The sequence below is a fragment of the Cricetulus griseus genome, chromosome 2, assembly GCF_003668045.3.
Source record: "Cricetulus griseus strain 17A/GY chromosome 2, alternate assembly CriGri-PICRH-1.0, whole genome shotgun sequence".
NCBI lineage: Eukaryota > Metazoa > Chordata > Mammalia > Rodentia > Cricetidae > Cricetulus > Cricetulus griseus.
Window position 1 is genome coordinate 190,997,167 of NC_048595.1, and position 279,981 is coordinate 191,277,147.

Consider the following 279,981-nt stretch of genomic DNA (forward strand, 5'->3'; position numbering starts at 1 on the left):
GGCCCAGGTAGGCCAGGAACTATTTCCAGTTCCGGTTCGTCGTCGCTGCTCAGAGTCATCTGACACAAGTGACCATACAGAGTTTGGCAGCGGGATCTGACACCCCGAGGCCCAGTGACAGCTCTGCCTCCAACTGCCCGCCTGGAGGGACCTGGCACACCCGGACATTGCCGACACCTGGGTAACAGTGACACTGCCATCCACGAGAAGAGAACCGACATTAGAGTATTGGATCTGTTTGCATCTACCAGAAGGGAACCGTGGTCCCACACCCACCTGGAGAACAAGAAACACTTGCTACAGCCACCAGAAGAAAGGATGAGAAGAGGACAAGGTAAAAGCACATCCAACAACAGAAAACCCAATATGATACCACCAGAGACTAGGAACCATACACCAGTAAGACCTCAACATCACGATGCAGATGAACCAGAAGAGAATGACCTTAAAAACATCTTCAGGAAAATGATAGAGGACCTCAAAGAGGACATGAGAAAATCCCCTAAAGAAATTGAAGACAAGACAAACCAAAAAATACAAGAAACAGTTTAAGACCTAAAAACCGAAATAGAGACAATAAAGAAAGCACAATCTGAGGCAATGCTGGAAATACAAAAGCTGGGTAAACGATCAGGAACTATAGATGGAAGCATAACCAACAGAATACAAGAGATGGAAGAGAATCTCAGGAGTTGAAGACACACTAGTGGAAATAGATTCATCAACCAAAGAAAATCTTAAGTCCAACAAATCCCTAACACAAAATATCCAGGAAATATGGGATACTGTGAAAAGACCAAACCTAAGAATAATAGGTATAGAAGAAGGTGAAGAAATCCAACTCAAAGGTGCACAAAACATATTCAACAAAATTATAGAAGAAAATTTTCCCAACCTAAAGAAAGACATGCCAATGAAAATACAAGAAGCCTACAGAACACCAAATAGACTGGACCAAAAAAAAAGGTCACCTCGCCACATAATAATCAAAACACCAAGCATACACAACAAAGAGAAAATATTAAGAGCAGCAAAGGAAAAAGGTCAAGTAACCTATAAAGGCAAACCTATCAGAATCACCCCTGACTTTTCCTTGGAAACTCTGAAAGCCAGAAGGTCCTGGATCGATATTCTACTTACACTAAGAGACCATGGATGCCAGCCCAGACTACTATACCCAGCAAAGCTTTCAATCATTATAGATGGAGAAAACAAGATATTCCATGATAAAACCAGATTCAAACAATACATATCCACCAATCCAGCCCTACAGAAAGTACTGAGGTAAACCGCAATCCAGGGAAGTTAACTACAACCAGAAAAACAGGCAATAGATAATCCCAATTTTCCAACAGTCAAAAGAAAAAAGGGATAGAATCCCACACATAATCTTGCCACCATCACCAAATCAAAAACAAACAAGAATGAACAATAATCAATGGTCATTAATATCCATCAACATTAATGGTCTTAACTCCCATATAAAAAGACACAGATTAGCAGAATGGATAAGAAGACAGAATCCTTCCTTCTGCTGCTTATAAGAAACTCACCTCAACTTCAAAGACAGATGGTACCTAAGAATTAAAGGTTGGGGAAAGATCTTCCAATCAAATGGACCCAAGAAACAAGCGGGGGTAGCATTCCTAATATCCAACAAATTGGACTTTAAACTAAAATCAGTCAAAAGAGATGAAGGTCATTTCCTACTCATCATAGGAGAAATGCATCAGAATGAAGTCTCAATTCTGAACATTTATGTCCCAAATACAAAGGCATCCATGTTTGTAAAAGAAACATTACTAAAACTCAAATCACACATAAAACCTCACACACTTATAGTGGGAGATTTCAACACCCCACTCTCACCACTGGACAGGAACACCAGACAGAAACTTAACAAAGAAACAAAAGAACTAATAGAAGTTATGACACAATTGGACTTAACAGATATCTATGGAACATTCCACCCAAAATACAAAACAATTTACCTTCTTCTCAGCGCCACATGGAACCTTCTCTAAAATCGACCATATACTTGGCAACATAGCAAACATCAACAAGTACAAAAAAATTGAAATAACCCCCTGTGTCTTATCAGACCACCATGCTTTAAAATTAGAATTCAACAACAACCAGAACTACAGAAAACCTACAAACTCATGGAAATTAATAACACTCAATTGCACAATTCATGGATCCAGGAAGAAATAAAAAAAGAAATTAAAGATTTCCTAGAATTCAGAGAATGAAGACACAACATATCCAAACCTATGGGATACTCTGAAAGCAGTGCTAAGAGGAAAGTTCATAGCGCTAAATGCCCATATGAAAAAACAGGAGAATAATCACACTAGAGAGTTAACAGCACAACTGAACGCTTTAGAAAACAAAGAAGCCAATACACCCTGGAGGAGCAGACACCAGGAAATAATCAAATTGAGGGATGAAATCAATAAAATGGAAATGAGGAGAACAATACAAAGAATCAATATAACAAAAAGTTGGTTCTTCAAGAAAATCAACAAGATAGACAAACCTTTATCCAAACTTACCAAACAACAAAGAGTGAACATGCAAATGAATAAAATCAGGAATGAAAAGGGGATCATAACAACAGACACAGTGGAAATCCAGAGACTCATCAGGTCATTCTTTGAAAACCTATATTCCTCAAACTTTGAAAATCTAAAGGAAATGGACAATTTACTGGACAGATTTCACTTTCCAAAATTAAATCAAGAACAGATAAGCAACTTAAATAGACCTATAACCTCTAATGAAATTGAAGCAGTCATTAGAAGTCTCCTAACCAAAAAAAGCCCAAGGCCAGATGGCTTCAGTGCAGAATTCTACCAGAAATTCAAAGTACAGTTAATACTAATTCTCCTCAAAGTATTCCACACAATAGAAGCAGAAGGGTCATTACCAAACTCTTTTTATGAGGCCACAATAACCTTGATACCCAAGTGACACAAAGACACAACTAAGAAAGAGAACTACAGACCAATATCCCTCATGAACATTGACACAAAAATTCTCAATAAAATATTGGCAAATCGAATCCAAGAATACATCAGAGAAATCATCCATCCCGATCAAGTAGGCTTCATCCCAGGGATGCAAGGATGGTTCAACATACGAAAATCTATGGTAATCCACCATATAAACAGACTGAAGAAAAAAAATCACATAATCACCTCACTAGATGATGAAAAAGCCTTTGACAAAATCCAACATCCCTTCATGATAAAGGTCTTGGAGAAATCATGGATAACAGGAACATACCTCAACATAATAAAAGCAATATACAGCAAGCCAACAGCCAACATCAAATTAAATGGAGAGAAACTCAATGCAATTCCTCTAAAATCGGAGACAAGAAAAGGCTGTCCACTCTCTCCATATCTCTTCAATATTGTCCTTGAAGTTCTAGCTAGAGCAATAAGACAACAAAAGGAGATCAAGGGAATACAAATCGGAAAGGAAGAAGTCAAACACTATTTGCAGATGACATGATAGTCTACATAAGTGACCTGAAAAACTCAACCAGGGAACTCCTACAGCTGATAAACACCTTCAGCAAAGTGGCAGGATACAAGATTAACTAAAAAAAATCTGTAGCCCTACTATATATGGATGACACATTGGTGGAGAAAGAAATCAGAGAAACATCACCCTTTACAATTGCCACAAACAACATAAAATACCTTGGGGTAACACTAACCAAAAAAGTGAAAGACCTGTACCATAAGAATTTTGAGTCTCTAAAGAAAGAAATTAAAGAAGATACCAGAAAAATGGAAAGATCTCCCATGTTCTTGGATAGGTAGGATCAACATAGTAAAAATGGCAATCTTGCCAAAAGCAATCTACAGATTCAATACAATCCCCATCAAAATCCCAACACAATTCTTCACAGACCTTGAAAGAACAATTTTCAACTTTATATGGAGAAACAAAAAGACCCAGGATAGCCAAATCATCCCTATACAATAAAGGAACTTCTGGAGGCAACACCATCCCTGACTTCAAGCTCTATTACAGAGCTATAGTTCTGAAAACAGCTTGGTATTGGCACAAAAATAGACTGGTAGACCAATGGAATAGAATTGAAAACCCTGATATTACCCCACACACATATTAACACCTGATTTTTGACAAACAATCCAAATTTATACGATGGAACAAAGAGCACATCTTCAACCAATGGTGCTGGCATAACTGGTTGCAGACATGTAGAAGACTGCAGTTAGACCCAAGCCTATCGCCTTGCACAAAACTTAAGTCAAAATGAATCAAAGATCTCAACATAAATCCAGCTATACTGAACCTATTAGAAGACAAAGTGGAAATACCCCTGAATTAATCAGTACAGGAGACCGCTCCTGAACATTACACCAGTAGCACAGACACTGAGATCAACAATTGATAAATGGGACCTCTTGAAACTGAGAAGCTTGTGTAAGGCAAAGGAGACAGTCAGCAAGACAAAACGGCAGCCCACAGACTGGGAAAAGATATTCACCAACCCCACATCTGACAGAGGGCTGATCTCCAAAATAGACAAAGAACTCAAGAAGCTAGTTCCCCAAACACCAAACAACCCAATTAAAAAGTGGGGTACTGAACTAAATAGACAATTCTCAATAGAAGAATCTAAAATGGCTGAAAGACACATGAGAAAGTGTTCAACATCCTTAGTCATCTGGGAAATGCAAATCAAAACAACTTTGAGATACCATCTTACTCCTGTCAGAATGGCTAAAATCAAAAATACCAATGACAGTTTATGCTGGAGAGGATGCAGAGAAAGAGGAACACTCCTCCACTGCTGGTGGGAGTGCCAACTTGTACAGCCACTGTGGAAATCAGTATGGCGACTCCTCAAGAAAATGGGAATGAGTCTACCACAAGATCCAGCAATTCCACTCCTAGGCATATACCCAAAAGAAGCACATTTATATAACAAGGACATTTGTTCAACCATGTTCATAGCAGCATTATTTGTAATAGCCAGAAACTGGAAGCAGCCTAGATGCCCCTCAACCGAAGAATGGAGAGAGACATTGTGGTACATTTACACAATGGAGTACTACTCAATGGAAAAAAAAAAAAAAACAATGGAATCTTGAAATTTGCAGGAAAATGGATGGAACTCAAAGAAACCATTCTGAGGGAGGTAACCCAATCATAAAAAGACAAATATGATATGTACTCACTCATAAAGCAGGTAGACCTGCTTTATGATACATAGTAGTGACCATGCTTTATCAGAGCTGTTTTTAATGATATTGCTCAGAATGGTTTCCTCCCAAACTAATTTAAACTAAACTAATTTAAAAACTAATTTAGAAACTAATTTTAAAAAAATGGTGTCAAGTACCACAAGAGTAACAGAACTGTGCTGTTTTCTGGGATTCTGTCTTTTACTTTTTGTTGTTGTTTGTTTGTTTTTTTAAAATGGAGTGTGCTGGATGTCTCTACAATTTTGTTCAAAGGACTGCAGAACCTGGAAAAGCTGTTGCTGCTATTGATGTATAACATACTGGCATTATTGCTTTTTTTATATAAATATAGCATATATATATATATATACGTATACATATATACGTATATATATATATGCTAATTGAAACTCAAATATGTGATGAATCCAAGGTGTTTCAGTGAGTGCTCACCTGTGCATACAAATTTGATTTCATCTTTAGTAAGTAGTAAAGTTATATGCTTGCCAAAAAAAAAAAATAAGTGACACACTGGAAGACAAATGTCACACAATTTCAATTTTATGTGTAACCTAGAAATGATGAACTTATGGGAACAGAGAGCAGAATTGTGGCTATTAGGCTTCAATGTGGGTCTTTTAACAATGGGGAAACGATTAGTTTAAGGATATAAAACTGCATTTGGACAAGAGGCATGGACTCTCTGAAGTCTTGAGGTCTACTGAGAGCATGATAAATATGGTTGATAACAATATGCTATATTTTAAAAGTTGTGAGATAGTATACTTTAAGTGTTCTCAAAACAAAAATGATGAATATGTGTGATATAACATGTTAATTGGTTTAATTTAGCCATGCCATTGTGAACATACTGTATTCTGTATCATAATTGTGCATGACTTTATTTATGAACTAAATAAATGAATGGAAAAAATATTTTTGTATGTATTTACCTGCGTGAAAATAAAGAAACAACCTAAATCACAATTAAATAAGCACTTCTAAACTTACTGTTATTCTGCTAAAGGAGCACAGCAGTAAAGTGAGTTCCAAAGGGATACTGCTACACCACAGATCACTGTGGCACTCAACCCCCAGAAGCTTCTTCTTGCAGTGGATGGGAATTAACAGATACTCACAGATGGACAATGTGCAGAGTAAGAGACTTGGAGCACTGGTCCCAAAGGAATGTGTTTATCAAACTTTTCCCCTCAAGGCTCAGGGATCTATGTGGAAGAGGAGGTAGAAAGATGGTGAGAGCCAGAGGTGGGGATGACTCCAAGGGAACAGCATTTCCACACACAATAGGGCTGATGCACATGTGAACAAAAAGAGACAGTGACAGTTTGCACAAGACCTGCGCAAGGTGAAGCCAGACAAAATCCGAACATGAGAAGAGGGATGGGCACAGATCTGACTCCCTGTTTGTGCCTTTTTAGCATGTTTTTTTTTTTAATTCTTCTAAGAGAGAAAGAACATGAAGTTGAGTGGATGGGAGATAGATTTAAGAGGATGTGTGGCAGGAGAATACGACCAAACTATATTGTATGAAATTCTCAATAAATAAATAAAAACATAAAAGGGCACGTCTAGAGTTTGAAATGGCAAAATGGAATAGTTCTCCATTTTTGTCCTTAATGGGAAATTATTAGTTTGATATTAGCATTAAAGATAAAACCAGAAATACATCTTCATACCCTTGCAATAGCAATCTCACTTCTAGGAATCTCTGGCAATATCATAAAGAGAGACGTGGTCCAGCATTCTATGTCAGAGTGTTCTTTATTAACATTTTTAAAGGTGGAAATAATCTGAGTGTTTAATTTAGCTTATTCAAGTGATAATTTATTTACTATAGGTTAAAATTATGTTCTGGACAATAAAGATAGGAAAATGCCCAAGTTATAATATGACATAAAAAATTAAACTATAGCCCGACCTCAATTAGGAAAGAAAGAAAAATAAGAGAGTTGTATGAATAGGACATTTAAAAAGTGAAAACCCTCCTAAAATGCCATTAGTGGTCATTTCTGGATGATGAGACTCCATGGGTTACACTGGTTCTTTATGATTTTTAGGTATTTCCGAATAAACAAATACAGAAGCACTGTAAACTTTGCAGAAGGTTTTTACTCCTTGTTCTCATGAGCAATTCTCTTTCTAGTAAACCCCTAAGTGCTTACTGATGAGAATATGTTCTGAGAAATGTATCATCAGGCAATTCCAACACTGGGCATGTAGAAATGTACTTACACAAACCTACATGGTCTAGCCCATTGCACACTCAAGCAGTGATACAATATAGTCTATCATATACATGGTTTGTCATTAGCCAGCATGTTACATGGCACATGGCCATATATCTGTGAACTAAGTAGGTGCCAATCTGTCCTTTCATCCCCCAAAGACTTGTTGGAATTAAGCCACCGCATATTTTCTTTATTGTCTTTGAGTGAGACTATGTTGAATCAGGCTAATGAAGAGGATACTGTCAATCATGCTTTTGTATAGATTTTTTTTTTTTTTTAGAGAACAAAAAATGAGCTACTTTCAGAAACCTTCATTTCTAATTATTATACTTTACACACTGGAAATTCAAGTTGGCCATTAAACCAATAAAAACTTCTACCTATCTATATGGTCACTGTTGAGAAGGTCAAACAAATTCAACCTGAGACTGTTCATGTAAAGAAATCTAAAGAGTTTTCACACACACACACACACACACACACACACACACGATATTTTATAGTACCTTTGGGACTTCAAGTAGTCTTTCGAAACTGGTCAGACAGAGCATAAAAAAGGCACGAGGAAGCTGGGCAAGGAGGACATGCTCACAGTTCCAGCTTCTTGGGAAGGCTGAAGCAGGATTCCCTGGCCGGGGAGACTGTGGCCATTCTGGGCAACACGGCTGTGCAGATAGTTCTTGTGTTAACATGACACAAGCCAGGAGAGAGGAATCTTAATCAAAAAATGCTCCCATGGGAGTGGCCTGTGGGCAAGCCTGTAGGACATTTTCTTGATTAATGATTGATGTGGAAGGACCCAGCTCACTGTGGGCAGTGCCACCCTGGGGCAGGTGGTCCTGGATTGGCAGAAGAAAGCAGACTGAGCCAGCCATGGAGAGAAAGCAAGCAGCCATCCTCCATGGTGTCTTCATGAGGGCCTGCCCTGAGCTCCTTTAATGATGGACCGTGGTGGGGAGGTCTGAGCTGAAATAAGACACTTTGCTCCCCACATTACTTTTCAGTCAGGGTGTTTTACCACAAAAACAGAGACCCTAACTAAGACAGCAGTGAAGTCACTTGTCTTAACCAAGCTAGAGTCATTGGGAAGAGGGAGTTTCAATTGAGAAAAAAGCTTCCAACAAGACTGGCCTATAGGCAAGCCTATGGAACATTTTCTTAACTAGTGACCAGTGTGGGAGGGCCCAGCTCACTGTGAGTGGTGCCTACCCTGGGTAGGTGGTCTCAGTTTTATAAGAAAGCAGGCTGAGCAAGCCATGAGAGCTACCCATAAACAGCGTTCCTTGATGGCCTCTGCTTCAGCTCCTGCCTGCAGGTTCCTGCCATGAATTCCTGCCCTGATTTCCCTCAGTGATGGAGTGTGACCTGAGAGCTACAAGCTGAAATAAACTCCATCTTCCCCAAGTTGCTATTGGTCATGGTGTTGTCACAGCAACAGAAACCCTAAATAAAACATCATCTAAGGAAAAAGAAAGTAAGCGTGACCTATGGGCCACAGAAAGAAGTGCAGTGCATTACATTATAACCTGCACTGAGCTGTACTACAATGGATGCTGGAGCTCTGAAACCCTTAGGATCCATCAGTTATGGATAATAGCTGTAACGTTTGCTTTCTGCAATGACCCAGACTTACAATTCTTCTAAGCAATAGATAGCACTCTTGCACAAACAAGTATGGGGACCAGTGGTTCACAGTTAACACTGACTGGAGCTAGATGAACACTGTATTATCCAGGACGCTCATGTGAGAAATGTGCTCAGCTCCGTTTTGTTTGCCAAAGTGTAGGACAGTCTGAAATTGTTTTCCTTCCGGTGAAGAGGGCTATGTCCCAGCCTCTCTCCTTCCCCTGGAAACACGGTAAGACACTTCACTGACAAAAGTTTCAAATACTTTTTTTTTCCAGGAAATCATATATTTATACATGATCGCAGCCTAAAATATATTATAAAATAAAAATACTGTACACTTGTGCTTAAGTAATTCTAAAGTAGAAATTTTTATTGACTGACACCATTGACTGATTGTATCCACAGGGGAATGCAGTTTCTGATTTAAAAAGTCAGATTCCCACGTAATACTCATTACAGGTGTTTTCATTCACAATCTGAATATGTCTCCATACTGTAAAGTGCACTGTAATTAATTTGCAATAGTATATATAAACCTAGACGATTATTAAATCATTACAGTCAGAAAAAGTCAAGCGGGCAGAGCAAGAGGATCACACTGGAATTAACTTATAATAGTACTGCACCATTTTAGATTTCCTTCTTGGATTATATCTCAAGCAAAATAAGACAAATGTCAAAACATGTGATGGCCTGGGGCTGCCTCCCTAATTAAGTAATGTAATTATAAGTTTCCATATTCTGCTAGGGCACACATCCTACCTTCCGCCTACAGACCTTCATTGATCCATGAAAGCAAGATTGAGACAAAGTGATGATGCAGCAATCTGACAGAAGAAGCAATATGGCACTCATTTTTGATTTCTTTCAGTTTTTTCAACAATGGCTCTTGGCTCTTGTGAGGAGAAAGGGTATACCAGAAACCCCAGTGCTCTTATTATGATCTCCCTTCACTGGTATTTGCTTAAGAAGTGAAAAGTCATATTAAAATAAAGTCAGAGTCCTCTAAGAAATATACACGGGCAGTTTCTCTTCAGTGCAAAAGAGTGAGGTGGCAGGAATGTGATGGAGAAGCCGGCCTTCAAGAGCATCATGTGAGGGAATCCAGCTGTGCTTGTATGGTCTCCAGCTAGTTACAAAGACAAAGATAAAGACAGCAAGTTAGTGAAGGGAAACAAACCATGTAAAATGCTTAGAAACACAAAAGCCAAAGGGAAGCAATGGCAGCAGGCACTCCGCACACTGCACCCCCACACAGGGCATAACGGTAACACTCAGGCTGCTTTTCTTGCTATGTAAAGATGTTAGGATTTAGGCTTGTCATTTAATTTTTTACATTTATGAAGGAGGAAGACTTCTAAGTATTACTGTCTTAAGTGCACTCAGCTATTTCTTAGTAAATTATCCCCATATGGTCAGACTTTAAAGTTTGGTAGTTAATGGGATGCATTTTCCTGGGGTACAAAAATCAGTATTTGGAAAGCAAAATGAAATATGAATAAAAGATAGATCACTAAAATCTGGCAGTTTCCTTCTACCCTTTGGCCCAGCCACTGAAGTACTTCAGGGATCTATAACTGACGACCGGTGGCTACAGGGGCACAGTACCCTGCTCATTTTTCAGGAGGCACTAATCCTAGATCTTTAATTAAAACCATTCCATTTTCTTTGTGATTTAGTTTTCAGATTCTCCATATCTTGGTTCTGCCTAGGAAGCTACTGTGAGATACAAGGCATTTACAGGAGTTTGAAGAATCTGGCTATACAGTAAGGCATTCAAAAATAAAAATTTATAAAACCAAGAAGTGTTGGGAAATATCTACATATCAGAAAACATTAAAAAAACACAGACCTTGTTGTAGAAATCAAATAGCTCCTTGTGATTGAATTCCACTAGAACCTTCTCCAGGTTCTGTAAAGAAAAAAAACAGGGGGAAAAATAATTCAGTTGTATGAAATTTACATTGCATTTTCCACTTTCCAGCTAGCCTAGGAATATGGGATTCCTAGAGCTCACAAAGTCATTTGGTAACATTGGACCTGAGCAAAAGGTTTCAACTCTACAGGGACAATGACTCAACAAAGGTTAATAAAATATATGCTAGCAAGAGAACAATTTAATTACCTTTTTTCAAGACAGAGATAATACATGAGATTATATTTCATCTTTCTCAGCAGTCCATTTAAAATCTAGTAAATACCATTATGCAGCATTGGAGGTGGCGTATCTGATTGAACTCACCCAGCCATTAGTGGCTCACATGGGCCCAGCCTCTGCCTCCAAGTACTACCCTAACAGTTACCATCTTAACATGCTAAGATCGTTGCCTTCCCTAATGTACAAGGGCAGCAAATGCCAATAGTTAACATGACAGTTTCAAAGCTGGACTTAGTCCTCTTAGATTCACCTCATATGCTTTGGAGAAACCATTCTGAGTGCTGCAGAGAAACACTGTATCTACAGTGATGTAGTAAAGTGGATCCCTGTCCAATGCAACCTAACCAGCTGAAGCACCAATCCATAACATTGCTAAGAACTGCTAAGAAGGGCTGACTTTAGCCAAGATTCCCCCCGAGGAAGCGAAAACAATGGCAGAATGCTAAGAGTCTGCCACCCATGCTGCTCCCTCTGCTCTTCCCTGGTGATGCAGAGTGAGCATCGTGACTGCAGGGGTGAGAAGCCTGCTGTAAACAGACATTAGTTATGGTACCTAACCCTGGTCAATTTCACAGCATCAACTCAATTCTTAGCTTCCATGTTGTTCTTGTGAAAAATCTCTTTCGATGGTTTCCATTATAACAAAGTCAAAATTTTCAAGCCAAGTTATCTCCAGCTAACTCTTAGGTCAGTGGGGCTATGCTCAGAAACAGAAGCCCAAGCACACAGGACCAACTTGTACAGTTCTTCATTTTCTCTCTTACACACTTAAGCCTTAATGAATGGGAAGCCTGTCACCTGTGTGGCCCAATCCTTTAGGAACGGTATAAAGTATGAAGGTCAAGAACTGTATTAGACAAATTATTCAGATAATTGGCATACATTATTAAACATGCAGACATTTAGCCAGCGTGAGATAGTGATACAATTATATTCTCTCTGAAGTTATAAAGGGGTTTCTTTATAACTTCTCACAGCTCCACATCAAACATACGAGGAAATAACAGAAAACAACTGTGTGAGTAATATATTTACATAACCCTAAACCCAGCACTAAGTTGCGTTGTGTTTTGCTTTGCTCTGTTTCAAGGTGGTGTTTCCTAAAATGTTACACTAAGAGAAGGAATAATAAAGCATGCTTAACTTGACAGTGTGCGACATACTAGAAAATTTGAAGCCCCCCCTTCTTCTACAAAGGCACTGAACAATCAAAACACAGACAAGAATACCCATAAGAACCCTAGATACATTAGTGCATACCACTGCAATAACTACTATTGAAAATAAATACCGGAAATGACAAGCGAAGATATGTGGAGAAACCGGAACCCTACACACCAGTAGTGAGACTACAAAGCGGTACAACTGCCACAGGAAAGTCTGGGGCTGGAGAGGTGGCACAGCAGTTAAGAGCACTGGCTTTTCCAGAGGTTCTAAGTTCGGCTCCCAGCATCCATTTCAGGTGAGTCACAACTACCTATAACTCCAGCTCCAGCAGACAATGACGTCCCCCGGCCTCCAAGGATACCTGCACTCATGAGCATACCTCCCCTGCAAACACATAATTAAAAATAAAAACCTTAAAAAGAGCAAAAAGGTTCTTCAAAAAATTAAGGCTAGATGGCTTGGCTGTTATGAGTGACACTTCTCTCAGAAGAGCCGAGCTCAGTTCCAGTAGAATGGAGATTACCAAGGTTGTGTGGGGGTAGTATTTTCTTTATAAAAATATGTATAGAGATTCAGATGAGCAGGTGAAAAGGATCTGGATGTCATTTTACAGCAAGAATGTAAGGAACAATTCCAACTGTGTACTCAAAGTTGTGAAGACGGTATATTTTATATCTTATTAAAAATTTTAAAAATTACAGATATGAATGTTTTGCCTACATGTATGACCATGTACCATGTGTATGACCATGTACCATGAGCATGTCTGGTGTCTCTGGGAGACAGAAGAAAGTGTCTGGTCTCCTGGAATGGAGTAACAGACAGTTGTTAGATGCCAGGTAACTGCAGGGAATTTAAGCTGGGTACTCTGGAAGAACAGTCAGTGTTCTATTGCTCAGCCATCATTCCAGCCCTGTCTTTTAAAAGCAAAACAAGACAATTTAAATCTAAGTACATGCATGGGTGTGTGTATATAAAATTTTATTGTCTTGCTTTCTGAAACGTTTAGACAAAGACATAACAATTCTGATACGTGACGTAAAGCATGCAGAGAAGCTGTGTCTGTGCCCAGGCTAACTCGAAGCATGCATTGCCACCTCCACATCCTTCCACTACAGTGGCTAAGACGAGACCAGGGAGAATATGGACCTGGCAAATTTTATGTCTATGGTGACAAGCTGGTTTGTAGAGAAGGAAGAATGGAGTGTAGGTGTCTAAAATAAAGCACAAAGGATTGCTGGCCTGGGCAGTTCCATACACCGCCATGTTCTGAAGTGAAATTCCACAGAATCCAAGAATTTTAAAGTAAAGTCTCCTTTTCCAGACACCATGAAAATACTTTACCAAGTAAGAAAAACAGAATGTAGTCTTGCTAAGCTTGGGAGTTTTAGTGACTTTTAAGTTCAGACACACATTTGCCCTCCATTGTTCCTATGATCAAAAGCTATCCTGTGCCCAACAAGTCTCAAGGAGGAAACTGCTCCTAGTGATGGCAGACATACAGCTAGAAAGATCAAGTTTGCTTACCCTACCAGAATAGACCAAGCTCTCTTTCACTCTAGGCTGTATGGAAGTTCTGTCCATGAAGGGAGAAAGCTTTCAAATGGTGTCTCTCCATTTTAATTTCTATACAAACTGATAAGTATCCTGACCCAACCAAAAAGAAAGAAGATCATTTATATTCAAGGAGAACTCAAGAGTTAGTATTTTGGGGTAACTGGATGCCTAACTTCTTTGCCTCCACTTTACATCCTTGCGACTTTTGAGTCAAATCATGGTTCACTATCATCTCTGCTGAGAAAGGAGGGGAAAAATGTTGAAACTTAACTGTCATCTCAGTACCATCAACTGTAACAATGGATTTTGTGGAGGAAAATAATAGAAATGCCCAGCTGATGTTGGACTGAAATTAGATGAGGGATTCTCCACCTGCATCCTGTCTATCACTGTCACCAGAGAGTGAATGGCTGTCCTGTCACCAAAGGAGAACAGCCTTTTTGGATGCATGGACCCAACAGCTGCTCAGAATGAGAACACAGCATAGGCAGCAGGCTCCCAGGCGTATGGAAACACCATGGAGTCCTATGTTCCACTTGCGCAAACTCCCCCATCATTTCAATTCAAGCTCTGTCATGGGCAGAATCGCATCCCCCTCAAACTCACACAGTGGAACACTTTTTGAAGCTCACGATGTAAGTGAATCTGTGGACAGGAACTGGAGAAGTTTGGAAGTGTGGGCCCTAGCCCAGCATGGCTAGTACACTTAAAGCAGGGTGACCAGAGACACAGAAGGTAAATGCAATGTAAAGACCACAGGGGGAAACCCCTCATTTTCTAGACCAGAAGAGAGCCTTGGAAGCTCAATTATCCACAGCCTGACCTTGGTCTTCTACTTTAGAAGTGTGAAAAATAACTTTGTCCTTAAGTGACACCTGTGGCACTTTGTGACAGCCTGTTATGGCTAGATCATGAACTACTCCCCCTGCCCCATAGGCCCATAAGTTTAAGGCTTGGACCCCAGCTGGTGGTCCAACTTTGAAGGATAGTGAAACTTTGTGGGGCAGGCTTCCGGGAGCTTGTATCTTGTCCTTGCCCCTTCTTGTCTCTTTCTTTATGACTTGCTACTACAATGACATAAGCAACCTCTACCAAAAATTTCATAGCTGAGACTCAGAGCAACTTCGGACTGATATATTTGAAATTATGAATGAAATAAATGTTCCCCCCCTTTAAGCTGTATTTCTAAAGTATTTTGTTATATAAACAAAAACCAAAATTAAAATAATAGACTAATAGCCATAGAAAGATAATGTAGGCCCTACCATCTCTTTCAGAGATTAAAATACAAATCTTATCCTTATTTTTTCCTCTCTGTGTAGCCCTGGCCATCCTGGAACTTGCTCTGTAAACCAGATTGGCCTCAAACTTATAGATCCACCTGCCTCTGCCTCCCGAGAACTGTGATTAAAGGTGTGAACCGCCGCCACCCGGCAAAAATCTAATTCATTTTTTTAAAAACTTTTTAAAAATTTAAATTAGAAACAAGTTTCCTTTACATGTCAATCTCAGTTCCCTCCCCCTCCTCCCCTGCCCCCCCAACCCCTTATCCCAACCCCTTTCTGCTCCCCAGAGAGGGTGAGGCCTTCCATGGGGGGGGGGTCTTCTGAGTCTGTCATATCATTTGGAGCAGGGCCTAGACCCTCCCCAGTGTGTCTAAGCTGAGAGAGTATCCTTCTATGTGGGGAGGGCTCCCAAAGTTCATTTGTGTACTAGGGGTAAATACTGATCCACTACAGTGGCCCCATAGATGGTCCAGACCTCCAAACTGGCTTCCTTGTTCAGGGGGTCTGGAACAGTCCTATGCTGGTTTCCCAGGTATCAGTCTAGGGTCCATTAGCAACCTGTTGTTCAGGTCAGCTGTTTCTGTGGGTTTCTCCAGCCTGGTCTTGACCCCTTTGCTCATCACTCCTCCCTCTCTGCAACTAGATTCCAGAGGTCAGCTCAGTGTTTAGCTGTGGGTGTCTGCTTCTGCTTCCATCAGCTACTGGATGAAGGCTCTAGTATGGCATATAAGGTAGTCATCAATCTCATTATTGGAGAACGGCATTTAAGGTAGCTTCTCAACTATTGCTTAGATTGTTAGTTGGAGTCAACCTTGTAGATCTCTGAACATTCCCCTAGTACCAGAATTCTCTTTAAACCTATAATGGCTCCATATATGATGGTATCTCTTTTCTTGCTCTCCTCTATTCTTCCCCTGACTAGATCTTCCTGTTCCCTCATGTCCTCCTCTCCCCTCCTCTTTCTTCTAACTCTCTCTCCCCTCCCCCCATGTTCCCCATTAGCTTAGGAGATCTTGTCCCTTTCCCCTTCTCTGAGTCACCATGTATGTCTGTCTCTCTTAGAGTCCTCCTTGTTTCCTAGCTTCTCTGGCGGTGTGGATTGTAAGCTGGTAATCCTTTACTCTATGTCTAAAATCCATATATGAGTGAGTATATACCATGTTTGTCTTTTTGTGACTGGGTTCCCTCGCTCAGGATGGTTTCTTCTAGTTCTATCCATTTGCCTACAAATTTCAAGATTCCATTGTTTTTTCTGCTGAGTAGTACTCCATTGTGTAAATGTACCGCATTTTATCCATCCATTCTTCAGTAGAGGGGCATCTAGGTTGCTTCCAGGTTCTGGCTATTACAAATAATGCTGCTATGAACATGGTTGAACATGTCCTTGTTGTATGAATGTGCTTCTTTTGGGTATATGCCTAAGAGTGGAACTGCTAGATCTTGTGGTAGACTGATTCCCATTTTCCTGAGGAACCACCATACTGATTTCCAAAGTGGCTGTAGTTTGCACTCCCACCAGCAGTGGAGAAGTGTTCCCCTTTCTCCACATCCTCTCCAGTATAAATTGTCATTGTTGTTTTTTATTTTAGCCATTCTGGCAAGAGTAAGATGGTATCTCAGAGTTGTTTTGATTTGTATTTCCCTAATGGCTAAAGATGCTAACATAACTGGATGCTGGCATGTAGAAGACTGAAAATATATCCATTATCTATTGCCATGCACAAAACATGATCATTTGATTCCAAATGAATCAACGACCTCAACATAAATCCAGCCACACTGAACCTCTTAGAAGAGAAGGTAGGTGGTACTCTCGAACAAATTGGTACAGACCACTTCCTGAACATTACACCAGTAGCACAGACACTGAGATGGACAATAATAAGTGGGACCTCCTGAAACTGAGAAGCTTCTGTAAGGCAAAGGACACAGTCAGTAAGACAAAACGGCAGCCTACAGAATGGGGAAAGATCTTCACCAACCCCATATCTGACAGAGGGCTGATTTTCAAAATATGCAAAGAACTCAAGAAGCTAGTCTCCAAAACACCAACTAATCCAATTAAAAAGTGGGGTACAGAACTAAATAGACAATTATCAATAGAGAATCTAAAATGGCTGAAAAATCTAATTCTTAAACGAAATGGGAATCACTGAAGTATTGAGGAGTAAGGGTGACAGAATTCTATTTACAGTCAATAGCTCAATTTTGCCTTCCATTTAAAACTGATTAGATCTCTCAGCCTGGACACATGGGGGAGGGCCTAGGCCTTGCCCCAGATATGATAGACTTTGTTGATCCCCCATGGAGGGCCTCACTCTCCTTGATTAGCAGAGGGGAGAGGGGGAGGAGGGAAGGGAGAGGGAGCTGGGATTGACATGTGAAGCAGGCTTGTTTCTAATTTAAATAAAAATAAAAAAGGAAATAAAACTGACTAGAACTGGCCCAACTGTGGACAAAGCAGCTATGAGGTTACCGATTTAGTTCAGGTAAGAAATGATGACCTGATCTAATGTCTGCAGTGACAGAAAAGTAATAACAACAACAAACCCAGACACTGTTTGTAGGTAGAAGAAACAGCCTCATGACCGTCAGGAGGCCACAAAGGAATAGAAAGACGGAGAACGGCTGCCAGTTGGCTGCGAAGAGATGTTAGAGGGACAGAATTGAAATCAGCAATACAAAGGCAGCAGATTCCAAAGGTGGAGCAAATGCATACTCCAGACGTGGGCTCAGGAAGGCAGAAATCACCCAGAAAATACAGGAGTAAGTCTGGAAAAGACAGGCAGGTAAGAAAGACAAACTTGGGAGTCACTGTCACCAGATGAGACTGCCCGGAAAAGAATATAGTGCAAGGAAAGAAGGTGCCCGGGGCTCGATAATTAGGGTACATAGGTCCTGGATAAATACAGAGTAGCCCCAGTTTCACACATTCTTACTACATGCTAGTTAGAAGTGTGTAGTGGTTATTTATTACATTATAAAATTAATCGGGAAGTTAGTATACAAACAGTAAAACTGGGCAGCTTGTTTTGAAATATACTTCCAACCTTCCATTTTCCTATAAAACCCACTGATGTCACTATGTTAACTAGACAGATGGAGACTGGAAGATTTCTTCCCTTCCTCTCCTGTCTTCTACATGTAAGATTACAGCTAAAAACCCACTTAAGAAATTCATTATTTCTACTGTCTGGGCTAATTTTATGCATTAATATACCAAACTTAGATGTTCTGTACTTGATCTGAAAACATGGCAAAGTATTCTGCCAACGTCTCGAGAAAGATCAATTTTCTATTCTTTTTCATTTTTAATTTGTAAGCTTATCCACCAGAATTTGGATAATGTTGCACGTATCCATTAGCAAAATTCCAATGGAAATAGAATTCAGTAAGGTCTTCAGAATGATCCGACTTGATGAAAGATGACACTAAAAATATCTTCTGCTTTCCCATTAGCGAGGAACACAAATACATTTTGAAAAGAGAAATGCACCAATTTGTCACAAGTTATCTAAGCAGAAATAATAAAAATATCCCAGATAAGAATTAAAATTTATATTGCTTAGCTTTCAAATCTAAATTGAATATCAAAATTAGAGATGATACAATTATCCTTTTACTGAGAGGCACAAAGGCAGAACACTCCTGCAAGGGAAAGACTACCAGCTCTTGTTCAGTTGGACCTAAAACACTTTGCTGGGTTTCTGGAGAGGTTTTCTTTTTGGGTAAGGAACCTAGGCATAGAGTATGTAAATAACATTCCACCCTACCAAATGAGCACATTGAACAAACACTATTAGCTATCATTCACTAAGTAAAAGCTCTAAAGTTCATATGGCTATAACTATAGATAATTCTAAATATATTCCAGCATATTTATAATTAGTGGTTTACTGTCTTTACTAAGTATTACTGTTCAAAAAAGAATGACACAATGTCAGCTCTAAACAGACCAAATAAGCTATGAATTCTATCTATATGTACAAGCCAATGGGCATTTCTTTCACCCACAGCATTTGGTCATTCAAGAAACTGAGCTGTGTGTGTATTATTGATATAAGGCAGCTTCATCTCCCACGACTTTGTTGGTTTGTTTATTTTATGACTTAAGGATACTAAAAAGTATATCTGCATCAGCAAATGAGGCCTCTGAACTGAGTTAGTTAAAATACAAAATGTTAGTCAGAAAGTATTGTGAAGAAACTTGCTCCATGAAGACAAAAGAATGTGCGCAAATGACAGAGAGGAGGCCAGTCATCACTCTTGCACTTCATCATGGGGATGGCAGTAGATAGGTGCAGACTTTGATTTGCACGTCAAGATGGTTCAGAGGGGGAAATAACTCCTTCCCATGAATAAGCACAATCATTCCCACTTAACACAGAAATACACATGAACTAGGATGAGATAAAATAGCCAATAAATAGTGGTCTTGAGCCAACTTAAGTAAAAAGAAATATAATGTAAAGCTAAAGGCTTCAAATTTCCCAAAATTATGCTGAAAAAATTTAATGAATCATCTTAGCTTTGATAATAAAAACAAAATAAAAAAAACGAAAACAAGCCTCTGTGAGATTTTCACAAATGCTATCGATAATCAAGTTTAAAACATTAATTTCAAACAAAGGAATAAAAAGTGTTATCTCAATGAATATGCAAGATACAGAACACAGAGACAGAAACGATCACCTTCACAGGGCACAGAACTAACTTTTGTTATTTCCTCCAAACCCTGTGATTCCAAAGTCTCTGAAAAATACTACCCATTCCAGCAGTTTCCCAAAACTCACAGGCATGACCCTGTTCTATGAGGAGGCGTTCTGAGAACCTGAGCTTATGTCAAAGATGATGAAAATTAAAAGACATCTGCCACCAATGGAGGCAAGCCACAGACAGCATTTGCTGAGGTTAAATCAACCAAATAATAACTCTGTTCTTTAATCTTTACAAAGTACATTTTAGCAAAATGCTTATCTGCTTTAGAACACAATAGTATATAAATTGCAAAAGCAAATTCCAAGCTCATCAGTATGGCATTCACCAAAATTTGGCCCATGTCTCTTAACGACTCAAATTCTGGCATCATCTTGCATGCAGATGGATGTGATACCAAGAAGAGCACCAACAGTGTTTCACACATTGTCCTCCGGATCTCAGTTCCTGCTATTCTCGCTGTTCTAGTAGCATCCCAACTGAATGCACATACACACGTGCACATACTCTCTCACACAGCTCAGCTCCCTCTGAAAGCCTTCTAAACGCTAAGACTATCAGAGAGTGGTTTCTGTGTAGAGGAAGGCAATATTTTTCTACTTGCTTATAGTACCTGACTCTACTTAGAAAATATTAGATCTAATAACATAATCAGCAAACTATAACTATTGATTCTCAATAAATTTGAAAAAAAAGGACTCTCACCTCAAGCTGGTTAGAGCAGAAAATCTGGCATTTTACACTACTTAGCTGAAAATAAAATGTAGTAGTCTGGCTGCCAACAAGATAACAAACCATTTTGGCTGGAAATCTTTAAGTAATACAAAAGTTGTGAAACACTGTACATTTTTAGTGTGTTTAATTGGATCAATCTACCCTGTCTGACCTGTGATCTGCATACACCCTTCACTCTTATCAGAAGAGGCTTTACTTTTATGTAGACAAAACAACATGGGAATCCCACCAGCAGATCTCTCTTCTGTAGGGTGGGCCGTTTACTGCACACACATTTGGAGCCAATCAAAATGTATCCCATGCAGTATTCATTAACTGTAATGCATTATGTGTTGCTGATATGTCATTATGATATTAGGCTTTGGTGTGGATACATTTAGCTATGGTTGCTGAATCTAATCAGCAAGTTAAGAGGTTTTGAATATTATTACATGAAGTTCTTTAAATAGTGGCAGCTAAGAATGGAGTCTTCTGTATGGGTGATCCTTTATGTTTTCTGGAAAATGAAAATTATTATAATCAGAAGCACTTTTGCTGAACCATTATCATTTAGAATAGCCATATTACTTCCCAGAATGCTTTAGTGCCCTGGCTGAAGGAAGAGTCCTTACCTCTGGGTAAGCAACAAATGCTAAGTTAGACCCATACTATTTACAGAATGCAGTGTAAAAGACTTGGGAGGTTAACAGCCACGTTTTGGAATTTGTTCTGTTCTTAAAATCAGCACTGACAAAAATCTGTGTGACACATTTGCATTTTCCAGAGCTACATTACATTTGTCCTAAATTAAATAACCTACCACAGTCAGTAGTGTACAAAAAATATAGTTAAAGGTATATGCCAGCTCCTTCCTTCTTCCCACCTCTCTGCCCAATCCCTCTTTTTTTCTTTTTCCTTTCCTTGTTGGTGTCGCCCTGTCTGGGTAGCTCAGTCTGCCTGAACTCATCTCCCAGAATCCCCAGGCATGAACCACTATGTTTAACTGACTAAATTCAATTGTGCTGTTAAGTCAGTTTGAAAGAAAGAGGACCAAAGTATCCTTCTACACCTCAAAATCTAGTTACCATTTACACTTATTTGCTTAGAAGCTGTTTTAGCAAGATGAAAAAAAAGTTAAGTTCAACATTGCTTCAGCTATGAAATGTACTTAACTAGACACCCATGAATATTGACAATCCACATTGACTGCAGTGTAACAGGAAGTACTAATGTCATCCCAATACCTAAGAACCCAATTTCCTAAGGACAGTCCAGGATAGAAGCAAAATCTGATAGACAAAGGGATTAACTCAAAGCAGCAAGTGTCCAGGGGACACTTTAACCTGTAACAGTGCCGTTCTGGACACACTGTGGCCATAAGTGAAACCGCTTTTCCATCCCCATCAGATCCTTGTGAATGTAACTGTAAACATGACTGTAATTGTAAAGTCTCCCCGGAATCAACTGAACAAATGATGCATGTCACACAAAAATCAGTGCTTTTAACAAGATGGTACATTTTTAATCCTCAGCCAAGAGCTCATGAGTAGTACTCTTATTTTATGTTTAGAATATTAGTCTGTGGCAGCTGCTGTGAATTCAACACAGGCAACACCACCATATAATTCAATCTGTAATACGATACGTGAGACAAAGATGGAATGCATGCTTTATGGAGGAAAAACAACACTGGGGAATTCAACTTACTTTTTTAATAGTCATTTTATAGAAATTCTCATATGCTATTCCATTCATTCATTTACAGTGAGTAATTCAGACCCAAGGCTGCACTCTTACAGTTAATTCTAGAAATTCACATCACCTCTAAAGCAACCCCAGACCTCTAGCCACTGCCTGCTAACACTTAGTAATTACCCTACCCCCTTCAAGCCCTGGACAGCCAATAATCTAGTCTTTACTAGTTTGCCTGTCTGAGAAAAATTAACATAATCATGTATGAGTGACACTTTGTGACTAGATTCATCTTGGGTTTCCAAGATTTATCTGTATAGTACTAACACTAGGCATAAGAGTATGATCCAATTAAAGCAACTAAAATTGTTGGAATTGGATTTTATAATTCAGATTTAACAATCATGTATGACACAAACATATGCCTAAAGACGGTATGTAACAAACAATGCTGACATAGTTTGATTTTTTGACAATTAAAATAAAATATGTCATAGCATACAAGCCTGATTCATAAACACATTTCATTTATTTTAAAAATTTTAAAAATAATTTTAAGAAGTATTTCCTCTCCTCCTGGAAACCTGTTACTCATCATTCAGACTGTCTTGAAATGTCACCTCCTCTGTGAAACCTTGTTTGAATCTTCCCTACTCCCACCACCCTAGATGCCTGCTTCGCTTCTGTCATACAGTGGGATTTCTGTGAGTTCTTTGATGTACTGCTGCAATGGAAGCTTTCAGATTATGCGGTAAGAGCCTTGATGTCAAGGGCTATGCCATAAATACATTTCAAGTCCAGAATCATCGACATTAACCTTTTTTTTTTTTATCCCTAAGACACATTGGGGATTGAACACAGTGTCTTTTTCTTATTAAGCATGCACTCCACCACTGAGTTACACCCCAAGCTCCTTATATGAACAATTCTAGAATGAGGAAAATGGTTACTCATTTGTTAAATCTAAAGATATTCCTAAGACTTTTTGATGGCTATTTCTAGCTATCAATTTTTCTTCAAAATTTCGTGTTTTGTAAGTTCAAACAATGATGAGAAAAACACTCTATAGAAAGTAAGGTACAATTGATAATTTAAATAATAACAGCAAATGTTAATACCATTCTAGGTGTTTTGTCCTTATGAAGTAATTGAATTCTTATATCAATATCTCAGAACTGTAATTATCTCCACTAGATGTGAAGAATCGGAAGCACAAAGAGATTAGTTTAGGCAATGTTAGCCCTTACAGCCAGCAGGCTGGCAGCCAGAACTCTAATGAGGTAGCAAGGCCTCAGAAGCCTATGTTCTTAAACTGGCCTGTAATATGTTTTAGAGTTTGAGAGACACTATGGGAAGGAACAGCAGCTCTGCGGGGAGACAGCCTTGGCTGGAGTCCTAATCACAGTGCTTTTCTGAGATTTGACTTTTTCATTGTCAAGCTACTGTAAGAAGAACTCTGCTACCAGGCTTAGTGAGGTTATGAACATAAACCTGTACTGCACTGAAGTACACACCTAGAAGATGGTAACAGTAGCAAAGGCAGTAAGCCCATACTTAAGCTGTGAAGATATTGAACTTCCTTTAGTTTTAGGCTCTCTCAGCTCAACCACCATTAGCATTTTCATTTTCCTTGTGAAATATGCTATTTTAAATAAAACTATTTTTAATACATGGATTTTCAACACATATATTTCCAAGGTAATAAACCTAAGAGAAATGAGGTTATGTGACCATGTAACTATGTCTTCAATTTGTTCTATACATGAAGTTATAGAGACCTAAAGAACTTTAGAATATGTTTATGTTTGCCAGGTTAATGCTGATTAATGGCTTTTATCACTCTTGCTATTAAATGCTTCTTGGCTTTTAAAATACATCTACATTAGCTATATGTTTTTAAAACCACTATTTAAAGGGTAAACCCAACTATGCTGATCCATACTGAAAATGGTCAACACTTCAGAACAAGTAGACTTAAAATAAATATGAAAAACTAAGAAGGAGAAACCTGTTACTCATCATTCAGACTGTCTTGAAATGTCACCTCCTCTGTGAAACCTTGTTTGAATCTTCCCAACTCCCACCACGCTAGACGCCTGCTTTGCTTCTCTCATACAGTGGGATTTCAGTGAGTTCTTGCTGTGATGTACTGCTGCAATGGAAGCTTTCAGATCATGTGGTAATCGCCTTGATGTCAAGGGTAGTGTCATATATTTTTAATATCTAATAATGTAGAACACAAACTTAGGTTAATCCACCCTCTGACACACACATACACATTGGGGATTAATCTGTAAAACCAACTTTTCCTCTGAAAGCCAAGATTCAATAAAGCCAGGGCAGAGTTCCACAGTCTATACACAGGATGATGGGTATAGACATTAACACAGCTCACAGCAAATCTGGCCAACTGCAGAATCAATCATAATGACCAAGGTCTAATATCTGTAAAACACCTATATGAACTGTGACCTTTTTACTTCATTCATGTATTCAACTTCCTGATTACATATTTCCTTTAACCCTGCAAGTCAAACTCATTAGATTATGTTCTGGTGCTTTGATGATTTGTATAAAATACTGTGCATTTGGGGGTTTCAGAATAATTTCATTTTTCAACATATATTTATAAGCAATATGCTAAGGTGTTGGAGCAAGAGCAATAATGAACACATATAGCTTTTGCTTTACTTGAACTTAAAGGTCCAACAGAGAAAAACAGAAAGAACAAATAACTTGAATGTTTTAACAGTCAAGGTACTGTAGTGTCACTAGAAGATCCACAATAGAAATGATAGGTAATCTAAGATCAGAAGGATAAATTCTTGGGAACAGGGCAAGGTAGGGAGAATATAAAAGGAAGAAGTAGACCAATGGTAATAGTAATAGTAATATAATTGAACTAGAGGCAACAGAGGTCTGAAATAGAGTAGCTGTAATCGAAAATTAAAAGAAATACATGCATTTAAGTGGCATTTAAGAAATAAGATCTTCGAAACTCAATGACTCTTTCAATGAGAAATGTGTGAGACATAAGGTGTAAGGAATGAAAGACAAGCTGGGAAAATGATGAGCAGGGTCAGTCACTGAGATAAGATGAGGGTGAAGGAAGAAATCCTGAGCTGTCTAGTTAGGTTTCTACTGCTTTGATGAAACCATGACCAAAAAGCAAGTTGGGGAAGAAAAGGTGTATTTGGATTATACTTCCATATCACCATCTATCATTGAAGAAAGTCAAGACAGGAACTCAAACAGGGCAGGAACCTGGAGGCAGAAGCTAATGTGAAGGCCAAAGAGGGGTACTGCTTAATGACTTGCTCATCATGGCTTGCTCAGCCTGATTTCTTATAGTACCCAGGACTGCCAGCCCAGGAATGGCTCCACCCCCATCAATCACTAATTAAGAAATGCTCTAAAGGCCCTCCCCCATCAATCACTAATTAAGAAATGCCCTAAAGGCCTACTTCAGCCCAATCTTATGGAGGCATTTTCTTAAATGAGGTACCTTCCTCTCAGATGACTTTAGCTTGTCTCACGTTGACACAAAACTGTCCAGTACAGGAACAAAACAAAGAATAGTAACTATGAGTTCAATTTAATACATGTAGATTTGGGAATATCTTTGAATAATCAAGTAGAAAAAATCAGGAAGCTATTTAACCTATAAACTTATTAGAGTTAGAGACTTGGGTTGTAAATACAAACTTGAAAGACGAAGGACAAGGGAGTGGTTAAGAATTCTAGTTAAAGAACTACAGGGTATTGCCCAAGTACAATACATGGAGAAACTCAAGAATAAATGCTGAAGGCACATCAACCATTAAGGGAATGCCTCAAGGGTTGGGATATAAACCAGAAAAGTGCTATCATGGCTCCCAGAGAGTTATGAGAGTTATGATTAGGATAACAACAGCTCCCAGGATAATAACAGCTCCCAGTAACCCAACTAAGACAAGAAGTGGTAAATTTTTATTCTAGACTGAACAAGGGGGATTTTACCAACAACAAAAGTGTTTGGTAGTATGACAGGGAAAACCCAAGTCCAGTATCCACAGAAGGCATTACAGAGCAAGGACATTCAGGACTATCCTATAACCCAGATGCTATGCCAGAATAGCTATTAGAAATAAAAGGCATACTAAGACAAAGCCACACTGTCTATGGCTGCTTGTGCATTACAGTTCCAGGACTGGGTATTCAGCAAGCCTGACCTATTAATCATCTGGCTTGTAACGGACATTCACTAATTACTTTTGCCATAAATATTTTAAATTATTAGTTCTATTTACCAAGTGACCTAGCAAGCACTCACATTCCTTATTGTATTTGCACTGCCTGTTAAAAGGACATGCTGTTTATATGTCAATGAGTAAGTGAAATCTGAATGAACAGCATAATTGCTCATTTCAAAGTTGAAATGTCAGGCCTTCACTGTCATCTGACACTTCCCTGTTTTATAGGAAAGGTTGATGACAGTTTCAGAGGCTTGGGATAAACAGAACCCACCAACTTGCAGCTCGTGTTTATATGAACTTCACAAATGTCAGTAATGACTTGTGTAAACTTAATGAATGAATGTAATTTTAATATTGACATGTTCAAAAAGAAATGTGTGTTCTCAAGGTTCCTTTCTCTCTTTTTCTTTTCAGATTTTTTTTATTTGAATTAGAAACAAGATTGTTTTTTACATGACAATCCCAGTTCCCTTCTCCCTCCTGTCCTCCCCTACCACCACCCCCAACTAAAACCCTACCTATCACATATCCTTTCTGCTCCCCCTGGATGGTGAGGCCTTCCATAGGGTGTCATCAGAGTCTATCGTGTCCTTTGGGATAGGGCCTAGGCCCACCCCCATGTGTCTTGGCTCAGGGATGTGGAATGGGCTCCCAAAGTCCACACCTATGCTAGGGATAAGTAAGGAACTACTATAGGAGGTCCCGTAAATTTCTGAGGTTTCCTCAATGAAACCCATGTTCCTGGGGTCTGGATCAGTCCCATGCTGGTATCCCAGCTATCAGTCTGGGGAGCAAGAGTTCCCCGATGTTCAGGTCAGCTGTTTCTGTGGGTTTCACCAGCCTGGTCTGGAGCCCTTTGCTCTTCACTTGTCCTTCTCTGCATCTGGATTCCAGTTCAGCTCAGTGACTCTTTGTGGGTGTCTATGTCTACTTCCACCAGCTGCTGGATGAGGGCTATCGGGTGACATATAAATCAGTCATCAATCTCAAAATCAGGGGAGGGCATTTAAGGAAGCCTCTCCTCTGTTGCTTAGATTGTTAACTGGTGTCATCTTTGTAGATCTCCAGACATTTCCTTAGTACCTGATTTCTCTGTAAACCTAAAATGTCTCCCTCTATTATGGGATCTCCATTCTTATTATCTTCTATTATTCACCTGATCCAACCTTTCTGCTCCCTCATGTTCTCTGCATCCCCCCCTCTTCTCCCCTTCTCATTCTCCTAGCTACCCCACCCCTCTTCGCGTCCTCCCAATTTGCTCAGGGGATCTTGACCCTTTCCCCTTCTCCAGGGGACCATGTATGTCTCCCTTAGGGTCCTCCTTGTTTACTAGCTTCTCTGGCAGTGTGGATTGTAGGCTGGTAATCCTTTATGTCTAAAATCCAAGTATGAGTGAGTACATACCATGTTTGTCTTTTTGTGATTGGATTACCTTGCTCAGAATGATTTCTTCTAGTTCCATCCATTTTCCTGCAAATTTCAAGATTCCTTTGTTTTTTTCTGCTGAGTAGTACTCCAATGTGTAAATGTACCACATTTTCTCTATCCATTCTTCAGCTGAGGGGCATCTAGGTTGTTTCCAGGTTCTGGATATTACAAATAGTGCTGCTATGAACATCGTTGAACAGATGTCCTTGTAGGAATGTGCTTCTTTTGGGTATATGCCTAAGAGTAGGACTGCTGGATCTTGTGGTAGACTGATACCCATTTTCCTGAGGAACTGCCATACTGATTTCCAAAGTGGCTCTACAAGTTGGCACTCCCACCAGCAGTGGAGAAGTGTTCCCCTTTCTCCACATCCTCTCCAGCATAAACTGTCTTTGGTGTTTTAGATTTTGGCCATTCTGACAGGAGTAAGATGGTATCTCAGAGTTGTTTTGATTTGCACTTCTCTGATGGCTAAGGATGTTGAACACTTTCTCATGTGTCTTTCAGCCATTTTAGATTCCTCTATTGAGAATTGTCTATTTAGTTCTGTACCCCATTTTTTAATTGGATTGTTTGGTGTTTTCGAGAATAGCTTCTTGAGTTCTTTGTATATTTTGGAGATCAGCCCTCTGTCAGATGTGGAGTTGGTGAATATCTTTTCCCAGTCTGTGAGCTGCCGTTTTGTCTTGCTGACTGTGTCCTTTGCCCTACAGAAGCTTCTCAGTTTCAGGAGGTCCCATTTATCAATTGTTGATCTCAGTGTCTGTGCTGCTGGAGTAATGTTCAGGAATCGGTCTCTTGTATTAATTAATTCAAGGGTATTTCCCACTTTGTCTTCTAATAGGTTCAGTGTGGCTGGATTTATGTTGAGGTCTTTGATTCATTTTGACTTAAGTTTTGTGCAAGGCGATAGGCTTGGGTCTATCTGCAGGCTTCTACATGTCCACATCCATTTATGCCAGCACCATTGGTTGAAGATGTTCTCTTTGTTCCATCATATAAATTTGGCTTGTTTGTCAAAAATCAGTGTTCATAGGTGTGTGGGTTAATATCAGGGTTTTCAACTCTATTCCATTGGTTTAACTGTCTATTTTTGTGCCAATACCAAGCTGTTTTCAGGACTATAACTCTGTAATAGAGCTTGAAGTCAGGGATGGTGATGCCTCCAGAAGTTCCTTTATTGTACAGGGTTGATTTGGCTATCCTGGGTCTTTTTGTTTCTCCATATAAAGTTGAAAATTGTTCTTTCAAGGTCTGTGAAGAATTGTGTTGGGATTTTGATGGGGATTGCATTGAATCTGTAGATTGCTTTTGGCAAGATTGCCATTTCTACTATGTTAATCCTACCTATCCAAGAACATGGGAGATCTTTCCATTTTCGGGTATCTTCTTTAATTTCTTTCTTTAGAGAGTCAAATTCTTACAGTGTAGGTCTTTCACGTTTTTGGTTAATGTTACCCCAAGGTATTTTATGTTGTTTGTGGCAACTGTAAAGGGTGATGTTTCACTGATTTCTTTTTCCACCAGTGTGTCATCGGTATATAGTAAGGCTACAGATTTTTTTGAGTTAATCTTGTATACTGCCACTTTGCTGAAGGTGTTTATCAGCTGTAGCAGTTCCCTGGTAGAATTTTTCGGGTCACTAAATGTAGACTATCATATCGTCCACAAATAGTGAGACTCTGACTTCTTCCGTTCTGATTTGTATTCCCTTGATCTCCTTTTGTTGTCTTATTGCTCTAGCTAGAACTTAAAGGACAATATTGAAGAAGTATGGAGAGTGTGGACAGCCTTGTCTAGTCCCTGAGTTTAGAGGAATTGCATTGAGTTTCTCTCCATTTAATTTGATGTTGGCTGTTGGCTTGCTGTATATTGTTTTTATTAGAATCTTATCTTAGGGAGCTTCCTTTCTCTCTTTTTAACAGCTTATTAATAATAGGGTTTTGGAGCTCTTTTTCTCAAACCACTAGTGGTTAGTCCAAGGATTTTATTTCATGTATTCACATGACGTCAATAGAAATGTATTTGAGTATGAGTTTAGGAAATTCAGTTTTTCTAAAGGAGGAAGAAGCCAGAGGTTGGCTGGGAAACATTCCGGCAGGCTGTTCTCCCTCCGCTCATTACATGTGGCCCTGCTGGAATGACTCATGGCGTAACAAAGCCTTCCATTTGGTTTAATGCTTTGTATCTGTTACTGATTAGAGAGGCTAAGTGCCTTTCGAGTTCAGTCATTAATATTAATGAATTCTGTGACCCAGGCCAACTTAATAAAACAAACTTTAAAATACCCTGCTAAGAAGTTCTCAATAATAATTTGGAACTCAAAATTGCCTGTTATGGTGCTGGAAAATAAACAAAGGCATTTCCTACCTGGATGTGGGAAAAATGACAAAATGGTGAGAGCATTTATCCAATATATCACTTTGTGAATTTGGGTCACATATGGCTGCTTTGCAATCATAGGCTAATGGAAGAGGGATTTAAGACAGACTGGTCCCCCAAAGGCTTGAGTACAATGTAAATACAAGTTCATTCTGGCTGAGGTGTGTAGGGTTTGCTAAGCATGTATTGCCTGGGATTGAAAGCCCAGAACAGAAGGGTAAATGAAGAAGGTAAATTAACATCTGTGACCTCCCCGCAAAATCTAGGAAAACCTGTGTAGTTCCAAAGTGGTAACAAGTGATTTTTACCTGTAAATCAGCTCTGAGTTAACAAATATAAAACTGTTAAGATTTTTGGGATATATTCTAATAGTTATGGAAAAAATATGTGTGCCATGTAGTTGGAGGAAAACTCAGTAGTTTTTAAAAAGCAGAATGCTTGCACAGACGTCTTAGGGCATTTCATAAATATGATCCAATATCACTTTTTGTTTGCTTGTTGAGACAGGGTCTCTCAACGTGAACCTGACTGGCCTGGAACTTGTTACGTAGATCCTACTAACCTGGAACTCATAGATATCTGCCTGCCTCTGTCTCCCGAGTGCTGAAATTAAAGGTGTGTACCACTATACCTTGCCAAAAATCGCTTTTTTAATATTATTATTTTTAGTGGGAAAAGGGCCTACATGCAGAATACTTTAAGCAAAAGCATGGAGAGTTAGTCTCTTTTCTCATACAATGTTATTTCGGGTTTAAACTACAATTATTTCTTAACTTCTCGTGAGCACAGACCACTAAAAAAGTAAGGTTATATTAGTGTTTTAAAAATATTCATTAATAAATGTCTGCAATGGACTGTCTATAAAATTCATTTCAATGGTGACTGAATACAGAAATGAAACTACAGTATTAATATTAAAGGCATTTTCTAAACTCTTTCAACACAAGAAAACAAGATGAAATGTCAACTGTCATGAATGCTGGCTTTAGCAGAGACTTAAAGATATAACTTATTCACAGTGGGCTGTATGATCGGATGTCATTTTTTCATAGTATAAACTTAAAATCAGATAATATCTCAGATTACAAGAACCAATCATATTTTACATTTAGATGACACATTTTAAGGAAGCTTAAGATACTCTGCAAGATCTACTGGAAATGATCTCTCCCTCTAATAAGTTCCAGACCAGAAAACATATATTAAGCAAGGTAAGTGACAAGTTAGCAATATGATGCAGTGTGTAAGCCTATCCGTCTTTACAGGAGAGGGCAACACTGTATTGTAAAAACACACAAAGCTCAGAACTGCACACACTTCTATTCTAAAATTAAGCCTGGCCTTGTCCTTTCTCTGATTTGGAATTAACAGTTTCTTAAGTCTCTGATAAATGAGGTGACAGAATATTTGCAGGAAGTAAAATCTTTGCATGCTGAGTGCTATTGTGAAAGTCATGGTAATGTCTAGTACTGTGAATGAAATGTCAGATTACAGAGCTAGTCGTCAGTAAAAGACTGCCCTTACCAGATGAGCTTCCCCCAAGCAGTAATGTTTGTAGTCACTAAGAGAATGACCTAGAACATCAACTAGAACCACTGCTTTTTACATATATTCAAAATTTGACCTGAAGTATATTAGGATTAATTTGTACAAGAGAATCCTCTTTTTGTTCTCTGAGAAGCTCGTCTTGTACTTTATTCACCAGAAGTCATCTAAGGAGAACACACATCTGGGAAGGGAGACCTGGGTGGGACAATGGACTTGAGTTAGGTTCACACTTTGGATAAGGCCCAGCTCTCTCTAATTCTTCCCAGGAAGTGTGATATGTTCCAGTTCAAATACATCTTAATGTTTAATTAATGTTAACTAAGGAAAGTTTTCATAATAAAATATGTACTAGTCATTTTCTAAAAAACCTATGTATGTATATAGGCAAAAATCTGCTTATATATTACTGAGATATTAGGAGAGTTTAAGCAGCCACAAAAATTTGTTGTTGTTGTTTTTCAAGACAGGGTTTCTCCTTGTAGCCCAAACTGTTCTGGAACTCACTCTGTAGACCAGGCTGTCCTTGAACTCCCAAGATCCCCTTGCTTCTGCCTCCAGAGTGCTGGGATTGAAGGGGTGGGCCTCCACCGCCTGGCTTTACAGAAGTACTTCTTTTGTTTTCCCGAAACAGGGTTTCCCACAGAAATTTTTAATCATGATGATATCAAACCATCAGGAAACCATTTTAAAATAATTAAAAATATTTTTAGTTATGAGAACAGCAAACCTAAGAAATACTTCAAGCTTTCCCCTTTCTTCATTAACTCTTTCTGCTGATAACTAAAGTCAATTTCCAGAGCACTATTTTCAAAGAGTTACTTTTTAAAAAATGGGGACATGATCCCTAAATAATACTTATTTACATTAGCCACTTTAAATATAAGGCTAAAAATATCTGAAAGAACTGCCAACTTCTGTGCAATTAAGTCCAACTTGGATCACAAACCATTACAGAGATGACTAACAAGGTCATAAAATTCTTTATTTTGTTGGTAGAAAACACAAAGAATAAAAAGCTGATTTTAGAGGAAAATATTTGGGAATTCAAAACTTGCCAGCCATCACTTAGACAATAATCTAATTTACACTTATACATTTTATAATAACTAATGTACTTGAAAAAACCTGGTGATTCAACAACAAAACAGCTATTCACTTTCTCATTCCCTCTTAAGACAGTAATAGATATTTTAGCAAGGACAGTCGGGCAAGAAATAAAGGACATCCAAATTGTAAAGAAAAAAAAGAATCAAATAAGCCATGTTGTAAAGCACAATTCCCTAACAGAAGAAGGGAAATACTTCATGACTGAATCGTTACAACTTACAAAGGAATTCAGTATAGCTGCAGAATATAAAGTCAGGTACAGAAGGCTACAGCATTTTTATACACCCATAATGAAGCTGCTAAAAAGAAATTAAGAAAGCAAAACAGTTAAAATATTTAGAAAAAAAGTAACAGAGAAAGTAAAATATATCAAAAGAAGAATTATAAAACATTAATGAATAAAGTGATAGAGAATACATATAAAAATGAGAAATTATTTTATGCTCATGGATCAGAAAAGTCAACACCATCCAAAGCAATCTACAAAGTCAATGTAATTCCTTTATAATTATAAACAGTTTTCTACATAAAGAGGGAAAGAATCCTAGAATCATATGGTACCGAAAGAGACCCTGAAAAGTCCCCCAGTGCTGAAGAGGGGGAAAGAAAACACTGAGGGGTGATGAGGGGTGCCACACCCTGACTTTAAAACAGCATGTCACTAGCATGAGAAGAGAAGCAAAGGCCAGTGCAAAAGAGAACTCAGAAATTAACTCATGTTCATACAGCCATTAGTATTTGACTAAGACTCCAAAAATGTACTATAAGGAAGTTCCATCAATAAATGCAGCTGGCCGTGTTGGATATCCAGAAATGTGAAAGCAGATTCTGTACTCTCAGAATACACAAAAACATCTCAAAATGCTACATGTGAAACCACCAAACAAAATATAGTTTCAACATTCCCTGATTTTAGCAATGTTTATTAGACGGGAGCCTCAAGGCAAAAAGGAAGAAGAGATATATGGAACTGTATCAAATTAAAAAGACTTCACATAGCAAAGAAAATAATCAATAAAATTAAGAGACAATTTATACAACAGGAGAAAATATTTGCAAACTATTCATCCAACAAGGGATTAATACTCAAAATATAAACAGGGCTAAAAAACCTGAACACCAAACAAACAAGCAACCCAATTAGAGAATGAGCTAAGGGAATGAATGGGTATTTTAAAGAAGGCAGACAAGCTGCTGACAAATACCTGAGAGAGCTCGGCCTCATCACCACAAAAGCAATCCATATCAAAAGCACAATGGGTTATCCTTTCATCACAGTTAGAATGGTTATATATCTGTACACATATTTTATAGACACATCTATATATTTTTACACACATATGCATACATATTTATGAAAATAAGAAAAAAGAAGATAGTGAGTGCATGGAGAACATGGGGGAAGCGAGGAAGGAAAGACGCTCCATGGGGAACAGCAGGATTCCTGCTGGTTCTTTAGTGCAATAGTACTCTATTGGATAAATTAGTTCATGGGGTCCTTAAAAAGTGACTTAAAGAGTACAAGATTAGCAACAAATAAAGATGACTAATGGTTGAGTAGACAGAAATTCCTATTATCCAGGCCTGATTATTATGCACTGAACACATAAACTAAATTGCCATGACATATATCCCATAGGGATGTTCAAATACTATGAATAAAAAAATAAAAAATATAAAAATTTGAGTAAAAAAATTTGAATAAAAAAAAAAATCCTGGCCAGGCGGTGGTGGCACACGCCTTTAATCCCAGCACCCAGGAGGCAGAAGGAGGTGGATCTCTGTGAGTTGGAGACCAGCCTCTTCTACAAGAGCTAGTTCCAGGACAGCCTCCAAAGTCACAGAGAAACCCTGTCTCGAAACCATACACCCCCCACCCCCCCAAAATAAATCCTGGCCCTAAATTCAATCTTCAATTCTTTAAAAAAAAATGTACCTAGCTGTTAATAATGCCCTCTTATAGTACTGGGAATTAAGAAATTAAATAATTATGAATAGAATAAAGACATACATATCTTTTCTAAATTCTCTTAGGTCTAACCCTGAGCATTGCAATGACCATTCTTTCCATTTAATTTCAAAGTGCAGCATAAATGTCTACAATACATATAATTTCCACTTTGATAAAACCACGTCAAATGATATTAGGGCAGTTTGCAAGAGATGTGGGAAAACTTTTAACACAATAGGTAACTTTGAGTCAACTGAAAGCATAAACAACTGGACCCAAAAAGAAAAAGGTGAAGGGAAAGATTGGTCAGAATAATACAGCATTTAGAGACTTAAAGTATGGGCTCCTGGGTTCAAATGTTTATGTGCAGGTTCAGATTCCAGCATTTGCTAGTGCCTGGCCTTACACAAAGTAATTAACATTTCATGCCTGACCCTCCTTATCTTTAAAGCAAGAAGAATAACAGTAACTTGCCTCGAAGTTATTATGGTGAAGATAATATGATAAGTGTTTAGAATGGTAAATGTTATAAATTAAGTACTCAAGAGCTCTTAGCTGGCATAACTGTAAAACTAGAGGAAGCAGAGTAATTACAAACCCAGATGCTAAGAACAGTGGGTCAGCAGCACTAGAGGCTGAAGGTGGTTATGTGAGATATAGAGCGGAGCTCCCAGGTCTACAGTATGGTGAGATTGGTGACTACTTTTTTAAAGTGGTAGAGTGCATAGCATCTTTCAGCACTATGAAAACCAGCCAATAGAAATGGAGCTTTCAGATCAGTACCCATTTTACTTTTCCATGTTTACAGCTAGAGTGAGTGATGTCTTATCAAATTCTGGAGGGTAAACAAGATCAACATTTGAAAGTCTGTAGGTACCCACTATCCAACAATTCAAGAACAGGTAACATGTTCCTGGTACTAGTAGCATGAGGTACAACATAGTTGGGGTACTGTTCCCAATCCTCACAGTGATTCTGATCGCATGCAGAAGGACTGCACAATCTCAAGCCACACAAAATCACAGCAATGGAAGGGAGCTTGAATATGAAGTCCTATCCCAGCTGAGACACTACTGGCATTTGATAGCTACTCTGAGAGGAAGAGTCAGTTTTCTGATCCTTCATAGGCCAACCATGCTTAAGACCAGCCCCCACACCCATGAGTAATTGAGCAACAAAAACTAGACTCTCTGGGGTGGGTGCGTTGAGAGCAAATATGAACAAAGTTGGATACATAGTTGGGTGGGATGGATCTGGAGGAGTTGGGGGAAGAAGGGTGGTTCTGATCAAAGGACAATGTATGGAAACTCTAAAATAAATAATAAAAACATTATATTTTAAAGAGCTCTGGAACAGAAACAGGCATACTAAGGCTACTAGCTAAGTCCAAGGTAAGAAAATTAAATTGGTAGGTGTGATGGCTATTCTTGGTTATCAACTTGACTACACCTGGAATCAACTAAACCCCAAGTGGATGGGTACACCTGAGGGTTTCTTCTTGATTGAATTATTTGAAGTGGAAAGACCCACCCTAAATCCTGATCTTCTGAAATGGGTTCAAAGATTCACCTTAAATCTGGGCCACACCCGGTGGCAGTCTCTATAAAGGACATAAAAGAAGGAAGAGCTTCCTCTCTGCCTGCTTGCCCTCACTCTCACTGGCAAGTATATTTCTTCACTGGCATTAGAGCCTACTTCTTTGGGATCCCAGCTTATTCTAGAACACAGACTGAAATATAAGACTAGCTGAGACATTCAGTCTCATGGACTGAACAATTGCTAGATTCGTGGACTTTCCATCTGGAAACAGCCATTGTTGGAACAGTCAGAACAGAACCTGTAAGCCACTCTAATAGATTCCCCCTCTCTATATATCTATATAGGTGGTATAGATATGGATAGATTCATTCTATCAGTTCTGTTGCTCTAGAGAACCCCAACCAACACAGTAAGTGATGATAAAAGTCAGAAAACAAGAAGTTAGTCGGGACTGGTGAAGCTTGGTTGATAGATATGAAGGAACCAAGATATCTGCAAAACAAGATGAGAAAACAGAATAAAAGAAGTAAGAGACAGTAGATATTTGAACCAACAATAACCAGGTTTATGTCAAATGGAGTGAAAGCTATTGTCGTGGGGACACATTTTGGGAGACACCAGCTGTAAGTTATATTGCCAACTTGGTAAGAATGTTTTTCTGTATGCTGTAAGAACCCTCATGCACATCAAGTGAGCCTCACCAGGCTATAAGAAGGATCACCAATACCCACCAGAAAGACCTCTGAATATGTTAGCAAGATCAGTTAACAACTTGAAAAGAAATAGCAATCACAGTTGAGATGTTCACATTTAGAACTCCACGGGCGGCACCTACGATTTCTAATTGCATCCAGGTTTTCTGTTCAATGAACAGTTTTGAACATTTTAATCAACTTCTTTTTAATCAAAACTAGTCATACTGGCAAATGAGATAGCATTGAGAAATGTAATTCAGTATGGTAGCTTCCTTTTAAAACTGTCTTTTAAAATCAGTTTGGATGCAGGTGTGCTTTTAAAATTAACAAATTTTCTACAAGCTACTTATTTATTTATTTATTTTTAAAGTAGAAACTGCTTTATTAGAAAAAAGAAAAATTAAAAAAAATGTTGGTTATCATAAAGCAGTACATGAACAAAAACAAGCTTACCAACATATTAACATCCATTTTTCAAAAGGAGAGCATGTGGGGTCACATCTTTTCCTCATTTTTAGATCAGTTTAATAAAAAACATAAAATGATCACTTCATAAAATACCTGAGCTATGTAAATGAAAACTTTTCATCTTCTCTTCTAAACACTAACCAGTAAACTTTGTTTCAAAATACAATTATAAAAAAATAGAACAAAGTCAATCCCAGGGCCTAATTTTGAATTGCAATGTTTCCAAAAATGTATTTAATTGAAACAAGTTTTAAGCAACTCTCTGTTCATGTAAACAGATAGTTAATATATTCATGTAACTTCAGCTTTGCATGACCATTAAGATGACATCTGATTTCCTTGACTTACATTGGTTTGTCTTTTTCTAGTATGTGTCTATGTGCATGTGTGTGGGCGTGCTCATGCTATAGCACAGCTGTGGACACCAGAGGACAGCTTGCAGGAGTGGGTTTCCCCTTTTTACCATATGGGACCTACAGATTGAACTCAGGCCATCAGGCTTGGTGGCATGAGTCCTCTTGGTAGCCCAACATTTGACTCCATTTTTCCTGAATCTTGTCTAGACAAAGCAATGAAACCTTTCCTAATTCCCACCAAAATAAAAAATTCTTTTACAGTTTTGATATTAGAAAATTAAACTTACCAATACAATGCTGTCATGCTATGAGACTCTTAAAAACAATATATATATTTAGTAAAATGGGTCATTGGATACTTAATATAACAAGATATTAACAAGGAATAAAGATACCACTTAAGCAATTTCTTCTTGAACAGAATGACCAATAATAAATACTGTCCAAAAATTTTGTTAAAATAATTAGTTTCAACTTCTTTTCCTGCGAGGGGTGGGGGTGGGGGTTGAAGTCAGAATAGAAATGAATTCTGCATAATGACCTTCATAATAAGTACTACAAACAGCACATTTTTGTCATTTTCAAATATGTTTATAAGATTACATTAAAATGATTTCATCATCTTTTTGGCCTCTCTTAATTTCAAACTGTACTTTTACTTACTACTTTAAAAGAAAATGGATTACAGTGGCACTGAGGACAGATTTCAACTTTTCACTTTCCCTTCAAAGTCAAAACAATATAATTTTAAAAGGAAGTTGGATATAGGCTCACACGTCTTTAATCCCTTGGAGGCAGAGGCAGGCAAATCTCTGTGAGTTCAAGACCAGCCTGGTCTACATAGTGAGTTCCATGAGAGTGGGATCCTGTATTAAATGGAGAGAGAGAGAGAGAGAGAGAGAGAGAGACAGAGAGAGAGAGAGAGAGAGAGAATCCTCACCTAGCATGCATGAAGTCCTGATTTCCACCTCCAGCAACACATAAAACAGACAAGGTGGCCCACACCTGTGATCACAGCACTTAGGTGGAAAAAGGAGGGTGAAAGTTCAAGATCATACTCAGCTGCATAGTAAGTTCAAGGCCAGTCTGAGACACTTGAGAACCTGTCTCAAAAAGTATTATTCATGTAAGAAAGTAATTCGGAATAGTACTTCAAATCAGACAATTTGAGAAAATTCTGTAAACTAAGAATCAAGAGATTTGAATGCATTAAAACCAGATCATAGAAAACCTCAGCTATGACAAGCAAGGGAGAGTGAGCTGTACAAAGTTCATGACCGATCAGTAAAAGTAGGTCTACAGTGTTCATTCGAACATGGTTTCTGACAATGGGGAGATCCAGAACAGGGAGCCGGGTTACAGAGGGAGAAGGCTGGCAATCCCCAGCATGAAGGGAACTCAACCCTAGCGGTCCACAGTGAAGTGCACTGCTCAGCCAGGCCCACTCCTGCACTGCAGTGGTTGGATGAAGACTTTGCTAAGGAGACTCTAAAACCCCATGAAGTAAAGAAGAATTCTTATCTGGAAGAAGGACTAAATCATCTCCAGCCATTAAATGGCTGCTAAGTGTCAGCCCTCAACTACACAGAGTAACTAACAACCAAGGATGGCCAGCATCTGAGGAAAGAACCCTGGCAAGAAAGTCATCAAACCCGCAACACTTTTAGGCTAAGTAAAAACAAAACAACAAAAGAAAACCTTAAACAGAGATGCCAATCCCTGTGATCTCACAAGCAATAAAAAAGAGCAGGCTGTTTTGCAAAAAAAAAAAAAAAAAAAAGCTCAAAATATTAAAAACAGAATTGACACAATAATGACACAATTATACCTAAAAACATGGGTTGACAATTAAAGAGAAGTCAGTTAAAGATCTAACTGTTAAGTGAGAAGATAAAGGCAACAGATTCTCCAAACCCACTGGAAAAAGAATGATAAGGAGGAAAAGGAAGGATAGATTTAGAAGTTCAGAAGTTACCTAGAAAAAGAGAAAGATAAGTGGGTAGAAAAATAAACACAGAAAAAGAAAGTTTTCCTTAGCTAAAGATAGCTTCAGGCATTTTCATAATGAAGAGGAGGAGGGGAAGTGTCAGTTATGGATCCCAGTCTAACAGCAAGTGTAACTTCAGGGAAGTCCCCCAACACAGTGAGCTTTGTTTATCATGTTACACCCAAATCTCAAACTGTTTACTAAGGCTGCAAAGACATTACCCTTGTAACAAAGTGGAATTCAACTCATCTAATGACTATGCCATCATCTCCAAAAACTAACACCCAACTATCAAAAGTTACAAAGAAACCGGATGCTTAAATAATCCCAGGAAACTGATCTCCTTCCTTAAAGACTTAAAAAGCAATTAATACCAAGTTGCCCTTTAACACTGTTTGTCTTTTGACTGTACTCTAACATACAGATTCAAGAGAAAGGTCATTAGGTTTAATTTTTGAGGTAAGGAAAAATGCTACAATTTAAAACATAATTATGTAAGAACCAAAAAATATCCTCTATTTCTTCTATTTCTTTGCCACACGCCCCTCCCATACCCGGTGATGATCAGATACAAGGTATAATAAACATATAGGAAAGTAAGCAGAGAGTTCCTTTTAAAATGTCAATTCCTCCACGAAACAGGGAATCTGTTTATTGTAAGACCCCACTGTAAACTGTTTACATTAAAAACTGCTGATCTCACAACATGGAGATCTCAGAAAGGCAGGGAAAGTGTTGGCAAAATCCTTGGGTTATAATGGGAAAGTCACCAGAAACCAGAAACTCATGTTCTGGAAAATAAGAATGTAGAGTGGTTTGGAAGAACATGGCCCCCAAAAGGAGTTAGGTGTGGCCTTGTTGGAGTAGTGTGTCACTGTGGAGGGGGGCTTTGAGGTCTCATAGATGCTCAAGCCACAACCAGTGAGACACACCACTTCCTGTTGCCTGCAAGATGTAGGATGCTGATCTATTTCTCCAGCAACACATCTGCATGCTTGCTGCCGTGTCCCACCATGATGATAATGGACCGAATCTCTGAACTGTCAGTGAGCCAGCTCAATTAAATGTTTTCCTTTGTAAGACTTCCAGTGGTTATGGTATCTCTTCACAGTAATAGAAACCGTAAGACGATGACCTTTTTTTTTTTGGTACCTGTTTATCTACTTAAAAGGGGGGGGGGGGATCGACCAGGCAATTTTTCCCTTCACTTTTCAGAAGCAAATTTTATAGAAAGAAAACCCTTAGATGAATTGAGCTATTTTGTGAGCTAGCTGAGGAGTTAAGTAAAAATGGCTAAATCTTCATTTTTGAAAAACTCAAATATTTACAGTATGCCATATACCTAACTAATTGGAGGTTATGACTATTCCTAAAGTAAAAATATAAAAATTACTACATATAAAAATGTAGAGAATAACTTTTGCCTTGTAGATAAGATATTTTCTCAAATTGTCATCAAGGGAGATTTTCCCACGAAAAGCTTTCTGGCTAGACTACTAAGTAGTTAAGTTTCCTATATGCATTAAAAAATCTACTTAATAATAAGATATGATTCTAGAATGGTCTAAAATATAAAATCAGGGAAAAATACTGAAACATACATGCATTTACCTAATTCTATTTTGGGGGTTTTATTGTGTAAAATTACATATTATATATATAGTGTATTATATATAATTATGTATATATTGTATGCATTATATATAACCCATCAATATAAATTTTATGTAGAAGATGAATATTTCTGAATTTTAGTACTATAGTACAATTAAGGAAGGCTAGAGTAAAAAAAAAATTTTAGATAATACCAAAGAATATTTCATAGACTTGGAATGGACTTATTTTTTAAACAGAACAGAAAGTAGAAATAATACAGGACAAGATTGAAAAGTATATTTCTAAAATTAGATTATATTAAAAATGATAATTCATCTTCACCAGAGACACCTTGGTTGAAAGATAAAGCCAGAGTGGGAAAATGTGGAAACTCCAAGGCAGCCATTAGGAAGCAAACTGGTACAACTGCCTTGGCAAGCAAACTGTTTGCTATTATCTATTAAAGCAGATTCTACAATCCAGTGATTTGTATCTAAGCATTAAAATAGGCAAGACTACTATACATCTAGAAAAGACATTGAAATGATTGATTAACTTAAGTATTTATTAATGTGCATATGTGTTTGCTTGTGTGATTTTCTGCATACTACATCATGGATGCAGGAGCCCCTGGGGGCCAGAAGAAGGCACTGGATCCCCACTAACTGGGGATGCAGGTAGCTGTGAGCTCCCATGTGGGTGTTGGGAACCAAACCCACGTCCTCTGCAGGGGCACCAAACACTGCTGAGCCATCTCTCCAGTCTCACTAATGTGCAATATTAGAACAGTTAAAAGAGTTAGTTTGGACAGCAGAAAAGGACTAGCATGACTCGGCTGAGTCAGTAAGACAGCATGAAAGTGCAGTAGGGGCTGCAAGTGAAGTCCCATTATTTCAGCGGAAGGGAGTGACAGTGTATTCCTTTGTAGTTTGTGTACTCTGTACTTCACTAGAATGAACAATGGATGGGACCCACCCCCTTCCCTTATTTCTCCCCCCTTTAATGGGACAGGATGTCAATTGTAGCATATTCTGACTTTGAAAGCCCCATCCCCCTGACTCAGCTCCTGAGTGTTACAGTTGTAAACTATAGCCAGGCCTCATCTTTAAATTCATCATTAGTTACTAGATTACTTATTTTGTTTTCACCATTTATTTAACTGTCATTGGCAAATTAAACCTCTTCAAGGAAGCCAATTGGGCACTAACAGTTGAACATGAATACTTGAGTAGTTATTTCAATATAATCCATAAAAAGTATATAAAGCGTGATGTTTTAACAAAATTAAAAGTCAAGCCATATCTAAAAAACTATTTAACATACATATGAAATAACTACCTCTGTAATGAGGAAAAAAAAAAAAAAAACATTCACACTGCCTTCCCAGGAAAGAGGATCTAAGCGAGTTGTGGTTAACTGTGCCAAGCTCAAGAGCCACTTTATACCAAGCTGGATTTTATTTAGAAGCTAAAGAACTACAGTCACACTCTGGAGCAGTAGTTCTCAACCTTCCTAATGCTGTGACCCTTTAATTCAGTTCTTCATGTTGTGGTGACCTCCGACCATAAAATTATTTTTGTTGCTACTTCATAACTGTAATTTTGCTACTGTATGGAATGTAAAGTAAATATCTGATATGCAGAATATCTGATATGTAACCCCCCCCACTTGACACAAGCTAGAGTCGTTAGTGAGGAGGGATCATCATTGAGAAAATGCCTCCATTAGGATGGTGCTGTAGGCAAGCCTGTGGGCATCTTCTTAATTAGTGATTGATCTGGTGGGAAACAATCCATTGTGGGTGCTACTATCCCTGGGCAGGAGGCCATGGGTTTTAAAAGAAATCAGGCCGAGCAAGCCATGGGGAGCAAGCCAGTAAGCAGTACCCCTCTATGGCCTCTGCACCAGCTCCTGCTTCCAGGTTCCTCTGTGCCTGGGTTCCTGTCCTGACTTCCTTCGATGATGAACTGTGATGTGGAGGGTTAAGCCAAATAAACCCTTTCCTCACCAAGTTGCTTTGTCTCTGGTGTTTCATCTCAGCAAGGTCTGACTAAGACAGAAACCATGGCCAAGGAAACTCTTATAAAAGAAAACATTTAATTCAGGGCTTGCTTAGAGGTCAGAAGCTTAGTCCATGATCACCACAGCAGAGAGCAGAGAGGCAGGTAGGTGTGGTGCTAGAGAAAGATCTGCAAGTGCAGAGAGAGGAAAGGGGAAGGGACCTGGCATGGGCTGTTGACACCTCAAAGCCCACCTTCAGTGGCACATCTCCATCAAGGCCACACCCCTGAATCCTTCTCAAATAGTGGCATTCTGATGACTAAGCATTCAGATATAGGTGCCTATGGGGGCCATTCTTACTCAAAGAACCACATCTGTCTTCAGGTTCTGACCCTGACACATGGTTCCCAGCCTCAACTTCTCTCCATGACCTCTTTAATCTTGGAGCTTCTACCACAACCTTCACCAATGCCTTCTCCTGGTATCAAACCTCAGTTGCTAATACTTCAGACCTTTAAAACCAACACCACCTGAGGGACTCTTACACATTACCAAGTTCGACTGCCAGCACAAGGAATACCCATGGTCCTCTTGGTCCTCTGTGTGCTACCCCAAGGAAATACTTCCCTGAAGGGTCTGTCTCATTGTTGCTGGTCTTTTATAAAATCACAGTAGATCCTTCAGCTCCAGCTGACCAAAATCACAGACTCTCAACTTAAAATGCCAAATGGCTCTGACAGAGGCTGGAAGGGACTCCCAAACTTCCCTCTGAGCCATCACAAGCCAGGCCTCCACTGTCTGCACTGCTCTCAGAACTATCTTTCAAGTACCCACAGAAGCAGTTCATTAAGCTCGAAGGACTAAGTAGCATGATTCCAGACCAAAGTTCTAGGTATTTAGAATATTAATGTGTATAAAACTGAAGTCCAGCTGGGCGTTGGTGGCGCATGCCTTTAATCCCAGCACTCGGGAGGCAGAGGCAGGCGGATCTCTGTTAGTTCGAGGCCAGCCTGGCCTCCAGAGCGAGTGCCAGGATAGGCTCCAAAGCTACACAGAGAAACCCTGTCTCAAAAAAACAAAAAACAAAACAAAAACAACAACAACAAAAAAAACCACCAAAAAAACCCCAAACAACCCAAAAAACAACAACAACAAAAAAAAACAAAAACAAAACAAAAACAAAAAACAAACAAAAAACTGAAGTCCTCTTCCCTTTTGAAATTTTCATCCTGGTGGGGGATCTGAATAAACAATGAACAGACAAGACAAATACATAACCTGTCTAATAACCCACAGAGGTAGTTTGAAGCTGAAGATATGGACACCTGTTAGCTCACATGGAGCTCAGAGAAAGCCTCATAAAGAAGTTGACATTTGTTTGAAGACCCAAAGAAGTGAGAGAATAAACACACAAATATCCACAGTTAAAACATTTCAAACGGAGGAAACTTCAATAGTCCTTGAGGAGAAAGTACTCTTGGTGTCCCCCAGAACAAGAAGAGAGTGTAGCTGGAACAAAGTAGACAAGAAGGGCTGGGGCACTGAGATGAGGAAGGGAGAAGGACAGATCACGAAAGGCCATTGCTAGACTGAATACTGTGTGCAGCCTGGAAGCCATCTGGGGCAATTTTTCTCCCAGAAAAGTGAGGACCGTGTATGCAGGAGGTAGACTAATAAACATACCCAGAAGCTAATGATTTGTGGCTGGTATGTCTGAAAGGTCAGGATCCAGAGCAAGATGTAAAAGCAGCTTCCCAACTGGCATAGCTAGGGAAGCTGGAGGCTGGGTGGACATGGGCTGCAGAAGCCAGTGTCAGTGAAGTCAGAAGAAGGAAAGGAAATTCTAACATGAGATCAGGTTAGGGAGGAGACTGTCACTGGACAGCTAGCTGTGACAGTCCCTTATGCTGACAGGTACCCTTAAGATGGGCATTTGAAAGACCACCTATTTAAAACAAGCAAAAAAAAATAGGTAACAGATAGCACTGAAAAAAATTCCATTCTGTAATTATTATTAAAGCAAAGACACACAGAAAAACACTATTAGTTCACATACAAATTCTCTAATGTGGGAATAGTCTAATACGCATATGCCTTTGATGAAGGGTAAAACTACTACTTGTAAAGCAAGGGAATTAGAGACACTATAGACAGATTATGCAAACATTTGAAATAAAGTAAAATTCAGTGTGCAAATGGAAAAACTACTGATGTGTCCAGTAATGATGCATTTAAATGAAGCAATTTGTGTGGAACTGCATCCAACTGTAAATAATTTACACACAGATCAAGTTATGAACTACCCAGAAAACAATCTTGAGTTCTAAAAACAAACCCAAAGGACTAACTAATTTCATCTGGAGATCTCTAACTTTAAAGGGGTCTCTGAATTCCTCTCATGAAGTTGTGAAGAAGCCTCTTAGAATTTAAATGGTAGCAGGACACAGGACACAGCTGAACAGCAGCTTCTGGGGCACTGCAGACAAAGCTCAACAGCTCTGACAAGCCACCTCGGGAAGAGCCACCCAGCAGCAGTCTCTGTGCGGCTGGAGATATTTCATTTTGCTAGAAAAACCTTCTCACGGCATAACTGGCTAGACATGAATTACCTTACCTATGAACTTCTCCAAATAAACAACTGTAAAATAATTACTTGCATAATTCCACACTTGTGCCTCATAAACATGTATTCTTTTTCCATTTGTGAAATACACCAGGCTTTTACCTTTTCTTTTTTTACCAAGGCACACTGATACCATAATAAAGAATGTGAACCGATAACTAACTGCTAGTCAGTCAAAAATGGTGATTAAAGAGAGAAAAGGCTGGAAATGCTTCAGTTTCTCTGCTGAGCATTTTTGAACCTTCTGGAGTCACAACTGGTGGTCACCATCACGACAATGGGTTCTAGGCTGAGTCTGTGGTTTTCTTCAACAGCACACACCTGACCTTTTTAGTTTCTTGAGGAACTTACACTGTCTCCATAATTGTACTCAGCATTCCCATGAAATGTTTAAGAACTCATTTTTTTTCTTCACATTTATCCAGCATGTTTAATTTATGATAAGATTTATTATAAGAGTTAAGATAGTATCTCACTTTGTTTGAATGTTTTTTGTTTGTTTTGCTTTTTGTTTGTTTTTTTTTTCAAGACAGGGTTTTCTCTGTGTAACAACAGGTCTGGCTGTCCTGGTACTTGCTCTGTAGACCAGGCTGGCCTTGAACTTACAGAGATCCACCAGCCACTGCCTCCAAAGTGCTGGTTTTTGTTTTTGTTTTGTTTTGTTTTGTTTTGTTTTTGAAATAGGGTTTCACACTGTAGCCTGGACTTGGACTAACCTGGAATTCAATATATATTGTCAAGGCTGACCTCAAACTTGTAAAAGTCCTCCTGCCTCTGAGTGACAGGGTTATGGGCATCAAATTACTTCCATTTAGCTTTGAGCATTCATGGTTGTTGTCTTCTTTTCACACATTTGTTGGCCATTTTGTTTCTTTCAAGAAGCATTTTTTTTTCAAATTATTTTGCCCATTGTTTTTAACTGGACTGCGTTTTTGGTTTGGGATTCTTTATATATTCTGGATATTAATGGTTATGTGAACACTTGATCACATTTTTTTTTCATTTTACAGGCTGTCTAATTCATTCTGTGGAATGCTTTTTTGCTATGTTGAAGCCTTTGGTTTAATGTAGCTCCTGCTATTAAAATTTCCTTGTTTTCTGTGATTTTAAAGTTCAGAAAATCAGACCCTGAACCAACCAATGTCTTGAAAAGTTTCCTCTGCTGTCTTCTAGTAGTAGTTTAAGTCTTACACTTAGGCATTGATCCATTTTGAGGATGAGAGACAGAAGTCAAGTTTCAATTTTCTGAATGAATGTGTATATCCAGTTTTCCTAGCATCACTTGTTTGTTGATTTCCTAGTTAGCTTTAACTGTCATCTTTAACTGATACAACTTAAAGCCATCTGAGAGGAAAACGTTGTTCAGACTAGAGTGGCCTTTGGGCATGGCTGTGGGTCACTGTCTTGACTGCTAATTGATATACAAGGTCCCAGACTACTGTGGGTAACATCTGCCCACATGGTCTTGGCTATATAAGAAAGCTACCTAAGTATAAGCCTATGATTAAGCCAGCAAGCAGCATTCCTCCATGTTATCTGCTTCAAGTTCCTGCCATCAGTTCGCTCTAAGTGATGGAGTGAGAACTGGAAGTGTGAAGCTTTAAATGAAACCTTTTCTCCCCAAGATGTTTTTGGTCAAAGTATTTTCTCACAGCAACAGAAGAAATTAAATGGGTTTGTATGTTCTTAGATACATGTATCCATGTAGAGATGGCTTTGGAGAGATGGCCATGTGTGTGGGGATTTGACACATTGCCCTCAGTCTTTGTGTCAACACCATGTTTGGGTTAGACAGCTCTGAGGTGTATACTGAAGCCATTGTGATGGGATTGTTCAGTTCAAGATTTGACTATCCAGAATGTTTTGTGTGTCCACAATAATTTTATGATTGTGTTTTCTGTGAAGGATGTCATTGATATTTTAATGGAGAGTACTGATATGCTTTTTTGTTATATAGTTAAATTATGAACAGAGATCATCTGAGTATTATCTATTAAAGAAAAAATTTCATACAATAATTTTGCATTTTTATGAGTTAACAATATTGTTTAATCTGACACAACTGATTTGCACTAATAAAACAACTCCATCGGAGAAAAGTTAAAATATCAGCAGATGCCAGGGAAGGTACCAGGCACAATTATAGGGTCAAAGCAGTATTTTCTTAACTGCAATCAAGGTGCATTTATCAAATATAAAAACATGTTCCCAGATGTCATAATCTCTTGATTTGAATACATTCATATTCTCTGAAAATCAATGTGCCTCATGCTGCACAAAAACAAGGTCTGAAGATAGTAACAGCCAGAGTTCTACAAGGACACTTTGCCTTGAACTTCTCACACTAAGATGAAAGGCTGTTTTCTGGAAGAAATGATGTTTCTGAGGAAGATGCTTCTTAAAAAAGAGTTACTTACAACAACTAATAAAACATTATCTGGAAATTATCGCTCAGACAGTCCACAGTACTGATGACAGAAAACCTGCTCACTTGGTCATGTGACAAAGAACATTATTGGGGTTAACAGGTCAAAAGATAGGTACATCAGTGAACCTAAAATGGGCAATTTTGTGATCTTTACTGATTCTCTTATAAATCATCCTGAACACTTTTAAGTGGGTTAACAGTCCCATCTGTTACTCCTCAGAGAGAAGCTTAAAGCATCTAAGTTTACAAGCGTGTAGCAACCAGGCTACAGGAGGTTAGTGGCACTTCCATCTTAATTTTTCAGTTTGTTATGAAGATTAAAAAATATGTCAGCTCCCCAGGAGATTGCCCTAAAATACTGGTTTTATTATACACAAAACCCTTTCAATTGACAACAACATGCAAGCTCCAAATTCACGTCTACCTGGGGCAGATTAGCAGTGAATGAGTGCAGCACAGTGCAGAAACAGGCTGAGGCTAGGCTGCCTTGCCTGGGGCACAGCACTGTGGGACAATAGTCAACACAATAATAGTTTCTGTCATTTCCAAAAGGTCATTTAATGTTTTCAGTCGGTTAGAATAGCCGTTTGGGCCATCTTAAACTGTCCTGAAGACTTCGAATTTGGCTATCTAAGCATATTGTCTTCAGACAATTTAATTATTACATGCTAGTAGCAACATCTTGCATGAAGTTGATTTTTAAGGATATGGCATATGTTGAAAAATTCAGTGATCTTAATTGTTTAATTAAGCAGATTAGGAATAGCATAGTTTCGTTTTTAAATGTGAATCACAAATTTATAATCAATTTAAATCATGGATTTCAATGAGGAATGATTAATGTAACCTTTAATTCAAGAATTACAGTAGAATTTGTGTGTATGTGCATGTGTGTGCAAGTGCACATATGTGTGTATGTAGGCCTTGAGTGTCATTTCTTAAGTGCTACCTTGTTTTTTGAGACAGGATTCCTCACTGACCTGAAGCTTGTCAAGTAGTCTAGTATATTAGTTATTTTTTGTTGCCAGGATGCAATACCCTTACCAAAAGTAACAGCTTATTTTGACTTACAGTTCCAGAGAGATAAGAGTCCATCATGGCAGGAAGCAGTAGACATGGCAGCAGGAACAAGAAGCTGAGAGAAAGCAAAGAGAGCAAACAGGAAGCAGGACGAGGCTATAAATAACGTGTTATGTAACAATTTGCTCTGAAATTAAAAAATTTCATCTTTCATGGAAGCTCTTTAAACAGAAAGGTAAAAGACTCAAAATAGCTGCAGGAGCCCCTGAAACTGAGCAGATTCAGGAGGACCCTTCCTGCTGAGCATCCCCTGCAGATAGACCAAGCTGCCAAGACTCAGAGGAGCCATGCTGTAAAGACGACTCTATAGATAAGAGCAATTTCCTGGAAGAAGCAGAAACCAGCTGAGTTGCCTGGAAGAGGTTTAAACCAACCGAATCACTTGGAAAGGACACTCTCCAATCTGTTGAACTTCCTGCAGGCTATACAGTAAACTTCAGGTTCCCAACTTTTGTGGCCCATCACCCATGCTGAGGTGGGCTTTGGTGGTGCAGCTGTCTTTGAGTCATTCCTGCTCCAGTAAGCAACCCCTTACCCATATTTCTGAAAGTGACCCCAAGAAAACTCATGGTTCCCTCAGCTGGACTTTGGTGGTATCCACACTTTGGTCTGTTGTGGGCTCCATGTCTGGGGTGAATAAATGTGTGTATTGTATCTCCCCAGGAAAAGTTCTGTCACACAGAAATACTCAAAGCCCACTCACAAGTGACACACTTCCTCCAGCAAGACTCTTTCACCTAAAAGTTCCATAACCTCTCCAAAACCCACCTCCAATTAGGGACCAAGAGTTCAAATATGTGAGCTTCTGGGGGACATCTCTCTTTCAAAGTCCACAGTGGGACCACCTGACCAATGAGACCCAGGATCTGCTTTTCTCAAAGCACTGGAACTACAAGTGGGAACTAGTGTGCCCAGTGTCTTTACATGGGTTCTTGGTATAGAATTCAGGCGTTCACGCCTGTGTGACAAGCTCTGGGCTATCCTCCAGCCCCAACCCCTGCAGACATTATATACCTCTAGATAACAAACAATGTTTGCTTTGCAAGATTTGCTAGAGTTGGGAACAAATACTTGAAGAAATAAACATCTTTCTCCTCCCAACTACGATTTCTCTTCCAACAAAGACTTTATCACAAGTTTACTTCACAGTTGTATGTCACTGGAAATATCACCAACTGTAGATGCTACTAAAAAATAGATGAGAGTTTCTAGAGAAGAAAAATTAATTCACCAAGATTCTGGATTAAAATGGGTCACACAATATGATGGTTTTGATGGTCAGATTGATGAGATTTAAAAACATCCAGGAGAGAAACCTCTAGGCCACCATCTGTGAGAGCATCTCCACAGAGGTTTAAAATATGTGTGTGTATACCAAATTAAAGCATCTAGAGGAACAAAGGAGAGTAATGGAGGGGAAATAGAGGAAAAGAGGGTGTGACAGCCACAGAGATATGGTTAAGAAACAATATATAATCTTTACAAAAAGTGAAAGAAAAAAGACCTTTGTATCATGGAAGAGGATTATACAGCAGAAGCATACACAATAATATGATTGGAAATGGGGTTCAAAGAGCCCATTACTTCCTGTTTATCTACCAGCAGTTAATGGTTTCGGGGTTGGGGGTAAGAGCATGGATGGGACATTCTCGTTAGTGGTGTACTCAGTACTAAGTTGTCAAGCTCCTGTAAATAACTCCTCACCATGCTACACATTAAGTCACTGGTAGACATATACATGCTAAGTAGAAGAGGACTTGCTGGATAGAGGAAGGGGATCAGAGAGAGCGAAAGGGGACAAGAGTGCATAATGGTAATGAATATGCTCAAAATATATTATAAACACATATGTAAATGTCATAATGAAACCCTCTTTTACATGTAATTAAAATATGCTAGTTAAAAAGAAGAAAAACAGCGGGCATTGGTGGCACATGTCTTTAATCCCAGCACTTGGGAGGCAGAGGCAGGAGGATCTCTGTGAGTTCGAGGCCAGCTTGGTCTCCAGAGCAAGTGCCAGGATAGGCTCCAAAGCTACACAGAGAAACCCTGTCTTGAAAAACCAAAACAAAAAAGAAAAAAAAGAAAAGAAAAGAAAGAAAGAAAACAACAGCCCAGTGCCTCTAACACAGAATGAGTTCCAAAGGACATACATTATGAAGGTGGTTTTCATAACAACATGAGAAAGGGAGGAAAAACAAAACACATGAAGTCTGTGGTCATGAGTAGGATAGCTCCAGGACCCACCTGCTGTAACTGCTGGGTGCAGTGCACAGAAAGGGAGGCCTGCATTATACAGGAAGGACATGAATCATGTAAGCAAGCGATTGCTACTGCTAGCAGGTACCTGCGTGTGGACTCTCCAGTTGGAAAGCTGCAAAATCTCAGGTAAAATTTATATCTTAGAATTTCACCACCTGAGTAGCCCCCGAGACTGTTGTGCTCTGACAGGTACAGCAAGAGAAAGTGATACACAGAACACTAGAGGGTAGTGGAAGGACACAACAGGGTAGACTCGCTAGTCCAGAATGCTTGGCAAGGCGGTGCTCTATACTACTCTGCAATACTTTATCATACTGAGAAATGGTAGAGGCTCTTCCCTGAATTACAGCTATGAAAACTGCAGTAGATTAAATTTACTTAATCTCAGAAAAAATTATTTTAACTAAATTCCTGTGTTATGAGATAGGTGCTGCTATTACATATGTGATACTGAAACTGAACTTAGAAAAGCAAACCGTTCCACCAAGGTCAATGGTGACAGCAATGACCTCTCTCCTGTTTGGCACTCCCCAGAGGTGTACAGAGTGCAACGCCTCCCCTCTGAGTTCTGTTAGCTAAGGCTAGAAGCAGCAGCAGGCTGTGACAATGACCCATAACCAAATCTCCTTCTAGATGCTGTACTCATTCCAAGGAAGCTGTGTACTTTGTCAGGTTAGTCCACCCATTGCAGGAAGCATTATATGGATAAACATTCACTTTCCTCAAGTTAAAGCTGTTAAGTAAAATCAATCTTATCAGTAAAGTAAAATAAATCTTATCAGTTTGGCCCCTTATTTTCCTCAACCTTAACAACTGAGCATGGTATATGAATGAAGATATAGATTCCCACACTTTCATGTCTACATCTTAGCAATTAATACACACAATTATCTGTAATTCTTGTCAGAGCCAGCCACTACTAAATCACTTATCACTTGAATTATAAGAACTCTATATGTAGCCTAAAAGAAATGTATCACACGAATTCCTAAAAATTAAGTATAAATGCTAAGGATACGATATAACTAAAATGCTACAAATGAGAAGACCAAATACAAAATAGTCAAGCTAGTTTATGTACAATGTTTAAAAATGATTCACTTTTTTAAAGCAAGGTAAATTTCCAGTTGACAACCAGTACTTACAAACTTAAAGATTATTTACAGTCTAATGCTATACACTGAATTCTATAGTTAAGAATAGTAAAATAAGTTTACGGCCATATTTAAAATGTAAAACTAGATAAAATTAATTGTATTTTAAAGTTTTTCTTTTCTCCACAGACTCTTTAGGTAAAGCTGAACTACTTGTTTCCTACCTAATAAAATTGAATTTTTATAAGGATAGGCAAAACACACACAAAAAAATAAGCAGATAATTGCAAGCTGCAATTAGTAATTAAAAAAAGGAACCTAAACAGATTGGAGGGCAAGGTGCTGACAGTATGCCTACAGATTTAATATCTGAGTTGACAAAGTGTGAGGTGGTTGGGTAGGACTGGGGGGGAGTATCTTCTGATCACCATAGGACATTATGAATGTCCAGCAGCTGTGGATGCATGCATAAGACCTGCACAAAATCAGTCCAGTCAATGACCCACCATGGATGGAAGACAGGCTCAAGAGCCCCTTACCCGAGGAGCTGTTACAGTTCATGGATATTAGGGGAGGGAAAGTCTTTTTTTTTTTTTTAGGGATGTGGTCCCTGGTTGATTATGCTTCAGTGGATGGCCCCAAAGTTATCTGCACATGAGAAGCACATAGACTCAAGGGGTTACTTTTTCTTTTTAAGATATGAAGTTAAAAGAGGGTGTGGGGAGCAGGGGAGCTGGAGTGGTAGGGAGTATGCACAGACTGCTAGACTGAGTGGCACTGGGATTTACGAGCATTCCAGGGATCAAAGTAAGGAAGTCCCAGAGAAAGCTCAAGCCACACATCTCACAGGACAGTCTACATTTTCAATTCAGACAAACTGATCACTTCCTGAACAATTAAAAGGAAATGTGCGAGAACCCATAGTCTTTCCCCATATAACTGACAATGAAAAGATCTTAACAAAAGAATTAGTGGATGTGCAAAGAAACAGGATATTTCACATTCTTGGGGAGAAATGCAACCAATAAAAATGACTGTAAGTAGACTAACATGCGTAGTTTATCACATAAAATAACTAAGGAGGGTCAAATAATTCACACAATTATATTGGAGAAATTGAAAGAAATACATGCTCTCAGGAAATGAGGTGGAAAGGGATCTCAGAAGAAGAAGAAGAAGAAGAAGAAGAAGAAGAAGAAGAAGAAGAAGAAGAAGAAGAAGAAGAAGAAGAAGAAGAAGAAGAAGAAGAAGAAGAAGAAGAGAAATGCAACTATGACACTCTAGCTCTGAGAAGGATAGTAGCTGAAATAGAATACTCACCAGATGAACAGAGATGGCAGAGTAAGTGAAATTAAAGATTCAATACAGACGAGGCCCAGTGCTCCAAGAAGGGGAAAACTGATTAAAAGTCAGAGATCTCTGGGATGGGATGAAAAGGTCTCACAATTGTGTGGCTGGAACCTGAGCAGGATAGTGGAAGAGGAGAAAGGGAAAACACTACAGTGAAAAAGCTCTGCAATCTGGTAGAAGACAATCTGGCCTGAGAAATGCAATAAACTTTAATGAGTATAAACACAAAGACAAATTCTAGAAAGTCAAACTGCTGACTTCTTCAGACCTCTGAAGACTAGGAATGCTACAGGTGTAGCTCAGAGGCAGAGGGAGTGCCTAGCATGAGCAAGGCTTGGCATTGGATTCCCAGCACTGCCCAAGGATCCAGGAAAACTAAACAAAACAAAACTTTTCTAAAATGGGGGAATATAAGACTGACAGCTTAATCCATGAGCTTCAAAGTAATTAGAACAGCATACCAGAAGTGCAAAAGGCAATCAAGAATTCTATTGCTAGAAAGGTATCGTCAACAGTAAAATAAGGTCATATTCAGAAAAACAATATTTGAATAGGCTAGCAGTAGAGTATACTTAGAGGAAATGCCAAAAGAAATCCTTCAGGCTGAAGAGAAACGATACACAAGGAATGAAGTAACCAAGTCAAGAACACCAGTTGGAATGCCTTCATCCCTAAATGGGACGAGTACCTCATTTACTTCAGATACTTGTTAACTATTGCTTTTCAATCATTCCAGGAGGCCTGTTGTGTAGTACTATTTTAATGGGGCAAAGATGTGTTACATTTGTTATGCTGCAGAATATTACTTTAACTGTGTAAAGGTTTGTTACTTTTGTTTATGCTGTAAGAGTTATCAATTGGAGCTAGCTTTGGGGACATCTGTCCACGTCTCTCAGCTCTAGGACCTCATCTGGTGCAGACCCGTGTAGGCCCTGTGCTTGCTGCCTCAGTCTCTGTGAGTTCACATGTGCACTGGTCATGCTTGGTTAGAAGGCCTTGTTTCGCTTGTGTCTCCCATCCCTCTGGCTCTTACATTCTTCTTATCTCTCTTCTGCATAGTTTCTTGGTCCCCAAGGAGACAGATTTGACGGCAACATTCCATGTAGGGTTGTGTGTTCCAAAGTCTCTCACTGTCTGCATAATGTCTGGCTGTGGGTTTCTGTATTTGTTCCAACTAACTGTAGGAGGAAATTTCTCTGTTGACAGCTGAGCAAGGTACTGATCTATGAGTATAGCCGAATGTCCTTAGAAGTCATTTTATTGCTACATTGCTGCCCCATGCCCAGCAGTATCTGGCAAACACAAAACAAACTCAATGACATCTTTGGAGATTCTTTGTCTCATAATGTTGTGTCAGGTTTCCTTTTGTCCTTTGCTTATATATTATAGCTTCAAGTTTTGTGTTTTATGGGATTCCTTAGTGTGAACCTGTGAGTCTCTGTGTCTATATGTGCTTCTCCTGCTTTTTCTTTGGCTCTTTTCCTTCTGTTTATCTGTTTTGTCCTGCTCTGACTTGTTTTGTTTCATCTTGTTGCATTTTAATTATTATTTCTTAGATGGCTGTTTGCTTTCTAATGAGAGACAGAACAAGAATGAATTTGGAGAGGAGGGGAGAAGGAGAGGAACTGGGAGGAGCTGGGGGAGGGGAAACCATAACCAGAATATATTGTATGATAAAAAAATCTATTTTCAAAAAAAGAAACAATAAGACAATGGTTCAACAAAAGAAAAGAGCCAGATCATTTCAAATGGGGGGGGGGGAACCATGATTCAGAAGCAGATGATTACATCAAGAGTATTTAGTATTTACAGTTGCTATTTTGTATTAGTTTCCTTGGGTTCTGTAAAAAAAAAAAAAATGCCACAAGCACTCGGGAGGCAGAGGCAGGTGGATCTCTGTGAGTTCAAGGCCAGCATGGTCTACAGAGCGAGTGCCAGGATTAGTAATTTATTTTCTTTTAGAATTTAAAAGTCCCTTTACAGAAATATATAGTTTTGTTTTTAATGCTTAATGACTGTTTCCTTAAAATTATTCTCAAAAACATCAGTTGCCTTCTATCTCCACCAAGCGCCTCTTCATAGTCGTTTGTACTGAAGAAACAATGCCAGAACCAGAGCGCTTACAGAACTTAACAGCAGAACTGATACTTAGAAATGACACGATTAACTTGAATCCACCTTAGAAAGTTCTATGTCAGATACATGTCACACATATGGCAATTATTGTTTGGTAAATGCCTACAGTAAAAATATGAATCTTAAAATCACACTGTAATATTATGAAACTTTCCAGCAGAAAGTAACATTTGTTACTAAAAACTCAGTAAGATTTTCCAGTCAAGATAGATAGTGCATATACTGTGTATGTGACTAGTTTTTATTTAATTTGATAACACAAATGAGAGAGAAAGTAAGTAACATTGTATCCAGAATTTATGGGAACACAATAGAAAATATTACTAATCAAAACTTTGTAAAAGCCCAAGTTTTCTCCTTGTTGTGAAATCTGATCACTTTGCCAACCCCTTTTCCAATAATAATAATAAAAAAAAACTTATGCAATGGTTAAAATCAAAGGAAAAAGGATTTCCTTACAGTCAAAAATATTTACTTTGTAGCCAAAACATTATATCTCTTAAGCTACTAGGCTCATGTAGGATTAAAGCAGTTATTTATCTAACTGGAGAAAATTATCAGTGTGGAAATACTATGGATGGTTTTACTTCAGGGACAATTGTTTCCTTTATATCAAAGTCTATACATGATAAGGCTTTTCCTTTCTCACGAATAGCATCGTCAACAGCTTGGCTATTTGTACCTCTCTATTAAATACTGGTCCATGATGCGACCCCCATCATTCAGGCTGGAAGATTGCTAGTTGAAGGTCAACTTCAGCTACATAATGAGATCTTGTCTCAAAATAAGAACAATGTAAAAAAAAATCCTCTCAAACCTTCAGTGTATCTTTCAATATTCAATTACAAATTTTATTCACAAGAAATCTTAAATATATATATATATATACATATATATGTATATATATATATATAGGAGGAGTTGGAAGAGGGAGACAAATATGCTAAAATACAATGTATGAAATTCTCAAGGAATTTTAAATATATTTGAAAATATACTGCTCTATAACATAAATATATAATCTTGTAAAGTAGTGCCTGCAAACAAAGCAATAAGAGAAGACACCAATTTTTAAATTAAATACATTCTTGTACAAAAAAATATTATATATCATTTTCATAGATTTAAAAAGTCCTCCATTAGAACCCTAAGAGAGACATACATGGTCCCCTGGAGAAGGGGAAAGGGACAAGATCTCCTGAGCAAATTGGGAGCAAGGGAGGAGAATGAGAAAGGGAGAAGGGGAGGGGTGAGGAGGACATGAGGGAGCAGAAAGGTTGAATCAGGTGAAGAATAGAAGAAAACAAGAAAGGAGATACCATAATAGAGGGAGACATTTTAGGTTTACAGAGAACTCAGGCACTAGGGAAAGGTCTGGAGATCTACAAAGATGACACCAGTTAACAATCTAAGCAACAGAGGAGAGGCTACCTTAAATGCCCTCCCCTGATAATGAGATTGATGACTGTCTTATATGCCATCCTATAGCCTTCATCCAGCAGCTGGTAGAAGTAGAAGCAGATACCCACAACTAACCACTGAACTGAATTGGAATCCAGTTGCAGAGAAGAACAAGTGATGGGCAAAGGGGCCCAGACCAGGCTGGTGAAACCCAGAGAAACAGCTGACCTGAACATCGGGGAGCTCTTGTTCCCCAGACTGATAGCTGGAATACCAGCATGGGACTGATCCAGACCCCAGGAACATGGGTTTCAGTGAGGAGACCTCGGAAATCTATGGGACCTCCTGTAGTAGTTCAGTACTTATCCATAGCATGGGTGTGGACTTTGGGAGCTCATTCCACATAGAGGGATACTCCCTGAGCCAGGACACACGGGGGTGGGCCTAGGCCCTATCCCAAAGGTTATGATAGACTCTAATGACCCCCTATGGAAGGCCTCACCCTCCCCAGGGAGCAGAAAGGATATATGATAGGTAGGGTATTAGTTGGGGGGTGGATTGTAGGGGAGAAGGGGAGAGAGTGGGAACTGGGATTGACATGTAAAACAATCTTGTTTCTAATTCAAATAACAACAACAACAACAAAAAGAATGTTGAAGAATAAACTTGGTGTTCAGTATTCACTGGATTGCCCTTCTGACTCTAAAAAAAAAAAAGTCATCCATTTTATAGAAGTTATTATGTAACAGATCATGACAATATTATTTTCTATAAAATTCTCTCAAGTAAATAGACCCAGCTGCATTAATACTTTCATTTAAATAACCAAAAGTATCTGCTTTAATAAAATTTCTTTGTATATTTAGATCTTTATGGAATTCTCATTCTATAGCTACACCTTTGATATATATTTACAGAATTAAGCAACATATATAAATGAAGCTAACAAAAGCAGTAAAAGTACATTTGCAAAATACCTTTTCTCTCTGAAGAAACTAACCGAAACAAAAGCAATGTCAAGGATTACCTTGGAGAAAGAACATCTCAAACTATCAAGCTAGATGAGCATATCTCTGCTCCTGGTATGGAAGGCTCTGCAGTAAAGATGTTCACGACTGACAGTCCATTCCAGAACTGGTGCTTAGTCAGACCCACAACAGGGCCGTCTCCTCACTTAGTGAGAACTAAGCACAGGGCCATCTCCTCACCTAGTTTTACATGGGACTGTTAGGCGATCCTATCTGTCCAAAGTGTCATGATAACAGTTTGTTCATAGTGCTCAGATTATGAACTAGATAATCAATATAAGAGAGTGGATTACTTCATGGGTGCATTTGAATTTATTATTAGTGGGTGCTGTGTGTACTGGGGTCCTGGGGCCATAATTTAACCATTGATGAGGATCTGAGAATGCTAAAATGTCAATCAATCCAATGCTACAGAGTGCAATGCCATCTTAATGATGAGTATCCATAAGACCTTTTTCTGAAGAAGCAATGTCTTAGTACATTTCACTGTTGTTTACATTTTTCACATTTATTTATTATTTATTTTGTAAGGTGAAAGGCATGAACAACAATGTGTACCTGGAGGTCAGAGTTCAACTTTCGGGAGCCTGTTCTCTACTGTCATCACATGGGTTTCAGGATTGAATTTGAGCAGGATTGCCTCCCGAAGGTATCTGACTCATTTTCCTACATTACACTCAACACTCTGCTGAGAAGATTTACCTATGGTTATTTTTCACAGAATAAACAGGAAGTTTTAACAAATTCTATTTTACGGGAAATTCCCCCAATTTCTTGTTCCTCTGAAAATGCAGGCAAAGTCCACTAATTTCTACATTTTCCAGCCCTGGAAATGGATGACAAATGTGTCTGTCTGCATCCTACCAAGAGGACAGTGGACAATGCTCGGCAACTTTACTGTCATTTGATGGAGTGAGTGGATAAGGGGCTCTAAGCCAGTTGGTTCACACTTCTAACCAACTTGCAGAAAACTCTGAACTTTCACACTATACAATCACACTAACCACAAACTAAAAAGGAAGCTCCTATTGGCTCAAACCCTCAATGCCGGACATAGAAATACTCTTCAATGAGCTGAAGATCTCAAAAAACAACTCAAAATTAGGGATAATGAGATTGTTTCCAAATTTGTCTCTAAGCTGCACTTTCACTTTTTGATACTATCATATATGTAATATATGTCATTTAGCAAAGGGAGAAGAATCAACGGAGGTGGGATATAAGGTGTCTCAGGGTAATAAGAAACAGTGGGAATCATAGGAAGAAAATATAAATAAAGCAGAGCATCAAGGAAACACAATAAAAATCAAGCTAAAAGATGTTCAAACTAAATGAAAAAGACAAAAGTTTTCAAAGCATTTAGCTTGATTTATTTAATAAAAAGATACCTTGTCTTCTTTATTATTTTGTATTTCCTGAGGTATGGAAAAATACACAAGTCCATACATGATATATGCATGTATGTGTAGACGTGTGTATGTTCATAGGAGAACTGTCAGGGAAGTCCACAGGTAAAAGACTAGAAAAGTTCTCTCATGAAGTGAGTGCTGGGATGGAGTCCTCCAGGCAAGGAGTGTTGACTATGCTGCTTTGGGATGCAGACAGAACTGCAGGAGTGGCAGATGCCACTGCAGATAGTAGAGCTAATTAACACTTAATGTACTTCTCTGCTTCAACAATTAAATGGGGAGGGACTGCCTGCAGCAGGGAGGTGCTTTACATTACTAGAGTAATGGTCAAGAAGGTGGAAATACATTTCCACGAAACATTCTCTTTGATTTCATTTGTTTGAGGCACGTTTTCACTCATGAGATGTCCCCTTCCTCTCTTTCATTTAAATTTAAAATTTATGATGTAGATTTTAATGCTTTTGGGGTAAAAAGTTTTGGACAAACCAGATGCCAACACCATCCAGGAAATCTGTGTTTAATGGAATAAAAAGACCTGCTGGAGCTTAGCAGTCATTTTATTACTATCTGATTTAGCAATGTCTAGTGGAGATGGCAAGTTTTATCATGCACCTTTAGCTACCAAATTCACAAAATAAACAGAAGGTTTACCATGGGGGGTCGAGAGTGATCAGACTGTATCCTGTAGTTACTCTTCCAGTAAAACAGCATGTGTCGGCTGAAATTGCTATGGGAACCTGGGAGCTCATCACAAGAATGAGTTCTAGTTGATGATCTTTTTTAGTATCATATATCGTGACCTCCACAGTAAATCAAAGTTTTACAAGCAGGCATCCATTATAAAAAAAATTGAAATAAATAATATTTAATAACATTATTATGGTATTGGATAGCTCTTAAGCATATAAATAGTTTCATTGCACAGGCTTTTTTGTTTGCATACTGTATCGAATTGAACCCATTCTACCATGTCAAGTGACTACAAAGGGAGACAGATGTGTGTTCCAGTTCCTCATCTGTCTGCCTAGATAAGAGAAGAAATATAAGCATTAGATATCACCTCCTTCCAATGGGCAGGTAGTCCTCTAAATATTCTGCACTACCAGGAACCAGATCTAAAAGAAAAATTACTAAAAAACATACCAAAAAGGAGGGATAGTCCAAAGTAAGTATGAAGTTAAAAATAACGGCATATTTCATTGTCTGTATGGATATTGATGTGTATCAGTCACATTACCTCCCAGAAAAGTGGAATGCAATAGTGGATAAAGAGGGATTCTGACTGGATATCCAAGTATTTCCATTCTACACCCATTTCTGCCATATGGAATCTTGGGACAATAAGAACCCTTTCTGGCCTTCTTTCACTGAAGTCCAGCCATGGCATTTTCCTGTTTTCATTTAATGCTACGTGCAGCACAGATAGTGTCAGCATGCAGCTCACAGCTGCCCAAGGTGCTGAGAATACATGACCATCAAGGGTTCAGCCTTCTCAGGCTCCGGGGACACTGCAGAAGAGGAGGTAAGAAGCAGGTCTGAGTCAGAGGACAAGGAAAGGGCTGTGAAATGCCAGCCTCTAGACTCAACCCAACCACTGCAATCATGAATCCACAAATAATAATAATAATAAAATCATGAATCCACAACAACCCCACTGGGACCTGTGAACAACCAGTCAGGGATGGGTCAGGAATGTTTTTTGCTGAACTATCGGTGATTGACAGATCCTGAGAAATGGGAACCATGGTTTTCAATTGTGTACCCTCGGCTGAGAACACCAAGCTCCAAGAGATGACTATAAACTGATGGTCACACAGACTTCCCTGGAGGGGGGGTCACAAAACAAAATAATAAACAAGAATATAAAAAAATATTTATAGGAAAAGTGAGTAGACGGGTTTGTAGTGAAATCCGAAAGGGTCACTGTGCATCATATACATGTGGAAAACTGTCAGAGAACAGATTTAATTAACAAAAAGTTTGGAAATTTAAAAAAAAAGGATAAAAAGTGCATTTCTAAGCTGGGTAGTGGTAGCGCACACCTTTAATCCCAGCGGAGGCAGGTGGAACTCTGTGAATTCAAGGCCAGCCTGGTCTACTGAGTGCCAGGACAACCTTCAAAGCTCCAGAGAAACCTGCCTCAGAAAACAAAACAAACAAACAAACAAACAAACAAACAAAACAGATGTATTTTTAATATACTAAAAAGGAGAAAACAAAAACATACTTAACATATTTTTAAACCAAAAAGCTATCCTAGATTTCCTCTTTTCATTCAATCAAGCTCTGATTGATGAAAGATTTTCTTAAGGGTAGCAATGGCCTTTGCTGAGGATAACTTTAATGCCAAAAATGAAGGTTTAAGAAACTAATCAAAATTATGCTTAAAATGTGGGCAGGTGGTTTAAATGTTTATAAAAAACGATCAAAACTTGGGCAGGGACAAAAGATAGAAACAGACATGCAGGAGGAGGGCAGGGTGAACAGAAGAGATTCTATGTCTCCACCTGTCAATCATCCCAGGTAATAAGCTCAAGGCCAGTCCTGGCTCTGAGCTGAACAGTCAGTGTACCATATACTGAAAACCTACGCCACTCATGTGTGTGTGTCTGCACCTGAACTGGATTCTACTCAAAGGTAGCTGTCTTTTTCCAGTGGGAACTAAGAGTAAGTCCCTCTTCACTGCACTTTCAGAAAGGTAGAGAAAGCCAAGATCCTCAACACATTTTCTACCTCTATAGAGTGAGTGCCAGGACAGGCTCCAAAGCTATACAGAGAAACCCTGTTTTGAAACAAACAAATAAAACAAAAACAAGAAAGTAAAATTCTATTAATTCTAACTCTTACTGATCAGGAATATATTACTGCAACTTAAAAATTACATTTTCATTTTATTTATGTGTCTGTCTGTGCCACACCATGCATGTGGAGGTCACAGGACAATCTGAAGGTGTCATTCACATGCAGGTAGAACTCAGGTCACCAAGCTTGGAGGCCAAGTATCTTTACCCACTGAGTCACCTCACTGGCCCCATTATTCTAATTTTACACAATGTGTACATGATGCTCATAATGTTTTGGAAAGTAGAAAACACCTCTGCATGTGCTAATTTCTTCCTAAGTCTTCAAAGCACACTACCCTCAAGGAAGATGAATGAAATGAATTTTGATTTCATCTAAAACTGACAATTCTGTGACTGTGAACTAAACTAGGTGAAATGAGATAGACAGTACCACATAAAACATGTTTTGTAGCAAATACTGAAAAGGATATTTACTTGACAGAAAGACTATATTCTTTTAATTATAGACTTCTGATATAAGCCCTGGGAAACACTCTATAAAAGAAAAATACTTACTGTAATGGCCTGAATGAGAATGGCCCCATAAGCCTGTATGTTTGAATATTTGGTCCCCAGTTGGTGGAACTGTTTTGGAGGGATTAGAAGGTATGGCTTTATTGGAGGAGGTATGCCACTGAGGGTGGGTTTTGAGGTTTCGAAAAGCCCACACCAATTCCCAGTTAGCTCTCTCAGCCTCATGGTTGTCTCAAGACGGGAAATACTGCTCCAGCACCAGGCCTGCCTGCCTGCCTACTGCCACGCTCCCCTCAGTGGTGGTCATGGATTCACCCTTTGACTGTAAACCCCAAATATACTCTTTCTTCTATAAGTTGCCTTGTGCATGGCATCTTATCAGAGCAATAGGAAAGTAACTAAGACACTTAGCAAGTTATTTTATGTAAACACGATTTAAAATAGGAATTCAATCATATCAAAAGTTCTCAGCTTTAATTAGTAGGTCATTTCTCACATTAAAAGAATAACTTATTTTTTGGGTTGTCTTCAATGTTATCTTTTCTAAATAAATTTAAAAATTAGTAATATGTTATTCCTATCTACAAAGATAAAGATGTATCATTTATTTTTTGTTTTGTTTGTTTCTTTTTTTATTTAGAAACAATCTTCTAAAATATTTGTTATTTTCCAAATAGATTGTGGCAAGACATTCACAAGCACATAATCAGCATTTTAGTGACTAATAGCATGTTGATGGAATGTTTAAATAGAAATATACATCATCTAGCTCTATCAACAGTAACACTTAAAAAAAAAAAGAAAAAGAAAGAAAGAAAGCGAACTAATGCCTCTATACCCACAACTCATAAGTACCATGTGACACACTTAACACTAACAACCAGGCACAGGTTATTGAATTTTTTATATTAGGAAGTAATGACTACATCTCTGTAAGACTAGGATTATTTTGCTCATCAATTTATTCACAACAACTGACAACAAGGCAGTTGAAGTGGCAAATATATCCTTCAAATAAACAGCAATAGAATTACTGATTCCATGAATATGAATAGCTTCAGAAATATTCATCCACACAAGATATTGTAATAAGACCATGAATGGCATGTTGCCTTACCTACTCTGTGGCTTGTACAGCGACCCTAGTATGTCTGGGTGACTTTCTCTGAGATGCGTTTTCATAACAATGAGGAGACTCTGGTTCAAGAGGGGTCTATTTACCTATTTATATCTATTTATATTTCCTCACACTGAGTCACAGTTCATCACTCTGGAAGTCCACGGGTTATGGAGGACTTTGAAAATGAGATGTGAAGCAGCTGGACCCAGAAATAAATTGGAACAGCCTGAAGTTCCACCTGAAGCTGCCTTAGACCAAGTCCTGCTGCCCCCAAATTCCCATAAAGCCATGAGGCCATGATGGGTACTGCAGCAGTCACAAGCCTCCATGAGCGCACGCTATTCTGCTAGACAATCCTTCAGTCCCAACAACTTCATTAAACAGACTCCAACCTTTAATTATGTGACTGCCTTCCCTTTACAAAACAACTTATGATATAAAATATTTTAAAAATATAATGAAAAACGAGTTGTGTTTTAAGCATCTAATTTCTTTTGGCTGAAAAAAAAATGAACCCTCTTCCTCTTCTTCATACAGCAATGAGATGGGTAGAAACGATGCTTTCAGGCTGCCTTATAAAGGATGGCACTGGCTTTAACTACAGAGCACTTCTGAACCCTTAAATCTGTGAAACTGGGGCCACTTGAGAACAAGCAAGACAGGAGGCACTTCATTACCACACTGTTAGCAAGAATGTTACCTATATCTAGGCACTGTGGGGGACACTTTCTGTATTTACTCCACTTAATGTTCATAAGCACTTTATAAGGAACCTGTTGCTATCTTCATTTTACAGGAAAAACCAGGGTTTGGAAAATTAACATGATGATGTTCTGACACCTGGGTCCTCATTCCTTTCAAGTCCTCATTGCCTACCCCTCTACCCCTCTGCTGCAAGGACGAGATTCTCTCCACTACCCAACCAGACTCAAAGTGATGCATGAGGCCACGGTGTCTGATTTTAGTCATGTTCATCCCACTCAAGGCAACTACTGTGTCAAAAAAAAAAATGCAGAGTGCTGACTGCCTAAGCGCAGCTCACACACACCACCTTCTGAGCCTTTGTTGCTACCACCATGGCCAGTACCAGCATGTGCACTGCAGCAGCCACTAGAGGAGAGCCTTCTATGTTGTCTTATGCTTCAGGCCTTCTAGGCTGTCTTATGCTTGCTTCTTTGCATGACAATTTCTTTATGCAATATCTCATGCAGAGATTTCACCATTGGTCACATACGTCATGTGTCCAAAACACTTTTGCAAAAGTTAAAAGGGGCTTATCTGCCTCAGTTTGGCAGCTTCAACTCAGGCACTGAAGCACTTAGAACAAACCCTAACACTTAGTGAGCCTTCAATAAACATTCAATTGGCTTGGGTAATTAGGCTGCGGCATGATTGACAGATTCACTTACATTAAAGTCAGACATAAGAAAGATATTACCATTATTACACACAGACTGAGCCTTTGGGTCTTAATTCTAATTAAGCAGAAAAACGATTCTTAAACATTAGCTCCAGTCTCTCTCCCCTCAATGTATCCTCCTGTAGAACGTACATTAAGCCAATGGTTTTAATAAACCTGGGAGAAAATCCAATAAAACTGTGGACTCTCCAAGCTAGACCATGGCAGGTCATAGATAAGTCAGGTTCCAATACTGGTTCCTCCATGTTATTTTCCAGGACAGCTACTGCAAAGGGATGGAGCCTGCCTTCTGTTCTGATGGACAGTGATGGAGTAGCTCTGCTCTGCAGATATCTGTTCAGACCATTATTTATACATTTGCAAGGAAAAACCTGTCACTTGGCTCTTACATTAACAAACTATTCCTGTAACTACACAGTAAAGACCACTGCTATTCTTTTGAGGATTTGGGCTAAGTCACATGCTTATAGTTCTAGAAAAATAAATAAAAAAAAACAGTGGAAGATATAAAGGAAGCATTTTTTAAAAAAAGATTTATTTATTATGTATATAACATTCTACCTCCATATATGCTTGCACGCCAGAAGAGGGCACCATATCTCATTACAGATGGTTGTGAGCTACCATGTGGTTGCTGGGAATTAAACTCAGGACCTCTGGAAGAACAGTCAGTGCTCTTAACCTCCAAGCCATCTATCTCTCCAGCCCATAAAGGATGCATTTAAGAGAAAAATTTTGTTTACAGCATACACTTGTTTTGATTAAAATACAAATGTATGGAAGCTAGCAAGTTTACCAATAAAATGCTTTTTTATAGAAAACACAAGAGCTCTATTTACCACAATATGTTTTTTCTCAATTCAGCTGGACACAACTGCATTCGTGTCTATATTCATTCTGTGCATTTGAGTTAAAATACACTAGAACATATTCTCACAAAAATGGTTACAGATGAAGTAATTAGGGTATCATTTAATCCCCTTTGTAGTGCAAGTCTGAATCCTGGCACTCTTTTGTCACAGTCACTTGAGGATAGGTTGTCAGGAGTTATTTTTTAAAAACATGAACAAGCAATGTAATTAACATGAAAGTGACTTCTAAACATTGAAACATCTTCAGAATGCAACTCTGACACTACCAACTGGTTAATCTAACTGGACAGAATTTGGAATCACCACTAATGAGCCTATGGGTGTGCCTGTGACGGGTATTCTAGATAAGGTTAATGAGGTAGGAAGACGCCCCTCTAACTGGGCAGAAGTCACATGGGCTGCAGTTTGAGACTGAACAAAGAGGAGGAAGTGAGCTGAGCACCAGTGCTCATCAGCTCTGTTCCCCGAGTGTGGAAGCAACAGGACAAGGTGCCTCAAGCGCCTGCCACCAGAGTTCTGAACTGTAAGCAAAAATAAGCCCTTTCTTCCTTCCTCAAGCTGATTTTAATAGATATATTGTCACGATAACAAGACAAAGAAGTTAATACACAAATTTATAAAACATGGCAGTAATATCTGCACTTTTATGCTATCATTCAATTATATTTAAATGAGTACTATAACTTTGTGTAAAAATGACAATTCTATAAAACCCATACTGTTGCTTCTATCTGCAGTTTTGTATACCCATGTAGCCTGATTTTAGCTGTAATGTCAGCTATCGAGTACATTCCAGTTATAAATGTTTTGTAACATTTTATTTTACTATAACATGAATAGCCAAGAAAGGTCTAAAACAGATAGAAAACTTCTTGGGTTTTTTTGAACACATATGTTCTTAAAATGTTTTAAAGGTTTTTATTATTATTATTATTTAGAAACTTGATTCATTTGCCTGCTTTAACTTTTAACTGAAAGGAATGCTCAGAAACTGATAAGGTAAAGGACATAAACCGATATCCTAAACCAGGAGAAGATAAAGTTGACAATTTAATTAGCTACTTCTTCAACAAGTATTTCTTGAGTTCCCTGTAAGTATCTAGACTTACTCTATAAAAGCTAATGTTAAAAAATAAACAGAAAAATACAGAGTAGAAAAAATTACTCACAAAAAATTAAGCCAAGATAAACACTAAATTACATTATTATGACACTCTCTAAGCCAGGGAGGGGACAATATAGATGTCAGGTTTAAGGCTGAGCACTCCATCCACTCTCACTTAGTCTAGGCACCTTGACTAGCTGAGGCTTGGAAGCCCATTTCAATGTTGGTGGTAACACATCAATTGCTAGAATAGCATTTACAATGGAAGAGAGAAATCACCAGAACTCAGAGCAGCAAAAGCACCAGTCTGCTCAGCATGTTTTTCTTCAATGATGCTTAACGCAGAGTGAAGTAGGATAAGACTTCTGAGACCAAGTTCTAACTATGGGTGCAGCATGACAGGTGGTGAAAATCATAAATACTGAAAAGAGAATAGAATAATGAATCAGAGTAAGAAGGCCTAAGATGCTGGCTCAGTCAGGAAGCTGCTTACCATAGAAGCAGAGGGCCCTAGCACCACCTAAAAGCCAGATGCGGTATGCCTGAATCCCAGCACCAAGGGGTGGAGGGGTAGAAGGGTGGAGGGGTGGAGGGGTGGAGGGGTGGAGGGGTGGAGGGTGGAGGGTGGAGGGGTGAGGGTGGAGGGGGTGGAGGGGAGGGGTGGAGGGGTGGAGGGGTTGGAGGGTGGAGGGGTGGAGGGTGGAGGGGTGGAGGGTGGAGGGGTGGAGGGGTGGAGGGGTGGAGGGGGTGGAGGGGTGGGGGTGGGGGGTGGAGGGGTGGAGGGTGGAGAGGGTGGAGGGGTGGAGGGGTGGAGGAGGGGTGGAGGCAGAGTCCCTTGATTCCTAGAAGTGACTAGTTAGCCAGCTTAGCTGAATGGTGAGCTCCAACTTCAGTAAGAGACTGTTCCACACAGTCCTATACACAGGTACACACACACACACACACACACACACACACACACACACACACACACACACACACACACACACACGGAGGAAGAAAGGGAAGGAGTGAGGGGGAGAGGGAGATGGACAGATATACAGACAAATGAAGTAACTGAAAACAGCATGCCTGTATTTTTATTTCCCAGTTGGCAAATTTCTGATAACTAAAAGGTAGCTAGTTATGTGTGCTTAGAGATCAATACTGGAGCTAAGTGGCCTGAAGCTAACCCTGCCCCTTGGTTATGCTGTACTCTCTAGAAGGTCCATTCACTACAAGACTCCAGTCCTTCCAAATCCAGCTCCCATACTACTCAGCCCACTCCCAGACACTTTGAAGGTCAAGAAATAGAAGAGTACGGCTTGAGAAGGCTGAAGAATAGGCTGCTAAGCAGGCCTTTGTTTTCAAAGTTTTCTTTTATAATACACAGCTCCCCCTTTTCAATCAACATCTTATCAGAAATACAAACAGTAAAACAGGAACACGTCGCTGGTCTGCTAGAAGTTGAACCCAATGTCCCATTAAATTTCCCATGTCACCTAGGACCTCAGCATAAACTGGGCTTTGGTTCAAACTGAGAGGAGAAACTTAAGCCCACACTTCCTTAAGGCACCCCAGCAGCTGGGATTACTGTGGCTCACTTCAATGAGACAAGAGAAACCCAGGAGTATAGGGCTCCTGGAAATAATGAAGAAAGTTGAGTTGTCTCCTTTTTTCTATTTAGCAATGAAAGCTGTCCATCTCTGTGGGGAAATGTCTACACCAAAACTTTTATTAAGAATTCTATATATGTGACTGCAATCAATTTGCCAAAATTCATTTCAGGAAACCTTACATCCTGTTTTGCAAAATTAGCAAATTAAGGCCAAAGAAGCCAAGTAACTTACCCATAGTCACAAAGTTGGTAAGGCCAGGATTCAAAGCTGCTGATCCAGAGCTCCAACCATCACATGGCATTGCCTCCACATTCATAAAGGCTACATGGCTCCTCTAGTACCATTTTATATAGAATCCTCTGGCTACAAGCCCATAAAAGTTTTCTCACTCATACCATTAACAACAATTCAACCATTGAGAATGATCCTCTAAACTGTAATAGTTCATCACACAGTGATTCCAACTCAAGCTGTTTCCTTTGGTAAATAATGCTTCTCCCCACTGCTTCTAGAAAAGTTGGTGCAGCTTCAAGCATGGTGTTCCACTTGTCCTAATTCTTTGTGGACAGGACAGATGAGACTCCAGTCCACGAGTAGTGCTAAGTGATCTCATTAACTTTAAAAGCTGCTCAACGGGAAACTTCGACACTGAAATACTCTGTGTGCCTAGGTCACAGAGTCCGTATCTGTAACAGCGTCTCTGAGTCAATCCCAGTCATTACATAGAAACACTGAGAAAAAGAAGCCCAGTCAAAAGAGCTGAATTTATAAAAAAAACATTTTAGAACTCACTCAAATATGGAAAAACAAACATTAAGACCAACGGTACAGAGCATAAAAGTTAACAGATTATCAGACAATTATGAATGAACTGCTAATAAAATTTATCACAACAAATGGTGTTCTCTGGGCAAATGCAGTCTTTTAGTCTCTGCAAAGATTTGGTCCCAGATCCCAGGACTCCTCCTGCTATCATGGAGAAACCATATTTTGTGGATGATCAAGTACCTTAAATAAAATGAGCTATTTTGACAAGTAACTTATCACATCTTACCATGCACTTTAAAGCATCTGTAGAAATTTATCAAACCTGATAGAATGAAAACCTTGTATAGCTGTTATATTGTATTGCTTGGGGAAGAGAAGGGTCAGGAGGAGATGACTGCAGTTGTTCAGTCCAGATATAATATTTTCCAAATATTTTTATCTTATTGCAGTTGGATCTGCTGATGGAGAAACTATAGCTAAAGAGACCAGCTGCATTGAAATATTTAAAATACCACTGAGTAGTTTATGAAAAAGAGTCATTATCCCCAAATTAATGTAGGGAAAAATTAAACTTAGAGAAAGGATTCTCCAGTTGTAGTCTATTTCAGAGGCTTGAGATCTTAAATAAATAAATAAATAAATAAATAAATAAATAAATAAATAAATTCGTGATTTAACTGGAGTAGGATTCTTCTTGAGTATGAGCACATTTTAAAATGTATTGTCAGCAACAAAGCAGTGACAATTCTGAATTATGTATATTATTGTAATTAGCTTCACACATGATTTTCTTGTAAAACTAAATATTAGTATTCTAATAAAACTGCTTACATACACATTTAAATACAAGTATACAGAGATGACCTAACCATTTCTAAGCATATAAAACTGACTAATTATTAACCTTCACTTCAAAACCTTTATTATTGACTACTCAACAACACAGAGGAGCCACAAATGAACACCTACAATCTATTTCACAGTAGGCCTTCACTAACCCTCTGCAAAAATCCACCCAATACCATGAGAAATAACAGAGGCTTCCTCAATCTATAGTCTCTACTATAATGTGACCCATATCCAAAGAACTTGCATGTGCACACTGTCAAATTTAACTGTTTTGGGAATCTAGTGTGCTGCTACTTTACCCCAAACACATCTTTCAAAGCTAATTGTTGACTTTCTTTTTGTGTGCATGTTTTTCAGAGCCAATGACACAACTGTATTCTTTGTGATTTTATAACCCATTTTTAGTTTTTTGTTTTATTTTTTATTTTATTTTATTCTTTTATTAGTTCAAATTAGGAACAAGTTTGCTTCACATGTCAATCCCTTCTCCCTCTCCCTCCCCTCCCCCCCAACATCCCACCTGCCCCTAGCCATCCCCCGTCCACTCCCCAGGCTAGTTTTAATAGTTACTAAATGTACCTACAAACACAGAGTAAACAAAACCCTTTCCTGGCATTAGTTGATCACAGTAACTCTTACCTAAAAACACTGGTACAATTACTGCTATTCCTTCTGTGAAAAAACACAATAGTTCAAAAGATAACACCACCAATGGGGCACAGAGGCTGGACTCCATTATAAGCCTGTCTGGATCTGAAGCCATGGTACACCCCACACTAATCTCCTCTTTAGTGCCTCTATTTCTCTTTTCTCTTTGATAATGGGCAACATTTCCAAGACTGCATCTCTACTATTCTTCTACAGCTAATTCTTCAGTAAGCACATCTACCCTGCAATTTCAACATAATCACATTGGCAAAATCCCACAACCATATGCTGAATATTAGATATTCACAAGAGTGCTGTTAATTCCAAATCCCCAAAGGATATATTCAATTGAACAATCTAATATTATCCTCAAACAGGATAGACTTCTAAAATCCTTTATAACTTTAATTTACTTTGACATATGAGGGATTTGTGTGTGTGTGTGTGTGTGTGTGTGTGTGTGTGTGTGTGTATAGAGGGGAACAGAAAAATGGGGAGGGAGGGAGAGAGGGACGGAGGTGAGGGACACTGGGGGGAAATGAGACAGAGAGACAGAGAGACAGAGAGACAGACAGACAGACAGACAGACAGACAGACAGACAGACAGAGACTGACTCAATTCATCATATTCTTTCAAATTTCCTTTAATTCTGTTCATAGAAAAGTCCATCCTACATTCTTTTTCCATCTATTCATTATAAAATTATTATCTAGTCCAAACATGCTTTTCTCAAGAACTGTCTTGTAGGTCTGAATTTTCTACTTCATTTCTACTCCCCTTTTGTCCCTGGTTATTACTTCATTCTTAAGGGTTACCATCACAGACTGAATTCCAATGGATCCCATTTTTATCCACTCATAGCCCAGTGTCTACCACCTAAAACTACCTGGTTTGCTATTCCCTCTTACTTCAGACTCCTATGTCATCAGCACGGAGGACCAGCTTTTCTCCCATCATCCACCTGTGCTCATTTGCGCTGTATGCCCTGAATCCAGCCCATCACATACAGGCGCATTAGTGCTTTCAAATGAAAAGAGGACTAAGCAAAGGTCAGGAGATCCACATTCTAGGCCTGGTTATGATATGAGTCAGCAGTTTGGCTGCATTAGTCAGCTTCTGTTGATGACAAAAGCACCTTGATGAAGAATGGGTTTATCTGGGCTTATTCGAAGAGCTGTAGAATCCATCTGGTGGGAAAGGCACAGAGACAGGAAAGGCATGGAGACAGTTAGGAAAGGCACGGAGTTGGTTAGGAAAGGCATGGAGACTGGAAAGGCACAGAGTTGCTTAGGAAAGGCATGGAGACATTTAGGAAAGGCATGGCAGGAGTGGGATGTTGGTTGAGTGCATTTTCATCTATACACAAGAATCACATGAAGAAGAGGATGTGGGGCAAAGCCATAAAACCTCAAAGCTCACCACCAATGATGTGTTTCCTCCTACAATGCTCTACCTCCCAAAGGTCCCCAAACCCCCTCAAACAGCACCACCAACTAGGGACCAAGTATTCAAATATGTAAGCCTATGAAGGACGCATCACACTCAAAGCAACAAAATAACTCTGCACAAGAATCTGAAATAACAAATAATCCATACTTCTGTTTCTTCAATAATCTGCTGCATTAGATGATCTCTAAAATCACCAAAGAATTAACATTCTTTAGTTTCTAAAACATTTATTGTCTTAATACTTTGCTATTTTATCACAATTAGTGATTTATGTAAATTAAATATTATTTGCTAAATTACATATGTAAATACATTTGCATAATTAATAAATACTCTCAGGAGGAAAGTCATATGTTTTATGCATTTGTAAACTCAGTAAAGCATAGTATAGTTGCTCTCTTTCAGCTTTTTTATTTTGGCTATCAGACTATAAATCCGAATAGATAAACATAGGGCCAGAAGTCTGTTGTGTAACATTTTCAAATATGCTTATTTGTTCTTCCTTTAATAAAGACTATCAGGTGTGTTAACTACTGCACCCGAAAAACTAAAGTGCACCATGTTAAATTTTCTAATCCTTTGGAACAAAAACATGTTTGTAACAGCACAGTCCAATGGCTGCTTTCATCAACAGGAGCTAACCATTCCCAAGAATTTGATGTGGCATCAAATGATATATTAAAATCTTTACCAAACCATTTGTTTAAGGCTGCAAACAGCCTTATCCAGGCCACACACAACATTGTCACAGTGCTTGTGTTTAATCGCACAATAATTTTTAAGTTTCTCTTAGGAAAAGAAAGACTTTTTTCAGAATCAAAAAGGGAAGGTAATTATCTATATTATAGTTATGTGCCAATTTTTAAAACATGAATACTCACACTGTGCTATACATACACATGTGCACATATGGTCAAATATTAAGATGAATTTTTGGTATTCTCACTGAATGCTTTCTAATATTTTATTTAACATGACAATTTTATAATAATTCTATAATGTATTCAAATACTTACATAATCACTCATGTTAAAATAAATTTAAAAGTGTTTTAAGGGTTGAATATTGTAATTAATCACAGAATTTTAGAGGTGGAGCACACAGAATCCCAAATCTAACACAATGTCTCTTACATAATAGAGCACAATAAATAAGATCTGTCCTCTTAATCTTACAGAATAGACGATAACTCACAACGAGGCAGCTCCTAATTCTTCCCCATCATCCCTTTGAGCAGTTGGCTCATTTTCAGCTCACTCACTTTCTCTGTCTCTAATTTTCCTGTCACACAGCAATATGTTTCAGTGTTAGGAGAACAGAATCATAAAAATCAAGGTATTGTTTCATAGGCATAAGCTTTCGACTATAATGTATATCTCTCTGAATCCTGCGGTTTGTTTGTGACAGACTCCCAAGCTGGCCTTGAACTCTGATCCACCCGCCTAAGCTTCCAGAGTGCTGGGATTATAGGCATGAGCCACAGAACCTGGCTATCTTTTAGACTGTGATAGATGATGATATTAACCGACTTAAATGTATTAAAGACGAGAATGTATTTTTATTGGTTCATCTATAAAAAGTATCTATTTAGCACCCTCTGTGCAAAGACATCCATAAGATAACAATGAAGCTTCACGTGGGAAGAGAAATTCATGCACAGAGGCAACACAAGTGAAATGACCACCTTGCTCCAATGGAGGCCTACATGAACCAGGAAAGACCGAGTGGCAGTTAGGTGTCAAAACAAAGGATCATGGATGTTATCCAGGTGAAAAGGCGAGTACCATCAGACAAAAGGACAGAGGCAAAGGAGAAGGAAAGGCTGCTTGGAAGCCTTTGGGAATTCTATGCAGAAAGGAGCCCCTCGTGTGGCTCAGGGAAATTGAGATGAAGACACCAACAGATGACCCAAGATCCAACCATTGAGTTTCAGTATCAAACAATGAGGTGATAAATAAGAAATTCTAAGCAGCAAAATGTCATGTCAGAACTCTGTGCTAGGAAAAAAAAAAAAAAGACACCAGGTTGTAAGGGAAGATCCCAAGGGCAAGAAAGGAAGTTGGGAGATTAAGGTAGGTCACAGGGAGGGAGAAGATGGGAGCTCCAGCTAGAGCAGTGAGACCAAGAACAATGAAATGGTTACACACACACACACACACACACACACACTATATTCAATGAAATGGTTACACACACACACACACACACACACACACACACACACACACACACTATATTCAATGAAATGGTTACACACACACACACACACACACACACACACACACACACACTATATTCAATGACATAAAGATCTATACTTAAAAATAAGTGATTTGGCCAGGCCGTGGTGCATGCCTTTAATCCCAGCACTCCAGAGGCAGAGGCAGGTAGATCTCTGTGAGTTCGAGGCCAGCCTCGTCTACAAGAGCTAGTTTCAAACAGCCTCCAAAGCCACAGAGAAACAAAACAAACAAACAAACAAAAGGTGATTTGACTCTATTTTATAGTACTACTTAACAGGAAACTCTACGGGTGTTAAGAGCTAAATAAAAAGGTTCTCTACAATATTCAAATTAAAAACTCTGTTCCTCATAACGCACAAGAAATCTGTCTGTTTCAACCATGAAACATCTCCTTTAAGTGACCTATCCAATGCCACGGCAACAATTCTTTTCATTCCGTGCAAAAGGGTTTAATGAATAAATTTCTACCTCACAATTATAAGTATGTTAATGTCACCTTGGGGAAATCATTCCACTTTTGGATAGCCCCCAGTTTATAAAAATCGGGGTTAAAATGCTTCATGGGAAGCAAGGAAGGGAAGTGAAATGCTTTAAAAACACACTAGGTCCCAATAAAGCTGTCTAGGTCATAAATAGTAGCAAAAATAAATAAAGAGAGGTAAGTAGACTTGTTACCTTGAGATCTGGCTCTGATTATTAAATATTAATAGATTTCTCCAGGCCACAAAATGCAAACAGTATATGCCTAGCATCCCCACAGACAGAACAGCACTGCAAGAATAATGCATGTGTTCTTTAAACAACAATCAATACACACCCAGATTATCACACACCACAGTTAAAAAATGAAACTGACAAAACACACTTCCAACAAAAACACTGACTTCGCTTTCACAGATTCTGTTCATTGTAACCCAGCAATTGCATTTAGAATCCTTAGACTTTTCTCTACATTTGTTATATAACTGAAACATCTCAGCAACAGGCTTATCTAAACTTTTCAGATAAAATCAATACACATTCATTAAACTCAAAATCTGTGAAAGGCTTACATTTATTAAATTCAAATATGTCATTTTCTTTTACTAGAAGCCTGATCAAACTGCAGGTTGCCAAGACCTCTTTTTTAATATCTTGACAGTTTTTATTAATTATTTTTTATTTTTTGAGATTATAATACAATTACATAATTTTCTCTTTCCTTTCCTCCCTCCAAATCCTCCCATATATCCCTCCTTGTTCTCTTTAAAATCCATGTCCTTTTTTTGTCATTAATTGTTGTTATGTATTTATGTGTGTTCACAAGCATGTGTTCCTAAATATCTAAATATGACTGTATATTACTTGCATGTTATTTTCCAAGGATGACCATTTGGTATTGGATAACCAATTGGTGTAATCTTCCTGGGGAAGACTATTTCTTCCACTGTCAGCTGTCCTCTAAGATGACTTCAGTATTCCTGGGTAGTTGGCTAGGTTTCCAGTACTAGGCATGATTTCAATCTTGTTGAGTGGGTCATAATTCCAATTAGAGAGCTGTTGGTTACTACCAAGATATGTGTGCCTACGGGTAATTGTCCCATTCTGGTTTCTATTGTGGTTTATAGGTGTTATAGCTGGGTAGGACTATTGGTTGCTTCTCTCCTTTGGGAGCTTACATGGTGCCTATGGTACTATGAGAAGTAGTCCTTAGGGACTGGCTTGGCAAAATTTTCAGAATTTACATGCATTTTTCAAAAATCCACAGTTTGTCCTCAAAGCTGTGACCAACAAAAGTCATTAAGAAGTCTGAAACCTTTAATTCAAACAACAATCACACACACACACACACACACACACACACACACACACACACACACGCACACGCACGCACGCACGCACGCACGCACGCACGCACGCACACGCGCGCGCAAACCAACCCCCAAGCCACAGCTTTTACCTTAAAAAGAATAAAACATAATTTATTCTAGAACCAAATTTGAGTAAACATGACCCAGGAACACAGTTTTATATGACCCCAAACCCCATGTTACAACATGAAAGCAGTTTCCTGGGGTTTTAGAGTTTTACAGGCTAAAGAAGGTAGTAAATCAAGGCAAGTTTAAAATACAGAGGTGGGTGCATTAGAGAGGTGGGTACAGCAAGGTGGCGGAAGCTTTGCTACAGGCCTACGATGCTATCTGATGACATTTTTACCTTTGGATTGGTAGAAGTTAAGGGTTTGCTAAGTTAGTAGATTTTTAAAAGGTTTTTAATCAGCTGGGCATGGTGGGCACAAGCACTTAGGAGGCAGAGGCAGGCAGATCTCTGTGAGTTCAAGGTCAGCCTGGTCTACAAAGTAAGTTCCAGGACATCCAGGGCTATACAGAGAAACCCTGTCTCAAAAAACCCAAAAAGGTGTGTGTGTGTGTTGGGGGACGGGGGGTGACACACAGAACAGCTTTAGACCAGATCCAAACTGAAACATAAACTATAAGGTTTTTATATACTAGTCACAGGATATTAGCTCTGACACAGAGATGGGTAACCAGTGGCTATTCATGGGGCTAAAGCTAGCCACAGATAAGGCAATTAGCCTTTGGACTTGCAATATTCCAACTTCACCACACCACTGGAGTCTTAATCAGTCAATTAGTTTACACAAACATAGCTTCTTTCTACGAGCCCCCTTCACAAAACACATCTCAATACTAACTGTAGTCTCCATCATACTTTGATGTCTATTTTTGTCTACTTACTAGACAGAGGATTGGACCAAGGGGTTAAGAAAAGAAAAAAAAAAAAAACAGGGTGCCAACAACTTGGTGTTTGCTGTCCTTATGCACTTGGATTGATCTGGGCTTCCCATTACTTACTATTCACTAGCAGCTAGTATACTGGGTACTGCATTAATATTTATATCCTTAGTCCATCAGCCATCCATCCCCAACTGTCCTCAGATGCCTTAAGAACAAGGCATACTTACAGACATGTAAGCTTCTATGTATTCTTTTAATAAAGTTGAATGGTATGAAATAACAATGATGACAGCTAACTATTGAGTATTAAATGGTGTCTTGATTGAACAACTATATTTTACATGGTGTAACTTATAAGTTAACTATACTATATAAAGATTTTAAAAAAAATAAGTATTCCTGACTTTGTCTCTGGCACCCTATAGGATCATAACATAGTCTACTCATATTGTAAATTAAATTTTTCTAATTTTTAAATAAAAGCAATAAGGGAGACAAATAAAACACTTTTCTGGAAAATTAACCCATTTCAGCCTTACTATGCTTATACATCCTTCTCACTTCCCAGACTTCTCTTTCTTTCCTCACTCACTTCTTAATGCCTCACTGAAATGTTTCTCCCCGCAGGCACCCTGTGGACACACAAAGTCAACTCCATGTATGTACATGTATGCACATGTGTGTTCAGGTTGTATTACAAGTAAATGTTCACAATTCCTTATTGTTCATAAGCATCTGATATTTAGGGCACCATCTCTCACTGGAATACATGGCAACCAAGTCCTTTTCCCACCCCACTGTGCAGCTGTCTAGAACAGGTATATTAATGTCCATTTATAGCCACAAGTGCACCCAACTCAGAACGTCACTAAGCTATGACAGAGGGATGTGACAATAACTTCCAGTGTGTTCAGGGACGGTATCTGAGTAAAGACTTACAGCAACCCATGTGGCTATCTTGGGGAAAAGCACTTTGACATAGGGAGCAGAAAAGTCCCAAAGGCCATGAGGCAAGAACATTTTAGAGTAGTTAGGAAGAACAAGGCAATTTCCACAGCTACAGCAGAGTGAGCAGGTTGGCTAGCCACAGGAACTTGAAGTCTAGCAAGCATGATGGAAGATCACAATGCCTCTTGTGGCTATGCTAAGTCACTTGGGTTTTGAATTATAAGGGAAGTCCTTAAAATAGAGAGAGAAAATAAATAATATAAGGTAAACTCTATTTTAAAATTATACTGTTGTGTGTGTGGGGACATGGCTGAAGAAAAAGGTAGCAGCAAGAAAACCAGAGGCACAGAGGACATACTGGTGTCAAATGAGATTGATTAGCCAGGGAGAAAGAAAATTTCTGGATTTAATTAATGAACATGGTGACCTGGACCCTCTGTTCCCTGCAACAAGATCCTACCACCTGTTCTTGTCAAATGTGACAAAAATGTTTGTCAGCAAAATAGGGCCTCAGAGAGAGAAGACATTGTTTACAAGGCAACTGATGCTTTATTAGAAGGGTCTTTCTATAACATACATTATTGATTTAAATGTGGCTCACCAAATCTGTCAGATCATGAAAAGTAACTATAATGACTTAATGTCCTACTCTCTTACTGAGAGTAAACTAGAGAAATTTGACAAAATGTAACTGAAAATAAAACTGTGTAAACGTTTACCTGAAGAGAACTAGAGACTTAATAGCAGTGGGTTCCTCCTTAACCTCTTCCTCAGAAGGCCAAGAAAAGAAAGGAAAGTCAGCTGATCTGACTAGTCTTGAAAACAGGGGTACAGGTGTGTGTGGGGGGGACACAGGTATGCCTATATTCTCAGATAGGCTGTGTGTAAGGTCAGCCTGGGCTACATAAGAAGTTCTGAACTTGACTACACTATGAAACCATCTCAGAAAAGAAATAAAGGTAAAGTTGATACCTTAGTTTTTCCTGTTGCTGTGATAAAATTTACTCAACTAAAGCAACTTACAAGAGAAAGGGTGTGAGCTAAAATGATAGCTCATGCTTCATGGCACAGTCCATCATGGTGGGAAGTCAATCCGCAGGACATCACACCCACAATCAGAAAGCAGGAGGGGATGAATGCATGCTGCTACTTAGCTCCCTGTCTCCACTTACAAAGTTCAGGATTCCAACCAGGGAATGGCACCCCCACAGTGGGAGGGTCCTCCCAACTTAAATAATAGAATTCCCCACAGGCGTGATCAAAGGCCCATTTCCTACATAATCTCCTCAAGGTGCCAATACTGATTAACTATTGTGAGTGAGTGAGCTCTCTTACCAACAAGTAAGATGATAAATGCCAAAGCCACATGGTATACCACCAAACCATCAAAATGGCTAAAACTAAAGAATTACTGCTGCCAAGTTCTGGAAGAAATGAAGAACAGTTGCAACTTTTACAACCTGCTGTGAAACTATTTTAAAATTAAACACACAAAAGTATATTTGTACATGTGTGTATATAAGTTGCAAAACATAAGATAATTCTCCATCTCTCATTATCAGCAAGTATTAGAGAATATTTGATCACACTGTGAAACCCCAAGACTGTGTTAATACAATTAACCTTGGATCATGGATTGGAGCCAGTGACTAGTTGACAAGAATTAACTATATAGAGTTATGGAGGACTCTGGAAAATGGATAGAGATACTCACAGGAAGGAGTAGGGAGGAAATTTTTGGTTTGGGAAGAATGGAGAGATTTCTCTTGCTGGGTCTCCAGCCAAAAGAAAGGTCAGCTGGTAGCTTTTCTCAGTCTCTCTGAGCTACCAGGTTTTCACCCCAACATCTATCTGTCTCTTGAGTCTTTATTGGTAGATAGGACCCAGACTTAGTTTTAAAAACTACATTTATCGGCAGCGGCAGAGCCAGTGGCTGCAGGATGGGAAATCGGCTGTGGCCTGAGCACCAGAGCAGTAGGGCTGCAGATGGCAATTAAAGTATCAGTAGATTTAGATGTAGCCCCTAAGCCAACAGAAAGATGTCAAACATTTTCTTTGAAACGCAGTAGTATTATTTCCCATTAACAATTAGAATCTAATTCTCCCCTCCTTAAGCTAGCCCCTTTCTTTACACTAACCAACAGAATGAAGTAAAAATAACTGTGTCCATTCTTGCCTGTTCTTCAAGAGGCCTCTGTCCTTCTGAACAAGTGAACAAGTCCAAACTAAGACAATAAATGAAGAGAAGCATGAAGCAGGGCACCCTTCTCCCACTGAAGGAAGTCATCCAAGCCAGCTCTCCCAAAGGGAACTACTGAGGCATGAGAAAGTAGTCCCCAGAGACAGGCTGACCCCAGCCAAGAAAGCTACCCTGCCCACTACAGACTCATGGTCAGTTATGGTGGCTGAGGATGCAGCAGCAGCTAATTTTGGTACCAGAAACATGATCTTGCCATACTTCAAAAATATATGACTTTAGAACAGGGGTTTAGGGGGATTGAAAAATGATGACCAAACTATCGGCAAAGCTGGAAAACGGCAACAGAACTGTTGTTGGATGCCAAAAACAATAAAAACAAAAGATAAAAAGTAACAAAATGGTTGGCAAAATTATGTTGCCAGTGTAACTCAGAAGGTAAAATTTTTACTTAGTAAACCACCTGCATCCACCTGAGATCCTCCAGGCAGAAAGTTGAGAAGCAGCTGGTTCTAGCTAGCTCTTTACATACAATGCAACAGAGTAAGAAAGATAAGCCAAAGGGAATCCAACTCATGGTAAGGAAATAATGGAGGGAGGGAGGGAAGGAAGGAAGGAGGGAGGGGGAGAGAGGGAGGGGGAGGGAGGGAGGGGAGGAGGGAGGGAGGGAGGGAGGGAAGACCAGGGTGTGGGTTTTGGGCTTCATCACCTGAGTCTCAGAGCAAAAAAGCACTCTCTAAAGACAGTGTAATCTGGAACTGTGAATCCAAGGACACATGGAGAAGATGTTGTTAATGCCTCTAAACAACTGTAGATGTACCTCCTAGAATCAGTTAAAGCAAAAGCCTTCTAGAATCTTGAGGAAGTCATTCCAAACTAAGCCTAGACATAGGCATGTGCACCAAAACAATGCTAGGTATGGTTTTTGGCAAAATTGGATGGGATTAGATTAAGAGATGGATCACACATTTTAAGAGAATTATACTGGCCAAAGTGATGACAATCAGATGAAAACAGACTGAAATTATTTAAAATTCAAACAGGCCTCTACATCAACTTTTTGTAGACTTGAAAATGTTGCTCATAGAATGGGGTTATTTTTCTAATACTGTCTTTAGAAGTGGCTACAGGTGAGATGGAAAAGGAAGAATGACCCAAAAGGGAGTTAGTTCAGAGCTTTGGAGAATACATTCAATAGCAAACAAATGAACTGACATAACTGAAGTCTAACCCAAGAGCACTTGCTATTACTAGGATTATAAATACAATACATAATCTCATAGTAACTATCCAGAAGGATTTCAAAATTGCTTTCAACCATAAATCCCTCCTATTCTTCTTGAAAAAGAAAGTCTATTGAGGTTAATCCTGTCCCTGTGGCATCACCATACATTTAGGTATATGGGAACAAATCTCTTTAATTGCTACGTCTCTAGAACAAGAGAAGCCCTACTTCAGAGCAATGTTCAGGCTTCATGAAGACAACCTTGAGTTTCAAGTTTAAAACAGCTGTGAGCACTGTTGGACTCTTGAAAGGGTGGAGAAATAGATACTCCACCCACCCAACACACACACACACACACACACACACACACACACACACACATACACACACGAATTCTTCAAATTTGGCCTTCATTACATCAATAGATTACATCCTCTCCACACCAGTTTTTATGTTGACCTAGCACCTATACCATCTTACACATTTCTCTTTTTGTTTCACTAGGTCACAGAGGATGCCTATTTATCTGCATGATATTTACAAAAAAAATATTATTAAACAAAGCAGAAAGCCTGAAGGTGATGCTTTCATGCAAGTGCATCAGCACTCGGGAGAATGTTTTTTAAAGTTTTAAGAGGTAAGAAACAAAATGTTTTTAAATATGTAAATAAATAAAAAGGACAAAGACCTATAATACAGATCATTCACTAGTACAGTAGAATAACAGAATAGTAAATTTAACTATGATGTTAAGATTTTCGTGCATGAATTCAATTAAAAACTGAAACAAAAACAGAACAGTAGAAACTGCAGACAATTCTATTTACCTGGCCTAGAATTGGTGTAAACCCGAGAGTGGACATGAAATAAAATATATATATATATATGATTCTTTACTGGTCAACCTATGCCAAGGTCTCATGTGTTTCCAGGGTCTCCAGCATACCAAAGAGGACCCTGATGATAAAAGACACATGCACACTCTTACATGCTTAACCAAGGAGATAGCAAGTGTCACAGCAACTGCTGAAGGACAATAGTGTGGCTGTGATAGCATTACCAAAGGGAACAATCTCCTCTGAGTGAGACAATCATCTTCTGCAGGTTGTCAACAGCTCAGGAGACATGGAGCCTGCATGTACTTTGCTGACCTGTGTGATAGGGAACCCTATACAGTCTCTTCCAGAATTCCCTGACTTCCGCACAGCACGAATGCCATCACATAGGAAGCCCTACCAGAGTAAATGGCACAAGTCTCAACCCAGTCCTTCTCAGGACCATGGTCTCACTCTGCAGTTGGCAAATGGAAATAAACCACCTGTCCTCAGGGGAGTTTCAAGGCTATCAAAGTGTTTATGAGGGAGATGGAGCCATAAAGAATGTAAGAACAGGATTTATTGAACAAATCAGGTATCTTACTTAAGACAGGAAACAAAGTAATCACCATGGAAGCATAGGAGCTACTTTATTAAATCATAAATTATTTTCAGTCCTTGTGGGACTGAAAGGCCACTGCAGTATAAGATCACACAGAACAACAGTTGGCACATAGCAATAGGTGGACTAAGGCTGGGAGTGTCAGGCATAGTGAGTCCTGTTTCTGCACAGCCATCATCACCACCCTCAGCTGTTACCAGCCTCGGCCATTCTGAAAGAAAGAAGTGACAGTGCCGAGAGGGGAGAGAAATAGTGAGGTAGCTCAGGTGCCTGCAAATGTGCAGATATCATTACTCAATCTGATGATTCCTCAGCTTCAATGGTCCCAGTGTGCACTTACCAACCAAAGGCAACATGCAGGCTTTGCTCTTTTCCTTCTTTCTCTGAAAATTATACTAGAATTCATCACTAACATACCTTCATTTTACTTTTTCCCTTTTTACAAATGTGTGTTTTAATATTTTACATTATGTGTATGTGAGTACATGCAGGTGAGTGCAGGTGCCCTTGGAAGCCATGAGGGTCAAGCTCTCCTAGAGCTGAAGTTACAACTGTGAGAACCTTGACATGGGTACTGGGAACCGAGCCCGAATCTCAAGCAAGGGCAGTGTGTGATCTCAACCAGAACCATTACTGCAGCCCTGTGTGATCTCAACCAGAGCATCCTCATCCTCACAGGCCCATGTGATCTCGACCAGAGCATCCTCATCCTCACAGCCCCATGTGATCTCAACCACAGCATCCTCATCCTCACAGCCCCATGTGATCTCGACCAGAGCATCCTCATCCTCACAGCCCCATGTGATCTCAACCAGAGCATCCTCATCCTCACAGCCCCATGTGATCTCAACCACAGCATCCTCATCCTCACAGCCCCATGTGATCTCAACCACAGCATCCTCATCCTCACAGCCCCATGTGATCTCAACCAGAGTACCCTCATCCTCACAGCCCTCTATTTCCTCTTCTTCACTATCTTTGGTATCCTCACAATCTTGGTGAGGTTTATTTCTTCACACAAATTTTCTGACAACAAATGTCCATCTTTTATTTACTACTTTCTTGGTGTTTTAAACTATCTCTCTAAAACACACAGGATTCAGTAATATTTTATCCATAAAGAAATGTACACCATAAAAGAGAAGTATAAATGCACTGAGCTATGAAAACAGTTCTATTATTACATATCATTACTATGCAGAACTAAAGAGCCTGAGTGGGTGGCTATTATGGAGCTTTTGCATAACTGGAAGCACAATATCCTCTGGCAAAGCTAAGAGACATCTATAAATGTCCTATTCACCTGTCTGCAGCAAAAAGGCTCAGTAAGACTGTTCTAGGTACATGCTCACATTTTTCATATTTTCTTGTACTTTAGAATCAAAGGAGGTAAATCCACACAAAAGATTAAAAGTAGAAGGGAAAAAACATGACATTTAAATGGTGATAAAAATGTAACCACCATTCACATTAGGCAAAAGAATGTTTGGCTTTTACCATCCTATAGCCTTCATCCAGCAGCTGATGGAAGTAAAAGCAGACACCCACAGCTAAACACTGAACTGAACTGGAATCCAGTTGTAGAGAAGGAGGAGTGATGAGCAAAGGGGTCAAGACCAGGCTGGTGAAACCCACAGAAACAGCTGACGTGAATAAGGGGGTGATCTTGGTCCCCAGAATGATCACTGGGAAACCAGTATAGAACTGATCCAGACCCAGTGAATGCGGGTATCAGTGAGGAGGCCTCGAAATCTATGGGGCCTCTTGTAGTAGATCAGTACTTATCCCTAGCATAGGAATGGACTTTGGGAGCCCATTTCACATAGAGGGAGACTCCCTTAGCCTAGATACACAGGGGAGGGCCTAGGCCCTATCCCAAAGGATATGACAGAAAAAAAAAAAAAAAAAAAAAAAAGAATGTGTTTGGCTTTTACAATGAGACTATACTGGAACCCAGGAAAGTGCACAGCATTTACCCAAATCTTCAAGACTCTGAAACAAAACATCAGGTGTGTGGCTACAGAGAGGTGGATGGCATGGAAAGCACAGAGAACAACAGTAAGTCACTGACAGACCGGATGAAATCTAGAACTATCCAAGTTTAGATTTCTAGAAGAAACAACCGGTAGCAGGCAATGAAATAGAATTGGAGTGTCGTCTCAGCAAGGCTTCAGGAAAAGCGAACAGGAAGGCCGCAGCAGACTCCATATATGAACAATTTGGCATGCTGGAAAATATACTGTACAGGTGGGAGAGCTACAATCTACACAGGCAGGTGCCAGAGAAGGATTGTTCCTCACAGAGTAGCTCAGAGAGCTGGAGCCATAAGAGAGATCACACAGTCAATAATTTCAATTAGAGACAGCAGAAGCCCCTGCACTGTTTACGTACCCAAGACACAATGCCTCTACTTTCTGCTGGCTAAAACAGCAGCCACCCCAAGAATCAGTGTGGTCAAGGAACAGGCCCACACTGACATGGATGCAGACCCAAACACAAAGGTCTATAAGGAACCAAGTACATGCTGTGTTGCAGAGGGAAATGAAGGCACATGCATTTGGGAATACCCATGACCTCTAGGAAGAACAAATCTGTAGAGTGTACAGAGCTTGGAGAGAAACTGAAGGAAATCTATGTGATAAAATCACAGACAAAACTTTCTAAAACTACAAAAAGGTATGAGCCATGCAAGTACAGGAGATACCTAGAACCTCATGTATAAGTAAATGGCCCCACCCAGAATCCCCCACCCCCATGACATACTGTAACTAAAAGAACAAGAGTAACTAAAAGGATATGGAAAGAAAACAGACATGAAAGGAAGATATACCAACTCACAAAGGCAAGTTTATCAAAACCACATCAAACCTTTCAGAAGAAACCAAGAAAGGCAGAATCATGGAAGACAGAACAAAATCAAGCCCAACGAATAACTACTTGCTAGCCAAAATTACTACATCCAACTAAATTATCCTTTAAAATGATGAAGAAATAAAGATCTTCTAGGATAAACTAAAGGAATACTGGAGATCTAAAGGGATCTTACCATCACATCCAAAAGAAAGGGTTCAGTAAAAAATACATTTCAGGATGAGTCATGCTCCCTGTTCTTCTCCATCACCTCTTTGAGCCATTCCATCTGGCTATCTCCTTTCCTTTCAGATTCCCCACCTGACCAGCAGAACTCTCTACCAGGAACCCCACAGCCACCACAACTGACTGAGACCCAGGTAGGCTGCTTATACCATTCTCCTCACCATTCTGGTCTTCTAAGACTATTTCTGGATCTGCTGCATCATGTCAGCCTGAGACTCTCCTCCAGCTCACCTACATCCCCTTGGGACTCAGCCTCATGGTGCAGATGCAGAATACATGGTTCCTCTAGTTCTTCTGCCACCCATTCTATCCTCTGTGACTCCACACTGACCAACAGAACCACTCTCTTCCAAGGAACCTGATGGACACACTTAGCTAGGATGGACCCAGAATGGGCAACAGTAACCAAAGAATGGAGCACTTACCAACAAAGAACAGATACCTCCAATATTTTAACTCCAGATGCCTAGATCCCAGTGCAGAAATGCAAACATGAATAGCCAAGACAACATGCATCTGCCAGAAGCCAGCAACCTCATTGCAATAGGCCCTAAATGCAATTTAGCTGAAGCATAAGACGAGGACTTCAAACCAGCTATTGTGAATATGCTCAAGGACCAAAAGGAGGAATAAATACCTTCATGAAAACATCAACGGTTGAATGAAATATGAAGAAATAGAATCTCTCTCTCTCTCTCTCTCTCTTTCTCTCTCTCTCTCTCTCTCTCTCTCTCTCTCTCTCTCACACACACACACACACACACACACACACACACACACACACCACCACCACCACCACCACCACCAACAACAACCACAAGCCCCACTGAACTGATATAAAACTAGAAATGAAAAACCCAGGAAGCCAAACAAAAACCTCATCAACATGTTACAACACAGAAGACAGAATTTCAGCTTGAAGAAAAGTAGAAGAAACGGACAGTTCAAAGAAAATGTTAAAAAAAAAAAAAAAAAACACCCAGGCACAAAACATTCAAGTAAACTGGGACACTGTGAAAAGACAAAATCTAAGAATAATAGACATATAGGAAGGAGAGAAACCCAAGTAGAAGAACGGAAAGTATTTTTAATAAAACCTCCCCAAAGCAAAGAAAGGGATGTGCTTCAAGGTACAAGAGGCATAGAGAACATAATTAGACAGGATCATGAAAGAAATGCTCCAGGACACACAGAATTGAGACACTTCATGTACAGAACAAACAAAAGCCATTAAAAGCTGCATGGAGGAAAACAGTAGCAGACATGGTAACATGGATGGGAGAAAGCCCATGAGGTCTCAACCCTACCAAAGAACTACAGGCAACTAACGGATACTGAAAGTGGAGAAATGTTCTTCCCCAGTGAAGAGCACACCAACTGGTTATTCAATACCAAGCGGTCATTTCTGAAAACATATATGTACAAATAACATTATACAGATTGAGAAGGTTCTATTCATGTATTTAGAAAGATATTGTGTATTATGTAACAACAATTATTTTTAAAAGAGGACAAAAACTTGAAAGAGAGCAAGGAGGGGTATTTGGCAGGGTTTGGAGGGAGGAAAAGAAGGCGGGAAATGATATGATTATATTATAATCTAAAAATATGTAAAAATATTTTTAAAGCTGCAAGGGAAAAAGACCAAGTCACATATAAAGGCAGACCCGTTAGAAAAATAGGACTTTTCAGTGGAGATTCTGAAAGCCAGAAGAGCCTGACTGACATTTTACAATGTTGTGGAACAATCTTTGTACACTGTAAATATGTATTGCTCTCATTGTTAATAAAAAGCTGATTGGTCCACAGCTAGGCAAGATTTTCAGGGCAGAGAGAGTGCTAGGAATGAGAAGAGCATGGAATCAGAGGAGTTGCCAGCCAGATGGAGAGGAAGCAGGACTTACAGGAAAGGTAAAAGCTACAAGTCTTGGAGCAGCTCATAGATTAATAGAAATTGGTTAATTAAATTGTAAGAGCTAGTTAGTAATAAGCCTGAGCTATTGTCCAAGCATTCATAGCTAATATTAAGCCTCTGAGTGGTACTTGGGAAGCTGCCAAGACACAGAGAAACTGTGACTACACTACAAGCTCGACAAACTACACATGCTAGTCCAGAGTACTATACCCAGCAAAACTATCAATCACAGAGAAAGAAAAACATTTCACGATAGAAACAACTCAAAACAATTTCAATTTACCAATCCAGCTCTATAGAAGGCACTAGAAGGAAAACTTTAGTCTGAAGAGAAGGTTAACTATACCAAGTACACCCACGAGGACACAAGAAACAAATAATCAATAAAACAGTTAATCGAAAGGGAAGGAGCATACCACAACAGGAATAAAAAAATACTGCTCATAAATAACTCATCAATATTAGTATTCTCTATTCTCCAATAAAAAGGCAAACTAATAAGCTGGATTATAAAACAGAATCCATCTTTCTGCTACATCCAAGAAACACATCTCACCCTCAAAGGTAGATATATCACTTAGGATAGAAAAAGGTATTCCAAGCAACTACATCCCTGAGGCAAGCAGGTGTAGTAATATTTTAATATCTGATAAAATAGACTTCAACCCAAAACTAGTCAAAAGACATATAGAAGGCCACTACTTATTCCTCTTCCTCCAACAACAACAACAACAAAAACCCCACCAAGATGATATTACAATTCTAAACATAAACGCACCAAGCACAAAGGCACCAAAGTTCATAAAAGAAACATTACTATAGTTAAAATCATATATGGACCCAGACATAGTGATAGTGGTGTTGACATCAATACTCTACTCTTGCCAACAGGTCATCCAGACCAAAACTAAACAGAGAAATGCTGGAGTTCAAAGACATTATAAATCAAATGACCCTAATAGATATCTACAGAACAGTCCACTGAAACACTAATGATATTTTTCTTCTCAGCATCTCATGAGACTTTCTTCAAAACTGGCCACATACTAGGGCACAGAGCATGTCTCAACAGATACAAGAAAACACCCTGTATCCTATCTGACCACCATGAACTAAAGCTGGGTATCAACAACAGCAGGAACAGCAGAAAGCATACTAACTTGTAGAAACTGAACAACTCACTGTTAAATGAAAATTGGGTGAAGACAGAAATTAAGAAGGAAATTTAAAGCTTTTTTGAAATTGAGTGAAAATGAAAGCACAACCTATCCAAACCTATAGGATGATGGCAATTCTAACAGGCAAGGTAGTACCTACATCTAAAAACCAGAGAGATGTCATATTAATCACTTAACAACACATCTCAAAGCTCTTAAACAAGAAACACCACCCAAAAAAGAGTAGATGGAACAAAATAATCAAACTTAGGGGATGAAATCAATGAAATAGAAACAAAAAGATGAGTGAAATGAACAGCTGGTTCTTTGAGAAAAATCAGCAAAATTGACAAATCTCTAGCCAAATGAACCAAAAGACACAGAGAGAAGATCCAAATAAGGATGAAAAGCGGAAATGTAAATAGACATCTAAGAAATTCAAAGAATCATAACAACATGCTTTAAAAAATCTGTATTCTACCAAACTGGAAAACTGAAAAGAAATAGATTAATTTCTTGATATATCTGACCTACCAAAGTTAGATCAAGACAAAACAAACAATTTGAAAAGAGTGATAAACCCTAGTGAAATCAAAGCAGTAATTAAAAATCTCCCAACCAAGAAAAGCCCAGACCAGATGGATTTAGTGCAGAATTCTATTAGCTCCTCAGAGAAGAACACCAATACTCTTCAAATTGTTCTACAAAATGAAACTGAAGGAACCTTTCCTAATTCTTTTTATGAACCCAGTATTACCCTGATACCAAAGCCACACAAAGATCCAACAAAAGAAGAAAATTATAGACCAATTTTCCTTATAAACACAGATGCAAACATTTTCAATAAAAATCCTTGCAAAGCACACCCAAGAATACATCAAAACAGTTATCTAACATGATCAAGTTGGGTTCATCCCCAGAGATGCAGGGAATGATCAAAAGCACACTGACACTTCACTGAGAAAATATATTTTAGATGCTTTCACCACACATACAAAAAAGCTACCTATGGGAGATAAAAGCTTCCCTATTTTGCTTAACTACAGTAATCACTTATTTCCTACATTCATGTTAACACAGTAGATAGTACAACTTAAATATATATAACAAAAAAGCATCCAGCAGGTGTTAAAAAAGAAATGAACTCTTTTCCACATTTGAATTGTGCCAATCACATAGATCATCTTGACTGCACTATCAAGAATAAGAAAATAACCTTTAATGTGACTTAGGCTAATAAAGATGTGCTATAGGATACCTTAAAATACATTTAGGAAATTCTGACCTATATTTGAGAACATCTTAGAAAAATCTGTAGGTACATCTAATTCAGTCTATACTACATCACCCTTAAGGGGACCAAAGGGGACTTAAATTGCCATAACAAGAATCCAAGATTTGACTAGCACATTTTTTTTTCTTATTGAGACATCTATTTTAAGTAAATCAGAATATACGTTTCCCCTTTAAGTAACAGAATCTGCTTTAAAGGCATCATGCAAAGGCATAATCTAATCCTTATACTAAGATTTGCTTTTTTTAAAAAAGTACGTCCTATTGAAATATCATCCATACATAAACATACATTTGTTATGCAGAAGTAAAAGAGTATCTCTCAATGACAAAGCATCTGCTGCCCTAACTGAATTCCATAAAGGAAACAGAAAGCCGAATCTACATAATCTTAAGAAGAAAATAACAATAAAAGCATGAATTTAAAATATGTGTACACATTACAGAATGGACCACATCAGTAAAAAAGGAAAATAATCCAGTACCCACAGTACTGGATTAATAAACAGTGCAGTGAAATGGCCTGGCTTCAAATTCTGCATGTGCACATTACTAGCCTTATGGCCTTGGAAACTGATCTAAATTCTCTAAATTTCCCTTTATCCATCTATCAAAGACTAACATTCATGACTAGAAGAGATGCTTTAAACACAAAAGCCTGACAATATCAGTGTCTAATACAGAGTGAACACATAAAGGGGGCGGGAGGTAGCTTGGTGGTAGAGCACATGCCTAGCATGTAAAGGCCCTGAGTTCTATTCCCAGCATAGTTAGAAAAAACTATAAACAGTAAGAGTAAAGCTCATTTTCTCTCTTTGAACAGAATGTACCAATCAGCTGGAAATAGGAAAATATCTACCTCAGAAGCTAGCATGAAAAGATCTATATTTACTCAAAATCATAACTACTTATCTGTAAATATCTTCTGCACCCTAAGTAAAGTCCAGTTTAACATTAAGAGAAATGAAAGTTTGCTATGAAAGTAATTTTATCTTGGTTGTAGATTAAAAATGAAACACAATTTTAATCTCTACATTACTAAAATAGGATTCTGTTGAATAACTAACTGATAAGGAAATTAAATGTATATTTTAAGTATTTTGGCATTTTTAGAATATTCAAACTATTGATGATATTCAAAATTACCAACACTTGTTACAAAAAACATTGTATTCTTCACAATTTATTTTTTTAATTCAACAGACTATAATTAGCCTAGAAGTAGTTTAAACTATTACCCAACAGAGCCATTCATTTATCTTGGGGATTATTTTATTCCATGTTCTTGTAAAGAACTAAATGTAAGTGACAGAATGAAACAAAAAAGTCAGCAGTGCAGAAAGCTTTTTAATAAATTACATTTTGGCAAATGATCACAGACAAATTAACAAAAGCTGACTCATGCTGATCTCATTTATTTGTTCTATACATATCTGATTAATCTGCATTAATTCTGCTGATGGAAACAGGAGAACTCTATTGTTATATACAGATTAGAAACATAAACACTTAGCATTTCCCACAACTACTTTGAATGTTATGTTAAATAACACTGTGAATCCCAGAAATGGTGAGGCAGGCAAAGTGCTCTACTGCCCCCTAATGAAATAAACCAAACCAAACCAGAACAAAACAAGAAAACTTTATTCTAAAGTATCTGCGAAAGTTAAGAAAATTGTCTTACTTTGCAGAATGCAATTGACAGATACAAAGGGCATTAGCTGAAAATAACTAACTAGACTATAGATCTGTCCAAAAGCTACAATCATCCATTTTTCATGATAAAATTAGTAGCAAAACAGGAAAGCCTTGAGACAGAAATATTCTTAGGGCAAAGATAACACAGCCAAACAATGTTATCTAGAGTGATAGCAAATGAAACTCCACTGCAAGCTACACATTCATGGGCATGCTGTAAGCGACACCAGGAACAGCAGCTCCTTAGAAACCACTCTTGGCTACACTACTCTGTGTGAACGCTGTCCAGATATTCTCTCCTTTACATCGACTTTAATCCTCTCAGGATCTCAGTACATATATATTTTCCGGGTAACTATGCCATGAAATACATACTTCAAAGAATTCCTGCCTACAGCTTACTATTTTACATAAATGATTTTTACAGTCTGATAATTTTATACTTTGTGATACTTTCCATTGTAACCCAAGTAGTCCCAACTTCTAATATTTTGAAAGCACCTCTTCCTTCAGTAAATGTGGTTTCTACAACCTGCTCCATGACCTTGCTCTTTCACTACAGACAATCAACAGTTCCTGAATTCTTGTTTCCAAACATAGGAAACAGGCAGAGAGCATAATACAGTTTGTGGCATTTAATAACAGAAGTTACATGAACAGTAACATCCGCATGAAGCAGAAATTAAAAGAATAAAACCAAGATAACAGGAGAGTGTAAACAAAAATTCAACTCAAGGCAGAACTCAGCAATTTGCTGAGGAGACGATATAGTTGTCAACTATTCCTTGAGGCACAGAATCTCTAGGACCCAGCATGTTCCTGCCCAGCTTGATAGTGGTTTTACATTTCATTGTGTACCTAGTGTCTACGAAATATTAGCTGGGTCAAGTCCACACAGCGCCATAGGAGGAGGCAATATAAAGCAATTCTTAAATCTGCACACAGGATAAAGAGCTCACAACCCTCACAGTGGATGCTTCTCACCTTGCCTTGCTCTTCTACTGGGAAAGACAGTGGTTGTCTAGTTCTGCATGTTAGAGGGCTAAATAATGCTCATCTGTAATAAGATTCAATCAAAATTTCAAAAGAGCAACAAATGGACAAATGTAAAGATACTTAAACCCATATCGCAAATGATCTAGATTTAACATCTGTATTGACCTCCTGGAGAGCAGCATGAATTTTTTTAAAAAGACTTTTTTTTTGGTGCTTTATTTATTTTTTCTTTTTAAAATTTAAATTAGAAACAAGTTTTTTTTACATGTCAATCTCAGTTCCCTCTGCCTCCCCTCCTCCCCTGCCCCCCACTGTCCCCCTATCCCAACCCCTTTCTGCTCCCCAGGGAGGGTGAGGCCTTCCATGGGGGATCTTCAAAGTATGTCATATCATTTGGAGCAGGGCCTAGACAAAAAAAAGACTGTCTTGCTAGAAGCATTATTCCTTCATTCCCACTGCTTCACGATGAAATGTATATATAGGCATAAAGGCATGGTTTTATGTCTATGTGATGGTGCTGGGGGGGGGGGTAGGCTTGGGCAGCCCAAAGCAAAGCACCATGAAAGCCCTGGTGCTTAAAAGCATATCTAATATTTGGTAAAAGTAACATTCCCTAGCTCACATAGTTCTGTAGCTCTGTAGCTACCTGGAGTTTAAACACAGTAGTCATAAGGGATCAAACAGAGACAGCACAGAGCTACTTAAATACGCCTCTGTTTAGTCACGGTGAGCCCCAGCTGACTCCAGTGCCTTCCTGACCATTCTCAGAATACCTTCCTTGGTTCACAGGAGAAAGGGACTTCCAAGGCCGTCCTTTTGCTTTGGAATTCCCAGGAAGCATAAATATTACAAGTATATCATGATGACATATGAAACAGAAAGGAACATGACAATAACTACATTAGCAAATAAATTTAGTAAGAACTTTGTCCTGAAGCAAATGGCTTGACTGACTGACTGACTGACTGACTGATCAATTTTAGCTCCCCACTGTATTGATGACGGTGATGATAACAGCCAGCCAGTACTTATGGAGAATTTACTATATTGGCTAAATGCTTTATACACAGTAGGCGTGTAATCCCCACAGAAACCCTGTAAGATACACACTACATGCTACAGGAAAGAGTCTTCTTACAAAGATTAAACACCATGTCACAATTATGTAACAACTAAGTTGCAGCACAAACAATAAGTCTCAATTTGACACTTGACTAGTAAGTTTGTATTGTTTTCCAGTGGAAAATGTGTGAAAGGAAATTATTTGGGAACACTGTATTAAACTAATACATTTTATGTGAGAATTAAATCCTATATTAATACTTTGTGGTTATATATCCTGGGCTAGCCAGTAGTCCAGTTCTTCAAAACTACACAAATGCCTATGATATAATAACTAATTGTGAACACACTATCAAAGTACATCCTATTCCATTATAAACACAGCACAGTCATCCACTGTAACCTCTCCATCCTCAGATCTCCCACAGAAACCTATGCCCAGCTCTATTCAAACATCTCAAAATAATACAAAGTCTCATCTACTGAGGTGGGGATTTACTCTCCTTTTCTATCTTTCAGGGGTAATTACAGTATAAAATATGATAGATAGCTCTCATTATATCTGAAACGTATTTCTCTACATGCTGTGGTAGGGAACCTTCCGTGGTACTTCTTTCACCTTTGATAATTATGTACAGGTTGCTCCAAAATTGATTCTAAAGAAGGAGCTGCCCTATGATGTAAACTAATGCAAACATCTATCTTGCAAGAGTTAAGATTTAAACACATGAACACACTATTCCCAAAAATGTAATTCATATTATCTCACTGGCCCAAGCATTGGCTGGACAACAGCAAATGTCCCTTTCCCTTTATGCATGCAGTTTACAGTTTAAAACACACAAACATACACATACATATATACATATACATATGCACAAATACACATGTGTACACACATGTACACACACAACATACACACAAGGGGGCATTAAAACAGTAATTTCATAGGGACTACATAACATTTTCACTTCACACAAATGAAAAGACATAAAATGGTCTATAAGGGAAGCATATTGCAAGATAAGCTGTTGTTATTGATTTACACTTGATTTTAAGGCCAGACTCCTCTATCAATGAGGTACAAGACCTACCAAACAAAAATACCTCATTTCCTCAGGGCGTGGTTTCTCACCTTGGAGTCTTCTTGGCTCACTCCCAGTTGCAGCACGGCCTGAGGAGACTGCAGCTTTGCTTGAGCCGAATGAGCCATTTGCAGGTTAAGCTGCCATCCCACTGTCTCGAGCTACAAAAGATAAGTGGAGACTGGGTTCAGATGGTGCAGAAGAAGAAAACAGTCAACTTTAAGCACATTTCTACTGTGAAGGAACCAACACAAATAGCCTAGACTTAATGGAAAGTCAATTCCAGGCTCCTTTAACCTGAAACCTCTGCACACTTTCTCTCTAGATTCCGTGTAGATCAGTCTCCTGTCATACCTGTCAAATCCAACAGTAAAAGTGGTCTGAACAGACTATTCTAAAAAATAAAAATGCTAAGCTAATGTGACACAGGATATTTCTCAAACCCATCAGGTAGCTCAGGATGCCTTCAACTCCTGATCTTTCTGCCTGCCCCACCTCCCAAGTATGGTAATTAATAACATGCACCACTATATCCAGATGGTTTTTAAAACCTTATTGTTATTTTAAGATAGTATTTTAAAAACTCACATTTTTTAAAATTACAATTTTCAACTCATAAATAGCACATTTTGATGAAAATCCTTTACTGACTTCCTACTGTCATTAAAAACTCTTTGTGTTAGATGAAGCACAAATCAGGCTTTCTTTCCCTCATCCCTCCTTCCTTCCTTTTTTTCCCTTTCTGTTTTGAAGGAAACTATAATTTCCAGACACAAGGTTCACACCATGAAGCGGAGTCAGTAAACAGAGTACCAGGCAAGAAACGGCTGATGCACCAGCTAGCCTGTGGTACCAGAGAGGTCATTATACTTTCCAAAGTACCTTAACTGACTGTGGCTCCCAATTATAATAGAAACTAATTGTTTCCTTTGAATTTACTAACACAGAGTACAAGTTAATCAAGCAGGACAAAATTAGGAGAGAAAGACTATGGCATTTTAGGTTCCCTTTGAAACATTACACAGCAGAAACAGCTTTATGAGACTAGACTCAGCAGTGTGATCATGTGGTTTTAGATTCAGTTCCCTATAAATCTCAGGTTACAAACTTTGTGAAGCTCAGTGGTTACATGTCTCTGACAACACAGCCTTCCAGATGGTTTAGCCAAACTACCTGTGCTACCCAGGGTCTGAAAGCCAGCCTCATATTGCTCGCTGGACCAGAATAGTAATCACTTAACTTGAAAGACTATTGAACAGACACAGCAGTGACTCGAGGCCAGGCTGGAAAGAGGGTAATGAAAGTATCATCAGTGTGGGAGAGGATGCGATGAGAAAGCAGAGACACACTTCTGCTTCTCCCAGGTCCTTCAGGGATAGAGAAGAGAACATAACCCATAACCGTTAACAAGTAAGAACTCATTTTAAAGGTGTGGGTTAAAGATCCTTAACATGCTGATCACCAGCACTGATTGGAAGACTCTCTAGAACGGTATCTAATATGAGCCTGCCTCTGTTTCCAACAGTCACAAGAACAGACCTCCAAACACTTCAACACACCATGTCCTCGGCAAAAGCACCTTCCAGGTATTCACACGGACCCGTGAATATTTCTTGACCTTACTGGCTGACCCCATCCATGCTTTAAATTAATGCACACATGGTTGGTGTGAAATAACCAAGACAGAGCCCTGAGCTTGATCACCCAGCTCTGGTTCACATGTAAGCCACTGCTTCCTCATCCCTGGCTAAGGCAGGGTCTCAAGATCTCCATTCCCTTGTACAAAACAGAAGTCCATCTACCTGAACCATCTGCTTATCCACCTCCCAAATAGGTACCAAAACAGGAAGTGTGCATTATAATGTTTGTGACATTTTAAAGCATTATACATACAAGGCATTTTAGTCACCTAACTTTTCTGTATGATCATGTAGTTGTCAGTGCAGACTGTCATGTTGCATCTCTTCACAAATGGCCAGAAATTGTCCCTTAACTGAGTCCCTACCTTCATTCACTCTTATCTCAATTCCATTTTCCTTCTTCAAAGATTCAGTAACTATTGTAAAAAACAAATCCAAAACTTTATACAAATTTCATCAAATTTGAAAACTAACTACATTTCCAATCATGTATTGTAACATATCTTAATAATTGTCTATAACCCCTCCATGATGAACCACATGTGAGTCCCAGAGTACACTATGCTAGCTGCGTATCTGTTCTTTGGCACCTATGTCACTTCTGTGGTTTTTCTCCTTCCCTTCCCTCTGTAGTTGGGCACCCTGCCTCTCAGGACACTGTTTCAATATACTGTAATATTCTTCTTAGGGTCAACTGTAAATTCCATCATGATGAAGCAAGAATCAACCATCTTCATATCCCTGTAACCTGCAACAGCCCTGACAGGAATTCTTCTCAAATAAATGATAGATCATGTGTGTGTGTGTGTGTGTGTGTGTGTGTGTGTGTGGTGTGTGTGTGTGTGTGTGTGTGTGTGTGTGTGTGTGTGTGTGTGTGTGTGTGTGTGTGTGTGTGTGTGATGTGTATGTGCTTTCAAGAAGGAGTATTCCCACAAAAATAAATGACAGAAGAGGGAACAAAAACTCAGTTGTATTTCTAACTAGTTATGGCTTTTTAAGAAGTCAGAATTGTAACTTATTCAGCCAGCATTTGCTTGATGAGTTGGTGTTTCTGTCTCTCCCCGCCCACCCCACCCACCCCACCCCGAGAGAGAGAGAAAGAGAGAGAGAGAGAGAGAGAGAGAGAGAGAGAGAGAGAGAGAGTTACATTTACTATCTATAGACCAAAGCATGTCCAACAGATACTTTTCTATAAAGAATAAGTACTACTCTATATCTGCCATTTGGTTTAGTAACAGTCAGAATGTGAACTGTGGGGTTTTCAAGTTGACCTTAATTAAGGAAGTAACTTCTCTAAGCTTTAATTTACAATGGGGTAATCATACCACGTCAGTAGCCTAGGAAGAGTTAAATGCCATGCCATCACCTTAGTGCCATCTCCTAACTTTTCCATATCTGTGTCAGCCTGTTCCCAAGCATTCATTCACACCACAGCTATTATGATTCTAAAAAATATAACTTAAAATTTAAATCATTAATACAGGAAACTATTATACATTTTGACTTTGAAGCTTAAACATATAAATTTTTAAACTTATATATTTGCTACATGCTTCTTATGCATACTTATTTTGGAAGATGGTTAAAAATCAATGAGTCATTTGAGAAAAAGGTAAAACTTGACTTCTAAAAGTTATTAATTAGGGATCGATCACTTGATAACTAAAAAGTTTAGAATATTATCTTTTAATAATGTACACACATTTACAATTATATCCAATTTTAGAAGCTTCTCTACCACCCTCTCCCCAAGTAAAATACTATTACAGTAATTGTGGCCTAGGCAAGTATCAGAACACCATGCAAGAATAGAGTCGTGGGAGGGAAATTCTGAGTGCTTATGAGAAAACACCAAGAAAACAAGAGTCTTGTGACCTCAGTTTCTTAACAAACACAGAATTGTTCTTGACATGTGCTTCCATGTCCTTCCCAGGTAAAGTAGATAGTGGTGAGTTTGCTTTACATGATTCATTACAACTGGCTGTTGTCATTTATTTATATGCCTCTATGGAAACTATGCTTTTGCCATATGTAGCTTGTCTTTGTGATTATATACTCACATGACCTTTCTTTTTTTTTTTAAGAAATCAGGTTTCATAGTCTATGTTTATACTTTAAATATTAATGGCTTATATATGAAAATTTTATGTTTAAGGATATATAAGTATATAGACAATGCAATGGTAAGCATAAAATAAATGATGTTAAGAGCAGATCAAGACAGAATTTAAAGGGGGAAAATTATTGAAGAAGATAGGTACATATATCTTGACAAAATATGAGTATCTCCAGGCAATATGTGTATGCCCTTATCAAAAGAACTTCAGAATATCAAAACAAAGCCCCAGAATTAAAAGGAAAATATAGGCAAATCTACTGCCACTCACATGACCTTTCTTAACCCGAAGAGTATAAACTGTCTGATGCTCTGAATAAAGTTAGCTATTGCATGAGACTTTGGTCCACCTCATTTTTAGGCTCCATTCTCCCAGGGACTGAGAATGACTGATAAACAGACTCCTGCAAATCAGATAGGCAGAGCCAGAAACCCCATGAACTGTATTCTTAGTCCATGGGCAACAGAAGACATTCCAGTTGTCACTACTCACCCTGTTTCTTCTTAAGGCTTCTTCTATTCCCCAAAATATATGCAGTACTTAACCATTTGGTGACTACTGCCCGAGCTAAGTGCCTGGACAAACTGCTGTGTGTGCTGGTTGTCCTGCACATGTACATACTCACACATGCAGTTTCACAGAACAGAAGTCAGCATCGTGAGACAGTAAAGGAAGAGTAACTACACTGGTTAAAGAGTACAGGCACCCAAACCAGTAAGAAAAAAAAGAACCTACAGAACTCTCTTTCCAGTGAACATGGGACACAAAGAAAACCAAACACCATTGTGAGCGGTACTTTTACGCTCTATGATTCACAGACTACGAAGTAATACAAGGAAACAACTTATCAATCGAGGTGAAAAACAAATGCAAATTACTTCTCTTAGCATTAAGACTCTTAGGTCTGAAATCACATCAGAATTAACAGTTAAGAAGGACTGACTATCATCAGGAATGTCACACAGAAGCGGAGAATGGGTTAAGGATGCAATTCAGCTGGTAGAGTGCTAGCCTGACCAGCAGAAGGGCCTGGGTTCCCCAGCAAGTCTTCAGCCCACTATGGAAGCACATTCCTGAAATCCCAGTACCCAGGAGTAGAAGCAGGAAGCCCAAAGGTTCAAGGACATCTTCGACTACCCAATCAGAGTTTGACACCAGCCTGGGATAAAGATCCTGTCTCAAAAAGAAAAAGTGGATCTGAGTAGTGCATAGTTGTCAACATAGATGTCAAAGTATCCACTCCCATTGCTTTCATGTTATAAAGAGGAAAAAGTTCACTGTGGAAAGCTTTCACAATCTAATCTGAGAAGTCAAAATTAACATGACCTCAAACTAGGGAACAGTTGTCAAGAGGCTAAAGTTTATGTACTATGATGGCTGCAAGATCACTTTTATAGTAAACTAATAAAAAATTCACAGCCAAAGTTAGATCATGAAGAAACTATAGAAAATTGTAAATTAAGGACTATCCTACAAAATTGTATGTATATATAAAAACATAAATATTAAAAGAAAAACTAAAAGAAGTAACTCCTTATATTGTTTGGAAGATGTTATTTGCAGGGTCTAAAACAAGCATTGGTGATACAAATATGAACAAGAGCTGTTCTCTCTGCCAAGGTAAAAGTCTTATGGTACACTAATTAGTCCTCTGAGACCCATAACAAGAAGCAAATATAGCTGTCATCAATATTTTAATTACATGGAACACAACAAAATTTAGTGTAGAGTTCTGCCTTAAGTTAGCTAAGCTTTATTACCTCTGTTCAAAATAAAACTCTGTCCTGTGTGCACTTTACATTTGTTCATTAAAATACTCAGGAATTTTTCTGTATTATTCATATTCAAATTTAAAACATAGGTTCTATATTAATTTGCTCCCTATGCTGTGGTAAAGACACTATGACCACAAGCAACATGGGAGGAAAGGGTTTATTTCAGCTTACAGTTCATGGCCCATTATCTAGGGAAGTCAGGGCAAGAACATGGGCACAGGGGTGAAAGCAGAGGCCACTGAGGGGTGCTGCTTACTGGTTTGCTCCTTGTGGCTTCTTCAGCCTGCTTTCTCATACAGCCTAGGAGAAACAGCCCAGGATTTATACCACATAAATAATTAATCAAGAAAATTGCCCAAAGATTTGCCTATAGGCCAATCTGATGGCGGCATTTTCTCAGTTGAGGTTCCCTCTTCCCTGATAACTCTAGTTTGTGTCAAGTTGACAAAAACCTATCCCACACAGGGTCTTTGTGTCTTCATGTTATTGATTTAATGTCAGTAAAATAATGTTAAACACATGGAGAATAAACCAATAATATTTTAAATGTGTTTGAAATTCATTCCAGAACTGTAAAAACATTACCTCTAACAAGCATTGCTTCTTACTTGGTAGTGTTACTAATTAGTTAATAAATGACTTCTCTTTCCTATGTCCATGTAGAAAGTTCAATGAAATATTAACTTCTAATTACTCTATAAAACACAATTCTGAACATGGTCCAAATGAACAAAACTGGCTATACCATATAAAACTAAAAACTAATAAACATGGCTGGAGAGATGGCTCAGTCAGTAAAGCACCTGCCATGCAAGCATGACAGACCCAGATGCGCAGCACCCAGGCAAAAGGCAGGGCATGAGCAGAAACAGGAGGAGCCCTGGTGCTCACGGGCCAGCCAGGCTGACTGCCAATGAGCTATGGGCTCAGTGAAAGACCTGATCTCAAAACATAAGGTAGAGTGGTAAGGGAAGACACCTGACACCCGATTCTGGCCTCTACACCATGCCAGTCCCCTCCCCCCCATAAATAATAAGCTAGCAGATACATTTTTAACTAGTAGCTCTCCAAAATTAACAACATTAAAAGTTTTTGGAAGGAGAAAAGGGATACCACACAGCTGGTGTGCAAAAAACAAAAACAAAAACAAAACACAACAAAAAAAGGCTGCAGGGCTGTATTAATATCAGACAGTGCAAACTTCAAGTCAAAGGAATCACTTCAAGGTCATTTCCTAAAAAGGCATAGTAATAGGAAGCAAACACGGACATAATCATGAAAGAGACCAAAGCCTTTATTCTAACACAGAGGCTGTCTGGGTTTCCTGACCCTTCTCTCAGTGAGGGAAAGATGAAGATAAAAGGCAGGAATTATGCTTTTCCTGAATCCAGGTTTAAAAGAAATATCCATTATTTTCTTCAACACTAGCAATAGAAGGAAAGAAAAACTGCTTGAAAAACATTCCTTGAACATTCCTGATCCTGAAATTCAAACCTGAAACTTGAACCAAAAATGGTTCAAAATCTGGTAATTTTTCTTTAATAATGTGCCAGACTAGAGCTTGGAATTTGGGGCATTTCAAAGTACACATTTCAGTCTTCAATGCTCCACTGTAAAGTGGCAAACAGTCCCAAATACAAAGAACATGAAATCTGGAACACTTGTAGTCACAAGCATTTTAGATGAGGCACATGGGACTTGTACTGGCAAGTATGGAGATTTTTAGAAGACACTGGGCAAAAGTAGTGCCACAAAGACTTTAGATAGTACGGTGTGTTTCTTTTGGCATGTTTTGGGCAAATCATATGAGCTGTGGTTTTCAGGTAACATCTTCAGAGATGGAGGCAAATATCAGACACCATGTTTTTGGAGTGCAGGTATGACCTCTTCACTCCTCTTAGGAAGAGGTATTTTCCTGGTCTGTGTGGGCAGACTCAGCATTTATGGACGCTGACATCATTTTCAACCAATCAGATCTGTATTCAAAGCGCAAGCGCCACTCTTCCTATGTCCCTGCTACTGGGCAAATCAGCTAACCCCAACCATCAGTTTCTTCATTTTGGATTAAAATTGAAGAAATCTGATTTAACTTCTGGACTGAGCTTTTGTGGGAAACAAGATATGTGTAAATGTATTGGCAACAAATTTGCCAAAGAGGATATTAAAAACAGATTCTATAAAATAGATGATACTATAAAATAGACACTAGATACTGCTCTCCAGCCCTCCCTTTCAGGTCACGATCACTGTCAATTATCTTTACCATAATTCCCTTAGTCTTTTTGAAGCCTTTCTTTCTTTTTTTTTTTTTTATTTTATTTTTTTCAGACCAGACTGGCCTCAAACTCACAGAGATCCTGGGATTAAAGGCATGCGCTACCAATGCCCAGCTTCTTTTAAGCCTTTCTAAGAACTTACAGACCTCTAACGTCCCTTCACACCCCGTCTAGGTGATTTCAGGGCAGGTCCTCCCCATTTATTCAAAACTGTAATAAATTCATGTGCTCTTTTTGAAAGCATTTTATTTTAGGTGGGAATTTTGTCCGTTCTATGAATTTGATTCCGTGACTTTGTTCTGAAGTTAGCTCCACACAGTTTGACTTCCCTTACTGCCACTGAGGCAACATTTCTCTGGGTCCCATACCACACAGACACCATACCCCAACTTAATATTTCAGTGTGGAAGTGCAGACTCTCATTTCTAGTGCATAAATATTTCTCTTCCTCATACACCTTCTACTTTTGCTATTATTGCATCACATAGCTGTTTATTTCCAAATATGTTCTTTCAGTTTGTTTCAGATATCTAAAGCCGGAGTTGATGACTGTTCTTAAATATCACTGTGTGATGTTTGCCATCAATGGATACATTACATTTGATACACACAAGTATATTGATCAGGGTACCAATTCAAAATCAGTAACCAGAAGAACATTTAAAGACTCAGTATTTGGAAGTTAACCACATGCTTTTAAATAATGTCCAAGACAAAAAAAGAAAGTCTTAAGGAAAATTAAAACATATGTTGAATTAATTGCAAAAGAAAATTTAGGACCAGGAAAGAGTTTTTATATTTGAAATAAAAACAGAATCTAAAGGGAAAAACTGGTAAATCAATCTTCAACAAAATCAATGCAAACGACCCATTAAAAGACAAGTCATGCTATACAGTAGGGGTAGGCATGTGGTAACCACATGCCTGACAAAGGACTGGTATCTGAGACAAATAAGGAGCACCCAGACTGTAAATGAAAACTGAAAATGTGACCCTCAGCCCTTACCAAGGAAGTTTCTTTTTGCAGCAGAGAGGGGCTGCTGCAGAGATCCACAACTGGTCAAACTGCATAGAAGCTTGGAACATCTACAATGCAATCTGTATCCTTAAAGCTCAGGGAACATCACAAAGGAGGCACAGAAAGACTCTAAGAGCTGGAGGACCAGGATGCCAGCTGTGAGACAGTATCTTCTAAACATGATGAGAATACTGTACCCATGAACTTTTAACAATATGCCTGTCTAAATATGACCTATATAATGACCACACCAGCTGATATGACACGGAGGGGATGGATTTTACAAGACCACTGTGCTGCTTTACTTTTTGTTACTACAACACTCTGACCAAACATGACATAAGGAAGGAAGTTTATTTTGGTTTACAGGTCTGAAGGGAGAGTCCAACAGGGAGAAGAGGCTGAAAGATCACATCTTCAGCTGAAAACACGAAGAGGAGAGAGTGAACCAGGAGGCAGGCAAGCCCACCCCTAGTGATGCGCTTTCTCCAGCAAGGCTCCAACTCCTAAAGGCTCCACAGCCTTCCCAAACAGCACCAAATGTTCAAATATGAAAGCAGACAGAAGACCTTCTCATCAAAACCACCAGAGCCCCTCCACTAGACAAAGAGCTATGGATAATAAACAGTTGCTGAGAGGAAAAATCCATTTTCTCCAGGTATGATCCCCTAATAGGTTATCCAATCCCAAGTGGTCAGTCCTACACAGATATACGAAGGAGCAACACTAAACAGACTCTGTAGGGTGTGTGTGTGTTTAGCAATAATACCTAAAAATGAGATGAATGGGAGGCACTGGAGTAGGAGAGGGAGAAGTGAAAATGATATGAAAACAGTGCTTGTATTTTTAAAAACTATGCACAGAGCATGAGAAATGTCTCAGGTAAGAAGAGGTGAAATGGCAAATAAGCACAAGAAAACACTGACCACCACTCACCGTCAGAGAAATGCAAATAAAGCAATGGGGAGACTTCACTACATACCCTTTAGAACAGTTCAAATAAACGTGTCAATACAAACGCTGGCACATATATAGAAAACGTAGATCCTTCACACATTGCTGATAGGAATGCCAAACAATATAACCACTGTCGTTTTTCTTAGGAGAAAAACGGATACCATATGATTTAATAACCACATGACAAAAACGAGCTCACACAAAAACCTACATACAAATGTTCATCTGTAATAATTCCAAACTGGAAATAACTAAGATGTCCTTCCAAAGTTGAATGTTTATAAACTACTTCTTACCCATAATACAGCAATAAAAAAGAAATGACATGCAAAGAGTTCCTGAGATAAATCTCCAGAAAACTGTAGTTCTAAGCCAAGAGTCAACCCGGAATATTACATACTGCAGTACTCTGCTCATATACCATTCTTGAAATGACAAGATAATACGGAGGGACAGCAGATCTGTGGTTGACTAGGATGAACAAAATGGGCAGGGAAGAAACTTGTGATGGAGGTACTCCGTATCCTAACTGTTTGGGCCCTCCTACATCCATTAGCAACTAAGAAAATGCCCCCACAGACATGGTCATAGGCCAGTCTGATGGAGGAAATTCTTTGGTTGAGGGTCCTCTTCTTTGGTGGCAGTAAGTTTATGTCAAATTGACAGCAGAAGCTAACTATAACAATAATCGACATATTTATGACTCTTAAGCAGCAAGCATTACAAATTGAGGGAAAACCTGGTTTTGTCACCATAGTAACAATTTCTACCCCTGAGTAAATAGTATTGATGCTTATGGAATTATCTATAAAACTGCACTTTCTCTTTAGTTTTCTATTTTTAAATGGCAGTGGAAATGATGAATCGGTCATAGCTGTAGTATAAAGCTGGTGATGCTCTCAACACTTAACATCTAAACTCCAAGAAGCACAGGGGATCACATTTCAAGATGCCAGCTAGTCAGCTGGCAACGGGATTCTGCATCCTGCACAATGTGAGAATTGTAGCAGGACTGACGGCAAGCATATGGAGAACAAATGTCAGTAAATAAGTCAGGAACCATCTGTGCAAATAAACTCACACAGTGAAATCGCCACCTCTTTTCACCTTAGGGGAAAAGACGTAATGTGATGAAGGTGGAACCTATCTACTAAGTGAAGAGAGAGCGGATTAACTCAGAGACAAGAGAGAGACAGAGACTCAGAGAAAAAGATGGAGACATGGAGAGAGAGACGTAAAACAAGCAAACAACAACAAAACTGAGCACACATTATAATGCTGAGAAGAGACAATGAAACAGGAACTATAACGTCAAGTGTTTAAAACCATAGGCCTATGACAAGTTCCCTGGACATGCCTAAAAGCTCAGAGACTCCCTTAACCTGGTCACTGCTGTAAGAAACAACATTGTTCAGAGACACAGTTACAGATGACACAGATACCCAGATGTGTAGATGCTCCACAACTGATACCACGCTGGTCCGGATCACTCCCCACTGCTGGATGCTGCAACTCTGGTATTAGCTCAGTGTTGTAACTGTTCTAAGAATTTACTCAATAAATTGCTACTGCTCCCTGTCAAAAATATATGAATAGTACAAGTTTAAGGACAGTGAAATGTCATTCAACTAATGATCTCAAATTTGGCAACACCAAAAAAAAACACATCAGCTGTATTTAGCAAGTGCACATCTTGGAGCACGATGACACACTATGCTCTAAGTACTACTGTAGGCTTGCAGTTTAACACTAAAAAGAAAATCAGACATACCTACTTTCCTAAAGCTAACATTCAAGTGGATAAAAGATCCATTGATGACGAATAGGTACGCAATATTGTATGGACTGAGTGATAAGAATAAAATAAAAACAGGGTCAAGTTAGAAATCTAGACAAAAATATAATTTTAAAGAATTTAAGCCAGGAAAACAATCCAAGACCATACAAGTCTGAAGACATGAATTCAATGTTAGGAACACCTGTAAAAAGCCCAATATGGTGGTGCACATCTGCAATCCCAGCACTCCTATAGCAAAATGGGCAGAGATCCACAAGGTGGGAAGTGATGACAGGAGAATAGGCAGCTCTTGGATGCAGTGCAGCAGCAGAAATGAGAGAACTTTGAACTAAAAAGTCTCAAAGGACCATTCTGGTAGGCACCTGGAAAATAAAAATGTGTTCTGGGAGGACAACCCATTGAGCAGTCTCCAGAGGATAGCAGGAACGTGCTGCCTTCTGCAAATGTCCAAGAGTAAAGGGACCAGACCAGTGATCTACTTTCAGCACTCTGTGCGTTTCATGTTACCAAATCATCAAGTCTTAAGAGGTAGTAATGCTTATAGACATCACAACTTAGGGATATACCCTAACTACACCCTCACTTAGGGATATACCCTAACTATACCCTCACTTAAGGATATGCCCTAACTATACCCTCACTTAGGTATATACCCTACCTATGCCCTCACTTAGGGATATGCCCTAACTATACACTTCCTTAGAGATATATCCTAACTATACACTGAAGTTCAGACACAAGAGTCAACATGGTCCCACTTTTAGGGTAATAAGAAAAATTTATACTCTTAACCTACAGACTTATCCAAAATACTCATCATGAGACTTCTCTCTAAATTCAGATTTAAGATGGTAATAAGACACATCAATGACTTTCAAATTGCTACTGCTCCCTGTCAAAAATATATGAATAGTACAAGTTTGAGGACAGTGAAATGTCATTCAACTAATGATCTCAAAATTGGCAACACTGAAAAAAATACATCAGCTGTATTTAGCAAGTGCACATTTTGGAGCATGATGATGTAATTGGGGCAATCTTGCTAACAGCACAGTTCTCTGGCATTAGCAAAATCTTTATTCAATTTGTTAATGGTTCTGGTCTCAGCCAATTACTTAGGAGAGAATACATTTCTGTTTTGAATAAAACTGATTAAGGGTCTCTTAAATTAAAACCCTTTAAATTGACTGCTGTACCAACAGCAAAATTCACCATTTTTTGTTTCCTAGAATTTCCATGTGTTTCAAGCTAAAGCAACTCTTCCTATATTCTCACTTTTTAAGAGAGAAATTGAAATGTCTGGTATCCAGGATTCTAAAAAGACTCAAGGGCCCTAACATAACTGAGCCACACACAAACACAAAACTTAAAGTAAAACAAAAATTAAAGTGAAAAAATACTAGGAAACAAAAACTACAATTCACATCTCTTCCCTGAACTGTTCTTTTTCTCACCAATAAACAGAAATATCCCTCTTTATAAGAAAAGCAAACAGACAGAACTTCAAAATAGCACAATTTGTGAGTCAAGGATATTGTTCCTTTAACAACTATTTCTGGAGAATCTGCTATCTTTCAAAGGCTACTGCAACAATGAAACTACAGCAATGACCAAACAGACCAACAGTTCTGTCCTTGTGGAGTTTGTATTATTGGACAGAAGCAAACAATTTTTTTAAAAAATATACAGGTAAAAAATAAAGTAGCATGGTATAAAATGAGATAAGCATCAATAGACGGCTCTTCCAATTATGATGGTCTAAGATAAATGTCACCTTTAAACATAGATCTGAAGATGGTAAAGCAGGAAGCCATATGGACATCCAGTAGAAAAGCCTCTGAGGCAAAGTGATCAGAGGGATTCAGAGTGAGCCAGGTGGGAGATATTAAGCAGTGAAGGTCAACAAGATAGACAGTGGGCCGAGGGGGGACTATACAGGTCACATATGGAACTGTAAGAACTGAATTCTATCAGAAGCAACACAGAAAACCATGCAAGGATTTGTAGCAAAAAGAGAGAAGGATAAAACAGAATTTAAAACTATCATTGTTGGTGTCCTGAACTAGGAAAGACTGAGAAATAGTTTGTGTTACATTAAAATTCTTAAAGACAAAAGCTATAACCCTCAGATAGGATATTTTTCTATGGCAACTTAAAGGCAGAGGAAAATGAGCAGCAGCAGGCAGAAATCAAGGGGAATTTTGCTTTAAATAAGTAAATAAATAGACCCTGGCTGTTATAAGGGAACCATATAGTGGAGAAATTTACATGTTTCTGACTTTTCCTAGTCCTTGCATTGTGGGGTAGCTAAATCTCTTAACAGAAACAACAAAAAAAAAAGGACACAAAATTCAGAGAGGAGTGAATCTGAGAGGAGTTGGGGGAAGAGTGGAGAGGAGATATGATCAATATATTGTATAAAATTATCAAAGAATAAAAACACTCTTTAAGAAAAGACTTGCCCACAAATGTTCACAGCAGTGTTACTCTTAACAAAATGGAACTCTGACTGCCCAAACATTTGCAATAGAAATAAACGGTGGCTTTCAATCAGTAGTCTGTTACTCAGCAATAAAAGAACAACTGATACCTGGAACACCACCAGACAATCCAAGAAAGTGACCACTGGCATTAGTCTAATACACATTACACAAGCCCATTTATATTAACTACAATATCCTAAAACCTAAGCTATGACGATAGAACCAAGAAGAGCATGGTGCTGGGAATAGCTGTGCATGTCTTTAGTCCTAGCACTCGGGAGGCAGAGGCAGACGGATCTCTGTGAGTTCAGGCCAGCTTGGTCTGTTCTAGGCTAGTCAGGGCTACATGGGGTGTCTCTGTCTTAAAAATAAATAAATAAATAAATAAATAAATAAATAAATAAATAGGATGAGGATAGAGAGAGATAAATTAGACACCTTCTGCATGAAGAACATATGATAAATGTTATTCCAGATGACTAAGTGTACAGAAGTTCTGAAACTCACCATTTGAACACTTAACATCCCTACATTTTACTGCAACCAAGTTATATTTTATAGCTATAAAAAAGCTTAAAATATATAGCAGGATATCTCAGAAGCTTATAGTAATTCCAACACCTAGAAAAATGATGCCTTTTATTTGATGACATGCCAATTACTGAAGTAATAGAGACAGAAATCTGAGTTGGATGTGGGTATGCTTACAAAAAGTATCTTTCTCACAAATAAAGGCAATAATGCTATGAGGCATTTAGAACCTGAAAGACCATTCACATGTACATGTATAGTGACACTGTGTGTTTAAAGATTTAGACACTGAAATATACTCTGTCTCTTTATAGTAAAACTACTCATCTAGTCTTAGAATTCCAAAGGAAATACAATAAAAACAGTAAACTAAATAATGAGAAAATAAATTATAAAATGTCAATTTCTAATTTTTTATATTCCATAAAAAAAAAGTATCTTTGCATAGGTGGAGAATGCCCCTCCCAGAAGTTACACATTGTTAAACAAAACTCTCAGGGTCAGACATGGACTACCTTACTATAAGTTACTGATCAGGGAGGCCTCAAACAGGTTGTTTTTATTGCTTTGGTTGCCCACCATAACTAGATTATAAGACTATATTGCTGAAAACAACATATACTTTGGTTACCAATCTCAAATTGGCTGGGAAACTTTCTCTCTGCTAGCTAGCTTTCACAGAGCCAGAAGATGCTGTGCTGCCCACTAGAAGAGAAAAGACATTAGTTGTCTTACCCAGCACTGAACCCTGTTTGCTACAGTACCAGCCTGCCAGGCAGCATGTGCCCACTGGCACAATGACGATTGGAATGTTATCCAACTGCTTTCTGGTTGTATCTAAGGTTGGCTCCATGGAGGGAATTCATGCCCAAACTCATGGGCGCAGAGACCATGGGCCTTAGTAGGGAACCTACTGTTGTGGTTTTGCTAAATAATCATGATGTCAAACTTTCTTTTAAAGAAATGTGTTTATAAACATAGATTTGCAGTGCTCTTCACCTTGGCCAAAGAAACAGTAGGCAGTATCAATACAGACTCATAAACTACTCAAAATGCTCATACAAGACTGAGTGTTCAATAGCAACTCCCCCACCCGAAGGCTCAAGGAACAATACAAAGGATGAGCTGAAAAAATGAAAGAGCCAGAAAACAGAAAGGAATGCTGTGAAATGTAGTCATTTGGACATGGCATGACTATTGCACTCAAGAATTCATACTGGCTGTGGTTACCCGCACAAGGCCTACAGAAGAGCAAGCCAGCAAAACTCCAGCATGGATGAGGAAGTGGATCACAAGGCCCTATCCCTAGCTGAGGAGCTGTTGGTAGCTGCTGGCTGGTATAGGAAAAAGAGTCATTTTTTTTCTGAGGATGTGGCCACTGGTAGGTTGCCTATGTGGATGGCCCTATACACATGCAGGTAGCATTAACCGAACTTGGTAGGGATTTTTGCTGTTTTGTTTGGGTTTTCTTTTTTGTTTTTACTTTAATTGAAGGACATGAAGTTAGAAGAAGGCCATGTTGGGGGCAGTCTTGGGGGACTAAGTAAGAGGAAAGGGGGTAGCTAAGATCAAAATGCACCATATATTCCTCAAAGAATAAATAAAATTATTCTTAGCAAAGACAGGTATTTAACAATAAAATACATGATTGGCTGCTTTGTTTCATACAATAAACTTTGTAATGGCTTAAAAGGAATGTTTAGAAATATTATTGTCTTAGGGAATAATGTCTTGGCTATCCATTTTTAAATGCAGGTTTTGTAATGACCTGCATGAGGACAATAAAATTTCATTATAACACAATGACTGTGTATTTTGAGTAAGTCTGTACGTAAATGGTGACATGAAGAACAGAAAGCTATGTTTGACAGGAGAAAAATCACACTGAACACACTGTGAGCATTCAAAACAAACAAGAGTTATATTTACACTTAAAACTCCCCAACATATATATATATATATATATATATATATATATATATATATGCCTTTTAAGAAGACAGATCAATGTGCAAGTTACTTTAGAGGGGCTAATGGCTGGCCTTCCATACATTTTTCATTACCTTACTTTTTAAAGGTATTTTAGAAACAAAACACACTTTTGGAACAGTGCCTAAAAAGTCTCAGAAACAAAAGCTATTATTGCCAATAATACTTGACACATAGTTTTTACTTTTAATTTGGCTCAAATGTATTCAGGGGTTCTAATTAAAAACTGAATGAATCAAGTTAAAGCTAATGTTTATTTTCTGTGGTCTGTAATGTAGTGGGTGTGATGACCACACAGGCATCATGACAAATGTTGGGGAAGCGCTGCTGACAGTCAGCTCTGATAAGGGGAGGAACACAAAGCTGGATATGCAGCAGTAACATCTCAGTCTCCCAGAGATTAAGACAGTGCTTCTGAAAAGTGAGGAGACAGAATTGAAGATTCCTTCCAGTCAAGCGTTAGGAAAAGCGATTATGATAGGTTTTCAGGCCTCTCCAACTTACAGATCTAAATAATAAAGACATAAAGAAGTGTTTTCCCACTATGCCTTTCAACGACTTTTCAACTTATCTTTGACAAGGGCACCAAGCACAAACAATGAGAAAATGCATTCTGTTTGTCAAATGGTGCTAGAACTGGCTGTACATAAGAACACACAGCCAGGCTCTTACGTCATATGCAAAAATTAATTTTAACTCAATTAGATACTGAAATACTAAGCATAATGAATGCTACAGTGGAAAAGCTCTTTGGCAATGCTCTGGCTGGTGTTTTTTAGGATATGAAACCAAAAGCAAAGGCCACCGATAAAAAAAAAAAAAAAAAAAAAAAAAAAAAAAGCAAATGTGATTGTGCTAAACTCAAAATCCTTGAACAGCAAGGTACACAGAAGAAAAAAAGCATCCTGCAAAATGGAAAAAGATCCACACATCATATTATCTGGTAAGGGTCTAGTATTCAAAAAAAATAAATAATCCAAACAAAGATCAGCAAAAAAGAAATCCAGTTTTTTAAAATAGGTAAAGCTGGGCTAAGACACAACTCAGCAGTCCTGAGCACTCACCACTTTTTCAGAGGACCTGAGTTGGGTTTACAATACCCACACTAGGATGCTCACAACCACCTATCACTCCAGCTCCAGGAAACCTGATGCCCTCTTGTAGCCCCCTCAAGTAACAGTACTCAAGCACACACACCCACACCCACACCCACACCCACACCCACACACACCCTAAAAATTGTAAAGTACCTGAGTAGGTGCTTTTTAAAAGAAACTACCAGCAGGCATGGCAAAGGTGCTCAGTGTCACACATCAGGAATACACCAGTCAAAGCCAGAGTGAAATATCATCACTGCATGTTAGTAAGGCTGTTATCAAGTCGACAACAAGAGGGGCTGGAGAGGCAGTTCAGTGGTGAAGAGCACTAGCTGCTCTTCTAGAGGATCCCACTTGGATTCCTAGTACCCACAATTAATCATCCATAAATCCAGTCCCAGGTGATTTGACAGGTGATTTGACACCCTCTTCCGGAGTCCATGAGCACCAGACACACAAGTAGTACACAGACATACATGCAGGCAAAACACTCATAAACATAAAATAAAATTTTAAGATAAAAAAAAGAGTTGACAAGGGTATAGACAGAGGGGACCTGTGCATGCCAACAATAAAAACATAAATTGGGACATGTATTACTGCAAACGGCAGAGGTGTTCCTCAAAACACTGAAGACTGCCATCGATAGATTCTGGGAACTAGAGACAGTGCTACCAGCTGTGTAACCACCACTGAGCTCACCAACCTACAGTGGACAGATCCAAGCTCATGGTCATACAGACAGCCCTGGTGAAACTTGGTGGGTCACAAAACAAACTGAATCAGTATGTACATAAGGACAAGTTCTGTACCCAAAGCAGGAGTGTCTGAGAGCAGTAGGGAGACAAGAGAGGATGGAGCTAAAAGTGGTCACTGCGCATTATGTACATACATGAAACTGTTAAAGACAAATTTAATTAAGGCAAAAAGGTTGAAAATAGAACTGCCATATGACTCAGGGTCCCTTGCTAAGTAAACATCCCAAAGAAATGAAACTGGCATCTTGAAAAGCCATGTGTACATGCATGCCCATTGCAGCACTGTTCCCAACAGCCAAGACACATTAACAACCTAAGTGTCTGTCAGTGGATGAAAGAAAGGACATGGCTACATATTTACAATGGACTGTTATCGTCTCTCTCTCTCTCTCTCTCTCTCTCTCTCTCTCTCTCTCTCTCTCTCTCACACACAGAGAGAGAGAGAGAGAGAGAGAGAGAGAGAGAGAGAGGGAGAGAGAGAGAGAGAGGGAATGGAAGAGAAGGCTCAGTGGTTTGGTGCCCCAGATCTACATGAAGGGTCAAACCTAACTGTAACTCATGTCCCAGGGGATCCAACACCCTCTACTGGCTTCTGCTGGCGCCAGGTACACATGTGGTACACATGCATATACACAGGCAAAACATAATCAACTCTTCCCAATTCCTTCCAGTTCTCCAACTTTATTCTTTTGGAGATGGTTTTACTACATTACTACATTGTCCTGGCTGTCCTCAAACTTGTGATCTTTCTCCCATAGACTCCCAAGCTGCTGGGATAATAGACACATGCCACAATACCCAGCCATCAAGTTTCTTTTTTCCATTTTGCATATTTCATATGACAACTTTTGACTCTTAAGCAGCATCTGAACTTATCATTCACTGTGGGAGAGAAATACTATCTCCAAAGGCAGCTGTCCAGGAGACACTGGGAACTACCTCCTGGCTGGAGCCTGCAAAAAAGCGAGCAATGCAGACCTGTGCAAGATGCTGGGGAGGCAGACCCTCGGCACAAAAGGAAAACATAAGACACAAGAAAGACCAGAATAATATGAAGAAGATTTTCCAAATGGAGATGTTTCGTGGAAACAAAATGTAAAACTGAAATCTGCACAGGAGGCTAGGAAACAAAGAAACTGAAATAACAAAACACAAAACAGAAACTCAGAGGACAAAGAACGATCAGTCACAGAGGGAAAACTGAGATGGGAACAACATGGAACATTTCCTAGAGATCAAGAGGTAATGCTGAAAGACAATGTTTTCTCCCCTAAACTGTCAATCAAGTAAGATGAGAAAATAAGGAAAAGGAGGCTGGGGAGATAGCACAGTCAGTCAAGTGACTGCTCTGCAAGCACCAAGACCAGAGTTCAGATCTCCAGCACGCACATGACTTCAACACAGGCATGACAGAAACAGGCTAACACAAGTTAGCTGCTATCCCTGTCTAGTTGAATCAGTGAGTTCCAGGTCCTACAGAGAAATTCTGTCTCAGAAAACAAAGTGGGGGAAGGGGGAGGTGAGGGAAACACCCAATGTGACCTCTGGCACTCACACACACAGGCACACATGCAAACACACATATACACCACATAGCTAAAAAGGGTAAGAGCTGTATAGATTCAAGGGGGAAATTCTCTATTCACCAATATTGCAAATATCCATGTAAAAATAATTACAAAAAAGTACTTAAAAATAACTGAAAGACATTTATTTTTTAAAGTTTCTATCCCTAATTAGGGAATTACCAAAGTCACAGGCAGATAAATATAGATCGGAAAGTCAAGACATAGAGAGCTTGCTAGCCCTCCATGGGTCCAATCTCCACTATCACAAAAACAGTATTTTAAAGAGTTAATTGTATTTCTATTCCAGTATCTAACAATAAACAGTGGGAACCAACATTTCAAAATAGCATCATTTATAACAGCTTTAAAAACAAAATAAAATACTGTGCTAAGAAATAAAATATGCACAGGATCTGTGATTAAAAATAAAGAACACTGACAAAAGAAATTTTAAAAAAACTTATTCCTCTAAAAACTCATCATTAAATCAAAAATAATCTTAGTCAATACACCAGCAGGACTGTTTGTAGATACTGAAAGTTGATTTTTCAAATTTATATTAAAGAAAAAGAAACTAGAACACCCCCAAAAATATGAAAATGAGAACAAAGCCATTGAGCTCAGACTATTTTTTGGTTTGGTTTGGTTTGGTTTTTCAAGACAGAGTTTCTCTGTGGCTTTGGAGGCTGTCCTGGAACTCGCTCTTGTAGACCAGGCTGGTCTCGAACTCACAGAGATCTGCCTGCCTCTGCCTCACGAGTGATGGCATTAAAGGCGTGTACCACCACCGCCACAGACTATTTTTTAATTGTGTGTATGTGTGTGCACATAAGTGCCACATGAATGCAGGGCCTGCATAGGCCAGCAGAGGGATCTGGTCCCAGGTAGCTGCAGTTGGGGTTTCTGTGAGTCACCCAACATGGCTGCTGGAAATAGAACTTGGGTCCTTTGAAAAAGCTGTAAGCACTCTTAACTGTGAGCAATCTCTTCAACCCCACTCACTGCCCCCACTAATTTTTTTTGGGGGGTCACTGAGAAAAGATATCTCTCTATGTAGCACCTGCTGTCCTAGAACTTGCTATGTAGATAAGGCTAGCCTCAAATTCACAGAGATCCCACTGCCTCTGCCTCCTGAGTGCTGTGATTAAAGGTGTGCACCACTATGCCTGGCCCTCTTACAGAAAAGCTCCAGTAATTAAGGCAGAGGGATATACTGACATGAGGACAGACAAACAGATCAAAGGAATCTGAGAATTCAGAAAAAGACTTAGACAAATACATGAAATGATTTTTGACAGAGGGCAGAAGCAATTTGGAGACAAAAGGATAGTGTTGGCACACAGTGCAAACATGAACCTTGGCCCTGCACCTTGCACCTGCACTGAAAGCAGCTCAAAATGGATCTCAGACTTATATGCAAAACATCAACATTGCATAAAACATTGACAAGGAACAAAAGAGGGAACATCTGTAATTCTGAATCTGTCTATAAATTCCAGGCACAAAACTGAGCGTGGGGTCAAGAACGTCCCAAATGATACATGGAACATCAACAGCTTTGGCTGTGTGGGACACACCACTACGGGGAAAAAAAGAAAGACAGCTATAGACCAGCAGAAACACTGTCCCATCACAGATGCCACAGAGATCTAGAATTAGAACTTCAATTGGAATTCAAGTTCCCAGTGAAAGGAATGCAAGCAAGCACCTCTATATGTTAAAACTGAGAAAAGGCATTTCTAAAGGATGCATGCCTACCTATAACAAGGTTTTATGCCTGGAGTACAAGGAGACCTCTATCTCTGTCTTCCCTTGGATAGAGTACAGTTAAGCAAAATAGCTAGACACTTTACCACTGAATACATATGCATGACAAGTACATGAAAAGCTATCAAAACTGTGTATTAAAAACACAAGACAGCACCACAAACCTACTGCAATGGTTTTATGAAAAAAAGAAAAGAAAAACAACTGGTAATACTAAGTGCTAAAGAGTCTGGAACTGCTGACCCCAGCGCATTCCTGGTAACGCAGAACAATGCTATTCCTTCAGATGCTCCCAGAAGGCAGGCCAGAAGTAACTCCCAGCTCACCTCAGATGTACCATAAATAGACGAAAAAGGAATCTTCAGCAAAAATATCAGCAAGCCAATCCAGCAGCATATCCAAAGGATGACACATGAGATTTATCCCAGGAACTGCTTGCCCATCAGAAGATTAATGTAATACAAAGTATGAGTAGAAAAAGACAAAATCTGCCGATCATTTCCAACTCTGTGAGGTCAGGCTCGAGGGGCACCTTGTGACACCACTAACTTTACATTCTCCCTGTATTTGGCTTATGGGAGCTTATGGATGCTAAGTTAGTACCTACCATACACCAGGGGTTCTGCTCAGCACTACTGCTGACTCACAGAAGACAAGCAAGAATATAACTCAGTAAATGTTAAAAACAAGCCTCGCATGGGAACACAAAGAATCACTGCCGGGGGGTGTAAGGAGACTATCTCATTCATATTCTTAAATTACAGAGGTATATTTCAAAGGGTCAAAATTAAATCATGTGGTAACAAATATGCTAGCATGCAGAAAAACTTAAACAGGAATATTTGACTTTCTGCCTCGCTTTACCTCTCACCAAAATCTTATCATTTTTCTTAGGTCGAACAGCTATAAATTTTTGAAAAATATGTTTGGGACAACCTGCCCTGTACCTTATGAGGGCCCAGAATCCTCTGCCTGAACTTCTCAACTGTTTCTTGACCCATAGCCGACCAGGCGTTGGCAAATGCTTCTGCTTTGTCTTGCGTAAAATGAATATTCTCCAGTTGCTGCTGCAGTGCGGCTGGCTTTACATTGTGGTACACTGCCTGTCAAAGGGGAAGCACACACATCCTCAGGTTTATGCAAAGACCTTGAGATGTAAGCAATACATAAGTATTTAAAGCAAACTAAATACTCTGTGTGTGTGTGTGTGTGTGTGTGTGTGTGTGTGTGTGTATGTGAGAGAGAGAGAGAGAGAGAGAGAGAGAGAGAGAGAGAGAGAGAGAGTGCGTACACACAAGCTCACACGAATTTGGGAATAAGTGCACACGAGTGCAAGTTCAGGGCCTGTGGAGGCCAGAGGCACTGGACCCCTGGAGCTGGAGCTATGGTGCTTTTAAGCAGTTGGAAGCAGATTCTGAAAACTGAATTTGGGTTCCCTGCAAAAGCACTAAGTGCTCTTAACTGCTGAGCCATCTCTCCAAGCCCAGCATTAAGACAGTTTAAATTGAAAAGACTCCATGGCCCTCTTGCAGGCATTTTCAACGGTTCTATTAATAACAATACACAAAACAAAGAGCTAAAACTCATGGTTAATAGGCCTAAGTTGCTTAGGTTAAATGTTTCATTTTGCTTGGGGTTTAAAGAATACTAAAATTATTTGGTAAAGTTTGATTTCATTTACCTCACTTAATTATCTAAGGTTTACAATGGTCTCGGCAAACACATTTTCCCAAGGAGTCTTCAAAACTGCCTTTATCTTCCAACCACAGTTACACATAACAAAAGAAAATTCTAAAATAATTTTAAGAATATCTGTTCTGTTCTTTATATAAATTGAGAACAATGTTCCCACAAACCCCATCCTGTGCTGCTCTGTTCAACTACCTTTCTTTTCCTACTGGAGGTTCACCAAGCCTAAGAACCGGTCATCATTAAGATCCCCATTAGGGTTGAATATGAAGAGTCCCTCACAGGTTCAAGTGCTTGAGCACAGGTCCCAGCTAGCAGCACTCTCTTTGGAAGAACCTGCTCCCACTGCCCCAGTCACAAGCCGCTCCCACCTCCATGACTTCCCAAATGCATTACATCCTTTGAAACCCATCAACCAAAATAAACCCTCCCTGTTCTAAGTCATGTATTTGGTCACAATAACAACAACAAATAAGAGAGGAAAGTGGTATCAGGAGTGATAAACCTGACCAAGGGGTTCACAGGCCTTTGTAATTAGTATATGGGAGGAATATAGGTGAAAGGGATTGGGGCCACAGGCTAGAAAAGATTCAGAAGGCTGCAGGGAGAACATGACGCTGATTCTGAGAGAAATGCTGACAAGAACATCAATGTTCAAGAGGCTTCAGAGAGGAACAAGGACTCTATCAAGTCATTCATGTTACATTCTGACAAGCCATGTGGCTACATTCTATATGTGTCCTGATTTTTGAGTGAGGCTAAATTAAAAAAATAATGAACTGGGGGCTGAAGAAAGGGCTCAGCAATTTAAGACCACTAACTGCTCTTCCAGAAAACATGGGTTCAGTTCCCAGCACCCACATGGCAGCTCAGTAACTACAGCTCCACACACTCTTTTGGCCTCTGAGGGTACCAGACATGCACATGGTGCACAGACACATTTGCAGACAAAACACACAAAATAAAGTAAAAATAATGCATTCACATTTGTGAAGGAAATTTCAAGGCAGTATACAGTCTGTGGAGTGGTTACTGCTTGCTACCCTTAGCCAGGTTTTGTAAGGAAAAATAAAAAGAGAGAAACATGGGGAAAAAGGAGCTGGAACACAGTCAGAATTAAGGACAGGACAGGTATGAGGGATACAGACAAAGTGGCTCTAATTGCTGAAGATTAATGAGATTAAGAAGAAACCTTGGACTTTACATTTGCACTGGGATGATAGGAATGATACCCTGGGAACAAGATGCCACCCACTGAAGGCTCTAGGGCATAAAACTGAAAACCATTCATCTGAAAGAAGAGAAAAACACATAGTGCCTAAACAGAGACAGCTCCATGAGAGTGTTCTCCCACACCAAGGATGCTGCAGCTGTGGTGAATGGACGCTAAGCTACCTCAGGCTTTGCAGCAGAAACTGGCAGCAACACCCACACGGTACTGGTTCCAACGATATACAGAATGCAGGAGTTACAACATTATGGACATTTGCAGCAAGGTTCCAGAAAATTAATGAGAACAGACAGTGTGTAGCAGGGTGAGACTCCATGCATGGAGTTCCTGACTGGGCTGTTCACAAAGTTGCAAAGATGAAACCGAGGTGTCATCCACCAAGGAAAGCTGCAGGTGCCATGTGAAGCTACGCCAGGCCCAGATGTGCCACAGGAAGCAGAGCTGTAGATATGCCTAAGCCCACTGGAACCCAAATTATGCCTCTGTAAGTTCCAGAAGCTAGACGTGGAACTACAGAGCTTACTGTTTCTCTGATGTGCATTCATCTTGCTTTGGTGCAGTTTTTCCATGGCATGTCACCATTCTTCCCTTGTGAAAGGGGAATAATTAACCTGCTTTACTGAACATTAAAAATATGTAACTTGGCATTTGTTTGTTTGTTTGTTTGTTTGTTTGAGATGCAATGAGCATGTGGAGGCAAAGGATGGGCTTTTATGGCTTCAATGCGAAATCTTCCCCACAGACTAGTGTGTTTAAAGGCGGGGTCCCTGGCTGATGGCTGTTTTGGGGAGGCTGTGAACCTTTAGGAAGAGGGCCCTTACTGCATCACTGGAAAGAAGGCCATTTGTGTTAGAACCCAGCTCCAAGTGCAGGGCACGCTCTGCACTTCCCAATCTTGGGAAATACAAGTACTATGCCTCCGTGGACAGGAATGTCCATGAAAATATCACCACATCCCTCCACACTGGATCAAACTGTGAGCCAAAATACATCCTTCCTAAAGTTTCCTTGGGTGTTTGTCATGACAACATACCACCTCTAACCTCCATCAGGTGGTAGCGGATGCCTGACAGCTTGTCCTAATAGTGTCTGCTCCCTGCAATGCCCGTGAGACTGCAGTACTCCTGAATCTTTTATTTCACAAATATCCTATTTAATAGACTGATAGGAATTTTCTAAAAATCTATTCTAAGTTCAGCTATGTGCTAGGCTTATAAAAAGAGGTGCAAAAAATGAGATCCTGGCCCATACTATATTCAAATCTAGTGACAGAAACAAAAGTGACATGTGTGAAGTAATGGAAGACTAACAGTGTGCCCTCCTCTAATGATCAAAGAAACACAAATAAGGGAAGGCAACCGGACTATGAGATCCCAGCTGAAGTGACAGGACTTGAACAGGGATGAAAATAACGGAATGAGTTTCAGAAGAAAAGCTATAGAAAAGCAATTCAATAGTTAAAAAAAAAAAAAACCACAACATTATTTCTTTTCTATATCCTCCTAATCAAATGCATACCACCCTGTTCAACTTCTTCAATGAAAAGTGTTCACTTTTCCAACTATACCAAGAAACAATGAGTTAAAATCAGATGAAGGCCCAATTCACGCGGTTAAATATTTACTACTGCTAGATCATATTTATTTCTGCAGAATGAAGTACTATGGAAAGAAGCCATGCACTCAAAATGTTTCAGTATATTGAAACTCTTGATTAATACATCTTGATAGTTTCTATCTTCCATAGCTATATAAAAATATAGAAAGCCATGGGTATTAAAGTCATGAAAATATGCAGTACATAGGAAATTAAGGAAATAAAAGTACCTGCTCCAGAATAAACGATATTATTTCCAGAATGAGGTGAAGCTCTTGTTTCTCTAGAGAGAATGCAGCCTGAAGTTTTTCTTCCTCTTCTTCACTGAAGCTGCTCTCGGCCTACAAACACAGAAGCAGTCATCCCAGAGCGCACATTCACAAGACTCACTTATCCATATAGGAAAAAAGAACCTAAGAGAAAAGGCCACAGTGAAAGCCAACCGGCATGCTTATAATCTAAATTACAATACGTGTTCTAGACAACTGTAAGTGGAATGAAACAAGTTTTTCCTGGTGACATAACTGATCACTGGAAATCCGAGCTAAGAAATGGCTGGGTTTTCTGTTTTAATTTTAGGACACCTCAGACATCTGTGCTTTACATTTCTGATATCTGGTTTTCCTAGTTCTTTCACTTCATCTTTTAATTAGCAGTCACTTGTTGAAACTGCTGACTTCCCCATCACAGCAGCACCTTCGTTCCCCAATTCACCTTCACTTGTCTGCCTTGCTGTTTCAGTGTGCCTGGCCAGGAACCCCAACAGCTGTCTCTGCAGAGTGAAGCATACAGCAGTTATATCAACAGGTTTCCTGTGGGGACCTAAAATCTCTGTGATGGGGTCAAGCACAGAGGCCTTTTCATTAGGTGAGATGTAACCACTAACATCACAGGGCACAAATATCTGTTTCTAAGTTCTCAGCTTCAGAAGTTTGTGTGACTTCCCCCAGTTTTTCCCAATGCAGAAGTTCTGATGTGTAAGATGAGACACCATAGATTGTTTCTGCTACTGTTATTCCTGCATCTCACTATCTACATCACAAAGTTACTATAGGCACAAACTTAGAGTTCCTATGCTGGTTTTGCATTTCTCATGTGAAAGAAAAGAATTAACGCCAAATTATGCATCGAGTGCCAACTGTATAATGAGTAATGCATTGGGGAAAGGAGCTATATATAGGTAAGAAAAGACTCTCAAGGCTACAAGCAGAAAGACTGGTGAAGAAGTTTAGGGATTCGGTTGTCTTCTGAGAAATGAGTGCTTGCAATGCAGTGCTACAGTGAACTGAGAATCAACCAAACATACTGGAAGCACAGAGAAGAGACCAGCACAATGCTTGAGAGTGAAATGGCAAAATTCCTGAAAGGTGATGTTCTCTCAGTGAAGCAGGGAAGAAAGGCATTTGGAAGCAAGGAGAGGAATGTATACACAGCATATGGCTGAAAAAGGCCCTAACACTGCAGTAAATGTGCACTGTCCAGGGTGCATGTTGTCCACTGCCATGTTCTAATGGATTCACACACAGTGTTTAGGATTTTGTAGTTTTCTCCATGTGGTATGGGAGAGCTACTGATGTTTCTAAATGCTGTTAAATATGATCAACACTTTTAAAAGAGAAAAACACTTAGAAACATTACTGGAATGGTATTATTAGGAATCAATAAAAGGCTGGAAAAATGGTTTGGTGGATAAAAGTGCTTGCTGCTCTTGCAAAAGGCCCATGTTCAGTTCCCAGCACCCACATAAGGCAGTTCACAACCACCTCTATCTCCAGGGTATCCAATGCCCCCTCTGGCCTCCATGGGCACCAAAAACACTTGTGGTGCACATACATACATGCAGCCAAACACTCATACACATTTAAAAAACAGAAATACATAAATGTAAAAAGAAACATCAAAATCAAAAAGATTATGAGTAACAGATACTAGTCCAAAGCCAGGAAACAATAAGGATCTGAAATAAAACTATGTGGAAAACTTGGATTTGAGGACAATTCAGAGTGAGCAGATTATGGGTCTGAGGCTGTCTCCTGGCCAATAAAGGAAAAGGGTAAGAGACTTGAGATAACTGGATGTTATCTCAAATGTGCAGAGCATTTCGTAGGTGCTCCACAAACATGGTCAATGCAATATTAGAACCCAATAAAGAACATAAGTTGAACTGGTTTCCAAATAATGACTTAATTACCAAGCATCCACATGGCCAAACCAACTGTACCCTGGATATAAAAGCAAAGAGAAAAACCAGAGATTAAATACTAATTGAGATGCTGTGGAATAATCCTTTTGTACACTGTGAAAATGTGTTGCTCTCACTGTAAATGCAAGCTAATTGGCCAATAGCTAGGCAGGATTTTCAGGACAGAGAGATTGCTGTAAAGAAGAAGGATGGAATCTGAAGAGTCTCCAAAGATGCAGACAGAGGCCAGATGAACATGCTTTGCCAAAAGAAGGTACAGCCACATGGTAGAGGGTAGATAAGAAATATGGGTTAATTTAAAATGTAAGAGTTAGCTAGTAACTGGCCTGAACTATTGGCTGAACATTTATAATTAATAGTTAGCCTCTTTGTATTTATTTGGGAGCCAACTGATGGGACAGAGCAGGCTGGCAGTCCTGACAAAAACTCTGCTTACAGTGAAAAAAAATATTGACTGAATTATTTTTAAGATTTATTGATTATTTGTACATGTATGCATGGTGTCTTCATGAGTTTACATGCGCCATGTACCTGTAGGAGCCCATGAAAGCCAGAAGAAGGCATCAAATCCCTAGATCTGGAGTTACAGGTGGTTAAGAGCAATTAAGTGGGTTCTGGGAACTAAACACAAGTCCTCTGTAAGACCGATACATGCTCTTGACCACTGGGCCATCTCTCCAGCCCTGAGCTGAACTATTGTTACCAGGAAGAACTAAATCAGCCTTTTCCTAAAGTATGTTTCACAGAACGTTATATACCAAGACAAAACAGCTACAAAGTCAAACCTTCGCCCTTAAATATATGACCCAAACATTAGAATGCAAAATATTCTGGAAAGCTCCATTTTCTAAAGTTAATTATAGAATATGAAGTTTTCCAAACTTTTGACCAGAGAACATTACCAAATCTTTCACGGATCTAGAGTTCCTGAGAACACACAAAAGAACAATATTTCCTATATTCTCCAAATATTCAGGGGAGTCAGAGGGGTCACAAGCCACAGGAATACAGAAATGCAAACCTTCAGGTGGAGCTTTTGAAGAATTCGGATAAGAAGGCGTGGGAACCGTCCGGTATCTATTGCATTTATCAGCGGCACTGCTTTCTTCATGCTAAATAAATTTGTAAACAAAGTTTCAAAATAAGTTTTAAAATGTATTTGCCATAGCTGCTTATATGTTTTAATTTCAACAACTTCGGTAGCTCTGTCCTCTTATTGAAATAAAGTGAAAAAATGACAGTCAGGTAACCAATCTGAGCATTTCCAAAAAGATGTCCTTCCCCAAAAGCATTCCTGTTGCAAAGCACATGTGACAATTTTCTCGTCCCAGGCAAATTACTTGGGGAGGTACATACCCTATCAGGGAATGGCAGTGATTTAGCAGTGGGAATGCATGCTACCAGTTAATCCAAAATAAACTCTTAAAGGAGTATGAAGAAGGACACAGCAAACTAGGGAATTACACCAAAAGCATAAAGGATAATGATGGGATATAATGGTTGGTGGAGGGGGAAGAAAATACATACAAAATTATTTAGAGTGCACAGTTACTTTAAGACCTGTGTCACTTGTGATAACCAATTACAAATTGTGTGGTGAGCACAATGGCATACATACTGAATATGCCTTCACAGTGTGTGCTCCCCCAGGACAAGAGTTTGAAGAAAAGAACTGGCCTGTCAGATCCAATGACAGAAGAAAAAACTTTAAAATACCGTCTTCTTCCCAATGCAGGAATGTTGTGTTCAACTTTCTATACGGTTGCCAGCATTCATGAGTATTTCTTCTTCCTCCACAAACTGAGTCGGGTTTTGCTGAAATAATTTTGTTTTAAGGGGGGGAAATCTGAGTAGGATGTGGTGGGGCGGCCAATAGTGCAGCTTATTGGGAGGGTAAGGCTGCACGGATCCTGGGTCCACGAGTATGAGGCCAGACTTGGCAACACAGTAATAACTCCGCCAAAGAAAATCTTTAAAACTGGGCTTTGCATCACCACCAGAGCCAGCCAGTCTTACCTAACACACCCAAAAAATTAAAAACTACCTATAATGAAAACACTATTAATGGTGCCAAGACTGCCTAAATTCACTAGTGCCTGAATTGCCTGGCTTGGTTTTAAGTGGCTATTAACACGTGTTATTTGTTAATCTCGACATAGTACCAGCGTGGGCCTTTCTCACCATCATCCGGTCTGAAATGACTAAAAACAGAGGGTACTTTTCCAAGAAACTGGACAGAATTCAGGTGGCATCTAGTAACTTCTACTACCTGCACTACAAAGTCACTCACATCAGTATCTCCGGTACAGACCAGCGGGGCCAGAGAGGCCAAGGCTCCCTGCAAATTCGGAGCAGGTGAACCACTCCAGAATGGAAGCAGGCAGCTCCCACCCCTCCTTCCCCGCCCGCCCGCAGCCTCCTCCACGTCCCGCCCACTCTCCTCCATGTCCGGACCACCCTTCTCCATGCCCCACTCACCCCTACGCCCCGCCCACTCTCCTACACACCACGCCCACACCCTCCTACACACCACGCCCACTCTCTTCACTTCCCGCCCACTCCCTCCACGTCCCGCCCACTCCCCTCCAGACCCCGCCCATCCCTCTCCACGCCCCACCCACCTTCCTCCGCGCCCCGCCCACGCCCTCCTCCGCACCCCTAGAAGTCTCTCCGCAGCTCCCCTCCGGCTCCCGACCCGGGTCAACCGCACCACAGCAGCAGGCAGCGGTGACACCCCTGCTCCAGCCCAAACAGGGGCCCTCAGCCTGACCGCTACCTGGGGCTCTCCGGCAAGATCAGCACCGCAGACGCCGCCATCCTCAAAGCTTCCTCGCCCGCGCGACTGTCAGCTGCGCACAACCCAGCCAATGACGGCGAGCCTGACGGAAGCCCGGAAGGGACAAGTCGCGCCGCCGGGATGTTTGCGCTTTGGAGCGGCGGCGAGCAGGACTCCAAGAGGCTTGTGCATGGTCCCCAAAAGGAAAGGAAGGTCATGGTCATCATTTCTAGCATGCTGACCGTTTCGGAATCCGGGCTGTACATGTATATTTATTTTTAATTATATATCTGCATCCCTGGCTAGCCGTATGTGTATATGCGTGCATTTTACGCACGAGTATACATGGCTGTGCATACACAGACGTAGTATATGTAGCAATGTACTTTTTTTTTTTTTCCTCAGGTTTAGTGGAGGGTTTAAGCAACCTCCGAGGCATCTACGGATGGAGAAACGGGCCAAGGAGCATGCATGCCCTGTCAATAGAGGTTATGCTCCCAACTCTGCTATTGACCCTCCTGTGTCTGCATCCCCGGAGTTCTCTGTAGAACGCAGTTCTGGCGTTGGACATCTTGGTCCAATTCCTTCTACAGTGGATTCATTGAGTACCTAGTGTATACTGTCCATTGAGTGCCAAGCATTGGACTAGGCACTGGGGGCTCAAACAGATAAATTGTTAGCAATTAAAATGGACACGTATTTGTTGGGACTCTTTTTTGGGGTCCAGCATAGCATAGAAGAAAGACAAAATCACCAGGAAATGTATAGTTAAATTTCTCACGAGAGAGTAAGGAGACAATGCATTTTCACAAAAACCCTTATCTACCTCAGAAGAAACTGGAGAAGGATGTTAAGGGGTGGGGGTAGCAGAGTAGAGCTGGAAAATATGAGAAGCTTCCTGAGCCTGCAGAGATGAGGAGGGTGTTTCAGCAGAAGACAGAATGAGCAAAGGCTGAGAATTAGAAGAGCGATTTGACTGGCATGTTAAAGACAGTCCGGAAGTTAAGCTAGAAGCAGCTTTGGTGAGGGACTTTGGCCTGTGCATTTATCTGCGGAAAAATGGGTAGCCATTAAGGTTTAAGGGTTTGAGTGTTTGTTTTTAAGATTATGGTCAGAATGATGATCTGATTGGAAAGAGATAAAGGGACAACTACACAGGAACTTACTGCACTAATCATAATCAAATCCCGTGAGCATGAAAAGGCATTGGAAAAGCACATGGGTTAGAGTTACACTCCAATAGTAGACTGTTCAAGAGCTGGCAAAAGATCGAATTTAATTTTCCTTCCTAATTATGTTTTGCTGAAATTATTATTTAAATTAGTTGGCATTTCTGGAGCAACGAAACAACACTGTAACTGAGAGAAGCCAGATTGCAAATTAAAAGTGAATAATCCCCACGTGGATAATTGAGTCAATTATACAGTATGTTGAACACATACAAATACACTTAGTTCCACAACACTCCACACACTCCCCCAATTTATGCATATCTGAAAAAGATGTATGTGAATCTACATAATTATGGGTCTGTGATCCAAACACAGATTGCCTTACCTGGCAGAACTTTAGAGGGGTCCAATTTCTCCTCAGTCTTTGAAACATGCTCCTTGTGTCTTGATTCGTTGCTGAAGTGAAGTCACTAACCAATTAGACCTGGTTCAGATCCCTAGGGAACTTCAGCCCTTCCTTGGCTGTCTTGAAAAACATAGCTGGGGCTTTAAAAAAGAGGTTCAAATCCTAAGTCTGTGTAGCCTCATACACCTTCAAAAGCCTGATATGTGATATGGAGGTGACAGAAATGTCTGCTTCCCTGGATTGTGGTGAGAATTAAGGAATGTGGTCTGTACCTTTGAGAGACACTCTGTATTCAGATACAGTATGTAGGACAAGGTATAACCAGTTGCAAAAGTCCTTCCTTTCTGCCCAAGGGAGCTGGGAACCAGCCACCTGACCTGGTCTCCACAACCCAAAAGAATGCACAACTTCTGACTCTCTCCTTTTAAGAGATCATGTCCACAGACAAGAAGCCCACCCTAAGGCTGGTACACCAAAGCTATTGGCAGAATGAATTCCCACAACACTTCCCTTTTTTGTGTAAAGGTTCTAAACCTAATACAAAACTACATAGAATAAAGAACAATTATCAAGTATTGTCCAAGAGAAAGAAAGGGTAATAACATACACAGAAATGGAACTACAACCAACAAAAGCAACACCAAGCAAGAAATACATACTCTCCTTAGAGTACATACAAAGCACAGACCTCCAGAGTCTTGTGCAGAGAGGCACTGCTGGCCACAATGGTCTATCACACTGATTCTCTCCATATATAATGATGACTAATTGCCTACTGGTATAGTGATGCTGTGAATAATTTCACCCTTTGAGTATGAGTGTCCCCTAAGCTAATTCCATACTGTCTGGTATATGGGCACACATGTCCATGAGAGGGTCCTTAAAGTTGTCTACTGGTGACCACTTGCTGTAGAATGGGGACTGACTGGAGTCAGGAGCCTTCCTTCAGGAAAACCCTCCAAGTCCCGCCCACACCTCCCTCCACACCATGCCCCTTTCTGTGAGGAATCTAGATTAATTAAGGTGGGAATGCCCACCTTGCATAGGGAGTACCATTCCTTATGCTTCGGCCTGTACTGAATAAAAAGGAGAATGCAAACTTGGCAGCTGCATTCATGCCCCTCTACTTTCTGACTGTAGACACAGTGTGATTAGTTACATGATGCTCTTGCCACCATGTCTTTCTGGCCATAATGGACTGCCCCAGCAATAAGCCAGAATAAACCCTTACTTCTTTAAGTTGCATTGATTGGGCATTTTGATACAGCCATGAGGAAAGTAACTGACATGAACCAGACCAGAAACTAGAGTGTCCAAATACTTCTGACATTTCTGATTCTGGTCAGGACAGAACCACAGACAAGAATCAGAACTGCTTACTTTCAGGATCCCTGCCCTAGACCTGCCCCATGGCTTTCTAACTCCTGTTGAAAGGAAATGTAGCATACCCTCCCTCTTTTTTGGGAACCTGTCTTTCCTTCTATTATGAGCTTGTTCCTGTCTGGAATCCCTTCTGTTTTCGTTGGTCTCTTCTCAAGGCCCTTTTGTGTACTCACCCTCCTTTCCTCCAATAGACATAATTTATATTTTTGGTATGTAATAAAGTAGGGTAATTTCTGAATATTTCTTTCTGAAATCTCCTCCAACCCTAACTGAACTCTGAACACACCAAAGAGCCACTCCAAAGTCATACTTCAACATCCCAGGCCCAAATGCAAGTGATTATCTTCAGAAATTAACCAACAACTGCTCAGCCATGCCAATGGTACTGTTACTGGACCCTGGAGGTTCTACAACCCATGGGCTCCACAGTGAAACAAAGTGAGAAACAGCTATTGTTAAAGAGCTTGGGAAAGTGGAGCACAGATAATTTGTATCACCCTGGTTTACAAGAAGAGAAAGCGTCTCACACCTTTTTATGGGGCCTGAGGTAGAAGATTTCAGTGTGAAGAAGCTCTTCTGTCCATTTATGTGTTCCTTGGAGGATTTGTAGGCAGAGGTTGGCTCTGTCCTCTTTAAAAACCACTTTCAGGCCCAGCGTCCTGTGTCCCCAGTAACATTCCAGTATTGGAAGTGAAAAACTGATGGAAACACAAAGGAGGAAATATCACAAATGTCTCTCCCTGAACTCAAAGTACAGAGTGACTAGGGTAGGCTGTGACAGGTTGAGGGAAGAAGGTGGGTAGGTGGGGTTTTGGAAAGGCTCCTCCTTCCTGGTGAGGCATGGCTCCTTTTTTGTATTTTTTAAATTCATTTTTATTTCTTCTCTGTATTGCTATCTTACAGTTTTTGAATCCCTGGAATTCAGTCTCACTAAAATAACCTGTTAAGGAAGCCCTTTGATATATTTTGTCAAATTAGACAGTGTATAGGCATTTTGTACTCTTCTGGGCTGTCCTGCCTATGGCAAGCTAATTGTCTAGCCAAGGGACATTTAGTGTGGTGATATATTTTTTATGATCTAATAAAGCCATAGTCTTTCTTGTCCTCCTTCAAACAACAGAGTGCACACCAACACTCAGTCACAGTTGGCAGCTTTGTTTGGTAAGCTGTAGACAGCACTTACCTCAGAGGTGTGAGAAAATCAATTGGGGTGTAACCAAAGAACAACGCCTTTGTAGATGGTAAACATGTCACTGTCATTGTTCGTTCCGTAATTTCTCCCCAGATTTCAAAGGGCATGACGTTTTTAGAGTGTGCATTTTTATCTGAGAATTAGTTATGTAAATGTTCCCATTTAGGGGAGATACTTGGAGAATAAGGACTGCTTGAACACAATCTATGCTCTGTGTATTTGCACAGTGGGCTGTGATGTGGAAAGGAAACAAAACGTTTAGGAAAAGAAAAGAAAGAGAAGTATCAAAGCTGCAGGATGCATGGGCTAGTCAAAACCTAATTTGTGTTCACTTTCAGTCATCAAATGGAGGGAAGGGCAGGGGGCAGGATGGAACCCTTAATTAAAATGAAACACAAATATACTTTGTGCTACAGGAATCGATCTCTTTCTAATCTATTCTCTAACTGGAAGTTGAAAAAATATATGGAATTTTCACCTCTCCATTTTCATTTGCACCTCATTTCCTCAATTCTACCTCCCAGGGGCCACCGCCATTTAAAGGACTGATGTTCACACATGAAATGTGTGAAATCCTGACTGGTTTCTTCAGCAATTTTCACCCATGAACGTCATTTGAAAGGGACTAGTGCTTCCTGGGTAGACAAGGTAGAGTTGTTTTGTTTTTTTCTGTGTTCTTAAGTTCACTAACTAGTGGAGGAAATAAAAGCTAATAGACATCACTAGCAGACATCAAGAAAGCAGCAGGAATGGAGAAGAGCAGCTTCGCTTAATACACTAAGAAAAGATCCTGCATTGAACACTAAATGTGCTCCTCACCTTGCTGAAATGGTGCTGGGGAAAGAAAGTGCTGGCAAAACCCCAAGAATCCTCTTTAGAGTCCCCAGTTCATGTTTTTATGTCCATGATACCTGGTGTAACCCTGGTCCCACCACGAGCAGAATTGGAAGTCAGTGGTTAGCCAAGGGAGAATTGTGGACCTCCCTGGAGAATTTAGGTCTGTGGGGGCTGATGCAGATCATGGTGGAGACTAGAGGTGTCTAGGGAGTGCCTTTTTAATACTGTTGATTGAATGGCAAAGGGAAACAATAAGACAAGAAAAATTACACCTAAGAGAGAGAAAAGGCTAGATTGCAGTCATGGGACAAAAGACTTCCCTCATAGCCTCTCTTTGTTGTGTCAGGACCTGACACTCTGTCGAGGCTTCCCTGTGCTGAGCAGAAACTAAAGAAGAGCAGTGCACACCCGTCCCCACCCCCACCCGGCTGACTCAGGAGGAATCCGGCTCAGGGATGTAACTGTGAAGGAAGGCTCTGCAGCCCAAGGGTGCCATCTTGGTGGTTAGACATGGCCTGACAAAGTGAGCAAATCCTCTTGTTACAGGTCTGTTAGCAAAAGCTTAACAGAGAAAGGTGAAAACTGAACCCACCAATAAATGCACTATCAGATTCCCTCTAAGCTTTTATTAAAACTAAGTAGAATTCAATACTGAAACATCCACCTGGCATTCAAAGTGGAAAGACACATCGATTTTACACACATAGGCAAAAGAACCAGGAAAGCTTTGCATGATATCAGAGAAAGCAGAGCCTCGGCAGGCCAGCCCAGGATAACACAAGAGGGAAGGTAAAGCACCTTGGTGACTGTGGATCATCCCACAGAAAACCACTAATAGGCTGACCGTGTGCAAATACTCACACATATGCAACTTACACAAAAGCATGAAAATGCCAGATGAGTGCTCAAGAAATAACCTTACGTGGAAATTAACAGTGAACAAGAACTAAAAAACTTGATGAAATGAAATGAGATGTGAAAAACAGAGCCAAAGGAGCTGTAAAACAACCAAACTCACCACCTCCTGCTGCATTAGCGACTATAAGAGACAGAATGGACAGAATTTTAAACTCATCCCATATGTTGCACACGAAGTACTTTGAGGTTTAGATATCCGTGGTCATCTGGAGAATGGGGTTTGACTAATGGTCAGGGTGTTTATTTTCTTTGATGAGAGATTATCTGTAATGTCTGCTTTGGATCTTTCTCCATCACTTGTATTTCCAGTAGTGAGTTATTTTCACACAAACAGTAAAGCCATCATTCAAACACAGTGAAAACAAAGGGAACTGGTTACATGTAGACTTTCTTTTCCCCCAAACATTAGGTATTAAAAACTTATCTATTAAAAAGCATTGACCTTGGGTGAGATTATGTTCTTTGCCTATTTATCTATCTGTAGTGTTTCTAAGGCATTGTAAAAACAAAATACCTCTCTCCAGACTCCTTTCTGGAAAAGTGAGAGCCTAAAGTCATGTTTTAAAAATGTTTTATTTTGATTATTTTTAATTATGTGTTTGTGTATGTATATGTTTATGTTTGCATGTCTCTGTATATGTCTGTGTGTATGTATGTGTGTGTATGTCTGAATATGTGTCTGTATATATACACGTCTAAGTTTGTGTTTTCATGTATGTGTGTGTCTTTGTGAATGTATCTGAATATGTGTCTGTTTATGTGTATATGTCTGTGTGTATGTATCTGTGTGTCTGTCTGTGTGTATATGTGTCTGTGTATGTGTCTGCCTGTGCCTGTATATATGTATATGTGTGTGTGTGTGCATGTGTGTGTCTATGCATGTGTCTGTGGGTGTGTGTATATGTACATGTCTGAATATGTGTATGTGAGTGAAGATGTCCACAGAAGTCAGAGGCATTAGATCCTCCTTACACTGGAGTTATAAGAGGTTATAAGCTGCCTGATGTGGGTGCTGGGGATCAACGTTTAGTTCTCAGGCTCTTAGTACCTGAGCTTTTTCTCCAGCCTCATAATGTCGTCCTTATAGTACCTTATAAGGAACAGTAATTCATTAAACGTTTTCAAAATTTACTTAAGACTTTTTTGTGTTAAAAGAAAATCTGAAGTAAATTATTAATACTACTGCATTTGAAAAGAATCCAAACACATATCTTCAATATAGCCACCCATATTTTATTTACAGAGAATTTTTAAAAGGCTTTCTCTTCACTGTTTGCTTAGATTAGTAAATTGACAAGATGGACTCAGTTATGTTCCTTCGGGATCAGAGCCAGCATAGCACTACTAAAGTTAAGTGGTGGTTCTAAAAAGACAAACAGGCAGGGGGTCTTAATGTGCCTCATGAGGCCCATGAGCAACTACACAGGATTTTCAGGGCTGCCTAGCCTCCTCACTGATCAAGTGTGACATGCCTGGCCCCTCATGTCTAGCCTTGCACTGTCTCCAGTCTGATACATTCCTATAATCTCACACAAAGTTAATAGCAACTGAAGAAAGAAACCAAGCCCTCAGGATTGCACAGTCCAACCAGTTCACACTTCCTGTTATCACAAACCACCAGTCACGTGTTTCCCTGGACTGGAAGAGGGTTTATCATACATAGGACTATGTTTCATCAATATCCAGTTGTCCAAAAGGCATCATGCCCATCCTTATACTTCCCCAAAGATCTCAGAATGCTTGGTACCATGCTGGTTCCTGATACATAAACTTAACCCAAGATTTAATATGGGACAGAGTGGAAACAGCCTTGCTCCATCACAGAAGTGGCTGGATGTCTGTTTGATTCTTGGCTTGTTGCTTTTATTGGCTGCTCTGACACCTGGAAGCTCACCTGTGTCAGCTCAGCTTCCTCAGCAGAGCATAAACAATTGACCCTAGAGGACACTGTGCATGCTGTGTTGATGCTCAGTTCATAAAACAGCCTTGGAATATGCCTTCTGACGTTAGACTTGTGCATTTGTGAGAGAACTTTACCCCCTACCTCCCACCCCACCCCTGAGTGCCTTTAAACTTAAATTAGCCAAAGGCACTTGTAGTTGAAAGCCAAGCAAGGTCATGAAAAAAGACAACAGAAACTTAGAGTGTAAAGATAGAGAAAAGAAAAGAAATGATTGACATGTATGGTCTGGAGAATCCGGAGAAATGGGATCTAGAGGTCATTCCAGTCAACTGTTCTATGACAAGAGAGGAATTGAATTTACTGAGAGTGTACAGTACAGGCAAAGATAAAGAGAGATTCTTACCAGGATTCAGGCAGCAGGGAGGATTAGTATGTCAACATAATGTATTGGATGACTCCATCATTTCTAATGAGCTGAGAACATGGAAGTGTTGCTGAGAACATGAAAGAGTAGCAGCATAAACAAACTACTCTTTGTTGTGGAGTGGGTCTGAGACTGGCTGGACAAAGGGAGACTTTGTCATAAGAGGACAGGTTGATACCAGACAGCCTGGGAGTGAGACATAGTCCAGTTAAATATTTAATCCATTAATCCATTTAATCCATTAATAAATTACTAACTTTATTTTTTTCCAGTTGTTAGTCGCTCTCTCTCTCTCTCTCTCTCTCTCTCTCTCTCTCTCTCTCTCTCTCTCTCTCTCCAGGCTATTGCTATTGCTCTTGGTTACCCTTCAGAGCTCGATGGTAAAACCATATTGCCAAGGAGGCCATATATTTAAACCATAAGACATGAAGAAATTAACCTGGTAGTGACCTAGAATTTGCATCTCTAATGGCTATCTATCTTTGGTAGTGCTGGAAGGTGCTATGTACTCTACCGGGGGAGAAGGAGAAAAACAACCAATGGTCTCACCCAGTTGTGAGCTCTGTGAGCTACAGTAAAGACCAGACTACAAGATATGCCTGCTGGCACAACAGTGACACAGTGACATGGATGCTGTGAGAATAACTAACCACTTTCTGCTTGGATTTAAAGCCCTTTCACAGGAGAAAATAATGCCGGGTACTGTAAACTGAGCCACAAACTCATGGCTGGGTAGGTCACAGGCAAGAGGGGAGAACCTATTTCTTTATACTGTCAAATAGACAGACTACTACACTGCCCCTAAATACTTACCATTAGATGCATGATTACTAGATCTCTTGACCCCCATCAGAGAAGCTCCTTTTGGCAGTAAATGGTGACTAATGCTGAGACTCACAGCTGGCAGAAAAGCAGAGAATACTGCAGAATATTCAGCTCTAAATGTGACTGACATCCATGCCACATCCCTTCCCTGAAAAGCTCAGAGATCATCCTGGGAGATGGGGTGGAAAGATGGGAAGAGCCAGAAGTAATGGAGGATTGCTGAGAAACAGTGATTTCTGGACACAGCGGGGCCATTGCACACATGAGCTCACAATAGCTTGACAACATGAACAAGACCTACACAGGATCAAGCCAGCCAAGATCCCAACATGGAGAACGGAGGGTTCACAGAAGTCCCATTCCTACCACAGGAGCTGTTGGCAATTGATGACTGCCAGGAGACAGAGAATATTAGTTTTCTTAAGGAACTCAACCGGGTGGTCCCACAGCCATGCACTTAACTGACAGCACAAAGTGGACTCTGGGGTTTAAAGAGAGCACATAAAGTTGGGGGTGGAAGAGAGGTGGCAGGGGCATGGGAGGAGTTAGGAGGGAGAGGATTTGGTCAAAACACATTATTATATACATGTGTAAAATTCTCTAACAGCAAATTTAAGTAAAATAACTACTTCGTAGTGGTGGGAGAAGAAAAGAAAAAACAATTTGTTCGATTAACAATTGTCTTAATTTTGTCCTGCGTAAAATGGAAGTACATATAAATGGCCAGCAGAGGGAGTCAAAACCATGTGTGTGTTTTTCTGTTTTTCTTTTATATAGTTTTAAGGAAGGGGATTATTAAAAATTAGAGAATGAAAAGGCCCCTATTACTTGTATAACCTATACTAAAAATCATGTAAATCATATTAGTTAATGCCACTCTGCTGCTGAGTACTGTATGGACAAACTTACAGGTGAAAGAGGATTCTCAATTTGAACCAATTCAATGAAAAAAAAAATTCCCTTTCTCTTTCTTATCTCCCCTCTCATTTGTTAGCAGCCCCCAAAGCAATGCACATTCTATTATAGTTCAGATGAAACAGTCTTCGACTGAGACCTTTTCCATTTCCAATGCAGGAAATACACTGTTACAGATGTGTTGTGAGGACACAGAAGGAAACACCTGTTACAGATGTGTTGTGAGGACACAGAATGGCCTTTTTGCTTCTTCATTTTGTTCTTAGGGTTATCTCAGGAGCAAGTTGTAGAATTTAGATGAAAATTAATTTGATACAACTGTCTATAGGTGTCTGTTAGTTTTATACCAGGGGAGATAGTGTCTCTTATTTAAATGCCTCCAACCCTGACTAGCCTAAGAAGGAAGGAATTTATCCATCTAATAATTCAATTAAAATTCTGGGAAACAGTCATTAAGAAAAAGAAGAAGGGTATGTTTTGTACAACTTTGCTTACACATTTGAAAACTCAGATAAAATGTCTAATTCCTAGAAAATAGAAGTGTCTGAAATTTCCATAAGAAAAAGAAAGTAGAATATGGTTATTTTTAAAGTGAACATATCATTTCAATCTTCCTATATAAAACTGATTCTCTTCCTTCTCCAGCAGCCGTCAATTACCAACAACAGCTCCTGAGCTAGGGACGAGACTTGTGAGCCCCTTCCATGTCCAAGTAGGTGAAGGGGGGAGGGAAAAGGGAAGAGGAAGGGGTGAGGAGAGGGATAGGGAGATGAGAAGAAGAGAGGAGGGGAGACGGAAGAGAGAGAGGAAAGGATAGGAGAAGATAAGAGCACAGAGGAAAGGAGAGAGATGAGAGGGGAGGGAAGGAGAGGGACGGAGAAAGGAGAAAGCAGAGGGAAGGAGAGACATTCCCCATCACCTAAATGGCTTTATTGGTAAGTCTCAACAAACCTCATTTGAGGATGAGATTCTTTATCTGAAACAAAGCCTTTTAGAGAAGAAAAAGAAAGTAACCCCAACCACTGCCATGTCATCCAAGCCATTTCCTGAAAGAACCGATGGAGTTGCTTCCTTCTACTCTTCTCATCAAGTCCAGCCAATCGAAGTGGACACTAGAAACAAACTAAATACGACCCAAAAAACGGGCAGCTGGCTGGGAACATGAACAGGCAGGTACACAGAAGTAGTTTTCTGGATTTTTGTTTGTATCTGTTGTTTTTACTGCACACACTCCTGGGTAGTTGAAGACTGACTAATGGAGATGCCAGCCATTCAGAAATGCCAGTCACTCACGAAAGGCCCTCGGCGGTTTGGCTTCTGCAGCCAAAAGACCAAGAAAGGTGCAGCTAGGCCTACAAGACAGACCAGTCTGGGCCCCAGCCCCTCAATCCTAGCCAAGGGCCATAGGAAAATACTACCCTCTGTCCCACTCCAGCTGAGTAGGGAAGTGCCAAGCTTCCCCAACAGGACAGATCCACACCAAGACATCTTAAACACCCGAAGAGAAAACAGACATTACCAGTACAAAGAGGAGCAAATCAAATAGCAGGTGATTTCTCTTCAGAAACCACAGAGCCCATGGGGTAGGGGCAAAACATGTCCTGAATGGGAAAGGTAAGAATTGATACACTAAATTCTACCCATGACAAAGAAATCCTTCAGAAAGGAAGGGTAAATCCAGACAATGTCTCTAGCAATCTTGCCCCACATGAATGATTAAATTTTCATCTTGAAAGACTGGCTGCATTCTCCTGGGATCAAGTCCAGGAGAGGTTGTCTTCTTCCCACCCTGTGATCTAGCACAGTGACCTGGGCATCTGAATAGACCTTTAATGGGGAAAAAAAAAGACACAAAGACAGGTGCATTAGAAAGAAAGAAATGGTTGTCCCTGTTTGCAGATGACAGATTCCTACTACAGAGAACATCCCAGAAACACATAAAAGAACCTCCTACAGCTAATAAGTTTTAGAAATTTGTAGGATATATGACAAATACACATAAAATCTGTTTTATGCCCATATTTGCAGTGAATACTAAAATACCGTCTCATTTATAGCTGCTCAGAAAAGTAAAACACATGGTTGTAAACCTAGAAGTGCATGCCAACATACAATTTTTTTTGCCCCAAACTACAAAGAGATGATCAGGGAAATCAAGGAAATTTCACTGAAAAGGTCTACCACATTCATGGATTGAGAGACTCAAATGCAAATCACTAACAATAAAGATTTGAAGATTTAAAACTACATCTGGATAAACTCCTTCAAAGCATATACATTGTAAAATGTATGTGTAAAGACTTAAACAAAACAACAACACAAACAAAAGGGGTCTCTGTAGATGAAAGTTTCTGTCCCATCCAGTCCTGTAGCCATTTAGTCCCAAGTAAACACACAGAATGTTTATATTAATTATAAACTGTTTGGCCAATGGCTCGGGTTTCTTATTGGCTAGCTCTCTCTTAATTATTAACACATATCTATTAATCTGTACACATCCATATTGTCTTGGTTTACCAGCCTGGGTCAACAGCTACACAGCATCTCCCTGACTCCACCTACTACCTTTCCCTATCACTATTTGGATTTCCTGCCTGGATAAATCCTGCCTGTCCATTGGCCAAAAACAGCGTAATTCATCAACCAATAAGAGAAACATATATTCACAGCACACAGAAGGATATGCCCCATCAAGTCTCATTATGTAGTCCTGGCTGGCTTAGAACTCTAAGAAATCCAATTGTCTCTGTTTCCCCTAAAGGTGTGTATCACCACACCCAGCCCCTGCCCAAACCAAATAAACAAAAATTTTCAAAGAAGAAAACAAAATGAGAAGAGTCACTGTATCTAATTTTAAGTTTAAGGCATGGTGGTGCACTTCTGTAATCTTATACTGGGGAGGGCAAGACAGGCAGATATATATCTGGGTTGGCCAGCCAGCTAAATCTAACCAACAAGCCCAAGATCCCAGTGAAAGACTCTCTCAAAAACTCCAAAGAAGGATATCTGAGCTTGGCCTCTAGCCTCCACATGCACTCACACATACATGCACACACACACGTAGACCTGCACCAATGCACATGCACACATATTCATGAAAAATAACTTAATGCAACTGCAGAATGTAATCACATTTATTTTGTCAAACCAAGTGTAAGCCTTAGATTGTAGAGAGAATGTTCTACTAGGGAAACAGTCTAGTTTTAGAAAATCTGAAAAGCCGAAGAGAATTTTCTAGATCAAACTATAAATTTGTAAGGAAAAAAGAATGAAGGCTACTTACTTAAGTTAGAATATCTAGAACATTGTCCTAAATAACCTCACAAGTATCATTTGCCTTTACAGACACTACAGAGCAGGAAAGAAAAATAAAGTGGATGGGAAAAAAAGTGATGATGATCCTACAAATTATGTTACACAAGAATATGAGCTCGTCAGGAGCACAGGTCACCTGGAAAGTGTCAATTCACTGCCTGACAATTGAATGAATCCACTTGCAAGGCTACCCTGCCATGCACCCCAGGAAGCATCACTGGCACTGCAGTCTGTGTAAAAGGAGCTCCTGAACTCAACTAGCAATTGGGAAGGCCCAACAATGAAGGCTTGCTCATATAGATGTTGAAATGTTCCTAAGACACTATAGAAACACTAAATACCCAAGTTAGGACTGTTCCCTTTCCAGGAAAGCAAATAGACCTGTAAATGGAAAAGTTAAATGATGTCTCTGTGACCAGCATCCCAAGGTTGTATTGGTGCTGGGGTTGGAAAGGAGGCAAAGCAGATCATATCCCACACTATGTGGACATTCATTCTTACAAATTAGAGCCCCACAAAGTTGTCATGCAAATTGGTGTGGCACAGCATTCCAGTTCAAAGTCTTTGCATAAATGTGCTCAGGATGACTTGTCTAAGTCCTTCAGCATCCACCAGTTTATATTCAAATGACCTGCATGAATTCTCTCTCCTTACAATTCCTATACATATTCATGAGACACCCGATCAGCATAGAATGATAGCCAAGCAGAAAAGAGAAAAACCCCATTACACCAAGGAGACAATTTCCTTGGCTAATGCAATCAGACCATGCAACCGAATTCCCCGTTAATCTGAATTCATATCAAGTAGCTAATGAGCTTTAGTCACTCTGTGATAAAAAAATTAGGTATTTGCAAAATGAGTTTCTGACACGTCATATAAATTTATTTTTGCAGTAATCATTTAGTGCAGGAGACTTTTTCAAAACTCCATTCATTTGGCATTCACTCAAGATGAGATAAACCTGATTTCTAAAATCATATTTCATAAGCCTGATTTCTAAAATTGCACTGCATCATGTTTTACTAGGCTTTCTTATAAGTAGCAGGCAATGTACACTTAGTAATTACTGCTCTTTTACTTTATTTTTGGATTTACTGTGAAAGTTGCAAACATAACTTGCTAATACACTTACTTACCAAGCCAGATCACTTAAAGCCAAATTACCTTGTTGCTTAAGACTGAATGACAAGAGGAAATAGAAAAGAGAGGTTAGTGCCACTTTATTTTTAGTATGAAGATGGGCAGCTGATGGCATAAGCAGGATTTTCCACACTTAAACCACGAGGTTCAACAAGGAAGCTGGTTAGAAGAAACAGATGCCTAGTTCTGAGTTTTAGTTCATATTTTGGAGGACTGGGAGGAGACTGAGGAATGGAAGTTATTAAAGGCACCTGCATGCTTCTTAGGGACTAGCCAATTTTGGATGTTGTGTTATCAGGGATTGAATGCTTCTGGTGTCAAAATCAGGGCGGGGCTGGGGATACAGTACAGTTGGTAGAGGGCTTTCAATCATGCATGGAGTCTTGGGTTCAATCTTCAGCCATGAAAGGTGATACACACTTTTAATACCAGCATTCAGGAGGTGGAGGCAGAAGAGCCTGGAAGGGAGTTCTAGACTTGTCTGAGCTGTATAAAATCCTGTCTCAAATACCAGGGTTGCCAGCTCTTCAGTGTGTTCTCACTGGAGCCAATTTAGTTCACTGGGTAGGGGTAAAAGTAGAATGGGAAGAACCAAAAATGAAAATGGTTTAAGTCCACAAACTCCATGAAGGTAGGGAGAGTAGATTTTGGATGGTGCTCTGTCTCTAGCATCTAGCTCAATGTCCGGCACAGATCAACCTTCTCTCAATGTTACTTGACCTATCCACCATTCCCATGAGCTGAAACATTATTCGACTCAAAGATAAATAAATCACAAAGCAGTAAATTTGGTGCACTATCTAGAAAATAATTATCATTCTCAAAATGAAGAAAAACACATCAAATGAAAAGGGGCTCCATCATTTTTGCTGGCCTCAGGACTACATGCCCCCAGTGAGCTTTCAAAAGATGTGATGCTTTGGATGATTTTTTCCCAGGGCTGTGATAGTTAAAGGGCATGAATGAGAGACACTTGGCATAGTGTTTGGCTCACAGTACTAGATGCTCCATAGAGGTAACGTGAGGGTATAGCTCAGTAATGAGCCCTTACTTAGCATGCATGAAACCCTGGATTCAATATGCAGCCACAAAAGTAACTGGAATCCAGGAAAGCCAATAAACTCTGTGGGAAACAGTGCAGAAGGATCTAAATTCTTTTGTTATATGGACAGGAGTTCCACAGCCGCCACAAAATCTTCGGGATTTTTATAGCAAAATGTATTATCAAGCAACAAGTCCATAACTGTCAGAGTTTCTAACGTGTAGACTGTACAGAAATAAGTATCTTTTAATGGCTTATGGAGGGAAAGGAAACCCCCAAAACCCAGCTTTCAACACTTCACATTTATTTAAAACAAGACACTCTTACTGGTTTAAAATAGTACCAAGTCACTAAGTCCCTATAAAGTATAAACACTTCCTTCCATTATGTATCTAATATAACTTAGAGAAGTGGTTTTAATACATGGTCCCCAGGCCAATGAGATCAGCACCACCTGGGAATTTGTTTCAAATGTGAATTCTTGAGTCATATCACACATCTTAAGTTAATAACTGAGGGTGTAAGAGCCCTCTGGACAATGAACATAAGAGAAAACTCTAACTTAAACAAGATAGGGAAAAGAATGAGGTTAGTGCTAGAGAGATAGCTCAGATATTTAGAGAACACGCTGCTGTTGGGAAGGACCTGGGTTTCATTCCTAGCACCAGTTTCAAGTGGTTTATAATTGCCAGTGACTCCATGCAGCTCCAGAGAATCCAATGTCTCTGGCCTCTGTAGGCATATGAACTCACACAAAGACACACACACACACACACACACACACACACACACACACACACACACACACACACAGAGAGAGAGAGAGAGAGAGAGAGAGAGAGAGAGAGAGAGAGAATAAATCTGTATTTTAAAAGTTAGCTAAAAGGAGGCTGAACTTAACCTTCCAGATACCTCCACACAAGCTACTGTGCATATCAATTAAGGCTAACTTCTTTAAAAAAAAAAAAAAAACCCTGAAATACTGATCCTGTAGGGAAATGTGTACATCATTAACTTTTAGCATATTTAAGTCTTTGCTTCTCAGTTTAACAAACTAATATGTAATTTAGTAAAATGACTAAAATTACTAAATGTATTAAATTTAAGATTAACATTAAATATAAGCAAAAAATAAAACTAGAAATATGCAGTATAAATGCATAATGTTGCTTTTCTTAGTTATGTATGACATTCTAAGAAAAATATATTATAAAGCTATAGTTGTATTTTCTAGATAACAGTTTTCAGATACAGTGTTCTCAACCAGATATCCTGAGAAGGGAGAGGTGTGGCTTCAAGGCAGAGTTGAGACTGGCACTAATGAGCAGGACTGATCTTCCACTCCTGCAGTCTTCAGTCACGAGTTGGGGAACCCGAGAGGGACACAGGAGTCTATTATTGGATCATTTTTGTCCATTCTGCATTGATCTACAGCTTGGGAGGATATTTTGCCCAAATACTAAAACTTATCCAAGAGGAAGATGTTTGACTTAAAAGTGTGTGTGTGTGTGTGTGTGTGTGTGTGTGTGTGTGTGTGTGTGTGTGTGTGTGTGTGTGCGTGCGCGTGCGCCTGACCATACATGTATGTATGTATACAATAAAAATCAAGAAACAGAAGCCAGGCATGATGTGTTATACCTAAACTACCAGGACTTGGGAAGCTAAGGCAGAAAGACTGCTATAAATTCAAAGCTAGTCTGAGCTACAGAATAAGACCCTGTCGAAACACACACACACACACACACACACACACACACACACACACACACACACAGTGTGTGTGTCTAGAGAGTGTCTATGCATAATGTCTCCTAGTCAGGAACACTAAATGGCAGGGTGCTGATGACCTCTCCAGACTCAGTGACAATGGCATCATAAACCCAGCGACGGTTGCATCGGCACTCAGGCCCACACTTGCTGGAGTTGCACTTAGGACAAGGGTAGAAGCAGCCCAGGCAGTTCTTCTCTAGGCAGTCACACAGGTCCATGTCATTACAGATTAGTCTGCCATTTTTGTCGTACTTCTTCATAACTCTGCAAAGAAAAGATGACATGAATGAGACTGCACTTCTGTCCTCATCATTGTCAAGAAACTACTGCACAGCACTGTCACATGCATGGCCCTTTTACTCTCAGGGAACAGCATCCTGGAGGTTACCAGAAACAATCCCCACATACTGAAGGGCAGTGATGACCTGGCACAGTCAGCCAGTATGTATAGCCAGGCTTGTTTCTGAGAGAAACCCAATTGTCCAGCATTACTGGGGCATACCAACATTCATCTAAGAACACTGGAATAGCTAACTGAAGCTTCCTGCTACAAAGGTTCTATATTTCCTTGAAAATAACATATAGATGGTATTTTTCTGTGTCTGGAAGGGGTCTATGTAGACACCATGGCTGGCATAGTGTCGATATGTGTGAGGCAAGAAGGAGTCTGGTTCAATAGTCAGTAGCAAGTGTCGGTTCAAACTTCTAGAGTCTGACACAAGGCAGTTTAATTTAGGAATATTTAAGGACAGTACAGTTTAGAAAAAAGTTTTGTGGTGTATCATAATCCCACGTGCACGATAAAGCTTAAGGTATAGTTAATTACATTGAAACTCTTTTCAAAGTATATGTCACCTTTTCCATGAAGATAGATAGACTACATGTGTCACCTTAAGGGCCTAGGAGAGGATCTGGTGAGGTCTTTGTCATACAGATAGTGCAAAGGTCACTAGGCTATAAACCACCTCTAGTCCCGATTATAAGGCTCTGGGGGGGGGGGGGTCAGATAGCACAGAGGTCAACAGGCTATTAACCACATCCACTCCAAACCTTCTGGGTGGAAGACAGGTCTACATCCCTTCCATTGAAGAGACAACCCTGCTGGTTTAACATGCCAGGTTTCCCTAGTGCTTCTCTGAAAGCACAAGAACTTCATGCCCTCTACATTTCTCTACTAATTTTATAAGCTTTTTTCCTCTTGAAAGTACTCTAGCAAAAATGACTACATTTCTTAATGACTCAAGACTAAAATTTATTACTCCATAATCATTAAAGGAAAAAAAAGGAGAGACTATTGACAAAGGTTCCAGGTGACTTTTCTTCTGTTTCTTTATGACTATTTTACCCCCAGTGTGCACAGAAAATGCAAGTAACTGAAGTGACAGGAGTCTGAAATCTAAGACCCCAGTGAAGGCAAAATGTTCAGTGCCAGATGGCAGCAAGCACTTCAGATCTTAGGTCCCCACACTTTTTCTGTCCACCTCTGCAGCATGCCTGGGGTAAAAGACTTACAAGAACTTTACTACCCACTCAAAACCAAACCACTTTCAATATATTCTTCAATACAGATCTGCTTGAAAGTCTTGGGAGCAGCTTAATATATCTTATCACCATGAACTCCAAAGGCTGGCATTCTACTCATGTGGTCACACTGTGCTGTGGAATAGTCCTATACGCTGTGACTATGTATCACTCTCATTGATTAAGAAAAAGCAGACAGGCCAGTAGCCAGGCAGGTAGTATAGGCAGGACAGCCAAATACAGAGGATTCTTGAAGGAGGAAGAGTAGAGTCAGAGGAGTTGCCAGCTAGACACAGAGGGAGCAGGAGATGAATGTGCCATGCTAATAAGGGTACCAAAGTGTAAATAAGGAATATGGGTTAACTTAAAATGTAAGAGCTAGTTAGTAATAAGCCTGAAATATTGGCCGAGCATTTGTAATTAATATATGCCTTGGTGTTTTTATTTAAGAGTGACAGGAAAACTCCACCTACAACAGTGGGTACCTCTGCATCCTTTGTCCCCAAGCCTAACACCTTCTCTTCTCTTGTTCAGTTGAAGTAATGCAGTTTCTTTCTTTCCCCCTTTCCTAGAAAAGTAAGAAAGGACGAGGAACTGCCTCATGATCACACATTAGCAGGAATGTCTTCTAATTAAGTTTTTTTAGTATATTTGAATTTATCAACCTTTTGTTTATGGATTGCTTAGTATGAGCATGTTATTTAAAAAAATTACTCATATATGGGGCTGGAGAGATGGCTTGGCGTTCTTTTTCCACAACACGGGAGTTCAATTCCCAGCATCCACCTAAGGTGTTCACAACTACCTGTGACTATATAGTGTCAGGGGATCTGATGCCTCTGGGCTCTGTGGGCACCTGCACTCACACATTCAATTAAAAACAACACATATAAATCATTTGTGTGTGAGAGAGAAATTATACAATTATTTTATTGCAGTGTCACTTTTCCTTAATGAGAATTAACTGAGATTTTATTTTAAAAGCAATTTTATAAGATCAGCACAAAAATATAACATATTTTATACATAAAAATGAGAGAAATCTATATTCAGGATATATTATATGAGAAAAGAATCTATTTTCAATAAAAGAAAAAATGAAATGATAATAAATACCATCCTTCCTACACATCAAAATTTCAAATATGTAAACTCAGTTTTCACTCCTTCTGTTTCATATAAATCATTTAAAAATTTATGTGTATAAATACCATGTGTGTGGAGATCCCCTCCCCGAAAAACCAGAAAATGGGGTCAGATTCTCTAGAGTTGGATTTGCAGGCAGCTGGGAGCTACCCAAGTTTGGGGCTAGGTACCAGCTCAGGTTCTCAGAAGAACAGGAAGTGCTCCTCACTGCTGAGGCATCCATCTAGTTCCCTACTGGGAAGTTTGTTTTTTCCCTTGTCATGCTGTAGTCGGAAGCTAGGGCCTTGTGCATGCCAGGCAAATCTCTATCATCCTGAAGTTGCAACTTCAGGTGTTGTATATTCCAATATATTAATAGTTCTTGTATTAGTAATAGCATGATACCCACTTAATATTCTGAATCTACCCCTATGATTATATTATTTTTCCTTTTAATGATACTTCTTTGTTATAGTCAACTTTTCTACTAAAGGTATTATTTTAGGACAAGGCCCTTTTAAAAAAAAAAGGTGAACTTTAATTTGAGATTTACATTTCCCCTCACACACATACACACATATACACATAGTTTTCCTAAGTAACCAAAGCTGACTTTGAACTTGGAATCTTTCTGCCTCTGCATCCAAGTGCTGGCATTCTAGGCACATACCACCTTGCTCTCAACAATATTTCTTAAAGATGCTAACATCCAGACAGAAGGGGTCTTAAGTGTACTATAGAAGAAATTTTTGAAATCACGACAAGACGTAGCTTTCAATTACTTTGCTTTAAAATCAAGGAGAATGCATGCAATTTATAACACCATAATTCAAATACATCATGATCTTACTTTTGCTTCCCAGAAAAATATTCATTCATTTTCGACATCCGTGCTTTCTTTTTCTGCTGCCTTGTCTCGGGGTTAAAATCTGCCACCTGTGGTCCAGGGTTTTGAAATGCCAAGCATTTTAGCTGCCGTTCTATCTGTTGCTGTGAAATGAACAAAGTATTTTAGGAGTTTCATACATTTTTCATTCTTTCAAAACGCACTGTCTGAAGCTCTTGGAAACGTGTTTGCTTCATAAGGAGAAATCAACAGTTTAATCTGATCAAGTTTCAAAAGGCAATACATCCTCAAATTAAGCCATTGTTTCTAAATACAGAGTATAAAGTGCATATAATGAAAATGTGGAGCTGGGCAATGGTGGTGTACACCTTTAATCCCAGCACCCAGGAGGCAGAGGCAGGCAGATCTCTGTGAGTTCAAGGCCAGCCTGGTCTACAGAGTGAGTACCAGAAGATGCTCTAAAGCTACACAGAGAAACCCTGTCTCAGAATAACAAAACAAACAAACAAGCAAACAAAAACCCCAAGGGTGGGGGAAGAAAATGAGAAAAAAAAATCAAAGGTGCTATGGAATAATCCTGTACACTGTGCAAATTATGCTGTGATCGGTTTAATAAGGAAGTTGACTGGCCAATAGCTGCACAGGATAAGGTTAGGCAGGAAAGCCAGACTAAGGGCACTGAGAAGAAGAGGGGTGGAGTGGAGTGACAGGAGTCACCAGCAGACACGGAGAGGAAACAGGAGGTACAAGGTGAAAGAGAGGTAACACCACATGGCAGAATGTAAGTTAATAGAAATGGGTTAATTTAAGTTGTAAGACTTAGTTAGTAATAAGCCTGAAGCTATCAGATGAGCATTCATAATTAATATTAAGCCTCTGTGTGATTATTTGGGAATGGCTGTTGGGACACAGAGAAACTCCACCTATAGATGGCATTCCAATGTGGGGCCAGAAGGTCCATATAAGACCCAACAAAGCTTAAAAAGTATTCTACACACACACACACACACACACACACGAGTCAAACACAGCTTCTTGGTAACCACCTTTTCTCGGGTAAACTATATTTGCTGGCAGCAAGCAGAGACACAGCTTTTTAAAAGATGGCTTCCAGGCTCAGTGCTAGTGGTAAAAACAGGCACCGCTCTTTGAAGAGGCTCTGCTACCAAACACTTAAATGAGGTTCATGAGCAGTATGTGGTACACTATTTAGAGGCAGCGTGGACCCCAAAACTTCTCAAAGTTGGGGCAGTAAATGGGGCTCTCACTGGTACATCTGCTATGAAGCTAGGTTCTCAGAGAACCACGCGGGTTGGAGGCAGCTGTCAAAAGAAAGGTGGAAGTCCTAACCACACTGCTTGGCAGTTTAATGGCTCGTGTGTTCAGTAAAGATAGCTCTAGCCTGACAAAGAACTTCTAAACGGGTTACAGTGTGTTTAGAAACGTACATAGACTTGGGATAGAAAAGAGAAAGGGTAGAGACAGTCATAAATTAAAAAATAGTTTAAAAATAATGAAGTAAATCCTTAAAAAGGAATAAAGTAAAGTAAAAATGAATAATAAGCCATGCAAAGATGGAAAATACACAGAGAGTCTGGATTCTGTGTGTTATTGTGTTGTCTTTAGATTTTCTGCTTGCTAATAAAGAAACAGCAGTGGTTAAAACATACTGGATTATGAAAACTGCTGGATTACCTGAAAATACATAAACTTTTAAAGGTAACATAATTTACAATTTTTGACTATGTGGCGTGTACAAGTCAGTTAAAGATGATTTTTGTTTTGTGTTTGAGCAGGTAAAATATTCATTACATGTTTTGTAGATTTTTAAAAAAGACTTATTTATTTATGTCTGTAAGTCAAGATTTTAAGGAGGTCTTCTTGATCAAACTTGATCATCTTTAACCTGGAATGAATCCACAGCCTCTCATTTCCTGTGGAAATGAAAGCACAACCTCTCCCCCAAAGTAACACACCATTTCGCTTTGATTTTGAAGTCAAAACATTTTTAAAATATAGAGGTTGAGCTTCTAGCATGACCCATGCTAGAAGCTCAACAAATAGCAGGACATCATGAAATCTGCATGCTATACCAGTTGCTTTTGTCCAATTGGGCTGCTTTTCTCTGGAGACATTTGATTTGTGGGTTCTTCTTGAAAGGAGTTGTTCTTATCAGATGGTTCACTCATCTTTGACCTCTAAAAAGGCAATTGGAAAGAAATGAAACACATCATTATCATATATGTCAGGGTTACATCTTAAGAGTTTCTTTTGATCTCCTTCTTAACATTCAAAGCTAGACTATATGAGACAAATATCAATAGGTAAGTAAAGAGGAGGAGGAAAAGCAGGGGGGAGAAAAAAGAAGACATGACATGAAAGTAGAGGAGGGAATAGTAGGATAAGGGAAGGGAGTCAGAGGAGAGAATGCAAAGAAGAAAAAGGGAAGGTACAAGGGTTGATAGACTGGTGCATTATATAAATATCTAAAGGAATCCAACAGTGAAGCCCATTCATTTTACTATTAAAATAAGATTATTATTTTAATGAGGAGGAAACTGAACGTGGGAAGATTGCCCTTTGTCCAAAGCAAGTTTTTTCTTTGACACTCTCATATGCAATGTTAGAGTTGTTCAAATGAACAGGATGGCAGATTATTTTCCAACATGTATGTAGACAAAAATCATGTGAAGCTATTTTAAAATGACAGATTCTCTTCTGAGTCCAAGATTGCCCAGAGTTATATAGAGAATTTTCACTATCCGTGCAATAATAAACTCTCTGTTACAATCCCATTTTAGGACAGTATGGAAAATATCAGGAAAGGAAAATGAGAGATGTGTTTCCCCTATCCAATCTGGTTATCTCACCTTAGAACTATGACCCATACTTTTTTCCCACTGCTGTTCATAGAACACATTCTGACCATGTTTATGTCCCTAAATTAGAATTTTTAAAATCTTGTTTCTATGAAAAGATCTTAGTGATTCCTCTATGTTTCCATCCTGTGTCTCTGGCATATCAGTGAAGGCCCTCACAGCTGTCTCTAACAACAGTAGACTCAGCACCCAGCACTTGAGCCAAGGCTACTTGCCTTCACTGTCTGCCACTGACTGTTCTTCCATGTCTCACTTAACTGAATGAAGCCTTTCATGCTTCCTCTCCAATCCAACACCCTTTCCTGATACACTAAGTTTCCTTTCTCTCTGGTACTCCGTTTGGAGCTTCTTGAAAACAATGTCCAAAAAGAAAGCCCAAACCCTCTATTTTCTTTACATAATAAACATTCTTCCTCAAAGCAGAGATGTTTAAAAGATGTTTCCACAGGCAAGAGCTTTTCCTGAAACACTATGGAATTTAAAGTGTAAAGGAGTAACTGATTACTTATGAGGCTCCTTCACTGGAAGCATTTTTTGCAAATAAGTCACTCATGAAAAGTAGGTCTCCATGAATACTCTAGGGAGCAGAGTTGCTCTTTTGAGCTCTTATTTTCATTTTGTTGTTGTTGTGATAAAATACTCTGACAAAAGCTACTTAGGGTAGAGGAGTTTATTTTTAGTTCACAGGTCCAGGTTAGATACACTCTATCAATGCAGGGAAATCAGTTACAGGAACTTGAGGCATTGTATCCATTAATAAAACAAAACAAAACAAAAAACAACGAAACAGGAATTAAGTATGGCATATTTACCCTCATCTTGCTTTGTCTCCCCTTTTACACTTCAGAATCTCTTAACGACAGGGGAATCGTGTCACTCATAGTGGGCAGCCTTCTCACCTCACCTAACACAATCAAGATAATCGCCCACAAGCATGCTCACAGGCCAACTTGATCTAGACAGTTTCTCAGCGAGATTCTCTCCCTGGATGATTCTAGAGTGTGTCAAGTTAACAATTAAAACTAACCAGATAACTAAACATGCTCCAGACAGCTAAAAATGGAATTATAATACAATTCCATCAGGCATTAAATTGTAATCGGCTATCATTATCAGCCCAAAACATTTGTCCCAGGAAAGTACTAAAATGGTCAGAACTCACTCTGTTACCCTTGTTTGACATTCTTAAGGTAGAAGTTTCTAACCAGACAGTAGAGGGGTCTTTGAATATAAATGAGTAAAATGTGCATACTTATGTCCATTAACTTCCAACTGAAGTTCTGTCTGCCAATGCAGTTTCTCTCTCACACACACAAAATATTAGGAGCCTCTTCCAAGAACCTACTGTCACCATCCCCACCATCATGGTAATGGAAATGAAGGCTCACAGAACTGAATTGTCCTGGCTATGGAAGAAACTCATTTCCAAGCATGAGGTTGGCCACATAGAAGAGTCTGAGTCATTATATTTGACTAAAAGAACACAAAATCAGTTTGAGCAACATTGTATTTTGTCCTAGCACCATGTCAGATGTTTTATGATAACAATCTAAAACACAGGCCAAGTCCAAGCAAGGAGGCTTCTAAGATCCCAACAAACCTAGACTACTGGAGCAGAGCCAGCCAGAGTGGGCAGTATAAGAAAGAGAACAGGCTTGTCAGAGTGGAGATCAGCAGATTCACCAAGCTCATTGGGCAGGGCAGCTGACAGATTTCTGCAGAGAATGCTGTCCACCTGCAAGTAGTAAGTAGTTCCTTGCTTTACATTCTCATCCAAACTCCTTTTATTCAACTTAAACAGGAACCCAGAGTTATTCTAGAAGCATGCTTGCTTGAAAACTCATTTTCCTTCTCAGTCAGTTCAGTTTTGTTTTTGTTTTCAAGACAGGGTGTCACTATATAGCTCTGGATTACTAGAACTCACAGAGATCCATCTGGCTGCTTGCCTCTTCCTCCCTAGCACTAAGTTCAGAGGCATGTGATACCACGCCCAGTTTTTAAATTCCCATTCCTATTTTGGTTAGGTCTTTACCTATGGAGAAGTCTTACATTTTACTTTGCCCCCAGTAAGCCCCAAAATTAGCACACAGTCAATGCTCAATAATACCCTGCGACTAGCCAAGGTGGGGTGGCACAGGCCTTTTAGTTCCATGAGTTCAAGGCTAGCCCAGTAAACACAGTGAGTTCTAGGCCAGTCAAGACAACTTATTGATATTGGTACCAGTGTAAAAATGCATACACACCCTATGAGTCAGGTGTTTGTGGAACCTGATATATGCTGAGCACTGATACCAACATTATACATGAAGTTCTCCATTAAATTTTCATTATATTATGAATAAATATTTTTTCTGTTTTTCAAGTGAGGAAAGTGAGACTCTGATAGAGAAATTAGATCACAAAGTTACTAGTAGGTTCTGTAAATTTGGAACTCATCTTGGGTTGAATCATTACCCATCAGGATGTTAACACTGTATCACGGTTTCCTTAGGCATCTGACACCATATGGATGGAGGATATGGCTGAGGGAGGGGACCAATAGGAGCCAGCCACACAAAGACTCCTTAGAGGAGGCTAAAAGGGAACCAGGAGGACACAGTGAGATCATCGTGAGTCCACATCCTTCCAGACAGAAGGGACATGGGGGAGAGGGTTCCATCTTAAGCACAGAAGGCAAGCCTGACTTCAAGGTTGGATTCTGAAATCAGCATAAAAAAGGTCACATTGTAACCAGGTTTGAGGCACCAGACTAAATCACAAACCTAGGTCTCTCTCTTCTTCTTTCATTTATTTTTTGTTTTTGAGACAGGGCTTCTCTGTGTAGCTCTAGTTGTCCTGAAACTTGCTCTGTAAGTCAGGCTGGCCTCAAACTCAGAGATCTGCCTGCGCCACCACTGCCCTGCAGTCTCCCTCTTCTTATCAGAGTATGTATAGTCTCAGATTTGGCATTCCTTCATTTAACTTTACTTCCTAAACTATTTATCTCCAAATAAAGTCATATTTGGAATTTGGTCTTCAACTCGATTATTTATAATTGAGTCCACTGCAATCAAATTTACTCATTTAAATTATCTTTTCTTAAAACAAAGCTACATTAGACTGCTACTATATAACGGTATATTTTTCTAGCCCTGGCCTAAATCATCCCTTCTTAGGTAGAGCGTCAGATGAAACATTGGCTTATTTCTGAATCATGATGGCTAAATTATCCGTGGTGGATATGCAGTGTTTGCTTTTAAACCCCGGCACACTCTGAGTAAGCTTTGGGGACAGGGAAAGGGACCAACTCAGGTCTTCGTCGTCATACTCCCTCTGAAGCACAGGCCACCAAGAAATCTGCAGACAAAATAACCCACAGTTTAATCACTCTCATCTTTAGGGTCCCTTGATGTCTTACTTCGGTTATTCCTGGGATGAAACACCTTCAGAAAAGCAACTTAAAGGAGGAAGAGCTTATTTTTGCTTACACTTCAGAGGGATATGGTCCACTGTATCAGGAAGGTAAGTCTGTAGGTATGGGAGATAGCTGATCTTGTGTATCTATGGTGAGGAAGTCGATAAAGTAAACAGGAAGTGAGACTAGGATATAAAACCTCAAGACCCGCCCCCACTGACTCACTTCCTCCAGTGAGGCCTCCATTAGATACAGACTCAGCTACCCTTCCTACAGCACAGTCAGCTGGGGTCTAAGTGTTCAAACACCGGAGCCTACTGAGGATATTTTACACTCAAACCACCTGGCATGTGTAGTTGATCTTAGGAAAGCTAATTGCATGTTGTATAGGAAAAAATGAACATTGTTCAGCACTGTCTGAAAGACAGAGGAAACACGTTTGGCTTAAACGCTAGCCCCAGACATGACCTCTGTTTTCACTCATCAGATAAAGCCATGTGCTCATAGACACTATCTGTAAGATTTTCCTGCAAGCTCTTTAGAGGTAAGAACCATATACACAAAAGTGGAACTACGTCTTCATCTCATTCTGTCATTAGCCTCGGTTTCTGTACTGGCTGAAAATCCTATGCCACCACGGTGACTGATGGGCGACTGATTCCACGAAGGGCGTTTTTGGAAAGGGCGGTGCCAGTGGTCAATTAACTGACTTCCCCTGCCGTTGCCTCCCAACTGAGTGAGTGAGCTGTTTTCAAAGCCACAAACCACTTACACACACACACACACACACACACACACACACACACAACACACACACACACTACAAAAAAAAAAAAAAAAAACAGCAAAAAGCATCCATTCGTCATGTGTTCATAGGGATTAGAAGTACTGAGCTGTTTGATGTCTTATGTCCATAATCTCAGGATTTAAGAGGCTGAAGTAGGAAGACTGTCTTGAGTTTAAAGCCAACCTGAACTATGTAGTACAGCTAGTTGTGGCAGGCCTGGGTTACAATGTAAAACTCTCTAAAAAAACAAAACAAAACAAACAAAACCAAAAAACAACCAAACACTAAAAGTTATCTTTGAGCTTGTTATTAAATAATTCTGGTTCTTTAGCTGTACCTACAGATAACTAGAGATATTTTTCTAGCTATTTTCTACAACACACACACACACACACACACAGAGAGAGAGAGAGAGAGAGAGAGAGAGAGAGAGAGAGAGAGAGAGAGAGAGAGAGTTCTGTGGCTCAATATAAAACCACAGCTAGTTATTTAAAATTACTTGAAAGTATGCCTAGCGAAAACTCTAGCATTCAAAAGAGTAGACTATTTCCACATACTTAGTGTGCTCGCAGTCTCACATCTGTCCAAAACCACCCACCGTCACCAAAGGGTTGGTCCAGGTCAGTGACAGGTCACTGGTTATGAAGTGGACCTCTTGGATTCTGCACGCCATACAGAAGTCAATGCAGTGCTACAGATTATGAAAGACAAAAACCTGTTTGCCATGCTCCACGGATGGGTGAGGAAGACTCAGAGATAGAGGGCAGGACCATTTTCAGCATCACCCCAATTACTAACCCACAGAACCACTCATCTCAGTGCTCAAGCATGCGGGGTCTTCCTTCCAGATGCCAACAGCCCTCTAAGATTCGTTTCTTAGTTTTCACTTGGTTTGGTCCCCCACTGCAACAAAGGAACTCGGATTATCTTCCACTCTTAACACATACACTAGGCAGTGTGAACTCGGAGTCAGCGCTCTGCCTGGCGTGTGCCCTCTCTCTGCCTCTGATTTAACCAGCTAGTGAAGCCCTGTTCAAAGGACCTGCCAGGCTTATTGTTTCCTGCCACTTCATGGTGGTCCCCTAACCAAGCCAAAGTAGTAATTGGTAAACAGAAGCACACATACCTTTGAGGAGGGTGAAAAGAAGGAAGGAACACAGGAAAGAAAGAGAAACTGTTTTGTCTTTTTCCTTTGTTTTGCTAGGAAACCATAGAACTCTCAGGGGAAAAATCAAAGACTCCCAAGTGGTTCTACAATTTAATGCTTGTGCAATCGTGGCTGGGGGAGGAGGGAAGGTGGAACATGGGGACAGAGATGTGTGTTACCTCAGTCTCTCACTGTGAGTCAGTTTTAACGCCCTCTAAGATCAGTTATAACACATCTCTCCTATCTTCCGTTTGAAATAAGCAACTACTCAGAAATCAGGTCTTGCCTCTATAGCCACATCTTGCATCTCAGCTTCAAGTATTTAATATTAACATCTAATTACTCTTTGTCTACTTTATACTCTAGTATAAATACTGCAGTGTGTACATATTTCTAATGAAAAGTCATAAAATCAATTGTCTCAAGAGAAAACTAACCTATGTTTATAACTGTTTAAGATATGCATTAATCCCTAAATTACCACCATCTAAAGATTATCTTCTGCCACCAGGATTCCAATATTATACCGTGAGTCATTAAAACCACTTCCCTGGCAACTTAAACCAGCCCTGCTCATTTATGAATTATAGGGTAAAAAAACACTACGTCATTCCTAATTACTTTTACTGAAAGGAAACAAAACAAAATTATTGGCTAAATGAACTTGCAATCAACTGACAAAACCTTAAGCTGGTTCCAGAATGAGCTATATTTGACCTGTGCTTTTATGTTAAGACAGTGCTATGCTCCTGAGTAAAATGTGCACAATCAAAAGTGTGAAGTGTGTTCTACTTTGCAAGTTCTAGATTGATGAAACTCAGAGAAGGTGGAAACCTTACCAGATTTTTCCAGAGTCAATTACACTCTACAAATATCGTACCCTTTAGCCAAGTTTGGCTTTATTCTTATGCAGTCACCACAAGGTATACTTTGCTACTCTTGCCATACAAGATGCTACAAAAACATTAGGAAAATAAAACATGATTGGCCAAGTTCAAAAGCAGTAAGTGCTTCAAACTAAGTAGAGGGAAATCTTCGAGAGAGAAAGAATGGTTGCCAACAAAGAAATTGCTAAACACAGGGTTTTATTAAAAGGTTAAGGTAACCCAAACTAGCAATGCACCACAGCCCAGAAAGTCATTAGGGCATACAAAATAATTATACAGTTATTTCTAAGTTTTTAAAGCATATTCTAACACAAATTTTAAACTATCAAGTGATAAGATTTCTTGATTAGTTGTGTATCTTGTTGCTCTGACAAAATGCCTGGTGCTCTAGTCACTTTCTGTTGCTGTGATGAAACACACTGACCAAAAGCAACTTGGAGGAAGAAAGGGTTTATTTGGCTCACACTCAAAGGTCATAGTCCATCACTGAGGGAGTAAGAGCAGGAACTTGAAGCAGAAACCATGGGAACTCTGCTTGCTGGCCTACTCCTTGACTCACACACAGGCCCAGGCTTAGCTAGCTTTCTTATATAGCTTAGGACCACGTGTTCAGAAAATACTAGCACCATACACAGTGGGTTGTGCCCTCCTGTGTCAATTACAACAATCAAGACCTGCTCACAGCCCAACCCAATAAAGACAATTACTCAATTGAAACTTTTTCAAGTAATTCAAGGCTGTGTGATGTCGACAGTTAATGCCAATGAGGGCCTCTGGCAAAAGCAACTAAAGGAATTTATTTTCAATTATCATTTGAGGGGAAAGATTCTGTCATGGCAGAGAAAACATGGTCATAGGCCTGGGAGGTTGCTGGTCATATTACATACACTGGCTGGAAACAGAAAGTAAATGGGATGCAGGGGGACCTACAAAACCTTAAGGACCACTCCAAGTGACCGACTTCCTCTGGTGAATCTCCACAAACTTCCCACATAGCACCAGCGACTAGGGAAATGGTGTTCAATGAATCTGCCTGTGAAGGATATTTCACATCTCTCTAACTTCCAAAAATTTCACAGCATTTCTTGTAGAGATTACAATCTAATTTTAATAAATGGAATAGTATTTTTAGCGCATCATTAACTCTGTGAGTCTCAAATTCATTATTCTTTCATATAACTTTAAATAAGTAGATTATTTTCTTTTCAGGTTTCTTCAGCTACGTTAGTCAGTAGAATGTAATACAAAATTGGTTGCCTTTTCCAATGAATGATTCACCTTTAAAAGCTCTCTTTAGCTTTCTTATTAATTCTCAGACAGCAAAACCTTAATGTTTATGACTTATATTAATTGATTAGATCAGCTTATAACTATGTAATATTAATTTGTAACTTGTACTGTACTTAAAAAGCTCAAACCTATTGCTTAAAGTTGCAAAACACTGGAATCACACATAGGAAGGTGGTTTATTAAACTGTGGTATACATACATACATACATACATACAATAAATATGGAATCATATAAAAAAGAATAAAGATATTATGAAATGACTTGGGTGAGACAGCTCAGCTGGTGAAGCACATGATATATAATAGGACTCAAATATACATACCCACACAGACACACACGTCACACACCTAGAAACCTACCCAGAAATATATGCATTTATGGGTACATATAGTAAATTTTTAGAGTAACATATGAAGCATATTAACTGTACTAACAGTCCTCAACTTATAATAAACTTCCCAATCAACACATCTGAAGTTTAAGGTAATTTAAGTCCAAAATGCATGTTAGGCTGCAGATGTAGCTCAGTGGCAGAATACTTGCCTAGCATGCACAAGTCCTTAGGTTTGGCCATTAGGAGTACCACCAAAAAAAAAAAGAAAGAAAAGAAAGAAGACAAAACACATGTAATGCACTGAATGTCATGTCTAAGAGGATATTGTAGACCATCAAATTTTCCACATTTGTGATCATGGGGTTGTCTAGGAATTGTAGCTACATGTTGCTACTCACTATCAGAAGGAAACATCATTACCAAGTGTCATTAATCTTGGAAAAATATCAAAATATAAATTTTAAAGTTGTTTCCTACTGGATGTGTATGTAAAAACATATGAAATAGCTGGACAGAAGGATCCATATAGTCCAGCAGAAGGATCCATATGAGTTTGAGGCCAATCTGGTCTATACAGGAAACTCCAAGACAGCCAGGAATACATAGAGACCATATCAAAAACCTAAACACAAACAAACAAAAACATTACAAATAACATTTAAGACTTTTAAAAAAAGCCAAAGAATCATAAGTCAAACAATTATAAGCCAGGATATTGTGTATATTATCCTCATGTAAGACAAAGGGAATATAAGACTATTCCTACTGCAGCCAAATAATTTTAACAAATTCAATACTCTATTGGATATGCGTTGATTGTAATTGAAAATCCACTCACTTTGTAAGCCATGAAGATCTAGGAGCTGCAGCAACACCTCTACTTTTATCTTCCTCAGTGTTCTGACCTCTCCCTCAGCAGCTACTGAATAAATTAACCTTCTCTTGGAAAGATCTCCATGAGAATTGTCTTTATTGCCTAGGCTCCATTGCTTCAGGCTTGCTGCAGGTGTCTTTGATTAAGGTACTGTGAAGCTGTAAAGACTTGTAGAAAAGTCACACTTCCTGGTAGGAACCACTGTGAAGATCCATAAGTGCATGCAGCTGAGCCAAGACCAGTAGTGTCAGGTCATTGGAGGCCATCAACAATATTAGTAATTGCTGCTCTTTGAAACCTTCTCTTGGCAAGCAGTAAAGGGCAAGCCATGATTCATTCCTTTGCTCAGGGAGCTCCCAGGTCTGCTTCTCAATGTGGTCAAATGAGCACAGGACACCCATCACAAATGTTTGAAGCACTGTTGGGCCAGAAGCAAGAGTAAAGGGATTGTGAACTACCTCGCAAGGAGAAGAGAAACAAACAAAACTCCCCAAAGTACATTTGAAAGATCTTCTAAATCTAAGAGGGTAACTCCAGGGAAGGATGGAGTAGAAAAGGCATTGGCTACTTGGTGAAGAGCTTGTTCCAACAAAGAACTAAATGTAAGGAGAAGTCTATGTGTTGCAGAAGGGTCAACATAGGTTGAAACTCAAAGTGCTCTGGGGTAGCCTTTGCGAGATGATGTAGACTCCAAGATGTGCCATTCCCGATGATTGGAAGGCCACTCACCAGGCAGACAGTGTAAGACAAAGGGAACAAACATAAGTGAGTGAGTTCAGGACCTCCAGCAGTTCCCTTCTGGGCTATCCTCACATGGTTTTCATAGTTTCCAACCTGAACAGACTACTGGAAGTGAGTATGACAGGCAAGCTAACAGTTTTTTTTTTAAATGGAAATATTTAACTGTACTACTATTTTATTTACCATTATAGCAAATACTCCACTAGAAATATAATTACTATGCTAGAGTTGTATTACTAGTTGATCTACCAATATCCATGGCACACTTATTATTGCATAGAATATTTCCCATTCCCAGGACACAGTTGTATTTGCTTTAACCTCAATTTGTTCCTTTTATTCTCTTTCACAAATACCTTCTGTTGCTTGTTCAGTGAAAACTATAGCTATCTGGTACATTGCATGGATGTCTGTGCACTGAATGAATGCCTGGTGCCTGCAGAAGCCAGACAAGGGCATCTGGTTCCCTGGAATGGGAGTTATGGATGGTTGTGAATCAGTATGTATGTGCTGGGAACTGAATTCAGGACCTCTCCAAGGGCAACTAATGATCTTAACTGCTGAGCCATCTCTCCAGCCCCCTAACTGTCGCGTCTATCTCGACCAACAAGAAGGACACGACCACGACTCTTCTTCAAGCAGTTTATTCAGGAACCTTGGACATCAGCTTCTCCTTCTACCTCTACCTCAGCTTCTCTCTCTGCTTCTTCTCTGCTTCTTCTATATCTCCCAGCCCCCTGGCAAGCCCTTAAAAGCAAGCTCATTACCCAATTAGCTCATGCCACCTGGCGATCCCAGATAGGTCACAGCTGGAGGAGGCACACCAGATCCACTAAGCGCCTCCAAATAAGGCTTGTTTACAGCTAAGCTCTGTCTCCCTGGCATCCAGCCAGGCGCCATCTTGAGGTTGTGGCTCCCCACACCTAACAAAAGCTTTAAAGTAGTCATCCTTTTTGACCCAGAAATTCCTCCTTAGTAAATTTATTGTAAAGATAAAGATCTTTGCAAAATTTCAGCTACAACATGAAGGTCTGTGTTGATGAATAAATTGTAAAATTACTAAGTCAAGAAAGCAAAAGACAATGACGTTGTGCAGAAAACGTGATATTATAAACAGCTGCAGTATTGAAATAAGAATGGCCCCCGTGGGCTCAGATGTTTCAATACTTAGTCATCAGCAAGTGCTACTGCTTGGGAGGGATTAGGGTGTGGCCTTTTTGGATGAAGTGTGTCACTAAAGGTAGGATTTGAGGTTCTTAATACCCAAGCCAGGCCCAGTGACACTCTCTTCTCCTGCTGCCTGTTGATCCAGATGTAAAACTCTCAACTACATCTCCAGCAGCCTGTCTACATGCATGCTACCATGCTCCCTCCCCACAAGGATGACAATGGATTAAACCTCTAAACGATAAGAAAACCACAATTAAATGCTTTCTTTTATGAGAGTTGTCACAGTCATGGTGTCTTTTGGCAGCAATAGAACACTGACTAAGACAATAACTAAAATGGTATTGTGAAGTATATACTTATAGTAAAGATGCTATACTTTATTGATAAGAAAGAAGATAGGAGAATGTAGAGGACTGCAAACCTTTTTGTGTCACAGTTTAGAAACTTTTTTTTTCTAGGAATTTAATCATGCCTCCCAATTTTCTCACATACTGTCACTTATTCACCCATAATATCATTGTGCTATCATTTATGCCTTCTCTCAGACATTTCCCATTCTGAGAAGAAAGGACTTTTGGCTTTTGTCTTTTTTATTTTTCTGTGTTCCATGTCTTCCATGAACATTCCAAACATTTTTATATTCGTCTATATTTTTGATGCTCTGTTCTCTTAAGATATATGCTCAATTCGTTGGTTTTCTTCCTCTCCTCCCTAGTAAGCAATTACCAAGATAATCATTGCTAGGCCTTGTCTCTGCCAGTCCCACTCTTCCCCTTTTACCATAGCTCTCTTGTATGCATAGAATAAATATGTCTAACAGATGGTGCAAAACCCTAATCCAGAAAAGAGATTTTTTTTTTCCAGTGATAGGGGTGGAATGGAGACCCTGGTGCACTGAAACTACAAGATCGTCAAAGTAAAACAGAACCCTCACTACTTCAAGGAGTGTGACCAGGCCTCAATCAAAATGTCCACAGTTAGGAAGTTACCTATTGTTCTACAGTCAAAGAGGAGTTAATGCAGAGTGAGTAAGAGCAGCTGGGGTAAGGCCAGAGGAGACTTCAGAGAAAAACATCTGCATATAAGGTTAGCAGGAGCAACAACAAATGCAAATTAAGTGTTTCAAGATGAGATCCCAGCCCAGCCCAATCGGAATGGCTTGCCATCATAAAGCTAAATGACAAATGGTGGCAAGGATGTGGGGAAAGAGGAACATTTATACCGCTAGTGGGAATGTAAATGGATGCAGTCATGCTATAAGTCAATATGGAACTACCATATGTCTCCGATATAGCACAGTTGGATATGTCCCCAAAAGACTAAGTCATCATACTACAGAATCTCTTATACATCCATGTTTATACTATACTATAAACAGAATCAGCCTAGATGTCCATCAGCATCTGAATAAATAAAGAAAAGTTGGTACATACACATGATGCAATCTTTCTCAGCCATAAAGAAAGATGCAATCATGGTATTTGCTAGAAAATGTACAGAAATCAAAATCAATATGTTAGGTGAAATAAGCCAGGCTCAAAATTGGGTATAGCACCTGGATTTCTCGAATACTGAGAGCCTGAATTTAAAAGTCGTGTGTGCGTGTGTGTGTGTGTGTGTGTGTGTGTGTGTGTGTGTGTGTGTGTGTGTGTGTGTGTGTGTGTGTGTGTGTGTGTGTGTGTGTGTGTGTGTGTGTGTGTGTGTGTACTAGAAAGGATACCACCAGAGGGGAGGCTAAGAGGAGAGGGAAATAAGGGGAGAGGGAAAGAGAATAATCAATAAAAGAACAGTGGATTGTAAGCTTGGCAAAGGCCTTCTCTCTCCACTCAGATAGGCTTTACCTCAGGAATCATTTACTAGATCCACAAAACTTGCCCTGAGTCAGTGACCTCTGGGATCTTGTCTCATTGGTCAAAGACATAAATTCATAGATCTTAAAGGGTGTTTTTAGAATGAAATATTTTATTATTGGAAGCTTAAGAAAAAGAAAATGCTGAGCTCCTGTCCAAAGAAATCTCATATTTTATATGCTAACTTAAAGTATTAGTAAATAAATGCTGACAAAGATGAAAAGAAAGAGGAAAACAAAACAAAAACTCAGACTGGTGTTTTTGTTGTTGTTGTTGTTTTTGTTTTTTTGTTTTTCGAGACAGGGTTTCTCTGTGTAGCTTTGGAGCCTATCCTGGCACTCCCTCTGGAAACCAGGCTAGCCTCGAACTCACAGAGATCCGCCTGCCTCTGTCTCCTGAGTGCTGGGATTAAAGGCATGCACCACCAATGCCTGGCTCAAAACCTCAGACTTTTATGAACCATCAAATTCTTCCAAGAGGTCCAGAGAAAACCACTAATACAGAACCACAGTTTGATTGTACTACTGAGAAAGGGATTCTTGGAGAAGTTTTGTATTAAAGTTATTAAAACATAAAGAGCAGAACAAAAAATCATTAGATGCTATGAAAGAAAACCATCAGCAAGTCTGCTTGAAATCTACCCATAAATTCTACAATGATGCTTTTCAAAAAGTTGACAGTGGGCAATAAATTAGCATTTATGATATACTAAGTTTTTGACCTGTAATCTTGGTACCATTTAAGTCAATTTTATGGTTGTATATGGCTTATAAAAAACTATAAAAAGCTCAGCATTCATGCTTTCTTGAGTAACACAAGCACATTCCTAGGTTAAATTTATGTATGAGGTCTATTTATTCAGCAAAACATCCTTAGACTGCTTTCTTCATAGACTATAATTTTTAAATGCAACTACAATCCATTACAACTAATGATTTGATGGCATACCATCAAAATTCCCACAAAAATCAATCTAAATAATGTATATACAACAACCTATTTAAATGCAATTACATAATGTTTCTTTTTAGGATCTGAAGAGATGGGCCAATGGTTAAGAGCACTTGTTGCTTTTGCAAAGGACAAGAGTTCAGCACCTACTCGGTGGTTCATAACCATCTGTCACTCCAATTACAGGGGATTTGACATCCTCTGATGACCTCCTCAGGCACTGCATACATGCAAGTAAAACACTTGGACATGTAAAAATAAAATAGGGGGCTGGAGAAATGGCTCAGCAATTAAGAGCATAGCTGCTCTTCCACAGGTTCTGAGTTCAATTCCCAGCAACCACATGGTGGCTCACAGTCATCAACAACAGGATCTGATGCCCTCTTCCAGAATGTAAATCCAAATTTAGCATTCTAAAAATTATTCTTAGAAAGTTCTCCTTTTGCCGGGTGTTGGTTGTGCACGCCTTTAATCCTAGCACTCGGGAGGCAGAGAAAGGCAGATCTCTTGTGAGTTTGAGGCCAGCCTGTTCTACCGAGCGAGTTCCAGGACAGGCTCCAAAACAATGCAGAGAAACCCTGTCTCGAAAAACACATCCTTTCTCGGATCACATCTACACAAAGTCCTGCCTGCTAGTTACAAGATTTACTACCCGACATCATTTATTTCTGGCCAAGAGAAAGATGTGTGTGAATTGAAAACTTTCAGACGAAGCTTCTCAACATATGCTAACTACCATGTTTGTGTCTTAGGGAAGCAGACAGATGAAAGCCCTTCTGTGTCCCACCTCTGCTAGCACTGTGACCTGAGCCTGTGATATCACGTGATAAAGTCAGGACATTTGTACTTCCTTGGTTCGGTGATCTAGCCACTGGTTCTCAGGGCCAGATCTGCCTTCACAGTCTCTCACTTCAGGATGCATGGCCTGAAAAGGCTAACTATAGTTTGGCTTTTCCAACTCTGCCAGCAGGGGTCACCAAGGGACATAGAAAGGCTGTAGGAGGGCAAGGGTTTGCTGGTGCTCTCCTGTTTGCTTCTAGCTTCTTTCAGCTTAGCCCCAAGGTGATTCTTTCTCCACTTGCTTTACCTGTTAGATTCCATTTCGCTGGATTTTCCCTCAGAGTTTCAGACTATGGGTATCTACAGCTAGGACACCCACCCACACTTGCTGACCCTTCTCAGAGGCCTGAGTGCAGCTCCAGGGCCCCCTCTGTCTCTGATTTTTCTAATGCACCAGGGAAGTAGAATCTACCCACTCCTCCAGGCTTGAACCACAGCTCAGATGACCCCCGAGAGTTAGCCCAGTTCTCTCCCTGCAACACCCTCACTGGGACAGCAAGCTGCTGCGTGTGGCTCCTAGCTCACTGTTGCATCAGCTCACTGTTGGTCTTTGCCATTCCGGCTTTCCATTACTAATCCCTTACACTGAGTTCTCTCAGTCAAAGAGCAGACAGGCTTCCCAGTTCCTAATTGAACCCCTACTGATAACAAGAAAATATCAAGAAAAGACCTTGCACTTAGGCTGAACCCTGGCTTTCGTGTAGCATAGCTCTGTCACCTAGTGTCACATTTAGATGTTTAGATAAGAACAGAATACTTGGAGGCAAGTGAGGATAGACCTTGACAATCAGCTTTGAGTCCTGCCACCTCTAACCTGGGAGCACACCAGTTTTAAGAGCAGCATCACAACTGACTCTTTTTCAGAACTACAGTGCCATATGAAAGGTAGGTTTCAGGGCTTGTTTGGGTCCATTAAGAGAAAGCTGATCCTGGTCAACAGAATGGAATCTGAGTTATTCTTCTGACCCTGGGTGACCCTGGGGTCAGACAAACTCCCTGAAACAGCACAGACATGTCTACTCTCCCTTAAGAGTTCATCCAACTTGGCCTGTCAGTCACCTGGCCAGGAGACCAGACCTTGAGAAAGCAGATTTTTCCAAAGACAAACTAAGGAGATGGGAAGAATAATTATCCCTTTAGTGAGACCATATACTTATCCAGCCCAGGAGCCCCTCCCTCCGTTTCTTTTTCAGATCTTGACTGCTAAGGCTGTTCACTCTTCTTAATTTTAACTCAAAAAGCACAACTTTTCATCTCTATCCCTTCTATCTCTTTCTTCGATACCTGCTCAAATCCTAAGTATGCTTGCCCTGGCATCTGGATGCCCTCATTCTTCCTCTAAAGACAGCACCAGGGCCTCCTCCCTCCATCACTGAACCTGCCTGTTGTCAGGGACGAGGGTGTGGTGTGATTGTCCTTCTTCACTATTTCTCAACAACTGCTGAGATTTACACTTGCTTACCCTGATAGTTTTCTCTCAAGAATCTAAGAAAATCACATTCAAAATCCCTTATGAATCCTTTTCGGTGAAAATAAGAACACACAAAGGGACCCCAGATTCCTCAGTAACATCGTCATCTTTAAATTCAACATCAAGCTTGCTTACATAGTGGGTTACAGTGAAATACAGTCATCTGCAGTATTTGTGGGGAGTAGGTTCCTGAACCCCACAGATACTAAATTCTTCACATGCTTAAGTTCATTGTGTGAACTTAATTGTGGAACAGCATAGCATCCTCATGGAACCTATACACCTCTTTCTTTATTATTTAAATTATCTATAGGTGTTGCTTACAAAATGGAATCTCTCAGAGTAAGACACAGTCTGGTGTGTCAGGGAGGAAATCACAGTTGTATATAATATAGAGAAACTTAGGGCCAGGCACACCCTGACCTCAATTCTCCCAATTATGAATTTTGTGTCTTCAAAAATGTAAACTAAATATACCTCACTTCTTTATAAAAACACCAACTTTTGGACATGTTGTAGCAACATGAAATAGGCGAAGACATGACCAGAGAGCCAGATGCCATCTAAGGTGTTTCATTCTAAAGAATTCCTGAGTTCTCAGGGGGAGTCTTCAGTTAGCTGGTACAGAGGATTCAGGAATAGTCTGTCAGTCATGACCGGTAGTGTGGTCACCAGCAACCTGAATCTTAAACCTAGGGAGTGTCTCAGAATTTGGGGCACAGTGACCTCCAAAGCCAAAAGCTTTGTGCTGAACCTGACAGCGACAACCTGAACCTCCACATCAATCTTTTTCAATGCCCACAGGGACACCAATGCCATTGTGTGCAACAGCAAGCATAGCAGAGCCTGGAGGACTGAAGAACCTGCCTTTCCCTTCCAGCCTGGGAGCATCATGAATGAGGGCATCACTTTCAACCACTGTAACCTGACCATCGGTCTGCCAGATGGAGTTCAGATTCTCCAACTACCTCAACATAGAGGTCATCAACCACATGGAAGCAGATGATGACTTCAGGATGAAGGTGGTCTATGAGTGAAGCCAGTCAGCTAGCGCACAGCCACCAATAGAGGCAGCTGCATAGCTCTCTGTTCCCCACGAGCCTCACAAAGTAAGTCCTGCATTTTTGTAGCTGCTCTGTGGGGTTCTATAGGATGTACAATGCAAGTTAATCTCACAGCTCTGTCAAGTCCCCAGTATGGTTGAGAGGTGGAGACATTCTGAGGTTTGGAATAAGAATCCACCATTTGATCTGTGTCTGGGTTTTTGTTTGTTTGTTTGTTTGTTTGTTTTTCTTTTCATGTTTCCAGTATTTGTATAAAAAGCTCTAGCATTTAAGTCTCTTAGTTAAACCAAATAAGCAGAACATCAGTCTGTTTTGTTTTTCTGATGGACAGGGATGGACACTACTTAGCGGTGATATGCTGAAGGGGCGATAACCATGTACAGTCCATGCTCAGTGTATCCTACAGAAAATGCCAAAGGTGTAGTTTTTTCTGCCTGTTACATCACTTGCCAGCTGCATTATGCCACTTGTAATTAGTTAGGTGATGACTCCACTCTCAATTGCTTTCTAAAATGAATATATTTTCTCTAAACTCTGGGATTTGGCTGGAGGGAATGAAGGAGAACATCACCTTTTGAGGAGACCAGAACTGTCTATTCTCTATTACAGAGTATTCCTAAGATGATCTTCTAAATGAAGCTAGAGATTTAGCAACAGAATTATTCTTGCTCCTGAGAAGTGGTAGCATTAACAGCTGTGTTTATCTCAAGTGAGATATGCTAAACTTAAGGGCCCATTTCCAAGTGATAGTGTGATCACCGCAGAGAATAGAAACCCCAGATGTTCTACAAATACCATAGTTAAAGGTACCACTTCACTCCTCTGGCATGTACTTATGAGTTTCAGGTACCTGTCATCTCATCAGAATAGCCATTTTCTTCAGCAGACATGATAGCTGCATCTCATTCTGCTTGTTTAAGTGTTAGTGGAAGGAGAGAATGAGAGGAAACCTTCATCTCTTTTTTGCTTTTTCCACAGAAACCAAGAGGATTAAAGTGTAGTTCAGTCCAGGACAGGGACATTTCATACATGGGGGGGGGGGATAGAGAGACAGAGACATAAAAAGAGACACAGATAGCCAGAGAGAATTGTGTTGTGTGCGTTACACACACACGAACCTACAGAAATACACAAATGCACCTACAGAAATAGCCTTTTCCGAAAAGTATACTTTTTACAAAAGAAAACATTACATTTTTCAAAATGAGCTTGTATAGGAAAATCTACTTTAAAGACTTGCAATTTGTTACTTTGAAAATCCAGATGCAAGGATATCCACTTTAAATACAACACAAACATCTCTTTGTATTTTTCAGTCTGTGTCTTTAAATTTTATTTAGAATTTCAAAATCACTTTATTGAAATCAGGTTATGGGGCTGGAGAGATGGCTCAGTGGTTAAGAGAATAAAGCATCCAGTTCAATTCTAAGCACACACATTCGACAGCTTGCAAACACCTATAACTCCAGCTGCAGGAGACCTGACACCTCTCCTGGCCTGTGTGTGCACTGCACTCATCACACACACACACACACACACACACACACACACACACACACACAGGTGCACAATTAAAAATTAAAAACAAAATACTTTAAAAAAGAAAATCAAAATAACTTTTATTCATCTACTTAGATTTTCTCCTCCAAAAAAGGAAGATGGTAAAGGGGCTGCAAGCTGGTGAAAGCTGGAGATGGATACCCAGCACAGAAGGTTTTATTTCCGTCTATTAAGTCACATTACTCACAGGAACACACAGCCACGTGCAAGGTGTCGTATAATTAAATCTTCTGGTTTATGATTGTTCCTCATTGGCTGTATGAGTGGGCATGTGATAATTAGGCATTACTATGAAGTGAATGGAGTTGAGTCATTAGCACAGTGACCTTATGTTTCATTCACCATGTAGTATACAAAGCCTTCTCCAGAAAACTTAGGTTTTAAATTTTAGTAATGTGAGATGTTACAAATTTCAAAGAAGCATTTGAATGTATCATGGCTTATGTGACATGCGCATGAATGAAGTAGCAGACCATGGCCTATCTTTCTTTCCATCCCCTTCTATTTCTCGGTGCTGCTCTCTAGTCCTGTCTTCTTCTTGATTCCTGATGCTCTTCCTTTTTTCTGTCCCTAGAATATATAAGTCTTTCCCATGACTCCTCCCATTAATAAAGTCACACACAAAAAACTTCTAAGCTTCTAGTCTTGTCTGGTAGTTCTAAGGACTTTACACTGGTAACATTATTCATTCATCTTTACAATACTACTGTGAGGTAGATAGGAGATAAGTGATTTTTACCCTCATTCTGCAAAAACACCAACAAAATGTAAAGGAAAAAGGACTGGATGAGATACACAACATCTGAAGCAGTAGGTGTATGCTTCGTTGTCCTGATTTTCATCCTGTGTAACAAAGCTGAGTTTGTTGCATATGTCACAGTCAGTGACTCTTGAAAGTCAATTGCTCCACATTGCAAGTAGGTTCACCTTGACCAACTGAATTTGTTCTTCTGAGTACAAAGTGGCGATAACTGTGCTCCAACTTAACATTTGGTTCTCTTTATTCGGAGATTTTCCTTAGCCCAGAAGATTAATCCAAAAGTGTTACTGTCCTTAACATCACTATTTTCCCTCAGGGACTCTGACTAAAGAACTTCCATCCACAGGTGACTGCACAGAGCATCTGGTCAGAGCTTTCATCCTCCCCTCAGAGTGATCCTGAGGGTGATTCAGCGTCTACAAACATTTGTCCTTTTGTGACACCATCTAACAAAGTAACAGCCAAGTAAGAGTCAATGTTATAGGCACTTCAGGAGAGAGACTGAGAAAGAAGACTCTCTTTATTATTTTGTTAATTTTTTGCTTTTGGGACATTTGATATGACTCCTAAAATTGTCCATGCCTCCTTTTCAGTCTTGACTAGACTTGACTTTCTTTGGTTGTGCTGTCTCCTAGTGATCTTATTTATTTCTGGCTTCTCTTTCTTTACACTACCATGTTATATTCCCATCGATTTTTCATTTTTAAACTAAATAAGGCATAGAGTTATTTCAGGCCCTGAGGTCTGGATTTCCATCTAAGTAGAATACAGTCTTCATTAATGCCACTGGTTTAATGCTCCATTGGCCTTCACATCAAAATAAGCCAGACTTTCTTAGGTCAATCTGGTATTTTTTGTTTGTTTGGTTTGTTTTTTTTTTTCAGTTTTCTTTTTTGCAAGGTGCTTATATTTGGTGACTTTATTGTTTGATGGGAAACAGAAGTTTGTCCAGATACATGGCAGTGTTGACAAAATCCTCAGTAATCACTGACCCTTGGGGAAAAGTGTGACGACAGGAAGGACATGACTAAGTAGAAAAAACATAACTGAAATAAAAGAAGACATGCAGCTCTCCAGTCACTAAATATGGAAGACAGAGCTGTGAGCAAACAAGATTATAAAATGCAAGAAGCATGAGGCAAGTGGCCACAAATTATGTGTTTTTCCGAAGCCACTCAGCCATCCTGGCAATTCTCTTCTTGTTTTTCAGATTCTCCGTCTTTATTGCCTGTAATTTGGCATGAGCCGCAGTTCTCTGGTGCTCCTCCAACACATTACCCAGGAACCTCTGCAACTGAAAAGACAGAGACAATTGATCAGTGCCACCAAACTTCTCACTGGCACAAAAGAAAACAGAATTCCCAGAACAAAGCAAAATGACTTTGCAAAGAGGCAACGGTGATTGAAGGAGTAGCTACATGTAGACCTTCATCATGTGTCCCTGGGGAGGCCGTGACTGAGACAGTATGATTAAGACCATACTTCCCCAGAAGGATGAAATGTCAGCTGGAATGTCCATGAAGTCAAAACTGGGTCTTATTAATTCCTTTATTTCCAAAGTACATCATAGCTTCCAAAAAATAGTTACTGAATGTGTATTGGATATTGCACAAGGTTTGTGAACAGAGATACAGTGAGACCATTTTGTATTTCAAAGGAACTTGGTAACTTCCAGAGGTCAACATTGATGGCTCTTATATTTGTCTTTACAGATGTTAACCTTCATCTCTGCATGTTTTAGTCAAGTTGACACTGTTTGTAGATGGCATCATCTTTTATTTATCTGAACTAATAAACAATTCAGTAAGGTTTCAGAAAATTAATATGCAAACACCAGTACTGATGGGTAGGAGAAATAGCTCAGTTGGCAAAGTGTTTTTCATGTAAGCATGAGAATCTGAGTTTAATTCCATCATTAAAATGTGGGGCATGGTAGCATGTTCTAGATATGATTCAAAGGACCAGGCTCCATCCCAAGCTGGCTGCCGAACTTGTCAGTGTTGTCCATGTGGATATGGGTTTAGAGTTGTGAAGGATACACACACAAAGGGGTCATGGAGTCTTCCTCAATGACTAAGGAAGGCCATTGAGGTCAGGCAATGTGTGTCTGGGAAGTCCTGCAGGAAGGCTCTGAGAAGACAAGAGATACTGAGAGGCCATTGTGTGAAGTTGTGGAACTGAAACCCTGAACTGCATTGGAGATCCCAAGAAATTAGAGGTGTCAGAGCCAAAGAGGCCTTCAGACATGGAGTGGAACTAACCCAAGAGAGATAGTGTGTTACAGGCAGCAAAGCTGGAAAGGCAAAACCACCTGTCCCATTTGACACTGTACACAGAGCTACAGAATTTGGAGTCTGCCCTGTTGGCTTACTGTTTTTCTTTGTTCCACTATTTCTTCATTATGTCCCAGCTCCTCCCTTTTGTAATGGTACTGTATATTCTGTGCCATTGTAGGCAGATTCACATAATTTGCTTCTTGATTTTACAGGACATTATCATTAAAAGAATGCCTCGAGTCTTAGAAGAGACTTTAACTTGGGACTTTTAAACAGTGTTGAAATTGAATAACAACAGAGAACTTTGAAGTTGAACTAAAATCGTTTTTTATTATGATGTGATCACAAGCTTATGGGAGCCAGGAAATGGAATGTGGTGGTTTTAGTGAGAATGGCCCCCATAGACTCATAAGTTTGAATGCTTGGTCCCCAGTTGATGGAACTGTTTGGAAAGGATTAGGTAGTGTGGCCTTGTTGGGAACGTGCGTCACTGGAGGTGGGTTTTGAGATTTCAAAAGCCCATGCCATTTCCAGTTAGCTCTCTCTTTCTCTTCTTCGCGCTTGTGGATCGAGATGTAAGCTCTCAGTTACTGCTCCAGTGTCATGCCTGCCTGCCTTCTGCCATGATCCCCACCATGATGGTCATGAACTCTCTCTCTGTAAACAAGCCCCTGATAAACCCTTCTGTAGGTCGCCTTGGTCATGATGTCTTATCATGGCAACAGAAAAGTAACTAAGACAGAAGTAACAAAGGGAGTTACTCCAGAAAAACAGAATTGTAAGGGTAAATTTGTTAAGTATCTAGAACAGACTTTAGAATTCACCAATATTTACAGTTCTTGAAGACTCCCTTGGTAATATGGAGAACACTGAAAGCCCATTGTTAGCAATATGCAGGGGGGAATTTAGTGACTATACATATAACTTTTGACAAATTTTGGAAAAATAATAATACTGGCTTGTTGCTAGCATCTCTGAACAAACTAGCAAAAGAAAGAATGAGTTTATGATAAAAATTAACCAACCAACTTCTTGTATCTCAGGATACCGTGATAAAGGAAAAGAATGACCTCTGTGGTCAAATTAACCAACTTATAGCAACTCTGGATATAGTGGCAAGAAAAGAATGAACTCAGTGATACAGTTGATTGGCTCCAGATGTACAGAACCAGTCTAAAAGTCTCTGAGTGTGCCCTGGAAAAGAATCTTCTCTCCAGCAGCCATAGAACTCAAGTTTCAGAGAATCAAACCAAAGCCCTCATTATACGGTTGGCTGAATCACAACAAAAACTCAAGTCTCAACCTTGGAAGGTATAAGTTGTTAAAGTAAGGGCATTGATTTGTAAGGAATAGGATCCTGTGGCATGGGATGGAAGTGTGTAAGAGGATCCTATTGTGGCTGAATACTTTGAACCTCAAATCCTGAAGGGTTTATCTCACCTGAGGAAGTTATCTCTCCACCCTTAGCAGAGGGTGCATCTTCACTCCCTTGTCCCGTAGTATTGACCTCTCTGCCTTTGCCTGCGGAAATTAATCCTTATTGTATGCCCAAGCAGGAGTAATCTTCTCTGAAGGAGATGCCAGACAAGAGAAGGGCCTCCAATAGTTGCCTCTATACCTATAAAGACTTAAGGCTGAGCAGGCTCCTAGAGAGGACATAGAAAGTGTATGTAGTCCATGAGGCGGTGCACTACACCACTAAAGAGCCTCTTTTGGTTATGGATTTGCCTTCACTGCACATACTGCTTCTGCCCAAACAACCATCCTTGGACTTTACAGAATGCCTTACCCACCATTGTGGTCATTCTGCACAACATGGCTTCTCACCAAGGAACTCATTTTACAGACAGAGAAGTGTGACAGTGGCCCTACAGTCACAGAATTCACTGGCCCTACCATGTTTCCCATCATCCTGAAGCAGCTTGTCTAATAAAATGATGGACCAGCCTTTTGAAGACACAGTTACAGCACCAATTAAGTGGCAGTATCCTGGAAGGCTGGAAAAAGATTCTCCAGAAGGCAGTGTGTACTTTGAATATATGTCAAATAAATGCTATTATTTCCCCCATAGTCAATATGCATGGGTCCAGAAACCAAGGAGGGGGTGGTAAGGGGACTGGTTTCATTCGCTATCACCCTACTGGCCCACTAGGAAAGTTTTTCTTTAAGTTCTGCCTGCCTAGAAGTTTTGGTTCCAGATGGAAGAGCACTCCTGCCTGAAGATACAATAAACATTCCATTGAACTGGAGGATCAGATACCCCCTGTCACTTTGGGCTTCTGATGCCCTTAAGCCAACAGGAGTAACAATGTTAGAAGTAATTGATCCAGACTACTAAGGGGATCTTGGGTTGCTTCTGCACAATGGAGCTGAAGAAGATTATGTCTGGAGTGCAGGAGATCCTTTGGACCAGTGGTTCTCAACCTTCCTAATGCTGTGACCCTTTAATACAGTTCCTCATGTTGTGGTGACCCCCAACCATAAAATTATTTAATTGATACTCTATAATTGTAATTTTGTTATTGTTATGAATTATAATATAAATATCTGATATGAAGGATATCTGACATGTGGCCCCCAAAGGGGTCTCAAACCACATATTGAGAACTGCTGCTTTAGGACATATCTTGATGTTATAATGTCTTATGATTAAAGTCAAAGGAAAACTACAGTAAACCAATCCAGACAGGATGACGAAGGGCCCAGACCCTTCAGGAATGAAGGTGTGGATCACTCCTGCAGAAAAAAGCTAAGACCTGCTGAGGTGCTTGCTGAGGGTGGAGAAAATAGGGAATGGGCAGTAGGGGAAAGAAGGTAGTTATAAATCCAGCTAAGGCCATATGACCAGGTACAGGAACAGCAATTATAATTGACTTGAGTGTATCTGTCCTATTTTGGTAAGAATGCAATATATATATATATATATTATATATATATATATACATATATATATATATATATATGGTATTTGTATTTTTGTGTTTTGTTTCCTCTGTTTTATCATGTAATGAAATATCAATTTAAGTAATATCCATGTTTATCATATTTAAGTTATGAGACACTAAAAGAATGTCCCCCAAGTAACATTGCCACTTATTCTCAAATATATAATATATTTGTGGTTTTACATGGGAAAGTTATATCATGTTAGACATAATTATGACTTGGTTATTCCTTTTACTTAGAAATTAAGCATGACAAAGGAGATATTATGTTTCCAGGTAACAAAAAGTGGACATGTAATAGCTATTCTTGGTTGTCAACCTGAGTACATCTGGAATTAACTAAAACCCAAGAGTCTGGGCACTCCTTATGAGGGGTTTTTCATGGTTGAATTGTTTGAGGTGAAAAGATCCACCCTAAATCTGGGTGGCAGGCCACATAACAGGACATGGAAGAAGGAAGTGTTTGCTTTTTGCTTGCTTGCACTCATGCTCATTGTCAAGTTCATCCTGTTCTGAGGCTTTCCTTCCCTGGTGTTAGAACCTGCTTCTTCAGGATTCCAATACAGACTGGAGCTTGGCAGCCCTCTAGGACTTTCTTGGGACTCTAGTGCTAGATTGCAACTGCTGAGACATCCAGATGTGTGAACGGAGCAACTATGGGATCCTTGGTCTTTCCATCAGGAGGAAGCCATACAGCCATATGGACTGCTTGAACTACAGCTTGTAAGCCATTCTAATAAATTCCCTGTGTGTGTGTGTGTGTGTGTGTGTGTGTGTGTGTGTGTGTGTGTGTGTGTGTGTGAGAGAGAGAGAGAGAGAGAGAGAGAGAGAGACAGAGAGAGAGACAGAGAGAGAGACAGAGAGAGACAGAGAGAGACAGAGAGAGAGGCGGAGAGAGAGGGGAGAGAGAGAGAGACAGAGACAGAGACAGAGACAGAGAGAGACAGAGAGAGACAGAGAGAGAGAGAGAATGATGTAAAATTCTGTCAGTTTTGTTCCTTTAGAGAAACCAGGCTAATACAATACCAATAATACTAAGCATAGAGTGAGATGGATGATTTAGGTAAGTATATGATTTTTAATTTCAACAAGTCAAATTACATCAAGTGCTTCCCAAATATCATTGTACTTCCTGATACTTTCAGTACGTACCTCCATAACCTGTAGATCTGTACTTACAGTCCTCCCTATGACCCACACTAGAGCATCTAGTGATTGTGGGCCATACCTGCAAAACAACAAAGAGCCAGTCAGAGAGCAAAAAGCTGCATGCTTCAGCTGTAGATAAACAGTACATATGTAGCCTCATGGAGACACCCTCACATACCTAAGTGAAACCATTGATGAAAGTTTTCAGCTTCACCTTTAAGTAGGAAATCTCTTATGTAGAGAACTAGTAACACTAAAGAAATACTTATATATATATACTATTTTGTGTAACAAAGTTTTCAGTATTATTTAAATGTTAATATATTTATTTAAAGCAATAATTATATGCATCTATTCTATAGGTGTTTCATAAGGGTGTAAATAAGTAAATGATGTCCCTCCAGAAATAATAGTAAAAATATAGAAAAAATTTCAAAACCACTGACTAAAATGCCCTGCAGTATATTTAAAGTTATATTGTGTTTTTTTTTCTTTTTTTGGAGTGTTCATTTCTGTCTTCTGAGTCTCAAGATGTCTCAGTACCATGACTGCTCTAACTCCATTTAGGAAATAAAGATTGTCAAGGGTTACAAAGAAAGAACAGGTACATACCAGTCAAAATACTGCTGTAGCATGAAAAGAAAAAAAGAAATTTTAGATGCATTAAAAAAGAAAACAAAATGGAAATAGGATTATTATGGATTATTATAGTGGACTGAACAAGAAATGGTCAAGTTGCTTTGGTAGTTAATATACATAATTGATTTACTTCAAAAACTGTAATTGTGAATTTTCAAATTGTAAGAGTTATTATAAAAGTTAGTTATCTATAGAAATCAGAGTGAGAGAAACTAGCTCCTTGGCCTCTCTGAGTCTTAGATGTAATGGAAGCTGAAGCTACCTGAGTGACCAGGGCTCTGTGTGTAATTCAGGTGGGCAAAGCTGGGGCTGTAGGCCAGGAGAAGCAGCTCTTGCTCTCCATTTTAATTAGCCAAGTAGAGAGAAACTTATGAGACAAAACAGGAAACAAGTTTCTAAACAAAACAAAACAAACAAATAACAACAACAACAACAAAGGCCAATTTCCAAAGAGGAAATCTGTCTCCTGAGCTACAGGCTTGACTTCTCTACCAGACACTAGAGAAAAAGTGACATCAAAAGGCAAGAGTGAGAGCCACCCTGATGGCTATGGTGGTTGTGGTCATAGTAGAGCTGGCTCTGGCCCTTGCTGGCTGATAACAAGAGGCAGGGGTGAGTTTTGCAGTTACCTTGAGCAACTGTTCAATTGTAAAATGAAACTAACACGGAAGCATCACCCTGAGGATTCGGCCAGTCACCAGGTCTGAGCATCTGCTGGAGTCCCTAGCTCATCACACTCATTATTCACCAGCTTCAAGAACTCTTTTTGAGAAACTCATGGTTTACTGCTCTTGCTTGAGAGAATATCTCTTGCAATATTGATGATCAAAACATATACACTACAAATGGTTTATCCTTACCAGTTTTCAACATAGTCTAATTTTAATGAAGACAAAAGCCAATGCATGCCAGTATAGTTGTCTTATTTACTTATTTACTGACTTTGAGACAGGGTCTCACTATGTGGACCTGAATGTGCTAGAAATCTCCAAAGATCAGACTGGCCTCGGATGCACAGATATCTGCCTGCTTTTGCCTCCCAAATGCTGGGATTAAAGGTGTGCACCCCTGAGCCTGGGTAGTTAGCCTTTAAAAAAAGGAGTGGGAACACTGAGTTATTATGTATTCATGAGTTCCTGAGACAATGAAGGGACATATCCAGGACCCTTCCATGCCCTGACTCGAGAAATGTATGCTTATTTGTACATGTGTTATGATAATCAATTGCTAAAAACAGAAAATACAGGCTGAAGGTGGTATTATAAAATGAATATCCACCATAAATGTTGAAAGCAACATAAAGATATTGCTTGATAAATGATGATGTTTGTAATACTATTTGTTATCTGAGTCTATTGGAGCCAGTGAAAGATTTCTGTAAAGTATCCCTCATCCTTTCCCCCCATGTGTTGCTTTCTGTGCTGCTCCATAAATACAGACAAAAACCTTTCAGACGGACAGAAGCAGACACAAGGACAGATTCACAAGACAGCATTTAGGCAGGAACAAATTAAGTCTTGTTCAATAGACAGAAGAGGATTAAAGATACCAATAAGGGAAGTAGAGGAATCAAATGTGCATTCACCCTTGGTTAAATGACACCAAGAGGAAGGGTTTAATTTCTTCCCTTAATTCAACCCTGATGTATTATTGGTAACTGAGTTTGTCTTTAACACATTCAAACCAACTTCATTTTTGAATTAAGAAGGAAATTCTTAGGCTTTATCATACACAATAGCTGTCATTTCATAGAAGACAAAAGCAAACCCTAATCATCAATTAGCAATCAGACAATAGACCAGTGTTGTTTCACTTGAAGTTTGAGATGATAGAGCTGAAAAGCATTATCTCTCATAGCTCTCTTTCCCCTGGGACAACTCGTCTACTAGCAAATGTATACTTTATTGGCTTTGGTATATTTATGACTAGGCTCAGTTTGTGACTCTAAGATATTAGGTAGCTGAAATGATAGAGAACTCTGGGTTTCAATCTTGGAAATTTTATGATGCTAAAATAAAAGATAAGTTTATAAAAATAAGTATTGTAAAAATGTTCAAAGCTGTACCTTTTGAGTCTGCTTTGTTGTGAAGACTGGCATTATATTCATGCTCAATACAGACTATATCTTCAATAAGTCATAGATATTCTGATGTGTAAAGAGCTATGTAAACATTCCTATGTCATTTAAGTGTATGTATTTTTAAATTTGAACTTCTGCTTTCAACAATTTCATAATTTATTCGGGCAAAATTCAATAAGCCTTCTAATATAAATTAAGCCATAAAAATAAATGTATTCCGTTTGTAAAGCAAATTTAATTGAGTATAAAATATTCAATGTAGTAGAATGTGCAAAAGGAGTGAACTAAATTCGATTTACCATAAATATAGCATCTTCTATGAATTTGGTGTTCTCCATGATAAAATATAAAAGTAATGAAGCCGCAGTTAAAAGTTCATGCACTAAAAATCCTACAAGAAGATAATAAGACCCATTTAGAAGTTGTTTTTAGGGATTCCTTATATGGTTGTATTTAATGTGCTTATATAGGTCAGTTAATTCAATTGTGAGACAATCAACTCTTTTGAGAGTAGAACTTAAGCCTTAGTAGGAAATTGCCAACATTTTCCTGTTCTCTAAAGGTAAGAAAAATTCTGGTGAGGAATAAAAATTACATATGAAGCCAGTTAAATTAAAAGCAGCCTTTCCCATTATTAAGGCCCTTGAGGTAGGGCATAGATTCAGTGCAGAAAAAATTGCACAAGTATCAGAGAAATATCATTATATGTCTTTACCCTGCACCCACTTTCACTTAACACTTAACATTACTATGACACATGTGTCAGAATGCCCGAACCAACCATCCTTTTATTTTGAAGTGAGAAACCTATTCAGCTAGAAACAAGCTCTCATCATTTATTTTCCAGGCTAGCGACTTCGATGGTTAAAGAGGTGCCAATGTGAGGGCTGCATCACAGCAGGACAAGAGCTCTCTCCATTGTCCAGGTGACACCATTCATTTATTTCTGGACTTAGTGAGTTGTTTAATGCTATTTGAAGTTTTAATTTGCACCTGATCTTTGTGTGAAACAAGTTAATCAAGGGACTGGTGTAGATTCATCAGTGTTGCCCCACTGACTTCTGTACCATGATGGTGATGTTCTTTAGCCGGGCTGTCCAATATGGTAACCTCTAGTCACACTGGACACTTCAAACAGGGATAATAGAATGGACACTGAATTTTAATTTTTAAAAATGTTAATTAATGTAAATTTAAATATCTACATATTAACTAGTGGTTATGAGATTGAGCAAAGTAGCCTTATATGGTTTGTTGTTTGTTTATTTGTTTGTTTGTTAGGGTCTTACATTGTAGCCCAGACTGGCTTAGAAATCATTATGCAGTTCAAGTTTGCTGTGACGTAATGACCATCCTTCTGCTTCAGCTGCCCAAGCACTGGGAATCCAACATGAGACACCACACTCAATTCAGCTTTATATAATTTTAAAGACTGTATCAACTGGGTCCAAGATAAACTTGGCTTGAGTCATTTGGGGAACCAGTAAAAGTTAGAGACTTTCCATCCTATCCCAGTTTTTAAGGGGCAGGTAGGCTTGGAAGCTTACATGGTTAATAGCTACTCTGTGTAACTCTGAAGCTCTGCCAAATTTGAAAGTCATACTAAGGGTGAGAGGCACAACATCAATGAGTCATGACAGTATATACTGTCCTTAACATCTGTAAGTGGTATAAGTGCACAGTAGCCAGACATTGTTTAGCACTAAGCCTGAGAGGGATCTGTGACCTTTGCCTTCTTCAGCACACAGCTATGTGTTAGAAGGAATGCAGACCATGACACATACATCCTCAGGCAAATCATGACTTATCCTTGGTGGGTTTGTGTTTACTGTTTAATTATTTATAGATTTGGGTGGTGATGCCTGAACCCAGAAACTCTTGTGTGCTAAGCAAGTGTTCTACCACTGAGCTATACCCAGGCGCGTGTGTGTCTGTGTGTGTGTGTGTGTGTGTGTGTGTGTGTGTGTGTGTGTATTCATTACTAGGGTTCAAAACATGGGCTCCAAGATGGGGAAAAGATAGAGACTCTTACATCTCCATTGCCTGGAGACCAATAAGACATGCAAAGCACCTGGCCACTGTAACTCCATCACTATAACTCTAAAAACATGTGATAAGTTCCACCTTGAAAACTCTTGGAAAGGAGGGTGCACTTGGAGTCTCCGACAGTATCAAACAGATTCAGACACAGGAATAGAGTTTACAGTCCAAAGACAATTGGTCACTGTGGTTGACAACCTTATTGTCTTCTCTAGCTGGACCCCTTGTGTTGTTCTTTTTGGCCTTCCTTATTGGGCCCTGTGCAGTAAACATCTTAATCAAATTTATCCAAGCTAAAATAAATTTAGTTAAATTAATAATTTAAGAACCCACCATAATCCATTGCACACTTTGTTCAAGATTGCACAGATGCTATCAAGCTGATGATTCTAAGGGCACAGTACAACCTGTTGTTCCAGCCCCTAGATGAATATTCACATATACATATATATATATTATATATATAATATACATGAATATACATGTATGTATATAAATTCATAAATAAAAACAGTTCAGTCCACAGATTACTTTAATGTATGTTTTCAGGGCTGACCATTTGGCACTAGACAACCAACTGGTATGCTCTTCCCTGAGAGGACCATCTCTCCTGTTCCCATCTTTCCTCAGTTGCCTATAATTCTTTGTGTAGTGTTGAGGTCTCATGGGCTTTTCTTCATTCCGTTTGGTGTGTTCATTGGTGTCATCTTTAATGGCCACTAGAAGAGTTAGAAGGAAGTTATCGAAGAAAAGCTAAGGACTTTAAGCAAGTTGAACAAGGTCACCAATGGGTTCACAGATGAGGCAAAGTCAGATTGGCAAGACCTAGGGTGGGCCTGAGGACAATGAGCTTTTCTTACAAGTTCAAGGGGGCAGAGAACAGGGAATGCCAGACAGGCTGGTGAGGCTTGATCTCTGAAACCATGTACAAAAAGGAGATGTATGTATGCAATCCTAACTTAAAATTCAACTTCTATGTTCCCCAGTAGGGGGATTACTAAGTAAGAAGAGGACTATCATTAATGATTTAAAATGGAAACTATAACTCATACCCAAATTCTGAGGGATCTCCAGAAAGTGTAAATAGAAAATTCATGTGGTCTGCTAACACAATAAACAAGAGTTAGATAACCTTAGCCAAAAGATAGGAACAATATTTTCATAATATAAGTATAATATTATGTTTCTATATGAACTGTGGTATAAATGAGTTTTCATTTAATAGCTTTAAATTTTCTAATGCAAAAATTTCATCCTTTTTCATGTTCTAAAGGTGCCTAAAACTTACATTACTTGGTCCTATGAGATATTCACGAACATCTATGACCTTCAGTATTTATATAGTTCAGCCATCTGGGAATGGTGGGCATATGGTCACATGGCTGCAATCCTAGCACTTTGGAAGTTACACATGAAGTTGAAGACTTGAAAGTTTTCAGCCACATAGTGAATTCAAGGACTTGGGCTTACACAAGACCCTGTTTCAAAAACAAACAAAAATTTTATAGTCTGAATATGTATTTATTCTGAGGGAATAAACTTCTTTGCAAAAGGTGTCTTCTAACTTTTCAGGTACTTGGGCCTTATCCATGTTTTATCTGCTAAATCAATAGTGTCTAAGTACATACAGGAATTATTAGTACAGTATATGCCTGTGTAATAGTCTAGAAGCAGCAACCATCAAGGAAATGCGCTCTGATTTTTACATGCTAGTGTATATTTTGCTGAACAGAAGAAGATCTAGGAAGCAAACAGCTGTAATCCTAAAGTGTAAAAAAATGTAAAAGTTCAATAATACAGATCCAGATAAAGAAAGAAATCTAGCCAACATTAGTAAAATTTGCAGCATTCAGGTGAATTTTGTGATACTGTCATACTGAATGGATGGTGTATGCTCATACCCAAAATAGGACTTACTCAAATTAGGGTTTCTTAAGAGAAACTTTTTGATGGGAATAATGGGGAAACCGAGGTAGATAATGACATATGTGAATCCATTTTCATACAAAAAGCCAAAATTAAGGGTAGTGATCTTTTATGTTTTCTAGTTTGTGGTGAGACAAAATACAGAAAAAAAATCATCACCTTTCTTGACATATCCAGACTAAAGATGAACTTCTCCATAGTCAGTGACCAAGGGTACCATGAGCCACAGCAATAGCCTATCAGGCTTGGGGTGTTCGTTGGACCCCAGTGACCAACTTTGAAAGGAGATAACCCATACCTGGCACTAGGCTTTTTATGTGCTAGCCTATGGTGTCTGGAAGGAGCTTTGTTGCCCCTGTACAGGAAGGCCTCCATCCATGCACATACTGGCAGCACCAAGTGGATTAATAAAGAAAAAGAACACATGAAATGGGAGGGAATAATGTGGGTGGGTAGGGGAAGAATCAAAATGGAGGGAACAAGGGATGGGTTTGAAATTGCACATGTTAGAAATTATCAGACAAAAAATAAATCACCCAAACCATACTCTCTGATCAAAATAGGAAAATATAATAGTTAATGACCTAAATGAAATTGAGGTCTCGGGTTTCTGCTTACCTTTCAATCACAGCTAGCCAATTGTTGATTAGAAATTCCTTTGCAACATAACAGCCAACTTCAGATGTTGCCACAGCTTCTATTATATTTGTTTCATTAAAAGGGGATGGAGACACGGTGATGGCATACTCCATAAATCTACAAGAGTCCAGGTGTAAAACACAAACAAGCTTTGAAAATCCCATGAAAGGTTAATTTTCAAAAGCTCATGCTTTTTTTGAAAGTTAGTAATGTACATATAGGTTTGTTTCCCTTTTTTCTCTGTTTTGGGATACGGATTAAGTTTCTCCAGCAAGAATGTTCAAGGTAAGTTGACTGTATCACCTGTTAAGTGTCCATGGCTCTTTACTGCAGCTCAGTGCATAAATAAGGTGGACCCTTCTCTCTTCCTCTTCCTCTTCCTTAGTTGTATTGATGTAAAATCTTAGCAAAAAGTCCCACTCTTTATCGCTTCCCAAAGCAATGCCATTGCATAAAACCACTCTTTGGATTGGATGAGGTATTCTGAAAGGCACAACAAGAGAGGGCATTTCCCATGGTATTTCAGGAACACAGTCATCCCAGTAGTCATATATTCAGAAGCAGAAATTTAGTAAAATTATTTTATATCTGAGCCATAAAGGTTGTTTGTTTTTTTTTTGGTTTTCTTTCTTTCTTTTTTTTTTTTGTTGTTTTTTTGAGACAGAGTTTCTCTGTGTAGCTTTGGAGCCTATCCTGGCACTCGCTCTGGAGACCAGGCTGGCCTCGAACTCACAGAGATCAGCCTGCCTCTGCCTCCCAAGTGCTGGGATTAAAGGTGTGCGCCACCAATGCCCATCGCCATAAAAGTTAGAGAGATAAAGAAGCAAGTGAGGGAGCTATCATTAGCATTATGATAAGGTCATTCATTTAGCAGAGCAGTTGAGTTTTCAAAGAAGTAAATCATAATAGCACAACGTACATCAATAAGGTAGTTTGGCCTTGGGTCTCTTGATCACATTCCTTAGAGTTCATCTGAGGTGGTGAATGAAACGCAATAGTCCCAAACACTAGCGTCTTAATGAGACTGCAAACTCAGATGGGGAGGGGGGCTCCAATATCTTCATAGATACAACACTACCAAGCAACCCTAAAGAACAACCTATTAAGATGTAAAACAAGCAGAAACCAGACCTGCTGATCTGTAAGCGCTTAGTAGGAGAATAACACATAAGCAGCCAAAGGCCACGGTCTTAACTCATTGCTGAATGAGTCCTACACTGTTTTTATACCCAGCCCTATTTTAGATAACCTTTTTTCACTCAGGAGGCAGAGGCAGGAAGATCTTTGTGAGTTGGAGGCCAGCCTGGCCTACAGAGCTCTCATTCCAGAACAGCTAGGGCTGTTACACAGAGAAACCTTATCTCAAAAAGCCAAAAAAAAAAAAAAAAAAAAAAAAAAAAAAAAAAAGATAATCTTTTTTCAGGAAGGTTGTCTGAAAAGGAATTGAGATACTCAACCAAGTGAAAGCAAAAATGATCACTCCCAACTATAAGCACACCACGGGGACAAAGGAACACTGTAGCTCTTACTCAGTCTCTGGATCCGCCATCCATTTTCTGAAGAGCTCTTTGGACAGCTGCAAACAGTCTTCAAGACCCAACCAACAAGCAGTTTCAAAAAATTTTTCCAGTGATAGTCTTGAAGGAAAAGACAAAGCAAAGCTATTAACTTTGAATTACCACCTTCATTTCTTTCTGCTCCTAAGAATGTGCATTTCACACAACTTTGAGAACTTTAAAATATCCTCTAGTAACATCAAGTTTCTTTTAAAAAACTGCTTTTATTGTGACAAACTTTATTAAAGATTCAGAAAAATGTTTTCAGAGAGTTTTGGGGGCACCAGAAACGCTCCTAACAAATAGTATTTTTTTGAAATTAGAAATAAATTACTACAGTTACATGGGTGTGCACACACACTCCACATCTGTTGTCAATTTACTTTCACCCATTACAATAATCCCTTTATGGATTAAAAATATCTTTATCACATCTGATCTAATATGCTGAAAATCAAGATGCTTTCTGTATTCAAGAAAAGTTCCTTTCTCCCCATGTACAGTTTGCTTTCCCTTGCTAAGCATCCGATTCTTCCTCCTGTCAATTACCATGTACATGTCCAAAGAGGAACAGAGGAGTTTGGTTTATTTTTATAGCTAAGCAAGTGTCTGCATTACTGTTCAAAATGAGTTCAGAGAAGGGCCCTGAATAACAATGAACACAAGGAACCCATGCTTTGTTGTGTGTCTTGCTAAAGCCATCAAATTTGGGGTGGGGGAGGGGAAAGAAGCCAGATTGAAAATACAAATGCCAGTGGCCTTTTGTCCCACCCTTCAATCTCATCTCATCTGACCTTAAGTTGTGATAAGAGATTTGGTGATGTGCGTGGGCAGAGGTCCCCTGACAGATACTCTTAGAAATTTGTTTATGTGTTCACTCCCTCTCCACACCCATCCCGAACTTGGGCTAGCTGCAACAAGATGGGATTCTGTGGAAATCAGCCTCTCCCAGAAGTTGCTGGAGGAGAAACCCTGGCCCAGGATGCTGCAAGTGTCAACTACTTCATCTGCTCTAGGAGAGCCTAGACTGTGTCTGGTTAACACACGTGCTGCACAGTTGAGTGCATTTGTGTCTTCTTGATCATTCACATGTTTTGCCCCTCCCCACACTGTCTGTGGACTTACATATCAATTTTATGGTAGTCTAGTTGTAGACTATGGCACTAATTTCTACTCCCTCAGCAGGATACTACTGAGCAAGAGTGATTGTATTTTTTGTGTATTTTGATTTCTCATTTGGTCTGAATGATTTAAGTTTGATGTTTCTAGAAGCTGTAGCTATAGTTGTTGGCTACCACCCACCTCCAAGGCTAGAATTTTACCATTACATACACAAACGAAACAGAGGTACCATAGCCTCACACTGCCTTTCAGCTCCTTCCTAAACCATCATGAAAATGTTTCTTACTTCCCATTGAGCAGTCATTTTCAGTAATTAAACATGATAATATACAAATGAATGATAAGTAATACTGTCAACCTACTTCCTATTTGCATCATGGCACAATTCTTGCTAATAATAATAATACAGAGAACTATTAGGTAATTAGTTAGAAACTAGCAGGCTAAAGGACCTGTAGGATGGACCCGATTGCATAACCAGCTCCAAGCCCTCATCGCCTGTGTCCCTAGTAACACATCAGTTTTTCAGTGATAGATAAAGGAAGAAAAGAGTCACAACTGTCTCTCTGAAAGATTTAAGATATCACATGAAGGGGAAGAAGGTGGGGGTAACAGGGCTTTGTTGAGGCCTATTCATTAAGAAGGCTGTTTTTTTCTGATAAAAGGTATATTTTTATAGATATTTTTCATAAGTTTCTTTTATCTGCCCTGCCATATAAGTTTTAGTCAAAAGAGTAGAGTAAGAGTTGTGTCTCTGGCCCTATGTAGAGCTGTGACTTTATGAACTGCCAGAAAAAAAACCCTATCCAGCAGGAGGCTTTCTGGTAAAGAGCAAAGACAAATCATTAGCTCTTCCCTTGAGGGCTAATCCAAACAGACTGGCCATGGAAATGGCCCCTCAGATAAGGGTTTGTTCACAGCGTATGCTAACATGCAGGTTAGCACAATCATCTCTCTTGACATTGTCTACTTTCATCCCTTACGATTACTCCACGTGACTCTGCAAGAAGCTTTGTCTTCTACACCAAGTCCTATGTGTCTTGTCTGATTGCTTTCCATGGAAAATACAAAGACTAGGGAGCTGAGAGGTGTCCAGAGATAAATCCTAATGGAAAGTCAACTTTTCGCCTGCTGGCTTTCCCATGGACTTTGATTTACTGGTATAGAGTCATGGTGTCCTAAGCACAACCCATAACAGGACACACTCAAAATTTCAATCAGTAAGTTAACTCTTGCAAATATAGAGTATAAACTTCTATGTGCCCACACAAGTGCATCGCAGGTCAATTAAGAACTCAAGCTATTGCTTCGTCTGAAGACACACATAGTTTACCAGGTCTAGAGTTATAATTCTCATATAGCATACAAACTCTCTCAGTAATAGATTACTAAGATTTTAGTTATTAAAAAAGATTCTCTTTCACAAATCTAAAAGCCCATCTATTGAGATAAGTCATTATTCAATTATGACCACTTAAAAATACTTACAGAGCTAAATAATTGTCTTGTAGTGCTGCCACATTTTCTCGAATTATAGCTGAATAAGTATTCCATATTGAGTTAATTCTCTTTAGCAAATACTTCTATAAACCACAAAGAAAAGTTACCATTATTTCTGGCACACAACACTGAATTCCAAGTACATTATTATTTATCTGAAAGATACTAATAGAGAAACAACAGACTTTTTTCAGAAATGATTTTTGTTACTAAATATACTGATTTATTTTTAAACTTCTCCAGGTTCAGTTGCTTCACACATAAAACCACAAAAAGTGGAACAAAGTGAGAGCTTAGTAAATGTTAGCAATTACTATCACTTGCTATAACCTCAAATGTATCAGCTGATAAATACAAAAGTCAAGCATTCATTAACACTACTGAGAACCAACTAGATGCCATCAACACACTGAAATTCTCTGAGGCAATACAACTGTCAGCTTATACTGATTTGGCCCAACCAGTAATCAGAGTCCAGAAACCTGTAAGGCACACTCCCTACACTCGGTTAAGCTCCCAACATTACGTTGGATACTAGAAAAAAAGGAGCATATGGAACCAGAGGTGTTTACAACGTCACCCTCAGAATGACCTAGAGACTCTCTTGCAATCATCAGTCTCTGGTTTGCTTGTGGACCTGGACTGTCCAGAGGGTTGCTTCTAAACATCTACTCTGATCTTACTCTTGACTTCTTCCTTCCAAATCCTACTGAAGAGCTACAATGGGAATTTTCGATTTTCTAGTCTCTCAATGATGGCAATTTGTGGCTGTTTCATTCACAAATGCTAATGTCTATCTTTCTCTTCCTAACAGCAACAGAGGCTTTGAACCTCTTATTTTCTCTGGAATATTATTTCCTAGGATGAAATTGTTGATTCCTTAAGACATGAGTATTAGAGTCATGAACACAGGGTTGATAAGAAACTCTTTGTTTGCCTACAAATCTCTTTGGCAAATTCTTCCTAATATATACTGTTTTTCTATAAGAAGATATATAATTCCTATCACTTCTGGGGTTTTCATTCTTCACATCTGTTTCTTCCTCTCTCTCTCTCTCTTTTGGATACACCCTCAGTTCACCAAGAATGCAAAATCCTGCCAAGCTTCTCCCTCACTCATCTCTAAGGCCAGGCCTATGGCTAATAGATTTTCTTCTAAGAATAATCAGATGTAGCTAAAAAGAAATAAATCACCAAACATCTGGAATGAATAGAACATTGCTTGGAAAGGCCTGTCCCACAGATGCTGACCAGAAAATAGAACGAGGCAAAGAGGGTTGATTTAAAAGCCATAGAACAAAGCATGAAATTACCTTCAATAATGGGTATATGGCAAAGTTGTTCACATCAGAAATAACATTCCTGTTTATCAAGTTTATCAAGACTTCAAACCACACTAGGATTTCATCTTCTTCAGCAAGGTACTTGGTTAAGTCAAGTGCTGTCTCAATTTCAAGATAATTGTTTCTGTTTGGTTTAAAAAAACACACACTCAAAAAACCTTGACCTGCTAAAAGTTCTTCTCTCTTTCCATATCTGCTCCACTTTTCAACATCTAACTTCAACAAGATGTGTAAACAAGCCAAGTGGAAGGGTGACAAAGTTCCATCATTTCTGTAACACAGAACTCAACAATGCTGTCAGGCTTTTGTAGCCACTTGGTTCATTCACACATCCACATTAGAAGTTGTAGAAACCCCAGGCCAGTGGTTGAGTTATGAAATATTGAGTATTTGTTCTATGTTCTTACGACAATAGACATTCCATTCAACAACTGTCAATCATGAGCATTCTCAGTCAAATGCTCTGCCAGCTGCTGGTGGACAGAGAAGCCAGCATATGAGACAGCAGATGTCTGCAGCTAAGAGCATCACTGAGGAGTTCAGCTGGTACCTAGGAAGTCAAGGAGGGGGTCTCAGAAAAGGTGAGGAATACTAAGAATAAGGTTCCCAAGGCAAAAACATACACATGGAAACACCACTGGAAAGGAGAAGTCAGAGAAGGCCTCAAGAAAGAATCACTTGAGGAGAGCACCAAAGGCCATGTGAAATTGAAAAATGTAGAGAAGGTAGCTCGGGACAAAGGAGAATCAGTGGGCTGGCAAAGCTAATAGGCAGGATGTTTCTGTGTCTAGTGAGAGGGAAAACAAGTAGATAACATCATTCTGTGCCTAGTGAGAGACAAAGATAATTGATCAGGTGGTTCGAACCAGAGGAAAGCATTGAAAATTAGAATAAAGAATTAAGATTTTTTTTCACAAGGAAGTCTAGCTTTTTGAGCAACTAAAATAATGTGATAAAATTGATGCCTAGACCTTCTACTGCTGCAATGCTGAAAGTCATAATAGAACTCAAAGGAACTAAAGGCTAAAGGCTAAGGAAAGAGACTCAGTAAAAGGTGCTAGAAATGGTTTAATATGTAAGCCGTAGAAGTAGTAAGGTGAGAATTCAGAAGACACTACCAGGAGTGGATAGATACGACATGCTGACTGGCTGAACATGAGACATGGAAAGGGGGACAAAAGGATGCCTGTGAAGTTTCAAGTTTTGACAAGGGGGAGAATAGTGATACATGTCACATACACATATACACCACAGGAGTGAGAGAGAGAATTATAAACAGCAGGAACAACCTAAAGACCAAAATAACTTTCAGTGGTTAAAGTAATGGATTGAAATGACTACAGGATAAACATGTGACAAGGGAGAAAAGAGAGAGAGATGTCCATTTAGAACATAATTAGCATCTTAGATCCTAACATCTTAGCATCTTTCTGATCCTTGTACCTAATGAAACAGCCACTTAAATTATAAGACCAAATGAGTCATCCCATGGAAAGAAGGAAAACTACATAAACATAATTGTGCTTAAGAATGCTCACAGTGGCCAGGCATTGGTGGCGCACGCCTTTAATCCCAGCACTTGGGAAGCAGAGGCAGGCTGATCTCTGTGAGCCTGGTCTCCAGAGCGAGTGTCAGGATAGGCTCCAACACTACACAGAGAAGCCCTGTCTCAAAAAACCAAAAAAAAAAAGAATTCTCACAGTGATAGGAAGAAGTAAAGCCAGAAAGTCAAGTTTTCAAGTAAAAGTGTCAAGAAGCCAAAAGGGTAATTCTTGGAGGATATAGCCAGTAGTATCTAAGCCACAGTGACTCTAGAAAGGTGTTTCAGTCAAGCACTGAGCAACAGGTATCAGAGGGAACAATAAGTAAAGAAATGACAAATATTCAATACATATGACAGACATAAAGGAGGACACACTAGGTAATTTATTATATATATATATATATATTATTTTATTGCCTGAAAATTTAAATACTGAACATATAATAATATTTCTGGTTAAACTGTGGCATGGCTTATACTAAACAAGTCTAGTACAAACATGTAAAATTTATAGTTCTGCAGTATATCAAAATACAACCCAGGTATCACTACCATTATCTGCCAGCCATCACCTTTGAGTAACTTAAACATCTCAGTTCTTAGTCTATTTATATCTGACAATTTATGCTATAAAATTCCACTGAGAACATAGAATTTGGCCCTAACCTTTCATTTGTTTGTTTGGATGTGTGTGTGTGTGTGTGTGTGTGTGTGTGTGTGTGTGTGTTCATGTGAATGTGTGTGTGTGTGTGTGTGTGTGTGTGTGTTGCTGTGATGTGGTGTATGGAACTGTGTGTGTGTGTGTTTTGCTATCTCATAGCAATTTTCCTGCATTAGTCTCCCAGGGCTGAGTTATGGGTTTAAGCAACCATGTCCTGCTTTTGACCCTATTCTTAATTGGTTAAGGTCTCTGCACACTAAAGAACCAATTTCATATTCACAAGGCTATTGTTTTTATAAAGTTTTTAAGATACCTTTTTGACAGTGAGAGGAGAAAGGACACTTACTTAGACAAGGCAAAAGCATCGCTCACCAGCTGCAGCCTGTGAATGACAGGAATGGCCTGCAGAAAGAAATCCAAACATGGTCATGAAAAGAGGAAAATATTTTCAAAACAGCAACTTCAAGACCATCAGTGCCTAAACATCCCTTCCTAAGAAATTGTCTCCTAGACAGAGAGTAGTGGCTACGAAGTTCAGCCCACAATTTACTTATTATGTATGTGGTTTTGATGACATCCTTTTGATATCAATCATAATGCTTAAATATGGCAGAACTTTTAGCAAAATACTCCTCTAAAACATACCTTGCTAAAAGACAAAGCTCCAAACTGATGTTTAAACACTTCTTCAAAAGAGAACGTGTATTTTTTTAATGCTACTATAATGTCTCATTTTCAGGAAAGTTTTGGCATAATCATAAACAAATGTTACTTAGCACTATTTTGTGGCACTGGGGCATTATTTTAAATGGGATTATTTTAAATTATCTGCACTCTTAGGATTTCATTGATGTGACCCAGTGCCTACACATTCTTGGAGAGACAGAGGCCTGTTAGCAGCCTGAGTCTATAGACCTCTCTTTGGTCGTGTTAACACTGACAGCTCACAAACTGCAATCTCAGCTTAGGCCCTCTGAGGCTCCCAAAGCTCTCTGCCATTCCTCCAACACCTCCCAGCACTTTCATATATTTGTTCCAAGGGAACTTATCATCCCAGAACTCCCAAGTGTTTGAGTGCACCAATCCTAATTCTCTCTTTGGAATAGTTTCATTTCTTCGTGGTAGCGGGAATGTTTGCTCATTTTCTAGATGCATTTGAGTAACAGAAATTCTGTCTTATTTGCTCACCAATTGTTTTGCCAAAATAGTCTGGTTAGGTGTTTCAATAAATCAGTCTACTATGGTATCAAAGAATGACTCCCCTAATGATATAACCTTGTGCCTTTATGGCTTATAGTACCATTAGAAGCCACTAAGAATTTAGTTAGTCTGGAAGGGGCCTTCATAACTTTATTTCAAATATCAATAACATTTTCTTAAGTTACTGAGCATATTCTGAGTGCCTGGGTTGTGTCTGTCCTCTGTTAAACATAACAAACCATCTTACACCATCTTCATGGGGTAAGATTAGTCTATTGAAACTGTTATATAGATGAGAAAACTGGAATGATAGTCAAATGCAAGCCCACAATCACATTTTAGGTAAGCAAAAATGTGATTTGATGTCTCCTGACCTGTAGTCCAAACTCTGGGCCAGTGTGCCATGGGATGCTTCTGGTATGGAGGCTGCTATGTTTCCAACAGAGAAACTTAGTACAGATTTTACTTCAGCTAAGAGGACTGCACAAAGTTCCACATGAAGTCATGTAAACTCTAAGCCAGTATCTCTCTCTACATAGGGAGCTTTGCTTACATCAATCAACTAAAGACTGACTGATATGACCTGGTCAACATTTTACCATGTATAGATTTCATCACGATTTATAGATTATTAAAAATAACTTAAAGTGATAGTGGACTATCGATGTTTTAATAAAGTAAATTCACTCTTCTGATTGAGAAGACTTATTTTTAAGAATAAAATTTAATAATTTTTAGCATATACTGTGTACCAATTGTAAGCTTAGAAACTTTAGGTATGTCTTTACCTACACAGTCTCTAATACTCATGAATTAAAAAAGTGATATTTTCATTGCAAAGTAATAAATGGAACTGAGCATTGAAGTAACTTAGGAAAACATAATCTGATTCTCATTTCAAAATGTAAACTTATTTTGGAAAAGAAATAAGAATGTTCAAAAATATACATTCAACCAAAATCAGTCCTTCCCAAGAATGAGAATAAAATTGTCTCCATCATAGGTGATAGACAAGGGGCTCTCCATCAGAAAGCCCATCCTTCAAATGACAATGGATGACTCTTGATTAAAACACCAAAACCAGCCCATACCTTAGGATCCTTTTCAAGTTGTTGACTTAATTTCTTCCAACCTAACTCGTCATAATTCACTCTGTAATATCCAGTCACGTTGAGGTTTAAAATCACCCAGTCGCCATCAGAATCTGAAAGTTGCATCTCAGGGAACACCACTATCAAAAAAAAAAATTCAGTACATTTTTTTTTTTTTTGGTTTTTTGAGACAGGGCTTCTCTGTGTAGCTTTGGAGCCTATCTTGGCACTCGATCTGTAGATGAGGCTAACCTCGAACTCACAGAAATCAGCCTGCCTCTGCCTCCCGAGTGCTGGGATTAAAGGCATGTGCCACCAACGCCCAACCCAGTACATTTTTAATATAACACATTCACACTTCTAAACAATAAGCCAGTAAGGCAAAAGTTAAGATAGCTCTTAAGTAGACATTGATCTGCCATATGAATAACTTTTCTTCCTTCCTTCCTTCCTTCCTTCCTTCCTTCCTTCCTTCCTTCCTTCCTTCCTTCGAAACAGGTTTTCTCTATATAACAGCTCTGGATATCCTGGAGTTCTCTGTAGACCAGGCTGGCCTCGAGCTCACAGAGATCTGCCTGCCTCTACCTCCTGAGTGCTGGGATTAAAGGCATGTGCCACCACTGCCCTGCTAACTAAATTTTCATGTATAATTATTTTTAATTTGAATTATGTCTTTAAAGCTTTGTCCAATAATCAGGTTTTCAAAACCTCAACATTTTTAACAAAATGTATACCTATGTTTTTATAGATGTGTATACATGAAGATATACATATATGCATATGTAATACACGCATATGTTTACTTACTGTTGCTTTTGTCTAGCCAGACTAAAGGTTGTGTGATTCCATTTTTCATCCAAAAAATAGGGACAATCCATGTGTTACTTTTTGGAAGGAAAGAAAAAGAATTAGCTATTTTCACACACAAGAATATACACACTCATCCCAAATTAAAGAGATGCCAAAATAGCAGACCTCCAAGTCCACGGTCAAGCCCAGCAGGCACCTGGGATTTTTTTGCTCTTGGGGTGTCTTGCTGCTGTTTCAGTAAGCCAATATTGCTTTGATTCTTTATTATCCCTCCCTCTTGCTGTCTCTTATAGGTTTACCTCTTATAACACAGACAATTGCTGAGACTTCCTTCTGTCTGAAATATCAAAGGGCCGATTTTACTAAATTATAGCCACCTGGCCTCACTCTGGGCTATTCTAATGCTTCAGGGATACCCAAATCTGTCCATGCCCAGAGAGGTGAAGGGTAATTTAAAAAGGAAAAGCTTGCCAACATTTCAAAATACCTCTGAGCCTCGAGTTTTCTCCTCATCTGAAACATGTTCACAGGCATCAGCCACGATGTTTGTATTTACTGAACGTCTACTTTTTCCTCCCTCAATGGTGGCTGTGAACTGGATGAATCAGCTGACCACAAGGACTGCATTAGCCTTTAGGAAAGGCACAGTTCAGGCAATTGTTCCCAATCTTCTTCCAGTTCTCACATCTGGCATCTTAATCCTTTAGCTGTGAGTCTGCATTTATCCGCACACCTAAGACTGCCCACTTCTCAAAAGTCTCAGAACACTAGAGTGCAGAGTCCATTCACCTTTGGTTTCTCTCCCCTTGGGTTTTGCAGAGTGGGACTATTTGATTTGTCAATTTTGTTGTTGTTGTTGTTTTGTTGTTGTTGTTGTTGTTGTTGTTGGTGGTGGTGGTGGTGGTGGTGTGTGTGTGTGTGTGTGTGTGTGTGTGTGTGTGTGTGTGTGTGTGTAGAATATGGGAGGCAATACACATGTGTGGAGGTCAGCGAACAACTTTTTAGAGTTTATTCCCTCTTTCTACCTTTAACATGGATTTCAGGAATCAAAATCATGTCATCAAAGCTTGGGGGCAAACCCACTGGACCACTTTGCCAGCCCCTTCTTGAAATTGTTTCTAGTATTTGAAAATCTTTCATTCATGCTGATATCTACTACAATGAGATGTAAGGGTGAAAGTTACTTAAAGCAGTTGCCAGTTAACAGTTAGGTGAAGAAATAGGAGGAAGAAAGAAGTGGGCAATGAGTGGCATGCTACCACTCACTACTCCACATTTTTGCATCATCTCCCTATTCTACTTACGTTGCTGACAATGCAACTGGAGCTCAGAGAACTTGAGTAAGACCTACAAACAGTCTGACTTTTGTGGAAGCCAGCATTTGAATCAGGTCTGAAGGCTACAATTTTAAAGTTGCAGATATGGCTTTAAATATACACATATTGTGCACATCACACAACATGAACACATGTGCACAGCACTCTCCTCAAGGATGTAGCTGCCTCTTGATTCTATGTCTAGGGAAAAGACTGCAACAGGACCCTCTATTTTTCTGAAAAGTTGTGCTACTAGTGACATCATTCTTGTCTCCCACTCAGAATCCCCGAGTGATTCATTTGTCTGATGGACAGTGAGGAACACATAGAATTCTAGTGGTCCAGTCACTCTTGTGACTCTAAGTCCCACATAAGGGCAAACATTGGTCCCTCGTTGCAGGCTTCTGGCCTTGACTAGTATTTAGGGTTCTGCCTCACCCTAAGAGACAGTGCCAGCCCTTCAGGGAGTCAGCCAGCAGAAGGGCACGTGCCCAGCAAGCAATATACTTCCTCACTGCTGACTGGTTTCCATTGCATTGTTGCTCAACCCCAAACCTAGTGACGATAGAGGAACAAAATAACCTACTTGCGGCTTACAAGAATTTGATTTTCAGCCTTTTCAAGATAAAACGGCTCTTGTTTCATGATGCCTGTAGACACATTTAACGTGACAACTGGAAAGCCACCCTGGTATGTCCAACTATCCATTATGTTTTTTACTGTTGTTGGCAAATGGATTACATTCTGCTCATCTATGGCCTGATTAGAAAAAAAGCATCACAAAAAAGACGTGGTTTATCAGCAAAACCTTTGGAAGCAGCAATCTCACCCAATGAAATGAAATAACCATCCTATTGCTTCTTCATATGGGAATCCCCAGTGGTTGATATTCAGAACTGTTTGTCTCTACACGGCTTTCCTCTAGTGTCTGGGAGGGGAATATTTTTCCAGGACACTCATGGCAACAGAATCTATGAATGCTGATGCCCTTATATAAAAATGCTCCTATGGAAGCATGTATTGCAAATCATCTACAGGTGACTTGTAATATCTTCACAATGCAAATGCTATGTGAACATAATAGTTCTTACATTGTATTGTTTGGGGAATAATGGCTCCAGAAAAGTCCATATATGTTCAATACAAACAGAATTTTCTCTATTTCTCATCTTGGATTGCTTGAATATACAGATAGGGAACCACAAACACAGAAGACTGACACTATAAATTGCTATTTATATACTTATCCATGTATTCACTGAGCATATATTTAGGGATCTAATAGATTACTCTCTATTTTGGGCCATAGAAGTAGAGTGAAGACTTAAGAAACACTTGAGACCTAAGGGGGGGTTATAAATAGGGGGAAGTCACATTGTTGTGGCTCAGTCATTCACTCATGGCTTCCTGCTCTTGTACTGTATCAGACAAAACTGCTCAGCAAGAAAGTGTCTCAAGAAGGACAATCACCATTTGAAAGTGTCTCCATAGGTCGTCTTGCTCAGCATTCGAGTAAGAAAATGTCTCCAAATATGACTGTGAAAACAGAAGAATTGGGGTTAAAGCAATAGGATATCAAAGCAATTCACATTTGCTGCTATCTGGCAACTCTCTTAGCAACTCACCTTAAGTGCATTGACAAACAAGTGCTGGTCCAGGAAACTGTCAAGCATCCGGGCCATACATGCCCCCTAAGACATACAAAGCCATTCATCAGCTGAACAAAATTCAGGATTTAAACACGGACACATTCCACTTTTATGAACACTGTTCCATGCTACGCTTCTGATTCCAATTTGTTCTTGAATTCCCTGTTCAAATTATCCTCAAATATGTTAATAAAATAGTAGATTGTCACTAAGTAGTGAATAAAGAGCAAACAAATGTCCTACATATAAAGAGTTGGGGTACACAAAAAGATTTAAATTACAACATTTGCATGTAAGAATAAAACTCTACAAAACAGAAGTTTGGAGATGGGATGATGGCTCAGCTAGTAAGGCACTCACTATGCAAGCAAGCAGGAAGACCTAAGCTCCATCTTTAGAATCCATATACAGAAGCTAAGCAGGTGTGTTTGTTTGTAATTCTAGAACTGGGGAGAAAAACAGGAGATTCCTAGTACTAGATGACTACCTGCTTAACCAATCAGCAAGCCCCAGGCCAATGAGAACATACGTCTCACAAAAATAAGGTTGATGGCTCCAGAGGTACAACACCCAAGATTGTCCTCTGGCATCCCAATATGCATGCAAACATGCCCCCCCCCACACACACACACTCTCAGAAACCTAGAAAAGTTTGCTTTTAATGCATCGAGGTATGTAAGTCTGTTTATAATAGTATATGTGCCCAGTATCTAACATGACCTCACTTATAATATTTGCTAAGTGAAGGCCGACTTTAAAGCAGTTTCTGGCATTAGGCAATAATATTAAAGTTACTTTAACCATGTAGCATTTTATCATCCTTGGAACCCATTATACATAGGTTCTCTGCATGAGAACAGAAGAAAGCCCAAATGTGTTTTTACCTTGTTATAAGTATATATGTCAAAGAGTTCATTTATTTCCCTTGTTTCTGTGAAAATTTCCATGTCAGTGGACACAGCTCTAGACTCAAGGGCATGATCTTCTCTGAGGACTCCATGTAAAAAGTTAAAAAAGAAGATCTCATTCTATAAAGGAAAAGATTGAGCCACATTAACTTCGGAGGGTTACAGAAATGCAAAATCCAACATCCCTAAGATAGCTTCCAAAACCCACATTGAAATGGAGAAAAATAATTGAAAAGTGTCTGAATTAGAATGTGCCCCAAATGTCAGAATTATTTGAATAACAAAATGATAGGCCATCTTCCTTCCTGTTTTCTTGCTTTTATTTTGAGTTTTAAGAACTTAATTATAGAAGTGTTATTCCTTAGAGTCATCTATTTCTCATCAAAACAGGTTCCGTGCTCTGTCTCTATGTAGTTCCAATCCACTAGATTGTATTGTGGATTGATTCAATGAATCCTTAAAACTGACTGGTACTTTTCCATGCATATTCACAAAGCAAAAAGCACACTAGACTTATAAATTGACAATGATGCTGACATAATAATTGGAAAGACATCCACAGACTAGATCCAAGTGTTTGCAGTTCATGTGTTCTGAGAAAGCAGTTTATTACATTGTACTGGGAGCCACGGGACTGTCCAAGACACTGGCTTTCCCTTGGGCACATGGCAAGAACAATTTCTCTCTGGTGTGAAGCTAGAAAAAAAACTAATTTACAGGCAAAGAGGAATTTGGGCTGAAAAAAAAAAAAGAACAAAGATTAGGAGAGATGTTGTACGGATGAGTTGTCTGCACCCTGGTGGGTGGCTTAGCCCCTGATAGCCCTGTAAAGCCTAAAACCCCTACTTATGGAACTCGAGCTGACTTCTCATGCCACATGACACACCAGGTAAATGTTCAAATTCTTCTCTACTTCCATCTGTTAATGTTCTGGTCAACTCCTTTGTATTCCTAGCTTAAATTTTGATTAACAATACCATCAGCTAGACTTTTATCAGTTACTTGACTTCTTACTGAGACAAAATATACTATACTGCCAAAAGTAAATTTCATGAACAGTCAGGAAGCAGACAGCAACGGACGTCAGTGTTCAGTTCACTTTCTCTTTTTAATTCAATTAGGCCCCTGGTGCATAGTTAAAGTGGACCTTTCCACCATAATTAACCTACTCTAGATAATCTAATCTGGATATAAATAGTAACAGATAATAACCTAATCTAGACCATAGATACATCCAAAGGCTAATTTATATATGCTTATATATACTCTTATCTATGCTTACCCAGAAGACTAGCTCCTGGGTGAGTCTAGACCTTGTCAATTTGACAGTGAGTATTAACTACCTCTAGGCTATTGGCAAAATACACTCTTCTGAAACTGAGAAGCCTATATCATAGAGAAATGGGTCAACAATTTTGTTGTTTGAGATGGTGCTTTGCTGTGTAAACCAGGTTTTTTTTTTTATTTTAAATCCTCCTGCCTCAGCTTCCTAAATAGCTGAAATGGTAGATTAAGTTAGCATGTCTGGCTACATCTGAAATTTTAATGGAAAATGGATCATCTGGAGATTATGTCAAAATTGTGTTGGTCTGGCTAGTATCCTGTACTCCAGTAATTAAAGGATGTTGAATGGTAAAGCTCTTCTATTGCTATTTCAGTAATAGCCTATTCATTAAGCATAGGTTTTGTATAGTGTTCTTGAGAGTGTCATATTTTGATCAATGTGTCATAGACACAAGGGAAAAAATTTAAAACTTGCATAATTCATGCCCTAAAATAAACACTGCCCCAATGTTGGCTTTAATATAATTCTTCCTAAGATATGTTTCCTATGTATGTATTCTCATAGTAGTAAAATTCCCTACTGTAGTTACCAACATTTTGAGTTTTTGTTTCTACATCTTCATAACTGTTCCCTAAGATAATTGTTATATTATAAATGAACAGAAAGATAAATTGGAAGGACACAAAGCCAAAGTTAGTTTGGTCAAGTCACAGATGGATTTCATCTCTTTCATGCATAATGGATAAAACTTTTATAAAAAGCTAAGTGTTATGATAAATGAATAGGCAATTGTCAAGACAATGGGCCAATAATCATTTTTTTCCTCTCTTAAAAGTTCTTTTACTCATACAAATCACCAAATCTATCTCTTACATTCAGTCTTACCATTGCAAAGCAGGGAAAACATAATTGTCCTCACTTAATTGTTTTAATGGCTAAATTAATTTATATTTTTAAGCAAAATGCCCAGTAAATAAAGCCCTCTACATAGGTAGGCTATTTTTAGGCTACTTATCATCATCATTTATTGTTCTTAAGACTGAACAATGTCTATGATACTCTATATGCACATGAGGGTATATTTAATGACAGTTGTTACATAGTATGTAACAGATATTCAGAACGCTGTTCAATGACTTCATGAAACTCCTCTTAGTTCTGATGTTCAACTGCACATCTCAGTTTATGGTGGTAAGAAAGGCAGAGTGAGGATGCAGGGGTCTTTCTGGATAGATGGTGGAGTTCTTGTCTAACATGCATGAGGCCTGGGGTTTAGGGTCAGAACCATGCTTACACACAAGATAGTTGCTGTTGTGCCCATCACCAAGCCTGCTACTTTCCTGAACTAGGCAGAAAAAGAAATAGAAGTCACTACCAGAACTGGAGATTGAAAGGCCAAGAGACCCAGAGCTGGCGAATGGCAAATCCAGCAATCTCCTCATCATCATTATCTTGGCCATCAGACTAGCACCAAACAATTAATTTCAAAGCCAACTCTGTTGAAGCCCTTAACATTTCATCCTCATCTATAGAATGATGTCCAAACTCCCTTCTGGAACAACAGGACTTGTGTTCAATGCAGGAAAGGAAGAAGGAAGCACTGCAGAGTGAACAGGCTAGGGAAGGGAGCATTATCCAGGTCATCTGGCAAGAGCACAGGGGTGGTGTGGGCCTGGGGCACTCCAGCTCAGTACTTCCAAGATAATGTAGGTTCACAAACACAGAAAAAATTTCTTGTTTCCAAGTGGATTTAATGATATATAGAAGTGTCCATGATGTCATTCTGAGTGAAGACACATTAGAAACTTTTTTAGTTATTCTGTTGTGCATGATATATATTGAAGTGCACAGAATTGGGTCTTTCCTTCCACCTTTACATGGGTTCTGATCATCAAAACCAGGTTATCCGACTTGCACAGCAAATGGCTTTACCCACTAAGCCATCTTTCTATACCAGCATTAGAAATCTCCATACAGGGTTGACAAGATGGTTCAGCAGGAAAGGAGACTTGCCCCCAAGCCTAACAACCAGAGTTTGATGTCTCACACCCGTATGTCTCCCACAAGTTGTCTTCTGACTTCCACATGTATGCTATGACATATGCTGCTTGACACACACAATTATAAGCAAATAAATACAAACTTGGGGGTGGGTATGAGACAGCCTTATCTTGTATAGAACTGCTGTCCTGGAACTAGCTCTGTAGACCAGGCTGGCCTGTAACTCACAGAGATCCACCTGCCTTTGCCTCCCAAGTGCTGGGATTAAAGGCATGCACCACTATCACCCAGCTAAAAATGAAAAGTTTTAAGCCAAAAGAAGTTTCAGTATAAATATCACTTAAACAAAAATAATAAGTAAAAAGCTTGCAAGAAAAAAAACATAAAAGGCAGCACAACTCACATTTGATAAAGAGTTTTAGTAATTAATAGTTACTGGGTTTGTCTGTGTTTTATAGATTTTCCAACAATGAATATGCATTATTTTTATAATTGGAGGTAAATGCTTAAATTACTTACCCTTGGAAGTTTAGGATAGAAGTAGTTAATTATTCCAAGTTCAAAATAAGATGCAAAGCCCTCATTGAGCCAGATATTATTCCACCAACTCATGGTCACCAGGTTCCCGAACCACTTTTGGAGATATGAGAGAGAAAGAGTTATTTCTAAAATTTAAGTTGTCTTTACTGTAAATACACGCTAAGGAGGTGAGGTGACAAAAAGATGTACATGTTGTTTGCTGTCAATAACAAAACTTGAAAGCAGGACTCCCAAACATGCCTTGCTGTTTTCACACGAGGAGATAGCAGCCGTACATTTCTCAGAAATGATTGTGTCATTTCTGGTCACTGGAAGCAGTCTTTGCTTTAAAACTGATATGTAAGCACAAAGCTGGCTAGCTGAGCATAAACCATTGGCTTTGCCCTCGAGTTGTGTTTAGTTCAATGAAGCTGAAGTCCTAGGCTCTCACTTACCCCCTGCTATTCTTGCACCTTGTAGTCTAACTAGGACTTCACTGTAAGTAGATACTAAGTTTTAGACTGTGATTTGATCCACAGCACATAGGCTTCACTCAGGCATGTGTATACTCTGTGATGTGTTGCAGCTGCGTCGTTTTCTATTGAAGCTGAACAGGGCAGAAGAAGCATAGATGTGTTTGGAAAGAAAAACACATTCACCAAACCAACAAATCCATATCTTGGTGTCTAACCAAATTGTTAGCAGCTTATATCACTTGGGTTACAATAATAAATGACACTTTGGACAACTGATGAAAATTCATGCGAGTATGAGGACTCTGTAGCCAGAGTGTGGAGTCACACACATAAGAAAATGAAACTGTCCTAGATAAGGTTATTTCTTGCTTGACACATTACTGTTAATGGAATAGAGACTAAAATGTAGGTATGAAACTTTCCATCAAGGCAAATGCCTAGACTTTTAAGATCCCAATATGAAGCACACAGAGGTGCAGCCTGGTTACACCCTTTGTGGATGCAGCTTGAGCTCTCATATGCCCCTCATTAACACACTGGCGGCATCCCCACTAAACCTCTTCCCAGAATAAAATTAAACAGGCTCACAATCACACAATCCTTCAGTGGGTGGGACTCAGCTTGACTGACAGCACACAGACCCTTCCTTTTTTTAAAGACAGTGTTTCTTACACACACCGCTATACATTTCAAGCACTCCTGTGCTGCCCCAAATGTGGTGTGTGGCTGGTATTTCTTGGTTTTGCTGCTTGGAGGAAAACAACTAGAAAATACCTCACTGTGAAATAAGGGAGAACATTTCACCAGTTACCTGGTGCCCAACCTCATGGGAGATGATGGACAAGACCATGGCCCTTTTCTCTGTCAGCTCATCATCTGGTTCCAGCAACAAGAATGCTTCATCAAATATCAACAGCCCCCAGTTTTCCATTGCACGGTTGTCAAAAGTAGGCAAGGCAATTATATCTAAGTGGATTTAAGTAAGGAAAAAATCATATTTTTAAATAAAATGTTCTTTCAGCTATAAATTATGTCCAAATAAAGTCACAAGGTTACTGAAAAATAAAGATTAGAGGAAATCTGTAACCTGAGTAAAAAGAAGGGTGAAAAAAAAAACAGAAAATAAGTTATGACAATTGTATGAAAATCATACAAAGAGCAAATACTTCTGATGAGAGACTCATAGCTCAAATCTAGAAAGATCTCAAAACTCAACAATAAGAAGAGAAGATGGGCTAAATCCTGGTCTTTCCCCAGCCCAGTGAGTCAGTCTGTCTCAGTGCATGCATCAGACTTAGTGACATTGCCCATCCCTCTAAACCCTTCCTCCCCAACACTCATCCTATCCCAAACCCAAAAGCTTCCTTTGCAAAAAACAAACAAACAAACAAACAAGAACAAAAACCTCTGCTGCCTTGCCCAACTCAGTTATGTTGACCCTAGATTTCCTCTGCTAACTAATCCTGTTTGGTTTCCCAGGAAACCCTCTACTCGAAGGACGGATGTAATCAACACTCGGAGTCTGGCCTGGACAGCTATAAGAAATCAATTCTTTTTTCCCCCAAGACAGGGTTTCTCTGTATTGCTTTAGAGCCTGTCCTGGAACTCGCTCTGTAGACCAGGCTGGCCTTGAACCCACAGAGATCTGCCTGCCTCTGCCTCCAAAGTGCTGGAATTAAAAGAGTGTGCCACCAATGCCCAGCAAGAAATCAATTCTTATAGAGACTGATTGGCTACTTTTAAATTTTTACATGCGTGTGTGTCTGTGTAATTGTGTGCATGTGTGTGTGTGTGTGTGTGTGTGTGTGTGTGTGTGTGTGTGTGTGTGTGCAAGTGGAGATCATAAGACAACCCATGGGAGTCAGTTCTCTCCTTCACTCTGTGGATCCTGGAGATTGAACTTCGGATGTTGAGCGTTACAGCAAGTGCCCTTACTCACCAAGCCACCTTGCTAGGCCCCTTCTAATGACTGTTTCTTAAACATTTTACAATTTCAAATGAATACAATTTAATTAAGCAAAATCATTGGATTTTTAGAAAACAGACTATCATCACTAATTACCATATGAGTCTGCATTATTTTATATAAACATTTAACTAATTATTTCAAAATAACATTTAACCCTTTATAACTGTCTGCCAATTTTTTTCTATAAAAGGCCAGGTGATAAAATTTCCAACTTTCTGTGCTGTCTTCTTTCCCATTTTGTATTTACTGTTCCCTTGCTTTGAACAGATTATATATTCTATTTTATTTCATTATATAAAGTCACTTTGGGTTTTAAACTTTAGAAAAGGCACTTCATCTTCATTGCTGTATAGTCTTCTATTGCGTGCATGTCTCACTATTCATCAGTCCTCCTACAGAAGACCTTTTTTTGGTCTGAGTTAACAAAAAGGAAAGGTGAATTATCCAATTAAGTAAAAGACATTCTAAGATGTGCAAATTGCATAGGTTGTGAAGATCTGGAGGACCAAGGAGAACGCAGAGACTATAAAGGGCACTGGTCGTAGTTGGGAACTTCTCAGCTCCTCGAAAAGGTTGGTATCATTGTAAAGAATTGTAAATCATTGTAAAGAACCCCAACCATGTCTGCAGAGATATTTTAAAGAAGACTTAACATGATCAGCTATTTCTCTGCAAAGATTCTGGCTTCGCATAGGAGGACAGGTTGGAGGGTGACACCACAAAAAGACTGTTCCAATAGAGACTATGGTGATGAACACTATCAGAAAGTAGGAGCAGGAAGGCAGTAAGTGGCTTGAGGGGCAGGGAAAAAAATACAGTGTCTCGTGAATGGACAGGATGCCATGCAAGAACAAGGGTTACCCTGGAATCTCTCTTAATGAGCATATTTTTATTTTGTTTTGTTTTGTTGGCAAGGACTAGCTACCTTAAGCTCCTCTAACATGGAAGATGGAGGAACTTGGTTTACAAGCTCAGGTGTTTGCTGCTGACAGCTCATTATGTGACAGCCAAACTGTGGTCTCTGCAGGCTTAAGCTGCTCCCCAGCCCTCAGCCCTTTATTCCCCCAAAACTAAAGAGGCTCTGCAGAGCCTCACATCCCAAATAGTTTCTCCCCACCCTCTTCTGCTATCTGCCTGTGTAGGCAAAGCATAGCGTTCTCAAGATTTCAGAAACATGGAGGAACAAACTAAATTTACATGACATGAGCAATTTAAACAGAAGAAAAAACTGAGCAACTTGGAGCAACTTTCTGAGCTGAGTGGCTTGCAAAACTTTACAGGCATACCATACAGATCTATGAGAGATAAAATATTTACACAAATCCTCAAGGATCATGTTCACACATTATTCTAATTTTTACGATGAAATCTATAGATAACAGTGAGTACTAAGCCAATGAGTTCCCGCTAAAGAATATCTAAAATCTTGCAAGCTTGCTAGCTGAAAGAATCCAGAGCCCAGCACTGCACAGTGCTATATGTAAGTATAAGAGAGCTTTAAAGTCTCTATCTAGAGAAGGAGTCACCCTCAAGGGAACTGAAATAAAGATGGTTTTGACTCACTAGATACAGAGCACCAGACAGAGAAAGCACAGTCAGATCTCTGTGTGTTTTGTAAGCATCAAACACCATGGTGAATGAGGCTAACTCCAAAATAAAAGCTAAATGGCTGTGATACACCCTTGAAGGTTCATCATTATATCATGTGATCTCAACGCAGGGCCTGCAGAACAGAAACATTGAAACTTTTTAAATGTTTCACCTGTTTTTGGAAGTGGGTAACTGATATTAAACAAATCCTCCAGAAATGAGAAGATAGGACCTGTGATGTTCACAGCAAAGTCTACATTTCCATTTGCAATGTCGTCTTTCCGGGCCCAGACTCGTATCTAAATTAGAAAAATTTAAACAATAATTAGGTAGAGCAATATTGAGCTTCAAAACTTGCCCATTTCAACTCCCTGCTACTGTGGAAGAAGCTATAGGCCTGTGGTGGCTTGGAAATGGTCCCCCACAGTCTCATATATTTGAATACTTGGTCCCAGTTGGTAGAACTGTTTAGGAAGGATTAGAAGGTGTGCCTTGTTGAGAAGGTGTGTCACTGTGGGATGGACTTTGATGCTTCAACAGATTTGTGACATTCCCAGTGTTCTCTCTCTGCTTCCTGCTAATGGATCAAGATGTGAATTTCCCACTGTTCTATTGGTTATGGTGTTTTGTCACAGAAAAAAAAACAATTAAAAGAACACTTATAATATTTAAGCTCAAATAGGTGCTGAGAAAATCCCAGAAGGCACAGCACTAACAGTAATACCCCAGAGGTATATCATATTAACTTTTACTTTGAAAAATCTACAATTACTGGTCAGACCAGAAACTACATGAAAAATAATGAAAATAAGCCCCTATCCATCACCCTTCACAAAACTCAATTCCAAATGGATCAAGGATATCAACATAATTCCAGACATCATGACTCCGATTGAAAAGAAAGTAAATAATAGGCTTGAACTTATTGGCACAGGAAGAGATTTCTGAACAGAACACTGACAGCATAGTCAATAATAGTCCTAGCATAGTCATAATCAATAAATATAATCTCATGAAGCTCAAAAGCTTCTGATTTTAAAAGGACATAATCATTCCTTTTTGAGCAAAGCAGCAGCCTACACAATAAGCAAAATATTTTCCAATTATACATCTAACAGAGTTAGCATCTAAAATATACAAAGAACTCAGAAAACTGAACATCGAGAAAACAAATAACCCACTTTTAAAATGGGGTATAGAAAAAGAGAGTTCTCAAAATATGAAGCACAAATGGCTGAGAAATATTTTTCTAAATCTTTAATATCCTTAGCCCCAGGAAATTCCAATTAAAACTACTTTGAGATTTCATCTTACCCAGTCAGAATGAGCAAGATCAGTAAGACAAACGACAGCACATGATGATGAGGATGTGGAGAAAGGGGAATACTTCACTGCTGGTTGCTGTGAAACTTGTACAATCGTTATGGAAATCAGTGTAAAGTTTCCTCAAAAAGACAAAAATAGACCTACACGATCCAGCTATACCATTCTTGAGAATATCCTGAAAGAACTCTATATGTTACTTCACAGGAAACTTGCTTATACATATTCTTAAAGTCAGAAGCTTGAAATAACATATGTAACTATAGACTGATGAATAGATAATGAAAATGTAACACATTTACAAAATGAAGCATTGTTCAACTGTTAAGAAAAATTAAATTATGAAATTTGGAGGTGAATGTGTAGAACTGGAGTCAACCATCCTAAGTAAGGTCACTCAGACCCCAAAAGACAAACACTGCCTGTTTTTTCTTATATGTGGGTGTTAGCTTTTAAGATCTAGATACATATTTTATTCAGAATATTCAGAGATTAGGTAGCTAGTAAGGGACCAGGGAGTGGGAGGGGGAATCTTCCAAAGAAGAGGAAATAGAATATAGTGTTATAAACAGTCAAAGAAGAAACTCAACTAGGAAGATTAAATGGAAAGGGTGATGAGAGAACAGGGTGAAGGAGAGATATGGGCAGGGCATATGCTATGCTCATAGCAAAGGCCTTTTGAAAGGCCACCATGAATGGGCTACATCTCTTTGAGTTGTTAGTCAATGTGGGTCCTATAGATTACCCTCAAACATTACATCCTATTGCCAATTATATTGGTTACCCTCCACAACCTGACGGTTAGACTTTATTGCTCAAGGTAACATATATTTAAATCATTGAACATAAAGAACTTGAGCTAACGCTCAACAAGGAGTTTCACCCCTATTGATGAAAGTCCATAGTTCTGGAAGTTACTATACAGACTAGACTATCAGAGGAGAAAAGTAATCATCAAACTCACCCAATTATGAACCCAGTGAGTTACAATAATACAATAGTGGCACAAATGTTATGGAAGCAACTACCCTCTTTTTGGTTGGATTTAGGGTCTGCTCCATGTCAAAACCCCATACCTGACACTAGAACCTGGTACTAGATAAGTCACGGGCCTTATAGGAAAACCTCCTACTATTATTCTACTGAAGGACCATAATAATAAAAAAACTGCTAACACACATTTCTATGCCCATAGATCTATGTCACTGAACTCTTATCAGAGAAGCAGATGGTAATTAACCCAAAGACATACAACTGGATAACACGCAGATAGTGAGGACCATGGAGTAATCAGCCCTAAGTGGGATGTCTACATGACACTCCTCTATTGAAGGCTTGGGGATCTATTTGGAAATGCATGAAGAAACACCTATGCAATCACAGAGACTGTGACAGTACACACAAGACCTGCACAAGTTCAAGACAGGCAAATTTCCAGCACAAAGTCCTGCCCCCAATCAAGAAGTTATTTTCAATTGATACCTCCTGGGAGAGGGAAAGACGGTTTTCACAATAGTGAGAGTGGGACTATCAATCACACTCTATGGCGGGTCTCATGCTCAAGAACAGGTGACCAATACAAAAGGGATTCCATGTTTTTATGTGTGCTTTTCTTTTGTTGTGGTTGGTGTTTTTTGCCTTTTGGGGTTTTGTTTTGTTTCATTTCCATGGTTGGTTTGCTTGTTTGAGAGAGACAAAGAACATGAAGCTGGGTGGGTAGAGAGATGGGGAGGATCTGGAAACAGTTGGGAGAGAAGAAAGATAAAAATCAAAATATATTGTATGAAAAAATTAAACAATAAAAGGTAATAAAATAAATCTTTTTAAAAATGTGTAATTCTGTAATTGCAGAATACTCCTTGTAGCTTCCATGTGAAAGAATACCTCAAATCCGTCTTCCCTTTAAAAAACATTCCAATGATCCAAAACAGAATTGTGTTGTTAAGAGTGATGGCATACTGTATAACCAAATTTGAACCTTGAAAATTTAGAATGGTTTAATATTTAAAGAGTTATTAGTCCTACTACTGCATTTTCAAAATTGAAAATCAGATTAAGCCCCAAATTAAGCCCTTGAAAAGTCTTATGATTTTAAGCCTGTCGAATCTAGTGAGTTAATTGCAATGGTGTTCCCATGTTTGCTGGTAAAAGGCATCTCTGCCATTCAATGTCCTTTTCATGTAAACATGCTGGTGTTTGGCACCTGAGTGAATCCCTGCAGCTTTCATGACTACGCTCCTGTTTCAGCCTGCAGGGCTGTAGTGATGCAGAATCACCTTATGCTCTTCAACTTTTTTCTCTGTAAGTAATTTTTAATAGAGTTGAGGATTGGCAGTGCTGATGCCAAGACGACACATGAAAACGAAAGTCCTTAGGACAAATGTTAGAGATATGGGAATTACCAAATGTGTCACATGAGTTTTGTTAACTTAAAAAAATAAAATGCTCTCTGCAAACTATTATCCAAAAAGGGCAAGAAAAAATGAAAGAAAAAGCATAGTACAAGTGCATGCTTTCCAGGAATAGATTTATCTCATTGTGCCTTTATTTCTCTGGAAAGTTTGTCTTGAATTATGTGAATTTTTAGTTATGTGAGGGTTTGGGAATGTTCCTTGCTCACAAAATGCAACCACCTGTTTTTGAGACTCCAGCCTGATTTCCCTCACTGATTTCTTCCTCCCATGTGGTACAGACACCCCATTTAGTTGAGAAAGATAGCTCCAGGCCTTGGATCTGCTTTTCCACTAAATTTATGGCTTCTGAGAACACTAGACTTGGAAAAAACCACTCTACAGGATGGAGATAGTGGATACAATCTGTGTTTTAGCTGTAGTCTTTTTCAAAATAACAGCCTCATCAATGAATACTTGCTCATTAATTTTCAGTTTATGAATCTCCTCCTAAAAAATGACCATTCTGCACTCCCCTAAAGCAAGACAAATAATTGGAATTTCATATAGAATTGGGAGGGTGTGTAGCCCCAAGGAGGAAGCAAGAAACACGGGCCAATAAGGACCATTTTAGATGTAGCTGAAAAGTTCCTTCAAAATCACGCCTGCCCCACCTGTGTGTACTAATAGCCATCACTGGATGTGGCAGATCTAGACATCAGAAAAGATTGTTTTGCAAATATCCAGGCCGCCCAAGTCTTCCACGTTAGCTGTTTCCATCCCTACAATGTGTTCTCTGTTTATACTTTACACAATCACACTCTTACTAAACGGGTAATTCTGGGATAAGCTGGACACTGTTTCAGGCTTGCATTTTGTTTACCTCAAAGAATACATATTAAATTCAATCACTTTGTAGTGCTCAGCCATGGCCAAGCACGGCATTCCACTGATAAACTCAACCCAAGACTCATTTTTTGGCCAACAGCGCTAATTTTCTCTTGTTCCGTTTTGTTTCTATGGCAGCTGCCATTCTTTATAGTAGGATGAACTTTGGGGAAGAAACTGATTTTGTCCTTTCACAAGAATTGCTGATTGAGAAGAGGACCGACCAGAAGCTGTTTGGTGTGGGTGTGAGGGTTCACCCTGGGTCTCTCTCTCGTTAGCTATGGGAAATGAGAGGTCTGCTGCTTCTTGCTAGGCTCAAACCATGCTTCTAAATCATGCCTAAGCAGATTCACTGATCTATGCCACGGATTTCTGACTAGGCCAGTGTTACATATGTGAGTGTCAAGGACCTCCTAGTAATTATTCAGCAAGAGGACCAGGACTGAGAGCCAGCAGCTCAGGAAGATGATAAGAGGCTGCTTGCATCCAATACTGAGTAAGTGATTCATTAGGCTAGGAGGCCTGGAGTAGTTTTTGGCTCGTTCTCACTACCATGATGAGCCTGGCTCACCACCAGCCTTCTTGTCTCCATATGTCAATGCAATGAGCCTGGAAGATCTCAGGCCAGCCAGAGGGATGCTCAGCTAGCTGCACAGCTTGCCCTTTCTCACCCGAGGAAGCCAAGAAAATCAGAAAGAACTTGTGGGTGTAAGGCTTTAGTTACCTCCATTTTCCACAGTAGGGAATAAGCAAGCATGGAAAACACTGTCACAGCAACCATGACACTTTCTGAAAATCGTAGGCTATCATGAGAATGCAACTAGATGAAAACTAAGAATTTCAGGACAAAGCCTCCTCATCCCACTATACATGACTCTAGAGGAGTCTTGTATGCCCAGAGCTACGGGACACCCGCAGGCCTAGCTCCTTAAAAGGAATGACAGCTAACCTGCACACATCCCTCCAGCGACTTATGAGTGTCTTGCTTTTATTGTTCAGTGATGGGGCCATCCTGGTTGCTAAACACTTTGAATCTGATCCAGTAAGCAATGTATCGCCCAGGACTAGCTCAGCCATTGTCTGTTCACTCCTACCCTCTAGGAAAGCAGAAACAGGAAGTGGGTGCTTAGAACCTACCTTGAGGACTGGGCTTAATATACAGTCTACCACAGAAAGAGTTACATAGAGCTATCATGGAAAAGAGTATCTTATCCCTTCCTACCACTCCCTTTTTAAATTTAGTGAAAGGGGAGGAAACAGGATCTTACGATGTGACCCAGGATGGCCTCAAACCCATGATCCTTGATGTCTCAGATGCTGGAATTACAAGTGCATGCTACCATACTCAGCTTGATACATCACATTCTGAAAAGCCACATTTTCATGGGACTTGGAAGGTTAGGGTTAGGGTTAAAGGGAAGAGGAAAGTGACAGTGGGTTATATAGGTAGAGTAGGTGAACCACATGCAGTCAGCACATTGTTCCTTATCTGCAGGCTCTTTCCTACTCACCTCCTTGCCTCTCTCAGTTCTGCTGACATGGTCGAAGTCACACACAGCAAGTGCGACTAGGTAAGTTGGCATGCGGGGTGTGGTATGGAAGGTAGAGACCTTCCATCTGCTTCCATTCACATCCATTCTTTCAGACTGACCTGGAGGAATATTTTAGTCCAAACCACTGTAAACCTAGATAATATGCAACCTAGAAACAATTTGTCAAGACAGTTGTCAACCAGCCACTCCTTCCTAGGTATTCCCTGTAGTCTAGGACATCAGGTTTGTCTATCTAAGCCATCAACACTACATCAGGTTACTGTGAACCTTTGTCATCCCAGGATCTAAACACAAAGTTAACAATGAGGGGATAAAAATGTTAATTACCCTGAAATATACACTATAACTCAAAAATATGCAAAATTATCATGTTGTTCAAAAGTATTTATGTGTGTTTATGTTGAGTTTCTGTATGTGTGTATATATGTTTACAGAGGTTAGCCCTGAACATCTTGTTCAATTGTTCTCCATCTTGTCTTTTGAGACAGGCACTCTAAACCTGGAGCTCCCCAATTCAGCTAGACTGACTGGCCAGCAAGACCCCAGGGAAGCCCCTGCTCCTGCCTCCCCAGCACTGAGATTACAGTTGTACTCCACCATGCCCAGCTTTTTACAAGGGTCCTGGAGATCAAACTCAGATCCTCCTGCTTGTATGGCAAGCATTACTGACCAAGTCACTCCCCCATTCCCCAGGACTATTTTAAAATATTTTCTATTATAATGATGACTACTATTACCTACTGTATGCATTTATCAAATCATTACACTTTATCCCATAAAGCTATACAATTGTTATAATGATTTTTAAATAAATAAAAATTACATTTGAAGGACCCAATGATGGCATCTTAGGCCTCAGTCAGCATCCTGAGTGATGAGAGCTTAACAAAACGTGTGTCAAACCCATGAGCACTGTATGTTTTCTACCCAGTTGATACCCTTTCTTTCCACCTACTTCTATTTTCTAGTTTAGCACACTTCTCACAGCATTGAATCTAGAGCTGTCTGAGTCCAAAGTGAATCAGAAACTACAATTCCACCTTTATCAGGTTTCAGAGGCATCTTCAGCAGCAGCAGCCTGGAGCATAAAGCTGAAATAGCAAACTCAAATGTTGGTGAGGGCCAGCCATCTGATATGTCATGGGGTACTATATAGTAACCAGGAAACTGAGGCAACTTATGGTGGCTCAGGCCCAGTCTTCAAGAGGTTACTTGTTCTCATTAAAGTCTTATAAATGCTTCAGGTCCAGTGTTAATTGGGCATTAAAGTTACCAAGGAAACAAAGATCCCGATTTTTACATTATATCTCTGGATCTCTAAAAGCTAGAAACCAATTCAGGCTAGATAAGAAAATCACTGAAGGTGAATAAAATGAATTTATGTATCTGCTGAGGTCAACTGCACCAGCCTGTTATCAGTAAGGGTCCATAGTTGAAGCACTAACTAACGGGCAGGTAGACTGTCAGCATGTAGAGACAGTATCATGTCCCCAGATCCCCATACAGAAAGAATAGGGATTTATCTTCTCTAAGTGTGAAGGGCCCATACTTGTCTCATGTGACTGCTCTCCATGGTTATGACAGATGAAGGCTACAAACACACTTCCTAGAGAAGCAGACATGAAAGCTAATATTTTCATGTTTATACAAGGGCAGGACACATTACTTACCTAGCTGTGGCATATTGGAAAGAGCCACATATGCAGGATGGTGAATAATTGTAATGTTAAAAGTTGCCTTCAGAGCTGGCTCATCAAAACAGGGGAAAACATTCCTGGCAAATGTTGGTTCCATTTGAGATGCAATCAAGGCTCTGAAATACATATGGAGGAATTTTTTCTCAGATCAATGGAAACACACACACACACACACATACACACACACACACACACACACACACACACACACACACACACACACAGACCAATTCCTACACCATCTTAAGGTTCTTGTAAACCTAAAATAAAAATGATCTCTTTAACTTTCAGCCACAAAATAATTTTTGTCTCATTGCGTCATCAACCTTTTATAAGGAAAACAAGAACAAACATAAACATGGAATGTCAGTCTTTGGAAAACTAGGATGGCTTCTTTGAGGATTGTTTGTTGCTTTCATCTGTCACCAAGGGGTAAGTCAGTCTGAAGAATGTCTATGTTTTCTTGCTTTTTTTCCACTCTTTCTCAAATGTTCCCTCTTCTTTCTAATTGAAAACTTACAGTTCTATTTTAGAGCCCTCTGGGGGTAAACCTTATGGGCACACACCAACTGAACATTATGTCCTTCAGTTACAGATAGATTCGCCACATCCCCACTGTGGCTTCTCCTACTTCCATGGAAAAATACAAAGAATGACACACTGCCATGATGCACTGGAGAATTATAGCAGAAAGCTTAGGGACAAACCCATGATGTCAGGTTCATCCCCAGCACATCCTTCCTGAGTGTCTGAAGGGCACGGCTCTCAGCAAACAGCTTTCTCCTCGGTCAGGTTAATTCCATTTGCCAAGACTCAGTGACCCAGGAACCTGGCTGGAGAGGACAATGGTGAATGTGAACTTCCCTTCCAACTGAGGTCCCAGGCTTACCATCTGTCATATGCTGACTCTTGCTCCAGGCCCAATTCATAGATAAATAAAGCCAAACATCTTGAGAGGGCCTGTCCCACTCATTTTTTTTTCACCTCTGCAGGTCAATCTTCTACTGCAAAAGAGCCTCCTCACTTATTAAAAAAATTGCACAGCTCTAGGAGGGACATTAAAGTAGCTGAGACATTCAGAATCCTTTCATGAAAAATAAGAAAAACCCATCTCACAGACGGCCCATTAGAGGTGTCCAACTTTCAGTGACAAAGCTATAATTTGCAACCAGCCTGTTTTGTCCTTCTCATTTCCCTCATTTTATTATAGCCTTGCTTGTTCAGGCTGGAAGGAAGCCTGTGGTTCCACAGTAGCCAGTTTGGCTACAAGACCTGGTCATTCTGCTACTGACTGAGCCATTCTGGGAAAGTCACATATTGGAGCTTAAGCTTTAGTTCTCCATGTGGAAAATATGACACTCTACTTTGTGTTGCTACTTGAGTGCACTATTATTTCATGTATTATTAGTAGACAACTTAATAAGAAATCACCTGTGCCCTACATCTTCCAAGCTGACAAACCATACTCAATACTGATAATGTTTAGAAGAGAACCAAGAGTCACTAACTTATGGGTGAGTTGATCATTACTGACAAACTCAGCTCCAAAGTTGCCAGAATTACACCTGACCACAAACTGAACACAAATCATCTTTCTCTTCCCAATTACAAACTACCAGAAGCTGGGCAGAGGGCAGTTCTGTCTTCTCTTTTTCTTTTTTGCTTGTGTCATTTACAACAGAAGACATCTTCAGAGCAGTTGAATTAGCAACTGCTAATTATCTCCTCTTTGGGGCTGCTATAAAATATAGGCAGCTTTATTAATATATACAAGTGACCCTGAAGTACTTTTGCAGTGTGCATTACAGTCAAAATTTCCTGTTTTGGGACTTGGGTTGCTGTGTTTGAGAGGAGATACAATGAAATTGTATATTGTTTTTCAGTCACCTGAGTTCTCCATTCAGAGGAGCAGAATAAAAATAATTAACTTTAAGAAATATGCTTAAAGTCTCTAGGGACCTTTTTCTATAGAATGTGTGGATGGGGTGAAATGATCTGAATGGCCACTGAAATTTCTAACAGCATGATTCTGAGGGGAGGGTTGAAAAGAAAGCTAAACTTACCCTACAAAATGTAGACAAAGCCTATGAAGTGGCCCGTGCTTAAGTCCACCATAGGAGGAATCCCCTTAAGGGTTCACCCATGCTCCTTGGAAAGTCCATACCCTGAAACTGTAGAACAGTCTGAACATATGGTGATGTATTTGGACCAAAGAGCATACACTAACTTGAAAAGGCATACCTCATTATAGAGTGCATCTTCAGATTCCCAGAAAGCCAAATGCTGACCACAAACCACAAAAAGAGAAGCTTGACAGCATCTCCTCTGCCATGACTTCACAAAGTTTATGGCTCTCAAGGAGGCTTCAAGATGGGCAACAGGAAGAACAGCACCACTTTAGCAACCTAACACAGTAAATACTTCCAAGTCTGTGATTCAAGTCTTCCAAGAAGTGGAAGAAAAGGGCTTCTCCTGGGTTTTTTTGTTTCCCTGGAAACATCTGGAGAGAAGTCCCTACTACTCACAGCCCTTTTGGCTCTTCATCTTAGCTACAAAGGCCAGAGGCCAGCAGCAGCCACATGACCTTATATGCCACATCTGGGAATCTCACAGTGGGTGTCTTTGCCTTCTCATTCTGCCAGCGGAGAGAAATGTGTCAAGCCTTTCCAAGCACAGGATGATCTACCATTCTGTCTTCCCTTCAAGTTTCATGGAAGCATACGATTGTGTCTGTTAAGTCTCTGTTTGCAGTGGTCAGCTGTTGAAGGAATTGCTGTAGGGGAATTTGCTTCCTAGACGTTCCGTACTGTAGAGTCTCTTTCCTCTTGCCTTGCTCTAGAATCATGGCCTCACCACTCTCTGGAGCTAGAAGGGATTTTCATGGTCAAGATCCTCTTCATGCACTTGGAGAATAAGTCTATTTCCATTGAAAATATATCAATTGCATGCACCCAGTAAATCATTTCATTCCAAATTATTTTATAAACTCCATATGTCTGCTAAATAAGTGCTAAATAACAGAGCTGGTCAGAGATTAAAATTCTTAAGAGTTATGATACTCCACTCCTTAAATATTTTCATATAACACACACCCAGAAATCAAAACGTCTAGTAGAGCCAGATGTTCAACCACTGGACTGTGGTTCAAGGGTTGTCCCATGAATCATGTTTGTTTATTACTTGTGTAAGAGGATCTGGAGACTATAGTTTTTAACCAGGCAACAAAATACAATAGTTGCAAAAATAGATGCCAAATTAAGTTAGGAAGCTCTTCAAAGCAAATGGCCTTGAGAGTCAGAAGGTTCCTCTTTGGACAGCTCAGACATAAGAGAGTACAGGAGAGCCAGGGAGTGAAGAGGAGGCAGAAAAGAGAAGTCTTAGCAGGCAGTGGGTGGTTTTTAATCAACACTCAAATGCTGTCCTAGGAGTTGGAAGGAGGCACCAAGTTCTACCCTTGGGCTAATGGAGAGGAGAGACTCCTTAAAGCTGAACGAGGAAAGGCTGGTGCTTGTTCACCCTAAAAGCAACTGAAACAGACCAGAGCCTGGGCTCTGCTCCTACCCACTAAGAGGTGAATGAACAACTGGCTGCTTCAGAGACAGAATCGGAAGAAGGCTGCTGCCTCCAGATACATGGCAGTCCTAGGCAAGGGAAGGATGAATGCCCTCAGTAGAACTTTGGGGCCCAAGACACTGTGAACCATAGTGGGTACTTTTTTGGATCCTGTCCAATAGAGCTACCTGGAAGAGGATGAAGCAGTGTAAAGACACATTGCCCACTTGTTGGACTGAGGAAACCCGGTGAAGTGACTACACAAACAATAAGATAATCCCCCAGCTAAGCCAAGGGATGAATAGGAGAAAGACAAATGACAAGAAAGCTATGAAGTGTCAAAAGAGATATGTGTGCCAGGAAAATAAGGCATCTTCTAGGCCAGAGTGAGCAAATGACAAGATCCAGTAAAAAGTACATGCTATGTAACCTCTTCTTACGGTGCCTGTCTCACCAGACCCCTGTGATGTTGGAACAGCAGCTATTAAGATGGACAAGGAGGAATGGAAGCATAAAATCAAGAGATGGATAATTGTTCCTGCCCTACCGCAGATGTCCACCACAAATCAGGTCCTGGAGCTGGGAGGAAGGATGCAGGGGGAGAGGGCAGCATCAACAGCAAATACATTTACTGTAAGGCTTTCTTGTTTTTGTCTCTGACTATATTTATTACTTAGTGATTGTCAATCATCTGTTGCTTGGAGCCAGAGGGGTGGGGGATACCAAAAGAATATGGTCCACAGAATCAGCTAGTCTGGGCTCATAGGGACTCACAGAGACTAACGCCATAGTCAGGGAGCTAGGTCTTCTGCATATGTTATGGTTGTGTAGCTTGGTGTTCTTGTGAGGCTCCTGACAGTGGGAGTGGAGGTGTCTCTGACTCTCTGCCTACTCTTGGGACCCTTTTCCTACTACTGGGCTGCCTCATGCAACATTGACATGAGGGCTTGTGCCTAGTCAATCAACGCCATGTTGGTTGATGTCCCTGGAAGGACTTCCCTTTTCTGAAGGGAAACGGAGAGTGAGTGGATCTGGTGGAGAGGGGAGGTGAAGTGGTGGGGAATGGGAGAAGTGGCAGGCGGTGGGGTGGAAACTGCAGTCAGGATGTAATATATGAGAAGAGAATAAATTACTTTAAAAAGAAACACAGAACACATGAGCTTCACAAGGGGAAAAGTTAGAAATGTAACTCCATACATTAAACTATAAAGAACAGTGGAGATATGCTAACCACATTTGTTTTCAAAAGCTGCAGGATGGCTGGCAAAACTGCCTCCCAGAAAAACCATTAGTCACACAAAATATGAGTTCAACACTTATCCCAGCTATGAAATTACCTTCTTCCTCCTTCTACATCAACATCATGTGCCTGGTACTGCAGTTCACTGACTTTGTTTTGAGACATGCACATTCTTTCCCAGTATTGCTCAATTTTCTATTCTGAGAGTGCCTCATACTCACAGCACTGTGTAAGATTTCTTAGCGTAAAAAGCAACTTCAGGGAAGTCTTTTGAAACCCTGTTCACCCTGCCTGATTTTGATCATGTTACTGTCTCCTTTATTTGATGGCAATAAAGATCAGAATTTTGTGCAACTTCTCTGGAATTCCTTCCCTGGAGCTTTCTCATTTCCTTTCTCTAAGTTTCTCCCAGCTACTTCTTATCTTTTATCAGGTGAACAGCATGATCAGAATGCAAGAATATTACTGAGAATCCACGAGTATGGTTGTATGTTTGTTCTAGTCAAATGAAAAAGTGAGGGCCAGTGAGGTGGCTCAGTAGGTTAAGACACATGTTGCCAAGCCAGATGACATTAGTTTGATCCCCAGGACTCATAGGTAGAAGGAGAAAGCCAACACCCAAAAGTTGTTTCCTGAGATTCATACACACAATCACATGCACAGAGCAAATAAACATAATCTTAAAAAAAGAAACGAAATAGAATCTGACCTCTTAATTTACAGATATGACTCTCATTCCCAAGGAACTTAGAACAAGTGGACACCAGAACTGATGCTTCTGCTTCCAGGTGTGAAATAATTGGGAATAAACATAGTAAAGCATACTTATGAATAAAACATTTCCAAAGATAATTAATTTTTTTAGACAGGATCTCATTATGTAGCCCTGGCAGGCCTTGAATTCACAGAGATCTGCCTGTCTCTGCCTCCCAAGTGCTGGGAACAAAAGGATGTACCGCCATGCCTAGCTCTGAAAGCTAATTAAAGAAAACTTAAATAAGTGGAACAGTTAGGAAGACAATGTCTGGGTAGTGAAATAAAGAGGCCCTAGTGTAAAAAAAAAAAAATGTTGTAGAGTTGGTCTCAGTCATCTTAAAAACAAGGCTCAAGAAGTTCAAAGGGACCGCCAAGTAACTCCAGTTACTGCGTGAGATAAATACAGAAAAAAAACAGCACCCTTAGTTGAATGACTAAGACAGAAAGGCCTGTCAACACCAAGTGTTGGCAAATATATGGAGCTACTAGAATTCTCTGATACTATTGATAAAAATTGTAAGCGGTCAAATGCCTTGGAAAATAACTTTCTTAGATTCTTCAAACATCTGCCTGCCATGTAATCCAGCCATTCTAACTTTGATATAGTATTTACTCAAAATAGGGGAATTTACATAAAAATTTGTATGTGGATATTTCTGGATAGACACATACTATGTAACTGTCTTGTAAATGTGTTTGAGAACAAATGGAAACTCCTTAATGTCATGATAAGGGTGGTAAAAGATACATGGTGGAAATACCAGGTATTAGAAAGCTGGGGTTGCAAAAACTGGAGAAGGCTGCCGTACAATGTGTCCTGCCCTGGACAACCTTTCAGAAACTGCTGTGGGAAGTTCAAGAAGGGGCTAGCATTTTTGTTTGTTTGCTTGTTTTGTTTTTGTTTTTGTTTTTGAGACAGGGTTTCTCTGTGTTAACAGCTCTGGTCATCCTGGAACTTGCTTTGTAGACCAGGCTGGCCTCTAACTCCTAGAGATCCACCTGCCTTTGCCTCCTAAGTTAAAGGCAGAACTGGCATTTCTGTTGTATATGCTACAACAGAAGGTGACCACAAGCAGTTGGTATTGTTTTAAGTATTATTTTCCTCAGTGCACACTTGTAATTCCAGCACTTGGAAAGATGAGGTAGGAGGATAGTGATTTGGAGGCCAGTCTTGACTGAACAGTAAGAGCCTGCCTCAAAACAAAATTAATATATATGTAATCTATATATTAATATATAGATTAATATATATGTAATATATATGTTATATATATATATATATACACACATACATATTTCACAGTTAAACACAACCTTCTAGCATCCATGCTTTCCTTACACACATCTTGCAAACCATCAGTACAGATGCAGCTACAAAGACTGTCATAACAAATATTGTTACAGTATCACCCTACTGAAGTTACTTCAATGGCTCCTGCTGCCCCACTAGGAGTTAGTGATACAAACAAGGGTATAGAGGGTGAGGCAAGGTCATCTTCAAGGAGCAGAAACAGATTCCCAATATTGTTCGACTGGTAGGATTTTATCTGCAGGAACTTACTTGATAAAAGGGTTTCTTTACTTCTTTAAAATGGCCAGAGTCAAGTTGTAACTATTCTGTACTTTAGAATGTTTGGTTGACACACATAGTACATACAAAAACAACAACAAAAAAACAGACTTTTATGATGAAGTGACCATCACCAATGGTCCTTCCATATAGGGACATAACTTACATCCTCTGTGACAGGTTCTAAAGGTCAGCAGCATGTTACAATGCAGAGTTGGTAGCAGGATTGTTTTATGGAGTTCTCAATAATTGCTTAGAATTGGTGATGAAACAGACTGCTATCACTCAGTTGTTTGTGCTGGGTGGTGAGATACTGGTAGGCTGTCACAAAATTTACTTTCCAGAATTCAGAGGTGTAAAACAAACTGTCTGAAAGCAATTTCTTCAGACTCTAGAGTCTGTATTTTTCACTCATGACACAGAAAAAAATGCAAGTTCATCAATTAGAGAATCTTTGTTGCTACTGTGTAAATCAACCTTCTGCCTGGAAAAAGTCAACTCCAAACCCCAAATTCTTTTCAAGGACTTACTAGTTCTTTGGGATAAGAAATCTAAGCTCCATCTTTCTCCTCCCAGAAGTCATGGTGAAAAAGGAAAAGAAAGAGGAGAATTCTAGAAACAAGAATTCTCATACTACCAGATTGATGTGACTGCATTTTCTGGACTGGTGTGATTTGTGTATCACTCCTTCACAATGATCAAAGCTCAGTGGTTCCCAATAATGCTAAGACCCCCTTCTGGCCTTCTATGTGTTCAGACCATCACCGGAGCTGGTATAAACTCCATTTGAAGCCATCTTGGACAATCACTTCTATAGTACCCACCACAATAGTTGTTTTCATTCTTGGCACAGTGTAGCTATCCAGCCAATACCCTCCACCCACAGGAAAAATTCTAGACCCCTCAGACCTCTAACAGATCACAGGAACCATTTGCATTGTTTAGGGCCCATGACCTATAGCACTTCTATTCTGTGAATGAGAAGCCACTCCTGTAGCATGAGGCTAACAAGGCTCCCTTGCAACTGCTTTGCCTGTGCCACATAGTTCTGAATTAGTCTGACCTCAAGGCTCACCAACAGTCAATATGGAGGAAACAAACACTCTTCCCTTGCTTATGGTAGGGACAGTTCTGAGGTGTGGCTCAGGCTCCAGAACTTTTCTGGATAGGGCTTCAATTAATGTCATATCCTACAATGACTTTCTTCCCACTCAGACTCCCCCAGTCTATGATGGTTCTTTGCCCGGAAACACTTTCTAAGAAACTACTACCAGGGGACTGGAATGATGGTGGAGTTTAAGGGACTAGAGCAACAGGCTGCTTTTCCAGAGGACCTGGGTTTGATTCCAGGTACCCAGGTGGTCAGCATCTGTAACTCCAGTCCTAGGAGATCAGATGCTCTCTTCTGGCTTCAATGGGCACCAGGCAAGCACATGGTGTACAGACATATACAGGCAAAACATGCATACACATAAAATAAACTTATTTTTAAAAGAAATTAGCTTCACAGGAAAATTTTCTGAGGGTCATGCCCTTGTCAAGCATCCTGGTTGGAAAGTCAAGATACTTGCTCTCTCCATTGACCCCAAGCCTTCCTCCTGTAGTAAAGGCACTCACCAACCTCACCATTCAGTAACCTCTTAACACAAAGACATTAAGGCTGGGTCATTGTTAAAAGTCAACCAATATACTATATTTAGAGGCCAAAGAAGAAAAAATCATATAACCATAAAAAATTTAAGCAGAAAAAGCATTGCATAAAATTCAACACCCATTCATGTAAAAACTTATCATACAAAAATTGGAACAACAGAATATCCTCACCTTGATAACTTATATAACATATATGGTTATATAAACATCTATATTAAAATTCCACACCTCTTCACTGAAAACTCCCCACTCTCCAGCCCCTTGTGTTTTCCTACCACAGACTTCTTAGGCTCCTATGTACCAGAACTTGGCAGTTTCTGTGTTTGGATAACAAGGAGCCTACCCCTAAAAGGATTAAGCTGACCTACCTCCTGCAGGAACCACAGCTCATATCATGTTCCAGTCACTGATAGGTCTCACCTGTCTCACCTCATTGTCACAATGTTCTAAAGCTGACTGTTGGTTATGTCTATTGCAGAGATGGAGGAACAGGCTCAGGGTGCAGTGACAAGTTCAGCTGACACAGCTCATTTTCAACCACAGGGCCTGGTCAGCTCCCACAGTTCACTGTGCCACCAGCCATCATTGTGCCCAGGTTCTTTGTGACCCTGGCTTCAAGCATCTTTTTGTCTAGAAGCAGAAGAATAACAACTTGCTGGTGGTATCTTTTCAGAAACCCCAAATCTAGAACTCTCTCTGGGCTTCGATGTTCTGAAAAATCTGGCTTCTCTTGACTGGCACAATATGAAAATGGACAGGGACTCCTAGGTTAGCTTGTCTGGGCATAGCCCCACTAGAACAGAGAGAAGGAAGCAAGGGCCCAGCAAAACAAGCCAAGATTTGTGGACAATAGAACCTCTGCCTGCTATGCCCTTCATTTCAGCTCTTTCCTCTGAGGGATTAAGGCAAAGTTGTGTCAAACTGTTCTCAGTGAAGTAGACCTTGCTTCACATGTCATTCTTAAGAGACAATTTCAAGTTGTTTTTCAAGAATTAATGCACTGAAAACGGAAGACCAAACACTTCGTCCTTTCAAAGTTAAGACTGCATATCCACTTAGGCAACTCATTAACCTTCTTTAAGACCTTTGAAGCTTTGAAAAATGTTTAAGAGGCGGGTTAGCATGTACTTCGATGTGGTTCCCGCCCCCAGTATCTAAGAACGTTTTTCTTTAATAAAGGGCAAAGTGCACAAAGGTGTGCAGATACAAATGATCCTCCAGTGGGTAAATGGAGGAAGTTATCGTCCAATTTTCACAACTTTGGCAGGGTTTCTGTAGTGTGACCTCAGAGCCCCCCAAGAGAAGCTTCTCGAGGAGTGGCTGGAAACGCCCCCTGTCAGAGACATTCTCACAAGCGAGTGAGTATAAGAACATATACACAGTTACATGGACTGGCAAATCCCAGCAGAGAAATTCCAGAAGTGCAGGGCTCTGAAGTTGGGCAAAATGCACCAGATGCCACAGACGGCCCGCAAAAGGCATTGAGGGCCCTGGCAGCTGTGGAACAGATAAATGAATTGTTATTCTGAAGTTTTTGAGAAACCTTAGTAAAACCAACAAACAGAACAGGATGCAGGAACAAACAACCCAGTTGTGGCTGTGTTTGTATAGCCACAGCTAGCCTGGTTAGATGGAGCGGGGCAGAGCAAAGTTTAGTGCCTTGGCTCTGTGAGCAGAGACACTTATACCAAAGAAGGATGCTTCTAGCTTCTCCAGCTTTAAGGCCAGAAGCACTGGCAGTTTCTGATTCCTTTGGTGGGGCATGGGTTCGAACAGTTGTGTTTCTAGGCAGTTCTAAGGGATTAGCAGTTGTTGTTAGTCAAAGTACTAATGCTTAAGAAGGAAAGAATTTGTTTAGACAGCTAGAATTTTCTAGGTAGATAAAGGCTTTCTTAAAACAACAACAAAATTAACGATAAACTTCGGAGGTGAGAACAACCTGGATGTGGGCAAGTTGGGTGGGCGGAAGAAGTAGGGCTGAAAAGTTAGCAAGAGGGAGAACCTGGTTCTGAACGTCTTTATTCCTAGCAGAGTTTTAGAGGAAGAAAAAGAAGGAAGTGTTCACCTTTGGCTCTGGGAGAGGAGAAAATATCTTTCTAGGGGCAGAATGTGCATCACAGAGATGAACATTGCTGGGTGGGGATGGATGCGAGACTGTGCCACAAGCCCCTTACCTGTGCTCGCCCTGGTCGATGTAGAAGTTTAGGAAGAGCCCCTCTGAGGCATGCTGAAGCACTTGGCCAGAGAAGCAGAGGTCCAGCTCATATTTGCTACCTGGCTGCAAGGTCTGGCCCAAGTCCAGCACCATGTATTGCATTTCCAGAGCGAACCACACATTGTCCACAGGCACTCGCCCTGCAGTGGCGTTCCTAGTGCCCAGGGCCAGGGGACCCCACACTTCCACTCGCTTGTAATTCAGTAAGAAACTGTGCAGCAACATTCTCGAGGTGGCCACTGTGCAGCGCACAGTGATGTTCACGCAACCCGTGAAGGTCAAACTTGGCATGGACAAGTCATCCGGCCGAAGCCGGGGCCACAGCTCCAGATCATAGTGAAATGGGACAAGCCAGAGAGGCAGGCGCAGATGTTCCCAGGGCCCCGACGGGGGTCGCCAGTCTTTCGAGGTGGTGGCCACCGCCGGCTCACTTGCAGCCTCTGATGTCGGGGTTGGTGGTGCCTGCTTCTGGCCGCCAGGAGGGGATAACTCAGTGTCCTTCACCCCAGGGCTATGCTGCTGGACGCGTGCGCAGTTGCCATACAGGGCAGCCAGAGCTACCAGCACCAGCAAGACGGCAGCGGTCAGCCCGGCCAGCAGGAGGGCCACCCCGCGGCTCACATAGATGCCAGAGCTGGAAGGAGGGCTCATGGCGGGAGTCTGGGGTGGGCGAGATGGGAGGCTAGAGGTGGCGACAGCGGGTCTAACCCAGGACGGGATGTGCAGCGATGGGACCCCTTCCCAGTCCCTCCTCTCTTGTACTGTCCCTCCTTCTCCTCCAGGAGCTTGGGAAGACTGGGACTGAAGAAGGCTGCTAGGACCATGGTTTTCCCCTCCTCTAACCAGATCCAGATCCCTGCCTACCTACCCCCGCCCCACCAGACACTGGGAGGAAGGGCGGACCCCTCACCAGGGCGGGCGCCCCTTTGGTCCTTGCGGGGAGGCACGGTCAAAACAACCCATCTGGACGTCATCGACGGCTTTGGGGGATTAGGGAACTGGCTGGAGTGTGAGCTGTCACTTGCAGGTGTAGGAAAGGGTCAGGTTCCTGAGCAAGCGGGTGGGGTGGGGTTTTGATGATGTTCTCTGAACTGTAAAGAGAGACCACGGTGTAGTGACATCAGAACCAAAGCTGATGTCCCCAAGTCCCTACCAGATTAAACAACGTACACATGCGGCTCAGACAGCAAGCGGGAGCTTGGAAGTTTTGCTGGCTCTGGGGACCAAAATCGAAGCAAATCGAACAAACAAAACCAGGGAGCAGGGAGCGATAGCTAGCGGGTGGAAAGGAGGGCGGCGAGTGGCGAGTGGACCATAGCCTCCAACAGCTTAGGTCCGCAACTTTGCCTGGAGCAGAATTTAGATCTCTGCTTCCTCATAAGGGAAAAGGAACTCTAGCTTATAAAATCCGATCATTTCAAGCAAAGAAGATAAAGCGGTCTCTCCACCCAGGAAACAAGGGGCTGAACTATTTTTTTGGTGGAGCCCAGACTAGTGAGTTCTTTGGCACGCCAAGCATCTGTTTGCTATTTAGCCTGTGTGCCTGGGGGCCGGGGCAGGGGGGGTCCTCCGCCTGTGCGCTCTGTCCTGTCCTGGGTCTGCAGGCACGCGAGTACAAAGCTGGTGGGCGAATTGGAAAAAACACGCTTAAGATCTGTTGAAGGCTGAAGATTCATTTCAGAGTATCCAGTCTCCTCTCTTCCCATCCAGAGCCAGTTGGGGGTAAGGCTTTTGCCTGGTAGCTGTAAAAGGGGATTAGCATTCCTGTTGTGCCCTTAATTCTTCCAATGATGAAATCCTTTCAGATGAGGGTGGACGACAGTGAACCTCGAGGGAAATGTGTGTTTCCTCTCTCCTCCCACGGAAATCAATCACATTAACACCACTAAGACAGGGAGGTGGAGGCCACTGTGACAGGAAGCTCAGAAGGATGCCTTCCCTGTCTGTCATCTGTGGGCCAGGCTCCCCGCCCTTGGTTGGATTTACTTCTTCCGAAAAGGAAAAGTCGTGTTTAAAAATAATTGTGACCATGTGGTTGATTCTCGGGAGATCTGGGTGACGATGAGGCGAAAGATCCCCTGTACCTTCACAGCTATGCTGCTGGAATTGTGACCGAAGAGGCCACAACAGGCTTTCTGGATTTAGGTCATCAGACAGAGCTAATTAATTAATTACACTGGCTTTACCTTCCCCATTTCTCCCTCCTACCCCCCACCCCCACTCCTGGGCTGAACAAGAGTACCACACCACTGCACTACATCCCCAGGATATTTTGTTGGGGGTGCAGACACCCCCAGGAAAGGTAAAAGGAAAGACGTGAGTAGAGGGAGGAGTCAAAAATGCTGGAGGGAGCCTCCTCAATTGTGAGCTGCCCTCCTCCAGGAAATCACTGGAAAATGTATGTTCCTAGGATACTCAAATGTGTGGAGCTATGACACACGTATCAGCCCTGAGCGCTCACTTGTGGCTGATCTTGAGGCACTTCTGCTGCTTAATGTGATGGCTAAGGCATAACTGCCAAGTGCCTGGGTAAATTTTGAGAAGTTGCTTAAATTAAATATGGAGAAGAGAGAAATACACACACACACACACACACACACACACACACACACAGAGAGAGAGAGAGAGAGAGAGAGAGAGAGAGAGAGAGAGAGAGAGAGAGAGAGAGAATCCTACAATTAGGTATTTTCTTTGAGGTTATTATGGGCATCATATTTGATGTTTCTAGGTGATATTGATGTTTTCAATTTATATTAATCTCAGAGAACACAAAAAATTCTGGTCCTAGTTACCTCTGCCTATCTCTTCTACTAATGTTATAGATTACACTTTTATGAGTGTAATACAAAAACTTCATAAAACCAGTGACATTGAAGCAATAATTTTAAATCTCCCAACTAAAAGCATTCGGTTCCATGTGTATTCACTGGGGGATTTGACCAGAATCTCAAAGAACAGCTAACAGCAGAGTATCTTAAACTACTCTATAAGTTAAGAAAAGAAAGACCAATCCCAGAATTCTTTTATGAAGTTAGTTACCCTGATGCCAAAACTAGATGAAAGGACAACAATAAAAGGAAATGAGGTTGCAGTCCAATATCCCTTATCAACATAGATGCAAAAATTCTCAACAAAGCAGTCAGTCTGAACTCAAGAACACATCAAAAAAACCACTCACCACCATCAAGTCACTTTATCCCAGAGGTTCAGGGAAGATTCAATATGTATCAATCAATAAATGTTACAAATTATGTAAGTGGACTCAAAATACAGAATGAATGTTAAACAAAATTCTTCAAAAAATAGAAAAATATTCAAATCAATACAAAAGTACAAAAAATCTGGGTAGATAAACCAATCTTGAGCAAAAGGAATATTAGGGGAGATATCACCATACCCAATTGCAAATTCTTTCTTTATTTAGCATATCATAATACATTTATTTTATCATTCTCTTATCACCCTTACAAAGCCAATAGGAAATACATATATTTTGTAGCTACACGAATAAGATAACTGAGCCACTGCCTGTTGGAGGTAGAAAGCCAGCTGTTATGTCAAACAGCCTGGCTCTGATGCTTCCATTGTAGTGACTAGTGATAGATAAGACTAGTCACTTTTCCAGCTCATGATTTCCACCCCGTCCCCTCTTAGTCTTTGAGTGGTTATGGTTACAGGTTATATCACCATGTCCCGATAAATACAAGTACATTTTTATGCTATATAAATTATATTTCAAAAAGTTGTGGAAGGAAGAAAAGAATAAAGAAAGGGAAGGAAGGCAGACAGAAGGGAGGACCAGAAAATGTAGACAGAGAAATCTTGTCCATTGAGCAAAGTAGGCGAACTTCCCAGAGTAGGTAGTAAGAGGAGTGTCCTGTGGCTGCTTTCTGATCTTTTTGGTTGTGAACTTAAATTCTACTGGGTGAGACACTTCTCTAGCCCCAAATTTTTGTTTTTGTTTTGTTTCCTTAAATCAGGGTATTACTGTGTCTCAGTTGGCCTGGAATTCACTTTGTAGACCAGGCTCACCTTAAATTCACAGAGATCCACTTGGCCTGTGCCTCTGAGTGCTGGAATTAAAGTCATGCACTACAATGGCTGGCTGCTCTGCCTGCCTGGCTCTGTGGCCCAATTTCAAGTTCTGCTACTTAACTCTAGCAATGAAAACAGCATTTTACTGGAACAAAAACAGACAAGTAGATCAATAGAATTGAAGAGAGGACCCAGACATGTGACCTCACAACTAAAGTCATCTGAGTTTTTGACACAGATGCCAAAAAATACACATTGGAAAAAAGATATCCACCTCAACAAATTGTTCTGGGGAAAATGGGTATCTGCATGTACAAGAACAAAACTCTACCCTTATCTGGCACACTGCACAGAAATCAACTCAAAATATAGTAAGAGCTTCAGTATAGGATCTGAAATTTTGAAACCACTTTAGGAAAAAGTAAGAGTACATTCAACACATAGACATAAATAAGGACTCTCTAAAAAGGACTCTGATTGCTCAGCAAATGACACCAGATGATCAACAGATAGGACTTCAGGAAATTCTGAGTCTTCTATTACAGCAATGGATGCTACTGAGTAAAGAATGAGAGAGAGAAATTTCTAGTTACCCATCTGTCCTGGTCAGTGTTTGTCAACTTGGCACAAGCTAGAGTAGTCTGGGAGAAAGGAGCCTTAACTGAGAAAACTTCCCCACCAGATTGATCTGTGGGCATTTTCTTGATTGATGATTGATATGAGAAAATTCAGCTCACTGTGGATGGTGTCACCCTTGGGCAGCTGGCCATGGGTAGTATGAAAAGGCAGGCTGAGCAAGCCAGTAAGCAGCACCCCTCCATGGCTCTGCTTCAATTCTTGCCTCCAGGTTCCTGCTAGAGTTCCAGCCCTGACTCTCCTCCTTAATAAACAGTGACCTGGGTTATAAAATGAAATAAACCCTTTGCTCTCCAAGTTGTTTTTTGTCATGGTGTTTATTAGAGCAATAGAAACCCTAAGATAGATACTGGTACCAGGTTTGTGAGATATTGCTATGGGATATCGCCTGACCATGTTCGGGGGATGGTTGTGGAAACTTGGAAAATTAATGCTGAAAGCAGCACAGATGGTGGAAGACTGGATTGTGAAGTCTCAGAGGCAAGTTTGAGAGTCCCTTAAAGACTTTATTGGGAATATTAGATATTTTAAATTAAGAATCTGTGTTTTCTCCTTATGAACTATTGGACAGTTTAATTCCCAAAACAATACAGGCTATTACATTGCTCTACATTGTTTATCAGAACTAGATGGTAAGATTCTGTTGCTGAAAAAAATCATACACCTTACAGCTGGGACTAAGGTATCCTTCATAGAACCTGGAGGTGCCACACAGGCCACTGGGGGAGAAACGTCATCAGTGGTCTCACAGTGGTGGATCCTGCATATTGCAATACAGACCTACCAGGCAAGATGTGTCCACTGGCACAGTAGTACCAAGACTGTTATGTGGGTAACCAGCTGCTTTATGACTGGATTTGAGGCTTGCTCCACAGGAGGGAACCTGGACTGCAAACCTAATCAAAAAGTCAATGGGAGAGGAGTTCATAAACCCTAGGGAGGTCCCTTTGGAGTTAAGTGTTGCTCAGGGGAAGAAAAAGGTATTTATTTTCATTCTTCTACACATAGCTATCCAGTTTGATCAGCATCATTTATTAAAGATGATGTCTTTTTCCCGATCTATATTGTTGGTCTCTTTGAAAAAAAGATCAGGGCTTACACAGAGATCCCCAATTATTTTCCATTGCCTGATGTGACTGCTTTTATGGCAGTACTGTGCTGTTTTTATTACAATAGCTCCATAGTAGAGCTTGAAATCCAGGTTAGTCCTACTTTGGTTAGGTTTGTTTGTTTTTTAATTGTTTTGGATATCCTAGTTTTGTTGTATTTCCTTATAAAATTTAAGATTATGTTTTCAGTTTCTCTGAAGAATTGTGTTGGAAATTTGATGAGGATTGCACTGAATCTGTTGATTTCTTTTGTTAAAATGTCCATTCTCACAATATTAGTATTATTAATTTATGAGCGTGGGATGTCTTTCCATCTTTTATTTTTTAATTTCTTTTTTAAGTATCTTAAATTTTTTATTATACAAGTTTTTCACCTCTTTCATTTGATGTATTCCAAGTTTTTTGACAGTATGGTGGATTGGCTTGATTCCCCAGTTTCTTTCTCAGTATGTTTGTCATCATTGATGTGTGTGTGTGTGTGTGTGTGTGTGTGTGTGTGTGTGTGAATTTTGTATCCTGCTACTTTAGTAAATGTGTTTATCACTGTGGAGGATTTCTGGTGGCATCTCCAGATATCATATAGAATCATATAGATATGATATAGAATCTATATGGTATAGAATTTCTTCCCTTCCTATGTCATTCAGTTGTCTTATTGCTCTAAATAAGAATTCAAGCACTATAGAACAAGAATAGAGTGGTCATCTTATCTTGCTCCTGATTTTAGTGCAAATGCTTTGATTTTTCTCCATTTTACAAGATGTTGGCTATTAGCTTGTTGTATGTTGCCTATATTGTGTTAAAATATGACTCCTGTATCTGCTTTGTCTCCAGAATGTTTATCATTTAGAACTGTTAGATTTTTGGCAAAAACATTTTCTATATCCAATGAGATAAACATGTATGTAGAACCATCTCTTCAACCCTAGGATGAAGTCATCTTAGTTGTGGTAGATAACTTTTTAAATGCCTGCATTAATTTTATTGATAATTTTTGCATCCATGTTTATTAACTATGTGGCCTTTGTACTGCATAGTTTTATGTCAACTTGACACAAGCTAAACTGAGAGGAGGGAACCTATGAATTCACAGAGACTGAAGCAACAGTCACAGGGCCTACATGTGTCTGTACCAGGTCCTTGGCCTGTGTACTATAGCTTTCAGTTTAGTGCTTTTATGGACCACTGAATGTGTGAATGTGTTTTTTTCTTGCGTTCTTTTATTTCTCTGTTGGCTTGGCTTGTCCAACTTTGATAGGATGGTTTTTGTTTTATCTTACTATATTTTATTTTGTTATGTTTTGTTATTTCTTAGAAGGCTATTATATTCCAAGATAGAAAGGGAGTAGATCTGGATGGGAAATGAAATGCAGAGAAACCGGAATGAGTAGAGGGAAGGAAAATTGTACTTATGTGAGAAAAGAATCTACATTTTTTAATGAAAATGAAAATAATAAATAAAAAAAGAAAAAGAAATGCATCCATAAGATCAGGCTGTAGATAACTCTGGAAGGCACCTTCTTAATTAGTGATTGATGCAGAGGACCCAGTCCATTGTGGGTGGTGCCATCCCTGGGCTGGTGGCCCTGGGTTCTATAAGAAATCAGGCTGGGCCAGGTGGTGGTCGCCCAAGACTTTAATCCCAGCACTCTGAAGGCGGAGGCAGGTGGATTTCTGTGGGTTTAAGGCCAGTGTGGTCTACAAAGCTACACAGAGAAACCCTGTCTCAAAAAACAAAAAAGAAAGAAAGAAAGAAAGAGAGAGAGAGAGAGAGAGAGAGAGAGAGAGAGAGAGAGAGAAAAGGAAAGGAAAGGAAAGGAAAGGAAAGGAAAGGAAAGGAAAGGAAAGGAAAGGAAAGGAAAGGAAAGGAAAGGAAAGGAAAGGAAGGCTGAGTAAGCCATGAAGAGCAAGTCTGTAAGCAGAATCCCCCATGCCCTTTGTATCAGCTCCTGACTCGACGTTCCTATTTAAATTCCTGTCCTGACTTCCTTTAGTGATGAACAGTGCTGTGGAAGTGTAAGCAAAATAAGCCTTTACCTCACCAAGTTACTTTGGTCATGGTGTTTCATCATAGCAATAGCAACCCTAACTATGACAGCCTATTATTTCCTTTTTCGTTGGATCTTTGGTTTGGCATCAGAGCTATACTGGCTTTGTAAAAAAAAATTCAGATATGTTCCTTTGTTTTCTATTCTGTGGAATAACTTGAGGAGTATTGGTGTTAGATCTTCTTTGAAAGTCTAGTAGAAATCTGTGCTGAATTCATCTTCCCCCAGATGTTGTTATTGGGATATTTTTTAATTATAGCTTCTATTTTACTGGATATTATGGTTCTATTTAAATTATTTACTTCATCTCGAATTAACTTTGACTGGCCACATATAACTAGAAATTTATTCATGTCTTTAAATTTTCCAGTTTAGTGAAAGGTAGATTTTTCTCTACTTTCTTCCTTCCTTTCTTTCTTTCTTTCTTTTTTTTTTTTTTTTTTTTTTTTGAGACAGGGTTTCTCTGTGTAACATCCCTGGCTGTCCCTGGCTAGTCTTTAACTCACAGAGATCTGCCTGCCTCTACCTCCCAAGTGCTTGGATTAAAGGCATGTACCACCACACCTTATGATTCCCTGAATTTCCTAAATGTCTCCAGTAATTTCTCATTTTTCATCTCTAATATTATTAATTTTTAGCATCTCTTTCTTTTGGTTAGTTTGGCTAAAAGTTTGTCAATTTTGTTAATCTTTCCCAAGAACCAACTCTTCATTTCATTAATTCATTGTCTTTTTCTTTCATAGTTAATTAATCTTAGCCCTGAATTTTATTATCTCTTCTTATCTATTTGGGGGGTATTATTGTTTTTCTAAGGTCTTAATGTATATCATTAAGTTGTTTAGTTGATATCTGTCAATCTTTTGATGTAGGTACTTAGTGCTACAGAAATTCCAGTATCCACTTCTGAATTATAAACAATCTTCCCCCTAAATACAATTCTCTAATTTGATGATATTCGACTGCTCTCTGGTCTTTTATTTCCTTCCATCTATATGGGCATTTATTGTGTTTTTGATCTTTTTGAACTTTAATTAGAATATGACCTAGGGTGTATTCTGTGATGTCTGACTACTTTAGCTCACTGTTACATTAGTAAAATTCATGCATAATTCTGTGTTCAATTTTGAATTTATTTTAACCCCATCTGTAGTCCGTAAGGCTAAGATTTCTTTATTCAGATAAACACCAGCCAAACGCAAGCCAGAGTGTGCCCAGAGAGAGAAGGGGTCTCCATGTGTCCTCGGCCCCTTAAGAATTGTCCCCGTGTCATCTTCAACCTCCCCTGACCACGCCCTCATGGGCGTGGCCAGGCACACCTGTAGGGGCTTCTAGGAGGCAGGTCTACAGTGTCTCCCTACACTATGTGGTTCTCTAATGCACTCATATCCAACAATTTATTCTATTATAGGATGGATATGCAAGTGTAGCAGTAAGAGACAAACTTCTGACTGTGTCTATAAGAGGAAGTATCTAGATTGGGTTTATTGTGATGGAAGACTCATAGTAAATGAAGGTTACCTAATTCCATTGCTGGGTATCCTCTTCCCATCTCACCATAGGAGTGTTGGGATTACAGATATATGTTACCACATCTGGCTGTCTATGTAAACTGGGATCATCAAGCTTCTACGGAAAATGAATTTACTCACAGACCTATCTTCCCTGGTTCCTGGTGGTATCATTTTTTTTAATTCTTTCCTAAGTTGATTTGATATTTTAGCAACACACTGAAGGTCTCATGTTTCACAAAACATGCACATAGTTCAACCCAGTTCCTACTGGATTGAGAAGGTGCTGTGAGAGGCACCTCACCCAGTCTGCCCACAGTCCAGCCACCCCCAGTTTGCATCAAGAGACATTTCAGAAGTTCATGTTTAAAGGTATCTGGCACAGAAACCATGGCCTGAGTGTTGATACAGCACCACACATAATACTACAGCAGCAGAACAAGTCAAATAATTATTTATGGAAAGTACAATGGAATTCAAGTGGTCAAGGAATTTATCTCCTACAACATGAGATTGATACGATATTTTAGTACTACTGAATTAATGTGCTTAAAATGAAGATGAATTTTACATAAATCAATACTGTTTACTTAACTAGAAAATACACAGTCTTGCTTTGGCAGCTCAAATACAATTAAAATAAAACTATTTCTAAAGAGAGGATATAATCATGATTGTTTTCTTCTCTGTAATATCTTGCACACAATCTGGTATGATAACCACAAATATGAAAAACCCTCTAAAACCAGAAAAAAGAAAACACATGAAGAAAGTAAACATCTTAGGTAACAATACTAACGTCATGTATTAAATATTCACTCATTCCTTTTAGCTCTCCATGTTACTACATAAGATCAAGTAAAACTTGATATCCTGTTTTATCACCTGATTATTTAGATGGAGATAAATGCAGCAGGAGAACACTTCAGACAAAATTGCCTGATCTGCTCTTGCTGCCAAATAAATCTTGACTTTTGGTTAGTCATAAAGAACCCCAGTGAACAATGGCTCAAACTAGACAGATTATTTTAAACAGTACAGAGGTAGATGGCATATCTAAGATGTAGGCAGGCTCTTCCATAGCCATCATCAATCAATCATGCTGGACATGCACATTCCAGTATCACACCTGCAACTTGCTCTCAGAAAAGGAAGAGAAAGAAAGTGTGGGAAGTGACATTGTTGCACATTGTTGTCTTTCTTGTTCCTATTCCAATGGTAAATGACTGTAGCTCTAAAGAAACTCTGGGGTAAGCTGCATGTTTACATATCTCCAGTGTTGTGTGGAAGACTTATCAGTGAAGGAAGAAGGCAAAGGGCAGGCACAGGGAGGAATTAAACTCTTTGCCATACTTGAAAGAATAGTGATACCGTCATTCTTGTCTTGGAATTTGAGAGGGAGGGAGGAAAAGAAGGAGAGAGAGAGAGAGAGAGAGAGAGAGAGAGAGAGAGAGAGAGAAACCACAACAAACCTCAGAGAACATGCTGTAGTGCTAAATACTCTTTTTCTCTAGAGATGCACAGAACACATTCTGGGGCACTATTGTTTGTCACACAGGACATGCACCAAAAGAAAACAATGATGTCCAGCCTACAAGGGTGTCAGACTTGCCTGGTACAGTTTCAGCACCTTCTCTGAGGTTACCACTCAACCCAGCTCCCAGTGGTTTGAGGAGGAGCTGTGAGTGGCACCTCACCCAGTCTGCCCACAGTCCAGCAGCCCCCAGTCTGCACCAAGAGACATTTCAGAAATTCTGTAAATCAACACAATGCAAAAATAAAAGTGGACAAGTTCTGGCATCCAAATAGAGAAAGGAGAGACTGGCCAAGAAGCAGATGTGTTTCTACCTGGTCTTATTATTCCCTCACTAATGAGCTTTACTGTGACTTTTTTAAGAATCAAAACAAGATCAATAATGAAAGGGGTGATCTAGTGTTTGTGTGTTTTAATTCTCACAGTCACTGGCCTCCCACCAGCTGTCATAGGTAGATCCATAGGTAGAGCAAGACAAACAGGGGCTCGAGGTAGGTTTTACTGCCTGCTCCAAGCATTTTTTTTTTTTTTTTGGTTGCTAATTACTCAAGTTCCCACAGTAATCACCTAATCCAATCACTCCCCTGTGCTCTCCACCAAACCTCCCCAACCTCCACTCTCACTCTCTAGCCAGGAAGTTGAACACTGAGAAATACAAAATGCATTAGCTAGTCTCTAAGAACTCTGCCTCCAGTTGGATTTGAGTAGTAGGAGCCACCACTATGAGAAGACAGGGGGCCAAAGAGAAGCCAATTGAGGCTCCCTCTTCCTAGCTCCTCCAGGCCTCCTACAATGAGTCTGTAAATGCAGCGCCCTCCTGTGGCCACCTCTCAGGCTGAGTAGCTGCCTTCCACAGTGCAGCCTCCTCCATGCTCTGACAATCCTATTTCTTCTTGCTCCTTAAGGTCTGAGTGTGATGATGATTCCTCAATGCTGCTGCTAGTCCCTGCTTTGTAATATTTTCTTTTTTGTTCCCTTAATTCTGTTCATGCTTTCAGGATTAGTCCATTTATTAAATTTTATTCTATTAAGCCATGACTCTGTTACTCATTTTCTGTTGGGACCTGACACAGTAATTTCATCAGGAATTATTCTGGGAAATACTCTCAAACATGACTATGGGTGTGGATAGTGTTAGGTCTCAAGGAAACCCAGGACAAATGGCTAACCTGGGTGCCTATTTAACATAATAAAGCAGACACTGGCCTCTAGGCTCTCTGGGGGTACCTGCTACAGAGTCCTGGTTCCTCAGCACTTCTCACCCCTGCCCTGTCCACTACCCTAAACATCTCCAGACCTTGAGCTCCATTTCCCCCTCCCAAAGTTTCTCTTTTCCTATGAAACCCAGCCATTTTGACTATGTGCTCTCTTGATACGGGGTGTCCTTCTATATGCTGTGAATATGTGTTGCTTTTATTGGTTGATAAATAAAGCTGATTTGACCAATAGCCAGGCAGAACAGAACCGGGCAGGAATCCAAACAAAGCTTAGAGAGAAAGGAGGAGGAGACAGGGAGATGCTGTGTAGACACCAGAGAAGCAGGACGTGAGGTAACAAGCCACCAGTATAGTGGTAAAATATGGAATGATGGAGATGGGTTGATTTAATTGTGAGAGCTAGTTAGTAGTATGCCTGAGCCATTGGCCAAACAATTATAGTTAATATTAAGCCTCAGAGTGTTATTTTATAAGTAGCTGCAGGAACTGGCAGGCAAGACAAGAAACCTCCAGTTACACTCTCGTTTCTCTTTGTCTTCTTAGTCTCTCTCTCTCTCTCTCTCTCTCTCTCTCTCTCTCTCTCTCTCTCTCTCTCTCTCTCTCCATCTCTCATGGCCCAGTTCAGTCTGCTGGTCATGCTCAGTCTGGCACTCTCAGATGCCTCTGGATGTACTTTCTTTCCCTCATATCTACAATAAAACTTTCTCCTCAACCATGCCCAGGAGCCCTGGTGTCCTCATTGTCATTCAGATAGCTCAACCACTGAAAGAGTATATAAAGACCCTCCTCTGGGAAACAGTGCTTGCTCAAATTCTCACCAATGGTGGCAGAGGATAAAGAAAACACTGGAAGGGTGGCTGGCTGTAGAATTAGGCTATCATGGTGCAAACGGTGAGTATAAGATTGTAGATCAGTTCCCCAATTGATATCACACACCAGAGACAGAAGGAACTGGAAACTTCAGAAAAGGTATTCTGAAGGACATCCCTCTAAGACACAAACAAGCTGGCCCACATATAAGAATTCCACTGACCCTGGAATTCTACTTCTAGACATGATAAAGCAACTGGAGCAAAACCACATGGCTAGGAAAAAAATGTATGCAACAATAGTTTTCAGATATTAAACAATAATTGATACAAGACTGTGACACTGGTACAAGTGTAAATGAAGCAATATTTATGATCATTTTGTCTTCTTACCTAACGGGACTTTTTGGACTAGAATATGAGGACACAGCTGTGCCTAGAATTTACAGATTGTAGGACAGTGTCAGAGAAGAGCAAAATATACAGAGAAAAATGCAGAGGTTCATTGACTCAATTTCTGCATACTTAACTTCTCACACATAGCATAAAGTGCCACAGGCCCAACAAGGAACAGCTAGGAAGCTGGAAACAGAACCCTGAGACAGCTGACAGGTGGCGGTGAATTCTACCAGCCAGAGTGGAGCATCATAAACATAGGGGAGGAGTCACAGGAGGATAAGACCTTAGCCACATCTCTGAACACACCTTAAATAGCATTTTATACCTGGCCTACCAGAAAAGCACCCCCCAAAGTACCAAGCTGATTCACAAGTGTGCTACTTGTCTGTCTGAATGAAGCCACAACCTTGTGTAAAACTGAATTCGCCCAGGAGTGACACCAAGATGAGATTAAACACACAAGAATTTTATTAAAGGAACTGGCTGTGGGGAAGGAAATAGGTGCAGGGCTGGGGGGAAATGGGAAAGCCATCAAAATTCATTATAAATCTGCCCTGTAGTAAAGGAAAGCAGGAGAGAAGACAGGTATATTTTTTTTTCTTTTGTAGTTCTCCAGTTATACTTTCTACTGACTTAGCTTTGGGCTCACTGGCCTTTTCCTTTGTTTTATCTGCATACTCATCCCCATTGCAGAGGCTCATATCTCTGATATTGTTGGCTTTCCTTACATCTCTAGTAATGTTGTTTTTTGGCTCTCTTCTGTGTTTGCCATTTCTGCTAGAAGGAAAACTTTCTTTGAGACTGTTGTCTGACTTCACTGGGTCCATCAACATATTAACCACAGTTGAAGACACCAGAGTTCTGACACTTCAGTTTAAACACTGTGTCATGACTGTGACTGGGTCTGTTGTAGTGTCTCTTGATATGTTTTTTTTTTTTTCTGATCTCATAGCTTTTGATAGAATGACAAATATGGAGTGTGACAAGGCAGTAGTTGTTATGGAATAGAGTATTCAAACCCACAGGGACCATTTATTCTTTTCTGCTATGCTTTTGGTATAAAAGGTTATATCCTTTTACTTCGTAGCGGTGTTCATTGGGGTTTTCATTATTTTATACTTTTCCTGTTTTTCTGAATAGATTTTTTCTCCCACAATATATCCTGATAATAATTTCTCCTCTCTCTACTCCTACCTCCTCTCCACCTCTACTCCCATTAGGATCCAGCCCCTTTCTGGCTCTCATTAGAAAACAAATAGATTCCTAAGGGACAATAATAAAATAAAATATAATAAGATAAAACAAAAACTAACACATCACAATAGAACAAAACAAACAAAAATGAAGGAAAAGAACCCAAGAAAAAGCACAAGAAACAGATATAGATGCAGAGACCTACTCGTTCACACACTCAGGAATTCCATGAAAACACGAAACTGGAAGAATAATGCATACACAAAAGACCTATAGGGTAAAAAGAGAGAAGAAAAATATAAATAAAATTATTTTAAAATTAGAAATAAGATAAAATTAAAAAACAAAACAAAAAACCAAAGGAAAATCTCTGATATGACATTATGAGAGAAGGAACTTCCAAAGATACCATTGAGTTTGGCCGTCTACTGCTGGGCATGCAGTCTACCCTGCAAGACTCCCTTGGAGGAACTCAGTTATCATTTGCAAGTGGGATATCAATTGGAGACAGCTTCTGGGTTAATGATGAGAGCATATGTTCACTTCTTCAGCTCTAAGACCCCATCTGGTGCGGACCCATGTAGTCCTTGTGCATCCTGCCTCAGTCTCTGTGAATTCTCATGTGCATCAATGCTATTGATTTTAAAGCAAAAACCAGTAAGACAAAAAATACTAAAACACCACACACACACACACACACACACACACACACACACACACACACACACACACACACCAACAACAACAACAACAACATTAACCATGAAGTCTGTTTTGTTGGCCACTACTCCTGGGCACAGCGCCTGCCCTGGAATGTGGTTAATATACCTAGTGACATTCCATTGGAGAAAACGGATTTAACCCTTCCTAGTGGGTATCAGTTGCAAACAGCTTCTTGGTTAGACATCGTTGTTCTTTGTTCCTCTTCTCTGTATTAGGATTTTATCTGGTTTGAACTTGGATAGGTCCTGGGCATGCTGTCACAGTTTCTTTTAATTTACACACGTATCAATCCTGTTGTGTCTGGAAGACTCTGTTTTTTTGGAGCCATCCATCACCCCTGGCCCTTTTAATTTTTCTACCTCCTCTTCCACAGATCCCTAAATCATAGGGGAGGGTTGTACTATAAGGACATTGAGGACTCAGTGTTCCAACATCTCTCACACTCTGCACATGTCCAGTTGTGAATCCCTGTGTTAATTACTATTTACTGCAAGAAGAAATTTTCTCTGATTGCATGATGCACTGATCTGTGGGCATAGCAATATGTCATTATGAGTCCTTTTATTTTTATGTTTCTTCAGCAGAATAATTGTAGTACATTTTTCCCTAGGGCCCATGAACTAACCAGTCTCAGTTTCTTGGCCATTTTGGCTATGTCAGACATGGTTCCATCTCATAGAGTGGGCCTTAAATCCAATTTTTGAAAAGTGGTTGATATCATCCTTAATATTTGTGCCACTGTTGTATCAGTGTGTCTTGTATTCAGGTACCTGTGTGGCTTACAGAATTTGTATCTGGATGATATTTATGATTATGTTTCTCCCCTAGCCGTGTGCACAGTACCTTCCAACACCACAAATGTTAGTGAGTGGTATTATGCCCAGATTCCTCAAGTCTACCCCATTGATCACTGTGCCTGTTTTGTTTTTTAATGCCAGTACCATGCCATTTTTACTAAAATAACTCTGTAGTAGACTTCAAATCTGGGATAGTGATAGATATAGCAGTTTTGCTGTTTTTATGTTCAGTATGATTTGGCTATCCTTGTTTCTCTGTATTTTCTTTGTGAAATTTAGTACTTTTTCCATTTCTGCAAAGAATTTGTTGGAATTGCATTGAATCTGTAGTTTGCTCTTGGTATGATAACCACTTCCACAATGGTAATCATATTAATCCATGAGCATGGGGCATCTTTCCATTTACTAGAATATTCTTTAATTACTTTTAAAACTGTCTTTGAATTTTCATTTTACAATTCTTTTACTTCCTTGGTCTGATTTATTCCAAGTTTTTTTTGATGTTATTATCTCCTTGATTTATTTCTCAGTATGTTTATTGTTTGCATATCAGAAGGCTACTGAGTTAATTTTATATCCTGCTTCTTTGCTTAATGTGTTTATCAGCTGTATGAAGTTTTTGGTGAACTCTTTAAGGTCTTTTATGTATAAAATTATATCATCTTCAAAGAAGAACACTCTCAATCCTTTCTTTCCTATTTGTATCCCTGTCAGCTGAAGGTCAAATTTACATCTTTTCATGGTTCCTAAATTTAAAAGCCTTAATACCTAAGTACAGATTGTTGGGAGCAACAGCCAACATTTGTAGATCCTGACATAATTCAGACAATAAGACCAAAGGCAGATGCTACAGCAAAAGTTTCGTTGAAGAGGCTTCCAGGGCTTGTTCAAATGCTAACTAAGGTCAATGGGATAACCTCATTTAAAAGCTGGAAATTTAAATATTTCTATTGGAAAAGCAATATTGTCCTCAGCCATGGCAGCTACTTCATGCTGTGGGGAAGTATTGACAAATGATATTTATAGTAGCTCAATACTATGTCACAGATAAACTTTTCTGAGTAGCCAAGGAAGCCTTCAAATATCACAACAGGACAAACTCTTACTGATTAACCCAGTTGCCCACAGCTTGATTTTCTTTGAAATGTCTAGCCTTTCAGTCTCAGCATTAAACAACCTGGTATTCCGGCTCATCTAAGTTAGACGAATGCTCTTTAAGGCAACAAGCATCGAGCAGGACCAAGAGACCCTTTGGCATCCTCATAAATGAATGATACTCTCTGCTGGGGCACTGCTAAGCCTTTTATAAAATTCTCTTTGAGTGACCTTGGCTCTGAAAGCACTCATGGCAGCCCACAGTGTGGAAATGCAGCACAGAGGCATCTGCTTTCAAACAGTTTCCTAGCAGGGCAGGGAGTGATGGAAGGATTTGGTATAAAAAGGATGTTCACAGTCTGGCCTTGAACCTCTCCCTGGTCTGTCTGAAAACAGAAAACCTCCCCTGTCTCCAAAATAAATCTTTCTCCTATCTGGCACTTTCAAACTGTCTCCCATCCCTAAAGAATGTAACTCTGCTAGAATTTATCCAGTCAAAGGTAACCTTAGTTTTTAAAATTCTGCTTCAAATAACCCTACCTCCAGTTTTTATGGAAATTTGAAATAAAGGAAGATAGATGAAGAGGCTACAACCTGACTAAAAATAGAAAAGCAGTCTATCTCTGACACTGTTATATGGATCTTTGGGCAAGAGGCAGTCCTTGTGCATACTGTCTGTCTCTCCCAGGATATCTTTAAATTGTTTATCTTAAGTGTGAATGTTTGCCTTCGTGTATGTCTGTGCACCAAATTAGTACATGGTGCCTTCAGATTCCAGAAGAGGGTGTTGGGTCCCCTGGAACCAGAGTTATAGACCATGTAAGCTGCCATGTGGGTAATGGAAACCAAACCCAGGTCCTCTGTGAGAGCAGTACCCTCTTCTGGCCTCCATTGGCACCAGGTATATATGCAGTGCATTTACATACTTGCAGAAAAATACTCATACACATAAAATAAAAATAAATAAATTTTGATTGTAAGTACCAGGGGGTCAAGAAATTTATTAAAAGATTGTGTCTTCTAGATATGACAGGGAAGCTATACCCATGAAATCTCAACAATATGTCTGCTTAAAGAAGACCTGAATAATGATAGCACCAGTTGATATCCCAATATAGATGGGGAAAATGTCTCCCTCTTTTATGGTATCTCCTTTCTTGTTTTCTTCTATTCTTCCACCGACTCAACCTTTCTGCTCCCTCACGTCCTTCTCACCCCCTCCTCCCCTTCTCATTCTCCAAGTTCCCTTCCCCCCCATGCTCCCAATTTTCTCAGGAGATCATGTCCCTTTCCCCTTCTCCAGGGGACCATGTATGTCTCTCCTTGTTTACTAGCGAGAACATGAATTTTAAAGGGAGTAGATAGGGGAGGAGTATAGGAAGAGTTGATTGGAGCAGAGAAAATAATGTAATTATACTTTAATTAAGTTTAAATCTTTTTAAAATAAATAAGTCTTTAAAATTATATCTAAGGTCAGGCATTGGTGGCACACAACTTTAATCCCAGCACTAGCGAGGCAGAAGCAGGCAGATTTCTGTGAGTTCGAGGCTAGCCTGGTCTACAGAGCAAGTTCCAGGACAGGATCCAGAGCTACACAGAGAAACCCTGTCTTGAAAAACTATAGAAAATTATATCCAAATAAAAAACATAAAAATACATTTATCATATTGACATGACAGCTATTCTTGGTTGTCAAATATATCTGGAATTATCTAAAGCACCCAAAATGGAGGGGTACTCCTATGAGGGACTTTTGTTTAATTTGAAGTGGGAAGAACCAGTTCCAATCTGTTTCTTTGAGGTGGAAAGACATACTTCTAATCTGGGCCACACCTTCCACTGAAAGCCTATATAAGGATATGAAAGAAGGAAGCTTATGCTCTTTGCCAGTTTGCTTCCACCTTACTAACAAAGTCCATTCTTTCATTGACATTAGAGCCTATTTCTTTTGGATTCTGACATATACTGATGATCAGCTGAGACCTCCAGCCTCGTGGACTGAACAACTATTAGATTCTTGGATCTTCCATTCATATGTAGCCATTGTTGGATTAGCTGGACCATAGCCTGTAAGTCATTCTAATAAATCCCCTTTCTGTCTATAGACAGAGAAAATCATTCTATAAGTTCCCCTACTCTAGAGCAGCAGTTCTCAATCTGTGTGTTGCAACCCATTTGCAGGTCAAACTAACATTTCACGGGATTTCATATTAGATTACATTACAATGCATAACAGTAGCAAAATTATAGTTCTGATGTAGCAATGAAATAATTTTATGGTTGGGGGTCACTACAACATGAGGAACTGTATTAAAGGCTCTAAGAACCACTGCTCTTGAGAACCCTGACTATACATTAACATAAATAACTGTGAACACTGGGAATTCCCTTTGACTTACATTCTGACTATCCATTGAAAAAAAGACCAATCAACAATAGAAACAATTTTAATATGAAGAACATATGTATTTTTAAGTGTACTGTGATCCTGGGAATCAAACTAAGGGCCTTGATCACACCAGGCAAGCGTTCTACCAAAAGGGATAGAATTAAAAATGTCCAACACCTACAGACATGTAGAAGACTGCAGTTAGACCCAAGCCTATCACCTTGCACAAAACTTAAGTCAAAATGGATCAAAGATTTCAACATAAATCCAGCTACACTGAACCTATTAGAAGACAAAGTGGGAAATATCCTTGAATTAATCAGTACAGGAGACTGCTTCCTGAACATTACACCAGTAGCACAGACACTGAGGTCAACAATTGATAAATGGGACCTCCTGAAACTGAGAAGTTTCTGTAAGGCAAAGGAGACAGCAAGACAAAACGACAGCCCACAGACTGGGAAAAGATATTCACCAACCTCACATCTGAGGGTTGATCTCCAAAATATACAAAGAACTCAAGAAGTTAGTCCCCCAAACACCAAAAAACCCAATTAAAAAGTGAGGTACCGAACTAAATAGACAATTCTCAATAGAAGAATCTAAAATGGCTGAAAGACACATGAGAAAGTGTTCAACATCCTTAGTTATCAGGGAAATGCAAATCAAAACAACTTTGAGATACTATCTTACTCCTGTCAGAATGGCTAAAATAAAAAATACCAATGACAGTTTAAGCTGGAGAGGATGCAGGGTAAAAGGAACACTCCTCCACTGCTGGTGGGAGTGCCAACTTGTACAGCCACTGTGGAAATCAGTATGGTGACTCCTCAAGAAAATGGGAATGAGTCTACCACAAGATCCAGCAATTCCACTCCTAGGCATATACCCAAAAGAAGCACATTCATATAACAAGGACATATGTTCAACCATGTTCATAGCAGCATTATTTGTAATAGCCAGAAACTGGAAGCAGCCTAGATGCCCCTCAACCGAAGAATGGATAGAGAAATTGTGGTACATTTACACAATGGAGTACTACTCAGCAGAAAAAAAACAATGGAATCTTGAAATTTGCAGGAAAATGGATGGAACTCGAAGAAACCATTCTGAGCGAGGTAACCCAATCACAAAAACACAAACATGATATGTACTCACTCATATGTGGACCTGCTTTATGATACGTAGTAGTGACCGTGCTTTATCTGAGCTGTTTTTAATGATGTTGCTCAGAATGGTTTCCTCCCAGATAATGACTGAGAAACTAATTTTAAAAAAATGGTGCCAAGTACCACAAGAGTAACAGAACTGTGCTGTTTTCTGGGATTCTGTCTTTTACTTTTTGTTGTTGTTTGGTTTTTTTTTTGTTTTTTTAAAATGGAGTGTGCTGGATGTCTCTACAATTTTGTTCAAAGGACTGAAGAACCTGGAAAAGCTGTTGCTGCTATTGATGCATAACGTATTGCCATTATTGCTCTTTTTATATAAATATAAATAAATATATATATGTGCTAATTAAAACTCAAATATGTGATGAATCCAAGGTATTTCAGTGAGTGCTCACCTGTGCATGCAAATTTGATTTCATCTTTAGTAAGTAGTAAAGTTATATGCTTGCCCAAAAAAAAAAAAATAAGTGACACACTGGAAGACAAATGTCACACAATTTCAATTTTATGTGTAACCTAGAAATGATGAACTTATGGAAACAGAGAGCAGAATTGTGGCTATTAGGCTTCAATGTGGGTCTTTTAACAATGGGGAAACGATTGGTTTAAGGATATAAAATTGCAGTTGGACAAGAGGCATGGACTCTGTGAAGTCTTGAGGTCTACTGAGAGCATGATAAATATGATTAATAACTATATGCTATATTTTAAAAGTTGTGAGATAGTATACTTTAAGTGTTCTCAAAACAAAAATGATGAATATGTGTGATATAACATGTTAATTGGTTTAATTTAGCCATGCCATTGTGAACATACTGTATTCTGTATCATAACTGCATGACTTTATTTATGAACTAAATAAATGAATGGAAAAAAATGTCCAACACCTAGTATGGACCTGGCAGTGGCAGCCAATGCTTTAGTCAGCAGCCAGCACAGGGCACACCAGCAGAGTGAACATCTCTCTGCTCATGCTAATCTTCTGGGCTACCAGTTTGTATTCATAACAGTGCTGGTCATTACTGTTTAAAAGTAGTAAATTTCTCTAATTGAAAAAGGTGAAACATTTCTCTCTGTTCTATTTCTAGTGTTTTATTATGTAATGTTTAACCTTATAGATAGAGTTAAGATTTTTTCACACCCACCAAATTCTTTTGCAGTTTCACCCCTTTGCACATTTGTTCCTATGAATCCAAGGTGTTAGTTAGATAGCAAAGAGGTTGTATTGCAAGGTAATGAAAGAGGATCTAAAACCAGGCAACTGGGATTCCAATCCTCAGGAGAGAGTTTTCTAGCTAAGTGTGCAGATAACCCCACCTCTCAGGACCTCTGAGACACCATCTATAAAGTGGAAACATTAAAAATACATAACCCAAAGGTCTTTAAGAATAGGATCATTAGAATAACACTAGAAAAGCCTTAACAATAGTGCACAGCAAATAATAGATGCTAGCTCTAACCTCTATGTGCAGGAAGCTAGGTGTTTAGAGTGTGGACAATAAAAAAGCTGGTTCTTTCTGGAATAAAATAAAAGGAGCAGCTGGGTGTTGGTGGCGCACGCCTTTAATCCCAGCACTCGGGAAGCAGAAGCAGGTAGATCTCTGTGAGTTCGAGGCCAGTCTGGTCTCCAGAGCGAGTGCCAGGATAGGCTCCAAAGCTGCACAGAGAAACCCTTTCTCAAAAAAAACAAAAAACAAAAAAACAAAAACAAAAAAAAGAGGAGCAAAGCTGAAGGTTCATTGAGGTGGTACTAGTTAGTAGTTAGGCCAACACATAGGTATTCAAAGAGAAAATGAGCCACACACACATCTTACTTGGCCCTCTGCCTACCATCTTCCCCCCACTTCTGTCCCCCAAGCCCCACCAAGCAGTTTCAGCCTGCAAGCTAAGCATATGCAATCTTTTGGTGTTGCAACACCATGTTGTCCAAGTTCACTCAATCCAGTTACCAACATAAATTTGGGGAGGGAGGAAGATCTCATAATGTTTCAAGTAAGCTTATTATTTTTGTTGGGCTGAATTTATAACTATTCTGGGATGCATTCAGCTCATAAGTCACAGGCTGGACTCAGCTTCAAGTTTAAACTATTCTTTTAGTCATGTTTGTCTCATATAGACACAAGAGGAAAGGAAATTTCTCAAGAAACCAAATAGCTACAGGGAACAAATATCCAGCAATTGAGTCATGGAGACCCCATCCTCAAAAAGGACAATTCATTTCTCATATCCCCCAACAGTGAAAGATAACATGTGGCAACCTCAGGCCAAGGGCCATTAGACATTTGAGAAAAGACTTAACAGGAAAGACAGAGAGCACATTGTTGTGGAATATTAGTTTATGATGTGTTACATTCATTTATGTTATGGAATATTTGTTTAATGATGCAAAAATGTGTTGGGTCCTTTTAAGTTGCATTTGTTTAACTCTGTGAAGCTGTGTTACTTTGCCTGCCTAAAACACCTGATTGGTCTAATAAAGAGCTGAACAATCAACAGCTAAACAGGAAAGAGAACTAGGCGGGGCTGCCAGAGAGAGAGAATAAATAGGTGGAGAAATCTAGGGAGGAGAGATGGCAGAGGGAGGAGCAAGAAAGGAGAAGAGAAGGAGGATGCCAAAGGTCAGCCATCCAGCCATGGAGTAAGAAGGAAAGAATGACACATAGAATAAAGAAAAGTAAAAAGCACAGGGCAAAATGTAAAGAGAAATGGGATAATTTAAGTTAGAAAAGCTGGCTGGAAGCAAGCCAAGATAAGGCTGGGCAGTCATAAATAAAAATAAATCTCCATGTATTTATTTGGGAGCTGGGTGGTAGGCTCCCAAAAGAGTTAAAAAAAAAAAAAACACTACATTTTGCTACCCAATGTGGGGCCCACATTTTAACATAGGGCCTGAGAAAGTTTTTTTTAAAAAAAGATTCATATCCTTTAGGAAACTCCACTGTACAGCAGTACACTTAAACAGCCCTTTTAATGCTAAGTAGAAACAAAGAACTAAGTCAAAAATCACACACTTTGTGTTTACAATTTAGAGAAATCAAGCCAGGGCTGAGCTGCAAACTCCCTTCCAGCCAGCTAGTTCTCATATTGCCAGAAGGTGCTACACAGGCCGCTGATGGAGAAAGAGTACCACCATTCCTAAACAGTTGTGAACCATAGAAACTTCAATAGCAACCTGCCAGGCACCATGAGCCAACTTGTGCATTGGTGACATGCCTGTTATGGGGGTAACCAACTATGTATTTGAGGCATGCTTCCTTGGAGAGAACCCATGCCTCATACTGTCAACCCAGCCAAAAAGACGTGATTAGGGAAGTCACAGGCCTGGAGAGGCACTTACTACTGTTGTTTAGTTAAATGGACATAGCACCAAAATGTCTTCTAAACAGATATGTGGATAGCCACAGGAAATTGCTCCTCTCAGCCTTATTCAGAAAGGCCTCTCTTGGCAGTGAATGAATGGCAGTGGCTGCAGAAACGTATGGCTGCTTAAGCTGCTGAGAATAAGTGAGTGTTTAAACAAGACATACAGTACCCTTTTACAACTTGTGAAACATCACAGAAAAAAGACGCTGGAAGAATGTCAGAGCAGGAAAAAAGGGGAAAAGTGCTGAGAAATTCTCTCTTCTGGGCATGACCTGGTCATGGTGATCATGAACTCACCCCAGCAGCAGTTACCTGCACTGGACCTGCACAGGACCAGTTTCACAAGACCCTCTCCCTCCCTCCCGAACTGTTGGCTACTCACAGGTTCTGCTTGCAAGGGAGTCATAGTCTTCAGCTGTGTACCCTTGGTGGGGCCACCAGGCTCCAATGGATAGTTCCAAGCCAGTCACAAAAGAAAGTAAACAAGCAAAAAAGTGAGTGTGGGGAAGGAGTTTGTGGGGAAGAAGAGGGAGATTGGCAGGGGTAGGAGGGAGGTAAGAATGGGTAGAAGGTGAAAATAATTAGAATGAATTATATACATGATGGAATTGTCAAAGAAAAAATTTAATTACTTTTAAAAATACCACCCTCTTACAAATAAAAAAAACACTAATTTGTTGTTGCATGAGGTTATGACTGCTTTTTTTTTGGTAGATTAAATCATTCTAGAAGAACCAAAGATTTTGTTTACTTTGGCACACTAGGATAAAACAAGCCATCTTCCAAAGTGCTCAGAATAAATTTTTTTGTAGATGAAATTGAGAGATACTTGTATTAACTGACCAGAGAAATTAAGTAATACATCCTAAGGGAGAAACAGAAAAACATTGCACAAACATATTTTCATAATAATTTAATGAGTTGGGGGGACAGGGGAATAAAAAACGGGAAGATATTTAGTTTTCTGTGCCTCGTTCATTATGCCCCAACCCCCAGGAATACAGCAAGCTTCTTCTTTTAGGAATGGAATACATTTGAAGATTTCATTTTATGTTACCAACTCAGAAAAATGGCATCCTAGAACTTCATTTAGTATCACCTTCATTTATTTATTTATTTATTTATTTATTTATTTATTCATGGTATTTTTGAGACAGGGTTTCTTTGTATTGTTTTGGAGCCTGTCCTTGAACTTGCTCTGGAGACCAGGCAGTAGCCACCTTCTTAACCATGCCATCCATTGTTTTCAAACCTCTTAACCAAAGTACCCTCTAAACACACTTAGTGTGAAAGCCACAGATTAACCACAATACAATGATAGGGATGATTTAAATGCCCTACTTTTACCAACAGATCGGCCATCCAGAAAAATTATATCCTAAATCGAATGAACCAGCAGATGCCTGCAGAACACACCCCTCAAACACAAGAGAATACACACTATTTTTAACAGCCTGTGAAACTTTCTCCAAAATCAGTCACATGATTAGGGCACTTAGTTACTTTTCTATTGCTTTGACAAAACACCAGGACCAAAGGCGACCTTATAAAATAAAGGTTTTGATTTGGGGCATCACAGTTCCAGAGGGTGGAGTCCACGACCATCTGGTGGGGGGCATGGGGCACAGGCAAGGCAGACATGGCGCTAGAGTAGTAGCTGAGTGCTCACATATTGAGAGAACTGCAAGGCAGAGTGCTGCTGAGTCAAGTCCTCACACTGCTTCGTGTCTCTGCAGCCTCCCCCACAGCGAACCGCTGTCTTCTGTTGGACCTCTGGACCCAGCTCTTTTTAGTTCCTTTGTTTCTCTCTGGGGTTTCTTTGCAGGAGCTGCACTTGGCTGCTGACTAAACGGTAAGCATAGGAGTTGCTTGGGGCTTTGCCCACACACACACACACACACACACACACACACACACACACACACACACACACACACACACACACACACACACACACACACTTTAGCCCTATACCTCAACATCCTGACTGTCTTCCAGGCCCTTTGGCCTAAGCTGCACACATGGTCTCTCCTGACCCCCTGCCCCACTGTATCTGCTGCTCTTTGGGTGTTCCCTGCCATGGGAAAAGGCATCTCCATTTCCACCCAAATGCTCAAACCCAATAGTGAGGAGCTAATCCTGTTCCCTCCCTCTTTTCACTGTTTACATAGGATCAATTGCCAAGTTTTATCAGCCTGGCCTCCAACATCTGTCTCTAAAGTTCTTCTCTGTACATTTGACTCCCCAGTCCTATGACCCCAGAGTGTTAGAAAGGGCTCTTGGATCTTGCAATATGAGATCAGTAGTTCAACCCTGCTTTCATGCGCTGGACTGCTTATTCTATGAATGTAAGGATAAGGGCTGTCTTAGTTGTCACTTCACTTAAGTTACTAAGCCCACTTTCCCCACTGTGGTACCCATCCCACTTCTTGACACAGTGGACACCTACCTCATAAATTGTTCACAAAACAAATCAAGGAACACGGATTTTTTTTTTAATTCAAATTAACTAGTCTCTCATCTCAGACAAGCACACCTTTACCTCAGTCCCAAATCCAGAAGCAAAGAAACGTGCTAGAAAGTGTCACATGGCTACCTGCATCGCAGTAGTCACTGTTAGACATCATTAAAACCTAGGGGGCATGGAAGGAAATGCTGATAGGGAAATCATGTAACTTTCTGTGCGGTCAGCTTCTGTCACTGTGACACCCAAGATAAACTTATAAAAGGGGAATGGTTCAGTTGGGCTCACAGTTTTAGGCCATGATCAATTTGTCCTATTGCCTTGGGCTGGCTGTGGCATACCATGGGTACATCATAAGTGCCACCACATAACCAGGGTAAGCCACAGCCTCATGGCAATACATAGATTGATATAAATGGGTTAATAATTAAGACAGAGCTAGCCAATAAGAAAACCAAGCCACTAACCAACAGTATTACAATTAATATAAGTCTCTGAGTGTTCATTTGGGGCGGTGGAACTAGCCGGGACAGAAAACTGCTGTAACACAGGACCTATAAATCTAGCAATTAATGGCCTATAATATAGTCTACATAAAATAACCTTATTGTGCTGACAAGTTCATGCATTTAGTTTCCTCTGGAAGCCCTCCCTGGCATTCTTCCTAGGTCACAACCATTGTCCATCAGGAGCAGCAGAAAGTAAGTGGCTGGGAAATAAAAAGCAGATTAGGACCCAGAATTCTGTATGAGGTGAAGCACTAGATGGGGCACATACACCAGGAAAGAGCAAAATGCCTAGGTAAGGATAGTATTGTGTTTTAGAGGAAAATAGTGCTCCACACTCCAGTAAGGTAGAATCAGAATGTCAGACAACAGTAAGTGTTGGAGAAGATGTGGGCAAGTTGAAGCCCTCAGACAGTCATACTGCTACTTTAGAAAATGGTATAGCATTCCTGAAATGGTTAGACTCTCAATTGTCATATGATCTAGATATATGTACAAGAAAAACTAAATAAGTCAATGTTTATATAACATAAATCATATGGTTTTTTGTTTGTTTCTTTTTTGTTTGTTTGTTTGTTTGTTTTATTTTTTTATTAATTCAAGTTAGGGAACAAGCTTGTTTCACATGTCCCTTCTCCCTCTTCCTCCCCTCACCCCCATCCCTCCTTCCCCACCCCCAACCTACCCCCCACCCCATCCACCCACCACTCCCCAGGCAGGGTAGGGCCCTCAACGGGGACTCTGCAAAGTCCACCAAATCTTCCTGTGCTGGGCCTGGGCCCTTCCCCATGTGTCCAGGGCCAGAGTGTATCCCTTCAAGTGGGATGGACTCTCAAAGTCCCTTCTTACACCAGGGAAAAATGCTAATCCACTTCCAGAGGCTCCCTGGAGTGCAGAGGCCTCCTTATTGACATCCATGTTCAGGGGGCTTGATCAGTCTTGTACTGGCCTCCCAGATAGCATCTGGGGTCGATGTGCTCACCCTTATTCAGGCCAACTGTTTCTGTGGGTTTCTCCAACCTGGTACAGACCCCTTCGATCTTCAGTCCTCCCTCTCTTCAACTAAATTCCAGTAAATCATATGATATTACTTATATAAAATTATCAAAGGTCCACCAAGTAATGCATGCATTTTTTAAATGTGGTATATCCATGTCATGAATTACTTGGCCATAAAAAGGAGCAAAGTATTGTTACATGCTACAACAAGAAGGAATCTTGAAAATGTTCAGATAAGAAACCAGTCACAAAAGACCACCTATTATCTAATTATATTCATATGAAAATCCATAATAACCAAATACAGAGAGCCAGAACATAGAGCAGTAGTTGCTTAGGGATGAGTAGAGTGGGGGAGATAGAATATAGAACTAAAGGGTACAGAATGTATCCTTTAGATGACAAAAATATTTTCAAGTTGACAGTGGTGATGGTTCCATGTATTGGTAACAACAGAAAAAAATCAAAATTTTTTTAAATTTATTTTATTCTTGGTCTGGAGAGATGAGTCAGAGGTTAAGAGCACTGACTGATCCAATTCCCAGAAACAACATAGTGGCTCACAACCATCTGTAATGAGATCTGGTGCCTTCTTCTGGCCTGCAGGCATACATGCGGGCAGAACACTGTATACATAAATAAATAAATCTTTTTAAAAGTTTCATTAGAAAAATAAAGATTTATTTTCTTCTTAATTATATATATATATATATATATATATATATATAATATATATATATTGGGAGTATGTGAACAGGTGTGAAAATACCCAAGGAGGCCAGAAGTCAGTGTCTGATTCCCTGGAGTTCAAGTTACAGACAGTTGTGAGCTGCCCAATATGAGTGATGGGAACTGAACTCAGGGCCTCTGGAAGAGCAGCCAGCATGCTTAACCACTGAGCCATCTCCCCAGTCCCCAGATTGTATTCTTAAGTAGGTGAATTGTAAAGTATGTAGGTCGTATCTAAGTAAAGTTGTGCTTTTGCTGTTTGTTAAGTCAACAGAATGTGTCAGCTTGTTGTAATGGGGAATGAAGTAGAGGAATGGATCCAATACCATGCCAAGGCAATCTGTGGGTCAGCAGAAAGGGGCAGTGTAATGATAGAGAAGGAAGACAGGAAAGGAGGCCAGCTTAACTACTGCACCAGCTGTCACACATGTGGACTCTACTGTCACTGAGGGATCCGTGTGAATTAGTGAAATGACCAGGTAACAAGGAGTATGAGAATGCCCTTCTCACATGTATCTCACTATGTTTTGTTTGAAATTTGGCAGAAAAACACTTTGGGGCCAGATCAGAGGGGCTGCCAATTCCACCCAACTTTTGAGCAAAGAAAGGTTTTCATTTCCTTATCATTCATGACATGATGTTGTCACTGCAGGTCCCTGGCCCTGCAGGCATTCTGTCTGTGGTCCTAGCTGGCTCCTAACAATGTCTGCACCCCCCCCCACACACACACACACTTCAGCTAATTCACTGTCAAATTCACTGTCCTGAATGTCAGTGCTGCCCAATACTTCTCAGAGTGATTTCAAATTCACATGCTCACTTTCACTAACTTGTCAAGTGTTTGAAATACTGGGAAGATCCACATCATGAATCCAAGTAGACACAGCCTAGTCCACACCCCCCTGTATGTCTATCCACCCATCTAGGCTGCCTCTTTGGGGACATCAAATGCTTTGTAACACTGTTTTTGATTCTAAGATATGTATATTTGTGGATCAATTTAATAATTTTATTATTCTCTCAGCTTTCAGTTCCTTCTGACAAAAATCTAAGGAAAGCTGACAATTGATGGCACTCAAAGAGGAAGTTAAAGTTCTACTGTGTGGGTACCAGGGACTGAACTCCATGGGCAGGCTTGGCAGCACACACCTTTAGCTGCTGGGCCATCACCAGCCCTCTGGAGTCTCTGCTTTCCAAAGAAGGGAAGAAGCTCCATTTAGATGAGAGTAGACGTTAAGTGGCTGAAGTCCACAAACTCCTATGACTCAGATCGAACAGTTGCCTACTCCTTGTTAAGAAAGGCCCCCAAAGAGCAATAACGGATAAGAAATTGGCAAGTACTAATAAGTGACCATCTGGAGAAAGAGGGTGGAGGTGGAAGAAGAGGAGAGGCTAATGACCTGTGGGGACACTCTCAGGAAACAGACTAGGAGCTGGAGTCCAGCTCCAGTCGGTTCAAATCCCAAAGAGGAGGCGTGGAGTCATCGAGAGAAGGAGACTGATGCTATCTGACAGTGAATCAGGATGGCTGCCACTTGATTGAAAAACGGCTACACCTTTTATACTCTATAATTGCACAAAGGGTTAAGTGTGGAAAAGGGGCCTGTTAGCTGGGGTGTGGCTTGTGATCAGGGATTGAGCAAGCTAGCATTGACCCTGACAAGTTAGTAAGCATCAGAGTCACATGTTACTGAAGGGTCACAAGTTCCTCTTGCCAGACACGAAGAGAATGACTTCATTTGTAGCAAGCAGAAACTTTCTTCAAGCCACTGGGAAATGGTGGCTTTTGTCTAAGTGCCTGACTCAAGAAAACGAGTTTCTCTTAAAGTGAGCCTTAGCTATTTGGATAAACTAAGCCATACAAAAAAAACTGCAGTATTTTACAAATGGAGTGTCTGGTCCCCTGAGAAACTCATTTTCTCTGGCAAGAGTTGAAGCTAGACAAATATTACTGTGAACCTGAGTAGACCTTAGGAATTTATAAATCTTGATTATCAAATATCTTATTTACCAAGCATATTTACTTATCTAAACTTTCTAGCAGCTTGGTGTTAACTTGTGTGGGAGTAGGCAGAGTTACCATGCTATATGATTCCATGAGTGGTGGGGATTTTCACCAAAGAATTCTTTTGTTTAAAGAATTTGCCACTATGTATATCCTCATCCTCCACTGAAGCCCCCGCAATATTTCCCAAAGGAAAGGCATAAGGGAGCTCCCATAACACATATGAGTATGATTAAAAATGAAAGCAAAAGGGTGCTGGAGAATTGTGGTCTGCAATGGCGAAATGCTGGGACTTTGTCATGCCATGCTGTCCACCCTAGCTAGGAGTAGCATTCAACAGACATATGAGTTTCAAATAAGATATACCAACCATCATGGAACTTGTCAATGGAACAGTGGTTTCATGTTCACCTATGTTGTCCTCTTCTGTGACCCATGAGGTCATTTTGCATATTTTGTTACTTCTGTAACTAAGTTAATTTTAATATAATTTCTTTAATAAGAGCTCTTACAGTTTGAATGTGAAATGTTCCACAAAGGTTCATGTGTTTAAACAGTTGATCCCCAGCTTATGGCACTGGATTTTTGGGGGGTGGGGACAGGGGAGGTTGTGAGCCCTTAGGAGGTAGTACCTAGCTGAGAAAGTGAGTGACTAGGGGCAAGTCTTGAGAGTCATAGACCAATCCAGCTTCTGGATCAAGGTCTCTTTGCTTCCTGTTAGACACCATGTTACCATGTTTCCCCGTTACCTCTGAACTGCAAATCAGAATAAATTCTTCTTCACTGGGTGCTTATTTTATGCATTCTGTCGCAGAAATGAGAAAAATTATAAATACAAAGATTCATATAATTTTAACTTTTCTCCAAGGGAATGTCTACTTGGCTGGATTTCATACATTCTTAGATTATATTCTCTACTTCCCATAACTCACAGTAGGATGTATTTAAAATTTGATAATTTAAAGAATAATTTATTTACTTTATTTTCAAGCTAATAAAATTTTATTCTTACTTTGAGATGTTTGTATCAAATGAGAAAATTCTCGGTCCTTCCGGAACCAAGGTCAACATTAGTGTATAATATGATACATGCTATATCTCATCAAAGCAGATGTGGAGTCAGCATTCTTTTACCTGTCACCCAGACTGAGATTTTACCACACTTAGAAGTAGAGCCTCTACACATGACATTTGGAAAAACATCCTTGGGGCCCAGCTGCAAATTTTCAGCTGAATACAGAACATGGGCCTAAGGCCTGGCTCCTTCCAACCTTGAATTCCCTCATAGTGCCTATTGTACTCTTCCGGCCACACTGTCATGGCTGAACCCACAACAAGAACATTGGACTCCAAGGACCACATGTCTCCCAGATTTGTCAAGGGACTCTGCACTGGCCTGGTTCTTGCCTAGAAAGGGGCTCAGACCAGCCAAGCCACCTGGAAGAAACAGAGGTCAGCCAAGCTGACTAACAGAGGCAGAGAGCAGCTGAGCTGCCTGGAAGAAGCTCAGGCCAACTGAGCCACCTGCCAAGGGCACTCTGGCCTTAGAAGCTGCTTGCAGGCTAGGCTGTGCTCTGGTAGGATTTAGTGATGCAGCTGTCTTTGAGCCATTATCTGTCCTTTGGCCCCTCACTCACATTTCTTTAAGTAACCTCAATAAAACTCGTTGGTTCACTGTACTGGACTTTGGTAATTTTCATGCTTTGGTTTGTCATATATTCCCTATCAGAGGCGAGTAGACCTACAGTCTTGTCTCCCCATGAATAGTGTCACACAGCATGATTACATTGTCTAGAAAAGTCTCCCCCAACTCCCTCCTAAGAACCCACTCTGGGAAATCCAGATTAAAGGTTTCTTGGGTAAGGACTAAAGTTCCACAGAGCAAAGGAAGCAGTTATATCCAAATGTTGTAGTTAGGACCTCAGGGACTTCTGCTGTGTGGATAGAATCTGCTCAGCCAGCCGTCTCCCTTCAAAGGGAAAAGTCTAGATTGATCTCTCATCTTGCCGCTTCCCCTTCTAGGCCGAGCTTTAAAGCATGTGGGTGTATCTCTTGCCTTTCACTTAAACCAAGAAACTCAAAGTGGAATCGAGTGCTCCGGCCATTTAGTTCCCTACTCAGAATGCTGTGACTATTAAGTGTGTATGTGTTTTTTCTCATAAGATCCAGGGCAAGAAATGGTACAAAGCCCTTAACCCTCCTCGTCTGGTATCTGCTATGGAAACATTTGTTCAGTCGAGCATCCGGCCTCTGAACACCTACCAGAGCACTTTCAGATGTGTCTTTATGAATAGAGCTTTGGGTGCATAGTGGAACTGAGCCAAAAGGAAACTTAAGTGAATCTATTATAGCAAGTGGGACAGTTTACAAGTAGATTGTTGCCAGATCGATGTAACACACCCACAGAGCCTTTTGCAATGAGGCCGAGGTTCAAACATCACTCGTAGTACTGCAATTGCTTTGCACCCAAGTGCATTATGTAGCTAGCTCACCTGCCAAAGGTGGAGTACTTGTCTTTCTTCTGAAGAAGAAAGTGCTGGGGTAGTTATTCTTGAATGAGGATGGGGACCTCGTATTTTAGAAGGAAAACAGGATCACTCTTTGATGTTCATTATTGTTACTCCCCAAACACTCGGAGAACAGTTCGAATCTCCTCTGTCAACTAGTTGTCCCATGTGCTAGTTGCTCAGAATGCTTGGAAGTTGTTACTTATAACGAATAAACAGCCATAGCCAGTCCTGAAAGGAGACTGACACAAAAATTCTTCTCAGATATGAGGTGTTAGTATGAAAGGGACTCAAGGCATCAGGGACTCAGGGTGTGGAGGGGGAGAGCAGATATAAACAGTGCAATAAATGGAGAGATAAACACAATGGGGCCTTAAAGGGAAGGAGAGGCTGCTTCTGCCTGGAGAGAAACATCATCAAGAGTGAAAGCCGAACGGGAAGAAGCAAGCAGAGGTGGGACCAGCACGGCCCTTCCCCATTCTGGTTATAAAGTGTGAGTAGCAACCAGGCCTTTTCTCCGCCCCCTTTCCCTTGATTGATTGGAACTGTCAGATGATTTTGGAGTTTTCTGCAGAACGGCAGTGAAATCAAAGGTGTAGAAGCATTGGATTTCAAGATGGAAGCACACACATCAAAATTTCCATAAAAATTACATGTGCCTCAGAGAACAGGGTGGTGAACACTGAGGCTTGTGGGTAGATTCATGCCACCTGGGACTCTTGGAATTTATGGTGCAGTCTTCATTATTTGGTTGTATATGGAATTTCTCTTACTGTGTACTTTGTTGGCTTGTGAAGTAAATTAAAACTCTAATAAACACTTTGAGGTCCACTTTAACTTTAGAAGGAGACCAAAGTGGGAGGGGTTTTTTTAGCACATGGGTAAAGGACATGTGTGTACTTTTCAATCCTGTATAATGTTTAGTTTTTGAAACTGAATCAAAAGCAGTGTTAAATTATGGCAACATTTTCACATTGGGAAGCAGTACCTAACTATATGATCCCACCCTGCAAAAACCACTTTTAAAGCTGCTAATAGTTTTTGCACCTTTTCTCTGACAAGGTTGTATCACATTGAAATTTTTACAAGCATCATTACTACAGGTAAAACTGGAGAGGAGAGAATGCAAGTTTTATGGAAATTTTGATATGAAAAGAAACGAATCATTTATTTTTACAACAGACTTGGTTCACAAGTGATTTCAGATTTGGTATCCCTATCGTGGTATATGATTTGATTTTATTTTTAGCAGCAGCCTTGACGTAGACTAACAGACATAGCCAAATGTCTTAGTAAATGTAAATTTGCAGACTAAGAAAAGAGTGAGACAGAGAGAGAAAGTTGCCATGAAAATGGGGGTGGAGAACAACCTCTTCAAAGGCCAGCCTTCAGAGCAATGTCCCAGAAGTCCTCCTGAGGCGTCTCCAACCTATCCCTTTAATAATGGCAACAACAACAACAAAAGGATCTGACTTTTGTAACCTTTTAGGGGTGTTTCGGAGTTTCATGTCAAGTGACTTAGTTCAGCATACTTACATGACGAAGAGCCTGGAAGAGCCAGGCATCATACTTGAGACATCCCATCGGAGCCCAGTCAGCTTCTAAACTGTCTTAGAGGGAACTGCGGAGACTATGACTGATTTGAGCCATACCATAAAGTCCATGTTCTAACTGCAGTGAGCATGTCGTTCAGCTGTGAGCAGAGAACTGACTCATTCTAAAAGAACTGGAATTTTGCCCTGCCCATTTCCACATGAAATGTCAGTGTTGTGCTTTTTAAGGTTTCAACCTTGACAATTTCAGCTACTTCCATTTGGTTTCTTTCTCTAAGTCCTTGTTTGTGAATGTTAGGGTGAGGTGGTCAGGCTATGTTCCATCAACCTCTCTAAAGCCCTTGGAGAGACTACTGAGGGCATGTGGATGTAGACCAGGCCCATAAATGTTAGCAGTCCATTGACCCTTTCTAGAAACAGCCAAAGAGGACTTTCCACATGGTGAGGATTGCATGTCTGACTGATAGGAAATGAGGGGAAGGGGAAGGCTGAAACATAGCAATAACAGGTCTCCCCAGAAGGAGCAGAATCTGACAGGGACACATCAGGACATGAGGCCTGCCAGGAACACAATGCACTCTTGAGCCCCTTAGGAAAAGGCACGCTCCAAACGGTCACTTGTGAGTGAGAATGTACATGGCTCCAGGAGCCAGAACAAGTTCCGATCTCATAGCTGATTAAGCTGGGAAATCCTGAGGGATGGAAATAGTGGCCACACAATTCCGGGAAGGAGCCCCAACATCTGCTGTATGTGTTCCTGGGTTCAACATGAAGTTGTACCACGCCAACTGGCAAATGAAGTTCTTCTCCCAGCCAGAGTCACACAGATCATACAAATCCAAATTCACCTTGAATTCTCTCCTCCTTTAGGAAGTTGTTTTTCTTTTAATTTTTAACTTTCTTTTTATTTATCCTTTTGTGTCTTTCACATCATGCTCCCTGCCCCCATATACACACACACACCAGAATAAAAGAAAACAAAATTTATGGGGAAAAAAAAAAGGAAGCTGCTGTGTGACACAGTGAATCATACAGTAAACGCCTTTATCCATACATTTTTACATGCATGTGGTCATCACAAAAGCATCATTGGTCTGTTTCAAGGCCCCTAGTCTCTCTGCTACATCATTGATGCTGGGCCCTTACTGGGACTCTTCCTGGATATCGCATTGCTGCTCCTTGCCGTGGAGATCCTACAGTCCTGTGTCCACAGGACCAACCTCACCCCCACCCTTGTGCTCCAGCAGATCACAGACGGGATAGATGTTGGGGGGGACAACACATAACTCTGGTTCTGGGCCTATGTACTTGCAGGGTTGGCCAGGCAATTAGCTCTCCCCTGTCTTCACCACCAGGGTGAGCTCTCCAGTAATGCCCTGTCTAGTTCACCCCTTGCAGCAATAAGCGGTGGGGGGAGGGGGGCAGTTCTCAGGCTTTCCCATCTTCAGGGTTGGCTCTCCCACACTGATACCTTCATGGCCAGCTCCACTGTGCTGCCCAGGTGAGGAACAGGGTGGGATTTCCTGACTGCTATGGATGATAAGGTCCACTACCTCGTCTGTTGCAGACAGTGAAGGGTGAGGCCAAAAGGGGGGAGCATCTCTCCCCTGACGATATGGCTACATGACAGAGGAGTACTGGGGACAGCTCTCCCACATCCACAGCTTCAGGGCTGGCTCACCCACACCTCTGCCAACAGGTTTGGCTCTGTTGTGCTGCTCAGGTAAGGTGCAGGGCCTGCTGGGGAGGCAGCAGCTCTCTCATTCTTATGACCTCAGGGCCAGTTCTCCCACCTTCCTGAGGCATTGATGGGGGGTGTCTCTCCCTTTCCCATGCCTTCATAAGGCAGATGAGGGGTGGGGCTAGGTCTCCCATTCTTATGTTCTCAGGGTTGGCTCGTCTGTGCCCTTGTCAACAGGGTCAGCTCTGCTGTGCTGCCCAGGTGAGGCAGAGGCCCTGTTCTCCCAAGTGTTGCAGCTGATGAGTGGTTAGGTCAGGTCACCCACTTGCTGCAGGTGTTGAGGGGTGAAGGAAGGAGGGTATCTTTCCCTCACCCATGCCCCCATGGCAGACGAGAGGTGACCTGACCTGCCCTCCCGTTCTCACACCCTCAGGGCCAGCTTGCCCATGCCCTCCTTCAAACAGGGTCAGCGCTGTTATACTGGTGAAGTGTAGGGCCCTGTCTCCTGAGTGCTTCAGCCAGTGAAGGACGGGGTCCTATCCTCTCTGCCTTCATGGTCACAGATCAAGTCACGGGCCTTGGCAGCAAGCAGCCCAGACATAGATATCTGGCCCTGGGTAGCAATAATCCTGTCAGCCCATTCCTCCCCTCCCCCACCTCCTGAAATCTGCCTCTCCCATGCACGTGACTCACTCTGTCTCTCTCCCATATATCGTCATCATGTACTCACTCTTAGTTGAGTCTGGACCCTGCCAGCCACACAGCATGGCAAAGAGTTGTTGCTGGCCCTGGACTAGAGTCCCTGGGCAGGTCCTGGTTGAGTCATGTCCCCTGCCTGCTGCATGACATAGCAGGGAGATATTGCTGTGTCATGGTCTGGGGCTAGAGTCACCAGGTGGCTCCTAGTTGGGACCTGGGTGATGCATGGCATGGAAGGAAGCTATTGCTGTTGCTGTGTCCTGGACCAGGGCTAGCAGGGAGTTGTTTTTCTTACTGAGGTTTTAATTATTTTTTCTACTTGAACTTTTTTCCTAATTACTTTAAAGCTTGAATTTAGTTAGATACTTAAAAAGGGGAATGTTGATACCATAGAGCTTGGGACTGTGGAAGTCACAATCTGGGGGTACATGGAGTAGAAATAGGCTGTTGTGCTGTTATTTATTACCAGATTCAGCGTTTTGCTTTCATGTGTGTCTGTGTTTGGAGAAATGAGGGTTCCTTTTGGAAGGAAGTCTCACCTTATAGCCCAGACTATCCTGGAACCTCCTACATAGCCCGGGTTGGCTTCAAACTCTCAACCCTTCCATCTCAGCCTGCCACCACACCGAGCTACTCTTGAATTTCATGAGATAACACTTCCATTCCTTTTCCACCTAGTTTCTGTAAGTCCTTCCTGGTTATGAAAAAGGTCTGGATCTTCCTTGACCACCATTGTCCCAAGGTGCCACTGATACAATGTAAGCTATGCTAATCACCTCTGCCTCAGCTCGCAATCCTCCACCTCAGCTCACAGTGCTCTACCTCAGCTCTCAGTCCTCTACCTCAGCTCTCAGTCCTCTACCCCAGTTCTCAGTCCTCCGCCTCTGCCGCAGCTCAGAGTCCTTCATGGACTCTGTGAACATTGACTTGCAAATGGCTGCTTTGCTTCCATAAACTAAAGTCTATATTTTGTTCCCTTCTTGTTTTACTCCCAGTCTTAGAGATGGATTATTTCAAATTCTCTAAGAATTTTGACCATTGTGATCGTCTACAGCATACAATGTCCTACAATGTGGAGCTTTCCAAGGAGTGTGGTGGCTTTTCACATTGTCCCTACTGGTTCAATGTCCTCAGTGTGCTTCTTTGAGGGGGGGGAATGGTGCGGTCTCAATTAATTCCCAATTACATGATTTCCTGAAAACTCGGGGCATAGGCTAATTAAAACACTGGTGTACACAGGCCTGCCAATAACAGAAACCCAAATGAAATCCAAAGAATAGAGAAGCTTTTGGGTACTTCCTCCCCACTAGTTGATTTCTGTTTAGGTTGCTATGGATTTTTATTTGTTCTTGCCTACAGTCTGTGGGCTTCTAGCCTGGTACCCAAGAAAAGCAAAGAGGAGGAGGAAGATGAAGGTACCACAGGGAGGGGCTGGACTCTCCCCATGGCCTCTGCTGGTTTTTGTTGGACTTATGCTTTCCAAGAATTGTTGCACCCTATTTTGTATGTTTACTGAGAAGATTCAATTTGCATGAATAGTGACATTTTACATAAGGTAATTACCTGACAGAAGAACTGGGGGCCACTTTTGCAATCCCCATGGTGTCCTACACAAGAGCCCTCTATACAGACATTTCAGGAATGTGTGTTTGCTAAATTTAGATGAATTCTGAAAAGTTGCATGTGAATTCAATTTTAATAAGCTAAACCATAATTTTAAAAACATATGGAGAGCACATTTAAAAGAGCAGCATGGAATCAATCCTCCAAAAGAAGTACTTCCTATCTGTTTTGCAGTTAGAGCCTGGTTTGTCCAGCTTCTTTAAGGCCAAGTATGAAGGCCTCAGTCCACTCCTTACCTGGCACCTGAAGAGGCTAAGATCCAGGACTAAGATTCCGAGGCCAACTAACCTTAGATATCAGAAACTGAGATTTGGCCACTGTCTCAGCTTTGATGTGCAGACGAAGGAAAACAATGTTTTCTTCAGCCTTCAAGTTTCTTGTTTGCATTGAACCCCTGTGCCAGAACACAGACCGGTAACAGCAAACAAATTTATTATTAATCTATATGTCATTGCTTGCAAACAAGACAAGCAGAAAGTAAATGGTTGAAAGGAAGCTGCCTTTCCACAGAATCTTCCATTGAGAAGAGAACATTTCTTTTTTTAAATAACAAAAGATTTTGAATTTCTAGTGGTGGTAATTTGTGGGAAGGCAAAAAAATGGCAGAAAACTGATAGAAAGCAGGGCAGGCCTCTTTTGTTTTTGACTCTGTCCCTTGACCACAGGCCAACAGAGAGAAAGCTAATGTCAGAGAAAATGTAGTGGCTAGATAACCTGGCTCACTGTACTTCTAAATAAGAAGCACGGCACACCATGCTCCTGAATATTCCCAGAAGTCAGAACACATAATTCTGAAGAAGCTGGAGCCTGGCCTGCTGACGAGTCTGCATTTTCATGTCTCCTCTTGGTATGTATGACCCTGGTGGTATGAGTGCTCTCTGTCCAATCCAAGGTGATGTGCTGAGGCTGGAGAGATGGCACACAGGCTGCTCTTCCAAAAGACCAAGATTCAATTCCCAGCATCAACATGGCAGCTCACAACTGTATGTAACTCCAGTTCCAGGGGATCTGATATTCTCACTCAGACATCCCCACATGGACATATATGCAGGCAGAACATCAATGTAAATTTTTGTTGTTGTTGTTGGTTTTCCATGACAGGGTTTTTCTGTGGCTTTGGAGGCTGTCCTGGAACTAGCTCTTATAATATCCAGAAACTGGAAGCAGCCTAGACGCCTCTCTACTGAAGAATGGATAGAGAAAATGTGGTGCGTTTACACAATGTACTTCTCAGCAGAAATAAACAATGAAATCTTGAAATTTTCAGGAAAATGGATGGAACTCGAAGAAACCATTCTGAGTGAGGTAACCCAATCACAAAAAGACAAACAAGATATGTACTCACTCATATGTGGATTTTAGACATAGAGTAAAGGATTAGCAGCCTACAATCCACACTGCCAGAGAAACTAGTAAACAAGGAGGACCCTAAGAGAGACATACATTGTCCCCTGGAGAAGGGGAATGGGTCACAATCCCCTGAGCAAACTGAGAACATGGGAATAGGGGGGAGGGAGCTACAAGAATGAGAAGAGAAGAAGAGGAAGGATACAGAGGTCATGAGAGAGCAGAAAGGTTGAGTCAGGTGTAGATTAGAAGAAAGGACATGTGATAGGTAGGATTTTAGTTGGGGGGATGGTAAGGGAGGACGAGAGGGAGAAGGGAACTGGGATTGTCATGTAAAACAATCTTGTTTCTAATTCAAATAAAAAAATGATAAAAAAAGAAGCTATAACACTGTTACTTTGAATGTTGAGACAGTAAATAATACCTGTTATAATCTTTGTTCTATGTAGAATATGATAAATAATTCTTTCTCTATGCTGTTGAAATCTATTTGAGATATATAGGTTAAATTGTATCTATTTTGTGATAAATAAAATCTCCCATAATTAAAAAAAAAATTCATTGCTCCTGCAGTGGAGCTGGGTTTGGATCCCAGCTCCCACATGGCTACGGTGACTGTGGTGATTTGGAAGAAAATGGATGTGGTCTTGTTGGAATAGGTGTGGTCTTTTTGGAGGAAGTGTATCACTGTGGAAGGGGACTTTGAGGGCTCATATATGCTCAAGCTACACCCAGAGAGATGGATTACTTCCTGTTACCTGTGAGTCAAGATGGAAAAATTCTCAGCTCCTTCTCCAGTACCATGTCTGCTGCATGCTGCCTTGCTTCCCTGCCAGGATGATAATGGACTAAACCTCTGAACTTTAAGTGAGCCACCACAATTGAATATTTTCCTTTACAAGTGTTACTGTGGTCATGCAACAGAAACCCTAAGACAGTGGCTCACAACTGCCTTTAACTCCAGTTCCAAAGGGTCTGGCTCCCTTTTCTGGCCTCCCTGGGTTGTTGCATATACATGGTATGCATAAACTCACACAGGATCATACAAATAAATAAGTAAATATTTTAAATTAAGCTTTATAAAAAACACAATTGCATTCAATTGTGTTATGGTCTGATAGGTTATGGTCACTTCTTGGATCTTCTTATCTTTATAAGATCAAACAGTATGTTGGGTCCCTGCTGTAACCAGAACTGTGCTAGGGTGTTAGGTTTCTGGTGATTTGCATCTCAAGCACCTTCATTTAAATAACATAATGACTTTAATACTTGGATAGGAAACACATGATTATTAAAAATAATTTTTAAAAATGCAGAGAATCTCTGTAAATTGCCCTCTGCAGACATTAAAATGTGGTAAGGAATATTACAGGCCTGTTTATATGTCTATGTATATATAGAGAGAAGACTATAAACAGGAGAGATGGAACTATGGATGAATGGTAACAAAGGAAGAGTTTCATACTATATATGATTTAGGGGGCTTGTAAAGGTTAATTTTAAACATTCAAAAATTTCAAGTGTAGGTTTGTAGAAGTGAATAGGCTCTTGCTCCCAGCACCCAGTTACCTTTACTGTTATTATAGTATTTTACAATCGTTTAAACTACAGAAACACAACCAGTACACTAGCATTAGCAAAAGCCACATTTGTTTGGTTTTGACTTGTTCTTACTAACCCAGGATCCCTGTATGACACTGCATCCCATTAAGCCATTGTGTCTCCTTAGACTAGACTGTGGCTGCTTCTCAGATCTTCCTTGTTTTAGATGACCTTGGCAAGATTTTGAGTCCAAGGTACTTTGTAGGGTGGTCTCAAATTGAACTTACACCATGCCCCCATGATTGGATTGAGGGTTGAGGTTTTTGGAAGGAATAACAGGAAAAACTCATTCTTATTGTTGGGATAACTGCACCCCCACATGAAGCTTTCTGAAAGCTGGCAGGCTGAAACCTTAAAGGCAAAGAAGCCTCAGAAGGAAGACTTAGAGGACACAGACTTATGGGAAGTCCTTGCTCCCGAGGCTTCTGCTTCAGGAAGAGAGCTCACTGGAGCCAGCCTGCAGTATCCCAGCCATAGCTACCGGGAAGACTCATTCTTGCTTCAACCCCTAAGACTGTGCACTCAGCAGGGCTAGAGAAATGAGTTCTTCCTGCAGCTGCTTCTGGCCTCCACTGGTTCTGAGACGAACGGCTGCAGACATCAGGCCTGAAGTTTTGGAAGCTTGGGGTTCAGACCTGCTACAGTCAGCAACTGCCAGACCTGCTCTGCAAGTGACTTTTGTTGTTGCAGAGATCTGCCAGTCTCTGTGTCTGGAGTGCTGGGATTAAACGCATGTGCCATCATGCCTTGCTTCTCCCAGAGCTTTTGAGTTACAATACTTCTCAGGGCTATAGGAGTTCTGACTTGCATCCTACTGCTAGTGAAGAGTTCAAACCTGATTCATTAGATCCTATGTAGCAATCCCTTTTAAGTAGTTCTGTTTAAAGGTTAATCCTGAAATGACAAATACCGAACTTCCTGTATGTTTCCTTTGTTTTCTGTGTGTTCCATTCTTGGGGAGGATGGAGCAAGAACCTCCTTGGAGACTGAAGATAATCTCCACCAACCACTTCATCAGCAGATCACACTCAGGGCCTTGGCCATCATCAGCACCTGAGCTCCTGGCCTTAACAGCTGAGCAGTGCTTGACACATTTTTCCATTCAAGTCCTTCTCCATGTGTGTCCTTTAGAATAAGTCACATTGTGCAGCCTCAAGTGAAGGGATAGGAAATTATGCTTCATTTATTTGAGGAGGGGAAGGAGCAGCATCTACACAAATTACATGGAATTCCTTTTACAGATTTGCAAACTCTCATTTATGAGCCACTTATTTGTCTGTATAGACTTAAGAATATTAAATTTGCATGTGGGTTTGGAGTCCAATGCTTTGTTATTTATTTTATTGCTCAGATTGTTTCAGTGTCTGCTGTGGAGGTTGGCACTTGAGTGCCTTTGACATATACCCATTGCTTTGTTATCTGAGGACATCTTTACTTTCTATAACCAGAGGATGCTCCAGGGTCATCCAGTATATCCCGGTGGCAGTCCTAGAATCTGTCATTTCCCCAAGGACACTTACAGGACCCCCAGACTTGAATTCAGGTGGTCATGCTTGGCATCGAGCGCCCTTGCCTGCTGAGCCATGTCACCATGTCACCACACTATCATACTTTCTTGAATTCATTTTTAGGATCTATGTTTTTCCTGCCCCATGTTGTATTCTTTCTTCTCAAGGCTAGATTGCATCACCATTCTTTTGTTCTTTTCCCTTTCCTTCTTCCTCTTCTCTCCTCCCCTCTTCTCTTTGTGATTCTTCTGTGGTATGTTTTCTCATTCATCTCTTTTGAGTTCTACGGGCTCTTTTATCCCCTTGGCTTACAGTGTTTAAATATTCCTGTCAATTCTTTCTTAGAAAAATCAATGTATCTTAAATTTCTTTTGAAATGACATTATTTTCCCAGTTTCTGAATTCATTTGTGTGTGTCTTTCAGTGAATTTTGCTCTTTTCTGCTCTCCTCCCTTCGGTGGAAGAATCTGCATGTTCTCTGCTATATCCTAATAGTTCTTTACTGTCAGCTGGGATCAAGGGTGAAGAGGGGCAGGAGGTCATAAAGTAGCCATCAGTGTTTGTTTCAGATTAATGGCAACAAGACAAAGGAAATGAGAGGGGTGACCACTAGTTGCTGGGGTTAGAGGGGCAAGGTGGTGGCAGCCTAGGCTTTAAGCCATGTTGTCTCATTAGGCTAGCAGATGATGGGACAGTCAGCAGAACCCACAGGCAGCTTCACTGTCCTATGTGGTGGGGAGCATTGTCTAGGAACATTCTGCTTCTCCCATTCTGCTACTGCCCATAATAAACAGAAATCTTTCTAGATAGACCTCTTCATAATGTAAAAGTCCATTTCAGGAGAATGTTTGCAAACATCTTAGAAAGCCGGGCTAGCTTTCATTTTCCCTGACTTTGATTTCACAATATTTCGAGTACCCTTTGGAGTTTGTGGTCTGGGCTTTGTTATGGAAGTTGGAAAGGCTATTCGTTTTGTTTTTTTCAGGTTTTTTTTTGGGAGGGGGCAGATTCTTTGTTTCTGTTCTATTGTAGGTTTCTGGGAGTTTCAAGTACCATAGTGTAAAATGCTTTATTCGATTATACTTCACTGCAACAGCCAAGGGCCTTCTAAGTCTTTCTTCCCTGACCCCTTCTCCAAACTGTCAAAGTCAGACAACCCAACAGAGGATAAGTGTCATTTATCAAGTACTCAGCATTACAGTGTCCACATGCTCAAAACACCCAACATCAGGCCCATCTGCAGGGTCTAGTTTGCGTTAGATTCTTTTGCCCACCCCTCCCTCTCGGTAGCTACTGTCTTTCTGTAGCCCTGTTCAACCGTCTCCTCTCTTCTGGCCAGATGAACCAATGTATGTGTGGACTTGAAGTAGGTGAGTGATTTTTCATTCTGATATTTTATAAATTTCACTTCATGAAAGTGGATTAAACAAGGGGAATGGAGGCGGGAAGGATGGCTCAGTGGTTCCAATGTTTTCTGCTCTTCCAGGTGACCTGAGTTCAGTTTCCAGCACCCACATCAGGCAGCTCACAACCTCCTATGGGAACAGATTAAGCTCCAGGAGATCTGATTCTTCTAACCATCAAGGGCACCTGAACGCATGTTCATACACACACACACACACACACACACACACACACACACACACACACACACACACACAATTAAAATAAATAAAAAAAATCTTTAAACAGGGGAAATGGGTTGTTTATAAAGGCCACTAATTCCTGGACTAATCATCAGATCCGAGATGAGTAGGGTAGCATCCTGCCTCTATTGTGCATAGAAATCAAATCCCCAACTTTGTTGTTTATTTTTTGCTTTTTTCAGACAGAGTTTTAGAAGTCCAGGTTGACCTTGAACTGCCTAGGTAGCCAAAGTGATTCTGATCCTTCTGCCTCCACCCAGTAAGTGCTGGGATTGCAAACATGCTCTTACTCTGTGAGCTAATCTTGTGGAAAACCAGCATTGTTTGTGAGTAAGCAAATCCTCTTTTGAGAGTGTTTTCATCTTCACAGAAGCAGCCCACAGAGTCTAACAGACACTTCACTTTCATTTGGCAATGTTATTCTTTATTGAGCAATGGATCCTGTGTGTACATTAGTCAGAATTTTAAGGAGAAATGTAAAAGCATTTGCTTGGATCACTGAGTTATGAATACACTTAGACTGCACGTCAAGAACTTCATTGTATTTACTGAAACTGAAAAGTCACAAAGGGATCTTTGAGGCAGACAAGCTTCGGGAAAACATTCTAAGGTTTGCAAATCATGTAAAATTAATTTAAAGAGAAATGAGGTAGAGAAAGCAGGCATACAGTGCTAGATCAAAAACCCTGGCATTTATGTCAGAGAGGCTGTTCTATTTCTTTATAGGTCAAAGCTAAGCACTGAATATTCAACCTTCTCAACAAGCAGATTTGTTACTGTATTGCTCTCATGGTATCTTGAAAGAACCACCCATGGTTACCATGACTTAGCTCTTATGAATGCCTATAGCAAAATTCCTGTTTGACTTCTTAAGTCCTATCACCCTGCTCATCCTTAAGGATGATGCTTGTCAACAGAGCACACTGTCAGTGACTCCCTGAGCCTGAGACAATTCTTGATCATCTATATCCTTAACACTGGTGTGGTCACTGGCTAGCACACCCTGCCTCTAACCTGCCAGTACAAAATTGTGGGTGGAGTTTGGGTTCCAGATCCCTCATTTGATGTCCTGTTCTGTAAATACTGCAACTAGGACTTGACAAACTATGTTTCAAAGAATCCCCTGAATCTCAGAAACAGCCACACCTCTATGTAGGTCAGTACCAGCTCCTGAATCTGAGCACCAACGTAGCCCCACTTCTGTTTTTTTCAGTCCCCCTCTGCTTATATAACCTGTCACCTATATTAAATCCTTCCCAAACTGCTTTTCAGTTTGGCAAGTTTGACATGTTGGAGATGTGTTGTTTAGCTGAGACAGAAACAGTTCTGGCATGGGCTGTGGGACATACACAACATTCCATCACCACTAACAGATTCATTTAAGCAGCTCATTTTTTCATTTAGTTACTTAGCTAGCTAGAGACAGGGTTTCCCAAGTGGCCCAGGCTGGCCTTGAGTGGTTGATCCTCCTGCCTTTGCCTCCTAAATTTTCAGATCCCAGGCATGCAGCCACCCACACCACTTTTAAAGTGCAACCGTCACTTGCCACAAGCCCCCAACAGCGGATGATAGTTCCTAGTAGGTAAGGGGCACTTCAAAAGAAGCCAAGTGACCACTGGGCATGGCAGCCTGAGACAAAGCAGGTGACCCTTGCCATCTCAAAATCTACTTGAGTTTTAGGTCTACTGCAACCAGATGTAATGCATATGGGATTGTTTAAACAGGACACAGGCAGCATGGGCTCACTGCAGATATAAATGGGAATGACTTCTGCTTTCTAGTGCAGTTTGGTTATTTTCATTCTAAAAATAACTGGGTCTTGAACTTTTTGAGATTTGTTGTAGAGTACTAGAAAGTGCTCAAGAGTGAAAAGACTGGTCAGTATCTGACTGTTGTTTCTACGAGAAACCAGTATAAACACAACCATATATTTAGGGGATAACATCTAATCAGAGACTGTGTGGGCAGCCATGGGCATAGGGCCAGTACATTGGGGCTCATGTTGGTGGAGTGAGGAGTGGAGGGTTGGGGGCTGATAACAGATGGCCAAAGCCTCCAATATGGGAACAGTATATTTTGCCTCCATTTAGGGGGAAAGTCTCCAATGTATCACTAATAATTCTTCAGTCAATTGTTTTGAAGTCTGGATGGGAGGGTCTCGTCTACTTCCATGTGAACATGAAAGCACCAATAAAAACAGCCGCCAGGAAATAGAGGATGCACTACAAAGAAGGCCTCAAACATAAGCACTGAAATCCCTGCCTCCGGGTACAAAAATAACATTACTGGGAAAACAGTGATCTTAATTACTGTGTGGTGGTATGCAGCCCCTCGACAGCCATGCAGAGGGCTGGACTATGGTAGACAGTGGTCTTAGCAACCCCCCCCACCCAAATTCAGAAGTATTAGTAAGGTGAGGAAGGCATTTGAAGAAGATGTTTTAGGCAGGACAAACCTTTCAAAATGAAAAAAAACAAAAACAAAAACAAAACAACAACAACAAAAAAAACTCTTTCCTAGCCCTTGTACAGTTTCTGAAGCAGCAGCACACACATTAAAGACAAAAAGAATCATCAACAAAAAGAAAAACCCATTTCCTGGAACACTGCTGACATGCTTGACACTGTGTGTGTGTGTGCAGCCATCCCAGTGATTGAGATAAATAAGCACCATTGACATTCTCACTTCAGACAAGGAAACCCAGGCTTAGAAGGATTGTTTTACAAGGGACCCATGCTAGGATTAACAATGTCCCATTGCTGTGAAGAGACACCATGACCACGGCAAATCTTATAAAGGAGAACATTTAGCTGGGGCTTGCTTACAGTTCAGAAGTTTAGACCATTATCATCATGATGGGAAGCATGGCAGTATAAATACAGACATGGCGCTGGAGAAGTAGCCTAAAGAGTTTTACATCTGAATTCGCTGGCAGCATGAAGAGAGTGACACTGAGCCTGACTTGAGCATTTGAAACCCCAAAGCCCACCCCCAATGACACACTTCCTCCAAGGCCATACCACCTCTGCATTCAAATCTATGAGCCTATAGAGCCCATTCCAATTCAAATCACCACAGTAGGACATTTGAGCCTTGAGGCCATATATCCCATGAGGCAAGGTGCATGGGGGTTTTCCGAGCTTTGCCTTGGCTCATTTTACATGAAGGGAATGGAAAGGTGGGTGGTTGAAATGGAAGGCCGGTGAGGTTTTGATTGATGTCAACTCTATCACCGCTTATGCAGCCATCAGGGACAAAAGCTAAATCTGACATCTGACAAGAGTGTTTATCTCCTAAAATCTGTGATGTCACATGATACCTAGTAGATACCTTTACTCTTCCTCATCAACCATGTTGTCAGGTTTATGCCCAATTCTAATTTGAGAGACTGTTTTTTAACATCTGGTTTGCAGTCTTACCCAGGGAGCTGTAAATCACCAGGCTGGTGTATGTAAGTGGAGCCACTCATTCTTCTACCCTGTGATACCCGAGGCCTATACAGTCTACTTACTGGGGACTTGGCATCATATTATGGCTACTGATTTAGCCATTGATTTAACCCTGGAGAATGTGCCCTCTACCCCGTCATTTCCCAAATGCACCATTTCTGTCTTACTACTGACTATGTGCCAGGTCTGCCTATCTTTATGATCTGTCAGCTTGACAAAATCCAAGTTCCATTCTGGATACACAGCACTGGCCAGTCAGGCTGAGATGCCCAAAGAACTGTTCTCCACAGTGTATGCAAGTTCCCTCTGTCAGTGGCATGATTTGGTTACAAAATCCTATGCTGGATTCGCCCCCTGGGGGATGCCCATACACACCACACATCTTCTCCCATTTCTGATACTACTTGGTGCTCAGGGGGTACCCAAGGAAGAATCCCTTGCACTTGTACAGCCCTGGCATGGGGTCTGTCCTGGAGTGTGGCTGATATACTTAGTGATACTCCACTGGAGAACTTTCTCTTTAACAGTGGGTATCAACTGTGGATAACTTCTTGGTTAGCAGTGGGGCTTTGGATCCACTTCCCCTTTGCTGTGCTGAGATTTTTGCCTTGTTTGAAATTGTGCAGGTCTTATGCATTCTATCAGTCTCTGTGAGTTCATGTGTTACCTTTCCTGATGTGACTAAAAGACTGCCTGGGATCATCCACCATCAAGATAAAGGAATAAAAATCAATCATCTTTCCTTGTCCACTAGAGGTCACTGTCCTTACAGCTTCTCTCACCGTAACTAAAGGTTCTTACAGGAGACAGTTAAGTCTGGATTGCTCTTTAGTACAACCTGTGTGGTTTTCAGTTTCTCTTATTTTTAAGTTGTTTGTGAAACTGGAAATGTCATCCCTGCTTGACATCTTTTCATCAGCCAAGTTAAATCCCTCCTTCCTCTCACACCTTTTGTGTGAAGAGAACATGCATTATTAAAGCAAAAATAAAATGCAAACAAAGAAAGCCAGGCATGGCTGCATGTGCCTGTAACCCCAGCAGTAGGGGTGGTAGAAACAGGAGGATCCCTTTTCTTCTTCCTCTTTGCTCTCTTCTCTTCCTCTTACCCTCTTCATCTCTTCTTGACTCTCCCCCACTTTAATAAACTCTATAAAAAAAGAAAGAAAGAAAGAAAGAAAGAAAGAAAGAAAGAAAGAAAGAAAGAAAGAAAGAGGAGAATCCTGAGGGCTCTCTGTCAGCAGGACTAGCTAGCTAACTAGGATGGCAAGCTTGTAGCTTAGTGAGACCTTTTCTCAAAGCAGTGAGGAGGCAGAGTGATGCAGAAAGATACACACCTGATGTACTGCTCGGGCCTCTAAATACACATGCACCTACACACTCGTACCACAGATGCCACACACACACACACACACACACACACACACACACACACACACACACACAAAGAATGTATCTGCCATCAATACTGTATTGCATATATATGTGCATGTATATGTAATATATGACACACATACCATCTACAGGTTTTATTAATCTCCTCTAGCAGATATCACACTAACACAGTAGTTACAATTGGCCTGCAACCTGAAATCTGTGGTAGTACATTGTCATCTTCCAGGGCCTAGATATAGGAAACAGATCCACCAATTAAATGGGAACTTGGACTTCCAACCCACAAACAGTCTCAAAAACAGCACCAACACTGATTCCCAGGGACAGTTAGAGGGTGAGACCTCAGGTCTGTTTATCTTTAGTCACGTATAGCCAAGTATTTTAAAGTTATGTATGTCAAGTATTTTTTCTCTGGGAAATAATAATACCAGACCACTGCATAAATCAGTTCACCTGGTTCAACTTCAACTTTTAGGGATTTTTAAATAATATACATATATGTATATATAACTATATAAGCTATATAAAATGATTTCAAAATAATGTACTTTGAGGTTTACATGTCTTCCCAATTTTCTGCTGTTTCTTCTCATTAAATATGCACAACTTACCTTTGCATTTAAAAAAGGTAAAATATATGTACTCATTTTCCTTTTTTTTTCCTTTCTTTCTTTCTTTCTTTCTGTCTGTCTGTCTGTCTTTCTTTCTTTTTTTTTTTTTGGACAACTGATATACTATGATGGTTAATTTTGTGTCAACCTAAGTCAAAGAATATCCAGATATCCGATCAAACATTTTGGATATCTGTATGCTGTTATAGGGGTAGAGACTAACATTTAAGGTTGTAGAGGACTAAACGAGTGTCTATAATGTCCATGTGGTTCATATAATGTCCATCAGTTCTGGAAAGAACAATGCAGCTTACCTGCCTGGCCCCTAGAAAGGGGTTCTGCTCCCATGCCTTTCCCTTTCTTAGGATGAAAGCTGAATCACCAGCTCTTCCAGAGCCACGTGTCTAGTTGATGCTGTAGATCCTGAGACTTGTCTTTTCAACATCAAGTACTCCAACTCCTTATAGTAACCTCTCAATAGTCCTACACACACACACACACACACACACACACACACACACACACACACACACACACACACACACACACACGGTTTTTCTGAAGAGCCCTTACATACATGTAACATACAATCCACTTCCCTAACTTCCTTTTTTCACCAAGTAGCGTATTCTAAAAATTATTTCTTGGCAAAACTGAGAGACCTTTTGATTTTCTCTGGTAGAGCCACAGGATTGCAAGGTATGGGATCAAGATGGTCTTTCAGTCAAACCTTAACAGAAAATGGGTCATCCCAGTCTTGCTATTACAAGTGGTACGGCAGTTACTATACTTTAACCATTTTTCTGGTAGACAAGCAACTAATTAATTTCATGTACTATTTTGTTTGGTAGAAAATTAATGTAATAAATGCCTCTATATTAAAAGACATCAGCCAGGAGTTGTGGGACACACCTGTAGTCTCAGCACTTAGGCTGAGACAGGAGGATCATGAAGGTCAACACTGGAAACACACAGATCCTATTTTAAAGGCGAAGCATAAGATAGGTAGGGACCCTACAAGAAGACAGAATCACCAACAGGTGTCAAAAGTAAACATATGTTTGTATGTTTACTTTTCATTAAAATTTTCTATAGAAAATTTGCTATCTCTTTTGTAAAATGTTAAAGTAAATCATATCCCAGGTATCAATATGAGCAATTTCTCATTTCCTCCAATTATCTCTAACATTGGCTGTAAGACAGCTCCGATAATTTTTGCCAAGATGATATGAATAACATCTAATTGTCCATTTAGTCTGTGTTTCCTGATTACCAGTGAGATCAAGCATCCTATGTATTTACTGGGTACTGATAATATTAACTTATTTTTCTTACCAATAGTATATAATCTTGGTATGTCAGTCTACCAACGCTTTTTTAAAGTTTATACCAACTAGTTTATAGGCCCATTTGGTTCTTTCTTTTTGAACATTTTACATATTTAAGAATCTGTTAGAAAAACTATAGTATCTGTTTACCCTGATACTCCATACATACAGCTGAATTATATATTTAAAGCCTTACCCCTTTGATATTGTTGTATTGCCAAGGCTATTTTGAGTAAAATCTTTGTTATTAATATTAAGACTAAAAATGTATGTCAATAAACTTATAAAACAATCTGGTTAAACACTTCATTTAGTCAATTAATTCCCTAACTTACTAAAATCTGGTTTGTTTTCCTTAGAGAAATATTTCCTTGAATCCTCTATTTTCCTGTTTCAATAGAGGGTAGCTGTCATTTAGGTCTGCTGCAAAGTTCTAAGATTCACTCCTGCACAGGAATTTCCCTCATCTTCCTCCCTGGCTATACCTATTCGTGAACAGACCATCTCATGTCTTCATTTTACAATGTATTTTGGGGATATACATGTTTCAGATGATAATGGTAAAAAGGCAAGAGATATACATCTTTTGAAATCTTACATGTATGAAAACATTATAATCTCATATGTAACTAGTACAGAATTGTGCTGAAATTTTCCTTCAGAATTTAGTCATTTCTCTTTGTAATTTATAAAATATTTTTATTACATGTGTGACTTTTCTTATACTTATCTTCTCACAGATTTTAGATTCATGTTTTGGTATTATAACCTGAATGTGTCCCTGCCCAATGACGAACCAAGTCAAACCTTAATCCCCAATGATTATAATATAAAAAATGGAGCCTTTAAGACATAATTAGGTTCTAGAAATGAAGCTTTCATGAATAATGCCTTTAAGAATATTGATGGAAGGCCAGCAGGATGGCTCATGGAATAAAGGCACTGGCTACCAAGCTTTAGAACCCACACAGTGAAAGAAGAGAACCAACTCATCCAAGTTGTCCTCCTACCTCCAGGCATGTTGTATTGCAATGCACATGTACGTACACACACACCCCACACACACCTGCATATGCCCTCAAGCACTCACTCAAGCCTAATGGAGCTTGTCTAACCTCTCCCACCATGTGAAGACATAGCAAGTAGATCCTTCTATTAGGAACGTAACCTTACATAACAACAAATATGCTGATGGCTAGACCTTGAATAGAAACTTCCAGACCTATTAAAAACAATTGTCATGTATTTATAAACTACACGTAGCTTTTATAGCAGCTCAAAGAGAGTAAGACACTGATTAAAAAAAAAAAAAAAAACCCTTATGTTGAAATGCCATTTCCCAACACAGAAGTATAAAGGAGACCTTTAAGAGGTAATTATGCCGTGGGGATAGGACCCTTATGAATTATGGGATTAGTGTTCTTAAGAGGTCCCAGAGAGCTAGCTAGTCATAAGGTCCCACCATTTGGTTGGTCTTTAGGGTCCTCTAGCTAGTTCAGTGCTTGGTCCTAAGTCATGCCTGCCCTTGAAGTCTCTTGCAGAGGACAGGCAACAGGGTGAATCTGAAAGTCAATTTGTTTTTCTATAGACCTATAGAAGTAATTCAATTCTAAGTGCTACTTGTACCTCCAGCTCCTAAAACTGGGAGGCTCTTCAGTATAAGCCCATATACTTTCAAGACTTACTACCAGCTTGACTAATGTTCACCTTTCCCAGGTTTGCTTTACTTGTATAATGCTCACTTTACAAGCTCCTGCATCCCAAAATGTTTTATTACCACTTGTAATTCTTTCTGACACTTTGCATCTAGGTAATTTTTAAAAGTTCTGTCATTTTGATTCATTTTGAAAGTACAAATATGAATAACTATGTTCAAGTGAACATTTCTTCCTTGTTTCATTCTGAAACACCTAAAAATTTCAAGTTACTGACTATGCTTTACAGTATACCAGCCCTGGATAAACCTCTAAAAGATCAACAACAGGGACATTAAGTAGTTCCTTCTGTCTTTCACTCATTCTACTACTGGATCCTGCAGTTTCTTAATTATCCTAAGTACATCCCTGGATGTGGACTCGGCCATCCATTTACTATTTCTTCTTCCTGATCACTCTTACCCCATAAATTTCCACTTGTATGACTTTCTTATAAGTCTTTCTTACCATCTCAGAGCTGGTGGAAACTGTAAAATCTGAAGTTTCAATTTCCTTTTCCTCAATATGATGGGGTCTAGGATTCCACTGAGAAATAAATATGCTTCAGTTTAAGAAAATAAAAAAACCTATGAATACCAGGTTACAGTTTTGCCTTATTGTTTAAAGTGGTGAAATAAAGCAGACAAAGCTTGAAAAAAATTAAAAAGTGATTTTTTTCCTTACAGTGTTCTTAGAGTAAAATCCATATATAAAAAACAAATTGAAGAAGTTCTTCAAAGAAAACAACTATATGGAAAACCATGGTCCATCTTGAGAAGGAACCCTCAGCTCCTGAGG

At 39.9% G+C, this 279,981-nt stretch overlaps 4 protein-coding genes and 1 pseudogene across 6 annotated transcripts; 2 read left to right on the forward strand and 3 right to left on the reverse strand.

Annotated features, from left to right (window-relative positions):
* Positions 1 to 9,450: 9,450 nt before the first annotated feature.
* Commd10 (COMM domain containing 10) lies at positions 9,451 to 128,110 on the reverse strand. Of its 3 annotated transcripts, none has more exons than XR_004768344.1 (7): positions 128,004 to 128,073; positions 126,252 to 126,342; positions 123,258 to 123,368; positions 119,459 to 119,614; positions 96,760 to 96,898; positions 10,959 to 11,018; positions 9,451 to 10,235 (listed from the first exon to the last, which is right to left on the reverse strand). XR_004768344.1 is itself a non-coding variant. In XM_027400871.2 (7 exons), exons 1-7 carry the CDS (start codon positions 128,045 to 128,047, stop codon positions 10,197 to 10,199), a joined length of 609 nt encoding a protein of 202 aa, XP_027256672.1. In that variant the 5' UTR covers positions 128,048 to 128,110; the 3' UTR covers positions 9,451 to 10,196. The 3 variants fall into 3 exon arrangements, 2 of the variants coding, with proteins under 2 accessions (XP_027256672.1, XP_027256671.2); XM_027400871.2 differs by having other exon boundaries at positions 96,788 to 96,898; positions 128,007 to 128,110; XM_027400870.2 differs by having other exon boundaries at positions 96,788 to 96,898; positions 128,004 to 128,068.
* Positions 127,675 to 129,406, forward strand: LOC118238176 (extensin-like). Its single transcript, XM_035438729.1, has 2 exons — positions 127,675 to 128,219; positions 128,412 to 129,406. Exons 1-2 carry the CDS (start codon positions 127,675 to 127,677, stop codon positions 128,617 to 128,619), a joined length of 753 nt encoding a protein of 250 aa, XP_035294620.1. The 3' UTR covers positions 128,620 to 129,406.
* Positions 129,407 to 145,292: 15,886 nt separating this feature from the next.
* Positions 145,293 to 150,936, reverse strand: Arl14epl (ADP ribosylation factor like GTPase 14 effector protein like). The gene is made up of 3 exons (XM_027400829.1): positions 150,838 to 150,936; positions 148,748 to 148,887; positions 145,293 to 145,515 (listed from the first exon to the last, which is right to left on the reverse strand). Exons 1-3 carry the CDS (start codon positions 150,931 to 150,933, stop codon positions 145,293 to 145,295), a joined length of 459 nt encoding a protein of 152 aa, XP_027256630.1. The 5' UTR covers positions 150,934 to 150,936.
* A 17,077-nt stretch (positions 150,937 to 168,013) lies between these two features.
* Positions 168,014 to 168,398, forward strand: LOC113834055 (annotated as a pseudogene).
* A 1,626-nt stretch (positions 168,399 to 170,024) lies between these two features.
* On the reverse strand, positions 170,025 to 226,466 carry Lvrn (laeverin). The gene is made up of 21 exons (XM_035438730.1): positions 225,775 to 226,466; positions 224,987 to 225,097; positions 214,803 to 214,945; positions 213,091 to 213,230; positions 207,151 to 207,277; positions 204,231 to 204,385; positions 202,944 to 203,057; positions 199,115 to 199,258; positions 198,207 to 198,272; positions 198,052 to 198,117; positions 197,168 to 197,340; positions 195,263 to 195,339; positions 194,456 to 194,595; positions 192,511 to 192,566; positions 189,931 to 190,084; positions 188,606 to 188,700; positions 185,969 to 186,076; positions 184,743 to 184,922; positions 184,419 to 184,556; positions 177,119 to 177,194; positions 170,025 to 172,039 (listed from the first exon to the last, which is right to left on the reverse strand). The coding sequence occupies exons 1-21, from the start codon at positions 226,464 to 226,466 to the stop codon at positions 171,899 to 171,901; spliced, it is 3,096 nt and encodes a 1,031-aa protein (XP_035294621.1). The 3' UTR covers positions 170,025 to 171,898.
* Positions 226,467 to 279,981: the final 53,515 nt, after the last annotated feature.

Bases quoted from the DNA above. Each gene is read 5' to 3' on its own strand.
- LOC118238176 (XM_035438729.1), top strand. From the start codon at position 127,675: ATGTCCGGACCACCCTTCTCCATGCCCCACTCACCCCTACGCCCCGCC. The intron at 128,220-128,411 runs GTCATGGTCATC...TTTTTTCCTCAG, and splicing joins GTCCCCAAAAGGAAAGGAAG to GTTTAGTGGAGGGTTTAAGC.
- Commd10 (XM_027400870.2), bottom strand. From the start codon at position 128,047: ATGGCGGCGTCTGCGGTGCTGATCTTGCCGGAGAGCCCCAGGTA. The intron at 126,343-128,003 runs GCGGTCAGGCTG...AAATTTATTTAG, and splicing joins TTGCCGGAGAGCCCCAGGTA to CATGAAGAAAGCAGTGCCGC. The intron at 96,899-119,458 runs GTACAGGGCAGG...TATCTTTTGTAG, and splicing joins GGATTCTGGGCCCTCATAAG to CTCGAGACAGTGGGATGGCA.
- Arl14epl (XM_027400829.1), bottom strand. From the start codon at position 150,933: ATGAGTGAACCATCTGATAAGAACAACTCCTTTCAAGAAGAACCCACA. The intron at 148,888-150,837 runs GTATAGCATGCA...TTCATTTCACAG, and splicing joins CAATTGGACAAAAGCAACTG to CAACAGATAGAACGGCAGCT. The intron at 145,516-148,747 runs GTAAGATCATGA...TTTTCTTTGCAG, and splicing joins TATTTTTCTGGGAAGCAAAA to AGTTATGAAGAAGTACGACA.
- Lvrn (XM_035438730.1), bottom strand. From the start codon at position 226,466: ATGAGCCCTCCTTCCAGCTCTGGCATCTATGTGAGCCGCGGGGTGGCC. The intron at 203,058-204,230 runs GTAACTGGTGAA...TATCTCCAAAAG, and splicing joins CCCATGAGGTTGGGCACCAG to TGGTTCGGGAACCTGGTGAC. The intron at 199,259-202,943 runs GTAAGTAATTTA...TTTCCTTTATAG, and splicing joins TCTATCCTAAACTTCCAAGG to AATGAGATCTTCTTTTTTAA.